Here is a 288,358-nt window from a genome sequence, read left to right as displayed (position 1 = left end):
TTCCTTTCCTGTCCATATACCTATTTCAATTTTACTTGAAATGACAATACCAAACCTGCCTCTACCATTTCTACTGGAAGCTCATTCCACACAGCTACCACTCTGAGTAAAGAAATTCCCCCTCATGTTACCCTTAAACTTTTGCCCCCCAAGTCTCAATTCACGTCCTCTTGTTTGAATCTCCCCTACTCAATGGAAAAAGCCAATCCACGTCAACTCTATCTATCCCTCTCAATTTTAAATACCTCTATCAAGTCCCCCCTCAACCTTCTACACTCCAAAGAATAAAGACCTAACTTGTTCAACCTTTCTCTGTAACTTAGGTGCTGAAACCCAGGTAACATTCTAGTAAATCTTCTCTGTACTCTCTCTATTTTGTTCACATCTTTCCTATAATTCAGTGACCAGAACTGTACACAATACTCCAAATTCAGCCTTACCAATGCCTTGTACAATTTTAACATTACATCCCAACTCCTTTACTCAATGCTCTGATTTATAAAGGCCAGCGTACCAAGAGCTTTCTTCACCACCCTATCCACATGAGATTCCACCTTCAGGGAACTATGCACCATTATTCCTAGATCACTCTGTTCTACTGCATTCTTCAATGCCCTACCATTTACCATGCATGTCCTACTTGGATTATTCCTACTAAAGTGTAGCACCTCACACTTATCAGCATTAAACTCCATCTGCCATCATTCAGCCCACTCTACTAACTGGCCTAAATCTCTCTGGAAGCTTTGAAAACCTACTTCATTATCCACAACTCCACCTATCTTAGTATCATCCGCATACTTACTAATCCAATTTACCACCCCATCATCCAGATCATTAATGTATATGACAAATAACTAGAACTCAATACAGATCCCTGAGCCACACCACTAGTCACTGGCCTCCAACCTGTCAAACAGTTATCCACCACTACTCTCTGGCATCTCCCATCCAGCCACTGTTGAATCCATTTTACTACTTCAATATTAATACCTGACAATTGAACCTTCCTAACTAACCTTCCGTGCGGAACCTTGTCAAAGGCCTTTCTGAAGTCCATATAGACACCATCCACTGCTTTACCCACTACATTGATTTCTTGAATCAATGTAAGCTGTCTGACGAGAGGGGGCAATACTGGACTTTGTGTTGGGTAATGAGCCTGGCCAGGTGATTGACTCGTGGACGAGTAGTTTAGCGAACAGTGATCAAAATTCAACTTTCAGGATAGTTTTAGACACAAAAGGTATGGTCCTCACAGGTGTGTGTTAAATTACAACGATATTTGGCAGGAACTATGGAGAGTTAATTAGGAACTTTTTCTGGCAAGTCCACGTCAGACATGTATATGAAGGGTGTTCAAGAATCAATTGCACAAAGTATAGGATAGGGACAGAAGATCAACCAAACTTGGATGTCCAGAGAGGTGATGAATTTAGTCAAGATGATAAAGGAATGTAAAGCTTTGGAAGTTGGGATCAAATGGAGCTTGTGAGAATTATAACAAAGCCAGAAAATAACTCAAGGAATTAAAGCCAGGAGGATTAAAGGTGAATCCCAAGGTGTGCATGTATATAAAAAAAAATAAAAGAGCAAGACAACTAGGGAGAGGGTAGGCCCACTTGAGGAAAAAAAAACAAACATTTGCTTGGAGGCAGGATTTTTACTTTAGTATTTATCAAGGAAAAGGACCTGAAGGGTCAGTGCATGAGGTCATGAGGCATTTAGAGGTTATGGAGGAGGAAGTGTTGGGTTTCCTAATGAATATTAAGTTGGATAAGTACACAGGGCCCAATGGAATTTAACCCAAGTTATTGAAGGAGGCAAGAGACAAGACTACTGGGGCCTTGACCAGTATCTCCATGTCCTCTCTAGGCAAAGGTGAGGTCCCAGAGGACTGGCGAGTGGCTAATGTACCTATTTTTAAGGGGAGCAGGAAACTATAGATAGTGAGCCTCATGCTATTGTAGGGGACTTGCTGGAGAAAGTTCAGGATAGGATACAATACATGAACCTTTGGTAACCCATGGCCTAATTAGAGAGAGCCACCATAGCTTTGTGTGGGGCATGTTGTGTTTTACCAGCCTGATTGTGTTTTTTGACAAGATAGCAAGGGAGATTGATGAAGGTAGAGTAGTGCATGTTGCCTACATGGATTTTACTAAGGCATTTGACAAAGTCCCTCATGGGAGGGTAATCCACAAGATTAAGATGCATGGGTCCACAGCAAAAACCAACTGTTTGGATTCAGAACTGGCTTTGCGCATAGAAGACATTAGTGGTCAAAGGGACTTGTGAGCTCAAGGTTGGTAATTAATGGTGTTCCGCAGGGACCTCTACTGTTTGTGATGTATATAAATGACCTGTATGAAAATATTGATAGGTGTGTTAACAAGTTTGTGGATGGTGTAGCATATACAGCATATTATAGATCAGTTGCAGATATGGGCAGAGAAATGGCAGATGGAGTTAAACTGGCAAGACCCTCGAGTATTGTTAAGCAGAGAGATCTTGTGGTCCAAGTTCATAACTCTTTGAAAGTAGCTGCACAGGTCGATAGGTTGGTTAAGGAGTCTAATGTAATGCTTGCTTTTATTAGTCAAGGCATTGAGTGCAAAAGGCTATGTTGCAACTTTATCATAGAGTTCTGGTTGCCCCACTATAGGAAGGATGTTGAGGCTTTAGAGAGGGTGCAGAAGGGGTTTACCAGAATGCTGCCATCATGAGTCTGGATAAACTTGGGGTGTTTCCTCTGGAGCAGCAGAAGCTGAGGGGTGATCAGATAGTTTACAAGATTGAGAAGCAGAGTGGAGAGTGCATCTGTTTACCAGGGTTGAAATGTTTAATACCAGAAGGGATGAATGGGGGCAGGGTGGGGGAGAGGGTAGGTTCAAGGGGAATGCGAGGGGTAATTTAATTAGACAAACTCAGTTGTGGATGGCTGGAATGTGCTGCCTAATATGGTGGTAGAGGCAAACACAGAGGCCTTAGAGACATTTAGATAGGCTGACAAATGAGGAAGATGGAGGGATAGGGATGTAGTGCAGGCAGGTGGGATTAGTTTTTGATCTACTTTTTCCACTGGTTCAACAATATTGTGGGCTGAGGGGCCTGTTCCCCTGCTGTTCTGTTCTAATGAACAAAGAACATGAATGAATCAAACTCTTGGGCTTCCAGCCAAGTACAGGCATTGATTATAATCAACATTGATGACAAACTACTCCATCTTCATTAGGAAAGATGGAGTTTGTCATCAAAATTTCAATTATAATCGATACCTGTACCTGCTGGAAGCCCAAGAAGAGTTTATTCATCATATATGCTGGGAAAGCACTAGATCCTTTTGAAAGAAAAAAAACTATTTGAGTACTCTGTAGATGGTGAAATTATGTGTGTTTTGGGATGAGTTATCTCCTCCAATTCAGGAGCCTGATGATGGGGGGGGGGGGGGGGGTCACAAATATTCCTGAACCTGGTGATGTGTTATGCCCTGAGGCCTCTGCACTCTCTTCCTGATGGGAACAGTGACAGAATCCCAGCAGGTCCCACTGCAGTCAAATAGGTGAACTGCTCTAGGAATTTCCTGGAGGCAAAGATGGAACTAAAAAAGCACTAGTAGCCATATGAAAATTAAAACTTTAATTGACATTGAATTCTCTGCTAATTCAGTCCATTAAAATTAAATAGATAAAAACATTTTCAAACAGCAGTCAGCTCAGAGAAAATTCTCCCCAGTTTATTATACTCACTGGACAGAGGTTGAGTGTCCTTTTAAAACAGCTCAGACCTGCTGTGTACTCTCAGATACTGGAAAGTCCCACAAGGTGACAAAACACTTACAAGCAAACTCAGATCAAGCCTGCACCCAAGCAATGGACATTCATAGTGGAGCAGTTCATTGCTAACAGGTCTAATGCCTCCTCTACCCTCCAGAGCAAGGCCCAAGAAGTGACTTGCTGCAGGTCACTTCTACAGGGTTAAGTAGCTCCATCTGCCCAATACTGTGCACCTTGACATAGCCACCTCTGGCAGATTAGAAACATTTCAGATTAGAAACAAGGATTTAAAAGCAACATTTACAGAGAAACAGTGTTGAATTTAAAAGAGTATCACTGCACAACAGCTGTGCATCTTGGCCAGACAGAAATGGCCATCAGTATCCACCACAGTTGAAGCTTATTGAGCGGCTGGTTCTGCACCCTACCATCCTTCGACTGTTCTCTGGGAGGACTGGCCTCTTCCCTGCATGCAGCGGTTTAACCTCAGACTGCAGAAAGCCCTGCGAGAGTCTTGCCTTCATCAATTCCCTAAATGCAGTAGGGGAGAAAAGCAGAACTAAGCCTGAGAAACAGGGCGAGGAAAACGCAGATCACCTTGTGTATTTGGTAAAAATACTGACGACATATAAATCCATTATGAGAGCAAGATATGTAGGAAGTCATTCCTGCCTGTGGCCATCAAACTTTACAACTCCTCCCTCAGAGAGTCAGACACCCTGAGCCAATAGTTTGGTCCTGGACTTATTTCCACTTGGCATGGTTAACTTATTATTTAATTTATGGTTTTATATTGCTATATTTCTACACTACTCTTGGTTGGTGCTGCTGTAATGAAATCCAATTTCCCTCGGGATCAATAAAGTATGTGTCTGTACAAAAACTTCTAAGGAATCACACCCAACCCTTCAAGTAGTCAGAAAAGTTGTGCAAGTTGTGTTCAGTTCTGGTCGACTCACAGGAAGCTTTAGAGGGTGCAGAGTAGATTTACCAGGATCAGAGAGCATGTCTTATGACGATAAGTTGAGTAAACTAGGGCTCATCTCCTTTGAGCAAAGAGAATGAGAGGTGACTTCATAGAGCTGTACAAGATAGAGACACAGATAGTGGATAGTCAGAGACTATCCCGGGGGAGATAATTTTAAGGTGATTGGAAGGCAGTACAGGAGATTATCAGAAGCAAGTTTTTTAAAAAAATAATGACAGAGTGGCCAGTTTGTGGAATACATTACTAGGGGTGGTGGTAGAAGCAGATACATCAGGGGTTCAACAGCTCTTGGAAAGGCACATGGATGATAGAAAAAAAAATGAACTATGTTGGGAGGGAAAAATTAAATTGAGTCAGCACAGCAGGCTGAAGGGCCTTAACTGCTATACTATTCGAGTTAAATTGTCCTTCAATCATACACAAGTACACCCAAATGAAACAGTGATCCTCCAGAGCCAAGGTGCAAAACTGTTGCACACAGCATTAACAGTATATCATACAAGATGCAGTAAAATAGTCATACAGAAATAAAGTACAAAACCCGAGACCTGTTGCAGCAGTCTACAATGTAGACTGCCTTCTGCTGAGTGAACACTGGGAGGCAACACTGACTCCAGCTATCTCAGACTTCTAGTGCAAGTGTTAGAATCAAGCTGGAGGACAAATCCAGGAAAGCATTTTCCAAACCTGACCAGAGACAAATCCCATTGTCCTTTTCCCCCCACAATCTATTAGGGTTAACTCTGCTTAACCCCAGATACAGCCTAACTGCTCCAGCTGCCCAAGCAGGTCAGAGTTCAACATTGGCAGTTCTAAAAAGCAGAGACTGACAAACATTGGAGCACTGTACACCAGTGCACTTCCTCTACAAGGTTCACTGCCCAAGAGTGGGTCAACCAACTGCAAGTGCAACTCAAGACCACAAGACAGGAGCAGAATTAGGCCATCTGGCCTACTGAGTCTGCTCTGCTATTCAATCACGGCTGATCTTTCTCCCTCCATATTCTCCTCAACCCCAGTTCCAGCCTTCTTCCCATAACCTTTGACACTGTCCAATCAAGAACCTATCATTCTCTGCCTTAAGTACACCCAATGACCTGGCCTCCACAGCTGCATATGGCAACAAATTCACCACCCTTTAGCTAAAGAATTTTTTTTATTCATTTTTTTTTAAATAAACACGTTTTGAAGGGGAATCTCCCCCCCCCCCCCAGGTGCCCTCATGTCCTAGACTCTCACACAATGGGAGAAACATCTTTTCCACATCTGTCTAGGCCTTTCAATATTTAATGAGATCCACCAAGTACAGACCCAGAACCATCAAATGTTCTTCATATGATAACCGTTTTATTCCTGGAATCATCCTTGTGAACCTCCTCTGGGCCCTCTCCAATGCCAGCACATCTCTTCCAAGAAGAGGGGCCTCATGACTGTTCACAAAACTCTTGAAGCCTCACCAGCTTCATATAAAGTCTCAGCATCACATCCTTGCTTTTGTATTCTATACCTCTTTAAATGTATGCTATTACATTTGCCTTCATCGGCTCAATCTGCAAGTTAAACTCCCAAGTCCCTTTGCATCTCAGATTTTTTGATTTTATCCCCCATTTAGAAATTAGTCTGCACATTTCTAAAGTGCATGACCATGTATGTTCCAATTTCCCTATTTTATTTGCCAATTTCTTGCCCATTCTCCTAGTCCAAGTCCTTCTGCATCCTACCTGCCCCTCCACCAATCTTAGTATCATCTGCAAACTTAGCAATACACTATTCCCAACATCACCAACCTTTATCATCGGCAGACTTTACTAACCCACCCCTGCACTTCCTCATCCAAGTCATTAAAAATGACAAAGAATATGGATCCCAGAACAGATCCCCTGTAGAACATCACTGGTCCCTGGCCTCCAGGTAGAATATTCTTCATTAACCACCATCCTGCCTTCTGTAGGCAAGCCAATGCTGAATCCACACAGCCAAGTTCCCTAGAGCCCATGCCTCTTGACTTTGACTGAGCCTACCATAGGGAACCCTGTCAAATGCCCATATATCCACATACACCACATCCACTGCTCCACCTGCAATGTGCTTTATCCTCAATTCAATCATGCTAGTGAAGCATGACCTGCCCCTCAAAGCCATGCTATCCCTAATTAAGACTATGCTTCTCCAAATACTAAATCTTGTCTAAGAATCTTCTCTAATAATGTGCCCACCATTGAGCTTTAACTCACTGGTCTACAATTCCCAGGATAATTTCACTCAATTTCTAGAACAATTACCATCCCCCAATCTTCTGGTACTACTGTGGCCAGAGAATGCAAAGGTAATCACAAAAAGGCACACTAATCCCATCCCCACTTGCCATTGCAACCTGGAATACAATGTCTGGCCCAAGAGACTTAACTATCCTAATGTTTTTCCCCAGAGTTCCAGCACATCCTCTTAATATTCACAGGTCCTTCCATACCACCCCACTTTACACCATCCTCACAAGCATCAAGGTACTTACTGCTAAATGAGGCAAAGTATTCATTAAGGACCCATTTCCTGTTCCCCAGGTGTTCTTTTCTAAAAATCAGATGGGCAACTTAGATGAGTTCAAGGAGAAAGAGGAAGGAGCATGTTATATGGTGAATGTTTATGTACAGCAGAAGCCTGATGGCCTGAATGGTATTGTGTTCAGAGATGCAAGAGGAGAGTCAATTCTAGACTTTCACCTACACTGACACTTGCTCATCTGAAGTTACTGAAACTTAAGTCCAATACCTCTCCAACATTGCTGTCCGGAAACGTTCCACATTGAGCTCTTTTCGGAGCTGTGAAGCCACCTTGCTGGAATTCCTCCGGAGAACAGGGTGCCGGGTGAGGGCAGCGGAAGAGGGTCGTTCCACGGGATCTGGGTTGATTAGTTGCTGCTTTGGGAAAGAACACTCATTAGGACACAGGTGGAAGGAGATTAATGTCCATACAGCTGTTGAAAGTTAAAACAATCTTAGATTAATAACTAAAATTGCAACTTTAATTTAGTGTACTGTCTTCTGTCCATCCGGTTACAGGTTGTAAACTCAGCCAGCTCCATCATGGGCACAAACCTCCCAAAGACTGCCTCTAGCAGGCAACATACAGTCAGCACTACAGCACAGAAACTGGCCCTTCAGCCCATGTAGTCCATGCCAAAATATTCTACCTAGTCCCACTGACATGCATTATAAACCTCCATACCACTGATCTACATTTCTCAAGTGTTGAAATCAAACCTGCATCCACCACTTCCACTGGCAACTTCACCAGTCTAAGTGAAGATCCCCTTAGATACATCCTTAATCCATCTCTTGATCTAGTCTCACCCACCCTCAGTGGAAAGGCCTACTCACATTTACCCCATCTAGGCTACTCAATTTTGTATACCTCTATTCCCTGGAGCAGAGGTTGAGGGGACATTTGATAGAGTCCTAATCTACTCAACCTTTCCCTACAATATCCATCCCAAGGACCCTCACGGTCAGGGGCATGCCCTTTTCTCATTACTACCAGAGGCATAGGAACCTAAAGATGCACTCAACATTTTAGGGAAAACTTTCCCTACATTATCAGATTTTTGATCTGTCCATGAACACACCCAACATTTCTAGTCAAAGAGACTAAACTAATATTTTGAGAACAAAGCCAATTGATAAGCCACAGACAGAAGGGAACACTCACTTCCCATTCTATTCACGGGTCTACACTAAATACACTCACCATTAAAATACCCACCTATATCTCAGTAACAAAACAGCCCCTTACAACCGTCCTCAGTTTCAGGGAAAAAGAACAATGTTAGGCAAATATTGGAATTTGTTTGAGGATACAAGGGTGGATAAAGGAAGACTGGTAGATGTGGTCTATTTAATTCCCATTCAAAGGGATGGCACATGGAAGGTTACTGTACAGGTGTATATAAGGCAAGTAATGTCAGCATGGTGGCCTAGACCAAAAAACTCGCTTATTTACAGATGTTATCTATAGGTGGCACAGTATAGGCCCTTCAGCCCACAACGTTGTGCTAACCTTTTAAACTACTCCATGATCAATCCAACCTTCCCCTCAAAGAGCCATTTAAAAAAAAATCCATGTGCCTCTAAGAGCCTATAATATCCCTTCTATATCTACCACAACCACTAACCTGGAAGTGCATTCCATGAACCTACCACTAAAGAAACTTGCCTGACATTCCTCCCACCACTATACTTCTCTTCAATCACCAAGACCATCTCCCCCCACCCCCAAAATATAGTAGTAGTAGGCCTCCGTTAGTCTCGATAGACCATGGATTTTTGCACCTTGGAAAGTTTCCAGGGTGCAAGCCTGGGCAAGGTTGTATGAAGACTGGCAGTTGCCTATGCTGCAAGTCTCCCCACTCCACAGCACTGATGTTGTCCAAGAGAAGGGCATTAGGACCCATACAGCTTGGCACTTGTGTCATCACAGAGCAATGTGTGGTTAAGTGTCTTGTCAAGGACACAGATGCAGCCTCAGCCAAGGCTAGAACTAGCGACCTTCAGATCACTAGACCAACGCCTTAACCACTTGACTACGTGCCAACACTCCCCAAAGTATAACAGTAAAGTTGCAGCTCAGCTAATCGCAGTCTACGAAACCTGATGAAACAGAGCATTGTATTTAAACTTGGTCATAGAGGCAGTTGTGTTAGCAAGTTGAGGACAAAACTGAAGATAGATGGTCAAGCTGTTAAATGCTATGCAAGGTGAGGAGACTCCAGCTCATCCACACTGGTAGATTTTGCTTCAATGAAACTATACATGTTGAGGGTTCTGGGCACCTCAGTGTTTGAAACAAAGTGCTATCATGCAGGTACAGCAAGTAATTTAGCAAATGAACACCATGGACAGTTAACCTTCTTGCTAAAGGTGGAAGTTTTGATGCCCAATTGCAGAGAAAGGTACACAAGGCTATACGAATGTGGAGACCGACTGGAAGGGTGATCACATACTCTGAAGACAAATAAAAATATTTGAACTACAGGAGTGAAAAGGTTTGAGGAGAGTAGAATGGTGGTGCCAACCACCACCCTATAGTGGGGAGAACACTGGGACAATGGGTAATGTTGGCACTGCAGCCCCATGGCCAGGCGGCGAAGAGTGGTGTGGCCACTTAACAGCACTACAATTTGTCATTCTGTGAGTGACTGTCATTCTCAGAAGCCTCCAACAGCAAGCAAGAAGTGGAAGGGGCAGAAGGCCATCTCACCCTCATGTAGCTGAAGTCTACATGGGATAAAAAGACATTCAAAACCAGGTAGAGAACAAATTATGCAAATAAAAAAGGGCCATGTCAGTGGGACCTCCGAGAGGACCACAAACTTATTTGGAGGCTTGTGTGCCTGAATAACCCAGAGCTATGGGTCAGGGCTTTATGCTTTGGCTCTTGGTAGGGTCGCCCATGCCAAATAGATCAAAGGGTAGAAGTCAGACCAAGATTAGTTCATCAGTCCTCCAGATTAAGAGGTTTTCGGCTTAAGGCCGAAAACCCTGACTGGCAAAACAAAATTGTTATGGAAACGGCAAGGAAGAATCTTTCTACATCTGAGTGTGACAGTATTCCCGAGACATGCATGACTGACAATAGTGAAAACTGGGCTACTGACAATGAAGGAAACTTGCAACACCAGAGGTGGAGGACCTTCATTGATGCCCTGAACACCAGAGGTGTAATAGGCAAACAAATGTAGGAAGGAAGGGTTAGATCTTGAAGTTAAAGGTCAGTACCACATTGTGCACTGAAGAGCTTGTACCATGCCACGTGTTTAAAACAGTTTCCTTCACTGTACAAGTGATGATTATAATAAACCTATTAAATATTAATCTATAAATGTTTGGGTAGCACTGCCAGTTTATATTCATTGCTCTCAGAGCCCCAGGCAATTAGAGAAAATTCACCCCTCCCTCCCTGAAACACGGAGGACAAGTTGCTTGCCGTGAGGAGGCCGAGAAACCCGTGCGAGAGCTGTTGAGGGATGGCAGGCAGGTTGCCCTCCCTGATGTTGTGCCAGGCCATGTCATTCCGAGGGAGCTCATCTGCTCCCGCTGCCAGGGCCATGGTCAGGCCCAGCGCAAAGATGTCAGCCTTGGGCAGGTTTGAATAGTCCTGAGGGGAGGGGGAAAAAGGAAAAAAAGACAACATCAATTAATCATGGTCCTGATAGCCATCACCTTGAAACATTTACCATGAGGTACATTTGTATTGCAGTATTTGAATGGAGAAGGTGTCAGCCAATTATGATTTGAGTGTGACCATCACCACCAGTACAAACAGCAGGGAACACTCCTTTCTCCTCAACTATCACCATGAGATCTTGTCATTGCTGATTGACTGGAGCTCTTCCCTCAACCACTATTTGTGCACAAGAACAGTCTGGCCAACACGAAACTGTTCTGAAATTTGAACAAGCAAATAGTATTCATATACAGATACTGATCAATTGGTACCTTTGTACATACAAGGAATTTGAACATGATCACACAATAATACCAATAGAATTTCCACATTAAAGAACAGCAATACTTGCTTTAATTCCAAACTAATCAAGTGTCACCCTAGAATCTAATTTGCATCTTTATCTTGTCTCTGTTTACCGGACTGCTCTGGCCATGCTGTACAAGGAGAAGCTATGCCCTTCAAAGTTCTCACTTGCCTAGGCTGACAGCACACCATCTAAACGATCCTTGCCTGGACATTGGCTTAACCTTTGCCTTGCTGCAACTTCTACAATCTCTCCTTGCTACAACTTCCACAATATATAACCATAACAGCACAGAAGCAGGCCATCTCGGCCCTTCTAGTCCATGCTGAACGCTTACTCTCACCTAGTCCCACCAACCTGCATTCAGCCCATAACCCTCCATTCCTTTCCTGTCCATATACCCTTCCAATTTTTTTTTAATAAATATAAAAAAAATGACAAAAATCAAACCTGCCTGAGTAAAGAAGTTCCCCCTCGTGTTACCCCTAAACTTTTGCCCCTAACTCTCAACTCAGGTCCTCTTGTTTGAATCTCCCCTACTCTCAATGGAAAAAGCCTATCCATGTCAACTCTATCTATCCCCCTCATAATTTTAAATACCTCTATCGTCCCCCCACAACCTTCTACGCTCCAAAGAATAAAGGCCTAACTTGATCAACCTTGTTAATCTCTCCCGATTAATCTTGAATGGACAATAGACAGTAGGTGCAGGAGTAGGCTAGTCGGCCTTTCTAGCCAGCATCACTGTTCACTATGATCATGGCTGATCATACACAATCAGTACCCTGTTCCTGCCCACTCCCCATATCCCTTGACCCCACTATCTATAAAAGCTCTATCTAACTCTCTTGAATGCAGCCAGAGACTTTGCTTCCACTGCCTTCTGGGGCAGAGCATTCCACATATCCACCACTCTGGGTGAAAAAGTTTTTCTGCATCTCTGTTCTAAATGGCCTACCCCTTATTCTTAAACTGTGGCCTCTAGTTCTGGACTCACCCATCAGCAGGAACATGCTTCCTGCCTCCAGCGTGTCCAATCCCTTAATAATCTGATATGTTTCAATCAGATCCCCTCTCATCCTTCTAAGTTCCAGTGTATACAAGCCCAGTCGCTCCAATCTTTCAACATAGATTGGAGAAGGCAGAGGGAAGGAGCTCTGTTCTACAGAGAAACATTACAATTCATTGCAGAGTCCAAACACGGACTGGGACAGCATCACAAGGCAGCAGGAACAAGGCTCTATTCTGTCAAAGGTTCTGAAACCAAGTATACCGTCTCTGAATACAAAAGTTAGGTATTTCATTTCATACAAGAGAATAAATTCAGTGATTACTGATGTTGCTATCATCCCAGCATAGAAGGGTGACTGCACAGGATAGGAAAAAGCTGCAGAGGGTTGCAAATTCAGCCAGTTCCATCATGGGCACAATCCTCCCCAGCATCAAGGACATGGATTTTGACAAAGATGCAACATCATTAAAACCTTCACACCTTGACACAGCCTCCTCATTACTATCCGAGGGGTACAGGAGCCTGAAGGTCCACATTTTAGGAACCGCTTCTTCCCCTCAGCCATCAGATTTCTGAACAGAATGAACACTACCTCACCACAACCAAATTCTTCCTGCCCATTAATCAGCTGGTGTTTAGGGCAACCAAGGTCCTCCATCTGTCTGCCCATAAAAACACAGATATAGGAGGACTCTGCATTGCTGTTTCTGTAACTAATTAAATTTATTATTTATTAAAAACCAGTCAGGGTTAGTAGCCCCAAAGCTGGCAGACCAGTGGACTAACATTTTTATATACAAAATATTTGGTGCTCTTGGCTTGTGCCTCAAGGGGGTGTATACACAGTACAAATTGAAATTTTTAAAAACCAGTTCAGGAAAGCAGCTTCCTGCCACTTCCCACTGACAACAAGAGCCATCCACATCCAACACATGAACAAGATCCGTTAACTTCAACAGGAACAAAAGACAAAAACAAGGTTATAAAAGAAAAAAAATTAGCCTCATGTCACATGTACATTAAAACAGTGAAATGTGTTCTTTTTGTTAATGACCACAGTTCAAGGATGTGCTGGAAGCAGCCCACAAGTGGCACCAGGCTTCCACAGCATGCCCATAACTTACTAACCCTTACCATGCATGTCTTTGGAGTGTGGGAGGAAATCCAGAGCACGGGGAGTAAACCCATGTGGTCATGGTGAGACTACTTACAGGCAGTGGCAGGAATAAAACCCAAAATGTTGCACTAACTGGTATGCAACCCCACTGTTCCATAATCATCAGTAGCACACTCACCTCTTGCAAAATTTCATTTGCCAAGAAGCGGCTGTCTCCTTCCTCGACTTGTGGATTAGAGATTGATGTTACATGGCCAAGGTCCCCTAAAAACAGCAAAGATTCACAGAACAAAGGACGAGAACTCCAGGTATTTATCTTCACAATGGGCATAGTCAGGTTGGAGCAGCACAGTATTTAGGATTCTGCATTGCTGATGGATAGGTGGAGATAAAGCACATGGTGGTGGGGGGTGGGGAGATGAGGTGGAGGAAAGAGAACAAGAAAGCACAATCCAATACAAAACTAGCTCAAAGATAGAGGGGCAGATAGTGAGGGAGCAGGGAGTCTGCACAAGTACCTAGATCAGGAGAATGGGCAGAGTAGCAGATATAGTATTGGGTCATGCTCATTGGTAGAAGGATTAAAGGTGTAAAATATTTCCCAATTCAGAAATCAGATGCAAAAGGACTCAGGAGTCCCTGTGCAGGATTCCCCAAAGGTTAATTTGTAGGTTGAGTTAACGCAATGTTAGCATTCATTTCAAGAGGGCTGATATTATAAAAGCAAGGGTGTAACACAAAGGTTTTATAAGCCATTAGCCAGGCTACACTTGAGTATTGAGAGTGGTTTTATGCCCCATTTCCAAGTATGAGGGGGTGCAGAAGAGGTTCAAAGGAATGATCCCAGGAATGAAAGGGTTAAGGGTTAATGTCCTAGGAGCATTTGATTGGTCTGGACCTATACTCCCTGGAGTTTACAAGAATAGGGGAAGGGGAGAAAGAGGGGAAGGAAATCTCATTGAATCCTGGTAGACATTGAAGGGCCTAAATAAAGTGGCTAATGACATTTTGTTACCTACAGTCTAGGACCAAAGGGCACAGCCTCAGAATAGAAAGACATCCATTTGGAACTGATGAAGAGTGGCAAATCTGTAGAATTAATTGCCACTGATAACTGATGAGGCCAGTCACTGGTATATTTAAAGAGGTGGAAATGTTCTTGATAGTAAGACTGGAGGTTATTGGGAGAAAGCAGAAGAATGTTGAGGGGACAATTAATTTGGCATAGTGGAATGGCAGAGTGGACTTGATGGCTTAATTACATAGAAATAGGAAATTCTGCTCACATCTTATGGTCTAGAAATTCAAAAAGCTCAGATTGGAGAAGCAACTTACCAAGTTTGTACAGTACATTGGTCACCAAACTCCCTTCCTCATCTGTGTCACTCTCTTCTTCCGTACCAGCGATCACTTCAGGTGTCACTCTTCGGCAAATAAAGATGTTGCCTAAATTTATGGCAGGAATAGGACATTACTGATTAGCCCTGATATAGGCTCTCAACAGCCTGGCTCGAATTGCAGTGATGTGAACCTTTCCCCCCACGGACAAAGTTGCCAGTTTGAAGGACCACACTAAAATGTCAAAGAAATTATCAGAATTACTCAGGTCAGGCAGCATCTCCGGAAAGGGAAGCAGCCAATGTTTCTGGTTGATAGCCTCCCTCAACTGAGAGGTCATTAACAGAAATAATAATCAGTCACGGGAGTGATCAGAGTCCGTCCCAGAGTGCAGAAACACCCGTCAGCCACCAAGTCCAACTCATTTCAGAATCTCGTTTCCTGTCTAATGGAAGTGTGTTGTTTTGTGACAGCAGTACTGACACACTCAAATAAATGTAGAGGAACATGGTTCCCAATGTGCATCTTCAAATGGTGGTGCCATCCACTATTAAAGGGCATCATCCAGGATATACCCTCTTCTCATTACTACCATCAGGGAGAAGGTACAGGAGCTTGAAGTTGTTTCACGAACCACTTTGTTCCCTCTACCTTCAGATTCCTGAACAGTCAAAGAACACTACCTCACTATTTTACTTTATTGTAACTTAAAGATTATCTTCCCATGTGCTGTCACCATAACATTTCATGGCATGAGTGGTATTCTCTGCCCAGGGAAGAGGTAGAAGCTACCCCATTAAAGCCAGATGTATTTTACATAGCAGGGAATCAAGGGGTATGGGGGAAAAAGGCAGGTGGGTGAATTTGGGCTCATAGCCAGATCAGACATGATATTGAATAGCAGAGCAGGCTCAACGGGCCAGATGGCCGACCCGTGTCTAGTTCGCCATGTTCGATTGTGGCCACTTGATTACTAGTCCAGTATCATTATGTCATCTTTTCTCACGGACTAAAGAGAACTGCATTAGAGTTACCATGAGGTTGGCACAACATTATGGTCCAAAAGGTCTGTAAAGGTCCATGTACTATTAGAAAATGGAGCACTATGTAGGAGGGAAGAGTTGAGACTGATGTTAGAGTAGGTTAAAAGGTCAGCAAAAGATCACAGGCTGAAGGGCCTGTATTGTTCCAACATCGTGTGAATGGATGTCAGGTAATCAAACATGGTACTCACTTGGCTTGACATCCATGTGAACCAGACTGGAGTTGTGAATGTACTTCAGCCCCATTGACACTTGCAATAGGATCTCCTTCAGCTCTCCCTCAGTCAGCAGTATCCCCTCCAGCAAGTTCCCCATCAGTGTGTCTGCCAGACTGCCCCCTGAAACCAAACAACATGTGAGTGCCGATTCGGAGTGGGAACAACCCTAACCCCCGAAAACAAACCACACCCGGTGTGATGCTTCAGCTCCGTCCCAGACATTTCATTCTTCCTGATGGACATGCCTCCATCAAGCAGCAACATCAGCCACAGGATAAAGTCCCCACAAGGAAGTAAACCTGTGGTACAACCTAATGTGCAAGTTTCAAGCAGGTCAGTGCCAAGTAGAGGGACAAACTAACCACACTGTCCCTTCTGATTAGAGCAGGGGTTCCCAACCCTTATGCCATGGACCATTAAGAAAGGGGTTTGTGGACCCCATGTTGGGAACCACTAGAATAAAGGACACCCCCCCCCCACCACCCAAACAAAGGTAGCACTGAAGTAGTGCCTAGTTTGCAGATATTACAGGAAAGTTGTCTGACAAATTGCAGTAAGTGTAAACACTTCAAAATCCACTCACTTATTTCCTAACCAATCACAAGGCAACGGAGATCCTGAAAAACGTGAAATATCAGAGTTCTGGGAAGTTTAAGGCACATCAGATCCACCATGATTCAGTCAGCCAGATTCAAACCTGGCTTGCCTAGAGAAGGTGAAGGTAGTGACGGATTGTTGGCGTGGGTAGTGTTCTGCAGGGATCAGTGTCTGACATACGTTTGGATGGAAATGTAGATGGTCTGATTAAGTCTGTAAATGACAAAATAAATACTGGCGGAGTTGTAGATGAGGGTGTCATGGGGACAGTGGGATATTGAACTGTTAGACATTTGGGCAGAGAAATAGCAGATTGAGTTTAATCCAGATTGTAGGTTTTGCACTTGGGGAGCGCAAATACAGAGAACGCGTACATGGCAGGACCTTTAGGGGCACTGATGTACAGAAAGGTCTCAGTGTGCTAGCTCACAGCTCCCTCAGTGACAATGCAAATGAACAGAGTGTTAAAGGCAGCATTTAATATGCTTCAGATACAAAATGCTGGAGGAGCTCAGCAAGCCAGGCAGCATCTGTGGAAGGAAACAGTCAATGTTTCAGGTTGAGACCCTTCACTTGGACCCAAAATATCAACTGCATATTCTCCTCAGATGCTGCCTGACTTGCCAGGTCCCGCCATGTATGCGTTCTCTGTATTTGCACTCCCCAAGTGCAACACCTACAATCTGGATTAAACTCAATCTGCTATTTCTCTGCCCAAATGTCTAACAGTTCAATATCCCACTGACTGCCTTCACTTGGACCCAAAATATCAACTGCATATTCTCCTCAGATGCTGCCTGACTTGCCGTTCCTTCAGCATTTTATATGTTGCTCAAGATTGCCAGCATCTTCAGAATCTCATATCTATGCTTACCTTCAGTCCGGGTGTTGAGTATAATGCAGGGAAATCATTCCAGCTACACTAAATTGTTTAGGCTGCCTTTGCAGTATGTGTGCAGTTCTGGCCACCCCTTTACAAGAAAGGGAGCCTTTGGAGATAATGCAGAAAAGGTTCACTACGATGTTGCCTGGATTAGGGAGTAGTAGGATCAAAAGGCTGGTCAAACTTGAGTTTCTTTCTCTGGAGTGTTGGTGTCTGAGGGGCAACCTGACAAGGGTATGTACAGATTGAGGCAGGTACATGGGATAGACATTCATCTTGCAGAGAGAGACTGTCAAATACTGGAGGTCATTACTCTAGGGAGAGAGAAAGTGTAGAGGAGACTTGGAGGCAATGCACACATACAGTTCTTGGAACATGCTACCAGGGAAGTGGTAGAAGCATAGAAATTAATATATTGGAGAATAGAACACCGCAGCACAGGTCCTTCAGCCCACGCTATTATGCCAAACATTTAACTGACTCTCAGATCAATCTAACTCTTCCCTCCCACACAGTCCTCCAGTTTTATATCATGCACGTGCTTATCTACAAATCTCTTAAATGCCTCTAAGGTATCTGCCTCTCCCCATCATACCTGGCAGAGAATTCCAGACACCCATCACAGAAAAAACCTCCAACATCCCACCTAAGCTTTCCTCCAATCTCCTTAAAATTATGCCCTTGGCATTAGCCGTTTCAGCCCTGGGGGGGAAAAAAATAATGTCTGGCTATCAACTTGATCTACATCTCTTATCTTGTATACTATCAAGTCACTTCTCATCCTCCTTCACTGCAAAGTGAAAGCCCTAGCTTTCTCAACCTATTTTCACAAGGCATGCTCTCTAATCCAGGCAGCAACCCCTCTGCACCCTTAACTGTGCTGTTATGTAGCCTGTTCATAATCCATAAGCTCCTGTTGCTCAGGCTCTGTTAGCGCTCCCGAGTCCAGTGTTACCTTGCTGACAGGCAGTCCTTACCGTTACAATACTCGTTCTGAATCAGCATGTGGTCGTCCTCCGCCCAGGCTGAATAGTAGCGCACCACATGGGGATGATGTCCTAGTACAGCATGTGCATACACCTCGCGGAGCGCAGACTGCCTGTGGAACGAACAGCCATGATAACGGATGGGGTTGGCTCAGTTCACCTGGAGTAAAGAGACTAGCAGCAACGGAGTGTGTTGCCACTCACACGGGTAATCAGCTTACTGCAGTGAAAAGTTACAGATGTACCCAGGACTCGAGTTACAGGGAACTGCTGGATAGGTTAGGCTTAGATCTCGAGCCCTGGAAGGCAAGGGATGATCTTATGGAAGGATAAGAATTTTGAGTATAGATAGGTGTAGGCTTGCAGGCTCCCCTCATCCCCCATGTAGGGTGAGCCTAGAACTATCAATCTGGTGAACCTTCTCATACAAGGAGTATAGAGAAGGTCCACCAGATTGATTCCTGGGATGGCAGGACTTTCATATGAAGAAAGACTGGATCAACTAGGCTTACACTCACTGGAATTTAGAAGATTGAGGGGGGATCTTATTGAAACGTATAAAATTCTAAAGGGATTGGACAGGATAAATGCAGGAAGATTATTTCCAATGTTGGGGAAGTCCAGAACGAGGGGTCACAGTTTAAGGATAAAGGGGAAGCCTTTTAGGACCGAGATGAAGAAAAACTTCACACAGAGAGTGGTGAATCTGTGGAATTCTCTGCCACAGGAAACAGTTGAGGCCCGTTCATTGGCTATATTTAAGAGGGAGTTAGATAATGGCCCTTGTGGCTAAAGGGATCAGGGGGTATGGAGAGAAAGCAGGTACAGGGTTCCGAGTTGGATGATCAGCCATGATCATACTGAATGGCGGTGCAGGCTCGAAGGGCCAAATGGCTTACTCCTGCACCCATTTTCTATGTTTCTACGTTTCTAACTACAGATCACAGGTTTAGGGTGAAAGGTGTATATTTAAGGGCACCTCAGAGGGATCTTCATCACTGAGAGGATGGTAAGAGTGTGGAATGAGTTGCCAGCACAAGTGCGGGTTCAATTAGATGGGACTAGCCGGATCAGGCCAGCATGGACTGGATGGGTCAAAGGGCCCATTTCTGGGCTGTAGTGCACAACTCCACAATGCCATCAGCACACAGCATGAGTGATAGAATGTGTTACATTAAGTGCTGGCTAGAGGGAAGACAGGTACCAAAATCAACACTAATAATCTTGTACTGATCAAGCTTGTGTATACACTCCTACAAAATCAAAGAACTGCTGATGCTATAGTCTGAAATAAACTGTTGGGAACACTCAGGTCAGGCAGCATCTGTGAAGAAAAAGTGACAGCTCAGCCCAGGATCTCTCAAAGAAAACTAGCTTTAGCTCTCCTCCTCCCCACCTTGACTACCACTAATGCACAAACTTGCTAGTGCTGAAAATCAAAGTAAATGTCACATTACCTTGAAACTCAATTTCTTGCAGGCATTTACAGGAAATTAAAACAGAATTTCTGAAACACTTCTTTAACCAAAGAGCAGTGAATCCATGGAATTCCCTGCCAGACGGCTGTGTAGAAAAGGTCATGGTATATTTAAGGCAGTTGAGATTTTTGATTAATCAGGGAGTCAGAAGGTTACAGGGGGAGGGCAGGAGAATTGGGTTGACAGGAATAATAGATCTGATAGAGGGATAATAGATAGTCTTGATGGGCTGAATGGCACAATTCTGCTTCTATATCCATGGTCAAATAGTTTGAGACACAGCATGGAATAGGCCCTTCAAGATGCATGACCCATTTAATCTTAGCCTAACCATGGGACTTCACAATGACCAATTAATGTACCAACCAATAGGTCTTTGGAATATGGAAGGAAACCCAAGTACCTGGAGGAAACCCACGTGGTAACAGAGAGAACAAACTCACATATTAGCAGGAATTGAACCCTGGTCACTGGTACTTTAAAGCACTGTGCTAACCACTACACTACGTACCATAAGCATACATAGACTAAACACATCTTTAACTTGGAATGGTTTTTCTCTTTCCAAAGTTGTCCAACTAGCATTATGTCTCAAGCACTACACTTAATTTTATTTCTCCAGTTATCCAAGTTAGTGATATTAACTACAGTTCAGCAGGTTTAGTATTCTGCACTATTACAAAGAACTAAACTGACAGAGCTTCCCAAGGTACATAGAATATAAAACATTGAACAGTACAAGCTCTTCAGCCACAATGTTGTGCCAACCTTTTAACTCACTCAAGATTCAACTATGGGCAAAAAGGTTTCTTATGTCCCCAGTGCATCTACCTCTACCACCATTCTTGGCAGCATTCCATGTCAAAATCCACTTGTGACATTCCTCCAATCACAAGACCATAAAATTATAGTAGAACTAAGCCATTCAGTCCAGAATCCATTCTGCCATTCAATAATCCCTCTATTATCCTTCTCAACCCATTCTCCTACCTTCTCCTCTTAATCTTTGATGCCCTTATCAATAACCCATCAACCTCCATTTTAAATATACCCAATGACTTGGCATCCAGTTATCTGGGGCAGTGAATTCCACAAATTCACCACCCCCTGGCTAAAGTAATTCCTCCCCAACTCTGTTCCAAGAGGAGATTTACCAGGATGCAGCCTGGATTGGAGGGCATATCTTATGAGAAGAGGTTGAACAAACTAGGACTTCTAGTTTGAGAAAGTGGTAATAAATTTGATAGAGAGGTATACAATGACAAAATGTGCTGCTCAAGTAGACTGCCAAACCCTTTCCCTAAGGAGGCAGTGGCCAATTCATGAGCATAATTTTAAGGAAATTGAAGCATGGGGGGGGGGGGGGAGGAGGGGAAGGAAGGAAAAGAAATAGTGTTTTTTTTTAAATTTGTTGGATGCATGGAACACGCTGCCACACTGGTGGCAGAGGCAAATTCATTAGGGATATTTAAGAAGCTCTTAGATATGAAGATGGTTGATACAAAAAGGAAGAGTTAATTTTAATTAAATAGGTTAAAAGGTTGACATATCACTGACTGAAAGGTCTGCACTCTGCTCTAGTGTTCTACAGAAACATCCGCTCCACCTCCACTATCTAGACTTTTCAATAGGTTTCAATGAGAACCCCCCCCCCCCCCAACCTGTAAAGTCCACAAGGCAGAGGGCCAATAAATACTTCTCATACATCAACCCTTTTGTTCCTGGGATAATTCTCAAATCTTCTCCCCCCCACCCCCACAATGCCAGCACACTTTAAAAAAAAATGGGGCCTAAAGAATCAGATCTCAAAGCCAATGACAGCTAACCATCATGATGCGGATGTGCGAGTACGTGCTGCTGTCAGTTCAGGCAACAACGACAACTGGCCTGGTTATTCATCATTTATGAGAGTTGACACTCACTCATCCACTGAGCCAGACAATGGTCTCTTCAGCCGTTTAATGGCATATAGGCAGCCATCTAGTCTCTTCACACATTTAAACACCGCCCCAAATTCTCCACTTCCAATCTTCTCCAACTCATAAAATTCTGTTGCGTAGCGGGAACCCATGTTCTCAAGGATGTTGAGCTTCTAAGGGGAGAAACACAAGGATTATCCCTGGAAAATAACTTCCAATTCCTCTTTGTAGCTACAGTGTAGGGAAAAAACAATTGCTTTTAGAGTTTAGCAAGGAATTGAGGATTATGAAAACAACAATGTTTAATTTAAAATGGTATGAATATCAGATCTTCAAATGTTAAAGTAGATTTGTTATATAGTATACAATCAGTGGCCACTTTATGTACATTGTGGCCACTGAATGCATGTTCTTGTTTTCCGCTGCCGAAACCATCTACTTCAAGGTTCAACATGTTGTGCATTCAGAGATGCTTTTTAGCACACTGTTAGAACCTGTGGTTATTTCAGTTACTGTTGCCTTCCTGTCAGCTTCAACCACTTTTGCCATCATCCTCTTTATTAAGAAGGTGTTTTCGCCCACAGAACAGCTCACAAGATATTTTGTTAATCGCACTATTCTCCATAAACTCTAGAAACTTGTGTGTGTGAAAATTCCAGGAGGTCAACAGTTTCTGAAATACTCGAATTCCATTTGGCACCAGCAATCATTGCACGGTCAAGGTCACGTAAGTCACATCTCTTTCCCTACTCTGATGTTCAATCTGAGCAACTGAACCTTTTGTCCATGTCTGCATGCTTTTAAAGACAGTTTCTGCCACAATTGGCTAATTGGATATTTGACACACACACAATGGTGGGGTGACATAGTCCACCATTTCTGGAATACTTTAAGTATTCCAGAAAAGCCCTAGAAAGTATTCGCAAACCCAGCTGATGTCCAAGTTTTGTTACTCACTTCACCTGGCATTCAGCATTAACACATCAGTCCTCAGTTCCTTTATCAGGTCGTGTTTCACAATATCCTTGCAGTATTCGGAACCATATATCTACCCATGCCTATTCCCAGAACGTGTTCCTTTAAAGAAGGCTCCTCCGATTGACAGTCCAGCAGAACAGACAATTGAAGGGCAACAACCAGGAATATGGAGAAATTGAATGTGTTTAGGGTCCAGGAAGGAAAAGAAACCCATTTAAAGCTTGTTACAATCTTAATACAAAAGCTACAACAATTAAAGGATAGCAGAAGAATACCTAAACATTGGCATAGTCATGATTATCAGGCAAAATTCAACTGGTTGTTTGCGATTCTGCTCAGTGTTGGACTGTATTGGAATAACATGTGAAGTTTGAATCAAATGATTTATGGTGGAGTGGCAAAACAAGTGTATAGCTAGGGTGCCTACAGCTTTGCTTTGCACTTACTGCATTTGCTAATGTGGAGCAGAGAGCAATTTTGCAAGTCTAGCAGGAGCAGAGGAGGTTGGGAATGGTGAGGGTAGAGCTCCGTGGGAGGGGTGTGGACAGGTGGCAGAGAAGGCAGGTGGTGACACCTCTAACCCCAACACACTGGACAAGATCATTTGATTCCAAGCAATTGGTTTATTGGTCATTACACAGAACATCTCTGGTGCTTCCTACTCCCTTCCCCCAACAATGGTTCCTTTCTCCCTGTCCCCAATAGAGTGATCAGATTCAGGTTGATCACCATGTCATGAAATTTGTTTTTTGCAGAATTGTGCAATATACAAAATTACTTCAATACTGTGCAAAAGTCTATATACAAGGTGCTATATATAGTATACTGTATGCACCCAAACTTTCACATAGTATATACATCCATCTGCATTTCCCTCAGTTACATGTTCGACAGATAGACCAATAGAACCTCAGTTTTAAACTGCAGTCAACTCCAAACCCAGTTGCCCAAGGTCCGATACATCAAATGACCCACTGCTTCAACCAATTTTGAGCTGGGACTTAACCAAAGCCTGCAATTGTTTAACTTGGGGATCTGCAGTTAGAAGTAAACTCAAAGATCAACCAAACAGAAACAGATGTACTCCGAGCCACAAACGCCAACGCACAACTGCAGCACAGCAGGTAGAGTTGCCACTAAACAGCACAGGCAAACCCCTGCCTCACTCCTGACCTCTGATGTAGTCTGTGTGGAGTGTGTCTGTTCCTCTAAGAGGAGTTTCTCCCCAGCTGCTTCCTCTTTCCAAGCTCATACTTAACTGAGTTGCAACTACTGTTGGTGGTGGCAGCTAGGGTATTTAGACCAGAACAGGTTAAAGTATATTTATCAAAGCACGTTTACAGTATACAACCCTAAGACATGTCCTCCTGCAGGCAGGCAAGGAACAAAGAAACATCATGGAACCCATTAAAAGAAACATCAAGCACCAATGTAGGGCAAAACAAGTTGCACAAGCAGCAAAAAGTGAGCAAATAGCACCAAGTCCCTGAAAACAGTCCAGGAGTGACAGCCACCCTGTCTGTTGAGTTTAACACTGTCAATGACTGCAGGCCTCAGCCACACAGCCAGCTCCATGCCAAAGCAACATGATCAAAGCATGCAAGTGGCAGAAAAGTTGTGACCAAAAACACATGGAACGTGAAGAGTCCACTAAAGGCAAGTCTGCAAAGCAAACTCAGTGAGGACACTGAACATTACACCAGTGAGGGGGGAGATATGTAAAACAGGGGAATGGTGCTGAAGACCTGCTGTCTTCAATTTTAATCTTAAACATTTTAATTGTCTAGTATTGGAGATTACCGTGAATTTGCATTCCACTGTTAGAAACTAATGGAGGTTGAAGGAGGAATCTGATAGGAGTAAAGTGGACAATGACAGAAAGGGAGGAGGGAAACCAGAGGGAGGTGATGGGCAGCTAAGACAAGGACTAAGAGGGGAGCCAGAATTGGGAATGGAGAAGGCGAACAAAATTAACAGAAGTTAGAGAAATCAATGTTTATGCCACTGGGTTAGAAACTGCCCAGACATAATGTATAGAATTGCTCCTTCCACCTGACAGCAGCCTCATCATGACAACAGAGCTATGGATGGACAAGTGGGACTGGGATATAGAATTAAAATGGGTGGCTACTCAGAAATCCCACTTGTTGTGGCAGACAAAGGCAAGGTACTCCCAATCTTTCAAGAGTTGAGTTTATGATATAGCAGCAATATCAAATCCAGCTGTAGAAAACTCCACTCTCAACTTAGCTGCATTCACAACCAAACAGAAAAGGAAACTACAGATACTAGAATCAAAAACTAAAGTTACAGAAGTCCCAGTCAGTCAAGCAGCTACTGGGAGGAGAAACCAATTCAACATTTCAGGTCAAAGACCCTTCCTGAGAACAGGGGGTGGGGGAAGTTAAGTTGACAAACCAGAACCTGGAGATGAAGGGATACATTAGACAAGAAATTGGTGAAGCAGTCTAGTGAAAAAGAGCGTGTACACAGACTGTAAATGAAACATTTTATAGAGAAATGGAGAAGTGTGAAAAATGGAAATGCAGAGACAGTAATTTACCCAAAGCTGGAGAATTCAATGTCCACTTTGGGTTGGAAAACCAGTTGTTCAGTTTATGTTAGGCCTTACTGAGATAAAGGAGGCTGCAGACAAAGGCCTGAATGGAGGTGGGAATCAAAAATTAAAGTGGTACGTACAAGACAAGGGTAACTCCTGCAGACACCATCTGTTCGACTGATTGTTCATCTAGTGGTTTCTATTTTGAGCAGGCATCAAAGCAGCAAAAGTACCTTCATAAACCAGAAAGGCACAATGAAAAGGATGATGGAATCAGATCTCAGCCAAGTAGACATGATACAAACTTGGGTCTGTTTTAGAACATGGCAATTGACCTCCTTGGGTAGTCAAACCTTGTTATAGGCCATCTCAGGCAGGTGTGGATTAATTCAATTCCAAGATACTCAATAGAAATTGCATGCAAAAACAACTGATTTACCCCTCCATATCTTGCCACCACTCTTTCCCCTACCTTTACCAGCTACTAGATACCAAGTCAATTGCAACAATCCCAGATGAACTGGTCTATTGTAGAGCAGACAGGCAGTCTAATGCAGCATTTGGCTCGACTCAGTGATCTAGTGTCCCAAGCTCGATCTTTCTCACCTCTGATGGCCACAAAAACTCTTCATTGTCTTCATCCATCATCTCAGCACGTTTCCTACCATGAAAAAGGTAGGAAAATTAGACATGTGCTAACTACATTAGGTGACAGAATTATATTTTCTGAAACTAAAGGGAAAAAAACAGATTGAGCAAGGAACCTGCTGTCTTCTCAGTCCAAAGGTGACCCGTCTCTAAAGAGCACACTGTGCCAATCCCTTCACTGCAACCGAGACACGAGGAGAGAGTGCCAGCAATACCCGGCTTTTAGGTGGAGTAGATGCGAGAATTTTAAACTAGAGTAGGGCCCAGTCTGCCATCAAGCCAAAGTGATACTAGCCCACAGGTGCATCAGAATGTTACTCCACTCTGCCCGTCTTCTATGCCTGATCGGATGACAAGTACAGCAGCTATGGGAGGTCAGAGACCATTCATCCCCAGAAACCTGTCCAACATCTACAAGGAACATGTCAAGAGAATGTATGCAGCTCCAACACCCAAACTTGACATCCAGGACAAAGCAGCCCATTGGTATTTTGGCCAACACCAAAAACATCCATTCCCTCCACCAGGAACACACTGGAGCTCCAGAGCCTACAAACAGAGTCCACAGCAGCTTTAGTCTCCTTGGTTCCAAAAGCAAATCTCAACTCATTCTCCTCTACCAAGAGGAGTGTCAGGCACATGGGTACACCACTGCTTATAGGTTGTCCAAGTTACACACCCTCCCGACTTGGAAGTACATCACCAGATCCAAACCTTGGAACTGCATCCACAATAGTACCTTTGCCAGAAAGACTAACAAAATTTGGGGCTTACCAGCACCCTGAAAGGCATGAAACAATGGTCTTGCTAGGAACACTCAGGTGCCTTCCCAAAATCTGATGTATCCAAGCCTTAAGAACAGCACAGTACAGGCCATATTGTGCCAACCTTTTAACCTACTCCAAGATTGATTTAACCATTCACTTCATCCATATGCCTACTCAAGGGTTTCCAAAACGTCCTTAATATATCTGCCTCTACCACCACCACTAGCAAGCTTTCCACACACCCACCAGTCACTAAAAACACTGACATCCTCCCTATATTTCTCTCCAATCACCTCAAAATTATGCCCATTGTATTAGCCATTTCTACTCTGGCTATCCACTCAACCCCTGCCCTTTATTGTCATATACACCTGTCAAGGCACCTCTCAACCTCCTTGGCTTGAGAGCGAGAGAGCACACACACACACAAAAAATATCTTCAAAGTACACCAAGCATTAACTCTCAGGGACATGGCACTTTTGAGAATTAAAATCAGGATCAAGATTTCAATTTTCACTAATCATAGTGCAATACTCATAAGGATGAGTAACAACTCATTTTTGGGTGAAGACAATCAAAGCTACAAGACTGAAGATTAGGTTGATCCAAAAATGAAAGAAATTTTGGACCAAACAGCATTTGTCTTAAGCTGCACCTAAGCTGGAGCCAAATCCAGAGGCATTAATCCCAGTTACAGCAGGAGGCCTCATTGTGCACATACAGACTATGTTATAGATTAGCTCCATCCCCATCTGACTGACCACGTCTTTCAGTGTTGTACTGAACGCTCAGTCTGCAGTTTGATTGTTCCGGATGTATGGCGGCAGGGGTGGGAGTGAATGAGGAGAGAGCAGCACCAGATTTTAAACAAGAAACAGAATCACTATTAGGTTATAAACACAAGAGACTGCAGATGCTGGAAATGTACACACAAAAGCACTGGAGGAACTCAGGTCAGGAAGCATCTATGGAGAGGCATAAGCTGTTGAAGTCTCAGTCTGATGCACTTTATTCCTTGTCACAGGTGCTGCAAGACCTACCAAACTTCCTCCAGCATTGTGAATGTTACCTCAACATTACTTTCACACCTTTGCTCTGCCTGTTGCCACAACCAGGATGTCCTAGTGGCCACTCATTTCAATTGAACTTCCCAATCCCATCCTGACATGACTGTCCATGGCCTCTACTGCCTTGAGGCCAAACTCAGGTTGGAAGAGCAGCACTTCATATCCAATCTGGGTAGCCTCCAACCTAATGGCATGAACATGGACTTCTGAATCATTCCATTGTGTTCCCACCCTTCCCCTTTTCCATTTCACATTCTGATTATCCTCCTACTTTCTTACTTCCCATCACTGTCCTGGTCCCCTCCTCCTCTTTTCCATGGTCCACTGTCCTCCATCAGATTCCTTCTTCAGCCCTTTATACTCTTCCACTCATCACCTCCTCCCACCCACCTTCCCCGCCCCATCTGGTTTCACTCATCATCTGCAAGCTTGTATGCTCCCTCCCCCAACCTCCTTATTCTAGCTCCTTTCTCTTCCTTCCCAGTCCTGATGAAGGGTCTTGGCCTTTAATGGCAATTGTTTATTCCCCTCCATGAATGCTGCCTGACCTGCTGAATTCCTCCAGAATTGTGTGTGTTGCAGTTGATTTATTCTAATTCCATCTCTGGAGATTTTTACCCATGTTTTCACAACTCACCATCAGCACCCAGCTACATTCAAATCTTATTCATTCTTCAATGCCATCACAACAGATCTGCACCATAACTCAAACCCCAATTCCCCTTACTAGCACATCTTCCATTTAAACAAGCTACCAATCACTGCCTTTTGCTGGAGTTTGTGACTACAATTAGAATGTAGAACATTACCGCATAATACACATCTTTTGCCCCCCCCCCCCAACACTGTGCCAGCATTGTAACCTACTTTGCGATGAATATAACCCTTCCCTCTCACATAGCCCTCCATTTTTCCATCATCCACAGGCTGATCTAGGAAAGTCTTAAATGTCCCCCATGTATCTACCTCTACTACTACCCGACAGCATGTTCCATGCACTCACCCCTAAAAAACCTACTTCTGACATCCCTCTGCACTTTTCTCCAAACACCTTAAAATTATGCCTCCTCATATTAGCCATTTCTGCCCCCCCCCCCCGGGGGGGGGGGGGGGAAGAGAAGGGAGTAGTGTACGGTTGTTCACTTGATCTATGCCCCTCCTCATCTTAGTCACTTATCAAGAGAGATCCCATCCTCCTCGACTCCTTGGAGAAAGGCTCTAGCTCACTTAATCTTTCCTCATAAAGACGGGCTCTTTAGTCCAGGCACATCTCTGTATGATGCAAGTAATTTCCAAATGTTCCTTGTCTGATACTCCAGATATTTCAGCCAAAATAAACTTAATCTTTCAAAATACAAAAACGTCAGGCAAGTGAACCTTCCAGGGAATGTAGAATTCTGGACCATCCCATGGATTCATTTTGCTACTTAACCTTGAGTCATAGTAAAAGTCTGCATTGCATCCCTAATACAGGAGTGTTACTTCCAAGATGTAGTGCTCAACATCCAAATTGAAAACTAATCAGGTCTTAGCAAAACTAAAAGTACACAAATTTGAAGAAACTACCAAGCAACGTACACAAAATGCTGAAGGAACACAGCAACTCAGAAGGCATCTATGAAGGGGAATAAACAGTCAGTATTTCAGTCCAAGACAGTTCATTAGGACTGGAAGAAGGGGGACAGATTCCAGCAACTGTAGAAGCTCCGCATTTGTGCTATTGATACAACCATTCAAGTTATTGGAGCAAATAGGCAAAGCAAGACGATAAAAAGCCACGAGATAAAAGGGCAGAAATTTAGGAAGAAGCCCCAGCCAAAAGAAAAGTGGAGCAAATCAGCTAAAAATAGGCCAGGAATGGAGGAGCACAGATCAGATATTGCCAAAGCAAGGAGCGAAATGTTTAAGGAGACTGAGGTAGTTCTTCGCTCAGAATGGTGAATGCAGATTTGATTTTAACATTAAGGGAAGTTTTGATAACTATGTAATAGAGGCATGGATGGCTATGGTCCAGGTTGATGAGATTAGGCAGAATAATAATGGCTGAAAGGCTCATTTCTGTGTGGTAGTTCTGTGACTACATGGACAGGAGAATTTTGCAGATTTTTCTCCACTTTGTCGTCCTACCAATATCTTGCAAGTCAATTTTAGATATGGTCATACTTCATAGAAACAGTTCCTACAGCTAACTTGCCCACATCAACCAAGGTGTTTATCTAAGCTAGTCTCATTTCCCTGCAAACTTTTTCTATTTATGTTTCTGTCCAAAAGCAATTTATATTATAATTGTATCCACTATGATAACTCCCCCCTGCCTACTACCCTCTTAAAAATGAGAGCCCCACAGGTCTCTTGAATCTTTCCCCTTCACATCTACATGCTCTAATTTTAGACTCCCTGACCCTGGAAAAACTGACCATCCAACTTATTCATGCCCCTCCTGATTTTGCACACCTCTAAGAAACACTCAAGTTCTTATGCTTCAAGGAAAAAGTGCTCCAGTCTATCTCATCTTTGTAACTGAAAGTCTGACCCTCATTCATCTCTTCTGCACCCTTCAACATTCTTCCTGAAGAGGGCTTAGACACTACTTGAGAACTCCTGTAACATCGACCATGCTCACTGCAGAGCATTTTAAAATCTGTCCAGAACAGACAGAAAATTAGTTTCAAAAATTATTCAAAAACATTAAAAAGTTATTACAAACACTTGTGTGGCTTCAGTTCTGCTTTAGGGTTTTACAGCATAGTTTCTGCCTCCATTTTTAGAAAGTCCAATATCCAGAACACTGCAATACAACCCATCCACTTCCACTGCAACATCCACAGCTCAACACCAACTCACGTGAAGACATTCCACACATAAAGGACAACATTTACTCATCCTTCCCATTTAGTTCATTAAAAGCCAGTGGAATAGCTCAGTCATTCTCGCTTTCCCCATTGGGCACAAGTTACAAAAGCACACACCAGCAGGCTCAAGAACAGCTTCTATCCCACTGTTATCCCACTTGGGATAACAGCTTCTATCCCACTGTTTTCAGACTCCTGAATAATAAGATGGACATTTACCCTCACAATCCAACTGATTAACAGCACTTTACTATTTAGCTGCATTTTCGTTGGACCTGTTGTACTCTACTTTGTTTGACCTCTATACACTGTAATAATTCTGATCTGTATGATCAGTGTGCAAGACAAGCTGTTCACTGAATCATGGTACAGCTTGCTTCAGAGAAAGGCACCAATTTTATGCAATGCCCTCTCACTACAGCACATTGATTTTTACCTGCCTCTTTCTTCAACTCTCTTCCGCCTCTTTCCTGTTCTCTCATTCTTCGTGCTGTGTGCAAGGCCCAGCTCGTGGTACAGGGTTGGCGTGAAGGGGTTCACATTCACTGTTGGAACCCAGTGGGGCTCAGAGCTGGCAGCAAAGCCCAAGGGTTGGCAAATCCGTGAGATAGGACCTTTATTGGCAGTTGAGATCTGCCCAGCTTTGGAAAACAGGCTCTGGAACAAAAAAAAAATCGTGACTATTAGATTCAAAGGAAGAACAATGAAAAGTCTCACCGAGAGACTTAAAATAAGATACCCAGGGTAATAGTTAATGTTATTTTAAATCATTCTGCAATTTAAACATTTCAAAGATGGAAGGTAGGAAAAAAGGCAGGACCAAAAACTATTTCTTCACAAGTAATGTGAAAGGAAAAGGTGCTCATGAAGCACTTCGATATCAAATTGCAAACAAGGTATTCCTGAGACAATGAACAAGACAGATAACAAGCAGACCTTTGGCATTACAAAGAGGTGAGCACAAAGAGCATAGTTAGCAAAAGTAGAGATCACAGATTAGGTAATGACGAATTCAGATCCAGGAACTAAGACACTAATGAGATGAAGGGAATGGCACTCTGATTTGCTTGGGGAGGGCAGAAGCTAGTTTAGACCACTACTGAAAGCCAACCTGTCATCTGTATCTGACATCAGGAGGCAGCAGACCTGGAAAAAGATATAATCATAGAGAAAGCTGCACAAAGTCAAAGCAAATTTATTAAATTACTTACTGTATACAGCTCTAAGATTCATTCTCAGCAGGCATTTCAGTAAAATAAATACAACAGAACATTAACACTATAAATATTGACAATCAATGTGCAAATTTAAAAAATGAGATACTAGTTGTAGAGTCCTTGAAAGCGAGCCAATAGATTGAGGAGTCAGTTGAGAGTTGTGGTGAATGAAGTTATCCAAGCTGGTTCAGGAGCCCTATTGTAGGGCAATGACATCTTGCACCTGCTGTGTAGGATCCAAAGCTTCTGCACATCCTACCTGATGGTGGTAGTGAGAGGAGAGCATGGCCTAGTTGGTGAGGGCCCTCGACAGATGCTGCTTTCTTGTGACAGCACACCTTGTAAATACACTCAATGTTGGGGAGCTCTTTGTGATAGCCCACACCTTATCCACCACTCTGTAGATTTATTTATCCTAGGCACAACATGGCGGGATCAGTGATGGAGTTAGATGGGGAATGAGCAAGGCACATGTGATCCCTGGGAGAGGGTTAAATACCATTTGATTGGGCAACAAGAGACCAGGAGATGCTTAAACTTATCCACTCCTTGATTAGAAATAGGCTGCTTGCATCATTCAACATAATTTATAAATCACCTATCTTTTAGGTTGGGCTTCCTGCTGGAAAAGAAGCTCTGTAGAGAGCAATACAAATGTTACAGTAGACTAACGATTGTATGTACATACTCACCGTCCCTCCACCACTGTTAAAATCCTGGACCACCCTCTATCAGCTTTGTGGGGGTGATCATACTAGAAGGGTGGCAGCAGTGAGAGAAGGCAGCTCAGCCCCATCTCCAAGACAACCACGGATAGACAATGAGATGCTGGCTCAGACCCAAAGACAACGTCCCTCAATGAACAAGCAGTTTCATTATTAACACTAGGCAAGCTGCTACCAGACAGAAAATCTTCAGTCTCCCTCCATAAGTGCTGTCTGAGCATTCCCAGCACAAGGGAGATGTACAAACGTAGAAACTTTAGAGAGATTGCAGAGATTTAACAGGATGCGGCCTGGATTAGAGAGGACAGTTTGAGCAAGCTAGGACTTTTCACTTCTGAAAGGAGGAAGACAAATGACTTGATAGAAGTGTACAATAGACAATAGGTGCAGAAGTAGACCATTCAGCCCCTCGAGTCTGCACCACCATTCTGAGATCATGGCTGATCATTCACTATCAATACCCAGTCCCTGGATTCCCCTATCCATCAGATATCTATCCAGCTCCTTCTTGAAAGCATCCAGAGAATTGGCCTCCACCGTCTTCTGAGGCAGTGCATTCCACACCTCCACAACTCTCTGGGAGAAGAAGCTCTTCCCCAACTCTGTTTTAAATAACTGACCTCTTATTCTCAATCCATGCCCTCTGGTACTGGACTCTCCCAACATCTGGAACATATTTCCTGCCTCAATCCTATCAAATCCTTTAATTATCTTAAACATTTCAATCAGATCCCCTCTCAATCTCCTCAATTCCAGCGTGTACAAGCCCAATCTCTCCAATCTCTCTGCGTAAGACAGCCCTGCCATCCCAGGAATCAACCTAGTGAATCTACGCTGCACTTCCTCAATTGCCAGAATGTCCTTCCTTAAACCTGGAGACCAAAACTGTACACAATATTCCAGGTGTGGTCTCACCAGGGCCCTGTACAAATGCAAAAGAACATCCTTGCTCTTGTATTCAATTCCCCTTGTAACAAAGGCCAACATTCCATTTGCCCTCTTCACTGCCTGTTGCACTTGCTCATTCACCTTCATTGACTGGTGAACTAGGACTCCTAGGTCTCTTTGCAGTTCTCCCTTACCTAACTCTACACCATTCAGACAATACTCTGCCCTCTTGTTCCTGCTTCCAAAGTGGTTAACTTCACATTTATTCACATTGAATGACATCTGCCAAGTATCTGCCCACTCACCCAGCCTATCCAAGTCTCCCTGTATTCTCCTAACGTCCTCTTCGCATGTCACACTGCCACCCAGTTTAGTATCGTCAGCAAACTTGCTGATATAGTTTTCAATGCCCTCATCTAAATCGTTGACATAAATCGTAAAGAGCTGTGGTCCCAATACTGAGCCCTGTGGTACCCCACTAGTCACCTCCAGCCAGTCCGAGAAACACCCATTCACTGCTACCTTTGCTTTCTATCTGCCAACCTGTTTTCTATCCATGTTGAAACCCTGCCCCCAATGCCATGAGCTCTGATTTTACTCACCAATCTCCTATGTGGCACCTTATCGAATGCCTTCTGAAAATCTAGGTACACAACATCTACTGGCTTACCCTCGTCTAACATCCTTGTTACACCCTCAAAAAACTCCAACAGATTAGTCAAGCATGATTTGCCCTTGGTAAATCCATGCTGGCTCGGCCTAATCCTATTTCTGCCATCAAGATGTGCCACTATTTCGTCCTTAATAATGGACTCAAGCATCTTCCCCACGACTGACGTTAGGCTAACAGGGCGATAGTTCTCCGTTTTCTCCTTCCCTCCCTTCTTGAAAAGTGGGACAACATTAGCCACTCTCCAATCTTCAGGAACTGATCCTGAATCTAAGGAACATTGGAAAATGATTACCAATGCATCCGCAATTTCCTGAGCCACCTCTTTTAGAACCCTCGGATGCAGACCATCTGGACCCGGGGATTTATTAGCCTTCAGTCCTACCAGTCTACTCATCACAGTTTCTTTCCTAATGTCAATCTGTCTCAATTCCTCTGATATCTTATGACCCTGGCCCATCCATACATCTGGGAGGTTGCTTGTGTCCTCCCTGGTGAAGACAGATCTAAAGTACGCATTAAAAGGTGACTAGAAAGGTGACAAGGTGACTAGAAGCGTGTCAAGTGAACAGCTAAAGAGTCCCAAAGGGGAGAAATGGCAGAAGGCAGAGTGGTAAGTAGATAGAACATGTCACCAGGGGTGATGGCAGAAGAAGGCATTTATGAAACCTTTAGGTACATGAATGATAGAAAAATTCAGGGTTATGTAGAAGCGAAGGGTTAGATCAATCTTAGAGTAGGTTTAAAGTTAGCACATCATGGGCTGAAGGGCCTGTAGTGTTCTAGAACTCCAAATCTGCTCACTTTTCAGGCTCAGATATTTCTGACTGACAAGGGTCTGTCTTTCTGCTTTATTAAAAAGGGCACCATACACAAGCAAAGACAGGAATCACTCTTGAAGAAAGAAACTTGGGAGTCATTACACTTTAGTTCAAGTGAACAACTTGAGTCAGAGTGGAGGAGTTTTTAAAATGAGGAACAGACCGGAGAAACAGCAGTTCATTTCAGCAACATGCTAGAAGAATTCAGGTCAGGCAGCATCTATGGAGGGAAGTGAACACTCCACATCTCACCCTGTTCCTCCAACATTTTGCTCCAGATTCCAGCATCTGCAGTTGCCAGTTTTCATTCACTTTAGTCCAGATTTACAACAGTAAATGATTTGGGGGGGGGGGGGGGGGAGAGAAGAAGAATTACCAGCCAGAAAGCACTAGCCACACCAGCAGGCTTAAGAACAGCTTCTATCCAACTGTTAACAGACTCTTGAATGATAAGATGGACACTTACCTCCACTTTACTATTTAGCTGCATTTTCTTTGGACCTGTTGTACTTTGTTCTACCTCCATATACTAATTTTGATCTGTATGAACAGTGTGCTGTTCACTGTATCATGGTACAACTCATTTCAAAGAAAGGCACAGATTATATACAATGCCCTCTCACTAAAGCACATTCAAGAAGGCAGAATCAATACCTAGGACCTCCACCATCCAGACCATACCATCTTCTCAACTACCATTCAGAAGGAGGTTCAAAAGCCTAAAGTCCGACACTGAAAGGTTCAGGAACAGACTTTTTCCTCCATAAGCATCATGTTCTTAAATCAATCTATACAACCTCAAATCTACCTTAGCAATGGAACACTATGGATCCCAAAATGTCACTACCATAGACTTGGATTGCATTTTTCTGTTCACAGTATGGAGTAATTGTGACAATAAGCCACTGGAGCAGCACTCAGCCCATCAAGTCTAGATCCTGGTGGATTTATTGTCCCTCTCAACCTTATTTTCCTGCCATCTCCCCATAATTAGAAAGGCTGCCAAAGATTAAGAAAGATAAACCTCTGCTTTAAATACACCCAAGGACTCAGCCTCCATGTCCATCTTTAGCAACGAATTCCACAATCACAAGCACAAACAAGAGAAAATCAGGTGCTGGAAATCAAGAAAGACACACAAAATGCTGGAGGAACTCAGCAGGCCAAGCGAAAGGTCTATGGTCGACGCTTCGGGCTGAGACCCTTCAACAGGGTCTTGTATGTTGCCACAATCACCAAGGTTCTGTTTGACGCCTGTGACATACCGTGCCTCCCTTCCACACCTGACAGTATGTACCTGACTTAACTCGCAAGTAGTTTCCAGAATGATGAAGCATTGGAAGGAGCAGGAATGGACAGATATTCCACCTACTTTGGGAGTGTAGGGAGTATCACAGAGTCGCAGTTTCCTCCAGTTCATGCAATGAACGGGTGACTCGGGACGCTCGCTTGTCGCGGCCAGACCGACCCCGGGGCTCCGCGGCGACCTCTTCCTCCCGGACGGGACAGCTAGCCGAGCGCAGACCGGGAAGCGGCTGAAGGGCGAGTCGCATTCCCCGCTGGGCGCCGGCGACGCGGCGTCTCTTGGTTGGACACGGAGGTTGTCGCAGAACTTGGCTCCGACCTCCTCTTCCTCATCGCTGGAGAACTGGAGCTTCTGGGCGATGGCACTGAGGGGCAGGCGGCTCATCTTAGGCACGGGGTGACCACTCGGCCGGAGGAAGGCTGGTTGCAAGCGGGCGACACCGACCCTTCCTGATATCCCTCAGCGGCACGCAAACCAAGCCGCTAGCCCTTGGCCTGATCCCTCCACTCACTCACTCTTGAGAGTTGGCCTCGCTGTCGCCAAATCACGCCTTTCTACCCAAGCCCTGATTGGGTCACGCCTGACAAAAGGTTGGGCCGTGCTGATTTTACCGCCTGTTCCTAGTTAAGTGCACGAGGGTAGGGTGAGGGGTAGAGTGGAGTCGTTGACGCACGAATATGTTTCGCCTCGAAGTACTGCGGGCATTAAAATCACCTGACCATTAGCCAACAAACTTACAGTCTTCTATTGTACAAAAAAACGCCCTTTCTTTGAAGTGTGAATATTATTTACCCCTCCTTGTGAAGCACCACTCGTAACTTCTCTTTCATCACTAGATGGATTTTTCTGCAGCTTTTAATCTCACTTTATTTTTGCCCTTTTTTAGTTTGTGCTTTACATCGTTTAGTTATTTGTTGAGACACAGCACAGAATAGGCCCATCCGGCCCTTGGACACACCCTGCCCAGCAACCCCCAATTTAATCCCAGCCTACTGCCTGGCTGGACCTCATACACCACTGGTCCTCACCCTCTCTGCAATTTGAAATTACCTTTGTTTGAGCTCACTCCCTCATTATACTCATCCCTCCACCCCATCAGTTCTGACAGACGATCTTGTGGCTTGAGACATTAAGTCCATTTCTCTTTCCAGATATATCCAACAATTTTGGTCTTTATTCATATTTTTCTCCCCACTTGGAGATCCTCAGTACATGATTTATTCCTGAATGAGACTCTTGTGCAAGCAAGTACCCCAAATGTGGGCTGAAGAACAGGCCAAATGCCATTCTCCTGAACCTGTGTGTAGGGTTAGTTCTCAAGGATGACCCTGAACTTTCATTTGCCTCTCACGTCAATTCCCCACCCTACTCCCACTGGCATCTTTGTACTGTTCCAACACACTCCAGCGTAAGATTAGGGAACTGCTCCTCACCTTCTGCCTAGGTAAGTGCTGCAACAGACTTGACTTTCTGGAAATTCAACAGTTATGGACAACCAGAACTGGCCAGTTCTGATAGAAGGTCATCAAACTCTAATGTTAGCTCTGTTTTTTCTCTCTCCACAGATGCTGCTTGACCTGAGTCTTTCCAGTATTCTATTTTATGTCAGACTTTCAGCATCTGCAGTGTTTTGTATTTCACAACCCTTTACTGAATTTTTTTAACCTTTCTATTTTCATCCATCTCCTCGGGATTACTTCACCTTTTCTCAACTCGCAACCCATTCACGTAATTGCAGACATCTTCTCCATCCTTTTGCCTTCTCTACAGCTTACAATATGTTCAATATCTAACGTCCCCTAGTTCTGATGAAAGGTCATTGACCTGAAACATTAACTATATTTCTGTCTCCACAGATGCTGCCTCACCTGCTGAGCATTTAGATCATTTTGTTTTATATGTGTTGGACCTTTGGAGCAGTGGTGATGACAACAGTTCAAATTGTTGCCCACCTCATCTGAATCACTCCTCCTCTTTTACTCTCAAAGGAAGGTTAGCTGAGCTGGTAAACAGCTTTTTTCTCTTTGGAGCTAAGAAGGATGCAAGGAGACCAGATAGAGGTATACTGCGGTCACTCGAGTTGTGTAGGATGTTCTCCTAAGGTGTTGTCGATTGGTGGGTCCCCATATGGCTGAAGAAGCCAGTCCTGGATCCAAAAAAGTACAACATAAATTTTATTATTGAGGTACATATATGTCACCATATACAATTCTGAGATTTATTTTTCTGTGGGCAGTCTCAGCAAATCTATAGAATAGCAACTATAACAGGATAACGAAAGATCACCCGGAGTGCAAAGACAACAAACTGCACAAATACATATAAAAATAAATAGCAAGAACATGAAATAACAAGATAAAGAGTCCTTAAAGTGAAATCTTTGATTGTGGTAATATCTCAATGGATGGGCAAGTGAGTGTAGTTCAATAGTTCCATTTAATATTAGAGAATGTATACAATATACAACCTGAAATTCTTGTTCTTCACAAATTATCCCCTTTTGTTCAAGAGCCTGATGGTTGTGGGCTATTAACTGTTCTTGAACCTGGTGGTGCAAGTCCTGAGGTTCTTGTACCTTCTACCTGATGGCAGCAGCGTGAAAAGAGCATGGCCTGGGTGGTAGGGATCTCTGATGATGGATGCTGTTTTCCTACGACAGTGTTTCATGTAGATGTGCTCAATGGTTGGCAGGTTTTACCCATGATGTACTAGGCCAAATCCACTACCTTTCGTAGAATTTTCCTTTCAAAGGCATTAGTGTTTATATACCAGGCTGTGATGCAGCCAGTCAATGCACTATCTACTAGACATCTACGGAAGTTTATCAAAGTTTTAGACATCATGCTGAATCTCCCCAGAGCCTTAAGGAATTAAAGATGCTGCCATGCTTTCTTTGAAATGAGTTCACTTACATGCTGGGTCCAGGCCAGATCTCCTGTAATAGTAACACCCAGGAATGCAAAATGGACATAGTATCAACCTTTGCTTTCAAATTATTTTGTGTATCATCGGTCTGGATGTAGGGTCATCTGCTCTTCCGGAGGTTGGCCATTTAGAAAAGCTCTGATTGATCTTTCCAAGGTCCAGCTGGACTCACATATTCCCCTAATGAATACCATGTGCCCCCTTCAGTCTGCACGGTTTACTGTGTTACCAAACCTTGTGACAACATTGGCTGGGCAGACGGCTCTGTGGATATTTTGCACCATGATCCACCCTGACTGAGCCACAAAAGCTCTTGGGCACTAGGCTTCCCACCACTGAGGACATCTTCAAAGGCAGTGCTTCAAAAAGGTGGCATCCATAATTAACATAGAAAACCTACAGCACAATACAGGCCCTTCAGCCCACAAAGCTGTGCCGAACATATCCTTACCTTAGAACTACTTTACCCATAGCCCTCTATTCTTCTAAGCTCCATGAAGCCATCCAGGAGTCTCTTAAAAGACCCTATCGTTTCCACCTCCACTGCTGCCGGCAGCCCATTCCACGCACTCACCATTCTCTGCGTAAAAAAAAACAACTTACCCCTGACATCTCCTCTGTACCTACTTCCAAGAACCTTAAAACTGTGCCCTCTCGTGCTAGCCATTTCAGCCCTGGCAAAAAGACTCTGATTATCTACACGATCAATGCCTTTCATTATCTTGTACACCTCCATCAGGTCACCTCTCATCCTCTGTTGCTCCAAGGAGAAAAGACCGAGTTCACTCAACCTATTCTCATTAGGTATGCTTCCCAATCCAGGCAACATCCTTGTAAATCTCCCCTGCACCCTTTCTATGGTTTCCATGTCCTTCCTGTAGTGAGGTGACCAGATCTGAGCACAGTACTCCAAGTGGGGTCTGACCAGGGTCCTATAAAGCTGCAATGTTACCTCTTAGCTCTTAAACTTAATCCCATGATTGATGAAGGCCAATGTATTAGATGCCTTCTTAACCACAGAGTCAACTTGCGCAGCAGCTTTGAGTGTCCTATGGATCTGGACCCCAAGATCCCTCTGATCCTCCACACTGTCAAGGGTCTTGCTATTAATACTAAATTCTGCCATCATATTTGACCTATCTCACACTTACCTGGGTTGAACTCCATCTTCCACTTCTTAGCCCAGTTTTGCATCCTATCAATGTCCCGCTGTAACCTCTGACAGCCCTCCACACGATCCACAACACCCCCAACCTTTGTGTCATCAGCAAATTTACTAACTCATCCCTCCACTTCCTCATCCAGGTCATTTATAAAAATCACAAAGAGTAAGGGTCCCAGAACAGATCCCTGAGGCACACCACTGGTCACCGACTTCCATGCAGAATATGACCCGACTACAACCACTCTTTACCTTCTGTGAGCAAGCCAGTTCTGGATCCACAAATCACTGTCCCTGTGGATCCCATGCCTCCTTACTTTCTCAGTAAGCCTTGCATGGAGTACCTCATCAAATGCCTTGCTGAAATCCATATACGTTAAATCCACTGCTCAACCTTCATCAATGTGTTTAATCAGATCCTCAAAAAATTCAGTCAGGCTCATAAGGCATGACCTGCCTTGACAAAGCCATGCTGACTATTCCTAATCATATTATGCCTCTCCAAATGTTCATAAATCCTGCCTCTCAAGATCTTCTCCATCAACTTACCAACCACTGAAGTAAGACACACTGGTCTATAATTTCCTGGGCTATCTCTACTCCCTTTCGTGAATAAGGGAACAACATCCACAACCCTCCAATCCTCCGGAATCTCTCCTGTCCCCATTGATGAAGCAAAGATTATCACCAGATGCTCAGCAATCTCCTCCCTCACTTCCCACAGGAGCCTAGGGTACATCCCGTCCAGTCCCGATGACTTATCCAATGTAATGCTTTCCAAAAGCTCCAGCACATCCCCTTCCTTAATATTTATATGCTCAAACTTATCAGTCCACTGCAAGTTACCCCTACAATTGCCAAGATCCTTTTCTGTAGTGAATACTGAAACAAAATATTCACCACCCAGGAAATGCCCTCCACTCATTACCACCATCCAAAAGGATGTACAGGAGCCTGAAGACTCACATTCAATGGTTAAGAAACAGCTTCTTCCTCTCTCCAATCAAATTTCTGAATAGATGGAGACCCATGAACACTACCTCACTTTTTTTTCTTGCTCACTTTTTCCACTACAGGCAACTCTATCGTCATTACATGACCACTGAGCATTTTCGTTTCCTGTTTCCCAGTCATCTCTGAGAGTAATAGAACACTACGGCACAGAAGCAGGACCCTTTGGTCATCCCAGTCCGTATCAACCTGTTTTTCTGCCTAGTCCCCTGGACCTGCACCCAGACCATAATCTCCAAACCTCTTCCAAATTTCTCTTCAGTGTCGCAATCAAGCTCACATCCACTGGCAGCTTGTTCCATACACTCACCACCCACAGGATGAAAGTGTTCCTACTCGAAATCCCTTTAAATAGTTCACCTTTCACCCTAAACTTATGACCTGCAGTTCTAATGTCACCTAACCTCAGGGGGAAATGCCTGTATACATTCATTCTGTCTATACCCCTCATAATTTTGTAAAGCTTTATAAAACCTATCCCCATTCTCCTGCATTCTGGGGAATAAATTCCTTATCTATTTAATGTCTCCCTATAACTCAAAGCCGGTTGGTACCTTTGCCCCAACTATGCCTCCAGCTCCAAGTGCCCTTCAAAAGAGCCGAAGAAATAGGAGTGGGGAGGCCACACTGCCCCTCAAACCTATCCTATCACTCAATATACAATTCTGTGCAAATGACTTAGTCTCCTATATACAGGACCCAAAGGGTCCTGCTTCTGCGCCGTAGTGCTCTAAGATATTTGCACAGTACTATAGTCATTTATGTATTGCTGTGTTTTGTTGCCGCAAAAAAAAAACAAATTTCATTTCCTATATGAGTGATAATAAACCTGGTTTTGATATGGGTGTATTGTGGACTGAGGGTGGGAAGGAAGCAGGGAAAGGGGAAGGAAGAGGGAAGGGAGCAGGAAGCACTAGACAGACATGATGTAATGATCAGTACCCCAACTGTTTGGAATCAAATGACTTTCCCTGGACTCTCAGGGCTGGGTGTGACTGTACCTGTGCCACCCACCCCCAATGGCACTCCTTCTCTGCCACCTGTCCCACACCCCTCTCACAGCACTCCACCCTCACCATTCCCAACAGCCTTTACTCCTGCCAGATTTACAAATTTGCTCTCTACTCCATCGGGATGCAGAGGAGTTTGCACAATAACTCCCAAATATTCGCTAGACACAGTAAAGATTTAAAAGTGAAACAGATTAAAGATGAAGACAGGGACACAGAAGTGAGTTGATGGACATTAAGGACAGAAGAGTATTTAAATATATTTTAATTATATGATACAGGGGAAGAAATGTAAAAATTTGAGAAATATTAATCGAGAGTAGTGATATTAGTTTTTCTTCTCTTATATATACTTTTTTCATGTTACGGGGGAGCTGGAGGAACTTCGGATTGATCACTATGGGATTCATGTGTGTAATCATGGCGTTTGCCATGACCCGCACAACGGAGGGGGGTAACGTTGTGTTTTTTCTCCTTCACACCATCAGCAGGGTTTTTTTTGTTTTTTTCCTTTATAATCTATTTTTCTTTTATCTTTCTTTCTTTGCCTGGATGATCAGAGGGGAGACACATTGCAACATGGAGAATTTTTAAATAATTCCCCAAGGTACTATGAGAGTTGAAATATTATGTATTATTATAGACTGGAGTAACCCCGTTAAAAATAATGACTAATTACCTGAATTTTTTAAGTTTTAATGTTACTGGGCTTAATGGACCAGTGAAAAGAAAAGGAATTTTAACATACATTAAGAAAATGAAAATAGATATACCTTTTATACAAGAAACACATTTAACAGAGATAGAACATCAGAAATTAAAGAGAGATTGGGTTGGAAGTGTTATAGCAGCTTCATTTAATTCAAAAGCGAGGGGAGTTACAATTTTGGTCAACAAAACTTTACCAATTAAAAGACAAAATGTAGTAATTGATTCTGCAGAAAGATATGTAATTATACATTGCCAAATCTTTTCAGAACTATGGACTCTTATGAATGTTTATGCACCAAATGAAAACGATATAAAATTTATAGAAGAAGCTTTTTTGAATTTGGCTGATGCACATGATAAAATATTAATAGGTGGAGACTTTAACTTTTGTCTAGACCCAGTTTTAGACAGGTCAACAAAGGTTGTTACAAATCCAAAAGTAGCAAAATTAACTCTATCATTGATGAAAGATTTAAATTTGATTGATATATGGAGAAGAATTAACCCAAGAGAAAAAGATTATTTGTTTTATTCAAATAGACATAAAACTTATTCAAGGATAGATTTTTTCTTACTATCAGCGAATATTCAAGACAGAGTGAAAAATATGGAATATAAAGCAAGAATATTGTCAGATCATTCCCCCTTGATAATGACAATGATAATGATGGATAAGGAGGAATCGATTTACAGATGGAGATTTAATTCAATATTATTAAAACACCAAGATTTTTGTGATTTTATGAAAAAACAGATTGTTTTTTTTAGATACAGCCCACAATGTTGTGACAACCTTTTAATCTGCTCTAAAGATCAATCTAACCCTTTCCTCTCACATAGGCCTCCATTTATCTACCATTCATTTGCCAATCGAAGTTTCTTAAATGCCCCTAATGTATCTGCCTCTATCACCAGTGTGTTTCATGTACTTACATCTTTGACATTATCCCCTGTACTTTTCTCCAGTCACCTTAAAATTATGCCCTCATGTATTAGCCATTTCTGACCTGGGAAAAAGGTGCTGGCTGTTCACTTCGATCGAGACATTTTTCATTCTCCTTAGCTCCAAAAGGAAAAATCTTAATTTACTCAGTCTTTCTTCATAAGACCTGCTCTCTAATCCAGGTAAATGATTATTGTTAATCTGCCCCAGGCTTCATCTCCTCTTCTCTGCCAGTTCCATACAGCCCTCGCTTTACTGATCTTTAAAAACCTTACATCTTCCTTTCAATATTTGCAATGATCCAGCCTCCACCACCCATCTGGGTTCCAGAGTTTCAACCCTGTAATTCCTACACACCTCAGTTTTAAATGTCAGCCCCCCAATTTTGTAGCTAGATCCCCTTGTTTGAGACTCTCCCACTAATGGAAGCATCTTTACACCTAACTTGCCCTGTCCCTCAGGATATCGTGTTCAAAATTCAAAGCAAATTTATTATTAAAGTTTGTATAAGTCACCCTGTAGTGCCTTGAGATTCATTTTCTTGTAGGCATTCACAGTAAAACAAAGAGACTTAATAGAATTAATGAAATACTACAAAGACTGACAAACAACCAATGTGCAAATAAGAAAATAAATAAATGAATAGTACTTCGAACATGCGTTCTAGAGTACTTGAAAGTGGGTCTGTAGAATCAGTTTAGCTTTAAGGTGAGTGTAGTAATCCACACCAGTTCAAGAGCCTGATGGTTGCAAGGGTAACAACGGAGTGATCACTCAAATCGAGTATAATGTTCTCCCTAGGGGTTATTCCCTTAATGGGGAGCTTTGTTTAACGGTGGGAGACTGATGCACAGGCAGACACTACATGGTCAATGACAGATTAGCCTCAGGGTCCAGTGGGTTGGAATGCAAACCTTCCGAGGACTCTTCACTGTCAACGTCTCCCACCAGCTCCACCACTGAGGTCTTGGCTGGATTGCGTTTTGTCTTGAACCTCCCCCTTGATCTTATTGCCATCGCTGATCCTACCAGGAGCTAACCTCCCGACTTCACTGTTGAAATCTCGGGAACTCACGAGTGTCTTCACCATGTCAACCCTGGGGGGGGGGGGGGGTTGTAGGGTAGTAACTGTAGTAACTGTTCATGAACCTGGAGGTCTCCTGTACCTCCTGATCAATGACAGCAGCGAGAAGAGAGCCTGGCCTGGATCTTCCGTGAGATTTCCCTCCCCCACACCTATCCTTGTAACTCCAAACAACAGACTGTACTGCACTGTGCAAGTGTCTTAGCCACAGCATATATAAAGATAGGGTGCCTACATCTTTCGCAAAATACTGTAGTAACTTCATGTATGCTGCTGCAAAAAAAAACAATTTCCTGACAAATGCAAGTGATGATAAACCTGATTCTGATATGGCTCTCTATTGTGGACTGAGAGTGGGAAGAGGGCAGGGAGAAGGGAATCATGGTTGGGAAAAGAGGAAGGAAGAGGGAAGGGAGCAGAAAGCACCAGAGGGACATACTGTAATGATCAATAAACCAATTGTTGTTTGAAATCAACTGACCTTGCCTGGTGTCTCAGGGCTGAGTGTGGCTGCAACCTCGTCACCTCCCGCCCCTGGCACTCCTTCTCTGCCATCTGTCCCACAACCCTCCCATGATGTTGCATCCTCACTGTTCCTTTGCTCTTGCAGGTACACAAACTCACTCTCTGCTCCTCTGTGCAAAAAGTCTTAGGCACCCCAGCTGTAAATATGTGCCTAAGACTTTTACACAGTACTGTATATCTAACTCATTAGCTGCTTGTGACAGGACAGCCATCTCAGGCCAGGAATGGACCTAATGAACCTCTTTGACTAACAAAAGTCAAAAATTCCTTTCCATTCATTTTCATTCTAAAAACAATGTACTAGATTTGTTAGGCACAATTTGCTCTTGTGGGTCCTATCTTTATGATAAATTTGTAGTTTAAACAACAGCTCTTTCACATGCATTGCAGAGATTCTGCAGTGTGTGTGATGGGAGTGTTGAGGGTAAAGGGGTCTGTACTGTATGTGATTTTTCATGGAGTGAACAAGTTGGATTCGTGACCACTGCTGGGGTGAGAGCTTCAATGAACCAACTTCAATCTTGTCCTCTGGTGCTGTCTTTGCAGAGTCTGCCTGTCCTCCATGACCTCTTGGCTTTTCACCAGGTGCTACAGTAGCCACTTGATCTCAGAATGTGGGAGCTGGTAGGTTTGTAGACCATGGTAGGATGTTCCAAGTCTGTAGAACCTGGGCATTGATATGAATGTGGGGGAGATGGCTGCTGTTTGACTCTGGAACAGTTTGACACTGTTCTCAGGCTTGAACTGCTTCAGATGGTCCAATGGCTATTGAGCATTGTCACCAGTAGTAGGCAGGGCTCGAATTCCAGTTCACTTTTCAGGTTTTGGTGAGACTCAACCTGTGTAATACCTTCCCCTGTCGCAGAGCACAGTGACGCACGCTGCTCAAATTCACCACCCTTCACTGAGTAAGTACGAGAGCAGGTGGCTTACAAACACATGGTCCTTTACAGTACTCAGTCAACCAATGACAGGAGAAAGTTCACAACAGGTCTTCCCGCTCTGGAAAAGTATTTTCTCTTGCAATACCGTTTGAGGCCAGCTGGTGTCACTTGGGAGCGTACTTTAAAAACCCATCATTACATCTGGCCGGCTATTAAAGGAAAAATCCTGAAATGCCAAATAAAGAATTGGAACTTAAAAGTTGGTATCTCTAGAGACGGAGATGCTAACTGGTGGGCAGAGCGGCACAGCTTTAGAACACAAGGGCGTCCCTTTATTCTAAGGGTGATGACTCTGGAATTCATTGCTACAGATGGATAAGTGCTGTATTTGTCCATGCAAAGTTGTAAATCTGGCGGGAGCAAAGGATGTTAGGAATGGTGAGGGTGGCAGACGGGTGCTAGGGGTGGGGTGTGGCATGGGTGCAGACACACCTAGTCCTGAGACTCCAGGCAAGATAATTTGATTCCAAACAATCGATTTATTGATCATTACTTTACTTCTCTCTGGTGCTTCCCTCCACACAGTTGCCTCTGACATGTCCAGATGAAGGGTCTTGGCCCAAAATGTCAACAGTTTATTCCCTTCCTTAGATGTTGCCTCTATACCTGAGGCTATGAAAATTCAGCACGTTCAAGGGGGTGATCAGTAGACTTTCTGATATTACGGGAGCGGGGCAGTGTCTAGGGAAGTGAAGTCACGGGGGTAAAATGTTAGTCATGGTGGTTCCTGATGGTCGACCCCTGACGGAGGATCAGAGGTGGAGAGGGTCAGTAAGTTTAAATTCCCGGGTGTCACCATCTCAGCGGACCTGGCTCGGACCCCCCATATAGATGTAATCGCGAAGAAAGCACGGCAGCACATCTGCTTCCTTGGGAGTCTGCGGAGCTTCGGCACGAGATCCCAAACCTTGGCAAATTTCTGCAGGTATGTGGTGGAAAGGCTGCCTTACGGCCTGGTAGGAGAACACCTCTGAGCGGAAAATCCTACAAAAGGAAGCCCAGTACATCATGGGTAAAACATTCCCCATCATTCAGCACATCTGCAAAGAACGCTGCCCCAGGGGCAGCAGCCATCATCAAGGACCTCCACATCCAGGCCATGCTCGCTTCTCGTTACCACCATCGGGCAAGAGGTACAGGAACCTTAGGTTCCGCATCGCCAGGCAGTTGCCTCAATTACCATCCACAAAATGGTGTGTACCTGGTGCGCGAACGGACCCGGTGTGGGGAGGCATCATACAAGCTGAGTGGGTGGGTGACCCTTGGTTCTGGTTTGCTGGCCGAGGAGTGTGAGGGCTCGAGTCCGGCCCCACCCAACCCCGCCCTAGGCGAGGACAGGCCCAGGGGGGCGGCGCCTTGAACAGAGTATCGGCTCGCCGGTGAGGGCGGAAACTGGTGGTGGGTGGATGTAGAATAGAACTGAACCAAGTAGAGCGCACAGAGGCGGCGGCTGCTGCTTGTTTTGGGCTGTGAGGCTAGTACGTCCTCAACTCTCTCCTCACCCCCTAGTGCAGACTCGGCCCGACCCGCGAAGTATGGATTTAAAGAGCGAACTACTCAAGTCCATCTGGTACGCCTTCACCGCCCTGGATCGGGAAAAGAGCGGCAAGGTCTCCAAGTCCCAGCTGAAGGTAAGCACCCTCCGGTACCAGGAGAAACTCACTGGCGAGTGCACCTCCCGCTTCCCCCAGAGATGTTTTGCCTTCTACTGGACTTTAAACGCCCCTCCCCAAGTGTAACTCGTTCCCCCGTGTACTAGCCCCACCAGCCCCACTCTTCTTGTGGGAGCTCCCTGCCTTCCACATCCGCCAGTCCTTGACCAACTGTTCCCGTGAGTTGGCGAGGAAGCGGGAATTTTGAGAAAGCCCTTCAAGTGTTTCCCACCGTGACGGAGCCCTGGGTGGGGTGTGCCTGATTTGGGAATCTGGTATCGGGTATATGCCTTCCAGACCCCAGTCCTGCACTGGGAGAGGGTTCGATCCCGACTGAACGTTGAATGTTTGTGGACCGCTCACTGTGTGGATTTCCTCCGGGTGCTCCAGTTTCCTCCCTTGTCAAAGATGAGGGAAGGGGGAGAAGGGTTGGGTTTGATAGGTGGATTCGACAATACCAATTGCCCCTAATGTAAAGATTAGTGGTTGATCTGGGAGCCATTGATGGGAATGTGGGGAGACTTGGAAAAAAAACTATTAATGTAAGATTCAGGAACATGGTTGCTGTGTTGAATATCTTGTTCCTCTAAGACTCTATAACACTGGTATAACCTCTGCAGCTTGTTTAGCTGTCTGCATTAGGTAGCCCATATCTCTGCTGTCTACAGGAGAATGGAGTGGTTACTGGGGCTGGACTTGAGGTCTCAGTTCTGGAACATTCTATTCCTCAGTTGCCCCAAAGGGTGCAGGGGTGCATTGAAAGTGGTGAATTTCGTCATCTGCCATCACTTAGAGGTACTCCCGAGCTTCTGAAAGTAACCAAAGTTTTCCAGGGTCTTGCCATGTTGTCGGACAGAGATGGTGTTGTGCAATGGAGGTAGACTGGTAGAGACTACTGTCTGCTAAAGTAGTGGATGGAGCCCAGTCCATCACAGGGAAATTTCCCCCCCCCCCCAATCCCCCAAATCAATGAGTACATTTACAAGAAGCGTGGCTGAAAGAAAGCAGCGTACGCCATCAAGTGCCCCTGCCATCCAGGCCAAGCTCTCTCCTTGCTACTACCCTTGGTCAGGAGGTTACACTTACTTTTGCTCCAGGAAGATCCCACGTCACTGGGTTCAGGAACAGTTATTGCCCTACAACCGTCAGGCTCCTGAACCTGCAGGGATAACTTCACTCACCTCAACACTGGACTTACTCCACGGCCTCTTGATTCACCTCCAAGAACTCGACAACTCAATATTATTTATTTACTACTTAAAAATTATTTGCACAGTTTGTCTTTTGCGCCTTGGTTGTTTGTCAGTCACTTATTTAGTTTTTCATAATTTCTATTGCATTTCTTTATTTTCCTGTAAATATCTGCAAAAATGAATCTCAGTCATATATTAAATTTAATTTGATTCTGTATTCTGAAGTAGCGCATAAGTCAGCCTTTCCTGTAAATAGCGAAGGACTCTGATGCTTAGAGGACACGTGGATTTCAGCAGTGTCCCATAATCCAATGACCCAAACTGGGTTTGGGGATTGGTGGAGGAGCAGCAATTTCCCCTTCATCTTGTGGACCAGTGGACACATTTCAAGCAGTGTTGCAGCGAGGATTTTGAGAAAGTGTCGAATCTAGTCTACGTTGGGATTGGGAGCGTGGCAGATCTCTAGTAGTCTGGATTGCATCTTGCACATTATTGTGTCAGCAGTTAATGAAAGCCATAAAACTGTAGATGCTCAACATCTGAAACAAAAAGAAATACCTGAAAAACCTTAGCAGGTCAGCATCTGGGGTAAGAAAACAGAATTAATGTATTTGTTGAAAGACCCTTTGTGAGAATTGTGAAGAAGAGGAAACAAGCTGGCTTTAAGTAGAGAGAGGGTGGGGAGGGGATCGATGAAGTACAGGGAATATCTCCGGTAGGGTAGACAAGGCTTCTGTATACTCACTCTGTCCAGGGGACGTGACATGAGAGCAGAGGTGTGGGAAATGATGCAGTGGTATCAAAGGCTCTACATTTGCTATGGTTAAAAGGAAACAAAGTATAATTATGAAATCATTAACCCGGGTTCAATTCCCACCATTTTCTGTAAGGACTTTGTATGTCAGCTCTGTCACTGTGTAGGTTTCCTCCCACATACCAGGCACACAGATGGGTTAGTAGGTTAATTGCTCACGTGGTGTAATTGGGCTGTGCCTGTGAATTGGGCCGGAAGAGCCTCTAATTGTGCTGTATCTCTATGTAAATAAAAGAAAAAAGGAAGACATATCAGCTACACACACAAAATACTGCAGGAGCTCAGCAGATGAGGCAACATCTAAGGAAGGGAATAAACTGTTGACATTTTGGGCCAAGACCTGGACATGTCAGAGGCAACTGTGTGGAAAAATGTAGAAAATATGAAAACTATATTTATGTGAAATTCTCTCACATTTTACAAAGACTACAGTTTATGTGAGTTTGAAAATGTTAGTGTTTGGCAGCTGTCTATATTTTTATTGGATTTGTTGAGAGGTGAAGAACATGTCCATTGTACCTCTGTTGGACAGGTATTACAGCTGAGCAAGTGGCTGGTTGAGGAAGTCTCTAGTGTTGAGTTTCTCTGTGGTTGGACAGCGTAGTATGTGACAGTGGAGAGTGATGGGTTGGCAAGTAAGCAGTTGATAAGTGGGGTTAATAAATGATTAAAGAGAAGGGAAGTATGCAGACTTAAACTTGGGGAGGTGAAGTACTTAGTTGCCAAAAGAGAGAGAGAAAATAAGGTGAAATGGGATGGAATAGTAGTGAGTTGGAGAGAGTTCAGAGTGAGGAGCTGCAGAGATATTTGGATGTGATGGGCTGGAGAGAGAAAGAATGAGTTTTCTTGGGGGGGAGAGTGAATGAGCTGGAGAGAGAAGAGAAAGTGAAGTATTAAGTTGGAGAAGGAGAGAACTTCCTCTTGCTCGCCAAGCCAACGTCCCAGTTGCTGTCTGAACTAATGGCGCACCTTCGTTTGTTTCCAGTGACTGGCATACTGATATTAATGATTTCATCTCTGGATATCAACATTCACAACGTAATGCAATTTAAACAATACGCCACTTTTTCTCACATCTCTCCGTTACATTGCCTCTGCCATGTATTTTCCCACTTGCTCCAATCTGTCTGAGTTGCCTTGAAGGTTTCTTGGCATACCCTTCACAATTCACTGTCCACAATCCACATTAGTTTTAGACCATAAAGAGGGCAGGAACGGGCCCTTCAGTCCATGATGTCCTAAACTAATTAATCTAATGAGACCTAATTGCTCCTGGCTGCACTTGCTCCACATTCCCTCCATTCTCTGCATAGCCTCTCTATTGTATCTGCCTACGCTTCCAGCCACCTACTACTCTCTGTTTTTTGTAATCCTGCTCCGCACATCATTTTGAGTGTTTTCCCTCGCATCTTAAATGCGTGCCTACTGGTGCGATAAATTTGGACCAGGTTGGGGGGGGTAGTGGTGGGAAAATGTGAACTGTTGACCTTTCACTATAAACCGCTATCAAGTCTCCCCTTAGCCTTTACCACTCCACCAAACACAGTCCTACCCATCTTTGTGACGCATGTCCTCTAATGCAAACGTCACCCTGGTAAACCTCTTTAGCACCATCTCCAAAGCCTCCACATCCTTGCCGAAACAGGGCAACCAGAATTGAATGCAAATCTCCAGGCGCGACCTAACCAGAATCTTACTAAGCTGCAATGTAGCTTCCTGACTGTTGAACTTAAAGCCTCGACTACTGAAGGCGAGCATGCCACTTGCCTTCTCTAACATTCTAGCATTTTCTTGTGGCCACTTTCAGGGAGCCTTGGATGTGGATCTCAAAGTCAGCAAACTTTCTGAAGTATTGTATTTTACTTCCTCATCTGAATCACTTATGCATACAAATAGGCCGAAAACCTGATCATTGTGATACCCCAGCAGTTACTGCTGCCACAGTAAGAAAAATCCCTTCTGTCAACCAGTTAATTACTCCAATATCATGTGCTCTAATTTACATAATAACATGGGGTTTATAAAATACTTGGTCAATTCTCAGCATACTAGAGTTCACGTTCATCAATTGTGCTAGTTACATCTTCAAAAAGGATTCCAGTGGTTGACTTAGTCTAATCCTGTTGATATTTTCAGAGTGTCCTGCTGTAGCAGTTTAGAGGAGCGTGGGCAGGAAAGGTCACAGTGTGGGAGTTAGCGGAGAATTGGATTGCTCTCCTGTTGTTCTCGTGCTGATTTCAGGGGCTGAATGTCAGGAGGAGAAGTTGGAAGTCTGTCGTTATGTTCCTTGCAAATTTATGCTCTCTGAAGGAATACCTTTGTCCACTGTTGGAATCACAGGTGGTCCTAATCCTTAGCTTTGCTGCTTTGGAGATCCCACAAAAGAACTGGTTCATCACAGTAGGGTTACTAATCAATATTTTTTCCAATGAGTAGTTCTGTATAAACTGCTGTAGCTCCCACATCCCAGACCCCCCCCCCGTTTCAGTTTTCACCTTTCCTATTCTCTCCACCGCTTCCCCCTGGGTGTTTTATTATCTTCCTTGGCAAACATCAGAAACTAGTTTGCATTTAGTAAACTAGTTGTACTTGCATCTTTTTGTTTTATGCCTAAGTCAATTCTACCTGCTTACTGCCCGCTTACTGTTTTCATACAGAAAACTGCTGTTACTTTTAACATCCATTATCATATCCACACATTCCCTGTTTTATTTCCCTTTTTCCTTCCTCTCTCTGCAAAACTTGGTTTTAACGAGGGTTATCACCTCAAAGCCAAAGTAAATTTATTTAACAAAGTACATGTACGTCACTATAAACTACCTTGAGCTTCATTTCATAAACACGAGATTCAGCAGATGCTGGAAACCCAAAGCAATACACGCAAAACATTGGAGGAACAGAGCAGGTCAGGCAGCATATATGGAAATCAATAAATGGTCGATGTTTCAAGCCAAGCTCCTCCTTCAGGACTGGGAAGGAAGGGGGAAGACGTCAGAATAAAAAGGTGGGTGGATGGGAATGGAGGACTAGCTATAAAGGGATAAGCAAGGCCAGGTGGTTGGGAAAGGTAAAGGGCTGGAGAAGAAGGAATCTGATGGGAGAGAAGAGTAGACCATAGGAGAAAGGGATGAAGGAGAGGCACTGGGGGAGGCGATTGGCAGATGAGGTTAAGAGGTCAGAGTGAGGAATTGAGGAAGGGGGAAGAGGAAAATTACCAGGAGAAACCAATGTTCATGCCATCATTTTGGAGACAACCTAGATGGAATAAAAGTTGCTGCAGCCTCCATCCTGAGAGTGGCATCGTTGTGGCAGAAAAGGAGTCCACAGACTAACATGTCACAACGGGAATGGTGATAGGAATTAAAATGGTTGGCCACTGGGAATTTTCTGATTCTGGCAAATAGAGCAGAGGCACTCGACAACCCAGTGTCCCAGTTTAGGTCAGGCCTCACCAGTGCAGAGGAGGCCACACAGGGAGCACCGATTACAATAGGCGTCCACAATGGATTCTCAGGGGAGGTGTTGCCTCATGTGGAAGGATTGTTTGGGGCCTTGAATGGAGGTAAGGTAACAATAGGTGACCCCAACAGATCTGACTGGGAATTTTCATGCAGGCGTTTACAGAAAAATAAAATAATGCAATAGTTTATGAAAAAATTATACATGAAGACTGGCAAACAATCAATGTACAAAAAAAAATCATGCAAATTATAAAAAATTACTGAGAGCATGAGTTATAGAGTTCTTGAAAGTGAGTCCATAGTTGGTAAAATCAGTTCAATGTTGGGGTGAGTGAGCTTGATGGTTGTAGGGTGATAACTGTTCCTGATCTTGGTGGTGTGGGACCTAAGGCTCCTGGATGTTTTCCCTGAGAAGAGAGCATGGTCTGGATGGTGCTTTCTTGTGGCAGCGCACCTTGTAAATATGCTCATTGATGGGGAAGATTTTATTTGTGATGGACTGGGTTGTATACACCACTTTTTGTAGGTTTCTCTCTTCCTGGTTGGTGATTCAATACCAGGCTGTGAGGCAATCAGTCAGGATATCCAGCAGAATGTCCATCTGAAGAAGTGTGTCAAACTTTTCGATGACAAACCTGGATGTCAAAGTTTTAGATGGTAAGGGGTGCCAGTAGGCAGTTTACGAGGGGGAGAGGGTGGGGGGGGGCAGGCAGAAAGCAGTATAGTGTGTGTTCTTGAGGTGGAGCAAAGGACAGGTGTAGAGGACAATAGTAATGATGGTGAGAGGGTTTGAGTGATGAGGTAGAGTGAGGAGCAAGAAGCTGGAGGTTGTGGGGACTAGTGGGAGAAAATGGAAGCAATGAAAGGGAATTCTGAGTAACAAGCGGGGCATAACATCCTATAAAATGGGTTTAAATGATGGTAGAGTGCAGGGTGTAGAATGTGTGGCTAAGGAAAGAAATGAACTGGAGGAAGCGGGGAATAATTATCAGGGAGGATAAGCTGGCAGTATTGGCAACAAATGGTTATTGTGATGGAGGAGTTATGTGGGGTGTGGCTGATGGAGCTGGAAGACTCCTGCCATCCAGGGAACCCTCTCTTCTCACTCCTGCCGTCAGGAAGGAGGTACCGGAGCTTTGGGTCCCACACCACCAGGTCAGGGACAGTTATTACCCTTCAACCATCAGACTCCTGAGGCACTTCACCTCAACATTGAACAGATTCCACAATCTATGGACTTGTATACAAGAACGCTTCAACTCGTGTTCTTAGTACGAACTAAATAAATTAAACAAGAGAAAGTCTGCAGATGCTCCGTCCTGCAGAGAAGGGTTTCAGCTGAAACATCGTCTGTAATTTTTTTCCATAGATGCTGCCTGGCATGCTGGGTTCCTCCAGCATTTTGTTTGAATTGAATTTACTTTATTACTTACATCCTTCTTGTACATGAGGAGTAAAACATCTTTTTGTTACATCTCTGTTTAAATGTACAATGTCCAATTTATAGTAATTTATAATTAATAGTACTAACAACAGGATTGTCAATATAACATAGAAATACGATTGTGTCAGCATGAGCAGTCTGATGGCCTGGTGGAAGAAGCCGTCCCGGAGCCTGTTGGCTTTTATGCTGCGGTACCGTTTTCCAGATGGTAGCAGCTAGAACAGTTTGTGGTTGGGGTGACTCGGGTCCCCAGTAATCCTTCGATCCTTTTTAACACACCTGTCTTTGTAAATGTCCTGAATATTGGGAAGTTTGCATCTACAGATGCGCTGGGCTGTCTGCATCACTCTTTGCAGAGTCCTGCGATTGAGAGAATTGCAGTTCCCATACCAGGCAGTGATGCAGCCAGTCAGGATGCTCTCAGTTGTGCCCCTGTAGAACGTTCTTAGGATTTGGGGACCCACACCAAACTTCTTCAGCCATCTGAGGTGAAAGAGCCATTGTTGTACTTTTTTTCACCACACAGCCGGTATGTACAGACCACGTGAGATCCTCGGTGATGTTTATGCCGAGGAATTTAAAGCTGTTCACCCTCTCATCCCCAGATCCATTGATGTCAATGGGAGTTCGCCTGTCTCCATTCCTCCTGTAGTCCACAAGCAGCTCCTTTGTTTTTGCAACTGAGGGAGAGGTTGTTTTCATGACACCACCATGTCAGGGTGATGGCTTCTTCTCTGTAGACTGCCTCATTATTATTTGAGATTAGGCCAATCAGTGTAGTGTTGTCAGCAAACTTAATTAGCAGATTGGAGCTGTTGGCAACACAGTCATGGATATAAAGAGAGTAAAGGAGGGAGCTTAGTACACATCCCTGAGGGGCACCAGTGTTGAGAGTAAGACAGGCAGAGGTGAGGGAGCCCACTCTTACCGCCTGCTGTAACTAAATAAATTTAACATTTATGTATGTGTGCATTTGCACAGCTTGTCTTCTTTTACATGTAGATTGATTGTCACTTTGTGTAGTTTTACATTGTTTTTATTGTATTTGTGCTCTCCTGTGAAAGAAAATGAATTTCAACTATGATAGTTATGATCTGTAAACACAGAAGTCACTTCCCCTGTCCTCACTACACATTTTTCTAGTCTAACACACCACTTTCAAAGTTCAAAGTAAAGTTATTATCAAAGTACATATATGCTGCTATATGCTACCCTGAGATTCATTGAGGAAGTGACTTCTGTGTTTACAGATCATAACTATCATAGTTATTATCCACAGTGACCATTGTGCATATTGTGAAGGAGTAAAGGTGTAGACAATTTTCTAAATGGGGCAAATCCAGAAATCAGAGGTACAAAGGAACTTGGGAGTCCTCATGCAGGCTAACATGCAGATTGAGTGGGTGGTAAGAAAGACAAATGCAATGTTAGCATTGATTTCAAGAGGACTAGAATATAAGAGCAAAGATATAATGCTGAGAATTTATAAGGCAATGGCTGTCTTGTGTCCCATACCTAAGAACGGGTGTGCTGGCATTGGAGAGGGTCTCGAGGTTCACAAGAATGATCCCAGGAATGAAAGGGTTAATGCATTAGCGGTATTTGATGGCTCTGGGTCTGTACTCACTGTAGTTTAGAAGAATAATGGGGAATCTCATTGAAACTTCAAGAATATCGAAAGACCTAGATAGAGTGGATGCAGAGATGTTTCCAATAGTGGGAGAGTCTAGGACCAGTGGGCACAGCCTGAGAATAGAAAGATGTCCCTTTGGAACAGAGATGAGGAGGAATTTCTTTAACCGTAGGGATTTGAATCTGTGGAATTCATTGCTGTAGATGACTGTGGAGGCCAAGTCGTATTTAAAACAGAGATTGACAGGTTCTTGATTAGTAAGGGCGTCAAAGGTTACAAAAAGGCAGGAGAAAGGTGTTGAGATGGATAATAAATCAGCTATGATTAAAACATGGAGAAGATCTGATGGGCTGAATGGCCTAATTCTGCTCCCTTGTCCTATCATCCTACAGCTTCAGGTGAATGCATTTACACCATCTCCACCCCCTCAGCCAGAGCCTAAGTGTGTGGTTGCCAGGGTAACTGACTGTGGGCTGACTGGGTGGAGTGATAAGTGTGAGAGTTGATTGACCGTGTTAAAGTTCTGTTGACTCTTGGGCTGTCTCCTGCAGGTACTGTCACACAACCTGTACACAGCGCTGAACATCCCACATGATCCCTTGGCTCTGGAAGACCACTTCCGTGATGACAACGATGGGCCTGTGTCCAGCCAAGGCTATATGCCTTACCTCAACAAGTACATCCTGGACAAGGTAAGTCTGGCTTTCAATTGGCCAATCGAGTCCATACTAACTAGTCAATTACACCAACATTCTCCCCGCATTCCCATCATGCCCCTCGTTTCACCACTCAACTGATGATAGCCAATCAATCTACCAACCTGCACGTGCTCAGAATGCGGGAGGAAATGACAGACACAGAAGTACAGATCCATAATAACTCTAAAGTGGCGTCACAAGTAGATAGGGTCGTAAAGTGAGCTTCTTGCACATTGGCCTTCATAAGTTTTGAGTACAGGAGTTGGAGTACAATGTTGAAGTTATGTAAGGTGTTGGTAAGACCAAATTTGGCGTATTGTATGCCACCCTGATCACCTACCTGCAGGAAACCTACCAATAAACTTGAAGAGTATAGAGCAAGTTTACAATGTTATTGCTGAGTTGTGAGGGCCTGAGTTTTAGGGAAAGGTTGAGTAGGCTCGGACTTTATTCTCTAGAGCATAGAAGATTGAGGGGAGATTAAATAGAGGAGTACAGAATCAAGAGGGGTGTAGATATGATAAATGCAAGCAAGCTTTTTCCACTGAGGTTGGATGAAGTTAGAGGTCATAGATTAACAGTGAAAGGTGAAATGTTTGAGGGGAACGTGATGGGGAACTTCTTCCCTCAGATGGTGTGTGGAACAAGCGGTGAATATGGGTTAAACTTTGGCAGTTAAGAGAAGTTTTGACAAGTACTTGGACGTGAGGGCTGTCGTCCAGGTGTGGGCAGATGTGACAAAGTAGAATAACAGTTCAGTGCCCAACAGATGGGCCAAAGGGCCTGTTTCTGTGTTATAGTGCTCTATGACTCAAATAAAGGAGGAGATTCATGCAGTGACGGGGAACTTGGGATCACTGGTAGCAATAATTTGCATTCAATATGGCTAAATTCCCTAAAACATCGCATTGATCTTGGAACAAAACTTGATACCAAGGCAGAGAAGGAGTTGCCAATGAATCTGTAGTGAAGTACAGCCTTGGGGAGTTTCCAGGGGGGACGCCAGAGTCTTGGAGACCTGGTTGCTCAAAGGTGAGTCCCAGTGATGGGGCAATGAACGTCAGGGTGGGTGTGAGCTCCACTTGAGGAGGGCCAATTTCTCAGCCATCCATAGTGCTGTTTACTAGCACAGAGATAAGTGGATTCACATTTATTCATAATATGTACATCAAAACATCCAGTGAAAGGTGTCATTTGCATTACTAACCAACACACCGGATGGTGTGCTGGGGGCAACCTGCAATTGTCACCATACATTCCAGTGCAAATATAGAATACCCAAACAACATCAACAGCCCAACAAACCCTGTTCCTTCCACCCACTCACACACATGCAGAGCCCTCTAATTCCCAAGACGGGGTATCTGTAGATTGCAGACTCCAGCAAACTCTGATTTGTACTCGGACACACAGACAATGGGGCTTTCACTACCTCAGCAGACATTCGCAGACAAAGTGCTCCGGCCAATGGTCCTGGATTTCCGGCCCTGTCTGAAACCTCTAACTCATCCATCTGTCCCCACAAACCCATGAAAAGCAATAACTCAACTAAGCTGTGACCTCAACAGAGGTGGCACCTTGAGGTGGAAGGAGTCTTCCCACCTGGTCCACAAGTACCGCTGCTATGTCGGTCTCTGAGGTTAATCTGGTGAGTTTTGCTCCAACTAGCCCCTCTTCCTTATGCACAGCCCAGTGAGGGTGCAGCGTGCCCTCATTCACACCCTTTTGACGAGCAAAAACTCGCTCAGTCCTGACACAATGACGTCAGCCCAGCAATGAGGAATTAGCTCACTGGCAGTGCAGTCTGTCGTAGGTGTTGATACTCCACACCAGAGATAGTGTTGGTGCTAGATCCACTCAGTTTAACCTCTAATTAGAGTCCATAGGGTCCATAGGGTTTTCATGGCAAGACACAGAAGTAGATTGCCAGGCCTTTCTTCCACACAGATACTGCTGCTGCCCCAGGTTAGGATCTTGCCAGTTTTGAACTCCGGACCATCTGCCTTGAAGTCCAGTGCTGATGCCACTACAACACCAGCTGGCCCCCGTGCATCTTAACCGCACTCTATTTATATGGGGTCATCCAGTAATGAGGGAGCTAAGTGTCCTAGTAAACTTGTTCATGGCAAAGGTAGCCCCTTCATTGGTCCTGGAAATGGGCAGCAGAGGTTTCCATCTGGACTGACTGCCTGGCGATGTCCCAGGGGTATATCTGTGCCCAGGTAACCATGGAGAGGGAACACAGTGTTCTCAGGTAGCAGGGTGGTGTTCTGTTACTGCTGGGCACCTTGACATAGATGGGAAATTTTAATTTAGTTTGTATTAGTAATTGTGCCAGACACAGTAATTGTCTCTTTGTTTGTTGTATTTTGTGTAAAGGTAGAGTGTTTGTGCAAAAGTCAGGCACCCTAGCTAAATATATGTGCCTAAGACTTCAGTACAGTGCTGCATTTTGATAAGTAAAAGAATCAGTACTGGCTCTGGAGCAGCGCAGTATTGCTCCACTTTCCTTCAGTAGGTATTTATCTTGTGTAGCAGATGGCCGGATCTATTGCCATTCCCTCGGTGATGTAAAATGCTTGCACCATCTAACTGCCTCCTTCTCCTACCAGGCACAGGATGGTAATTTTGTCAAGGAAACTTTCAATGAGCTCTGCTGGACGTTGACCGCCCGCAAGAACTACAGGCCCTCAAAGCCCCAGTGCCTGATCTCCGAGCGAGAGGCCTTCATGCTCTGGTGTCTTTTCAACTTCCTGTCTGAGAACAAGTATCCTCTGGTCATGGTGCAGGAGGAGGTGGGTCTACTGCACTCTGTTGTGATGAGTTCAGAGCTGGGACTGGGTGCAGACAGAGTGTTACTGTAAATTATTTTATGTTTTGTCGCCATGTGGCTAACCCTCTTTGGCCTAGGCAACTTACAACTACCAGTGACCAAGTTATGAGTGAATAATAGCTCACATTTAATCTCCCCAAATGTTTCATGGGCACTGGCTTCCCCACTCTCAAAGACATCTTCAAAGGTTAATTGTAAAATATTTGGTATCCATCATTAACGGCCCTCACTCTCTGGGCGTTGCCCTCTTCTCATTACTATCACCAGGGAGGAGGTACAGGAGCCCAAAGAGACGCCCTCAACATTTTAGGAACAACTACTTCGCCTCCACCATCACATTTATGAATGGACATTGAAACTAAAAACACTGCCTCACTCTTTTTTGAGCTACTTATTCTTATACACAGTTTTCAAAGTTAGAAGTAAACTTTATTATCGGAGTACATATATGTCCCACATACAACCCTGAGATCCTTTTTTCTGTAGGTATGCTCAGCTAATCTGTAGATTAGTAACTAAACAGGATCAATTAAAGATCAAATAGAGCATAGAGGACAACAAACTGTACAAATGCAAATATAAATAAATAGCAATAAATAACGAGAGAATGAAATAACAAGGTAGAGTCCTTAAAGTGAGTTCATTTGTGGGAGCACCTCAATAAGTGAGTGTAGCTATCCCCTTTTGTTCAAGAGCCTGTTGGTTAAAGGGTGGTAACTATTCTTGAACCTGGTGCTGTGAGTCCTGAGGCTCCTGTACCTTCTGCCTGATGGCAGCAGAGAGAAAAGTGCATGGCCTGGGTGATGATGAACTTTGGATGCTGCTTTTCTATGGCAACGTTTCATGTAAATGTGCTCTGTGGTTGGAAGGGTTTTTACCCGTGATGTACTGGGACAAATCCACTACCATTTGTAGGATTTTCTGTTCAAAGTCCTTGGTTCCCATACCAGGCCATAATGCAGCCAGCCAGCACACTCTCCACCACACATCTATAGAAGTTTGTCAAAGTGTTACTGTAATTTATAGTATTCTTTATGTACTGCAGTGTACTGCTGCTGCAAAATAGCACATTTCATGACATATGTCAGTGATAATAAATCTGATTATGAGAAGCGTGATCACAAACGTGAGGCTGATGCCAGAATTGGTCTGCCACTAGTTAATTCCATTCGGTGGTGGGGGGGGGGTTATATAAATAGATCTGATGATTATCTGCTGCCACGGTACATTCTGTTTTTAAGTCACAGAATAGCGAAATCTACTAGTGAACTTCCCCCTCCCACCTCATGATTTGTGGGCAGTGGTTAACCTCCTTCTTTGCAGTTTGACCCAAATTCTCATGTGTCTTGGCACAGAGCTAGATACTTGCCAAGCTCTAACTTCCTGCTGTGCCTCTTCAGAAGACAAGATGGCCTATAACAGTAACCCGCGGCGACATCGCCACTGTTGTCATCAGAAATTCTTGGTGCAGCTTTTTATTTGATTTTAGAACATGCCGTATCTGTTAATGTGAGACTGACTCATGAAGTCCTGATGAATGGTCCCAACCCGATAAGGTGACTGTTTATTCCCTCCATAGACGCTGCCTGACTTGCTGAGTTCCTCTCATATTTTGTGTGTGCTGCTTAAGGTTTCAAACACCTGCAGAATCTCTTGTGTTTAGAGTAAGCATACTGAGATATTGTATCTATTGGGAATCAATGGGAAGGGAATGTGTGCTGGGATTAGGTACATTGGGAGTACATGAGAAGGGGAGATCTTCCTCTATTCTTTTCCCTTACAATTTTATTATTTTTTTTTACCTTCTCATTCTCTTTTGCCTTTTGCACTCTTTTTCAAAGTTCAAAGTAACTTTATTATCAAAGTACATGCACGTCACCATATACAACCCTGAGGTTCATCTGTTTGCAGATACTTGGTATCTATAGATACAAACAAACTCAATAGAAGCAGTAAAAACTGCATACAACAAAGACAGGCAGACAACCAATGTGCAAAAGACAACAAATTGTGCAAATACAAAAATTAAAAAATAAATAAGCAATAAATATTGAAAATTTGAGTTGTAGAGTTGTTGAAAATGAGTCCATAGGTTGTAGAATCAGTGCTGGGCTAAGTGAAGTTATCTCCTCTGATTCAAGAGCTTGATGGTTGAGGGGTAAGAACTCCTCCTGAGATGGGTGATATGTAGCTGCTTCCTGATGGCAGCAGTGAGAAGAGAGCATGGCCTGGATGGGGGCGGAACGAGGGGGTCCTCGATGAAGAGAGCATGGCCTGGATGGTGGGGGGGACGAGGGGGTCCTCGATGAAGAGAGCATGGCCTGGATGGGGGGGGGGGATGAGGGGGTCCTCGATGAAGAGAGCATGGCCTGGATGGTGGGGGGGACGAGGGGGTCCTCGATGAAGAGAGCATGGCCTGGATGGTGGGGGGGACGAGGGGGTCCTCGATGAAGAGAGCATGGCCTGGATGGTGGGGGGGACGAGGGGGTCCTCGATGAAGAGAGCATGGCCTGGATGGGGGGGGGGACGAGGGGGTCCTCGATGAGGAGAGCATGGCCTGGATGATGGGGGGGGGGGAAGATGAGAGGGTCCTCGATGAAGAGAGCATGGCCTGGATGGGGGGGGACGAGGGGGTCCTCGATGAAGAGAGCATGGCCTGGATGGTGGTGGGGACGAGAGGGTCCTCGATGAAGAGAGCATGGCCTGGATGGTGGGGGGGACGAGGGGGTCCTCGATGAAGAGAGCATGGCCTGGATGGTGGGGGTGACGAGAGGGTCCTCGATGAAGAGAGCATGACCTGGATGGGGGGGGGGGGGGGAAATGAGGGGGTCCTCGATGAAGAGAGCATGGCCTGGATGGGGGGGGGGGAAACGAGGGGGTCCTCGATGAAGAGAGCATGGCCTGGATGGGGGGGAGACGAGGGGGTCCTCGATGAAGAGAGCATGGCCTGGATGGTGGGGGACAGGGGGTCCTTGATGAAGAGAGCATGGCCTGGATGGGGGGGACGGATGAGAGGGTCCTCGATGAAGAGAGCATGGCCTGGATGGTGGGGGGGACGAGAGAGTCCTCGAAGAGAGCATGGCCTGGATGATGGGGGGAACGAGGGGGTCCTCGATGAAGAGAGCATGGCCTGGATGGTGGGGGGACAGGGGGTCCTCGATGAAGAGAGCATGGCCTGGATGGTGGGGGACAGGGGGTCCTTGATGAAGAGAGCATGGCCTGGATGGGGGGGGGGGACGAGAGGGTCCTCGATGAAGAGAGCATGGCCTGGATGGGGGGGGGACAGGGGGTCCTCGATAAAGAGAGCATGGCCTGGATGGGGGGGATGAGGGGGTCCTCGATGAAGAGAGCATGGCCTGGATGGGGGGGGGACGAGGGGGTCCTCGATGAAGAGAGCATGGCCTGGATGGGGGGGGACGAGGGGGTCCTCGATGAAGAGAGCATGGCCTGGATGGGGGGGGACGAGGGAGTCCTCGATGAAGAGAGCACGGCCTGGATGGTGGGGGGGGAGCAGGGGTCCTCGATGAAGAGAGCACGGCCTGGATGGTGGGGGGGGACGAGGGGGTCCTCGATGAAGAGAGCATGGCCTGGATGGTGTGGGGGGGGGGGGGGGAGCAGGGGTGTCCTCGATGGTGGATGCTGCTTTCCTGCGGCAGTGCTCCTTGTAGGTGTGCTTGGTGGTGGGGAGGGCTTTACCTTTGATGGACTGGGCTGTATCCACTACTTTTTGCAGGGTTTTCTACTCCTGGGCATTGGTATTTTTATACCAGGCCATGATGCAACCAAGTCAGTATACTGCACATCCAGAGAAGTTGGTCAAAGTTTTAGATGATGTGCTGAATCTTCGCAAACTTCTAAGAAAGTAGAGGCGCTGCTGTGCCTTCATTGTACTGGCACTTACATGCTGGATTCAGGACAGATCCTTTGAAATTATAATGCTAAAGAATCCTCATAGCATCCTTCATTTCACTCCTTACTTGTTCTTTCTTCATCCATGGCCTTCCCGTTGTCAGCGACGACCCATTGAGCACGCTCTTGGTGTGAGGTGAGGAGTGAGTGTGGCCTCTGTTGCTGCACAGTCCCACAGCCTGTCGGTCAGAGAGTTTACAGTGAGTCAACAGTGGGCTCGTGATGCTTACGGAAGCTCGGCAAACAACAACAAAAGAGGGGATAAGGAAGGCATAAAACACTGCGTATGTTGCAATCTGCTGGAGGAACTCGGCAGTTCAGGCAGCATCCATGCAGGGAAATGGACAGTTGACGTTTCTGTTTATGATTGTTAGAGTCTTGTTCTCTTCTTCTACTTAGCTAGGTCTGTTTTCTTTCCATACCTTGGTCCATTTAGGTTGCGTACCTACTGAGGAAATTGTTCACGGCCATGGGTCAGGAGTGGCTTCACGAAGGGGAGCTGAGTGACCATTTTATGCAGAACCCCACCCTGGATGGAGCTGTGACTGTCTGGCAGTTCCTGGACCTGATAGAGTCAGGCAGGTTCACCAAACCAGCCAGCAAGGAGTCGCTGGCTCTGGGGATCCGGTCAGTTTACGAGGAGCTGGTGTTGGACGTGACACAGAAGGTCAGTTGTCATTTTAAAAACCTGCACTTTTATCGAGATGTACCTCAAGATCAGTTTTTTTTTTGCAAACATGTTCTAAGATCTTGAGGTTTCTGGACATGCCCTTGTGAGAATCACACAAGTGCTATGTTGACAAAGGCCGACATAATGGGATGGCCCGGTAGTGTAGTGGTTAGACTTCCTGCTTTACAATACCAGTCAGTGATCAATTATTAGGGTTCAATTCCTGTCACTGTCTGTAAAGAGTTAGTACATTCTCCCTGTGACTGCGTGGGTTTCCTCTCATATTCCAAAAATGTATGGTTAGGGTTAGTGAGTTGTGCACATGCTCTTTTGGCACCAGAAGTGTGGCAGCACTTGTGGGCTGCCCAGAACCATCCTTGCTGATTTGCATCAAATCAAATAATGTATTTGACCGCATGTGACAAATAATGCTAATCAGATTCTTAATTAGTTAAGGATGTTGAAGTTTACAGGGAGAAGAGAATGGGGGTTTAAGGGGGTAAAAAAAAATTACCCATGATTGAATGGTGGAGCAGACTCCAGGGACCAAATGGCTATGTTCCTATGTCTTATGCTCTTGTAGTCTTCATACAGGTAGTCCCCGAGTTACGAACGTCCGACTTACAGACAACTTGTACTTACGAACCAAGGAAAGAGAACGCCGTCCGCCATTTTAAATCAGAATGCGACGCTGTCTGCCATTTTAAGTCATTGCCATTGACACTGTGTTGGGTGTGTAACTTTGTATTTGGCTTAAATTTTTCTTAGCAAGATTCACTCTGACCCCCATTCCGGTCAGTTAATGGTGCAGTGAGATCAGCACCAGGCTTGAGAATGGGGTTTCCCGAGTTCAATCCAGTGACAGACTGCTCCCATGCTGGGTTGATGTCGATCCAGTGACTCCCATACCATCCATGCTGCGTTGATGTCGAGCTCGCAACTCGACCTCGTTTAAAAAAAAAACACTGCTGCCTCCAGTTTAAATTCCCACACGGAATGTTGTGGAGGATCAAATACCCAAACCCAGCACAGCCCCCACTTGTCCCATTTAACCTGTCACAGTGTGGTGGACTTACAGCCAGGGGAATTCGGTGCAGTGGTCCTTAGGACCCAGCAGACCTCGGGTGCTGGCAGAGGTCGGGACCCACTGCCTACTGTGTTTCTGTAGAGTTGATGGAAAGCGATCGTGATTGAAAATAAAGTGGAAATAATAAAACGTTTGGAAAGAGGTGAAACACCATCGGTCATTGGAAAAGCGTTAGGCTACAGTCAGTCAATGATCTGAACAATTTTAAAGGATAAAGTGAGAATAATGGAACATGTGAAAGGCCCTGCACTGATGAAAGCTACAATTATTACTAAGCAATGCGGTAGTTTAATTATTGGAATAGATACGTTTCTTAAGTGTTTTATATGCATAGAAAGGTAAAATACTGATGCACCATCAATAACTCTTGGAGACGGGAGGCGAACGATAGGCTTTTATTAGCAGCAAAACGGAGCACGGCATCTCGGAGACTGAGGGGGGAGCAGTGCTTCCAATCACCTTTATACAGGGGTCTGTGGGAGGAGCCACAGGAGCAGTCAGCAGAGGGGCGTGTCCAGACAGGTATACATAGTTTACCACAAATATATGCTATATACTAAGACAAACGTTTGACTAACTGACGCCAAATAATACCGGATGTAATTGTTCTGACTTGCGTACAAATCCAACTTAAAGGCAGACTCAGGAACGGAACTCGTTCGTAACCCAGGAACTGCCTGTATTTTATAATTTGGATCGTCTGAACCAAGATAAACCATCCCTATCTAGTAAAATGTCCATTACAATATTAATTACACCCCCCCACTCCCTCGTAAGATAGGAATGGGCCCAGTCTTGACCATGCCAAGCTCAATAAGCAGGAGAATGGGGTTGAGAGGGATAATAAATCAGTCATGATGCATTGGCAGAGAAGATTAGATGAGCTGAAAGGCCTACTTCTGCTCCTATGTCTTTTGGTATTGTGTTCCAACAACACGCACGCAAAATTCTGAAGGAACTCAGCAAGTCAGGCAGCATCTATGGATGATTATCTGTATGCATGTATGATATGAAGTCACAAAATGGACACCAACCCCCATCCAACCCAAGGCTTTAACAGTAAGCCTGTGGCGGGTGGAGGCCAAGGCTTCAGATCAATTGACTTACAAACAACAGCCAGATCCTTATGTCTCCTCTTGGATCTGTTCATTAAATTATTTAAAACTGTAAAAATAAAGCAGAGATTCCCAAACAGTGACACTTATGTTATTGGGCATCTCAAAAGGAATGAAGGGGAAGTTTCTTTTTGGATCAGACACTGTGGTCTCCCTTGCCGGTGCCTACCCAGTTTCTCATCTGTATTATGGCATTCCAGATACTCTGCTATATCTCTGTGTTCCTCTGTGATTGGCCCAGGAGTGGGAGCAGATCTTAAAAGTCAAAGGAAATTTATTATCACAGTATGTAGTATATATGTCTCCATATACTACCTTGAGATTCTTCTTGCAGGCAATTACAGGATGATAAATACAATAGAATCATTCATGAAGACTGATGATCAATGTGTAAAAGAAGGCAAATTGTGCAAATAATTAAAGAAAATTAATTAAATTATACCAAGACCATGAGTTGTAAGAGTTCTTCAAAGTGAATCCATGGGTTGTGGAATCAGTTCCGAGTCTGAGTGAGTGAAGCCTGATGGTTGAAGGGTGATAACTATTCTTGAACCTGGTGGTGTGGGTAAGGCTTGCATACCTCCTGCCCAATGGTAGTAGCAAGAAGAGAGCACGCCCTGGATGGTGGGGGTCCCTGATGATGAATGCTACTTTCTTGTGGCATGGTGCTCAGTGGTGGGGAGGGCTTTGCCTGTGACTGACTGGTTTATATCTGTCACTTCCTGTAGCCTTGTCTGTTCCTGGGTGATGGTATTTCCATACTAGCTGCGATGCAACCAGATAGGATCAACTCCACTGCACATCTATAGAAGAATTTCAGCGACTTCTCAGAAAGTAGAGGGCCTGTGTGCCGTCTTTGTGGTGACACTCGCGTGATCCTCTGATATGGTAACACAGAAGAATTTAAAGTTACTGATACTACAGAGACAATCCAGCAGTGCTCCCTCATTGTTGATTTACTCCAAGTCACTACGGATTTGGGAAAACCTCAAGTTTATGTTTTGTTCAAATTTATATAGAATTTTTGAGAAGTAATAACATAATTAGAATGATTTGTATACAGAAGACAGGAGTAGGGTCTTTGTTTTGGCAACAGGTGACATTACAAACTGCAGGATCTAAACGTATGGGGCACTGAGAATTCAAAAACCGTGTATGTTTACAACCTTTGTAACAAGAATGAAAACTTGGAGGGTAACGTGAGGAGGAATTTATCCTTAAATGAGTTCAGTGTCTGCAGAATTTGGAATTTACTGCATGGTGTTTGTCCATGTGTGTTGCTATTTACGGGGAATCACTGCATAGTCATGGTATCCATTGGGGTCTTCGTTGGCTTGTCAGCATTGATGGGTCTCAATGAGGTGGTACCTGTATTAAACAATGCTTACAGTTTATGATAGTTGATTAGGAACAGCTTAAATTAGTAGAAATTTAGTTTTTTTAATTTTAGGCATCTTTTTTTCAGAAGCAATCTGTTTGATAGAAGTCAGGGTCATGTGAGCCCAGGAACAAGATAAAGAGGGAATAGGTGTTATCAAATATGAACTTTAAATGAGATTGGCAAGAGATTGGATGACAGGGCTGTTCTCCGAATTTCAGGTTTTAGACATAGATGATGAAATTTAAAGATAGCTTTATGTCAACAATCAACGCAGTCGGAGGATGTGCTGGAGGCGGCTCAGAGGTGTCATCTCGTTTCTGACGTCAGTGTAGCATGCCCACAATATCTTTGGAATGTGAGAGGAAACCGGATGAGAGAGTGAGTGGGACCGATAGGAATATGCTGGGAGCTGACACAGACTCGATGGGCTGAATGGCCTTCAATGTGTATGAAAATAGAACATGAGAAAACAAACATGCTGACTTTGTCTAATCGTGTTTTGTCTACACACACACACACACACTCACACACATATTAGGGTCTTGGCTGGAAACATTATTCCTCTCCGCTGATGCTACCAGACCTGTTGAGTTCCTTCAGCATTTTGTCTGCATTTCTCTGGATTTACAACATCTGCAGAATCTCTTGTGTTTTTGTCTTTTTAAACTCCTTGTAACCAGACCTTAAGAATGAAGGCCAGTGTTTTGCTGACAGCAGATACCAGCCCCAAAAGATCCTCAGTTCGTTAGATAGTGGCGTTAGATTCAATCCCTTCCAACCTACTGGAACTAGTGCAGAATCCAGAGAGTTTGGAAGGTGGTCAGGAAATGTATTCAGTGTACATCTATAAGCTCCTCTGGGAGGGAAGCTTAGGATGGCGCCAGGAGGTCCAGGGAAACTCTGTTTTGGATTCCTTTAATTTCTTCATGAATTCTCCAATGAGAAAGAATTTCCTGGGTGCCAGTGCATCTTTGATTATCTTCCTTCCATTTTGTCAAATTCATTGTTACATTATCCTCTCAGAGGCCACTTTATTAGGTACCTTGTCCATCTCCAATATAAGTATCTAATCAGCCAATTACGTGGCAGTAACTCAATGCATAAAAGCATGCAGACATGGTCAAGCAGTTCAGTTGTTACTTAGACCAAACATCAGAATGGGGAAGAAATGTGATCGAAGTGACTTTGACCATGGAATGATTGTTGGCGCCAGGCAAGGAGTATCCCAGAAACTGCTGATTTCCTGTTTTTTTTCACAGACAAGAGTCTCTAGAGTTTATGGAGAATGGTGTGAGAAGCAAAAAAAAATAACATCCAGTGGGTGGCAGTTCGATAGAGGAAAACGCCTCGCTAATGAAGAGGTCTGAGGGGACTGACCAGACTGGTTCAAGCTGACAGGAAGGCGACAGTAACTCAACTGACCACATTTTGTAACAGTGGTGTGCAAAAGAGCATCTCTGAATAATGTTGAACCTTGAGGTAGATGGGCTACAGCAGCAGAAGACCACGAATATGCACTCTGTGGCCACTTTATTAGATAGAGTAGGTACTTAATAAAGTAGCCATTGAGTATATTTATTCAAAGCGCCAGCCATTTTGTTATTCCCCCGATGTAGTATCTCCCGTTATTGCCTCTAAATGCAACCGAGGTTTTATTTTTCACAAACCCAAGAGATTCTGCAGATGCTAGAAATCCAGAGGGACGTGCACAAAATGCAGGCCAGGCACCATCTATGGAGAGGAATAAGCAATCAATATTTCAGGCAGAGATCCTTCATCAGGACTGGAAAGGAAGGGCGAAGACATCAATTTTATTTTTGCTACACCCACCCCCAATTTTTCTCGTTGTAGAAGCTCTTATATTTTTATACTTGAACATTTACTCAAATGTGCTATGTTCTGCCATTATCAATGTTTTTGATCATTTTTTAGATGTTTCCTGTATCTCTACGAATCCTCCAGAATACAACTGTCACTGACCACATTACTGTATGTGCTGCTGTTAATAAATATTATCTCCAGCTAGTAATGTTACTCACTCTCAAGAATCTTGAATTGCTTCCTGAAACACCTCCCACTATTTTTTCTCTACTGGCAAATATTTTAACCGATTTCCTAATTTATATGAACCAATGTACTCTTTTAGCTTACTAACCTTTAGGATGTAGGTGTGAAAGCCAGTTAGCTTTTATTGCCCTTGAGAAGGTGCTGGTGAGTTGTCTTCTTGAGCACCTCCTGACCTCTGAAGGTGCTCCCACAGCACTCTTGGGTAGGGCATTCTGGAATCTAGTTCCAATGGCAATGAAAGCACAGGAATGTTTTTCAAGTCAAGATGGTGTGCAGCTATAAGGGAGGCAAGCGTTGGTGGTGTTCCCTCCCTGTTTGCTGCCTTTGGCCATCTTGGTAGGAGAGCAATCAGTTTGAGAGGGGCTGTCAAGGGTCTAGGTGAGTAACAGCAATGCAACACATGCGTACAAAATGCTGCAGGGACTCTGCAGGGTCAGGCAGCATCTGGGGAGAGGAATAAGCATTTGATGTTTTGGGCTGAGACCCTTCCTCAGGATTGGAAAGGAAGGTTCTTCCTTTCTGCAGTGTAACTGTCATGTGGTTTTGTGGATGGTTCACACGGTAGACACAGTGCTCTTGCTGGTAGGTGGGGAGAGGGGGAGGGTGCAATGCCAATCAAGCAGTCTACTTTGGCCAGGATGTGGTTGAGTTTTGTGAAGCTGTACCTGACCAGTGAAATAGAGAACATTCCTTTGTGCCCCTAGGTTATGGAAAGTCTCGCTGTGTGGTGGGTGAGTCAGTGACCGCATAATACTCGGCATCTGGCCCCCTCTTGCTCTTGGAGACGAGAAGACCTGCCGGTGCTGGAATCTAAAGCAGGTCAGGCAGCGTCAATGGAAGGAAACAGAGGAGTGACCTTTTGTGACAGGACTCTGCATTAAGACTGAAAGTTTCTATTTTCTATTTTGTTTTCTTTGTTGAAGAGATGTAGTTGTGGCTGAGCCAGCGTTTTCATTGCCTAGTCCTGGTTGCCCTTGAGAAGGTGGTGGTGAGCTGCCCTCTTGAACTGCTGTGGTACTTGAAGGGTAGCTAACCCCATTTGGCTGTTTGGGAGGGAATTCCAGGGTTTTGACCCAGCATTGGTGAAGAAACCTTGATTTATTTCCAATTCAGAATGGTAAGTGGCTTAGAGGACAACTTCCAGCGTTCCTGTGCTTTTCTGCCCTTGGCCTGTTAGCTGGTAGGTGATGGGTTTAAAAGGTGCAAGTTAACCAAGTTGAGAGGGAGGTTCACAGGTGGTAAGGGGAATTGAGGCTTGGGGTAGGAGAAGGGACAATGTGGCTGGTGGAGGGGATCACTTTGGATTTTGTGGAGGTGGTGAAGGATGATGTGTTGGATGCAGAGACAGCTGCGGCGAAAGAAGAGGAGAGATTTGTAGACTGTGGGAAAAATTGTTGAGGGTATTTCCTGCCAGGTAGTTCAGTGTTGGTGGATGGGAAATGTTTGAGTCTTTCTTCCAGAAAGAAATGGAGGCAGGCATCAAGACTTCCCTGATGAGGGATGGAGGTGGATAGAGACTGGACCTCATGAAGATGAGGTGGTGTCGAAATGGTGGAGGGCACAAGAAATGTCCCAGATATCGGTGGGAAAGGACTGGACAAGGAGAGGTATGAAGAGATACATTCAGTGGGGTAAAAGCAGACCACAACAAATGGCTTACTGAGCAGTCTTCTGCTGTTCCCCTCTCCTACCCCAAGTCCTCTCCTCCTCTCTCTTCTTCTCCATTATTCACCTTTGGAAGGTTAGCATGTTCAGATATGGCAGACTGGTTTATTATTGTCAGGTTTACTGAGGTTCAGTGAAAAAACTGATTTGTATGCCATCCATAGGGATAATTTCATCATATCAGTGGTTTGAGTTAGTTCAAGGGAAACACGATAATATAATGCAGAATAAGGTGTTTCAGCTTCAGGGAAAGTGCAGGCTCTTGAAGCAAAAGGGATAACTTGCCCCATCATTGAAATATTTCCATAGCCAATGGACTCACTTGCAAGGACTCTTCCTCTCATGTTCTTGCTATCTATTGCTTATTTATTTGTTATTATTTCTTTCATTTTGTGTTTGCACAGTTTGTTGTTTTCTATGCACTGGTTGAAGACCCAAGTCTTTCATTGATTCTGTTATGGTTATCATTATATAGATTCATTGAGAATGCCCACAAGAAAATGAATCTCAGGGTTGTTTATGGTAACATGTCTCTACTTTGATAATAAATTTACTTTGAACTTCGAATTTTAATGATTCTAGATTTGCAACTGAAAGTGGTAACTTTTAAAAGCTGCCACAAGTGTTGAGGAGAACTGGAATTGTTACTTTATTCAACCCCAGAGAAACCGGACTCAGCAGTAGGTATAGCATGGGATGGGAAGAAGTAAAGTGTTTGTGGTGCTACTTAAATTCAGATGATCACCAATGTACCTTTATTGTAATATTTAAATACACTTCTGGATCTTGGGAGAGGTCAGGAAACAAAGCAAGTTGCAAACAATCCCCAAAGTAATGAAAGTGATGAAATCTGATACAAGAAGATAAGCTTAATTTAGTCAGCTCAAAGCAGTTCTGAATCAAAGACGTCATGGGCAAAATGTTAGAGGAGCTCAACAGGTCGGGCAGCATCTATGAAAAAGAATAAACAGTTGACAGATCAGGTTGAGATCCTTCATCAGGACTGTAAAGGAAGGGGCAGAGTTCAGAATAATGTTCCAAAGGTGGGGAGCAGCCATTATTCCAGCTTCTGTCCCCTGCCTTTCCAGGGCTGATGAAGGGCCTTGGACAATGGGCTTGAAAGGCTGAAGAATGGGATAATAAATCAGCTAAGATGAAATAGCGGAACGGTCGATGGGCTGAATGGCCAAATTCTGCTCCTATATCTTATGGAAATATCGACTGTTTGTTCACCTCCATAGACACAGCTTGGCTTGCTGGATTCCATCAGCATTTTGTGAGTGTAGCTCAAGGAAACTGGTACTTTTTTACATTCGACATGGTCTTGCTCTAAAATTCAACCTTTTTGGACAAATTTAAGACTTTTACTGGAACAAATTACAGGAACACAATTTCCTCATAATCCAATATTATTTTTACTAGGTGATATTGAAGGGATAAAACCGAAACTCAAACTAAATAAGTATCAGAAAGAATTTATAAAAATTGCACTGGCAGTAGCCAAAAAAGCTATTGCAGTTACTTGGAAATCGGATTCACATTTAAGTATAGATTCTTGGAAGAAAGAAATCTATGGTTGTATTCCATTAGAAAAAATTACTTATAATTTAAGAGATAAATATGAAACATTTTTGAAAATTTGGAGCCCTTATTTACAAAAGATAGGATTAAATATATAGATGCTTTTAAGATGAAACAACTGGTTATTAGGGGAAAGAAATAAATATACATATTAAAATTATTACGAACTCCATGGAGCATGTGGAGATCTTCCAACCACCAGGCATTCTTTCTTTCTTTCTTTCTTTCTTTCTTTCTTTCTTTTTTTTCTAAGGGGCAGTTAGGGGGGAGGGGTTAAGGGGAGGGGGTATGGGTTATATACATTGTTTTTTTTCATACTTTGTAATCATTTAAAAATGCAATAAAAAATTATTTAAAAAAAAAAAAAAAAAAAAAAAAAGATTTCCAGCATCTGCAGTGTTTCTTGTTCTGAATCAAAGGCCATTCTTAAGTTTTTTACCGTTGACCTCTTTCCTTAACAACTATCAATCGGCTGGAGGAACTTAACGGGTCGAGTAGCATCTGGTGCTGGGATGAGAGGAATTTGTGTTGATCCTGAATCAGGACCACGTTGAGAACGCCTCCCCTGTCTCTCCTCTCCATAGATGCTGCTCAACCTGCTGAGTTCCTCCAAGCGGTTGAACGATGATCCAGGTTTCAGCATCTACTGTCTCTGTCTCCACTTTTTCCTTGTGTTCTGGATTGTAGCGGCTGAGTAAAATCACAAGGCTGAAGGAAGACCTTCCCTCCCCTGCTGGTTCTCACAAGCATCTCACCACAGCACTAGGTCTTTAAGGGCTAAGGGGAATCAGCAGAGTTCTCTGCTTGGAGGTGGGCATTTTTGAATGCTGCTGAATAAAATTCACGCACCGATGGTGTAGGAGGTCACGTACTCTGGTAAGAGGAATCAACAGGCAGATTATCTAAATGAAAATAAGCTACAAGTGTGTGAAGTAAAGCGGGAACTAGAAGTTCCTGTGCACGAATCACCGAATTTTAGCAGTCAGATGCAGCAAGTAGCTTTTTTTTCCATTGTCTAAATGACAAAGAGGTTGGAATTTAGAAATAGAGAAGTTTTGTTGCTATTGTACAGGGTGTTGGTGAAGCCACACCTGGGGATACTGTGATCAGTTCTGATCTTTTTATTTAAGAAAGCCTCTAGAATTGGATTTAGTTCAAAGGAGAGTCACAAGACTAATACACAGAGTGAGAGGTTTGTCCTGTCAAGAGATGCTGAGCATTTTGTGTATCTCACGTAGAAGAAGGCCATGAGACATAGAGCAGAATTAGGCCATTTGGCCCATCAAGTCTGCTCTGCCATTCCATCATGGCTGATCTATTGTCCCTCTCAACCCCCTTCTCCTGCCTTCTCCCTGTAAACTTGTGACACCATTACTAATCAAGAACCTATCCCACTCCACTTTAAATAAACCCAGTGACTTGGCCTCCACAGCCATCTGTAGCAATGAATTCCACAGAGTCACCTCCCTCAGGCTGAATAAGTTCCTCCTCATCTCTGTTCCAAAGGGATGTCCTTGTATACTATGGCTCCACGTCCATTCTATCTCAGCCTTTCAATATTCAATAGGCTTCATTGAGGTGTGATGAATGAGAGTAATTGCTGATGCACACACAGTCTTAAGGGGGGGCTTGATGGGGTAGATTTTGAGATGTTCTCATAAGTGAATGAGTCTTTAATGAGGGAATAGATTTGGTTATTTAAAATGGCGGGTGTGAACAAATTTCTTCTTTCCGAGGGCAGTGAGTCTCTGGAATTCTGTGCAAGCTGGGTCATCAGGTGAATGCTGATGTGATGGCAGATAAACATTTGAATGATTAGGGATTAATGTCTGTGGCACACAGGAGGATCTGAGTTCTGAGACAGATTAGCCGTAATTATATTGAGTAGTAATCATATTGATAGGCTTGAGGCACCGTGGCCTACCCCTCCCGTTTTCCAGTGTTTTACCATGAGAAGTGAATCCACTTGCATGATAACAGGATCAACACACTCAAAATGCTGGAGGAAGTCAGCGCACCAGGCAGCATCTATGGGGAATGTACAGTCGACATTTCAGGAATGTTTTGTGTGTTGCTCGGATTTCCAGCATCTGCAAATTTTCTCTTGTTTGTTGCTTGATAACAGGTAGTGGGGTCAAAACTACCTGACCCTTCCACCTTCATATCGTCCATGAACGTGACCTCAAAGCCATCCCTTCCATCATCCAGATCGTACGTTCTTGCTCTTGTAGAAGGCAGTCTCTGACTATTCTGCCTGCCTCCCTCCCTTCATAATTTTATAATGCTCTGTAAGGTCACCCCTCAGCCTCTTGCATTCCTAGGCGAATAAAGACAGGCTGTCCATTCTCTCCTTATAACCATGGATTTCAGAATTCATCCTGGTGAATCTCCACTGGCATCTCTGCATCAATTCTGTCACATAGCAATCCTATTTGAATTCCTGGGATCAGAATCCATGCAACAGTTTCCATCCCAACGATTGTGATCCAGGTTTAACCCGGACTTTGGGTGCTGTCTTTGTGGGGTTTGCACGTTCTCTCAGTGTTGATGTGGGTTCCACTTCTCTCCCACATACCTAAGCTGTGCTGGCAAGTCAATTGCCTGCTGTAAGTTGTGCCTTGATTTAGGCATCTAGACAACAAGTTAAAGGGGACGGCGGTGTGGACGGGTGCAAGAACTCGCATAAATAGGGTGCCGCAGTGGCGTCGCAGTTTGCCAACACTATTACAGTTTAGGGCAGCCATTCTGTGGGGCGTGTGTACGTTCTCCCCATGGAATGTGTTGGCTCTCTCCAGGTCCTCTGGTTCCTCCCACTGTTCGAAAGCATACTGAGTAGGGTAATTGATCACTGTAAATTGCTCCGTGATTAGCTTAGAGTTGATTGGGTTTGTCGGCAGTTGTTGCGGTGGTGTGCTTGAAAGACCTACCCTGCACTGTATCAATAAATTAGATTTTAAAAATTGCAGGGCATAGAGGAATGAAGAGGAGGAATTGGACCAATAGGAATAACCAACATTGATGCTAAGGACTGAGTGGCCTCCTCGCATGATATAATAAATAAAATGGAGGTTTAAGAGATGCCTGTGCCAATGTGATTGCCTTGTGAAGTTTTTGCCCTCCCCCACCCCCAATTGCTTGACCATCCTTTTTGATTTCTGTCGGCCTCTTTCTGCAGGGATACATGTGGAAAAAGGGGTATGTTCGGCGGAACTGGAATGAGCGCTGGTTTGTCCTGAAGGCATGCAACATCTTGTACTATGTCAACGAGGACCTCAAAGAGAAGAAGGGGGAAATTCATCTCGATAAAGACAGCACAGTTGAGGTGAAGTGCGTGGGTGAGGGTGTAAAGTGGGAGGAACAGTTTGTTTTTGTACCACACCACAGAAACGGTTCTAATGGGGACTGGGTCTGTCACTGTATAACACTGGGGAAACGGTTCTAATGGGGACTGGGTCTGTCACTGTATAACACTGGGGAAACGGTTCTAATGGGGACTGGGTCTGTCACTGTATAACACTGGGGAAACGGTTCTAATGGGGTCTGGGTCTGTCATTGTATAACACTGGGGAAACGGTTCTAATGGGGACTGGGTCTGTCACTGTATAACACTGGGGAAACGGTTTTAATGGGGTCTGGGTCTGTCATTGTATAACACTGGGGAAACGGTTCTAATGGGGTCTGGGTCTGTCACTGTATAACACTGGGGAAACGTTTCTAATGGGGACGGTCTATCACTGTATAACACTGGGGAAACGGTTCTAATGGGGACTGGGTCTGTCACTGTATAACACTGGGGAAACGTTTCTAATGGGGACGGTCTATCACTGTATAACACTGGGGAAACGGTTCTAATGGGGACTGGGTCTGTCACTGTATAACACTGGGGAAACGGTTCTAATGGGGACTGGGTCTGTCACTGTATAACACTGGGGAAACGGTTCTAATGGGGACTGGGTCTGTCACTGTATAACACTGGGGAAACGGTTCTAATGAGATCTGGGTCTGTCACTGTATAACACTGGGGAAACGGTTCTAATGGGGACTGGGTCTGTCACTGTATAACACTGGGGAAACGGTTCTAATGGGGACTGGGTCTGTCACTGTATAACACTGGGGAAACGGTTCTAATGAGATCTGGGTCTGTCACTGTATAACACTGGGGAAACGGTTCTAATGGGGTCTGGGTCTGTCACTGTATAACATTGGGGAAACGGTTCTAATGGGGTCTGGGTCTGTCACTGTATAACATTGGGGAAACGGTTCTAATGAGATCTGGGTCTGTCACTGTATAACACTGGGGAAACGGTTCTAATGGGGTCTGGGTCTGTCACTGTATAACACTGGGGAAACGGTTCTAATGGGGACTGGGTCTGTCACTGTATAACACTGGGGAAACGGTTCTAATGGGGACTGGGTCTGTCACTGTATAACACTGGGGAAACGGTTCTAATGGGGACTGGGTCTGTCATTGTATAACACTGGGGAAACGGTTCTAATGGGGACTGGGTCTGTCACTGTATAACACTGGGGAAACGGTTCTAATGAGATCTGGGTCTGTCACTGTATAACACTGGGGAAACGGTTCTAATGGGGTCTGAGTCTGTCACTGTATAACATTGGGGAAACGGTTCTAATGGGGTCTGGGTCTGTCACTGTATAACATTGGGGAAACGGTTCTAATGGGGACTGGGTCTGTCACTGTATAACACTGGGGAAACGGTTCTAATGGGGACTGGGTCTGTCACTGTATAACACTGGGGAAACGGTTCTAATGGGGACTGGGTCTGTCACTGTATAACACTGGGGAAACGGTTCTAATGGGGACTGGGTCTGTCACTGTATAACACTGGGGAAACGGTTCTAATGGGGTCTGGGTCTGTCATTGTATAACACTGGGGAAACGGTTCTAATGGGGACTGGGTCTGTCACTGTATAACACTGGGGAAACGGTTCTAATGGGGTCTGTGTCTGTCACTGTATAACACTGGGGAAACGGTTCTAATGGGGACTGGGTCTGTCACTGTATAACACTGGGGAAACGGTTCTAATGGGGACTGGGTCTGTCACTGTATAACACTGGGGAAACGGTTCTAATGGGGACTGGGTCTGTCACTGTATAACACTGGGGAAACGGTTCTAATGGGGACTGGGTCTGTCACTGTATAACACTGGGGAAACGGTTCTAATGGGGTCTGGGTCTGTCACTGTATAACACTGGGGAAACGGTTCTAATGGGGACTGGGTCTGTCACTGTATAACACTGGGGAAACGGTTCTAATGAGATCTGGGTCTGTCGCTGTATAACACTGGGGAAACGGTTCTAATAGGGACTGGGTCTGTCACTGTATAACACTGGGGAAACGGTTCTAATGAGATCTGGGTCTGTCGCTGTATAACACTGGGGAAACGGTTCTAATAGGGACTGGGTCTGTCACTGTATAACACTGGGGAAACGGTTCTAATGAGATCTGGGTCTGTCGCTGTATAACACTGGGGAAACGGTTCTAATGGGGTCTGGGTCTGTCATTGTATAACACTGGGGAAACGGTTCTAATGAGATCTGGGTCTGTCACTGTATAACACTGGGGAAACGGTTCTAATGGGGACTGGGTCTGTCACTGTATAACACTGGGGAAACGGTTCTAATGGGGACTGGGTCTGTCACTGTATAACACTGGGGAAACGGTTCTAATGGGGACTGGGTCTGTCACTGTATAACACTGGGGAAACGGTTCTAATGGGGACTGGGTCTGTCACTGTATAACACTGGGGAAACGGTTCTAATGGGGACTGGGTCTGTCACTGTATAACATTGGGGAAACGGTTCTAATGGGGTCTGGGTCTGTCACTGTATAACACTGGGGAAACGGTTCTAATGGGGTCTGGGTCTGTCACTGTATAACACTGGGGAAACAGTTCTAATGGGGTCTGGGTCTGTCACTGTATAACACTGGGGAAACGGTTCTAATGGGGTCTGGGTCTGTCACTGTATAACACTGGGGAAACGGTTCTAATGGGGTCTGGGTCTGTCACTGTATAACACTGGGGAAACGGTTCTAATGGGGACTGGGTCTGTCACTGTATAACACTGGGGAAACGGTTCTAATGGGGACTGGGTCTGTCACTGTATAACACTGGGGAAACGGTTCTAATGGGGACTGGGTCTGTCACTGTATAACACTGGGGAAACGGTTCTAATGGGGACTGGGTCTGTCACTGTATAACACTGGGGAAACGGTTCTAATGGGGTCTGGGTCTGTCACTGTATAACACTGGGGAAACGGTTCTAATGGGGACTGGGTCTGTCACTGTATAACACTGGGGAAACGGTTCTAATGGGGACTGGGTCTGTCACTGTATAACACTGGGGAAACGGTTCTCATGGGGTCTGGGTCTGTCACTGTATAACACTGGGGAAACGGTTCTAATGGGGTCTGGGTCTGTCACTGTATAACACTGGGGAAACGGTTCTAATGGGGTCTGGGTCTGTCATTGTATAACACTGGGGAAACGGTTCTAATGGGGACTGGGTCTGTCACTGTATAACACTGGGGAAACGGTTCTAATGGGGTCTGTGTCTGTCACTGTATAACACTGGGGAAACGGTTCTAATGGGGTCAGGATCTGTCACTGTATAACACTGGGGAAACGGTTCTAATGGGGACTGGGTCTGTCACTGTATAACACTGGGGAAACGGTTCTAATGGGGTCTGGGTCTGTCACTGTATAACACTGGGGAAACGGTTCTAATGGGGACTGGGTCTGTCACTGTATAACACTGGGGAAACGGTTCTAATGGGGTCTGGGTCTGTCATTGTATAACACTGGGGAAACGGTTCTAATGGGGACTGGGTCTGTCACTGTATAACACTGGGGAAACGGTTCTAATGGGGTCTGTGTCTGTCACTGTATAACACTGGGGAAACGGTTCTAATGGGGTCAGGATCTGTCACTGTATAACACTGGGGAAACGGTTCTAATGGGGACTGGGTCTGTCACTGTATAACACTGGGGAAACGGTTCTAATGGGGACTGGGGTCTGTCACTGTATAACACTGGGGAAACAGTTCTAATGGGGACTGGGTCTGTCACTGTATAACACTGGGGAAACGGTTCTAATGGGGTCTGGGTCTGTCATTGTATAACACTGGGGAAACGGTTCTAATGGGGACTGGGTCTGTCACTGTATAACACTGGGGAAACGGTCCTAATGGGGACTGGGTCTGTCACTGTATAACACTGGGGAAACGTTTCTAATGGGGTCTGGGTCTGTCACTCTATATACACTGGGGAAACGGTTCTAATGGGGTCTGGGTCTGTCACTGTATAACACTGGGGAAACGGTTCTAATGGGGTCTGGGTCTGTCACTGTATAACACTGGGGAAACGGTTCTAATGAGATCTGGGTCTGTCGCTGTATAACACTGGGGAAACGGTTCTAATGGGGTCTGGGTCTGTCATTGTATAACACTGGGGAAACGGTTCTAATGAGATCTGGGTCTGTCACTGTATAACACTGGGGAAACGGTTCTAATGGGGACTGGGTCTGTCACTGTATAACACTGGGGAAACGGTTCTAATGGGGACTGGGTCTGTCACTGTATAACACTGGGGGAACGGTTCTAATGGGGACTGGGTCTGTCACTGTATAACACTGGGGAAACGGTTCTAATGGGGACTGGGTCTGTCACTGTATAACACTGGGGAAACGGTTCTAATGGGGACTGGGTCTGTCACTGTATAACATTGGGGAAACGGTTCTAATGGGGTCTGGGTCTGTCACTGTATAACACTGGGGAAACGGTTCTAATGGGGTCTGGGTCTGTCACTGTATAACACTGGGGAAACAGTTCTAATGGGGTCTGGGTCTGTCACTGTATAACACTGGGGAAACGGTTCTAATGGGGTCTGGGTCTGTCACTGTATAACACTGGGGAAACGGTTCTAATGGGGTCTGGGTCTGTCACTGTATAACACTGGGGAAACGGTTCTAATGGGGACTGGGTCTGTCACTGTATAACACTGGGGAAACGGTTCTAATGGGGACTGGGTCTGTCACTGTATAACACTGGGGAAACGGTTCTAATGTGGACTGGGTCTGTCACTGTATAACACTGGGGAAACGGTTCTAATGGGGACTGGGTCTGTCACTGTATAACACTGGGGAAACGGTTCTAATGGGGTCTGGGTCTGTCACTGTATAACACTGGGGAAACGGTTCTAATGGGGACTGGGTCTGTCACTGTATAACACTGGGGAAACGGTTCTAATGGGGACTGGGTCTGTCACTGTATAACACTGGGGAAACGGTTCTAATGGGGTCTGGGTCTGTCACTGTATAACACTGGGGAAACGGTTCTAATGGGGACTGGGTCTGTCACTGTATAACACTGGGGAAACGGTTCTAATGGGGACTGGGTCTGTCACTGTATAACACTGGGGAAACGGTCCTAATGGGGACTGGGTCTGTCACTGTATAACACTGGGGAAACGGTTCTAATGGGGTCTGGGTCTGTCACTGTATAACACTGGGGAAACGGTTCTAATGGGGTCTGGGTCTGTCACTGTATAACACTGGGGAAACGGTTCTAATGGGGACTGGGTCTGTCACTGTATAACACTGGGGAAACGGTTCTAATGGGGACTGGGTCTGTCACTGTATAACACTGGGGAAACGGTTCTAATGGGGACTGGGTCTGTCACTGTATAACACTGGGGAAACGGTTCTAATGGGGACTGGGTCTGTCACTGTATAACACTGGGGAAACGGTTCTAATGGGGACTGGGTCTGTCACTGTATAACACTGGGGAAACGGTTCTAATGGGGTCTGGGTCTGTCACTGTATAACACTGGGGAAACGGTTCTAATGGGGTCTGGGTCTGTCACTGTATAACACTGGGGAAACGGTTCTAATGGGGACTGGGTCTGTCACTGTATAACACTGGGGAAACGGTCCTAATGGGGACTGGGTCTGTCACTGTATAACACTGGGGAAACGGTCCTAATGGGGACTGGGTCTGTCACTGTATAACACTGGGGAAACGGTTCTAATGGGGTCTGGGTCTGTCACTGTATAACACTGGGGAAACGGTTCTAATGGGGACTGGGTCTGTCACTGTATAACACTGGGGAAACGGTTCTAATGGGGTCTGGGTCTGTCACTGTATAACACTGGGGAAACGGTTCTAATGGGGACTGGGTCTGTCACTGCATAACACTGGGGAAACGGTTCTAATGGGGTCTGGGTCTGTCACTGTATAACACTGGGGAAACGGTTCTAATGGGGACTGGGTCTGTCACTGTATAACACTGGGGAAACGGTTCTAATGGGGTCTGGGTCTGTCATTGTATAACACTGGGGAAACGGTTCTAATGGGGACTGGGTCTGTCACTGTATAACACTGGGGAAACGGTTCTAATGGGGTCTGTGTCTGTCACTGTATAACACTGGGGAAACGGTTCTAATGGGGTCAGGATCTGTCACTGTATAACACTGGGGAAACGGTTCTAATGGGGACTGGGTCTGTCACTGTATAACACTGGGGAAACGGTTCTAATGGGGTCTGGGTCTGTCACTGTATAACACTGGGGAAACGGTTCTAATGGGGACTGGGTCTGTCACTGTATAACACTGGGGAAACGGTTCTAATGGGGTCTGGGTCTGTCATTGTATAACACTGGGGAAACGGTTCTAATGGGGACTGGGTCTGTCACTGTATAACACTGGGGAAACGGTTCTAATGGGGTCTGTGTCTGTCACTGTATAACACTGGGGAAACGGTTCTAATGGGGTCAGGATCTGTCACTGTATAACACTGGGGAAACGGTTCTAATGGGGACTGGGTCTGTCACTGTATAACACTGGGGAAACGGTTCTAATGGGGACTGGGGTCTGTCACTGTATAACACTGGGGAAACAGTTCTAATGGGGACTGGGTCTGTCACTGTATAACACTGGGGAAACGGTTCTAATGGGGTCTGGGTCTGTCATTGTATAACACTGGGGAAACGGTTCTAATGGGGACTGGGTCTGTCACTGTATAACACTGGGGAAACGGTCCTAATGGGGACTGGGTCTGTCACTGTATAACACTGGGGAAACGTTTCTAATGGGGTCTGGGTCTGTCACTCTATATACACTGGGGAAACGGTTCTAATGGGGTCTGGGTCTGTCACTGTATAACACTGGGGAAACGGTTCTAATGGGGTCTGGGTCTGTCACTGTATAACACTGGGGAAACGGTTCTAATGAGATCTGGGTCTGTCACTGTATAACACTGGGGAAACGGTTCTAATGGGGTCTGGGTCTGTCACTGTATAACACTGGGGAAACGGTTCTAATGGAGACTGGGTCTGTCACTGTATAACACTGGGGAAACGGTTCTAATGGGGTCAGGGTCTGTCATTGTATAACACTGGGGAAACGGTTTTAATGGGGTCAGGATCTGTCACTGTATAACACTGGGGAAACGGTTCTAATGGGGTCTGGGTCTGTCACTGTATAACACTGGGGAAACGGTTCTAATGGGGTCTGGGTCTGTCACTGTATAACACTGGGGAAACGGTTCTAATGGGGACTGGTTCTGTCACTGTATAACACTGGGGAAACGGTTCTAATGGGGACTGGGTCTGTCACTGTATAACACTGGGGAAACGGTTCTAATGGGGACTGGTTCTGTCACTGTATAACACTGGGGAAACGGTTCTAATGGGGTCTGGGTCTGTCATTGTATAACACTGTGGAAACGGTTCTAATGAGATCTGGGTCTGTCACTGTATAACACTGGGGAAACGGTTCTAATGGGGACTGGGTCTGTCACTGTATAACACTGGGGAAACGGTTCTAATGGGGACTGGTTCTGTCACTGTATAACACTGGGGAAACGGTTCTAATGGGGTCTGGGTCTGTCATTGTATAACACTGTGGAAACGGTTCTAATGAGATCTGGGTCTGTCACTGTATAACACTGGGGAAACGGTTCTAATGGGGTCTGGGTCTGTCACTGTATAACACTGGGGAAACGGTTCTAATGGGGTCTGGGTCTGTCACTGTATAACACTGGGGAAACGGTTCTAATGGAGACTGGGTCTGTCACTGTATAACACTGGGGAAACGGTTCTAATGGGGTCAGGGTCTGTCATTGTATAACACTGGGGAAACGGTTTTAATGGGGTCAGGATCTGTCATTGTATAACACTGGGGAAACGGTTCTAATGGGGTCAGGATCTGTCACTGTATAACACTGGGGAAACGGTTCTAATGGGGTCTGGGTCTGTCACTGTATAACATTGGGGAAACGGTTCTAATGGGGACTGGGTCTGTCACTGTATAACACTGGGGAAACGGTTCTAATGGGGACTGGGTCTGTCACTGTATAACACTGGGGAAACGGTTCTAATGGGGACTGGGTCTGTCACTGTATAACACTGGGGAAACGGTTCTAATGGGGTCTGGGTCTGTCACTGTATAACACTGGGGAAACGGTTCTAATGGGGTCTGGGTCTGTCACTGTATAACACTGGGGAAACGTTTCTAATGGGGACGGTCTATCACTGTATAACACTGGGGAAACGGTTCTAATGGGGACTGGGTCTGTCACTGTATAACACTGGGGAAACGGTTCTAATGGGGACTGGGTCTGTCACTGTATAACACTGGGGAAACGGTTCTAATAGGGACTGGGTCTGTCACTGTATAACACTGGGGAAACGGTTCTAATGGGGTCTGGGTCTGTCACTGTATAACACTGGGGAAACGGTTCTAATGGGGTCTGGGTCTGTCACTGTATAACACTGGGGAAACGGTTCTAATGGAGACTGGGTCTGTCACTGTATAACATTGGGGAAACGGTTCTAATGGGGACTGGGTCTGTCACTGTATAACACTGGGGAAACGGTTCTAATGGGGACTGGGTCTGTCACTGTATAACACTGGGGAAACGGTTCTAATGGGGACTGGGGTCTGTCACTGTATAACACTGGGGAAACGGTTCTAATGGGGACTGGGTCTGTCACTGTATAACACTGGGGAAACGATTCTAATGGGGACTGGGTCTGTCACTGTATAACACTGGGGAAACAGTTCTAATGGGGACTGGGTCTGTCACTGTATAACACTGGGGAAACGGTTCTAATGGGGACTGGGTCTGTCACTGTATAACACTGGGGAAACGGTTCTAATGGGGACTGGGTCTGTCACTGTATAACACTGGGGAAACGGTTCTAATGGGGACTGGGTCTGTCACTGTATATCACTGGGGAAACGGTTCTAATGGGGACTGGGTCTGTCACTGTATAACACTGGGGAAACGGTTTTAATGGGGACTGGGTCTGTCACTGTATAACACTGGGGAAACAGTTCTAATGGGGACTGGGTCTGTCACTGTATAACACTGGGGAAACGGTTCTAATGGGGTCTCGGTCTGTCATTGTATAACACTGGGGAAACGGTTCTAATGGGGACTGGGTCTGTCACTGTATAACACGGGAAACGGTTCTAATGGGGACTGGGTCTGTCACTGTATAACACTGGGGAAACGGTTCTAATGGGGTCTGGGTCTGTCATTGTATAACACTGGGGAAACGGTTCTAATGGGGACTGGGTCTGTCACTGTATAACACTGGGGAAACGGTTCTAATGGGGACTGGGTCTGTCACTGTATAACACTGGGGAAACGGTTCTAATGGGGTCTGGGTCTGTCACTGTATAACACTGGGGAAACGGTTCTAATGGGAACTGGGTCTGTCACTGTATAACACTGGGGAAACAGTTCTAATGGGGACTGGGTCTGTCACTGTATAACACTGGGGAAACGGTTCTAATGGGGTCTGGGTCTGTCACTGTATAACACTGGGGAAACGGTTCTAATGGGGACTGGTTCTGTCACTGTTTAACACTGGGGAAACGGTTCTAATGGGGACTGGTTCTGTCACTGTTTAACACTGGGGTGTAGTATTGACAGACACAGGCGTGTCAGTGTATAACACTAATGTACAGAACATAGTGGTACTAGCTGCCACTATACATCGCTGGGGTACAGTCCCAAGATACACAGATCAGTTTCGATATTACACGTGAGATATATTACTGCCGAGTATCTAAATCTATGTAACTGTAGAGTTTCATACTATAGTACAACTTGGAGTTGAGCCTTTTGGCTCAACTCATCTGTGCTAACTGAGCTATCTATCTATTTTAGTCCCATCTTCCTGCATTTGGCCCATATCTCTCTAAACCAGGGGTTCCAACTTGGGGCCCACAGACCCCTTGATTCATGCAATTAAACAAAAAAGATGGAACCTTTGCTCTAAACCTTCCCTATCCTTGGAACCATCCAAATATCTTTTCTCTGTTATAATTGTACCTACCTCTATGCCACCTTCTCTGGCAGCTGATTCCACCTTGTGTGAGGAAAAATCTGTCCCTTATAATCTTTCCCCTCTCAATTTGAGTCTCTATCCTCTAGTTTTAGAATCCCTCCCTTGGGATAGAGGCTGACTTTCTACCCTATCAATGTCCTTCATCACTCAGTAATCTTTCCTAAGGTCACTTCTCCATAGCTCGAAGGAAACATTCCCATCCTCTCTAACCACTTTATAATACAAGCCCTCCAGTCCAGACCACTTTCCTGTGAATCTTTCTACACCTCTCTGTCTTCACATCCTTCCAATTGTGTGTTGACCAGGATGCCATGTTGAATCGCTGTAATGTGACGTCCCGCCCACTCTGCTCAGTTCCTTCGAGTGGTGAAGAAAGCACTTGGTGTACTTGCATTCACTGGCTGTTTTCCTGTGTCACAAAGGGCATTATGGTAGTATAGTGGTTAGCACAACACTTTACAGTACCAGCGACCAAGATTCAATTCCAACTTCTGCCTGTAAGGAGTTTGTCTGTTCTCCCTGTGACCGCGTAGGTTTCCTCTGGGTGCTCTGGTTTCCTCCCATAGTCTAAAGACGTACCAGTTGGTAGATAGATTGATCATTTTAGATTGTCCCGTGATTAGGCTGGGGTTAAATTGGGGGATGCTGGGCAGTGAGGCCAGAAGGGCCTATTCCACATGTTGTGTCAATAAATAAATATAAATACAAGATTTCAGAGAGCTTAGTGCACACGACTGAGGTCTTGCTGTTCAGCAGCCTTCCCCAAGGCCCTGTCATTCACCGTGTATGGCCTGCCTGCCCTGATTCACATAGCACTTGACTGCATTAAATTGCATTTGCCATTCCCCTGCTCACTTACCTAGCTGTCCAGCGATAGCTTAACCTTCTCTGACCACATCCTCAATTCTGATGTAAAAATTTGCTGGTCCAGCCACCTTCAATTACTTCCAGATCACCAATATACATGGCAAGCAACAGTGGACACAACACACCACTGGCCACAGGCCTCCAACCTGAAAATAGACCCTCCACAGCCCAAATCCCCTCTACCAGGCCTCCTATCACCCAGTGTACTATCCAGCTTGCCACCTCAGCCCTGGGCACCATGTACTCTAACTTTCTGGGCCAGTCTACCACATGCTACCTTGTTAAAGTCCATGTCGACCAGGGGTTCCCAACCCTTTTTTTTAATGTCATGGACCTCCGCCATTAACCAAGGGGTTCATGGACCCCCTGTAGATGATCACCCTGCCCTCATCAATACTCTTGGTCACGTCCTCACAAAAACTCAGCCATTACACCAGGCTGTGGGACTGTGGAGCAGGTGGATGTCATACTGGGGTATATGACTGAAGGGATGGGTCACACTATCACACTGGGATACGTCGCCTGCACCAGCAAACACTTTTTAAGTTTGTGGCTTTGCAGGACAGGAGATGAGCAGAGGTGGGCCTCGAGGGTTGAAAAACCCCTTTCACAGTCTGTAGTCTGGATTTTTTGCGGACTTGGTGGTCAGATTTGTTAGGGGTACAGCAATGGTGGCAAACCGGGGAATGAACGGCCTATACCAACCAACGATCATGCCTGTTTTTCTCGTGTGTGATCTCGGACTGTTTTGTATGGCCTTTACCTTGTTGACTTGTGACCACACCTCCCCCTTACCGAGCTGGTAGCCTAGGTCACACGTCTGTTGCTTTGCCCAGCCACATTTTTGCAGGTCTAGAGTTAAGCCTGTCTCATGCATGTGTCTCCGGTCCTGGCACAGATGCTGGAGATGGTCGTTCCAGGTGTCGCTGTGGATGACCACGTCATCTATATAGACCGCACAGCAGCCTTCACTGCCCTGCAGCGTCTGGTCCATCAGTTGCTGAAATGTTGCAGCTGTTCCATACAACCCAAAAGGCATGACAGTGAGCTGGTACAGGCCGACTGGTCTTCTAAGTGCTGTGCACTCCCTGGGAACCTTCTTCATGTTCCTTCTCTTCAAGGGAATCTTGTCAGTATTGCTTGCAGAGATCTGATGTTGTAATGTGCCTGGCTCTTCCAATTCAATCCAACAAGTCACCAATATGAGATGCATGGAATGACCATCTCCAGCATCACTGAGCTTCCTGAAGTCCAGCCAGGTTCACAGGGAACTATCCTGCTTAGGAATGAGAACTATTGGGCTGCACCACTCACTTTTTAGAAGGTTCTGTTCCCCCCAGTTCTCTCATGCTTATAATCTGCCCCTTTTGTAGTTCTGAGTCTTTTGGGTACCTCATTTGGGTACTCTGACAGATTGGAGTGGGGTCTTTCAAATGGATGACATACTGTGATACCTGAAAATTTCCAGGCCTCTGCTGGAATAGGGCTGGATACTCCTAGAACACCCCTTGCAGCTCAACAATTTGACCTTCCTTCAGGTTGCTCCAAATTCAAGGGTGTCTGGTGTTGCCACATCTCCATGTTACATCCCACCTCTGATACACTGAGGTCCATTTTGTACCTTTAGCTCCCCCCCCCCCCAATCCCCATTCCCCTGTTGTTCATGGTATGTCCCTTCTGCACACTGCACATGTGCAGTTTATCACAAGTAATACCAGCCCAGAAACAGCGTCTCAGTTTTGCCAAGATGTACCTGGAGCCGCCAGACCACTAACAAACGAACAGCAAACAGACCAATGGAGAGCTTGATAAATAACAAATGCAAAACATATATGTGTTATAATGTAACTGTTATTCCCCGTTATGTGTTTGTGTGTGTGTGTTCCAAGGCTGTAAAATTATTGCAGTGCTGCCCAAGGCCAGTGCCAGAGCCCTATGTTCAAAGTAAATTTTATTATCAAAGTATGCACTGTATATGTCACCATATACAACCCTCAGGTTCACCTTCTGCAGGCATACTCGATAATTCTATAGAATGACAACCATAACAAAATCAATGAATTACTGCTCAACTAGGGCATTCAACCAGAGTGCAGAAGACAACAAACTTACAGAAAGAAGAAATAATAATAATAAAATAAGCAAGCAACAAATGTCGAGCACGTAAGGTGAAGAGTCGTTGAAAGTGAGTCAATTGGTTTGGGTATATTTCAATGATGGGGCAAGTGTAGCCATATGTTTGGTTCAAGAGCCTGTGATTGAGGAGTAGTAACTGTTCTTGAACCTGGTGGTGTGAGTCCTGAGGCTCCTGTACCTTCTCCCTGATAGCAGCAGCAGGAAGAAAGCATGTCCTGGGTGGTGGGGCTTGCCACTTTCCTCCAACCGTGTTTCTTGTAGATGTGCTCAGTGTTTGGGAGGGCTTTACCTGTGATTGACTGGGCCATATCCATTGCTTTTTGTGGGATTTTCCATTCAAGGGCTTTGATGTTTCAATACCAGGCTGTGGTGCAGGATGACTGGGCTACATCCCAAAAGCCTCCCTCTATGGTGAGCCGACTTCCGGCAAGAGAACTGATGGCAACCCGCAACTGTCCTACAACGACGTCTGCAAGCAGGACATTAAATTGAGTCCTGGGAAGAACTTGCAGCCAACCACCCCAGATGGAGAAGCACCCTAAAACAGCATCTTAAGTCAGGCGAGGGACAATTCATACGTGGCAGAAGACAAACAGGCTCATAGAAAAGAACAATGCAGCTCCACCAGAGCTGAGGTCACTTATCGATATGATCTTTGCAATAAAGACTGCCACTCTTGCCACAGACTGTGATGCACCAACAATGTAGACATCTAGGATGCAACCAGTGAAGGGCCACGATGCAAGCAGGCTTTTTCCATTGAGGTTAGATAAAACTAGAAACTAGAAGTCATAGGATAATAATGAAATCTTTAAGGGGAACTTGAGGGGGACCTTAGCATGACATGGTTAGCACAACGTTTTACAGTACAGGCAAGCTGGGTTCAATTCCCAGCAGTACCTGTAAGGAATTTGCACATTCTCCCCATACCACGTGGGTTTCCTCCAGGTGCTCTGGTTTCCTCCCACAATCCAAAGACCTACCGGCTGGTAGGTTAATTGGGCATTGTAAATATTCCAGTGATTAGGCTAGGATTAAAATTGGGGGATTGCCGCATAGCACAGCTTAGTGGGCCAGAAGGGCCTATTCCAAGCTGTATCTCAATAAAAAGATACTCTTTTTCACTCAAAGGGTGAATGAGAGTGTGGTACGAGCTGCCTGCAGAAATGGTAGATGTATGTTGATTGCAGCATTCAAGATGTTTAGATAAGTACATGGATGGAAAGCGGTATGGATGGCTATGGTCTAGGTGTGGAGCATTGGTACTAGTCAGAATAACAGCTGAGAAAAGACTAAATGGGCTGAAGGGCCTGTTTCTGTGCTTTAGTGTTCTGGCAGATAAGTGGGACTAATTCAGTTAGGCAGCTTGGTCATCATGAAAGGATTGGGTCCTTTTAAGGCTGTATAAATTGGTGACTCTATATAGTGGTCCAGAGGACCCGGTTGTCCTTGTGTTGACAGTGAGGTTCGTGAGGAGAATGACTCAAGAAGATCAGAATGTGTGGGGTGCTGATGAAATAATATAAGAAAAACATCTGATGTTATTCCATTAGCACCCCACTCATTCTGATCTTCTTGAGTGATTCTCCTCACAAACCTCACTGCCATCCAACTTTGTATAATATGGGCACACTTTATATATACACTTAGTCCCCTCATCCGAATCACAACCATTTCTGCTGCACTGTAAAAACTGATACAGAAGTTAGCAATTAAGAAGCACTCAAGTGCAAAAAAACAACCCATTTGTTCATACTCTCAGTTCAATCCAGTGCTTTGCTCCCAATCTAGTCTCCTCTCCTGTGTGGTTCGGCATCAGAGTACAGATGCACTACATCCACTGGTTTCTCCCCACCCCCCTTACCTGTGTAACCCCCTTGGTTGCCTCAGGCTCGCTCAGCTCATACTCGTCTAGGGGGAGCAGCCTTCGGCCCCGCCAAACTGGGTAATCAGCTGGTGTGGATGCTGTGTGATGTCCCCGTCTCGCCCAAAAACAGACGGTACACCATATGCGATTAAATGAGTACAATTTATAAAGGTTACCACAACTAAGTGATTAATAACGATACAGTATATATGAAGGAAAAAAATAAAGAAAAGGTGCCAAACTTATCAAAGTCCAAACCACTTCGTGCACAACCGTTGGAGCTCAATTACTGAAGTCTTCTGGCCACCATTCGATCCTCTCCGAACTCCTCGACTCGCAGCTTAGGACCATCCGAAGTGGTCAACTAAGCACATCTATCATCGTCTCCTCTCCTCGGAGTACCTCCTGGCCTCGGACCCCCGCTTGGGGTCCGTTCCTCGCCCAGTTTACAGCATCACATCCTCTCTCTCTCAACCCCTCGCGCTGATCTCTCCAAAATGCCCGCCAACAATAGCTTTCAGACTCAGAAGAAAGAACATTAATTCCAACTGATTAACAAAGGAATACAATTCTCATTATCAGTAAATTTTAACCCAAACAAGCTTCCAGCACTCTCTCGCAACAAAGAAGCATTCCTACTTTTAACAAAACAAAGAAGCCATTTTTGATTACATAGACAGTAACAAAGAGAAAAGAAGAAACCCCCTTTACTGGTTCCACCAGTTCCAGCTTCAGACTTGTCAAAAGTACTTTTGCTTCTGGAAATCCTTATTGACTTACCGCAGTTGTCTTATTGTTTTCAGTGTGCCCAGTAACTGCTTCCCTGGTAGATTTCCCTGTAGCTCATGTCAGGCCTGCAGTTTCCTGCTTTCATTTTGCTTTCATTTTCCTTTCCACCAGTTATGGGGATGGTCCTAGAATCTCCGGAATTTTGGAATATGCAGCCAGTATCCATCATCACCATCTTCTTCAAAACAAGTTGGTAAAGGCTATCAGGGAATTTATCAGTGGTTGTGTAGAGTTCACAGACTAGGGAATTGGAGTCTGCACCGATGACTGTGTTTGTTAGGAGAATGGCTTATTCTAGTCTGCACCAGTGTCTGTGTAGCATTGGGGGAATGGCTGATTGACATCTGTATCAGGGGCAGTGATCTGGATTTGATCTTGACTCCCAGTGCTGCCCATGTGCAGTTTGTGTTCTCCCTGTGATCAAGTGGGTCTCCCCGGGCTCTCCAGTTTCCTCCAGAATCCTAAAACAGGAGGATCAATAAATTACCCCTTGTGTAGGAAATTGAGGGCGTCAGGGTTTGGGAGGGATCAGGTGTCTGGTGGAGCTGTGTGAAGGACCGTAAGTTTCCAGGCTGCAGTGACACAAGGAGGAGAATTGGGAGTGCGGGACTTTATGTCAACTGTCTCCTTTTGGCCATCCCCACTAATACTGCTGATATCTTTAATTCCCTCATTTCTGATACTTTTCAGCACCTGCAGATCTACTGTCTCTGTGAAGAAAGACACAAGCTATCTTCTACTTCATCTCTGAGAAACTTGTATTTCCTTTTTACCCCATCTACAGAGGTTTTACAGTTTCTTTCATTTTCCTTGCTAGACTTTTCTCGTACCTTTTTTTAACCCTTTTCAATTTCTTTATTTTCCTGTGTCGAATTCCGAATCCTCCAACGCTGCTATTTTGACACTATTACTATTTTTTCCTCTAATCTAATGCTATCTTTAATATCTGTTGTTGAACACTGATTTTGTGTCCTTTAGGAGCTAGGTTACTTCAAAATGTTATATCCATTCTTAAAAACAGATGTTGTTCTTCTACCAGCCTTCCCTTTGAATGTAGTTTCCCAATTTACAATAACCTACACAGGCCTTGTACCTTATTCCAGAGTTTCTCAACTGGGCTTCCATGAGAGATTATGATTTAAAAAAAGTAAATATTGTTTTTTGGACTTCATGCAATGTGCTATGCTAGTGCTCACAGTGTTGGATAGTGACCAACAGCACCTTTTGCAATCTCACTTGAGGTCTCTCAGCCCAGAATGGATCATGTTTATTTGGTTGAGTCCATTCTCAGTTCTTGACGTGAGATAGGGGGAAACTGTTGATATTTGGTGAGCGCTGTGTTGCATGGAGAGGAGGAGGTAGGCTGACGAGGAGTGTGAAGTACATTTTCCGAGCATTGAATGGACTCATCCAACCTGGGCTGTGATGTCAGCCTCTCCCACCCGAATTATCTCCCCCAACTTCCCCTAACATGCTGCTGACTGATTTATGGGAACAAACTAAATCAGTGTAGGGAAATTATCATTCTAAAGAAGGAATTTTAGCTTTATTAAGCAAGGAGCAGTTCACTCCCGAATGTTTTAAAAATCTGTGTGAAAACCTGGACAAGGAGCACACCAATCTCCTGCTATACACAGAAATCCGGTGGCTTAGCTGAGGAGGAGTTCTCAACAGGGTGTCTGAGCTGAAAGGTGAATTGCAAGAGTACTTTGAAGAAAATAGGAGGCCAGATTTTGCTGAATGCTTTAAAGATGAAGAATAACTGCAGAAGTTAACCTACTCAGTAGACATTTTTCATCATATGAATTAGTTGAACAAGTTTTTGCAAGGCTCTGGAGAAAATGTTTTGATTTCAAGTGACAAGGTTCTTGGATTTAAAAGGAAATGGAATTTTCGGAAAATCCATGTTGCAAAAGGAAATCTTGAAATATTTCCACTGCTGCTTGGGCTCGAGAGTGAGGAGAGATATCAGAAAGACTCGAGTCTTATTGAAAACCACCTGGAAGAACTGCAGAACAAAACTGAACAGTATTTTCCCTCCCCTTCAACACAAATGTATGACTGGATGAGAGACCCTTTTTCTGAATCTTCTGCTCAGCCTGAGAACTTGACTTTGAGAGAAGAGGAAGGACTTTGTGAGCTGCCGTCTGATCTTGCACTCACGATGAGATTTACTGACCTGCCCCTGGACAAGTTCTGGATTTCTGTGAAAGAGGAGTATCCTGCCAATCGTAGGAAAGGAATGAATATTTTGCTGCAGTTTTCAACTTCTTACATATGTGAGCAAGCTTTTTCTTGTTTAACAAGCATTAAGATCAAGGATAGAAATTGCCTAATTTCAGTTGAAGGTAAAATCTGTACTTATCTCAAGTTCGACCCAAAATTGAATATTTGTTCAGAAAGAAACAAGCACCGGCTTCACATGCAAACACGAGGAAATCTGCAGATGTTGGAAATTCAAACAACACACACAAAAAGCTGGTGGAACAAAGCAGGCCAGTCAGCGTCTATAAGGAGAAGCACTGTCGACGTTTCAGGCCGAGACCTTTCGTCAGGACTAACCGAAAGGAAAGATACTAAAAGATTTGAAAGTAGTGGGGGGAGGGGGAAATGCGAAATGATGGGAGAAGACCAGAGGGGGTGGGATGAAGCTAAGAGCTGGAAAGGTGATTGGCGAAAGTGATACAGAGCTGGAGAAGGGAAAGGATCATGGGACAGGAGGCCTCAGGTGAAAGAAAGGGGGAGGGGGAGCACCAGAGGGAGATGGAGAATGATCAGAATGATGAACAGAGAGAGAGAAAAAAAACAAGCAACTAAATATGTCAGGGATGGGGTAAGAAGGGGAGGAGGGGCATTAACGGAAGTTAGAGAAGTCAGTGTTCATGCCATCAGGTTGGAGGCTACCCAGCTGGTATATAAGGTGATGTTCCTCCATTCTGAGTGTGGATAGAAGTTAGAGAAGCCAATGTTCGTGCCATCAGGTTGGAGGCTACACATACTAGGTATACATACATAGTAGTTTCACATACTAGGTCTATGTTTGAGCCTGACCATGTCACTTAGTAAGAAAATGTTTTTTCAGAGTCTTGTTAAAATTATGTCTTAGGCTATATTTTTATTCATATTGTTTGGCCTATGGTTTTTATTAGCTTTGTTAATTAACATTGCCAATAAATTTTCATGTTGTAAATGGCATTAATTAAATCAATTTACAACCTTTATTTAAATTATATCTACCAAGCCTACCTTTAGAAAAATTAAATCCCATTTTGGCTTAAGCCAGTTATTTAACAGAAATTATGTTTGCCTTATGAGTTTTTAAAATTTATGAAAGGGAATGAAGAATATTAATTTCAAGAAAGGCAAGCTAAGCTTAACTACCTGTTTATTTTTCAAGAAAGGTTGCTAAAATTTCATTCTCTACTCAAAACAGCATTGACAATAATTTTTAGATTATTATATCTACAACTTGCTTGCTGATCATGTTATGGTACCAGGAGCTGTAGATATTAATCTTACGCAGAGGTTCCCTGAGACCTGAAAATATTCAAGAGTTTCTCCAGGGCAAAAAGATTGAGAAAGGTTGCCTTGTGCACTCAGTGGCCACTATTAGGTACACCTGCTCGCTAATGCAAATATCTAATCAGCCTATCAGCAACTCGATGCATTTAAAGCATGCAGGCATGGTCAAGAGCTCAGTTGTTGTTCAGATCAAACATCAGAATAGAAAAAGAAATATGCTGTAAGTGACCTTGATTGTGGAATGGTTGGAGTAACTTGAGTATCTCAGAAACTGCTGATTCCACTCACTGGGTACAATAATGTGGACAAAGTTCTGTTAAACAGTACTATGGGTGGGACTGGTATTGTGTGGGCAGGGTTCACTGTGTTAATGCTAGGTACAGAACTGGTTGGTAGGAGGACTCATTGGGTCCCAATAATATGGGCAGAATTCTTTTACACTGGGTACAGTACTGGTGAGCAGGGATTCTCCCTGAATTACATTGGCTACAGAAATGGGTTGGGGTGGGGGGGGGAGATTTCACTCTATATACTAAGTACAACACTGGTGTAGATTTGCTATTGATTGTCACCAGGGTACAGATGGGTTGGTCTAGGTCTGTTCCCTCGGTTTTTCCCTGCGCTGAAACCAGTTCAGGCCCCTCTCTATCTCTCCTGTCCATTGTCCCTACTGCTGCATCCTCCTTCCTATCAGCTCTTGGTGCTCTCCTGTCCCCTGCTTTCCATCTCTTGTTGTCTGCTCCTCCCGTCTCCTTTCCCATCTCTCACCGTTCCCTGCCCTCTCCCAGCTCCCTTCCACTTGTCTGTTCTCGGTGGTCTCGTCCCCACCACCTGCTCTCTGCTCCCTCCTTGGCTCTGTATCTGCTGTGATGTACTCCTGAGTCATGCCCTTACTCTGCTTCTTCCTGGCCCCCAGGCGCTCATGGACAAGGACGGGAGACGGTGTGTATTCTGCATTAAGACGACCAATCGAACGTATGAGCTGAGTGCATCTGACACCAAGCGTCGTCAGGAGTGGATGGAGAGTAAGTGATGGGCCGCCTCCTGTCCCTGATGGACTTGGGCAACCTTCCAAAGAGCTGGGGGCAGGACTCGTTTATGCAATTTTCAGAAACTTCTAAAACGGATGTGGATGTTTGTTCCCCACTCCCCCTCAGTTTTCTCTCTCCTATTTACCCCTCCCTCACCCCAGCTTCAATCTCCCCCTCCCCATTTTCCCTCTTACACCCCCCCAGTTTTTCCTCCCCTTTTCCTTTTTCCCTGTCTTCCCTCTCCTCCATTCCCCCCCCCAGTAAATGATAATTCTGACATAAGTGTAAGTGCCCATCCCATTTATAAACCCAGAGGGCTTTTTCCTGAAGGTCTCTGCACCCCTCCATCTAGCCCTCCTCTATGGGGTCTCTTGAGGTGGGCTACTTAGACTCTACCCCCTCCTCACCTCAATTGCAGCCTGCAGTGGGAGCGACAGAGGTGGAAGGAGAGCTGTTATTTCTGACCAGGTGTTGTCTGAGTTTGTGTGTGTGTGTGTGTGTGTGTGTGTGTGTGTGTGTGTGTTGTGTTTATGTATGTATATATATATATATGGAAAACTAGATATAAATGCACGTAACTATCTGTGTGCAAGTGAACATGTGTGTGTGTATGCTGTAGGTATGAGTGAGCATGTGTGTGAATTTGTGCCCAAGGGTCAGGAGATGTTTCCACGAGTTGTTAAGGTTTTTACTCACACACAGGACGTTGCAAGGCCAGGTTTTATTGTCGTCCATAATTACCCCTTGAGAAGGCGGGTGAGCTGCCTTCTTGAACTGCTGCAGTCCTTCTGGTGAAGGTGCTGATGGGGTCTGGGGAAGTTCCAGGATTTAGGCCCAGTGGCAATGAAAGATTGACGTTTACAAGTCTGGAACGGCGTGCGGTTTGCAGGGAGCCTACGGCTGCTGGTGTTACTCTGCTGCTGCCCCGTCCCATCTGGGTGGAAGGAATCAGGGGCCTGGGAGGTGCCACGGGGGGAACTAGGGAAAGCTGAGGCTGCGTGTTGTACCGCATGCAAGGAACCCTCATGGAGTCTGCTTCCTCCAGAAACTCGTGGTCAGGGAAGGAGCTGCTCTCTGACCCGTCATTCAGGGTGCTGGACATTCCGAGTGGCAGTGGGAGAGGTTGGTTCCAGTTTCAAGATTCTTTAAAGGTTTCAAAGGTACACCTTTATTGGTGCTCATCGGGACATGAGTATAAAGGCAAATTAAATGATTGTTGCCCCAGATCCAATGCAGTATAAAAACACAAAAAAGCATAAAGAACACAATAAAAACAACAAAAACACAAAATATAAAAGCAATCCTATAAAACACCATGTAGAATTAACTGTTATATACATAGACTGACACTAGTGGTTGTGTATGTAGTGGCGGTGGGGGTGCTGTAATGGGTTAATGGAGGTGTTGATTAGCCTGGCAATTAGAAGTAACTGTTTTTCAGTCTAGTGGTCCTGGTATGGATGCTGTTGATTAGCCTGGCAATTAGAAGTAACTGTTTTTCAGTCTAGTGGTCCTGGTATGGATGCTGTGTAGCCTCATCCCTGGTGGGAGTGGGACAAACAGTCCATGAGCAGGGTGACTAGGACCCCTCATGACGTTGCTGGCCCTTTTCCAGCACCTGTCTGTATATATGGTCTTGATGGTGGGTAGGCTGGCACCTTTAATGTGTTGGACTGCCCATTGTAGAGCCCTTCTGTCTGATGGAGGGCGGTTTTCATACCACACAATGGTGCAGCATGTTATTATGCTCTCCACTGCACATCAGGGCAGATTTGATAAACGTATACAAAATTATAAGGGTAATAGATAGGCTAAATGCAAGCAGGCTTTTTCCACTGAGGTTGTGTGGGACTATAACTGGAGATCATGGGTTAAGGATGAAAGATGCCAGGTTTAAGGGGAACATGAGAACATAACAAACAGGAGCAGGAGTCGGCCATCTGACCCATCGAGCCTGCTCTGCCATTCAATAAGATCACGGCTGATTTGGCCATGGACTCGTCTCCACCCACCTGTCTTTTCCTCATAACCCTTAATTCCCCTACTATGCCAAAAAAAAAGTCATAAGGGGAAACTTCTTCATTTAGAGGGTTGTGAGAGTGTGGGATGAGCTGCCAGTGCAAGTGGTGCATGTGAGCTCGATTTCAATGTTTAAGAGAAGTTTGAATGGATGGTAAAGATGTGGAAGGCTGTGGTGCTGGTGCAGGTTGATGGGAGTTGGCGGTTTAAATGGTTTGGCATGGTCTAGATGGGCTGAAGGGCCTGTTTATGTGCTGTACTTTTCTATGACTCTATTTGTACAAAGTCGTGTGTATTGATGTGCACGGAACATCTCCCTTCAGCCTCCTCAGATAGTAGAGGCATTTTTGAGGTTCCTTGACTGTGGTGGGTTTGTTCTCTCTGCATAGGTATCACTACCGCCATTTCGCTTCAGACGGCCAACAAGCCTCCCTTGCACAAGGAGCAGCGGGAGCGGCGGCGGGAGCTAAGGCAGCAGGCGATTCAGAGGAGGAAGGAGGAGGAGGAGCAGCTGACCAAGCTGAAACAGGAGAGGGAGTGTCAGCTGAGGGAGCTGGAGAAGCTGAGGCAGGTCAGTGAGTTTCTCGGGTCTCCCTCAGAGCCGGTGGTCCTTATCCCTGTCCCCACGTACTGGTGGATCAGTCAGATCCTGAGGTAGAGAGGCGAGGGGGTACGTCAAACTGGAGAAAGCCAGGCGGGGTCTACAACAGTCCCTGTGAGCAGGAACCGGTGCACGGACACTCAGAGGCTCCCTGTCTCCCGCTTGTGACAGTGGGTTTGTTGCTGATGATATCCAGGGCTGTGAGCTGCAGATACCACACCATGTCTGGATGGTGCACACAAGAGATTCTGCTGCTGCTGGTAATGTTGAGTGATGTACACAAGATGCTGGAGGAACTCAGCAGGTCAGGCAGCATCCACGGAGGGAAATAAACTGTCAACGTTTTGGGCTGGGACCCTTCATCAGGACTCAGCCTGAAATGTCAACTGTTTCTTGGACTGTGTTTTTGGACCATGCATAGTCTTGTTGGATCTGGTGTTAGTGATCCAGATGTTCTTCAGAAGTTAAGAGTGAGGCATAAAACTTGGTGGTTATAGAGTTAAAGCTACAAAAAAAAAAGACGAAGAGGAAGTTGTAGTCGTCTTATTACTCAGACTTGAGCTAATGCACATTCCAATGATAAGATGGAACCTGCTTTGGAAAACTGAGAAGCTTCTAGGAAGCACCAGATCAGCTGTACTACAATTATTGCACAATTTAGTGAAAAATTACATGTATACCGGTGATTATATAAAAACTATAAGCAAGCATAGGGAAGTTACACTACAAGAGAAATAACAACTCCAAACCTTAATCCAACAATATTCAACCCAGCTGAGGAGTTTGGGTATGTGCATACATACCTGTGTGTTGCTGTGTATTTACTGACGTACAGCACAGAATAGGCCCTTCCAGCCCCTCGAGCCATGCCAGCCAGTAATCCCTTGATTTAATTCTAGTCTAATTGTGGGAAAATGTACAATGACCAATCAGCTGACCAACCGGTACATCTGTGAACTGTCAGAGGAAACCAGAGCACCCGGAGGAAACCCACTCAGTCACAGGGGGAACGTACAAACTCCTTACAGGCAGCGGCAGAAATTGAACCTGGGTTGCTGGTACTGTAAAGCATTGTGCTAACCACCACCCTACCACGCCGCCCTTTTGCTTACAGGCGTGGGTGCCTGTGTGTGCAGATGTGAGACCAAAAAAAAACCTAGATTTAAACCCATCCTCTTCTCCCATTCCCTGGCCTCTCACTTTTCCCCAATCTCCATCACCCCTGTAAGTGCCCCTTTCCACCTCTGTGCCAGCCTCATGGTGGCATGTCCCCAGACCATGCCTCATGCATCCATCCACCGCTTCACGGCGAGGCACCTGGAGTGGGTTTAATCCTATTGCCATGATTTTTGGGCCCACTGTCAGTCAAGTCGAGTATGTTGTCATGCACAAGTGCAGGTACAAAGAAACTCTTGCTGCAGCATCACAGACACATGGATTCAACAACACAAGAGCAGAAATTGCACAAGAAAATGAAGAGGGAAAAATGTACGCAAAGTAAGACATTAGTGCAACACGAAACACAGGTTTATGGCTGTGTGGGAGGTGGAATGTAGGGTTCCATTGCTGAGGTAGAGTTAGGATTGTGCAGGCCTGTTCAAGAATATACAGCATCCATCATCAGGCCATGCTCTCTTCTCACTGCTGTCATCAGGAAGAAAGTACAGGAGTCTCAGGACCCACATGTCAGTTTCAGGAACAGTTATTACCCTTCAACCATCAGGCTCTTGAACCAAAGCCAATAACTTCACTTGCTCCATCATTGAAATATTCCCACAACAAATGGACTCAGTTTTAAGGACTCTTCATCTAATGTTTTTGATAGTTATTGCTTATTTATTTATATTTATTATTTCTTTTTGTACTTGCACAGTTGTTGTTTTCTGCACTCTGGTTGAACACCCAAGTTGGGCAGTATTTCATTGATTCTGTTGTGATTATTATTCTATAGATTTATTGAGCAACTTTAAATTCCTCAGTGTTATCATTTCAGAGGGTCTGCCCTGGGCACAGTATGTAAGTGCAATTATGGAGAGAGCATGGCAGTGCCTCTACCTTCCTTAGAAGGTTGCAAAAATCCATCATGACATCTAAAACTTTGACAAACTTTCATAGATGTATATTGACTGGTTGCATCATAGCCTAGTATGGAAACACCAATTCTCTTGAATGGAAAATCTTGCAGAAAGTAGTGGATATAGCCCAGTCCATCACAGGTAAAGCTTCTCCCACCATTGAGCCCATCTATTTGGAGCACTGTTGCAGGAAAGCTACATCCATCATAAAGGATCCCCACTTCCCAGGCCGTGCTCTCTTCTCACTGGTGTCATTAAGAAGAAGGTACAGAAGCCTCAGGACCCACACTACCAGGTTCTGGAACAGTTATTACCCACAACTGTCAGACTCTTGAACCAGTGAGGATGACTTCAGTCACCCCCATCATTGAGCTGTTCCCACAACCTATGGACTCAATTTTCTTTTTTTTTAATTTCATGCTTGTTATTTATTGCTGTTTATTTACATCTGTATTTATACAGTTTGTTTACAGTTAACAGTTCCTGTTGTTTAGTTATTGTTCTATAGATTAACTAAGTATGCCCGCAGAAAAAGAATCTCAGAGTTGTATGTGGTGACATGTGTAGTGCCCATAAGAAGTATTCCTTCCCCTGCCTCCACCCCTGGAAGTTCTCACGTTTTACTGCTCCACAACACCAAATAACACTGGATCCAATTTGGCTGTTCCAATATAGTCAACAGAAAAATACTCCCATGCCAAAGCAAAAACAGATCTCCACAAAGCAATCCAAACTAATCACAAATACAAAACACAAAAATAGTTGATTGCATAATTACATACCTCCTTCAAGTCAGTCCTTAGTAGACACTTTTTAAAACTTGTTTTGGTAGATACCTTTAGCAGCATTTAAAGCCTTGAGTCTGTGTGGATAGGTCTCGATCATATGGACCCATTTTCAAGGATTCTTCATCTCATATTTTAGATATTTATTATTACTTTTTTTTTATTTGCACAGTTTGTTGTCTTTCGCATGCTAGTTGCATTTCCGTCTGTGGGTGCAGTCTTTCATTTATTCTATTGCATTTATTGGATTTACTGTGTTTGCCTGCAATAACATGCATCTCTGGGTTGTATATGGTGACGTAAATATACTTCAATACTAAATTTACTTTGAACTTTGAACCCGATAGTTGTTTTTTCTGAGCCTGGTTGGGTGGGCCTTCAGGTTTCTGTCCCCACTGCCCGATGGTGTCAGTGAGAGGAGTGTTGAACCTGGGTGGTATGGGTCTTTGAGGATAGATGCCATCTCCACTGGGCAGGATATGCTGTCGATGGTGGGGAGGGCTGTGCCTTTGATGCAGTGGGCTGTGTCCACTTACCTTCCTGTGCATTGGAATTGCTTCATCAGTCTGGATAGTTTCAACAGCAGGCATCCCACCCTGCAAAAACTCATTTCAGGGAGGTAGCACCGCCACCCCCCACCCCCACCCCCCGGGTCAGCCTCCAAGGGTGTATGTAATACTTTGTTTAGTGATTTTATCTAATCTATAAACCAAGTTGTGTATATGCAGAAACTGTGAAAGTAAAGTATGCACTTAATGTAATATTATCATGGAGTTTTTTTTTATTCTATTACAATTATAAGCAAGTCTACAGGGAGTTTGGCATCATCACTTAGGACATCAATACAGTAGCTCCTTAACAGCTAGCCAGCTAGTTTAAATAACGTTAGCTATGCTAATGAACAAATGACACCAGTTAAACACCTCAACATGTCTTTTACATTTTAACCCACCATGGGCAATAGAGAAGTCACTGTTGCAAACAGTGCAGCGAGCAACATTGTCATTATTTTTGAGGTCGGCTGTAAAGCCCGCCCACAGAGAAAACTGATAGGTCTACTTAGCACGAAGAGAGACCAATCAGGGTGCTCCCTCTTGCTCTCCCTCTCCCAAAAATCGATTTCCGGGATATTGTATATAATTTGCGGGCGTCAGGGAGACTCCCGTATATAGACTCCTGAAACTTCCCGGAGAGGTGGGACGTCTGCAACAGTGCATCTGTGGAAGTTTGTGTGAGTGTTTGGTGATGTTCCAAGTCTCTTTAAACTTGTAAAAAGTGGGCACTGGCACTCTCCCTTCAGTCCCCATCTTTCCACACTCTTGGCTGCTCCACATCCAAAACCCTTTCTCTTTGGTCTTCTAGGCCCAGGAGGAAGCACAGGCCATTTGGCGAAACAAGGAGTTCCAATGGATGGATCAACAGGAGGAGATGCAGCAGGTTATGCAGAAGCAGTTGCACCAGGCTCGGAAGGTAAGGACCACCAGAAGATCTAGGCCTGGCCTGCAAGCCCAGGACTGGCTTTGAGATTGAGCTGGGCCCAGACCTGGGTTGGGGGGTCAGAGACCAGGACTAGAGTTGGGCCCTGGGCTGCGGTCAAGCCTGGGACTTGCCCAATGAGGCCCAGAACAGGCCCTCGTGCACTCTCAGTACAGTGGCCACTGGAAAAAAGCTGTGCTGAAACAGCCCTCACTTGAGGTGTGTTTGCCATAGCTTGTCTACTAACAGTCTTACTGACTGGAGTACACTTGGCTTATGCTCTACCCGCCTTGGGAGTGTACTTATTGGAGGGCAGGAGAGTGAGATCTCTCAGGGTACAGTATCTGAATAGGCTTATTTTAATTGTCATATTCTGGGAATAAAAGGTTTAACAAATGTTAAACATCTGGGCCTGTAGTTGCTGGAGTTTTAAGAATGAAGGGGGGATCTCATTGAAACCAACCAAATATTAAAAGGCCCTGATGGAGAGGATGTTTCCAACAGTGGGAGAGTTTAGGACCAGAGGGCACAGACTCAGACTACAAGGACATCCCTTTAGAACAGAGATGAGAAGGAATTTCTTTACCCAGAGGGTGATGAACCTGTGGAATCCATTGCCATAGACTGCTGCGGAGGCCAAGCCACTGGGTATATTTAAAACGGAGATTGATGGGTTCTTGATTAGTAAGGGTTTCAGAGGTTATGGGGAGAAGGCAAGAGAATGGGATTGAGAGGGGTAATTAATCAGCCATGGTGGTGCAGATTCAGTGGGCTGAATGGCTTAATCCTGTCCCCACATTTTATGGCATTATTTGTCGTAAAATATGTTGCTTTGTGTCAGCAGTACAGCACAAGACATATATAAAAAAAAAATTACCTTAAGTCACAAAATAAAGGGTGCAAAAGATGAAAAGTGAGACACCAGAAATTTTGCGGGTGCTGGAAATATTGGGTGACACACAAATTGCTGGAGGAACTCAACACATCAGGCTGCATCTATGGATGGCAATGAACAGCTGATGTTTCAGACCAAGATTCTTCATCTGGACTAGGATGAATACTGAGGCCGTGTTCACGGGTTCATGGACTGTTCAGAAATCTGGTGGCAGAGGGGAAAGAAGCTGGGTCTCCAGGTTCCTGTACCTCCTCCCTCCCTGATGGTACTATTGAGAAGAGGGCTTGTCCCAGATGCGATGGATGCCACCTTCTTGAAGATACCCTCGATCTGCCTGTGATGGAGGTGGTTGCTCATCACCTTCATGACCTGCCCATCACCTCCCTCTGGTTCCCTCATACTTCCCTTTCTTTCATGGTCCACTGCCCTCTCCTATTAAATTCTTTCTTCCTTAACCCTTTACCCCCTCTGCCTATCCCTTCCCCCACCCACACACCTTCCCCCTCTCCTGGTTTCACCTGTCACCTGACAGCTTGTACTCCTCTCCCTCTACCACCTGCTTAAACTGGCTTCTTCTTTTCCAGTCCTAAAGAAGGGTATCAGCCCAAAATGTTGACCTTTTATTCCCCTCCACAGATGCTGAGTTCTTCCAGCATTTTGTTTATGTTGCTCAAGATATCCAGCTCTCATGTTGACTCTCTTTGCAGAATCTCTTGTTTCTCTAGGGAGGAGGTTATTAACTGTCCCCACACGTGGGTGGGTGAAGGTCATGCAATGCTAGGAGCACAGCATGGATGCAGGCCCTTTGGCCCACCCACTCCATGCTGGCTCCTCCCACATCAGGCCTTTGCTGAGGTGATCGGCCTATGCCCTCTTCTCCTTGCAGGACAATCTCTGCCTACAGTTGGAGATGGAGCAGAAGGAGCTGGAGGCGGGAATGCAGCGACGCCAGATTCAGGAGCTGGAGAGGATCCGGCAAGGGCTGGAGCAGGCGCTACAGGCTGAGATCCAGGCACGCAGTAGCGAGCATGCCGCACACTCAGTCCAGGCAAGGTACAGTGACGGGCTTTGGGGTACCACAATGAGCTGGGGAGGAGAGCACCCCCTCTTCAGATGAACCAGAGCAGGACACCCTGTCGTCTGATTGGCAGGACAATGTTACGTTAACCCGTTCCTCACCTGGGTCTCTGCCTCACCACGAGGCTGTGACAAAGCCAACGTGTTGGGAAGGCGTGTTTAAAACCTCTGCTCAGCTATGCTGCACTGCGCAACAACCCCTACCCCACCTGGCACGAGATTCCTGCCACGCCCATCTCAGCCGCCACCTGGCATAGCCTATGAGGCCTCTGCCAATGGCTCCCATGGCCTGGTTTCGATTCTGGGATCCTAGACGCTGTCTGCGTTGAGTTTGCATGTTCTTGTTTGTTCTCTGTGAATGAGCAGGTTTCCTTCTGAATGTTCCGTTTCCTCCTATTTCCCAAGGGCGCATGAGTCAGTGGTTAGTGGGCAATCAGGGAGAACATATTGGGATTAGCGAAATGGCTGGTGCCAACTCAGTGGGTTAAAGGACCTTTTGCCATGCCTAATGACCATGACAGTCACTTTCTCAGAGGGGGCAGTGCTGAGGGAAAGATTGTCCCAGCCAATAATTGATCTCAACTGCGACTTGAAAGCCAGTGATGTGGTTGTTTGCTGTTGGTAGACATTGACCCTATTGCCTGCAGGGTTCCTGTATCACTGTGCTCCTGGAGCACACAAAGCTTTCCTTGCCTCCTTCCTCTTCACACTTCCTTGTAACCTTGTAAAGCTACCCCACTTTCCACTGGTTCTGTGTCACAAAGCTCTCGGTTGACGTCCTCTTTCCCCACCATCCGCTCTTGTCCCCAGGCTTTTAGAGCAGGAAGAGGAGAAGCTGAGGGAGCTGATGAGGCTTAAGGAGGAGAAGACTCTGACCCGGCGGGAGCAGAAGCAGCAAATGGCTGATAGAACGCAGGCGCTGCAGCGGGCAGTGGCGGAGCTAAGAGAGAGCAGGCGGCATCACAAGGAGGATCTGGCAGTAAGTCAACTCCCATGACTTGTTCTCCACGACCCGCCTGTACCGCTCACAGAATTTTCACAGTTGTATTTCAGGGAACACGTGCCCCATACCTATGCAACATTTCATACAGAGAGGGTGGGTAAAGTCAGTGACGTTGTGTATTCGCAAGAAGGGACATCTGAGTCATCAGCAGGATCTAGATCAGATAGAAAGCTGGGCAAAGCATCGGCAGATGGAATTCCATCCCCACTGTAAGTGTGAGGTGATTGCTTTTGGGAAGTCGGGTAGAGGTAGGACTCCGAGAGTAAATGGTGAGCTACTAAGGAATGTTGATCAGAACCAGAATTAGGTCATGGAGCACTACAGCACAGTAACAGACCCTGCAGCCTATCCTGAACCTGCCAACCTGTTCTTCTGCCTAGACCCATCTATCCATACTATAGTCTTCCAAACCCGTCTCGTCCAAGCTTCTCTTAAATGTTGCAGTTGAACCCACATCCACCACCTCTCTGGCAGCTCATTCTCTACTCACACCACCCTCTGCGAGAAGAAATTCCCTTCAGGTTTCCCTTAAACATTCCACCTTTCACCCTAATTGGGTGGCAAGGTGGAGATAAGTCTTCCTCAAAGGAGGTGCAAGTCACTCCTTCTCACTGCACCTGTTACCCTTGGGCAAGGTTTAGCACCTGCTCAGCGCCCCCCCCCCCCCCCATGATCAGGGGCATGAGAAGCCATATGAGCAGCTGGTCCACGTCGCAAGTCCTGGTTCTGGGATCACAGACGCCAGACAGACAGTCTCTGATAATGGCTGGGGTCACCAGTCTTGTAAAGACACTGCGCAGAAGAAGGCAATGGCACACCACTTCTCTAGAAAAACTTGCCAAGAACAATCATGGTCATGACAAATGGAAGACCACGATCACCCTCGTCATACAACATGGCACGTATCGATGATGATTTCGCCCTAAACCAATGTCCTCTAGTTCTAGTCTCACACAACCTCAGGGGTAACGCTTGCATGTATTTACTTTATCTGTACCCTCGTAGTCTTGTATATCTCTACAAAAATCTCCTGTCATTCTCCAACGATCCAGGGAATAAAGTCCTAACCTATTCAACCTTCCACTACTAACTCAGGTCCTCAAGTTGTGAAATTCGGTGTTTCAGAATTAGAGTGATGAACAGAGGGGCCTAGTGCACAGTTCCCTGAAAAAGGCAACATGGATAGACAAGGTGATGAGGAAGGCTTGTGGCATGCTTTCCTTCAGAGGATATAGAATATAAAGGTTGCAGCTTCACAAACTGTACTGGATAGGCCACATTTGGAATATTGTGCTCAGTTCTGCTCACTATACTACAGGAAGGATGTGGTTGCACTAGGAAGAGTGTGGAGGAGATTCCCAGTGATGTTGCTGGGTTCATAGGACTTTGGTCATGGGGAGACTGAGTAGGCCGGGCTTGTTTTCCCTATAGCAGAGGAGGCTGAAGGGTGAGAAAGGGTAAAATATTATAAATAGGGTTGATAGTCAAAATATTTTCTTATTGTAGAGTTATCAAAAACAAGAGGGTATTGAAATGGGAGATAAATAGGGGATCTTAGATTAGTGCACAGAGGGTGGTTAACATCTGAAGTACATTGCCAGGGTCTGTCACAATGTTGAATTGATGTTTAGATAGACACATGAATAGGCAAGGCATAAGAAGATAACAGTGTTGTACAGGCAAATGGGATAAAATAGCTGGGCAAAAAGGGCCAGCATGGACTGAATGGCTTATTCCATGCTATAGGTCTCTAAGATTGTATAAAGGGGAACCATTAGATGTACTGTTTGGATTTCCAGAATACATTTGATAATGTGCCACAGGAAAAGGTTACTATGTATCAGTGCATGAGGTTGGTGATCATTGCATAGGGGATTAGCGGTCTAACAGGAAACAGGGAGGAGATAAATGGAATCATTAATTTGTAGCGCACCATAGAGATCAGTGCTGGGGCTGTAACTATATGCAATCTGTGTTAGTGAATTGGATGAAGGGATCAGGTTTGCTGATCATGCAGAAGATGTTTCAGTTAGGAAGTTATGAGGTGAAAACAAACACTTTTTAAAGGTAGAAGTAGGTTTAGCAAGTGGGCAAGAAGCTGGTGCATTTTGTGTGAAGGCGTGAGGGCCTCCAGAATGCGAGAGCATATTAGTATTAAAATGGGGACTGAGCATTCTCACGGCACAAAGGGTGAACTCTCTGAGCTCCATGATGTTCTGAGATCAGCCCCTGAACCCTTCAACTCAGCCACTCTAATTCTTTGTGATTCACCATTCTGTGAGATCAGTCTCTAGGGCTTGGCAGGACATTTAATCAGCGAGATGCTGTTTACACTGGCCAATGACAAGAATGTGTGATCGGGTTTACTACGAGCATAAGAGATGGTCTGGAAATTCATGGATGCTGTTGGATATTAACTTCCAGTGAACTTTAAGAGAATGTAGACAAATGTGTATTGAGAGAGTGAAGGGAAACTCTTTGTATAGGGACAGATTTCAGGGATAGACAGAAACGGGAGCTGGAAACTAAGTTCCATTTCGACACTCCTATCAAACACCTCCAGGTTGTGGTTACCAGTCTTTTTGCCTTTTCTCTGAGCTTGAAGGAGCATAGTGTGAATGGACACAGTTTTTTTTCCCCTCCAGCGAAAGGGAATCAAATGCTAGAGTGCACTGGTTTAAAGTGAGAGGTGAATGATTTAAAAAGGATGTGAGGGGCAATTCTTTTATGCAGAGGGTGATGAGTATATGGAATGAGCTGCCACAGAAAGTGGTTGAGGCAGGTACAACAGCAACATTTAAAAGACACTTAGACAGGTACAAATATAGGAAAGGTTTAGAAGGATATGGGCCAAACACAGGCAAATTGGACTGGCTTAAGATGGACTTCTTGACTGGCATGGATGAGTTATGCTGAAAGGCCAGTTTCTGTGGTGTATTATTCTAACTGAGCATAAAAAAGGATAAGTTCTAGGCACACTCTCTGCTAAATTTACTTTTTCCAAGCAGTGATCTACAAATTCCTGCTGGGCAGTGTAACATTTGATCGTTGCTGTTTTAAGACCTTGTGCCTTATTTTTTGTGACCAAATGCATTCGGCGTTGCTGCAATATTGTTTAGTGCAGAAAAGCTAAAGTCTGTCCGCTTCTGTGAAAAGTCACTAAGATTTGACCTCCTAATTGATAATACGCTCAAGATGCTGGAGGAACTCGGCAGGCCAGGCAGCATCGATGGAAAAGAGTAAAGTGTTAACGTTTCAGGCCAAGACCCTTATTGTCAGATGTACCAAGAGTTGGTGGAAAAGCTTTGTCTTGCTTGCCATCCATATAGATCATCCCATATACCAGTACATTGAGATAGTACAAAGGGAAAAGCAATAACAGAACACAAAATGTTATGTTACAGTTACTGAGAGAATGCCATCCAGGGAAACACTACAGTGCCAGGGCCATGCTGAGTAGATTGTAATGTCAGCAGTTCATCTTTATCATTCTAGTGGTCCATTCAATAGTCATAACAGTGTATGTAGAAGCTGCCTTTGAGTATTGTGGCACATGCTTTCAGGCTTTTATCTCATCTGCCTGATGGGAAAGGGGAGAAGGGAGAACATCTGGTGTGGGTGGAGGTCTTTGATTATGCTGGCTGCCTTACGGATGCAGCAAGAAGTGCATACAGAGTCTGTGGAGGAAAGACTGACCACAAATCCCTGCAGTTTCTGATACAAGATTCTGAAGCTGTTGGAACACATACAAAATGCTGGAGAACTCAGCAGGTCAGGCAGCATCTACAGAAGGGAATAAGCATTCCTAATGAAGGATCTCAACCCAAACCACCAGCTGTTTATTCACCTCTATTTCAGTGCATTAAGAATGCAGAATCAAAAGGGTAGCAAATACAGTACTCAAAGTGTTATATCTCAGTGCACGGAGTATAAGAAATAAGCTGGATGACCTTGTTGCACTTTTACAGATTGTCGGGTATGATGTGGCCATCACTGAATCGGGGCTGAAAGATGTTTGTAGTTGGGAGCTGAATGTCCAAGGTTACACATTGTATCGGAGAGATAGGAAGTAGGCAGAGGCTCTGCTAGTAAAAAATGGATTTTTAGAGAAGTTTGTCATTGAGCCTGCTAGGGGATCAACTAATCTGGATTGTGTGTTATGTAATGAACCAGACATGATTAGGGAATTTAAGGTAAAGGAACCCTTAGGAAGCAATGTGATTGAGTTCGACTTGAAATTTGATAGGGACAAAGTAAAGTCTGACAAGGCAGTATTTCAGTGAAGCAAAGGAAATTACAATGTATGAGAGAGGAGGTAGCCAAAGTAAATTGGAAGGAGAATAAGTTAGGGATGACAGCAGAGCAGCAAAGGCTTGAGTTTCTGAGAAAAAATGAGGAAAGTGCAGGATAGATGTATTCCAAAAACAAATACTCAAATGGTAAAATAGTACAACCATGGCTGACAAGGGAAGACAACGCTAATGTAAAAGCAAAAGAGAAGGCATACAACAAAGCAAAAATTAGCAACAAGATAGAGGATTGGGAAGCTTTTATAAAACTACAGAGAGCAAGTAAAAGAATCATTAGTTGGGAAAAGATGAAATATGAAAGCAAACTATATCAAGGTGGAAAGAAAAAAGCTTTTTCAAGTATATAAAAAGTAAAAGGGAAATGAGAGTGGATGTAGGACCACTGGAAAATGAGACCGGAGAAATAAAATAATGGGGAACAAGGAGATGGCAGATGAGCTAAATGGGTGTTTTGCATCTGTCTTCACTGTGGAAGACATTAGCAGTGTGCAGGAGTTGAAGGGTGTGAGGGAAGAGAAGTGAGTGCAGTTACTATTACAAGGGAGAAGGGGTTCAAAAAGCTGAAAGACCTAAAGGTGAATAAGTCACTTGGACTAGATGAACTGCACACTAGGGCTCTGGAAGAGGCAGCGGTAGAAGTTGCGGAGGCATTAGTAATGATCTTTCAAGAATCATTGGACTCCACTCTTTAAGCAAGGAGGGAGGCAGCAGAAAGGAAAACCTTGCCTGACAAACCTGTTGGAATTCTTTGAGGAGATTACAGGTAGGATAGATAAAGGGGATACAGTGCATCATGTAGTACATTGTCAAAAACCTTCTGAAAATCCAAAGTGCCAAACATGAGGCTGCCTACCAAGTTAAGAGCCCATGGTATTACAGGAAAGTTACTAGCATGGTCAGAGCATTGGCTGATGAGGCAGTGAGTGGGAATAAAAGAATCCTTTACTGGTTGGCTGTCAGTAACTACTGGTGCTCCGCAGGAGTCGGTGTTGGGACAGCTTTTTATGCTGTATATCAATGATTTAGATGATGGAATAGATGGCTTTGTTGCTGAGTTTGCTGGTGATATGAAGATTGGTGGAGGGGCAGGTAGTGTTGAGGAAACAGGAGGCTGCAGAAGGACTTGGACAGATTTGGAAAATGGGCAAGAAAGTGGCAAATGAAATACAAAGGTGGAAAATCCAAAAATCTGAGATGCAAAGGGACTTGGGGGTCCGTGTGTAGAACACCCTAAAGTTTAACTTGCAGGTTGAGTTGGTGGTAAGGAAGGCAAATGCAATGTTAGCATCCATTTCAAGAGGTTTAGAGTATAAGAGCTGGGATGCAATGCCTTAAAGGCACTGACGAAGCCTCATCTTGAGTATTGTGAACAGTTTTGGGCTCCTTATCTAAGAAAAAATGTGCTGGCGTTGGAGAGAGTTCAGAGGAGGTTCATAAGGATGATTCTGGGAATGAAGGGGTTATCATGAGGAATGTTTGATGGCTCTGGGCCTGTACTCACTGGAATTTAGAAGGATAAAGGGGATCTCATTGAAACCTTTCAAATGCTGAAAGCCTAGACAATGTAGATGTGAAAAGGTCATTTTGGTGTTGGGGGGGTGGGGGGTCTAGGACAAGAAGGGCACAGCCTTAGGATAGAGGGGCATCCATTTAAAACAGATGTGAAGAAATTTCTTAAGCCAGAGGATGGTGCATTTGTGGAATTTATAACCACAGACAGCTGTGGAGGCCAGGTCGTTGAGTGTGTGTAAGATGGAGATCAATAGGTTCTTGATCGGGCACAGAATCAAAGGTTACAGGGAGAAGGCTGGGGAGTGGGGCTGAGGAGGGGGAAATAAAGGATCAACCATGATTGAATGGCAGAGCAGACTCAATGAACCAAATGGCCTAATTTGGCTCCTATGTCTTGTGGTTAGTATAGATGCTGCCTGATCTGCAGAGTTCTTCCAGTATTTTGTGTTTGACGCTTTGCATATTGTTGTGGTTTCGGACAGAGCACGTGCCATGATGTATCTCTCCAGGTAGGATGCTGATACTGTAAGGTATGCTTCCAATTCATGTAGTACACTTGTGAATATAAATTGCTGAGCATTTTCCAGTACCTCAAAGAGAGAAACGTCAGCTAGCCAGAGGGTGAAGTGCTAGCACTGAGGGCAGCTCTCCAGCCAGAGCTCTATCTTGCCTACAGTGGCACCCTGGGGTGGTGGTGGTGGTGTGCACTGCTCCAGGTTGTGGCAGGGTACTGTGACCCTCCATGCTCTCCCACTGTGATGCTGGGCTGGTGTAGCTATGTTCAACTGGCCTTCCTCTCACCAGGCGGCAAAGACAAGGCGGAGGCAGGCGAGTCGTTGCGTCAAACAGTGGAACGTGCAGCTAAACCGACTGATGCAACCCATCGTCCCTGGAGGTAAGGGCTGGACTGGGCTGTGTTCTCAGAAAGGATGTGTGGAATGTGTGATGTTCCCTGGGGGAACGGAGCATGGGGCAGTGTTATGATTGGGACTGAGGACATTCCCCAAGGAATGGGGCAGTGCTGGGACTGGCACTGAGGATATTTCCTTGGGGAAGTGGGAGATTGGGGCTGACCACCACATTACATAGAACAGTACAGGCCCTTCGACTCACGAGGCTATGTCAACCTTTTAACTTGCTCCAAGATCAATCTCATCCATCCTTCATTGTCCTCCATCTTTCTTTTATTCATGTGTTTCCTGAAATTTTTCTAAAAGGTTCCTAATGTATTAGCCTCTAACACCACCCCGGCAGTGCATTCCATCTCAGCACTATCTCTGTGAACACCTAACTCTGACAACATCCCCCCCCCCCCCATACTTTCCTCCAATCACATTAAAATTATGACTTCTGATATAGACCAATTCCACCCTTGGGAAGAAGGTGCTGGCTCGATCTATGCACCTTACCATCTTGTCTACTTCACACCAGTCATCCTCCTTTGCTCCAAAGAGCAAAGTCCTAACTCGCTTACCCTGTTCTCTTAATTCATGCTCTCTAATCCAGGCAACGTCCTGGTAAATGTCCTCTGCACCCTCTCTAATATCTTTCCTACAATGAGGCAACCAGAACTGAAGAAGATACTCGTTATCTGGGGAGATTGGGAATGGAGCTGTGCTGAGATTGGGATTTGTAGGGGGGGTGCTTTGGCTGGTGTGTTTGGGTAAGAATATCAATGGTCCTCTGGGGTTTCTGAGCATAGCATAGCACAGCATGTGTCAGAAGGTGGGAGTTATTGGACCATTCCTAACCCCACACCATTGCCCATTGTTGCCCGAGATGCCTCCCAATGTTTAGCCACAAAGTCCACCTGAATTTTGAAACTCTACAGAGCTTAGTGTCAGCAATGCTTTTGTCTTGGGGGTTGGGAGGTTGCAGGTTCCCCTTTGTACACAGGTTCCCCTTTGTACACAGGTTGGGGGTAGGTTTTGGGTCAGGGGTTACAGTGACTGGAGGTCAGGGATGTGGAGGGGAAAATGAGGTTTCATTGGGAGAATGGAGTATTTGAGAGGTGGAGGTGGGAGTAGGGACCAGGAGCTGGAGTTGGTTTATGGGGTTTAGTTATGGGAGGTCAGGAGGTGGTTTGGGAGTAGAGACCAGGAGCTGGAGTTGGTTTATGGGGTTTAGTTAGGGGAGGTCAGGAGGTGGTTTGGGAGTGAGGATTAGGGGCTGGGGTTGGGGTGTGTGAAGCCAGTAGGTGGAGAGGGTGTGTCATTAGGATATGTAGGGTTTAGATGTGATTGAGGAGTTTGATGAAAAGGCCAGGTGTGAGGTTGGAGGGCTTGTTTGAGAAGTGGGAGTTGGGATAGATTTACATCTGACGATGGGGGAGGAATGATACAGAGAGTGGCCCCTCTCTGCTGACTCAATGTTGAATTTCCTGCTGCCATCATTGAGAATCACTCTGATCAGATTGTGGTTTCTGAAGACTGCGGTTGGTATAAATGAGCAATGTCTGTGGGCAGACTCAGTGGAAAAGAACTGTCATGGCTAGAACATAGAAAGTCATCCTATCTGGGACCTCACAGATAGGGGCTGTTCGTTCCTCCTCCTGGGCTGGGTTGGAACCGATCTTCATCGGACCCTAAAGTCCTGTACTGGATGAACAGTTTCTGCCGTGTTTTTTCTTTGTGTGTCATGGGCACCATTGAGGCATGTAAATCAGCAGGAGGTTTCCTAAGGTCTTTTTTTTTGTGGGTCAAGATGGTTTGGAGTATGGAGCACATTAACAAGGCGGACACATGCGGTACATGTGGTGTTTAGCTGGGTTGTGCCTGTCAGGCAGTGCATGTTTTTCCTTCATACCACCCACCTCCCCTCTCACTTGTTAGCCCTGCCATCTCAACAGGCCATCTGTTGCCAGGATTTGAAGACCTGATTTATGGGGAAAGGTTGAATAGGTTAGGACTTTATTCTCAGAAGTGCGGGAGATTGAGGGGAGATTGAATGGAGGAATACAAAATTATGAAGGGTACAAATGCAAACAGGCTTTTTCCACTGAGGCTGGGTGAGACTAGAACTGAAGTCATGGGTTAATAGTGAAGGGTGAAATATTGATGGGGACATTTTCACTTGGATGGTTAAAGCAAGGAATGATCTGCCAGCAAACGTGGTAGATGTGTGTTCAATCGCAAAATTTAAAATAAGTATATGGAAGGGAAGGGTGTAGAGGGCTATGGTCAATGTGTCTAGGCAGAAAAATGTTTGGCAAGGACTAGATGGGCCAAAGGGCTTGCTTCAGTACTTAGAGAGCTCTATGATTCTATATTCTTTGCCTCACTCCTTTGCTTCTTTGCTTCCCAAATCTCTCCCTCAAGTCTCTCTCCCTCCCTTTCCTCTCCTTGACCCACCCCATCCTCCCTGCCTCAGTTCCTGTATCCATTACTAGTCCTCATTTATATGCCACTTCATTTTCAACCACTCCTGTCCTTGTGTGGTCTTCACCTTTTCTGGTTCTGTAAACTTGCACACATTTCCACAATTCCCTAATCCAGGCATCTTAAAATTCCTGGTTTTCATTCTTCCAGTACTGAACTTGGGAAATCCATGTTCAAAGTACATTTGCTAACGAAGTATGTGTTGGGATTCTCCAAGCCTGCAGGTAGCCACGAGACAAAGAAACAGGACAGAACCCATTAGAATTACCCACGCAAAAGAAATATCAGACACACAACGTGCGATAAAAGAACAAATTATCCAAAGAAATAACACACAGAACACAAGTTGCGGAGTCCCCAAAAGTGAGTCTACAGCCAAAGGGTCTGGTCAGCGTTGCAACTAGTCCAGGAGCCAAGCGGCCACAGTCAGTTCAACGCTGCAAGCCACAGCTGCAGAATCTTTTCAACAATGAGGCGACTAAACCTCACAGAATACTGAACACTCTTCATGCCTCTCTCTATCTGCCACTATCCCCTTTGAGCGAATGGAGCTCGCCCCCTGTTCTGATAGCTGGTGTTACCACTCTGCTTTACGACAGAGTGCCGGTTACTGCTGTTCTGTAATCTTTGATCTTCATGTTGCAGCCACCCAGAATAAACAGAGGAGTGCTGTCCTGAGCCACAGAGGGGGTGGAGCCTTCCCATCCATTAATCTCAACAATAAGCAGCCCCAGCTGAAGGGAAAGACGCAAGATAAGCGCGACAGGCCCAAGGTCTCAACCCAGACCTCCGAGGAGATGTCAGAATCTGAATCTGACTCCGACGACTATGAAAACATGGAGGAGTATTTGAGGAATGTGTCGCTGACGGGATCGATGTCACCCTAGGAAAGCAGCAGTTAGTTGTCATGGCGGACTAGACGGGAGAGCACGAGAAGAGTGTTAGTGGTCCTGCGGAGGTTTCTCAATCCACACTGGGCACCGGTAATAGACTCTGCAGATCTCCCCAGTGCACTTGGGAATCTCCAATATCTGAACACACAGATATGGGAACTCCATTTGTTGAAGCCAAATGGAGAAGGAAAAGCAGAGCGAGGTCCATCAGCACAAATGGCACCACAATCTGTAGCCAATGATAAACCATTCCCAATCACAAATCTCTTCTGTGCCTTGTTTTTCTGTAAGCCACTGTTTTATTTGCAGTGACTGATGTGGAAAATAATGTCCTCAAAGTTGTTGTGCAGTCAGAATGATTTGTCTATGACAGAGTGACGATGTTGGAGACTCTTGTATCAGCTGGGAGAGGGGAAGGGAGATTCATTGATGAAAATATTCCTGAGATTGGAGGAAGGGGGGGGGGAGATCGATGGAGGAGGAGTTAATGGATAGAGTTGTCATAGAGACAGGGTAAGAAGTCTATGGATAAAACATTGCTTGGGAGTGGGCAGTAGAGAATTCCACATTTGAAGGTGTTGATCATGTACAGAAGTGAGAATAGGCCATCAGAACCCAGAGCCGGCCCCACCATTCATCATTCTGATCAACCGTGATGCCATTTCCTACATTATCCCCACATCTCTCCATTCCCCAGCCTTCTGGGAGAGTTCCAAACAATCACTACCCTAAGAATGAAGATATTTCTCCTTATCTCTGTCCTAAATGGCCGATCCCTGAGTCTGAAACTGTGCCCCGGGTCAAGGAATCCTGAGTCAGGGGACCACCCTCCCTTGAGCTAGTCTGAACAGATATCTGTGATATCACAGCCCAGCGATACTAAATGATCTGTTTACTCCCGCATTCTGCTTTCTGTCTGGTAACCAAATCTCAGTCTATTTCAATCTTTTTGCACCAATAAGGGTAACGCAGTTGGCATCTGACCTCTTGTGCAGGATCTTATCAAAAGACTCCTGGAAATCTGACCACCACACATTCACTGGTTCTCACTTGTCTGTTCCACCAGTTGCAAACTGAAAGAAGCTCAACACATCAGTTATTGACTCAGCTCAATCTTCTTACTCTTTCCAAGGTATTCCGAACATAAGAGCTTCTGCAGGTGCTTGAAAATCCAGAGGAACACATACACAAGGTCCTGGAGGTGTTGTCCAAGGTAGCCTGGTATTACATCCATCATATGAACTCCTGCAATTTCCCAACTACTGATGTTAGGCTCACAAAATTTCACTCTCCTTCCTTCCTGAAACAGTGGCATCACACTGGCTCCCTTCCAATCCACAGGAACAATAATGGAATCTGCAGAACCTTGGAAGATAACAACATGAGCATCCAGTATCTCCTTAAAAACTCTGAAATGTAGATAATCCAGTCTTTGGGATTTAGCAATTTTCATACTCACTAACTCTAGAACAGAGACGAGGAGAAATTTCTTTAACAGAGGGTGGTGCATCTGTGGAATTTATTGCTGCAGACAGCAGTGGATACCAAGCCATTTGGCATATTTAAAGTGGAGGTTGAAAGGCTCTTGATTAGTAAAGGTGTCAAAGGTCATGGAGCGAAGGCAGGACAATGGATTTGAGAGGGATAGTAAATCAGCCGTGATGGAATGGCGTTGTAGACTCAAGGTACCAAATGGCCTAATTCTCTTCCTATTGTCTTATGGTCTTAACTTATTTATTACTATTTTGAGAATTAGATATTGTCCTCAATAACATGTACTCTCTAGACCCTTGTGGTCCTCTGGTTTTATGCATCTTGAGCTGTGAAGACAGATAGCAGAGTATCTCTTTAATTCCTCTGCCATTTTCTCCTTGTGAATTCTGTCCATCCGTAAGGGACTTACATCGGTCCTTGTGTTTTCCTCATTCATGCCTGTACTTCCTACCTCTCACCAGTCCACACGTATATTCATCATAGCCTGGTCCTCCTCTGCTCAGTTCTAAAATGTGTCCTTTCCTCACACCTATGTAATTTCTGGCACTTTTATTGTTGTTTTGATCTAAATATCTTTTAATTTCTCTGGTCAGCCATGAATGAATCACAGAACATTGAACATTATAGCACAGTATGGTCCTTGGTCCCACAACATGGTGTCAGCCTTTTAACCTATTTCAAGATCGACCTAACCCTTTCCTCTCCATATGCCTCCATTTTCCTTTCACCCATCTAAAAGTCTCTCAAATGTCCCTAATGTATCTGCCTCTACCACCACCACTCTTTGTAAAAGTAAACCTACCTCTCACACTTTCCTCCAATCACCGTTAAATTATGATCCCCTTATATAACCCATTTCCACCCTGAGAAAGAGTTTCTAGCTGTTCCACTCGATCATTTTTCATTTTGAGTTTATGAGCCATGTAAGAGTTTTTTTAAATCTAGTGCACTGTTTTGTTTTTCATGCTAACCATTATCCACTGTTGTGACTTTAACTGTATTCTCCCAATGAACCTCAGCTGACTTTGTTAACCCCAGAATCTTCCCCGCATAGGTTTAAAACCCTAGTTTCACCTTGAAGGCGATGTACAGGCCACCCCTTCCTTGGGCAGTTACGGAATTCACAAATCAATGCTTGACATGCAGAATAAAATTCACTCCCATGTGAAGTTATAGAGGAAAGAAAAGTTAATAAATCCATTTATTATCCACTCAGATTGACATAGTACAGCTCAGTAAAGACCCTTCGGCCCACAATGTTATGATGACCTTTTAACCTACTTCAAGATCAATCTAACCCTTCTGTCCTTGTATAACCCTGTGTTATTTTTCATTCATGTGCTTCTCTAAGAGTCTGTTAAATATCCCTAATATAGCAACCTCCCACCACCATCCCTGACGCATTTATCACTGTAAAAATCCTTCCACTATACTCTCATCCAATCACCTTAAAAACATGGCCTCTGGTACTCGCCATTGCTACACTGGAATAAAGAGGCTGACTGTCCACTCCATCTGTGCCTACTTATCCTCCTTAACTCCAAAGAGAAAAACCCTTGCTTGCTCAAGCTTTCCTCACAAGAAAGGGGCACCGCAGTAGCACATTGGTTAGTGCCTTGCTCAACAGCTCAGGGCGTCAGTGTTCGGAGGTCGGTAAGGAGTTCTCCCCATGAACGTGTGGGTTTCAGTCAGATTTCTCTCCACATTCCACAGACATGCTAGTTAGCAAGTTAATTGGTCATTGTAAATTGTCCTATGATTAGGTTACTGTTAAATACTGCAGGTGGGTTGTTGAGCAGTGTGGCTGGAAAGGCCTGTTCCACATTGCACCTCTAAATAAACAACATCCAGGCAGCATTGTAGTAAATCTGCTCGGCACCTTCTCAAAAGCTTCCACGTCCTTCCTATAATGAATCAACCAGCACTGAACACATACCCCCATGTGGTCTACCCAGGGTTTTTTTTTAGAGCTGCACAGTTACCTCATGTCTTGGCGTTTTCCGTGACCCTACTTACCAGGGCTTTCTCACGTCCCCCTCTCCGAAGTCCATTCTTAAGCTCTGCCCTGGATACGTTGTAACTCTCAAGAGCCCTGTCTGATCTTTGCTTCCTAAACCTGAAGTATGCTTCCTTCTTCCTCTTGACTAAGTGTTTCACCTTTTTTGTTAGCCATGGTTCCTTCACCCAACCATCCTCACCCTGCCTCAATGGGACAAACCTATCCAGAAACCCGTGCAGGTGTTCCTGAAACAGCCTCCACATTTCTGTTGTTCATTTCCCTGAGTACAACTGTTCCCAATTACACTCCCAAGTTCTTTCCTAATAGGATCATTGTTTTTCCTGCCCCAATTAAATACTTTCCTCTTACTGTCTGTCCCTATCTTTACCACAACCCTATTTTCCAAATGTGCATCTTCAGAAATGTCAGCAGGCTCTTCATGGAGCGGGGGTGGGGGGGAACATGGCTTGGAGGGGTGGTGGTGGTGAAATTGGTGATTAGGTTCCTATGATAGCACTCCAAAGTTGGTCTCTCTGGAAACAGGAGTTTGAATGAGGAATCAAAATTCAAATAATTAAAACATCTGTATTTTTAAAGATGAGTCAACCATGTTCCTGAAGTGAAAATAACAATAATGGTGATAATGAAAGGACAAAATTGCCTTTAGAAGCACTTGGATCACCAAGGAAGATAATCTACACCTTTGTTATCTAACTATGTGGCCTGGCACCCGGCTCAATGAAACGCTGAGTTGGAATGGGGCAAGTAAGGTCACCCACACCTCCCGAATGATCGAATGGGGAAACTCGGCCAGCAGCTTTGGGGAGGGGGATTGATGGCTCATACAGGAGAGCTGAAGGAGGAGAGTTCCCTGAATTGTGCTTTCAGAGAGCGGGTGCAGGAGTCAGCAAGCAGAGAGCTGAAAAATATTGCTCTTCTTTTGCCTTATCAGTTTAATCTGACCTGTGGTTACTAAGAATAGAATCGAGCAATCTATTAGCTGGAGTTTATTTGCTTGTGTGCTGAGGCTCACCCTGTGAGACATGCTGATAACTGGTGTTTTAGAGTGGGTGAGTCACTCACGAGGTGCGGGAAATGCACCCAAGTGTTCACAGCACGGAGCAGACCCGTGAGGGTGCCGCGTTCTGTAGCAGGCTCTCTGGGGTCTTCCTGCTGCCACCTTTCTTGGTGCTGGCGCCTCCACCCACCCTGGATCTCACCGAGCAAGTGGCCCTGATGCCCCTGAGCACATTATAACTGGGATGGATGACTGGCGGGCACGTGAACCTCTCTCTGATGACGTAACCCAGTCTCGTGCTGGCCACCATTCCGTCTGCCATTGAATGGATCTTGGTAACCTCAGCATACACGTACTGCACTGCCAGCAGTGAGCCTGCAGAAGGCAAAGGGACATGATCAATGGGGTGCTGTACACCTCCACATTCACACTAAACCGAAACCTCAGAATCAGATTTATCATTACTGACATATGATATGAAGTTTGTTGTTTTGCAGCAGCGTACAACTCAAGGCATAAAATATATTATAAATTACAATAAGAAATGTACACTCACTTGGCCACTTTATTAGGTACACTTATACCCCTGCACATTAATGTAACTATCTAAACAGCTAATCAAAGCATAAAGACATGCAGACATTGTTAAGTGATTCAGTTCTTATTCAGACCAAGCATCAGAATGGGGAAAACTATGATCAATATGATTTTTGCTGTGAAATGATTGTTGGTGCCAGATGGGGTGGTTTGAGTATCTCAAAAACCACTGATCTCTTGAGATTTTCACACACAACTGTCTCTAGAGTTTACAGAGAATGGGGGATAAAAGAAAAACAAAAATTCTAGCGAGCTGCAGTTCTGCGGTGAAAGCGCCTTGTTCATGAGAGAGGTCAGAGGAGAATAGTCACACTGGTTCAAACTGACAGGAAGGAGACGGTAACTCAAATAACCACACATCACAGTGGTGTGCAGAAGCACATCCCCGCATGCACAACACATCGAACCTTGAAGTGGATGGGCTACAGGAGCTGAAGACAGCAAACATACACTCCACGCCCACTTTATAAGGTAAAGGGGATACCTAATAAAATGGCTACTTAGTGTACATTGTGAAATTTGTTGTTTTGCAGCAGCATACATAGAAAACCTAAAGCACAATACAGGCCCTTTGGCCCACAAATCTATGCTGAATATGTCTTTACCTTAGAACTAATTAGGGTTACCCGTAGCCCTTTTTTCTGGACTCCATGTAGCCATCCAGGAGTCTCTTAAAAGACCCTATTGTATCCACCTCCACCACCACCACCGGCAGCTCATTCCATGCACTCTCTGCGTTTTAAAAAAAAACGTACCCCTGACATCTCCTTTGTACCTATATCCAAGCACCTTAAAATTATGTCCTCTCATGCTAGCCATTTCAGCCCTGGGGGAAAAAGCCTCTGACTATCCACACGATCAATGCCTCTCATTATCTTGTACACCTCTATCAGGTCAGCTCTCATTCTCCATCGCTCCAACACCACAATATATTAAAAATACTAAATATTACAACATGAAAGATATATTAAAAATAATAAGTAGTGTAAAAATAGTGAGTTCATGGACCATTCAGAAATCTGATGGTGGAAGGACAAAACATTGAGTTTTCAGTCTCTTGTACTCTGGTAGTAATTAGTAGAGGGCATTTCCTGGGTGGTGGGGGTCCTTAATGGTGGATGCTGCCTTTTTTAAGTATCACCTTTTGAAGATGTCCCAGATGCAGGGGAGGCGAGTGCACATGAAGGAGCTGGCTGAGCTTCCAGCACTCTGCAGCTTTTTCTAACCCTCTATACCAGTTAAAATGCTCTCCAAGGTACAACTGTGGAAATTTGCTAGAATCTTTGGTGACATACCAAATCTCCTTAATTTCCCAATGAAGTGTAGCCAGTGGCATGCCTTCATGATTGCATTGATATGTTGGGCCTCTCATATTTATTTTCTGAGTGGTTAAAAAAGCTCAACTTTTTTTACTGATAAATTCCCAACCAAACAACTCTGACACAGATATCTGCCGTTTGAAGTATGTTGGTTAATGAGACAGGAACTGAACATAAACAGATTAACCAAATTGTTTTACGCACACGTACACGTGGAAAGGAAATTGGTTTCCCTTATACACAGGTGTCAGCTTCAGCTCAAGCGGCTAACTCTCTTCTCTCTGATCCCCAAGGGTACTTGATCCAACGCTACCCCAGGGACTTAGGAGTAATTGTGCAGGTTATGTCAGGGCCAATGGAAGTAACATTCTGGTCAGGTGGTATTACTAATGGTCATGGGTTCAATCACAGATCATGCCAGACTGGGAGAGGCAGAGCTGAGGAACAACAATACACCCACATACAGGGCAGGAATTGGAATTATCTTTATTATTGTTACATGTACTGGAATACAGCGAAAAGCTTCTCTTGCTTACTGTTCATGCAGATCAAACCATTACACCATACATTGAGATAGTACAAGGTAAAACAATAACAGAATGGATTCATCATTAAGGATGCTCACCATCCAAAACACACCCTCTTCTCATTACCATCACTACAGGAACCTGAAGACACACAACCAATATCTTAGGAACAGTTTCTTCCTCTCAGCCATCAGATTTTTGATTAGCCCATGAACATTACTTGACTACTTTTGTTACTTTTGTTCTCTTTTTGCACGTTTCTGCTGCTGTAAAAAAAAGTTTTTGACATACTGTAAATACATCAGTGATAATCTGATTGAGAGTAAAGAGTAACAGTGCTTATAGACAATAAGGTGCAAGATTATAATGAGGCAGATTATGAGGTCAAAAGTCTTGTCATATTAGAGAACCTTTCAATAAGACCATGACATAGGAGCAGAATTAGACCATTTTGCCCATCATGTCTGCTCCATCATTTCATCAAGGCTGACTTCTTATCCCTCTCAACCCCAATCTCCTGCATTCCCTCTGTTTTCCTTCATGCCTTGACCTATTAAGAACCTATCAACCTCTTTCTTAAATATACATACAGACTGGGCCTCCACAGCTGCCAGTGGCAAAAAATTCCATAGATTCACCACTCTCTGGCTAAAGAAATTCCTCCTCATCTCCATTGTAAAAGGACGCCCCTTTATTCTGAGGTTGTGTCCTCTGATCTTAGACTCTCCCACCATAAGAAACATCCTCTCCACTTTCCCTCTTTCAAGGTCTTTCACCATTTGATAGGTTTCAATAAGGTCACCTCTTATTCTTCTGAATTCTAGTGAATACAGGCCCAGAGTTATCAAACGCTCTTCATATGACAAGCCGTTCTAACCTTGAACCATTTTCGTGAACCTCCTTTGAACTCTCTCCAGTTTTAGCACATCCTTTCCAAGATAAGGGTCCCAAAACTGCTCACAATACTCCAAGTGAGGCCTCACCGGTGCTTCAACAGTTTTTCAACAGATGTCCTTGAGCATAATGGTGGGGTAGAAGATGAACTTCAGCCTGGTAGTAATTGCTTTGAGGCTTTTATATCTTCTGCCCAATGGAAGAAGGTAGAAGAGAGAATGTCAGGGCTGGGTGGGATGTTTGATGATGTTGGCTGCTTTACTAAGGCAGAAGGAAGTACAGAGAGGAAGCTGGTTCCCATGATGTACTGAGCTGTGTCCACAACAGTTGCAGTCACGGGCAGAGCAGTTGCCACACTAAGCAATTATGCATCCAGAAAGGATGCTTTCTATGGTGCAATGATAAGAATTGGTAAGGGTCAAGAGAGTCACGCCTTCTGAGAAGGTAGATGTGGGAGTGAACTTTTGTGGCTGTGGCATCTACATGGTCAGACCAGAACAGATTATTGGTGATGTTCACTCCTAGGAACTTGGAGCTCTCAACACCATTGACGTAAGCAGGAGCATGTGCACTGTCTCTCTTCCTGAAGTCAATAACCAGCTCTTTTGCTGACATTGACGGAAAGGTTGTTGTCATGACACCATGTCACTAAGCTCTTCACCTGCTTATGTACTCCAGCTCAACATTATTTGAGACGCGACCCACTACAGTGGTGTCATCTGTAAACGTGAATGGGGTTGGAACAGAATTCGGCCACTCAGTCTTGAGTGCGCAGGGAGTAGAATAGGGGACCAGGGATGCAACCTTGTGGAGCATCAGTGTTGAGAATAATCATAGCAGAGCTGTCACTGCCTTTCCTTACCAACTACGGCCTTTTGGTCAGAAAGACAAGGTTCCAATTGCAGAGATGTTGATTCCCAGGGTCTGGAGTTTGGTGACGTTAGCTTGGAATTGTAGTAATGAAGGCAGGGGTGTAGACAATAAACAATAGCTTAACAAAGGTGTCTTTCACATCCAGATTCTCCAGAGTGTAGGGGCAGGCAGATGACACCCTCTGTAGACCTGTTTTGGTGGTAGGTGAATTACAGTGGGTTGAGGTTGCCCAGGGGACAAGAGTTAATATGTGCCAAGACCAGCCTTGCAAAGCACTTCATGATAGTGGATGGCAGAACCATTGGGTGGCAGTCGTCAGGGCATGTTACGTTGCCTTTCTTAGGTACTGGGATAATGGTGGTCTTAAAGCTTGACAACTGATGGAGTGAGCCTCGATTGAAAGGAGACACAACAGACTGCAAATGCTAGAACTGGAGTAACAGATAATCTACAGGTTGAGCAGCATCTGTGAGGGAGAAGGGATTGCCAGAACTTTCAGTTAACAATTTCTGGTGCAGGCTTGTAATCTGAAATATCAATACTTTCCTCCCACCCGCCCCTACAGATACCGCTCGAATCGTTGAGCTTCTCCAGCAGATTGTTCTACAGAAAGGTCACCACTGAGAAAGTACAGCACTCTCAGAGGGGGAATATAGAGGAAGTGTACACGTCAGAGGGAATAGTGCTGAGTACATTGCATTGAGAGAGGCTGTGCTGAAGGCAGGCTTCGACATTTTGATGGTGGAGTTATCACATTATCACAGGACCAATACTGAGGAGTATTGCATTGTTAGAGGAGTTGTACTGAGGAAGTCCTGCATCACGGAAGAGCAGTACCCCTCAGAGAACCAGCTTGGAAACTAGCAGAGTATGGGGCGGCATGATAGTACAGTAGTTAGCACATCACCTTACAATGCCAGGATTACTGATCAGGGTTCAATTCCTGCAGCTGCCTGTAAGGAGTTTGTACTTTCTCCCCGTGACTGTGCGGGTTTCCTTCTGAGTTCTATGGTGTCCCCCCTATTTTAAAGACGTACAGGTTAGATCTATTGAGCTGGGGGCATGCTAAGTTGGTGCTGGGAGCATGGCAACACTTGCAGGCTGCCCCCAACACAGTCCTCGCTGACTTGATTTCAAAGTTCAAAGTAAATTTATTACCAAAGTACACATATTTCCACCCTCAGATTCACTTTCCTGTGGGCATACTCAATAAATCCATAATGGAATCAATGAAGGACTACACCAACCAGTGTACAAAAGACATCAAACTGCAAATACACAAAGGAAGAAATAATAATAAATAAATAAACAATAAATATCGAGAACATGAGATGAAGGGTCTTTGAAAGGTACTCCACAGTTATGGGAATATTTCAATAATGGAGCGAGTGAAGTTATCCTCACTGGTTGAAGTATCTGATGGTTGAGGGGTAAGAATTGTTCCTGAACCTGGTGGTGGTGTGAGTCCTAAGGCTCCTGGACCTTCTTCCATTGAAATGTGTCATTTGATGCAAATGACACATTTCACCTTTTTTTTGTGTGACGCATAAAGCTAATTTTTATCTTTATCTTTAGGAAGGGAGTACTATATTGATGGAATGGCAATTTAGAGGGAGTTATGACTTCATTGTTTAAGTGGCAATAAACAGGAAGGAGACACTGTTAGAGAAGGGTTAGTATTAAGGGTGTGTTGCCTTGTCAGAAGGGCAGTACTGAAGGAGTCAAGGATTTAAAGAACTCCATAAATAAAAACAAAGATATGCTGGAGATATCCAGGATATATAACAGTAGAGTGGAGCAGAGGGCCTTCCAACCCCCATATCATAGATGGTCAATGCACCTCTATTTCCTGCCTGTTCACGTGTTGGTCTAAAATGCTTCTGAAACATTGCTCTCATCTTTCACAAGAACCAGAATATTGTGAATAGCTTTTGTTTTGTGATCATTCCATTTATAAGTACATTGAGGTGGTAAAAAGGAAGACTAAATGACATGATAATTGATGGACTATGTTGTCCTGTTCTATGTTAAATGTAGAATACAGTGTGGCAGTTACATAGAAATTGCAGTGCAGGCAGACATTTGAAGTGTAAGGCCCACAATGAGAAGAAGGGAAAATCAAGAGTTCACCTCTTAGACTGTGTGCAAGGTCTGGTCAAGAGTTAATGGAGGAGCGGTTGTTTAGTTGATGGACTGGGCTGGTTTCACAACTCTCTGCAATTTCCTGTAACTCGGGCAGAGCAGTTGCCAAAACAAACCATAATGCATCAGGATAGGATGCTTTCCGTGGTCCATCTATAAAAATTAGTGATGTGACAAACTTTCTCAGCCTATTGAGGAAGTGGAGGTGCTGGAGTGATGATTTGACCATAGTGTCAATGTGGCTGGTGCAGAAGAAGTAGTAACATTCACACCAAGGAAGTTAATGATCTCAGCCAACTCCAATCTCTCAACCATCTCAACCAGATCACAAGTGTTTGTAATAGGGCAGAGATCGTGGGTTGCCAGATGTCGAAGCATAAGACAATAAGACATAGCAGCAGAATTCGGCTGCTCAGCCCATCACGTCTGTGCTGCCGTTCCATCACGGCTGCTGTATCATCCTTCTCAATTCCATTCTCCCACCTTCTTCCTGCCTTGAATAACCAAGAACCTATCAACTTCTGCTTTAAATATATTCAATGGTTTGGCCTCCACAGTTGTCTGTGGCAATAAATTCCACAGATCCACCACTGCCTGGCTAAGGAAATTCCTTCTAAATTGATATCCCTCTATTCTGTGGCTGTGCCTTTTGGTCCTAGACTCACCAACTGTAGGAAACATCCTCTCCACATCCACTCTTGCCCATCCTGTTAATCCGTCCAAATTCTTTTACAGACTCCCTGTTTCCTCAATGCTGCCTGCCCCTCCACCTATCTTTGTATCACCTGAAAACTTGATTACAAAGCTATCAATTCCATCTTCCAAATCATTGACGTATAACATAACAAGAAGTGGTCCCAATACCAGCCCCTGTGGAACACCACCAGTCACTCACAGCCAAGCAGAATTGGCTTCCTTTATTCAGATTCTTTGTCTCCTGCCAGTCAGCCAATCCTCCATCCATGATATCTTTCTGTAGCATCATGGGTTCTTTAACTTGTTAATCAGCCTCATGTGCGGCACTTTGTCAAAGCCCTTCTGAAAATCCAAGTAAACAACATCATCTGACTCTTCTTTGTCTGTCCTGGCTGTTACTTCCTCTAATAATTCCAACGGATTTGTCAGGCAAGAATTCCTCTTAAGGAAGCAATGCTGACTTTGGCCTACTTTATCATCCACCTCCATATACCCCAAAACTTCATCCTTAATAATCAACTCCAACAATTTCCCAACCACTGAAGTCAGACTAACTGGGCCATAATTTACTTTTTTCTACCTCCCTCCTTTCATAAAGAGTGCAGTGACATTTGCAATTTTCCAGTCCTCCAGAACCATTCCAGAATCTAGTGATTTTTGAAAGATCATTAATAATACCTTTATAATTTCTTCAGCCACCTTTTTCAGAGCCCAGGGGTGTGGTCCATCTGGTCCAGGTGACTTATCCACCTTAAGACCATTCAACTTCCCAAGCACCTTCTCCTTAGTAATAGCGATTACACTTACTTTTCTCAGACTTTTCTGCCCTCTGACACTCTTGACTTTCTGGCACAGTGCTAGTGTCTTTTATAGTGAAGACTGATATAAAACACTGATTAATTTGTCCACCACTTCTATTTTGTCCCTGTTACTACCTCTCCAGTGGCACCTGCCAATGGTGCAGTCTAAGAAAGGGTGATGAATCCTGGTCTGTTTTGAGACAGACCTGGTCTGTTTATGGGCGGCAAATAACAACTACTGCCAAGAAATAAATGCAGGATCTAGTTAGCAGGGCCTACAGGGTGAGATGCTGGTGGAGCAGGTGATGATTTGATGTTATGTGTACCTGTTAATTAAAGAGCAAACATCAAGTCCTTGACATTGACAAGAGGAACTAGAAAATAGACTTATGCCAAAATATTTACGTACTTAATGCTAATCCCAAATAAGGCCTTCCCATCTCCAAAAGCTGTGAAATTAATGAGATTGTATCAGTCTTAGGGAGAGGACACTTACAGACAGAGTGAGCACCAAAGGGAACACTTAAAGGCAGATTGAGACACCAAGAGGGACATTTACAGGCAGAATGTGCCACCAAAGAGTGACACCAGGTTTAATTATGCTCCAAGGACAACACTTCAATATTTGCAGCACTTGTGTAGTGTTAGTCATCCAGCTGTAGGAAGGTTGTCATGAAGCCACCCATTCACCCTCCCTTGTTCCTGGTCTCACCCGTCACCTGTCAGCCTGTACTTGTTCCCTTCCCTCCTCCTCCTTATCCTGGCTTCTTTCCCCTTCCTTTTCAATCCTGATGAAGGGACTCTGTCTGAAACAGCAACTGCTAATTCTTCTCCACAGATGCTGGCTGACCTGCTGTGTCTTCCATCATTGTGTGTGTGTGTTGCTCTGGATAGATTAGGGCTGTTTTCCTTGGAGGGTAGAAGGCTGAGGTACAACCCTATCATACCATGAGGGGCACAGTTAAAGTGAATGGCCACAGTCTTTTTTCCAAGGGTAGGAGAGTCTAAAATTGAAGGGCAAGAGTTGAAGGTGAAAGGAGAAATACTTAAGGAGTTCAGAGGGGCAGCTCTTTCACTCAGAGGGTGGCAAATACATGGGGCGAGCTATCAGAGGAAGTGATAGAGGTGGCTACTATTACAATGTTTAAAAAGCACCTGGACAGGTACGCAGACAAGAAAGGTGCAGAGGGATAGGGGGTAAATACAGGCAAATGGGTCTCAGGTAGGCAGAGTTGTCAGCATAGATAAGTTGGATTGAAGAGCCTGCATTATTGCTGTATGACTCTATGATAGATTACACAGCAACTGGAGTGGAACCTGTCACCACACAGTCATAGCTGTTGTTGAGGCTGGGGTAGGAGGAGTAAATGAGGGGTACAGATAGGGTGAATGCATACAGGCTCTTTCCCCTTAGGTTGGGAGGGTCTAGAACTAGAATGTCTAGTCTCACAAGTCTAAGGTGAAAGGTGAAATGAGAAGGAACTCCATCACTCAGACGGTGTTGTGAGTGTGGAATGAGCTGCCAGGCTTAACTGTAGTGTTTATGAAAAGTTTGGATTGGTTACACGGATGAGAGGGGTATGCAGGGATATTGTCCGGGTACCAGTAGATGGGACCAGGTGGAAAACCAGGATAACACAGATTAGATGGGCTGAAGGGTCTATTTCTGTATGGTAGTGCTCAAGGACGCTATGACAGGCTGCGGGGAAAGGCTCCAGAGGAAGTTCTGATGCATAGAATCACAGGCCTGGAAGGAAGTTGCCCATGCCTAGGGTAAGGGAAGGACCACCACAAGAAAAGTCAGTCAACTTGATGTTTGTCTCCCTGTTTAAATGGACACTTCACCAATGCTGGGAGATGGAACTGGGCAGTCATTGACAGGGTCTCCCTCAATAGCTCTTCCCAGTGGCAGAAGAGCTTCTCCCCAAATCACAGTGTGGATCACAAATATCCAGAGGCACAGTAGACATGGTCTTCACTACGTGACATCCCCAAGCAGGGAGCAGCACCAGCCACTGTAAATCACACTTCACTGAACGCACTGACTCCAGTCCATGAGTATAAAAGTGAAGAGCATAGACAAGGTGAATAATGGGATTAAGAAGAAAGAATCTGATAGGAGAGGAGAGTGGACCATGAGAAAAGGGATACCAGAGGGAGGTGATGGGCAGGTGAGGAGAAGGGCAGGTGTAGGAATGGAGCCAGAAAGGTGGATAAAAAAGAGAAGGGGGGGAGGAGACCTTGGTGACAATGATAAACCAATACCACAATCAAATGCTATCCCTTTCTCTCAATTCCTCCGCCTCCACCGCATCTGCTCTCAGGATGAGGCCTTTCATTCTAGGACAAAGGAGATGCCCTCCATCGTGTCTCCCGTATTTCACGCACCTCTGCCCTCACCCCATCCCCCCACCAGCCCACCAGGGATAGAGTCCCCCTGGTCCTCACCTATCACCCTACCAGCCTACAGATCCAACGTATAATCCTCCGTAACTTCCGCCACCTCCTACGGGATCCCACCACCAACCACATCTTCCCCTCCCCCCCCCCCCCCACTCTCGGCTTTCTGCAGGGGTCGCTCCCTATGTGACTCCCTTGTCCATTCATTCCCCCCCCATCCCTCCCCATGGACCTCCCTCCGGGCACTCATCCCTGCAAACGGAAGAAGTGCTACACCTGCCCCCACACTTCTTCCCTCACCACCATCCCAGGCCCCAGACAGTCCTTTCAGGTGAGGCACCACTTCACCTGCGAGTCAACTGGGGTGATATACTGTATCCAGTGATCCCGATGTGGCCATTTATACATTGGGGAGATCCACCGCAGACTGGGAGACTGTTTCCCCGAACACCGGCACTCAGTCCTCTAGCAGTGGCGGGATCTCCCTGTGGCCACACACTTCAATTCCACAGACCGCTCCCACTCCGATATGTCTGTCCATGGCCTCCTCTACCGTCAAGATGAGGCCACACGCAGGTCGATGGAGCAATACCTTATCTCCCGCCTAGGTAGCCTCCTACCTGCCGGCATGAACATTCAACTCACAGACCTCCGTTGATACCCCTGCCCCCCCCCACCCTTACCCCATCCCTATCTATAATTTTAGTCTGGTTCTCTTTCTCTCTCTTTTTCCCCCCTCTCTACAATCTCCCCCAGCCCTACCTTTCTTTCTCTTTTATTTTCCATATTCTCCACCTTCCCCCAGCCCATTTCCCTTCAGCCTATCACTTCCCAGCTCTCTACTTTATCCCTCCCCCCACTTCTTACCCCCCTCGATCATCCCATGTTACTTCACTCCTGATGAAGGGTTTCAACCTGAAACGTCGTCACTACCTCCTCCCATAGATGCTGTCTGGCCTGCTGAGTTCTGCCAGCATTTTGTGTTTTTACCACAATCAAAAAGACATTTGACTGAGTTCATGGATCAGAAAGACTTAGAGGGATATGGGTGAAACACAAACTTGGGACCAACTCAGATGGGCACCTTGGTCAGCATGGACTGACTGGGCTGAAGGGTCTGTTTCTGTGCTGTATTAAAGATGAAAGAGATCTTTAAAGATTAGCTGCACTTGTCACGTGGACATCAAAACACACAGTGAAATGTGACATTTGCGTCATCGTCTGCAACGTACTGAGGCAGCTGGCAAGTGTCACTGCGCTTCTGACGCCAACGTAGCATGCCCACAACTCACTCATCCTAACCCGTACATCTTTGGATTATGAGAGGAAACCAGAGCACCTGGAGGAAACTCACATGGTCACAGGGGGAACGTACAAACTCCTTACAAAATCGAACCCCAATCAGTTACCACTGGCACTGTAAAGCGATTGAGCTAACTGCTTCTCTACTTGGCACCCTATGGTTCTACAACAGGTGAAAGGGACTGTGGACATCCTCTTCAAATTCCCTGGCTGGAAAAATTCACCTCTACCCTCTGTCTGCCACAAGGGGGCATCCAAGTTGTGATTTTTAACCAGTCAGTCCACTTAAAGCATTACACACAAAATGCAGGACGTGCTAGGCAGTTTATATTTCAGGCCGAGACCGTTCTCCGGGACTGGAAAGGAAGCAGGCAGAAGCTAGATTGGTGTGTGTGTGTGTGTGTGGTGGTGGGGGGGGGGGGGTTGTTGGAAAGGAATACAAGCTGGCAGCTGAAACCAGATGAGGGGAGAAAGTAGGTGGGGTCTGGAGGGAGGATGAAGATAGGAGGTGATAGGTGAGAAAGGGGAAGAGCTGAAGATAGACTCTAATCAGAGGGGAGAGTGGACCATGGACAAAAGGGAAGGAGGAGGGGTACCTGAGGGAAATGATTGGCAAGTAAGGAAAAGAGGAGCAAGAGGGAGCCAGAATGGGGAATGGAATGAGGGAGGGAGGAGAATTACTGGGAACAAGAGAAATCAATGTTTATGCTGTCAAGTTGGAAACTACCTAAACTGAATATAAGGTGTTGCTTCTCCAAACTGAGTTTGGTCCCCTTTTGCCAGTAGAAGAGGCCATGGGCTGACAGGATGGAATGGGAATGGGGAATCAAGTTCAATCATGGACCCCTTTTGCGACAGGCAGAGGGAAGGTGCACAACAAAGTGGCAGAGGCAGCTCAGAGCAACCCAGTATCCATCAAAGCTATGCCTTACTCCAGGTAAGCCAGAAGCATTATCAACCCAAAATATTGAAATAAACAATGTCATTCTAACTATTGAAATTGTGTTGAGACACCTACTGTTACCTTTGATCTTAAGGGTATATAAATGTGAGTTTGGGAGGCTCTACATGACACTGTGAGAGTGGCTCCAGAAGAATTCCTGCTTGTCATGATAAGTAAAGACCTTTTTATCACCAGCTTCCAGTGACTTAGTTCAGTCACGACATTATGTCCCTGTACTCCAAGGTCTCTCTGTTCTACAACCCTCCCCAGGGCTCTACCATTCACTGCACTGCTTTAACTTTCCAAAATGTGTTTAGGCACCTATCTAATCCTGTTGTAACCTCAGGCAACCTTCTTCACTACACACTAAAACACCAGTTTTGGTGTCATCTACAGATTATCAATCATGCTGCCTATCTGTATGTTCTATTCAAAAATCATTGATATGTATGAAAAAAGTGGGGGACTGGGCTAATTAAGGCAATGGAATCTCATTTTTTAAGACTATTAAGGTACTCCTCACTGGTTCTGGGATGTCAATGGCTCTCATTGTGTTAGTGCTCAGCTGCCATTGTTGCAGAGTGCATTGATGTGAGGAGCCAGAGAAGAGTGTTTGACAGCTCTGGGTCCACACTTCAAATCAAATCAAGTTTAATTATCATTCAGACCATACATGGATACAGTTGAATAAGCCAGCATTCCTCTAGAGCCCAGGTACATAACATACATTCAAAATAGGGAGAGAAAAAAACACTCACACACATTGTTACGCAAGAAAACAGACTTACAGTCCAAGTTGCTGAGCGACATGCAAATTGATGGTAAAGCTCCTGGCAATCCAGCCTGTCCTTCTGCCGGTCAAAGACTGAAAAGCAGCACTGACAGGAGAGGCCAGCCCCCAACTCAGCACAGACTGCGCACTACACCGCCTCCAACATCGTCTCACCTGGGCTAAGCAGCAGACAAGCCCGTGGCTTGAGGCTTAGACCTCACTACAACCGAAGCCACACTGCTGCCTTGTTGCCTGACTTGCCACCAAATAAGGGAGACAGGCCAGTGGCATCTCATATTATCACTGTCCAACGGGGTTTTGTGGAAATGCAGTTTTCAACAACTAGGAGGTATTTCATCCAAAACAATCTTGCTAGAATTGAAAGATTCTAAGGGCCTCATTGAAAGATCTAAATAGAGTAGACATGGAGAGGATGTTTCCAATAGTTAGGAGAGTTTAGTAGCAGAGAAAACAGTCTCATAATAGAAATACATCTCTTTTAAGCAGAGATGTGGGGCTGGATTTTCCAGAATCAAAGAATATCAATTAAGATCCTTTTTATCTTATGTGGTTGACGGGGTTTGCAGGGACCCCTCCTCAATTTGGCTAGACATTGAAGCTTCACAAGCAAAATGCCCTCTTATTAATTTGCTTTTCCTCAATAAGATGAAACTAGTTAAGGAATATTGTCGCAATCCAATAACAATTAATACAGTCAGGGCTTGGAGGGCAGTGTGACAAGTTGAGGGTAACACAGCGAAAATATCACTCTTCATGCCAATAACCGGCAGTCCAGATTTTCAGCCTGGCGTAATGGATTCTGGATTTAAACTTTGGATTTCTAAGGGCATTTTCCATCTAGGAGATTTGTTTGATGAAGGAACGATAATGTCCCTTAGTCAAATAGTACAGAAATTTAACATACCCGACAAGGATCTTTTTCGTTTCTTTCAGATAAGAGATTATATACAGAAAAAAATACATTGTTAACGGATTTCTATAGTTCTGATGTAGAAAAGAGGGTGTTTTGTTCTAAGGGAGAAGTCTCCATTAGTACATTTTACAGCATCCTGAGGGAATGTTCTTGTGGAGAGGCTGAGAAGCTGGGAAGGATCTGAGAGTAGAAATTAAAGCTGAAACATGGGAAGACATCTGATAATGCAAAGAAGATTTCAGTTTGTAATAGAACTAAAGCATTGCAACTCAAAATTCTGCATAGAGTCCATCTGACTCCAGATCGCCTCTCGAAATTTGAGACGGGGGTTTCTCCAATGTGTTCTAAATGTAAAGTAAATACTGGAACTTTCACCCACTGTTTTTGAACTTGTCCTAAACTTCACTAAACTGGAGTGATATTTTGGGTGAAATGGAAAAGATTCTGAAGACGGAACTTGAACTGGACCCACTGTGTTTTCTCTTAGGCTTACCCAGCAGTTGTATTATTAACGCACATCAGAAAAAATACTTTTTAACATCCTGACTTTTTGTGCGATGAAGAACATTTTACTTTGTTGGATATCCAATAAGGCCCCTGGACTTTTTGGTTGGCGTAAATTAATCGTGGAATACATTCCTTTGGACTTCTTAACATGTATGGTACACTCAAAAACAAATAGTTTTCATAAAACATGGCAACCTTTTCTGCAGTATGTAGACGTAAACCTGTCTGCTATGCTAATAAGGGCTTTTGTGTAGGGTGTTGTGGTGATGTCTATATTTTGATGGAAGTGTTCTGATAGCTGATATCTGTGAGGGGAAGAAATGTAAATGTATCTGGAAATAAAAGTTTTGTTATGCTGAGCAAAAAAAAACTAAATTTAAAAAAAACAGAGATGTGGAGGAATTTCTTTAAACAAAGTTTGACGAATATTTGGAATTCATTGCCACAGGTAGCTTTGGAGGCCAAGTCATTGTCTACATTTAAAGCGGAGGTTGATAGATTCTTGATTAGTAAGATGTTGCCTCCATCTGTAGATAGGCTGGACTGGTGAACGTGTTCAAAGGTTCTGTGGAGAAGGCAGGAGAATTGGGTTGAATGGGAAAATAAATCAGCCAGGAATAAATGGCAGAGCAGGTTTGATAGGCCAAATTCTACTCCTATGTCTTATGGTTTCAACTAAGGTACGGTCCTTGTCCACCAGGATCCATTCCCCTCCCCTCTAAACCCGTCTACTGCTGGCTGCTGAAAATGTCCAACAGTCCAGCCTCTCTGCAGATGAAGGTACCATCTGTGCTTGTGGACACTCAGCTTTTACCAGCTAGGAGATAATTCAGCCTCAACAAGCTTCACACTGAGGGAGCAGAAATATTGCCAACTGTTGATAGTGTCTGTGTTCCACATGGTTGTTCTCAGTGAGGTCAATGGCTTCCTGTACTTGTAAGCAGACAGCATTGCTGACAAGTCCCCAAGCATAGGACATCACCTCTTCCTCGCTGAAAAATTCCAAGGGGACAAATTAGACCAGCACTGGCAGTGCCAGGTGGCCTTTCTGTGGCAGCAGCAAGGAGCAAATATTCACTCAGGGTGAGGGTCTTGCAATGATCCTCTGATATGGATATTAAGAGTCAATATTCCCTTGACCTTCAGGAGGAGACAGTCCAGGGTACACATCATGTCCAAAGGTTTCCTGAAGAATGTTGCAAACTTTAGCGATGAGCCTACAGGTACATTGTCCATTCCAGATCTCTGAGTAAGCTGTAGAGAGTAGACTCCACACTGCATGGGGACAGTGTTTTTGGGATAGTTACTTCGAAGGGATATATTCAGGAGACAATTACAGAGCCAGGAGATCAACCTAGTATTGTTCAACAACATTAATGACTTGTCGATGAAGGTGCCATAGATATTTATAACTGAATACCTTCAGATTGGGAGGGAGAAGTGATAGTTTCAAGACTAGAAGCTGAAGTGTAAATAAGGTCGGCTATAAGGGCATGAACTGAGAATCAGAATCAGGTTTAATATCACCAGCATATGTCACGAAATTTGTTAACTTTGAAGGCCGAGCTTAGCAGGGTTAATGGCGCCAAACGGCGACTCCTTTGCTTGCATCTTCGGAAACAGCTCTATTTCCATCTTTAATATTTCTAATGTTCCCTTTCAGGATTCTTTGGAAGACCCTGACCTGGAGTTACACGCTGACTATGGTCCTTTGCGGGAATGGGACCCGCTCTCAGGGTTTCATGGATGGCCGTTGTTCAGCGCGCCAAGGGCTCAGCCTAAGAGTTCCGCTCGCCTTCTCAGGACTGACTTTTCATGGCCGTGGAGACAAGGGGATCAGAGGTCGGTTTCCTAGCAGAAGACTGGTGTGTCGTGGAAGGTAGAAGATCTAAGGCTGTGTGCCCAGCAACCCAAGATCTTTGGGCACAGAGCTTGGAAAAAGTGACGCAATGGACTTTTATCATTGTAAACCTGCGAGCTGTTTATTATGTCTCCCCCCCCCCCTTGCTGTGAAATGGAGACTCCTCTTTCTCCCTTATTAGGGAGAGAGAGAGCCTGTGGTATGTCAAACACTGGGTGAATGCGTAGTCTCTGGAGCACAGCCAGTCTGTGTCTTTGCTGTTGCTTTTGCTCACGCTTGAGCGCTCGGTGGCGGGTGCCGATGCTGTTTCTTGCCAGTGGGGGGGAGGGGGGATCATTGCTTTCTGCCACTTACTCGTGGGAGGGGGCAGCTGCAGGGGGGGGGGGACTTTGGGGTTCTAACATTTAACTGTCATTCATTATTTGGGGGCATTCCTCTGTTTTCTGGATGGTTGCGAAGGAAAAGTATTTCATGATGTATAGTGTACACATTTCTCTGACATTAAATGTACCTTTGAAACCTTTGTACTTAGTGGTAGCAGTACAATGCAAAACATGACAATATAAAAGTAAATAAATCAATCAATTATATTAGCTATATATATGCATATTAAATCGTTAAATTAAAAATAGTGCAAAAACAAAAAACAACACTTAAAAAAATAATGAAGTATTGTTCATGGGTTCAATGTCCATTTAGGAATCGGATGGCAGAGGGGAAGAAGCTGTTCCTGACTCACTGAGTGTGTACCTTCAGGCTTCTGTACCTCCTATCTGATGGTAACAATGAGAACAGGGCATGTTGAGGGTGATGGGGGTTCTTAATAATGGACGCTGCCTTTCTGAGGCACCACTCCTTGAAGATGTTTTGGATACTATGGAGGCTAGTACCCATGATGGAACTTACTAATTTTACAACTTTTTGTAGCTTCTTTTGTTTATGTGCAGTAGCACCCCCCCGCCCCTCCCCTTCAAACCAGTCAATGATGCAGCCTGTGAGAAAGCTCTGTACATCTGTAGAAGTTTTCGAGTGTACAGGTGACAAATCAAATCTTCTCAAATTCCTAATGAAATATAGCCACTGTTTTGCCTTCTTTACGACTGATTGATAAGTTCAGGGTAGAAGGAGCCAACTTTAGGAAACCTAGCACATTTATTTTTCAACATAGTCCCTGCCTACATTTACACACTTAGTCCAGCAGTCGTGGAGCATACGGATCCCTTCTTTGTAGAAGTCGGCATCTTGGACCTCCAGAAGTGGTCCACAGCAGGGGTGATTGATAAGTTTGTGGCCTATGTAGAAGAAGATGAGTTACTAACTTCAAACTTTCTACGTAATCACTCAAAGAGTTGAACTGCATGTGCATGTAACGAGAGCTGTATAACTCTCCAGATCCAGAGGGTTGGTCAGAAGGTGCATGGGGTTAAATGTGTACAAGGTTTGGGTGATCTTGAGAAGGTCATCAAAATTCAGGGTGCAATTTGCCCGATGGAAGTTCAAGGAGCTGGGTTAGGTACAGTAGACAGTGTTTTAAGCAAAGAGAGGAGGAATGGGCTAAGAATTCTATACTTGAATGCGCGTAGTGTCAGAAATAAGACAGATGAGCTTGAAGCTCAGATGAAAATGGGGAACTACGATGTTGTTGGGATAACGGAGACATGGCTGCAAGGGGATCAGGCCTGGGAATTGAGTGTACCAGGGTATACGTGCTATCGTAGAGACAGAAATATGGGAAGAGGGGGTGGGGTGGCCCTGTTGGTGAGGAATGAGATTCAGTCCTTAGCAAGAGGTGACTTGGGAACAGGGGAAGTAGAGTCTGTGTGGATTGAGCTGAGGAACAGTAAGGGTAAAAAGACCCTAATGGGTGTTGTGTACAGGCCCCCAAACAGTAGCGTGGATATTGGGTACGTTGATTAGGGAGTTAACATTGGCATGTGCTAAAGGTAATGCAGTCGTTATGGGAGATTTCAACATGCAGGTGGACTGGGAGAATCAGGTAGGTGCTGGACCCCAGGATAGGGAGTTTGTGGAGTGTCTAAGGGATGTATTTTTGGAACAGCTTGTGCTTGAGCCAACCAGGAACGAGGCTATTTTGGACTTGGTGATGTGTAATGCACAGGAATTGATAAGTGATCTTGAAGTAAAGGAGCCATTAGGAAGTAGTGATCATAACATGATAAGTTTTTATCTACAATTTGAGAGGGGTAAGGGCAGATCAGAGGTGTCAGTGTTGCAATTAAATAAAGGAGACTACCGAGCCATGAGGGAAGAGCTGGCCAAAGTTAAATGGGCGGATGCCCTGGCAGGAAAGAGTGGATCAGCAGTGGCAGATATTCTTGGGCATAATACAAAAGATGCAAATGCAGTTCATTCCAATGAGAAGGAAGGATTCAAAGAGGGGGAAGGGGCCACAGTGGTTGACAAAGGAAGTCAGAGATTGTATAGCATTAAAGAAAAAGAAGTATGACAGGGCTAAGATGAGTGGGAATACAGATGAAAGTTTTAAGGAACAGCAGATCTTAACTAAAAAAGCAATACGGAGAGAAAAAATCAGGTATGAGCTCAGTCTAGCCAGGAATATAAAAGGGGATAGCAAAAGCTTTTTTAGCTATGTGAAGAGAAAGAAGATAGTTAAGAACAATGTTGGCCCCTTGAAGAATGAATTGGGAGAAATTGTTATGGGAAACAGGGAAATGGCAACAGAATTTAATGCATACTTTAGATCTGTCTTCACCAGGGAGGACACAAGCAATCTCCCAGATGTATGGATGGGCCAGGGTCATAAGATATCAGAGGAATTGAGACAGATTGACATTAGGAAAGAAACTGTGATGAGTAGACTGGTAGGACTGAAGGCTAATAAATCCCCGGGTCCAGATGGTCTGCATCCGAGGGTTCTAAAAGAGGTGGCTCAGGAAATTGCGGATGCATTGGTAATCATTTTCCAATGTTCCTTAGATTCAGGATCAGTTCCTGAAGATTGGAGAGTGGCTAATGTTGTCCCACTTTTCAAGAAGGGAGGGAAGGAGAAAACGGAGAACTATCGCCCTGTTAGCCTAACGTCAGTCGTGGGGAAGATGCTTGAGTCCATTATTAAGGATGAAATAGTGGCACATCTAGATGGCAGAAATAGGATTAGGCCGAGCCAGCATGGATTTACCAAGGGCAAATCATGCTTGACTAATCTGTTGTTTTTTGAGGGTGTAAAAAGGATGTTAGACGAGGGTAAGCCAGTAGATGTTGTGTACCTAGATTTTCAGAAGGCATTCGATAAGGAGATAGGAGATTGGTGAGTAAAATTAGAGCTCATGGCATTGGGGGCAGAGTTTCAACATGGATAGAAAACTGGTTGGCAGATAGAAAGCAAAGGGTAGCAGTGAATGGGTGTTTCTCAGACTGGCTGGAGGTGACTAGTGGGGTACCACAGGGCTCTGTATTGGGACCACAGCTCTTTACGATTTATGTCAATGATTTAGATGAGGGCATTGAAAACTATATCAGCAAGTTTGCTGACGATACTAAACTGGGTGGCAGTGTGACATGCGAAGAGGACGTTAGGAAAATACAGGGAGACTTGGATAGGCTGAGTGAGTGGGCAGATACTTGGCAGATGTCATTCAATGTGAATAAATGTGAAGTTATCCACTTTGGAAGCTGGAACAAGAGGGCAGAGTATTGTCTGAACGGTGTCGAGTTAGGTAAGGGAGAAATGCAAAGAGACCTAGGAGTCCTAGTTCACCAGTCAATGAAGGTGAATGAGCAAGTGCAACAGGCAGTGAAGAGGGCAAATGGAATGTTGGCCTTTGTTACAAGGGGAATTGAATACAAGAGCAAAGATGTTCTTTTGCATTTGTACAGGGCACTGGTGAGACCACACCTGGAATATTGTGTACAGTTTTGGTCTCCAGGTTTAAGGAAGGACATTCTGGCAATTGAGGAAGTGCAGCGTAGATTCACTAGGTTGATTCCTGGGATGGCAGGGCTGTCTTACGCAGAGAGATTGGAGAGATTGGGCTTGTACACGCTGGAATTGAGGAGATTGAGAGGGGATCTGATTGAAACGTTTAAGATAATTAAAGGATTTGATAGGATTGAGGCAGGAAATATGTTCCAGATGTTGGGAGAGTCCAGTACCAGAGGGCATGGATTGAGAATAAGAGGTCAGTTATTTAAAACAGAGCTGAGGAAGAGCTTCTTCTCCCAGAGAGTTGTGGAGGTGTGGAATGCACTGCCTCGGAAGACGGTGGAGGCCAATTCTCTGGATGCTTTCAAGAAGGAGCTGGATAGATTTCTGATGGATAGGGGAGTCAAGGGATATGGGGACAAGGCAGGGACTGGGTATTGATAGTGAATGATCAGCCATGATCTTAGAATGGCGGTGCAGACTCGAGGGGCCGAATGGTCTACTTCTGCACCTATTGTCTATTGTCTATAACTCATCTCCTTCAACCTTAGGCCAGGAACTTATCAATCAACCCTGCGGTCGACCACTCTGTGGAGGTTCAACATGCCAACTTCTACAAAGAAGGGATCCGTATGCTCCACGACTGCTGGAATAAGTGTGTAAATGTATGAGGGGACTCTCTTTACCTGTATATAGGCATCCATTAGTCTCAAGAGACCATGGATTTGCACCTTTGGAAAGTTTCCAGGGCACAGGCCTCTGCAGGGTTGTATGGGAGACCAGCAGTTGCCCAAGCTGCAAGTCTCCCCTCTCCATGCCACCAATGTTGTCCAAGGGAAGGGCAAGGGCCAATACAGCTTAGCACCGGAGTCATCGCAGAACAATATGTGGTTAAGTGCCTTGCTCAAGGACACAACACACTGCCTTAGCTGAGGCTCAAACTAGCGACCTTCAGATAACTAGACCAACGCCTTAATCACTTGGCCACGCACCATTACTATGTTGAAATATAAATGTGCTAGGTTTTCTAAAATTGACTCCTTCTACCTTAGGTCACGAACTTATCAATCACTCCTCATATAGCTGCATCAATATGTTGGGGCCAGGTCAGCTCAACATGGGCTATGATACGGGTTGGCAAATCAAGATGCAGCGGCAGGCAATGTCAGAATAGATATCCACCAACGGGGTGTCATAGTGATGTAGCGCTTAGCAATACACATTATAGTGCCAGTGATCAGGATTCAATTCCTGCCAATGTCTGTAAGGAGTTTGAACATCCTCACTAGGACTATGTGTGTTTCCCCAGGTGCCCTAGTTACCCTGTGCATTCCAGATGTGTATCGGTTAGGATTAGTGAGTTGTGGGCATGCTATGTTGGCGTCAGAAGCATAGTGACATTTGCAGGCTGTGTTGCAACACATCACTGGACTGTGTTGGTTGTTGACTAAGAGAACACATTTCACTGTATGTTTTGATGTACATGTCAGAAATCAAGCTAATCTTTAATCTTTCAAAGAGAAAGAAAAATTCAAGGGGAAGAGATACCCTCCATGCCAAGTCAAGGATGTGGAATTGTGGGAAACTTGTGCCTGACTAATTGGAACGACTTTCTTGGGGAGATCACAAAGGTTGATTGGGGAGGCATATCGAAGGTTGTCTATATTCCCGACAAGGTGCCTGACAAAATCTGAAGCAGTAGAATGATCAGTTAAGTATGATCCAAGGGAAAGTGGTGGGCTTGCTTCAAACCCTTCCCAGTGGCAGGAGCAGCTGGAGTTCCAATGACCGGGAGGTGTTGGTGGTTGGGATCAACCAGGGATCAGTACCGTTGCTAATCATTAGGGTGTGGTTCAGACTTAAATCAGGCCGCATCATTAGAAAGTTTGCAGAAGATATACTGTAAAAGTTATTCCTTTGGCTTTCTGTGCAGAGCAATTTTTCGGGAATACATCAAAAATCAGATATCAGGAAGAAAAGTGGCAAATGGAATTAAATCTGGAGAAGGGTGATGTAGAGCATGTGCAGAAGTAGTGGGGAAAGGTCCAGACAATGAAGAAAAGGAGACCTTTGAGTGCAGGTGCACAGAACCATTGGTGGTTCATTGAGTTCTAGTCAATGCATTACATCTTATGAAGGTAGGTTGAGCGATGCAGTGAGAAGTAGGTCCTTCATACCCTTCAAGTCACGCTGCCCCAGCAACCCCACAAACCCGATTCGCCCTAATCTAATCACGGGGCAACTTACAATGACCAATTAACCCACCTACCGGTATGTCTTGGCTCTGTAGGAACACCCAGTGAAAACCCACACATTCCACGGGGAGAACATACAGAACACATTCTCCCTTTGTACAGCAGGGGGCCAGAACCATTTGGCATGCTGAGACTAGATAAGGATGCAAACAAAGGGTGACACTTCTTATTGGTCAGTTACTTTACTAATTCTGAAATGTTATTAGATTTTTACATGAAGATTTATTGACTATTAACACCTGCATTATCATAGTGTGATTGTTGATTGATTAAGCAAATAAGGAATTTGAATATGCACAAGGTCAGTATCTGTATCCGCTAATCAATTTTTGTGTAAAAATGGCATTTCGGGCCAGACCAGTGTGGTGACAGGGGCAAGGCTGTTCTCCCTGTGTGTACAAGTAAATGAAGTGTGAATGTGGAATGACAAGTGTGTTTTCAGAATTCAATTAATCAGTGACATCTAACATTCATAAATATCATGAAACAAGCTACCAAGAGCTTTTAAGAGCACAAAGAAGAGCAATGGGGGTATGCCAGTCAGTGCCCTGAGCCTGCCCCACCATCCAATGATCCAAATTGTCATTATCTTCCTGTACCCCTGCCTCACATTTAATACATGTCTCTCTGTCACTGTTGTTAATATATTCAATGACAGCTCCACAGGCTCTGTGGGGTCAAGAATTTCAGAGGTTCTCAACCCTCTGAGAGAGGAAACTCCTCGTCAACTCCTCCGCAATCATCCAGACACTCTCCAGATACCTTCTCAAAATCCACCCTGTAAACACCCTCCATAGCTTGAGCAAAGCACACTAAATGCTGGAGGAACTCTGCAGGTCAGGCAGCATCTACGAAGGGAAATAAAGTGTCACTGTTTTGGGCTGAGACCATGATGAAGGACTCTGATTAAGGGTCTTAGCATGTAGTGTCAACAGTTTGTTTTCTTCTATGGATGCTACCTAAGCTGCTAAGTTCCTTCAGCATTTTGTGTGTGCTTTCAAACATCTGCAGAATCACTTGTGTCTATGATTTGACCCTCTGTAGTTTTACATGTTTCAGGAAGATTCTCTCTCATCTTTCATCCCAGCTCACATGTGAACCGCTTCCTCCCATGATTCAGCCCAATGAAGCCTCCTACAAATACACTCTTCCTTGCCTGTCAGTCTGGATACCAAAGCAAGTAGTGGGGTCACTGACCATTCTGAACATCCCAGACTTTGATGCTGCGATCCTGGGAGCCGGTATAGAGGTGGCGATCGTCCTGGGAGAACGCAGCACAGACTACGCCTTTGAAGAATGCGCCCTAATTGGGTAAGATGAGCAGAGAGTCAGTGTTAACACTCCCCGTGTAAATTGGTAATTGGAGCACTATTGTAACATGTACCAGGGCACAATAAAAAGCGTTCATCTGCATGCCATCCAGACAAGTTATTCCACATTAACACATACAGAATACAGGAGAAACTCAGCAGGTCAGGCAGCATCTATGGACAGGAATAAAGAATCGATGTTTCAGGCTGCACATTGAAACCAATCAACCTCAGATGGACAGCAGAATTGTGTAGCAGTTAGTGTAACACTTTACAGTGCCATGTCTCAGCATTCAATTCCCACTGTTGTCTGTAAGGAGTTTGCTTGTTCTCCCTGTGACCACCTGGGTTTCCTCCAGTTTCCTACCAGAATAAGAATTAGTGGGTTGTGGGCATGCTATGTTGGTGCTGGATATTTATGGGCTGCCCCATCAGGTTGTGATGGTCATTGATACAAACTTTGCATTTCACTGTATGTTTTGACATTTCAATACACATGTGACAAATAAAGCTAATCTTTGATCTCACTTTTTAAAAATAATCACTTTGCCCAGTCTGTGTTAACTGTTTAATCAGTCTATCCAGTTAAATCTGCTCTTTGAGTCATGGAGCTACACAACGTGGAAGGAGGGATTTCAGCCCAACTTGTCGACGCTGACCAACTTGCCCACCTGTTCGAGTCTCGCTTACCTGTGTTTGGCTGACAATTTTCTCAACAGTTTCTATCCAAATGCCTTTTATATGTTCTAATTGGATCCACCTCAACCAGTCCTCGAGAGCTTGTTCCACACACCCACCACCACCCCATTTGAAAATCTTGCCCTTAAAATCCTCCCCCTCACCCTAAACCTATGCCCTCTAGTTCTGGAGTTCCCTGCCCTGAAAAAAAGGCTGACATTTCTCCTTATCCGATCATTCTCACAATTTTAATAAAGCTTTATAAAGTCATCTCTGAAACTCTTTTGCTCTAGTGAAAAATGTCCCAGCCTCTCTTTATAACTTCCCTATCCCTCCAGCTCTGGTAACATCCTTGTCAATCTTATCTACAGCATCTCCAGCTTAATGGCATCTTTCCTAGAGCTGGTTGATGAAAATTACACACAAGAGTCTAACTCTGGTCTCAACAAGGACTTGTACAGTTGTAACATAATGTCTCAACTTGTGTAGTTACTGTGCTAACCTCTAAAGACAAGGGTGTCAAATGCTAACTTCACCATGCCGTTTGTACTTCTCACTTTGAGATAATTTTCCTTGTACAGTACTGTACAAATGTCTCAGGCACCTAGCTTTATATATGTGCCTAAGACTCTTGCACAGTATTATGTTCCTTGCTTGTGAGTTATTAAATTGTGACCTTTGCATCCAACTTTTGTGGAAGTGCCACACACATGTTGGTGATGCCATTGTGTGTGCAGGTTGAGAAAATGAGAGGGTAATCACGCCTGAGCTAATTGGCTGGGGTCAACAGAAAAATAGCGCAGGGACCTCAAAACTGACATAACCATACTTTTAAATATGCAATAGACAAGTATGTGCAAGACATGTTGGGTGGTACGTTTTGAAATGCTCACAAACTTGATGTGTACATCAGTATTTGGATAGTGAGCAGTTACAATAGCAACATTGCTTAGAAATAATGTTACTTTTCAATTGTCTTCTAAAAATATTAATATTTCTTCAATGGGTTTCTTAAATGTTTCATTTATTTCAATTTGTCTCTGTTATGCTTCCAATAATTATAAAGCAATGAAGAAACATAAATAAGAAACAAGACACATCATTTTCATTTTTAAAGGTCCATAATTATTGTCACTAATTCATTAATCAATGATTATCTCTGCTCAAAATTACCATGACATGAAGGAACGTTTTTTTAGAAGGTTGACACATGCTCTCAGAAAGGTCCGCCGCCCTGGAATTAGACAAGGAAGTGGAAGGTCCCATCTTTCTGATGAAGCATTACACTGCAGGCCCCTCTACTCTCTCAGATAGGTGTCAATGATTACAGGAAACTACACAAAGAGCCTCCAAAAAAATGGTGGATACAGCCCAGTTCATCACAGGCAAAGTCCTTCCTGCCACTAAGCACATCTAAAGCACTGCCACAAGGAAACACCATCAAACTTCAAGCACTCCCACCATCCAGGCCAAGCTCTCTTCACACTGCTTGTGAAGGAGGTACAGAACCCTTAGGTTCCCTCGCCATCAGATTCAGGAACAATTATTACCCTTCGGCCATCAAACTCCTCAAACAGCATGGATACCTTCACTCACTTCAACACTGAACTGATTCGACAACCTATGGACTCACTTTCAAGGACTCTACAACTCACGTTCTCAGTAATATTTATTTATTTGTTATTATTCTTATTATTTGTAGGATTTGCGCACTTTGCCTTCTTTTGCACATTGGTCGTTTGTCAATCTTCGTGTGTAATGATTCAAAGATTCTATTGTATTTCTTTGTTCTACTGTGAGTACCCACAAGAAACTGAATCTCGGGGTGGTGACATATACTTACTTCGATAATAATTTACTTTAAATTATGGAACAGCAACATTTCTTTGGGGTATAAATTTAATTAAAATTGAAAATTAAATTGCATTTTGTGGGACACAACGTGCAAGTAAGCTACCGCCTCTCCAGGATTACAGAAGCAACCATGCTTTCAAAATGCACTCCTCTGATTTCCCCAGCGAAGTTGCTCCAATGCCAAGCAATTTCATTCATTTCACTGTGAGGCTGAACTGAAACACACTGTCTAAGAGAATGAGCCAAGCGATTCAGTAGGAACTATAAAACGGGAACTGGGTAAGTATGGATAGGGCTAACTCTGGGAGGAAGTATGGACTAGGTAGAATGTACATGATGGGCTGAAAGGCTTCTATATTCTGTGGCTGGACTCAAGACTGCTGCTTCTCACCTTGTAGAACATCTCCAGCTCCCATCGCCCGGTAGACAGGTTCCACACTCTCTGGACGTGTCCCTGGCATCCGCTGAAGGCATACCATTCATTGTGACTGGTTTCTAGACAGGTAACTCTGCTGTCGTGAGGCTCCAGCGCCACCGGGGATGAGCTCTCAGCGCGGTAAAGGTGCAGCGTCCCTGTGTCCGTGCCCAGCAGCAGTCTGCAGTCTGAGAGGACGGCGACACTGGACGGGGTGGACCTGGGCGGGATAGTGACCGTGAAGAGGACCTGGCCCAGCACCGGGTCAGACTCTGCCACGCCCAGCGCATACACCAGCGCTGAGCTGCAGTCAGCCAGCGCCAGCCTCTCCTCGCGGCTGCTGAGGGCGAGGCACTGGATGGCACCATTGTGCCCAGGTGGGGTGTGGTACGCCGGCTCCTGCCGACCCCCGATGCAGAAGACCACCAACGAGCCCGACCTCAGTCCGCAGATCACCGATTCTCTCTGCTCGGCAACGACCAGGCAGCAGAGCTCAGAGTTGGCACTGAGGGTCCGAAGCTCCACACCTATGGTAAGAAGGCCCAGAATTAGTCACGGGTAACCGCACTGCTGGTTCCTCTGCCCTTTGCAGACACAGGAGCAGAATTGGGGCATTCATCCCCTCCACCATTCAATCATGGCTGATTTATTTTCCCTCTGAACCCCATTCTCCTGCCTTCTCTCCAAATGCTTCGATGCACCTACTAATCAAGAGCCTATCAATCTCCACTTTAAATGTACCCAGTGACCGGCTCCAGGCAGGAGGCCACACTGAGGGTTAACGCAGGCATCGGACAGACAAAAAAATCCCCGTTGCCGCCAGAAGGGAAATGGGAGCAACGCACTCAGTTGTGGGAGCTACGTTTCCGAGGGAGTGGCAGAAGGGTGGGAGGATGAGACCTGTTCAGGATTGGGAGACACCTTTGCAGATTGAACCCTGGGGTGAGTGTGTTTGTCGGCTGAGGAGAGACTAAATAGACTGAACCTGTTCTCCCTAGGTGTGAGATGAGTGCACTGAAACTGAAAACATCTTCGAGCTTGACCCAATAGGACAGAACTTGGCTACGAATCTAAGAACCGTGGGCGGTAGTTTCAAAATGATCATTCAACCATTCAGAAACAAAATGAGAAGAAATGGCTTCACCCAAGAAAGTCAATCTATTGATTCCTGTGCCCAAAAGACCATGGAGGCTCAATCAATGAATATAGACCATAGAGCATTACAGCACAGTAAATGTCCTTCAGCCCACAACGTTGTGTCGACCTTTTAAGCTACTCCAAGATCAATCTAACCCTTCCCTCCAACATAGCCCTCTATTTGTTTTTTATCCATGTGCCTATCTAACAGTGTCTTTAAATATCTCTAATGAAACTGCCTCTCTGTGGTTCTCTCTGTGAAACTGCCTCTCACCATTCTCTGTGTTAAAACAACTACGTCTGACATCACCCCTATTTTTTCTCCTTTCCTCTCAATTAGCCATTGCCACCTGGGGAAAAAAGTGGTTGCTGTCCACTGTATCTATTCCTCTTTTCATCTTATTAAGTCTCCTCTCGCCATATATTTAAGAAAAAGATCAACAGATTTTTGGATATTAAAGGAATTGAGGTGACAAGATGCACTGCAAGAAATTAACTCTGAGGTAAAAGATGAGCTCTAACCTTATTGAATGGCTTAGACAATACCTAATTAGAAACTTCACTGATTCACATCCATCTTGGGATGCAGAGAGGCCAATGTAAAGATAACACCTTTGTATTCAATCTTATCTATGTTTAATAATTTAGAGTCGGTCTACATTCACCTTCTTCAGAGTTCCAAATGACGACTTTCTTTGAGTCCCCCATTTCCGGAAAGCACACCAAGCTGCCATCTTGTGCCAAGCCAGTGATCGTACTGCGGTTATGGAACGGCGTAACTGTGGTGTGCCGTCGGTCATAGCTAAGGTTCCAGATTTTAAGGTAGTAGGCACTACGTGAGGCGGAAATCAAGGTGTTCCCAGAAAGCAACACCGAGGTGATGGGAACTCCCATTCCTTCAATCGAGTCCATCAGCTTGACATCGGCTGACAAGCTCCACACCTGAAAAAAAGGAATAATCAAGGATTCATTGTACTCTCTATAATCTGCCATTAATCTGCACAGATGAATAATCCAGAGATCTGAGTTTGTATCCTTTAATATGGAATAAGATCAATAATAGTGCCCATTAAACTGCAGTAGAGTTGTAAAAACCCATTTTATGTAGCAGTTTCCTTCAGGTCTAAAGTACATGTGACTCCAGTCCAATGGCAGAGTGGTTGGAGAGTCAGAAATTCCATCTGAACTGGCTAACAAACCAGTCAATTATTTTCAATCATTACACCTAGGCGTAGGAATGGAGCATTCTTAACTTCCACCATCCAAAGACAGGGAACGGGACCAAAAATCAGATGCCCAGGGACCAAACAAGCCTCCATCTGATCTGGGACCTAGTCTAGATATAGGTCCTTAAACAACTCTTGACCCATTGTCCATGCAACATGAATATTTCACTTGAAAAGGTACGTTACTAGTAGGAACAGGTGCCTTATGTGAGTGGCCTTTGGAAATGCTCTTGATTGTAGAATTGGTCCTTCTTGGTAGGAGGCTGTGTGCCTGGTTAAAGAAGGATACTCTAGCAGAAGCCTCTCTAATGAGGGAATATCACCAGGTACTTTTCCCGCCAAAGAACAGAAAGGTAACTTAAACCGTGGAATTTAGTTATTCACCATAGTTACATATGTTTGAGATTAAGAACAGCTCTGAGGGCCTAATAGAGTTTACCATTTTGTAATGTTAATTCATAGTATTGTAAGGTGAGAATTTATTTCTCATTCCATAGTCTTCTTTTTAGCAGGAAGAGATTACCTTTAGTGCTTGTGGTGGGTAGGAAGATACTGATGGCGATGTGTATACACGCAGTGGCCTCTCAGAGACCAACCAAATGTGCTTTTTTTCCTTTGTTAAACGTATTTTTATACATAGTTATTATTGACTCTAATAACTACCTGTACAGCAGGTCCACAGCATTAGTGAGCCGCTCATTGTTTGGAGAGCCAGCTGGCAGTTCAGAGAAGTTAAGTTGGCCCATTGGGCCAAGAGAGTCATGTCAGGTCGTCAGGCTAGGGAGGTCAAGTCAGGCCATCGGGCTTGGGGGTTTGAGTCCAACCATTAGGCCACTGAGCCTGGGGATCCGAGCTGGGCCTCGAGCCTGGGATTTGAGTAGTGCTGCCGTGCTGGGAGATTTGTGTCAGGCCATCAGGCCACAGGAGAAGACAGATTGGGCTCAGAAGAGCTGACCTGGATGCAGACCATGCCTCTGCATGCTACTTGGAGGCATTGGAGCTGGTGCCTTCGAGTTGGCATGAAGGCAGTGTGGAGTGAAACCATGAGTGACTGTCTTGTATGCATCTGCGATCGGAAGACTCTGTTGGACATTGATTGCTTCCCTTGTTTGGTGGTGAGAGACAGGCAATGAAGCAACAGAGAGGACTAGGCCTCAATCCTCAGGACTGCATTGTAGTATGGCATCTGGGCGCAGTCAGAGGTGGCCAGGCCGCTCCCTTTGGTGCTGCCCTCCAGTGTTGGATCAGTGGAATTACAAGCTGCACTGCCAGGAACCGTCAATTTGCAGAACTTATTGCGCAGGGTCTTTGGACTAAAAAAGTGTTTCCTTACATGACTGTTCCCTTTTTTTTTACTTTCTCATTATTTTGAATGCACATGTATGTTTTTGGCCCCAGAAGAACGCTGTCTCATTTCGTTGTATCCATGTATGGTTTGAATGAAAATCAGACTTGATTTGATTTGACTGAGGTAGAGCACCTCTGGGTTCAGAGGAAAGGTTGGGAAGGACAAAGGAAATTTATGCACTGAACCCAGAAAGTCTGGTGACAATTCCAAAGATGCTGGCTTACCCGTATAGTCTCGTCAGCAGACCCAGTGATCAGCGAGCTCTCATCCCTGCTGATTACAGCAGCGTGAACTTTGTCACCATGTTCCAAGTCCATCGGTGAGGCTTTCACAATCATGTCACTGTCTAGCTTAAACACCCGAGCATACTTTCCAAAGCCTGTAATTAAAATATAATCCAATTAGAATATTAAAGATGTATATTTTCTTTCCCTACATCTCCCTCGCTCCCCCCCCCCCCTTCCTCTTTCCTTGTAATAGTTTGGAATCTTCTATCTGGGACAATGTACCAGATGTCTCTTCTGTCTGCGCAGTCAAAAAAAAAAGGTGACACAATTATCTCACAAGAGGACTCATCTTCTCACAGAGGGTGGTGCAGTTGTGGAACTCGTCACCTCTGAGGCTGGGGAGACTCAATCATTGATTCAAAACAATAGATTAATGGAATCATGAACTCATGGAATATAAAAGCAAGGGTGTAATGCTGAGGCTTTATAAAGCATTGGCCAGACCATGTTTGGAGTATTGTGAGCAATTTTGAGTCCCTTGTCTAAGAAAGGGTGTGCTGGTGTTTGAAAGAGTCCAGAGCAAGTTCACAAAAATGATCCTGGGAATGAAAGGATTAACATATGAGGAGCATTTGTTGGCTCAGGGCCTGTACTCATCGGAGTTTAGAAGAATAAGGGGTATCTCACTGAAACCTGTTGTGTATTGGATAGAGGGAATGCTGAGAGGGTATTTCCTATAGCAGAGGAGTCAAGACCAGAGGGTACAGCCTCAAATACAACAACGTCCCTTTACAATAGAGATAAAGAGGAATTTATTTAGCTGGAGGGTGTTGAAACCGTGGATTTCATAGCCACAGATGGCAGTGTTAGCTAAGTCATTGGGTCCATTTAAAGCAGACGTTGATAAGTTCTTGATTAATAAGGGTGTCAGTGGTTAAAGGGAAAAGGCAGAAGAATAGTTGAGAGGGATAATAAATCAGCTATCATGGAATGATAGCAGACTCACTAAGCTGAATGGCCTCTGGTTGAGGAGAGGCTGCCACCTGTGCTAAGGTTGTATCTCAGCAGGCTTGAGGGTCAAATGCCATCCTTCTGAGCTTATTTCAGACAATTAACATTTCAGATCCACATTTCTTCAGAACTATCAACTTTCTTCTTTACCATTTATTTTTTATATTGTACCTGGGCAAAGCCCGTATGGCACTTAGAGGGTCTAACTACAATCACTTTCCTTCATGCCCAATAAACAATAATTCCCCCCCCCCATTTTTTGGTACCTCTTAGATGAATCCTGAAATATTCCAAAATGCCTGGAACTTTAGGCGATCTTGATCCTAGTTATTGTGAGATGATTTTTGCTGCTGACTGGGCCTTAGATACAATGGGGCACGTGGCATTGTTATTCATTAGAAAATGCAGGGATCACGGAGCACTGGGCTGAAGGAGGTTACAGTGATTCTGTGGTGAACTACATGTACCTGTCTGGACACGCCCCCTGCTGGCTGCTCCTGTGGCCCCTCCCACAGACCACGTTATAAAGGCAATTGAGGCCCGAGCCCGGCCCTCAGTCTCCAGGATGTAGTATGGTGGTCAACCACTGCTTGTTCCTTCTTCCAGTCAATAAAAGCCGATATCTCGCCTTCACATCTCAGAGAGTTATTGATGGTGCATCAGATACCGTGATGATTAGCCACAGAAACTTTAAATGGGAGGATGAGACTTAGGATTATTGTTGGCAGAATCTCAGATAGTGACGAGGAAGCATACAGGAATGATATAGATCAAGTTGTGGCAAAATGACAACCTCGCACTTAATGTCAGCAAGATCAAGGACTTGATTGTGAACTGGAAGGCAAATTATGGAGAAAACACACTGACTGTTAAGGAATTTTAGGAGCTTGAGGAAATCTGGTATGTCACAAAAGACTCCTCCAAATTTCTACAGATATACTCTACAATGGTGCCGCAGTGCATGCTGATGGACAATTGAACCCAGGTAGGGAGAAATGACGAACTCCAATGTAGAGAAAAAAAGCATGAGCTTATTCATTGAAACTCCAACTGACTTCAGTGGCTTGACCAAGCAACACTGCAAGACGACTCATTCTTGAAACACACACACACACCCGCCCCCCCCCCCCCCCCCGGATAAGTGCTAATTGACAGTCTGCTCTAAATAATCACAGTCAACCCCGTGCCAGTCAAAATAAACTTGACAAGATTAAACAGAAAGCACAAGGGCTTAATGTCTCTGGATAAGAAGATATTTAACAAATACAATGCAAAGTTGATAAGGGTCATGACATATGGATCCGATTTTGACTGGTTGCATCACTGTCTGCTATGAAGGTGTCAATGCACAGGATCGTGAGAAGCTTCAGAGGTTTATAGACTGAACTAGCTCCATCAACAACATAAACATCACCCATCAAGGGCATCTTCCAAAGGTGACATACATCATTAGGGACCCTCACCATCTGGGACACTTCTCATTACTACTATTAGGGAGAAGGTACAGGAGCCTGAACACCCATGCTCAATAATTTAGGAACAGCTTCTTGTCCTTTGTCACCAGGTTTCTGAATGGGTCCATAAAACTATGAGCAAGATCTCACCATTCCTCATCCGCATTATTATTTATTTATTTACTCGTATCGTAACTACTAAATCATAAATAGCATTTGTATTTGAACTGAATATTCTCCACCATCTCTTGGCATATCAAAGAATATATTCAAAACCAATCAGGCCAGATTTCCCGTTGAAGATAATTTTGTTTAGCTCATTCTGAAGCACATCAACATTAACAATGTCTAAATATTAGTTTAATTTATCAGTCTGAACAGTGACTCTCACTTTCTTTGTGAAAACAAACATCCTTGAATTGGAAGCCGTGCATTGCAACATTTCCAGAAGTAATTGGCCATGCCTTCAGGAGTAGGTGAAGGGCCTGAGATGAAGTGCTGTGAGAGCTTGGTCACGAAATTTCTGCCTGAAGAGAGACTTAGATCTGCTCCAATTTGCCTACCAGCACAATAGGTCAACAGCAGATGTCATTTCATTGGCTCTTCACCAAACCCTGGAACATGTGTACAGTGAAGATAATACATCATTTACTACAGCTTGGCATTCAATACCATTATCCCCTCAAAGCTAATCAATAAACTTCAAGACTTAGACCTCAATACCACTTTGCACAACAGGATCTTCAATTTCTTTACTTACAGACCCCTGTCAGTTCAGATTGGCAACAACATCTCCTCCACGATCTCCATCAGCACAGGTGCACCACAAAGCTGTGTGCTTAGCTCCCTGCTCTATTCACTTTATGCTTGTGATTGTGAGGGTAAGCACAGCTCCAATGCCATATTCAAGTTTTCTGATGACTTCACCGTTGTGGGCCGAATTAAAGGTTGTGATGGGTCAGCATATAGGAGGGAGATTGAGAATCTAGCTGAATGGTACCAAATCAACAACCTCCCACTCAACACCAACAAAACCAAAGAAATTAGTATTGACTACAGGTGGAGGAAACTGAAGGCCTATGAGAGAGTCTTCATCAGGATTTCAGAAGTGGAGAGTCAGCAACTTTAAATTCCTCGTCATTATCATTTAGACCATAAGACATAGGAGCAGAATTAGACCATTCAGCCCATTGAGTCTGCTCCACCATTCCATCATGGCTGATCCCAGATCCCATTCAACTCCATACACCTGTCCTCTCACCATATCCCTTGATGCCCTGACCAACCAGGAATTTCAGAGAATCCAGCACATAATTGCCATTACAAAAAAGACATGGACACACCTCTACTTTATTAGAAGTTTGCACAGATTTGGCCTGTCATCTAAAACTTTGACAGACTTCTATAGATGCATGGTGGAGAGAATACAGCCTGGTATAGTAACATCAATGCCCTCGAATGGAAAAAAACAACAACAAAAAATAGTGGAAGCAACCTAGCCCATCACAGGTAAAGCCCTCCCAACAGTTTTGCACACTTACAAGGAGCACTGTTGCAGAAAAACAGCATCAAGGACCCCTACCATCCAGGCCATGCTCCCTTCTCACTGCTGCCATCAAAAAGCAGGTACAGGAGCCTCAAGTCTAGCACTGCCAGGTTCAGGAATAGTTATTACCCCTCAACTATCAGAGCCAAAGGGGATAACTTCAATCACCCCAATACTGAACTGATTCCACACTACACTCACCATATTTTAAATCAATTTAAGATAGTACACAGGGCCCATATGTCCAAAGATAAATTGGCGCATATTTTTCCTAATATATGCCCTATTTCTGACAGATGTAACGCCGAAGTTGCTACTCTAACCCATATGTTTTGATCATGTGTAAGTTTAAATAGTTTTTGGAGGGATGTGTTCGGAATATTATCTATAGATATGGATGTTTAACCTAATCCACTTACAGCAATTTTTGGGATTTTTTCCAGAGGAAGCAAGCAAAGTGTCTGCTTCTGCCCAACATGTGATAGCTTTTTCAACTTTGCTGGCGAGGAGAGCTATTTTGTTACACTGGAAAGAATCTAACCCACCTACTGTTTTCTATTGGGTCTCCTCCATCATGTCATGTCGAAGCTTGGAGAAAATTAGAAGCCGGACATGTGACACATCCTTTGATTTTGAACAAGTCTGGCGACCCTTTATTCAATACTTTCACATGATTTAATTTACCTTTATTTATTTATTTTTCGGAGATGACTGGAATTTGTGTTTTTTCCTCTCTTTTTTTAAAGTTTATCCTCAATTGGACTGCCCAATCTTTCTTCTTTTTTTTTCTTTCTCTTTTTTTGTTTTAGTTTAGTTAGTGGGGTTTTTCTTTCTCTATCAATAAAATTTCCAATCTTTTTTTATGATTGCTATGAGGAGTTGTAGTTTCTTTTTGACCATTGTATATATAACAGCATAATATATTACCTATTTGATTTTGATATTATGTACTTTCTGTTTTTACTATTGCTGTTTATTTATTGCTGTCTTTTATATCATCTACTTGTTAAACTCCTCTTTTGATTTGTATATTTATTTGAAAATCAATAAAAAAGATTGAAAAATGAAATGAAATGAAAAATGAACTGATTCCACAACCTATGGATTCACTTTTAAGGACTCTACAATTCATATTCTCAATATTTATTTATTCTTGGTATTATTTTTTCTCTTTTTTTTTGTATTTGCAGTTTGTTTTTTGCATGTTGATTGTTTGTCCAAATCTGTGATATGCGGTTTTCATCGATTCTATTGTGTTTCTTTCTATTTTCTGTGGATGACCACAAGAAAGTGAATCGCAGGGTAGTGTATGGTGCCATATATGTACTTTGGTAATAAATTTGCTTTGTACTTTGAACACCCCTGCACCCAGATTAGTATCAACAGGAACTCATGGTGCCAGAATCAAAATCAGGTTTATTATCACTGATGTATGTCATGAAATGTATTGTTCTGAGACAGCAGTACAGTGCTATACAAGAAAACTATACATTACATTACAATATGAAATATATATATTAAAAATTAAAATATATAGTGGAAAAAGAGAGCAAAAGTAATGAGATAGTGTTCATAAGTTCATTGTCTATTTAGAAATCTTACGACAGTGTGGAAAAAGCTGTTCCTAAAATGTTGAGTGTGTGTTTTCAGGCTCCTGTACCTCTTCTCTGATGGTAGTAATAAGATGAGGGCTTGTCCTGGTTGTGGGTGTCCTTAGTGATGGATGCAATCATTTTGAAGCACTGCCTTTTGAAGGTGTCCTCAATGGTGGGATGGCTAGTGCACATGATGGGTCTGGCTGAATTTGCAACCTTCTGCAGCTCTCCCAGACCATGTACAGTGATTCCTTCATTCCAGACGGTGATGCAACCAGTCAGAATGCTCCGTACTGTACTGAGTCTTTGGAGACATACCAAATCTCCTCATATCCTTGTTGAGATATAGCCACTAGTGTGCTTTCTTTGTAATTGCATCCATATGCTTGGTCCAGGATGGATCTTCAGAGATGTTGATGCCCAGGAACTTGAAACTGCTCATCCTTTCCACTTCTGGTCCCTCAATGTGTGCTCCCCTAGACTTTCCCTTGAAGGAACGAACACACACACACACACACACACACACACACACACACACACACACACACACACACACACACACACACACTGTTACGAATGAGGAGCAACTCTGATGGGCAGAAGGGTACAGAATTGCCAATGCCCGCCCCCACTTTTTTTGAGAATCGCAAACTCGCTATTATTTCGGGTCTGATACCCAGGAAATGAGAGAGATACACAGCATGTCAGTAATGAGAGACAGACAATTCCAGGATACACAAAGGTGGAATGTCTCCTATTGACAAAGAGAGAGATTACTGCTATTGTCTCTTGAAGGAGGAATTGTGTATTGAGTACTGTACTATTCATTGAAACCCCACAGGGGGCAACCAGAGTGGTCTGGTTGAGGGATTGCATCATCCCAACCTGATTGACATCTGAGACCCTGTGAATGGGGACAAAAGTAGGGTCTGGGGAACACCCCTCAGATGCACCAGGAGAGACGTTACGGGACCGATGGGGGCTTGTGTGTGTGTCCACCCTTGCCTGGGTGACAAGTCCTCCACTGAACGGTCTAGCTAAAGGACGGAGATGAATCAAGATCGTAAAAGGAAAGTCGGCAAGATACTCTCTCTCTCTCTCTCTCTCTCTCTCTCCAACAATTGCAACACAGTGAACAACAACTACCGCAGCCTGTATGAACTGAACTGAACTTTATATTTCCATCGGACAATACATTATCCCCTAGACAACAATAGAGCTTATTTCTTATCGATTATTATTATACCCACACTTTTAGGTTTAGTATTGATGACGTATATTATCTGTATATTTGCATTGAAATTATTTTTGTGTATTTTTACTAATAAATACTGTTAAAAATAGTATCATCAGACTTCAACGGATACTCCTATCTTTGCTGGTAAGATACCCAGTTACGGGGTTCATGACAACTTGGGTCCTCGTCTCGAGATTTGATACCAAATTGGAGGGCCAGTGAATCAGGCTTAAGTCCAGACTTGGATCTGGTTGCGCGGGTAACCAGACGGGAAACCAGCAAAGATGGATGTAGATGAATTTACACAAAACCCGACTTTGAAGGCGCTAGAGGGGGCCTCAAAGACGGACTTGGTAAATATTGCGAAAGGACTAAATCTCGCAGGGGTGAGGTCGTCAATGAAAAAGTGGGAGATGCGGAGGGCCATAACTCAGTATTATATTGAGACGAATGTGTTTTCAGCTGAGGTATTAGACAATATCCCTAAAAAGGTACCAGCTATTGGGACGGCTCAGTTAGAGTTGGAAAAATTGAGGCTGGATGCAGAACAGAGGAAATGGGAGTATGAGCTCCAGCTAAAGGAGTTAGAGGTGAAAAGGGAGAAGGAAGCAGCTGAAAAGCAGAGGGAGCATGAAATTAGTTTAAAAGAGCTGGAAGCAGCTGAAAAGGAGAAAGAAAGAGCTGGAAAACAGAGGGAGTATGAGGAGAAGGAGAAACAGAGGCAGCATGAGCTGGACATGGAGAAGTTAAAGCAAGAGAGAAGGTTCCAAGAGGCAGACCGAGAGGAGAGGTTTAATGTTAGTAGGGAGTTTAGGTTAGTACCTCCATTCGAGGAGACAGATATTGATAGTTATTTCTTGCATTTTGAAAAGGTAGCAGTGAATCAGAAGTGGCCCAGAGATCAGTGGGTGGCATTGTTACAAAGTGTGTTAAAGGAGAAGGCACAACGAGCATATGCGGCGTTGTCTGTGGAGGAGGAGGAGTATGAGAATTATGGGGAAGTAAAACAGGCCATTCTTCAGGCCTATGAATTGGTACCTGAGGCCTATAGACAAAAGTTCAGAGATTTAAAGAAAGTGAGGAATCAGACGTATGCAGAGTTTGCCTATGAGAAGGGTGTGCTCTAGGATCGTTGGTGTGCAGCAGTAAGGGTGGAAGAGGATTTTCGGTGTTTCAGGGAGTTAATTCTGATTGAGGAATTTAAAAGTTGTGTCTCAGATGATATCCAGATGTATTTGAATGAGAAGCCAAATAAGTCCATCTCCGAATTTGCTAGGTTCACAGATGAATATGCCCTAACCCACAAGACAAAGTTTTCCTCGAATAAAAGTTACCAGAAAGACCGTGGGAATGGTAGAGAAAGCCCGCCGGCTGAGGCAGAAATTCAGCTGGGAGCTAGTGGTAAAAGTAAGGAGGAAGAAAGGCAAGATGGCGGGAGGGTTCCTGGCTTCACCTGTTTTAATTGTGGAAAGGTGGGTCTTATTGCATCTAAGTGCTTTGCTCCAAGGAAGGAGACAGGAAAAGGGAAAGCAGCAGTCCCTACAGGATGTATTGTGTCAATCAGCAAATTGAAGAGAAAGCCCCAGGTAGATAGAATACGAGCGGAGCGTGAGAAATTTATTTCAGAAGGGATCGTGTCTGTGAAAGAGGGAGAAACACCAGTTCCAGTGCGGATCTGGAGAGATACTGGAGCAGTCATTGATTCTCAGGAAGGTACTACATTTTGGTCCTGAGACTGGAGAGGCAGCTTTGAGAGGCATAGGAAAAGGGACAGAAGCTGTGCCTTTGCATAGGATCATTATAAATTGTGAGCTGGTATCTGGACCAGTTGAAATAGGGGTGCGATCAGAATTACCGAGAGAAGGCATAGACGTCCTTCTTGGTAACGATTTAGCTGGTGGTGACGTTTGGTCAGCAATGGAGCTGACGAGCCAGCCTGTAAGTGTTGAGGACCTGCCCCTAGATTCCAAGATCTATCCCGCATGCGTGATCACTCGCAGCATGTCGAGAAAGGCAGCTGAGAACGAGACCACTTTAAATCAGTCCAGTGTTGATTTGGCAGAGATGTTTTTACCGACCCTGTACCAAGAGGGGTTAGAGGGTGGTAAAACGGAGAATAGGGAGGTGAAAGAGAGTAAAGGAGAGGAGGTAGACCTACCCTTAGCCAGGAGGAAATTTATAGAGGCACGGAGTAAAGATGAGAAACAGATAAGGCTGTTAGAAGGTCCAGGGTTGGACATGAATGATCTGTCTGGCTTGACAGAACTATTTGAAGAAGTTGAAAAATTTAAATGTGTTCCCGATAATGAAATGAGGGCAGTCCAAGATTAAAAGGATGCCATTACCTTGATGGAGTCTGCTGGGTTAGCAGATGAGGTTGTTTCAGCCCGTGGGGTTGAGTTTACTCCAGAAGGGAGTTGCCCAGAGAGTAACTGGGAGGATCAGGGGAACTTAGAATTTGAAAAGGGGACGGGTGTTGAAAGCCTGGAAGAGGCAGATGTCCCGTTTGAGTGTGTTCAAGATGTGGATGCACGTGGTACTGAACTTAGTAATGAAACTCCGGAAAAGTCTGAGGTATCTGATTCAGTTAAAAAGGAATGCAGTCCTTGTGGGTCAGATGGACTTGGTTCAGTGAAGAAAGGGTTAACCTTGGTACTAGTGGGAAGTGAGAATTCCCAGTTGTTTGTGTTCAAAGGTGTGTTAAAAGTTAGTGAGGAGATAAAAGGTGGTGAGGTGAATATTATTATTGGAGAAGGGAAAAGTGTAGTTCCTAAATTGAATGAAGAAAATTTAAAGTATGGATTGGTGTCAGAAGCAGTAACCAGGCTGAAGGAACAATGGCTTGTTAACAAGGTGCCTGCGAATCAATTACAGTTTGATTTGGAATGTAAAGGTGCCCCACCCGCTAATGTTATTCAAGGGTGTACTGTGTAGAGGCAGAATTTGAAATGTTGTTTGGACAAAGAGGGACCACTTGCAGATGTTAACCTGAAAACTAATAGAATGAAGGGTCCTGAAGATAAAACTAACGACTTGCTTAAAAATAAAGAATTGTGTGGAAGTTCAGAAGATGGGCTAAGTTTGGAAAACATTGTTGATAAAATAACTCCTATGAAAGGAGCATGCAAAAGCCTATTCCACACTGGTGAGCAAGCTGACCATGTGAGAGTTAAATGGAAAAGGGGCAAAGGTTGAAAAAATGCCACTTTAAATAACAGAATCTGGTTTTAAGGGATTTCGACAAAGCATGTAAATAATAAAGATAACACCATGGAAGATTGACTGTTAAGTTTAAAAGTAAAATAAAGATTAGTATTTGCATAAACTTTTGTAATATACACTTTTGTAATATAAGCTAAGATCACAACTTTTTAGCTTTGTTTTTGCTGAGGAAAAGGAATAAAAAAAAAGTGGTTATTAAATTGGAGTCTGATGCTACAGGAATTTTATTGGGTACAAGATATTAAAATATTAAAGGAAGTGACAATGTAATCGCTAACTGTTTAGATGCTGAATTGAATGTATAACTGTATTACTCTGTAGTGAAAAAAAACTCTTTTGTATTGTGTTAGATTCTGAAATTCTGTAAGACTCTGTAGTAGTTAATTTTTCCCTGTGGTAAAAATCCTTAGAAGGATGGGGGTGTTATGAATGAGGAGCAACTCTGATGGGCAGAAGGGTACAGAATCACCAATGCCCGCCCCCACCTTTTTTGAGAATTGCAAACTCGCTATTATTTCGGGTCTGATACCCAGGAAATGAGAGAGATACACAGCATGTCAGTAATGAGAGAGAGACAACGCCGGGATACACAATGGTGGAATGTCTCCTATTGACAAAGAGAGAGATTACTGCTATTGTCTCTTGAAGGAGGAATTGTGTATTGAGTACTGTACTATTCATTGAAACCCCACAGGGGGCAACCAGGGTGGTCCGGTTGAGGAATTGCATCATCCCAACCTGATTGACATCTGAGACCCCGTGAGTGGAGATAAAAGTAGGGTCTGGGGAACACCCCTCAGACGCACCAGGAGAGACGCTACGAGACTGGTGGGGGCTTGTGTGTGTGTCCATCCTTGCCTGGGTGACGAGTCCTCCACTGAACGGTCTAGCTAAAGGACAGAGACAGATCAAGATCGTAAAAGGGAAGTTGGCAAGTTATTCTCTCTCTCTCTCTCTCTCTCTCTCTCTCCCCCCCCCCAACAATTGCAACACAGTGAACAACAACTACTGCAGCCTGTATGAACTGAACTGAACTTTATATTTCCATCGGACAATTCATTATCCCCTAGACAACAATAGAGCTTATTTCTTATCGATTATTATTATACCCACACTTTTAGGTTTAGTATTGATGATGTATATTATCTGTATATTTGCATTGATATTATTTTCGTGTATTTTTACTAATAAATACTGTTAAAAATAGTATCATCAGACTTCAACAGATACTCCTATCTTTGCTGGTAAGATACCCAGTTACGGGGTTCATAACACACACACACACACACACACACACACACACACACACACACACACACACACACACACACACACACACACTCACACTCACTCACTCCCTCAGTGGTTGACTGTGAGCGTACAATATGTGGAACTGACAGAAACAGAAACAAGAGAGGAAGGATTTGTGGAGCACGACAATAACATAAAGTACTGGAAACTTGTAATGGAGAATTTGCTATGAGCTCACAGTCCTGCACAGAGTGAAGATGAAAGAGAAAACCAAGGTTTGAAAGCTACGGTTGAATGTCCTTACCTGCTACCATCCACCTCTCACTTTCTGATGTAACCAGGAAGGTGACTGCTAAGCTGATTTTCTCTGTGACACAAGTCCCATCCAGAGACACCTGTTTAGGGAAAAAGAGAACTTCTCAGGATTGGAGCTGAGCCAGAGTGGATGGGCAAATTATTGAATCACAAACTGAACAGGATAAGGAAAGTCATTCTGCTCCTAACTCTCCCAGTCCCAGCAGCTGACAGGCTTTTCCCAGCTCAGTCCTCAACCTTTTCCAGGATCCCTCCAAGTGAGGGCATTTCCCAGGAGTCTAACAGAAGCAGAATGGCCAGGTAGTGCTGGCAGCAACTCGTCTCTCAGTTTGCTGAAAGTCTGGATCCTCTCAAGCTCCATGGACAGTTTAAAATGAGCCTGTATGTCCACCTTCCTCAGGCACCTGGCTTAGGAAGGGCCAATATTAAAATGGAGAAACTCCTCTTCCAACCTAACTATCAGGCCTTTGGCTGCAAGACTCAGTCTGGACTGTACTTAACAAGGTCAAAAACAGAAGAATGTGATAACTAGAAGCAAGAGTCAGGCATTTCATTCCACTTTCTTTAAGCCAGCATCCAATTAGATGATGGTTAATTGTTTTATTATCAGTTCTATTCTTCTGTACTTAACTCCAAATCATAAACACAAGAGATTCTGCAAATGCTGGAAATCTAGAGTAACACACACAAAATGTTGGAGAAACTCAGCAGGTCAAGCAGCATATATGGAGAGATATAAACAGTCAATGTTTCAGGCCTAGGCCCTTAACCAGAATTGGAAAACAAGGCAGCAGAGACCAGAATAAGTAAGTGGGGGCGGGGTGAGTACAAGCTGGCAGGGGAAAGACAAGACTAGGTGAGGGGGAAAGTAGGTAGGTGGAGTGAGTGGGCAAGAAGCTGGGAGGTGATATGTGGAAAAGGTAAAGGGCTGAAGAGAAATAATTTATTAGGAGAGGACAGTAGTGTCCTTCCAGCATTTGGGTGTGTTGTAGTAACTCCATATCCCCTGACTTATATCAAATCAAAAATCTATTGATTTCAGTACTGTGTTTAGTTTTGGTTGCCTCATTATAGGAGGGATGAAGAAACTTTAAAGAAAGTGCAGTGGAGATTTACAAGGATACTGTCTGGGTTAGAGAGAATATTTTATGAGGTTAGGTTGAATGAGCTAGAGCCTTTCAATATTTGAAAAAGGCATATAAAAAGGGTAATGCTAAGATACTCATTGGGGGTTGGATGGTTGGCACATGATAAAATAGGTCAAAGTCAACTTGGTATCCTTAAGGAGAATCCTTGCCTGACAAATCTGTTGGAATTCTTTGAGGGAAATACAAACAGGATAGACAAAGAAGAGTTGGTGGATATTGTTTAATTAAATGTTCAGAAGGCCTTTGACAAGGTGTCGCACATGAGGCTGCTAATCAAGATTAGGACCCATGGAATTACAGGCAAGATAGTACCATGGATAGAAGATTGGCTGACTGGCAGGAGGCAAAGAGTGGGAATAAAGCGGGGCTTTACTGGTAGGCTGCCATTGACTAGTGATGTTCTGTAGGAGTCCGCGTTGGGACCACTTCTTTTCATGCTATATACCAATGATTTGAATAATGAAATTGATGGCTTTGTGTCCAAGTTTGTGGATGATATAAAGATAAGTGGAGGAGCAGGCAGTGTTGAGGAAGCAGGGAGCAAAAGGACTTATACAGATGAGGAGAATTGGCAAAGTAGAAGATAGTGTAGAGAAGTATATGCATTCGGTAGAAGGACTGAAAGTGCAGACTATTTTCTAAATGGGGAGAAATTCAGAAATCAGGGAAGCAAAGGGAATTGGGGGCCCTTGTGCAGGACTCCCTGCAGGTAAGCTTGCAGGTTGAGTCAGAGATAAGGAAGGCAAATGCAATGTCAGCATTCATGTTGAGAGGACTAGAATATATGAGCAAAGATGTGATGCTGAGACATAATAAGGCATTGGTCAGACCACACGGAGCATTATGAGGATATTTTGGGCTCCTTAATTAAAAAAGGATGTTTGGGCATTGGAGAGAGTCCAGAGGAGCTTCACAGGACAGACCCCAGGAATGAAAGGATTAATGTATGAGGAGTGTTTGATGGCTTTGGGTCTGTACTTGCTGAAATTTAGAAGAATGAGGAGGGACCTCCTTGAAACCTATCAAATATTAAAAGCCCAGATAGAGTAGACATGGAGCAAATGTTTCCTATAGTGGGGTTGTCTAGGACCAAAGGGCATGACTTCAGAACAGAGAGATGTCCCTTTAGAACAGAGATGAGGAGGAACCTCTTTAGCCAGAGGGTGGTGAATCTGTGGAATTCATTGCCACAGACAGCTGTGGTGGCCAAGTCATTGGTTATATTTAAAGTGCAGGTTGATAAGTTCTTGATTACTAAGGGAGTCAAAGGTTATGGGAAGAGGCAGGAGAATAGGATTGAGAAGGATAATACATCAACCATGATTAATGGGCTAAATGTCATAATTCTGCTCCTATGTTGTATGGTCTTGGCTCTGGAGCGAAGAAGGACAAGATGATAAGAGGCATAGGTCAAGTGAACAGCCAGAGACTTTTTCTCAGGGCGGGAATGGCTAATACAAAAAGGCATAATTTTAAAGTGATTGGAGGAAAGCATAGGGGGGGATGTCAGAGGTAATTTTTTTTTTACCGAGAATAGTGGGTGCATGGAACAAGGGGCAAATACATTAGGGATATATAAGACTCTTAGATCAGCATATGGATGATAGAAAAATGGAGGGTTATATAGGACAGGAAGGTTGGATTAATCTTCGAGAAGGTTAAATTGCGGCACAACATCGGGGGCTGAAAGGCCTATACTATGTTATGGTGTTCTATGTTCATGTCAATTGCAGGAGATACTGAGGAGTTTGCCACAAATGGACTTTGCCTTGGGCACAAATCCATTGCTTTGTTCCATAATGCTGTGCCAACAATTTAAACTACTCTAATATCAATCTGCCGCTTCCCTCTATATTGCTCTCCACTTTTCTATTATCTATGTGCCTATCTAAGAGTCACTAATGTATCTGCCTGTACCACTACCCCTTACAGATTGTTCCATACACCCTCCACTCTCTGTAAAAAACTTACCTCTGACATAAACTTTCTGACTCGCGGTCTCAACTCCCCGTTCTGGTTAACTGGAACGTCCACCCCAGAACGGGTGGAATTAACTAAAGCTTGACCATGAACGGATAGCTTGCCTGCGCAGTAGCCTTGCCCTATTAGCAGAGCTTCTGCTGCCTGTCGCTCTATGCAGCACAATGCTCCTTAACATAAAGTGCGTTGCTGACTGATAGCTTTACCCTGGCATCTTTGGTTTGAATGAACACTGAAGATTTCTCTGAAGGGATAATATACAGAATAGAGTTTGTGCTTTGCTCGGTGCTGAGTGTAGATCGACAGGATATTTTCCAGATACTAAATTCCATACCATTGCAATGATTCCATCGCTGAATGCCACTGCTACTTTCGGCTGACTTTTCAATGGAAGGATGCACACTGGTGTTGAGGTACTTGGACCAGTGAGGTGGTGAGTGCTCTGTAAGATGCCCTTGACCCGATCCCACACACAGAGTGTGGCCCCAGTGGACATGGTCAGGAGAATGCTGTTGGAGCCCACCACTGCTGTGAGTGTTGTCTCGTCCAAGTTACCACCTGATAGTTGGAACAGAGGCTCTCCATTTTCCAGGCGCCAACCCTTAACCTGGAAACAATCAGCATTGTAAGAAAGTTAATGAATAGCATTCAAACTTGTAGAAGAGGACACCACCAGGGACAGATTTAACAATCTTTGGGCCTCTCCAGCAAGAACAGCCACTTGGAAAGCAGCTTCTAACAGAACACTTTACTAGATGAAATCTGAAAGTCATCACAAAAGAATCAGACATACCACCAAAACATCAGTTGAAATTGTGTTTTTTTCAGAGGAAAGATGAGCAGTCAGTGTGAGAATTCTTGCCCTGGCATTCTCCAAAGCACCAGCTTGGTACTGCTTCCTTATGGGCAGCTCAGCAAAAATGGGGCTAAGAGGGGTAATAAATCAGCAATGATGGAATGTTGGAGCAGACTGAATGGGCCAAATGACCTTACTACGCTCCTACGTCTTACGGTCTCACTATTGGCCCCTGATCTTACTTGTAAGAGCAGGGACTGATATTTGCTTTACACATCGATTAGATATACTAATTGAATATTGCCCCAGATGAAGAGGTAAGCCTTGGTTTCTCCTCTTCTGTAAATCGCCCTCATTCTTCACCCTTTGCTCCTATAATGAGTAGGGGCAAATGTCATTATGACAAAATTATCTCTTTTCTCTGCTGCTTCTCTCTCTTCTCTCTAATGTGTAGCGACATTTGTGGGCTGCCCAAACACATTCCTAGGTGTGTTGGTTGTTAATGAAAATAACACTTTTCACTGCATGTTTCCATGTACATGTGATAAATAAATCTGAACCTGAACCTCTTAATCAACCAGACCAAACTCCCTTTAATATTTCCTTTTGTTTGCCCTCAAACATCTATCCATTTTTCCAGCCTCAAGTTCATGTGTCCCACTGCTGTTGCCTTGTCCCCATTACTTAACCAATGACCATTCAACTACTATTCCTAGTCCCATGTTAATTGATGCTTCCTCCTTCCAACTTTAACTATCCAGCCCACTTCCCATTCTTGCAAACTGCTGCTCTCCTCCATCTCCCCATCCTCTTAAAATTCCACCAATGTACTAATGGCTCCAAAATCCATGTATATCTCCCAAGATTTTCCAGTTGAATATTTTTCAGTCTTTCCAACTTTCCAATCATTCAGATAACTGAAATAATGTTTCAGGCTACTGCACAGGATTGAAAGAAGCTACAAAAAGTTGTAAAATTAGTCCGCTCCACCTTGGGCACTAGCATCCATAGTATCCAAGACATCTTCAAGGAATAGTGTCTCCGAAAGGCGGCATCCATTACTAAGGACCCCCATCACCCAGGACATGCCCTCTTCTCATTGTTACCTTCAGGAAGGAGGTACAGAAGCCTGAAGTTACAGGCTTATTGATTCAGGAAAAGCTTCTCCCCCTCTGCCATCTGATTCCTAAATGGACATTGAACCCATTTTACCTCATTTTTTATTATTTCTGTTTTTGCACTATTTTAATTGAATATACATATATATAATTAGAGTAATTGATATATTTATTTTTGCCTACATTATCACGTATCGCATTGAACTGCTGCTGCTAAGTTAACAAATTTCACGACATATACCAGTGATCTTAAACCTGATTCTGATTGTGTTTCAGAATTGTGCGCATATGTCATGAAATTTGTGGTTATGCAGCATCAGTACAATACAAAAAAATCATTTTAAAACTGTAAATTACAGTAAGTATATGCATTTAAAAAGTTCAATTAATCAAGTAGTGCAAAACGAGAGAGAAAAAAAGTAGTGTTCATGGGTTCAATGTCCATTCAGAAATTTGATGGCAGTAGGGAAGAAGCTGTTCCTGAATCATTGAGACTGTGCCTTCAGACTTCTGTATCTCTTCCCTGTTGGTAGCAATGAGAAGAGGGCATGTCCTCGATGATGGAGGTCCTTAATGATGTTTGTCACAGGCATTACTGTAAGCAACCTCTCTTCACTGTCCTTGATCTTCCTCCAGCCTGTAAAACATCCAACCCCATACTTCTGTTCCAGCTCAGGGGTATCACAGTTGCCACTCCTATATGTCTCTAATGACAGAAGTAGGGAATAACAAGCAAAGTCTTTTCCTCTTGATTCTGAACTACTATCTGATGTTTTCCCCCAGGATCAATCCTCAGGCATGTCTCCTCAACTGTGTCTTGCAAAAAAAAAACACTGCCTCAATGTACACAAGGCTAGTCTCCCTGTTATCTTCCTGGCACATCTGTTTAGTCTGTCCAGCTCTTTATTCAGCATCTGGGGGTGGAATCTCCTCCAACCGGATATTGGGATGACAGAAGTCTATACCCTTTGGTCCCAGCCCACAGGATTCATTCTGCAGCCAGCAATTTTATTCCTTGCACTGAAAGTGAACCAGACCATTTGAACACTACATCCACACCAGCACAAAATCAGCTCAGTTCCATCCAGGAACAGGCGGTACCTCAAGAAGGAGGCACCCATCCTGAAGGACCCTCACTACTTAGGACCTGCCCTCTTCCCAATACTACCCTCAGAGAGGAGGTACAAGAGCCTGAAAGGCCACACACACTCTCTTCCATCAGATCTCCGAACACATGAACACCAGCATGGAATTCCTCTTTCGCACTATTTATTTATTTAATTTCTTATTGTAATTTTTTATATCATAGTCTGTACAGCTGCCACAAAAACAACAAATTTCTGATCCCTGTAACATCAGCTACAGCTCTGCTCATCCACTGCTGAAACCCTCACTCGGGTCTTTTTTGATTCTTAACATACATAATACATGAACAGAACAAGTAGGAGCAGAAGGAGGCCATTCAGCCCCTTAAGTCTACCCTACATTCATGGCTGATCCTTTACCCTAATCTTACTTTCCCGCTCACTGCACATACTCCTGACTTCTTTCACATCTAGAAATCTATGATTTTTTTATTAATGGAATCGATGAATGAGCCTCCAGGGCCTACAGGGAAAATAAATCAGAGTGTTCACCTTCCTCTGAGTGAAGAAATTTCTCTTTGTTTCAGTCTTTACTGGCTAGCCGTTACAGTACTTTGAAACCAGCTCTTAGTTCCAGAGCCCAGCTGGGGGAGACATCCTTCCCACTTCCATCCCATTAAGCCCATAAAGAAGATCACTCCTCATTCCTTTAAACTCTGGAGAAAATAGGTCTAGCCTTTTTCAACATCTGTTCATGTGACAGACCTGGAAAGCAGCCTAGTGAATCTTTTCTGCAGTCCCTCAACAGGGAGCCTATCTCTTTTCAGGTTAAGAGACCAAAATTATAAACAAATCTCTGGGTGTGATCTCATCAGGTTTTATAAAATTGTAATAGACAACTTTACTCTTGCACTCAAACCCAGTACTAACATAACATTCACCTTCCTAACCATTTTCTGTCCCTCTAGCCTGCTTTACCGTTCAGTAAGAACATAACTAATCCAATCTTGGCCTTGTTATGAATGTGCCACAACTCTGAGGGGCTGAAGGGTACAAAGTCGCTCCCTCCTTGTTGAGAATCGCAAGATCGCTGTTAATTCAGGTCTGGGACCCAGGAAATGAGAGAGAATCCCCAAGGTTTGGAATGTGTCCTGGCCTCAGCAAAACAAAGCCACGGATAACGGCCATTGTCTCTTGGAGACAGAATTGTGTATTGAGTACTGTATTATTCATTGACGCCCTCAGGGGACGACCAGAGTGGGCTGGTTGAAGGATTGCATCATCCCAACCTGATTGACATCTGAGACCCCGTGAGTAAGGATAAAAGAGGGTCTGGGGAACAACCCCTTTAGATGCACCAGGAGAAACACTGGAAATCCATTGACAGCGTTCGATAGCCAAAGCCGGTGGGGCCCGTGTGCATCCTCCCTTGCCAGGATAGTGGGCTTACCACGGAAGAACGGCTTTAGCTAAAGGAGAGGCCACAAGTGACCGGCCACACCAACGGAACTCTCAAAGGATCGAAATCATAAAAAGGAAAAGATGGCAAGTTTCTAAGAATCTCTCTCTTGACTCCAACCAAAGGCTGCAGCCTGAATGAACTGAGTGACTTTTATATTTTCATCGGACAATACATTATCCCCCAGACAACGATAGAGCTTATTTCTTATTGATTATTATTATACCCACACTTTTAGATTTAGTATTGACGACGTATATTATCTGTATGTTTGCATTGATATTATTTTTGTGTATTTTTACTAATAAATACTGTTAAAAATAGTACCATCAGACTTCAACAGACCTCTCTATCTTTGCTGGTAAGTGACCCAGTTATGGGGTTCATAACAGCCTCAACACCATTTTCCCAAATTTCCCCAAAATTCTTCAGAGATTACATTGTGGGGGCTTCATCCAATATCTTCATGTCTGGTCTAGCTACAGAAGAGGTCCCAGAGGACTGGAGAGTCATTAATATTGTTCCATTATGTAAGAAGGCAAATAGGGATAATCCTAAAAACTATAGACTGGTGAGTCTCATGCCAGTAGTAAGGAAGTTACTGGAGGGGGTTCTTAGGGATAGGATTTATGAGTGATTGGAAAACCATGAGCTAATTAGAAAGAGCCAGCATGGCTTTGTGTGGAGCAGTTGTGCCTTATTAACCTGAGTTTTTCTAGGAGCTTAAGCGATGAAGGTAGAGCTGTAGAAGTTGTCTAGATGGATTTTAGAAAGGCGTTTGACAAGGTTCCTCTAGGAGGCTTATCCAAAAGATTAAGATGCATGGGACCCACAGTGAGTTGTCAGTTTGGATTCAGAATTGGCTCACCCATAGAAGACAGACAGTGGTGATCAGTGGGATTTAATCTGGCTGGAGGTCTGTGAGCAGTGATCTATACAGCGACCTCTGCTGGTGGTGTTGTGGATAGAGAAGAAGACTGCCAAAAGATGCAGTTGGATATAGATAAATTGCAGATATGGCAGATGGAGTTTAACCTGGCCTTTTTCATTTTGGGAGATTAAATGTGAAGAAATAGTTAATGGCAAGGCCCTTAACAGTGTTGATGTACAGAGGGACTTTGAAGTCTAAGATAAATGCTCCCTCAAAGTGGCTGCATGGATTGATGTGGCACTTAAGGATGGATATGACAAGATTGCCTTTTTTAGTTGAGGAATCAAACTCAAGAGTCATGAAGTTATTTGGTAGCTTTATAAAACTCTGGTTAGGCTGTACCTGGAGTACTGCATTCTGCTTTGGTTGTTCCATTATGCGTAGAGTCTTTGGAGAAGATACAAAAGAGGTTTACCAGGATGTTGCCCAGATTTGAGGGCATGCCCTATAAGGAGAGGTTGAACAAATTTGAATTGTTTTCTCTGGAACTGCAGATGCTGAAGGAGACCTGATAGAGGTTTATAAGATTATAAAATGCATAGATAAAGTAGGCAAACAGCTTTTACCCTAGGATTGAAATGTTTAATACCAGAAGGTATACATTTAAGGTGAGGGGGCAAGTTCAACTGAGATGTGTGAGGCAAATTTACTTTGCACAGAGAATGGTAGGTGCCTGGAATGCACTGCCTGGGGAGTGGTGGAGGCAAACAAGATCAGGGTGTTCAAGAGGCTCTGAGATAGGCACATGAATATGCAGGAAATAGAAGGAAGTGGACATTGCGTAGACAGAAGGAATTAGTTCAGTGAGCATTTGATTACTAATTTGATTAGTTTGGCACAGCACTGTGGGCTGAAGGGTCTGTTCCTGTGAAACTATGTTCAAATATCTGTCACTTTCTACTTTGAATATGAAAATCAACTCCCCTCCATTGCTCCATGGGGTAGAGAATTCCAAAGAGTCACAATCCTTTGAATGACGGAAGATTTTATTGAAATCTATTGAATATTGAAAGGGCTAGATAGAGTGGACATGGAGAGGATGTTTCCAATAGTGGAGGAATCTAGGACCATTCTCTTTGTGATGCAGCGTTTTAGTAACTTATTTACAGGATGCTGCAGGGTATTTGAATGGGCTGCTCTTGGAATTTTGTGTGCAGTTCTGGTTGCTCCATTATAAGAAGGATATGGAGGCCTTGGAGAGGGAGCAGATGTCATCTGCCTTGATAAAGAGAAATAACCACAAGGAGAGATTAGACAAGCTTGAATTGTTTTTTCTGGAGTGTCAGAGGCTGAGAAGAGAATTGATAGAAATTATAAAATCAGGAGTGTCATAGGTAGAGTCTTTTATTCCACAGGATGTAAACATCAAATACTATGCCGTAGCTTTAAGGTGATGGGAGGCGGTGAAGTATAAAGGAATTTAAGTATTAGGTAGGGTGGTTCATCAGAAACTATTTCCCAGGGCAGAAATATCAAATAGTGGGCATAAGAGGAGAAAGTTTAAGAAGATTTATGGGGCAAGATTGTTTTTTCCCAGAGAGTAATAGGTGCTTGAAACGTGCTGCAAGGGATGGTGGTGGAAGCAGATTCAACAGAGGGCATTTGGACTGGCACAATAACATGCAGGCAATGAAGTGACAGAAGAGATTAATTGAATCTGGCACAGACACTGAGGGACAAACAGCATATTCCAGTGTTGTCAATTTGAACACTGATGTTTCTAACTTCAACTTTCTTTTTGTTCTTTTCTCTAACAAACTGAATAAACTGGCATTTTTCCCCACTGTGATCTATCTGCCATGCTGTTGCTCCTCAGCCTATCTATATCCTCTTGAAGTCATCCAAAATTCTGGACTCACTCTTACGCCCCCCCCCCCCACCCCACTATACTCAGCGACCTACTAGCCTCTAGTTCTTAGGTACACAGCGGTTGTTTTAAAAGAATCATTCTTGTCTTCCATTCCCTCTCTGACTCTGTCCTTTTCTCTGATGTGTCCTCCAGCCCTTGACCTTTTCAAGGTACCTGTGTTCCTCCAACACTGTCCTCCAGAACATCTTAGATTTTAGTGTTGCGCCTTTGGCGTCCTTGCTTTTTGTTGGAATGAGGGAATCGCTCTCTAACCACTCCACATCTCTGACGAACTGGGTGATTACAAAGCAACGTATGGCAATCTTGTTTGTAGAAACCATTCCGAGGAGTCTTTTACCTGGCAGCCCGAGACTGAGTAGATCACACTGGTTGCTTCATCCACCTGGAGCAGTGCAAAGTGTTCATAGCCTGAGTGGTCTTCTGGGATCGAGTAGATCTCTTTTCCAGTCACTAGGTTCCACAGACGTAGTGTGTGGTCAAATGAACCTGACACAGCTTGGGCCTTGTTATGAATCACTTTGATGCACCGTACCTCAGCTATCAGAGATAACAGATCACATGATCAGTGAGAAGACGGAAATGGGGAGAGAGATGGACCATACACAAATGGGATTAGTGTAGATAGGCATTGTTTCACCTGGGCAAGGTGAGCTGAAGGTGTCATACTGAGTTCCCAGAGGCTATATTTCAATATATTACTATATTCAGCCTTTGAATACAGGCTTCATCATAAACCTTTCTGTTTTTTATTGCTCTGACCCCCATAAGCCAACCAACAGTTGTGATACATTTAAACCTAAACTCTGTGCTCTGCCTAACTCTGTTAAATAGCCTTTTGTTTTTATCTCCTCTATTCAAATTTTAGAGATACAGCATGATAACAGGCCATTCTGGTCCAACAAGTCTGCGCTGCCCAGCTACTTTAACCGAATTCCAAGTACACCTTTCAAGAAGGCAGCTCGTCACCACCTTCTCAAGGGCAACTAGGGATGGGCAATAAATGCTGGCTTAGCTGGCAAAGGCCACAACTCATAAATGAATAAATTCAAAAAAATGTGTGACCAATTCATCTACTAGCCTGTATAACTTTGGAAGGTGGGAGGGAACCAAGAGCAGAGGGATCATGGAAGAAAGGGAGTGAGGAGGGGTATCAGAGGGAGGAAGTAAGCAGGTGAGGAGAAGAGAAGGAGAGAAGCGGGAACCTGATTGGTCCACTGCCCTCTACTATCAAGCTCCTTCTTCTTCTTCAGCCCTTCCACCTATCCCCTCCTAGCTTCTTGCTTCAAACCCCTCCCCCACCAGCTTGTCCTCCTTCTCCTTCCCCCACCTTCTCATTCTGTTACTGTAATATTCAATCAGGTTTCCAGGTCGGCCAGGTGAGACAGGAAATACACCGACCAAATAGGCATATTAATAATTTATTTACAAACAGTAAAAATTTGACCCAAGCATTCATGTTCCCCAAGTTACAAAGCTGAATATATATATTCAATAAGTATACTTACTTAAAAGTGTGCACAGAGCAAACCTCCCAGATGGTCTTGCTTTACACAAAGAAAGAAGAGAGCAAGTCCCTTCTGAGTGTATTTTATATACTTAGGATATTTGAAACTGGACACCAGACAGTTATCCAATGGGAAAAGCAACTGCAGCATCTAAACTAACCAATCACAATGGAAGTGACTTTCACCAATCAGAATAAGACATCCCCCCACAGGAACAGGCATCTTCCCAAAGTCCTTTCCAGTCCTAATGAAGGGTCTCACTTTGAAGTGCCGACTGTTTATTTCCCTCCACTGCTGCTGCCTGACCTGCTGAGTTCCTCCAGCACTTGGTGTGTGCTGCTCAATTTTGTGAACTGGCAGTACTAACCAGTATAAATTACTAATTCTTCAATAATTTAAGGTCACAATAAGAGCATTATAGAGAGCTTTGTCTCACCAGAATGACCCGTCATGGTGTGGATTACTTCAATATCCTGCAGATACCATACGATCATCAGTCCATCCAGTGAGCCTGCCATCAACACTGTGAGATCAGTACTTAGCTCCATCACACTGATACCTGTAGAACACAAGGGAGTTAATACCACACAGGGACTAGTGGCAATAGAAGGGTTCTTCGGTGACTGGTGGTATTCCACAGAGGGTGGTGTTGGGTTTGTTTATTTTGACATATATTAATGATCTGGATGATGGAATTGATGGCTTTGTGACCAAGTTCACTGATGACTCAAATGATAGGTGGAGGTGCAGATAGTGTTGAAAAGGATGGGAGTCTGTAGAAGGACTTCAAAGTTCAAAGTTGAAAATAAACTTATTATCAGAGTACATATATGTCATCATATACAACCCTGAGATTCATTTTCTTGCAGATATTCATAGAAAATACAAGAAGCACCATTGACAGACCACATCCACCAGGACAGACAAGCAACCAATGTGTAAAAGACAATGAATTGTCCAAATACAAAAAGAAAGAAAGAATAATAATAAATAAATAAACAATAAATATTGAGAACATGAGATAAAGAGTCCTATCAACCTCTGCTTTAAATATACCCAATGACTTGGCTTCCACAGCCAACTGTGGCAATGGATTCCACAGATTCACCACTCTGACTAAAGAAATTTCTCCTCATCTCTGTTCTGAATGGTCATCCTTGTACTCTGAGGCAGTGCCCTCTTGATCCTAGACTCTCCCACTATAGGAAACATCTCTCCAAATGCACTCTATCGTGGCTTTTCAATATTTGATAGGTTTCAGTGAGATTCCTCCCTCATTCTTCTAAACTCCAGTGTTTCTGATACATCAACCCTTTCATTCCCAGGCTTAATCCCATGAATCTCCTCTGGACCCTTTTTAATGTCAGCACATCATTTCTTAAAGAATGGGCCCAAAGCTGCTCACAAAAGTGCGATCTGACCAATGCCATATATAACCTCAGCATTACATCCTTGCTCTTATACCCTCGTCCTCTTGAAATGAACGCTAACATTGCATTTGCCTTCCTTACCACCGACTCAACCTGCAGTTAACCTTTTGGGATCCTGGATGAGGACTCCCAAGTTCCTTTGCACCTCGAATTTCTGAATTTGCTCTCTGTTTAGAAAATAATCTACACCTTTACTCCTTCTGACAAAGTGCATGACAATACATTTTCATACATCATATTCTAACCACCATTTCTTTGCCCATTCTCCTAATCCCTCAAAGTTGTTCTGCAACCTCCCTGCTTCAGCAACACAACCTGTCCCTCCCAATTCTAGGACCTACCCAACACTAGAGGCAGTTTTCGTATCGTCTGCCAACTTGGCCACAAAGCCATTAGTTGCATCATTCAAATCCAAATAGAAAAGAATAGGGTTGTGAAACTTGTTGTTCTGTGGAAGCAGTACAGTGCAAGATCTAAAACAATTGCTATAAATTACAATATAAAAAAGTACAAAACAGGAGTAGTAAAGTCAACACGTACAAACAAGCTGGATGAACTCAGCAGGTCAGGCAGCATCCGTTGAAATGAGCAGTCAACGGATGCTGCCCGACCTGCAGAGTTCATCCAGCTTGTTTGTACGTCTTGATTTGACCACAGCATCTGCAGTGCACTTTGTGTTTACGAGTAGCAAAGTGGTGCTCATGGGTTTGTGGATCATTAGAAAACTGATGGCAGACAGGAAGTAGCTGTTGGGGGAAGGGAGGGGACAGAGAAGGGATTGAAAAGGAAAATTATGGGTTGGGGAGAGTGAAAAGGGAAAAAGTTGGAAGATGCTGAGTAGGAGGATGGGAGGACATTTGGGAGGGGATAAAGAGGGAGAGAGGAGTGGGAAGAGGTAGAGGTTGAAAATGGGGAGGGAAAGAGGTTGAGGAAGAGAGTGGGAGGAAGTGAGGGGGCATTGAGGAGGGAGAGGGAAAGGGTTTGAGGGGGTTGAGTCAGGGCTAGGAGAGGGTTGGAGTTGCAGATCACTCAGACCATTTCACTTCCATTTGCAGAAGGGAGTCGCGGTTCTGTGGGCACAGTGACAAATCCTGATCGTGCCCCCCCACCCCACACTTACTAGCAGAAAGTGTTGCTACCTTTTCTGAAGCCAGTAAGTGTTGTCCGGAGTGGCCCACCAGGAGGCTGGAAGAAGCCACACAGTGGAGTAAAGACTGGGTTTGGGCACGAGGCGCACCATCTCCTACACTGCTGGCACAGCTCATCAACCATTGGGTACGAGCTCCTGAAGAAGTCAAGACGAGCCAAGACCTCCATGTACAGAACACGCTCATCTGCAGAATAAATACAAAACAGCAGGCTTGGCTCAAGTTAACTGAGGCAATTTCAGACTTCCAGTCTGCATATGTACCGTATTTACAGGATAACATGTGCCGATGATGCCTTCAGGCATCACCTTATCACAGTTTGGTTTCTGGTTCAGCAGGTCACAGTAATTAATATCAAGTCACATCATTCCCAACCAATTCTATTTGCCTTCAGAATCATTGTGTCTTCCATTCGCTATAGTAGAGTGGTTCATCCACTCCACCCCTAATGAGAGCAGTAATCCATTCCATTTCTATGGCACTCTAAATCTACTAAGCCCCTAAGGAATGGAAAGCATTCTCCAATCTCAAAAGAACACTTGCTTTCTCAATGGCTGTGATTATCCAGTGTATCTGCAAATCTTCTCACCTATGTCATTCTCCATGAAGTTTATCGTAGGCCAGATGAGTAACAGTGCATCCTGAACGAGCTGCACGTCAGGACAACCAACTTGACGGGTGCAAGCGTAGAAATCTTCCAGCACACACTTCATTCCCATGGCTTGCATTTTGCAAACTATCCATTCCATATTCCCTGAGAAATCAAAATAACCAATGACGTGAGTAAAGTGCTGAAGTTGGGTAGCACTACTGGACCTTGGCGCAGCCTTTAGAGGAGTGAGTGGGGTAGATAAATAGTGGATGGGGAGAGTATCACCGGTGGAGAGAGGAGTTCTGGAGAAACTTGGCATGGTAGTGTAGCGATTAGTGTAACACTTTATAGCATCAGCACTCGCGTTTGAGGTTCGATTCCCATGTTTGTCTCTAAGGAGTTTATATGTTCTCCCTGTAATAACGTGGATTTTCTTCAGTTTCCTTTAAGACATATGGGTTAGGGTAAGTAAATTATGGGCATGCTATGTTGGCACCAGAAACATAACAACGATTGTGGGTTGCCCACAGCACACCCTCGAGCTGTGTTGGCCATTGTTGTATTTCACTGCATGATTCAATGTTTTGATGTATATGTGACAATTAAAGTTGGATATTGGTACTGGGAGCTGTGATTTGGGAAATTTAGTGCACAATGATGTGGCAACGACAGATCAAAGAAAGAAACATAAGGCTTACTGATGTTACAGGCACTCTAAAGCAGGAAAATAAAGGTGAGGGGCACAAGTGGACAAGGCGAGGCACAGTAGGTGACACAGGGCACAGCTAGTCAAGCTGCTGCCTTCTAGTACAATCCTGGCCTCGGATGGTATGTTGTGGAGTTTGCATGCTCTGCCTGTGATTGTGTGTGTTTGGTCCAGGATTTCCAGTTTCCAGCCACATCTCAAGGATGTAAGGTGTTGTCCAGTGCTAGAATCAGGAGGGAAATAAATGGCAGTCTGAGGAGAACAAAATTTAGTTGGTTTGGAATGATGTTTAATGGTTGATCGATTGTCCAGGTGCAGGTCTGAGCTCTAGTGCTCTATGACTGGTTGAGCTAAAGGAGGATAGTTGGACTCCAAAGATTTTGTACATTATGTCTATTGAGTTGCTACTTCAATGAAACTGTATCCAATCCCAATCCCAAATTTGCCATCCTTTCTTAATCCGTGTGCCTGTCTGAGATGTTTTTATATTTATCTCTCTAGGTTCATCTTTACATGTAAATATTTTATAATCTCCTATATACATAGATACTAAATATAGATCTCTATGAGGCCCAATGAAGAACTTTTGAAGATGTGTCTCTGATGTGATGCATGAAACTTGGTGATAACTCTGCTCAAAGCCATTCAGGTATACTGCAGGCACTTCACTTTGAGTTTTGTAACAGTCAACACTGTGATTCTGCAAGGCAATGAGAACCACAGTCTTTTCACATATTCCCCGTGTATACCCATCCTTACCCAGAATCTCCTGTTTCAGCTCATCAATTCGACCAGCATTAACCAAATGGTTCGGCAGTTCACTCAGTTTTCGTAAGTTCACAACAGCATCCCCAAATATCAGAGGCTGTGCGGAGACCTAGGAAACAAGCATAACCAATTCATTCCTTTATACCATCCTACAAGTGATGTCCATTCCGGCTGTCATTCCCGACCAGTTTTGGATGACTGCTTCTGTAAAGAGAAGACTGCTTCTTTGAAATGCAGCAACAAATTGTAGTTCAATCATAATCCTATGTTTTATGGTCTTATGGTCCTCCGCCATCTGATTTCTAAATGGACATTGAAATGAACACGACCTCACTACATTTCTATTTCTGTTTTTTGCATTACTTATTTTTAACCTAACTATTTAATATATATACACATAATGTAATTCCGTTTTTGGTTATCTATATTTATTTATTGAGTATTTCATTGTACTGCTGCCATAACGTTAACACATTTCATAACATATGCTGGTGATATTAAATCTGGTTCTGGTTCTGATTTTGATCAAATCTGATGCTCCATGCCTGTGATGCTGCCGCAGCTAAGCTTTTCACTGTACCTGTGTACAGATGTACGTGCCCATGGCAATAATCTCGACTTTAAGCCGTCACTCTTAACTCATGCAGACAACTCTGCCCTTTGGCCCATGCCTGGACCGAGTCTGTGACGAGCTCTGGAGAAGAGTACTATTAGCTGAGCCCAAAATGTGTGTTGGTGAGCAGGTTATTGGTAAGTACCATAACGACACTTCCATCACATTGCGCTCAAATCAGAGTGGTCCGATATTAGTCAGATTGGATTCCTACTGCTTTTTTTTGTGTAGGGCATATTGGGGCAAATTTCCACATTGTGAAGGAGATGCCAGTGTTGTAACTGTATGGGACCGGCTTAGCTGGAGGTGCAACTCGTTCAGGAGCGCAAGTGTTCGGTACCACTGCTGGGACAGAGCGACTGAGCGCTGGGAGATTCCAGCATCTACAGTCGCTTTCGTTCTCACGCCGCAGCTGAGACATTGCACGGCCGTGTGCTCTCGGCTGTTTCCTGATGCAAGGAATTAAACTGGCAGGAGACCGGCTTCGGTGCTGGAATGAAGCCGAATAGTCTGCGATGAACGGTAAGGGTGGTAAGTAAACGGGCAGTGGCGAGTGCGCATGCGGCCGAATGGCGCGGGCCCTGTTCGTCCCTCCCTCCCTAAATTGTCCGTCCAGCGTGTACCGTAACCTTAGGATCGATAAGAGTATTTAATTATACTTCCCCGTTGTCGTTCTTGCGTTTTATGTACCTTTCTGTCTGCATGCAATGTCTCATTCAGCTGTGGGAGTGTGATGGTCTTTCTTTTCCCCTGGCTCCACGTCCCGTTGAAGAAATCTGCCAGCACGGAGTGGCGTTTGATTTTCTCCTCTGTCGGGAGGTACATCTCGTGTACCACCTCTATGAATTGCCTGAAGGAAGTAGAAGAATCATTATAGTGAGGCAAAGCCACGACATGTCAGAAATCTGAACTGGAAACACACCACGGGTCAGGCAGCAGCTGAAGAGAGAAGCGAGTTTCAGATCAATGACAGAGAGAGAAAAGAGATTAGGAACAAGCTTTGTTCCCAATGCTGAGGATCGAATCAAAAGTTCAGAAGGTGCAGTTTGTTGGTCCAGCCCCGGATCTGCTCTGCTGCGAATCCACTGGAGTATGGTAGTTGAAGGCCCAGTGCTTGCGTGTCCAAGGCCAAATTGGAGTCTGCTGGAGGCCAAAGAACGTGGCCTGTCTTGTGGTGAGAAGAAAGTGTCTGTGGGTGGGTGGGTGGGAGGAAGGAAGGAACAAGGCTTGTTTTGCTGTTGTCGTTTTGTTGCTTGTTGTGCTCTGTGTTCTCTTGACCATTGCGGACATAGGCTGTGTTGTCACCAGAATGTGTGACCTTACGCTGACTGCTATGATACCATGCTTCCCTTAGAAAGGCTGAGCGAATGCTTAAAAAAAACTACAAATTTACTGTCAAGACCTCGGACTGGCCTCTGTTCAAGTGTGGGACAGCTGGGGAATGGGACTAAGAAGTGGCCGCAAGCCAAGGTTTATGTTCGCTGACTGAATGGAGCTGCCCTGCAAGGCAGCCACCCAGACTGTTTGCCCTCCACACTATCAGCGATGCTGGTCAATCCCTGTAAGTGGAGCCATTCTGTTTCTTTGCAAGGTCGGTGGCTGATGTGTAACTACAAATGTGCATCAAGGACAAATTCAGTTTGGAGTGGAGGTAGTGTCCCCTCCTGTGGCCACAGACACATGCTGAAACATTAACACCTCTGTAATCTTTGCACTTCTTCCAGTTGGTTGCCCTGGGCTGCTCCACCCTTCAGCCCTTTTGCCCAGAAGAGCTACACATGGATGATGGGGGAGTGCTAGGACTCCACCCCTTCCAGCCACTGCTGGTGGCATGACTCCAATTGGAGTTCTAATGACCCAGCAGGTCAGGTGGCATATGTGGGGAGAGAAAAAAGGTTAATATGTTGAGCTGATGACCTTCTATCAAATGCTGTCTGATGTGCATGTCTTATGAGAAAAGGCTGAGTATGCTAGGGCTTCTTTTCTTTGGAGTGAAGGAGGATAAGAGCTGATTTGCTAGAGGTATTCACAGTGATAACAGGAATAAATTGAGTGCACACCAAGAGACTTTTCCCAAGGCAGAAACAGCTAATACGAGAAGGGATAATTTTAAGGTGTTTGGAGGAAAATAGAGGGGAGGATGTCAGAGGTAAGATTTTTACACAGAGAGTGGTGAGTTTATGGAATGCCCTGTCAGCGATAGTTTTAGAGGTAGATACATTAGGGACATTTAAGATAAGAAAATGGATGATGGAAAAGTGAAAAGCTATCTTGGAGGGAGGGGTTAGATTGAACTCAGAGTAGGTTTAAAGGCCAGCACAACATCGTAGGCTGAAGGGCCTGTACTGTGCTTCAGTGGTCAATGTTCTCTTTGGATACTCAGATAGATACATTGATGATTGTAAAGTGGAAGGCTATGTAGGAGGGAAGAATTAAATTGGTCTTGGTGTAGGTTAAAGGGTCGGCACAACACCTTGGGCTGAAGAGCATGTACTGTGCTGTAGTATTCTATGTTCTATGTTGAGTATGTTCAGCATTTTCTGTTGTTCCCTTCATCTGGAGTGGCTTAGTGAGGGACAATAGGGTTTCTCTGTCACCAGCTCTCAGATCAATCCCACCCTGGATACCTCAGGCTGCCAAAAGATTTTTGGTTGTGAAGACAGAAGAAGGTAAATCAAGTGCATTCATGGGGTTCTGTTTCGTTCACCTTTCTAACCAACTGGGTGATGGAATTGCCATCAAATTGGTGTCTAGTCTGGTGAGAGTTGGGTTTGTGCAAAAGTGTCCACACTTTTTTCCTCTTGACAGTGACATGGGTATGGAAGTATGGGAAGATAATGGAGATCTCTCACCACTGACCTGGAGTTCATTTCACCATAGCAACGTGTCCACATGAGGGTTTTCAGATGAAAAGCAGGAATGCCTTCAGCGCACAGGTTATAAAGCATTGCCCACATAATCACCAGCCTGGAAGTGGTTGACATTCTCTGAGGCTGGGTCTCAGGAAGCTGCCCATTACCTGTTCCCACAGATCTTTGTGATACGGGGGAGGCAATGGCGCTGGATGGTCAGGTTGGAGAAAGGACCTGCAGGACTTGAAGAGGGAGTCTTAAGGGAAGATGCAGTGCTGGCCAAGAGGTACTCCATAAATTTAGTATGTTGTCTGGTTGAGTTTCAGAATAAGGAAACTCATTTTTTAGATAGAGCTGAGAAATCCTGGCCTAATGTGGGCAAATAGGATTAGCATGGGTAGACATGGATAGTTGGGCTGAAGGGCCTGTTTCTGTGCTGCATAACTCACTTTTTCAGATGATCTAAGAAAGATAACACATTGTCAGGAAGGCCACATGCATTCAGCAGGCTCATGGTTCACAAACACCAAGGGCCTGTGAATGGTTCTTATAGAGTGCAAGTTTTGAAGAAAATCGCTGACTTGAAATTTGAACACTCTTTTTCTCTCTCCACTGTATATTTACAGGGTCTTGTGTTTTTATTTCACATTTCTAGCACTTGCAGTTATTTGTTTCGTTGCTTGCTTTTGACATGGAATGGCTGTGCGCCCACTGCCTGTTCGGTGTAAAATGGACACTATCACTAAGAAAGCACAGCAACACCCCTATCTCCTCAGGAGGCTAAAGAAATTTCTCATGTCTCTTTGATCTTCACCTATTCTTATTGATGCACCATAGAAAGCATCATATCCAAATGCATCATGGTTTGGGTTGCCAAATGCTATGTCCTAGACCATGAGAAACTGCAGAGAGATGTAGACATAGCATAGATCATGAAATGATCTGTATAGATAGCATGCCATACAGTTTTTCACTGTCCCTCAGTACAAGACAATAATAATAAATCAATTTACCAATAGCTGTATTAGGATCAATAACTGTATAAAACTGGACCGTTCTGAGCTGTAACTTCAGAACAATTCAGTACAGAATAGGCAAGGACAAGCCAATAATTTTGCAGAAGGTAGGATTGTAGGAGGGAATCCAAGCTACTGTGTGCTGGGAAATCAGGCGATGCATGGAACGTAGAACAATTCAGCACAGGAACAGACCCTTCAACCCATGATATCTGTGCGAACATCAAGTTAAATTAAACAAATCCCTTCTGCCAACATATGCATATACCTATATTTCCTGCAATATTCATGTGCCATAAACACCACAATGTATCTGCTTCCACCACTTCTCCAACAGCAACCTTACGGAAACTGACTGGTGCCAGGAACAACTCTCTTTGACTCGAGTCTGCAGTTTTGACTGTGTGGGTGTGGATGGGAAGTAGGAGGGCTCGTTTTATTTTGCTGTAGTTCTTTTGTCGCTTGTTGTGTTCTGCGTTGTTCTGCCAAGCATTATGGGCACATGCTATTTGGTGTCAGAATGTGTGGCAACACTTGCGGCTCCCCCCCCCCCCCCACGTTATGTTGGGTGTTAATGCAGACAACGCATTACATGTGATAAATAAACTTGCATCTTGCACAGGGCCCTGTAAACCTAACATTTCCAGCAGCCCTATGTTGGACTCTGAGTCTGCCAATTGCTGAGCCCAGATATTTTCATGTCTTAGAATTGGAAGAACCTTTCATGATTCTTGTGCTTTATTGAAATCTGTATCCAGAAGCACTCAGAATCATTGCTGCAGTCTGCCTGTTTCACCTATGTATGAAAGCAAGGTCATCGCCTCTGCAGTCACCATTCTGTGTGCAGCTGAGGGAAGTCTTTGTCTGATGGATTTGCTCTCCTCCACCTCTTGAATACAGATACCTTAAAGGGTTCACTTCAGTACTGGAAGTCGTGCTGAAGGCTGGAACCTGGGTCTGTGAGTCTGTTGGAAAAGCAGGGAGCCTAGAGTCTGCGAATTCATGAGTCCATTGGAGGCCAGAGTTCTAATAAGACAGCTTGTCCTAGGGTTAGAGGACTGTGCATTTGCCTGGGTGGATGGGTGAGGAGGAGAGGGAATGAGAAATAAGACTTGTTTCATTACTGATGCTTGGTATGTTCTGTTTTGTTGTGTTTTGTGTTCTGCTGAGCATTGTAGGCATGCTGTGTTGACACCAGAATAGATGACTGCACTTGTGGGCTATGGCCAGCGCATACTTGGGTGTGTTGGCTGTGGACACAAATGACACACTTCATTGTACGCTTCAATATAAATGTGATGAATAAACCTGAACCTAAATCTGATGTCTCCAGCACATGATGCAGATGCATCTGACTGAGCTCCTCAGTCAAAGTCAAAACCATGGGTATGAGGATGGACTATTATTGGCTCAGATGGTGGAGGTAACAAGCTAGAAGCTAACAAGGTGAACCAATGACAGTGTATGGGAATATCTGGGTAGGTTTAGGGGTCTTCTCTCTTCAATACTATCTGTTGACACAATCCTCTCTGGACTTCTACACCGTTTCTTTCTCTGGCAGTTGGAAGCCTTCAGATAACAGTTGGAGTACTATTATGTCCAGTCTAGGGAGCAGGCAGCAGGTGATGACAAGGTGTTCAGAGTACTTCAGGGCATCCTGAGAGTTCCACAACACCCAGCTGAAGACACTGCTATGTCTCCTGCTCTAGCATTTCAATGGATCATGGTGGAATGGACAGAGACCTTGGTTATCCCTCAGCAGCCTTCCCCCTGTGCACTGCGGCAGTTTGAATGTGCACTGTTTGAATGTAGGACGAAACTACATTTTCCGTACAGATAGTGGCAGGAATTCAACCCTGAATTCAACTCTGTAAAGTGTTGTGCTAGCTGGAACTCCTTACAGACAGCAGTGAGAATTGAACCCTGGCCATACAGCTGGCTCTGTAAAGTGGGGTGCTAACCGTAATCGTAAGATATTAAGAGGAATAGATAGTGGACAGCCAGCGCCTCTTCCCCAAGGCACCACTGCTCAATACAAGAGGACATGGCTTTAAGGTAGGGGGAGGGAGGTTCAAGGGGGATATTAGAGGAAGCTTTTTTACTCAGAGAGTGGTTGGTGCATGGAATGCACTGCCTGAGTCAGTGGTGGAGGCAGATACACTAGTGAAATTTAAGAGACTACTAGACAGGTATATGGAGGAATTTAAGGTGGGGGTTTATACAGGAGGCAGGGTTTAAGGATCGGCACAACTTCGTGGTCCGAATGGCCTGTACTGTGCTGTATTGTTCTATGTTCTATGTAACACTACCGTGTCCATTTGCCAGCATTTGGCTCAAATCCCTCTAAACCTTTTCCTTCCAGGTACCTGTCCAAATATGACTTTTAAATGCAGTAATTGTAATCACTTCTACCATTTTATCTGGTAGCTCAATCCTTATCCCTCTGAGTAAAATAAACCTTGCCTCACCAAACCCCTTTAAATATTTTCCCTCTCATGTTAAACCTGTGCCTTCTAGTTTTAGACTCTCCAAACCTGGGAAAAAGACAGTTGTGGAAGTTGCAGCACAGAAAGGGGTAAGATAATGTCCAGGGGCAAGAAAGCTCTTTAAAGAAGAGTTTCTTCAGAAAGTTCTTTAAAGAGCAAGTTTCCCTTTGCACAGCAGAGGTCTGGAGCCATTTGTCATACAGGGACAAGATAAGAATGTAACAGAAGGATTCAAGGACCACATATCAACTAAGGGCCAATTAATTTACAAACTTCAAGGTATCATCAGCTGTTTGACTGAAGTTTCTATTGACTTTTAACACCTGTATTGTGAATGATGATTGATTTAGCAAGTAAGGAATTTGAACATACAGTACTGTGCAAAAGTCTTAGGCACATATATAGCAAAAGTGCCTGAGACTTTTGCACAGAAATGTAGTAATTTTGCATATTGTACTGTATTTGTCAATGTGGAGTGGGGAGTGAATTTGTAAATCTGAAGGGAACAAAAGATATTGGGAATGGTGAGGTGGAGTGCCGCAGAGGTAGTGTGAACAGGTAGCAGAGGAGTGCCAGAAGTGGGGTGTGGTGTGGGTGCAGGCACACTCATCCCTGAGACACCAGACAAGGTCATTTGATTCCAAACAATTGGTTTATTGATCATTACAGAATGTCTCTCTAGTGTTTCCTGCTACCTCCCCTCCCTGCCCCTTTCCAACTCTCAGTCCACAATAGAAACCCATATCAGAATCAGGTTTATCATCACTCACATATGTCATGAAATTTGTGCTTTTTGTAGCAGTACAATCTTGAGTTTTCAGAGTCTGGTTAATTGGTGATGACACAGTAACCTTTCAACTTATCTGTGTCCATCATGATCCTATAAACCCCTGTAAACTCACCCCTCAGCCTTCACTGCTTCAAGAGAAACCGATTAGCCTCTCCAGCCTCTCCTTACAACTCAAGCTCTCCAGTCTAAGTACTATGCTCTCTGCGCACACAACTTTGTTGACTCACCTGGTGTAATGGTGAGCTGCCGACAGGAAAGGAAATGGCACGGAGCTGTTTCTCTCATGTGGAGTATTGTGAAGTTCATGGCTGACAGAGTCCTGTACCTGTCCAGCCAGAACAAGAGTTTGTGGATGGAGATCTCAGAGTCAGAATCGCTGACATACAGTATGTCATGAAATTTGTTGTTTTGTGGGAGCAATATAGTGCATGGTATAATAAATTATAAACACGAGAAATTCTGCGGCTGCGGGAAATCCAAAGCAATGCACACAAAATGCTGGAGACACACAGCAGATCAGGCAGCACCCATGGAAATGAACAAACAGTCGATGTTTTGGGCTCTGAAGCAGGGTCTCAGCCCAAAACTTTGTTCATTTCCATGAATGCTGCCTGACCTGCTGTGTACCTCCAACACCGTAAATTAACATGAGATAGTGGGCAGCACAGTAGCATAGCAGTTAGTATAACACTTTACAGTACCAGTGACATGGATTCAATTCCTATCACTGTCTGTAGGGAGTTGGTACATAAGTTCTCCCCATGACCACCTGGGTTTCTTCTGGGTACTCTGACTTCCTCTCACAGTATATGGGTTAGTAGGGGTTAATAAGTTGTGGGCATGCTATGTGGATACCAACGACTCTTGTGGGCTGCCCCAGCACATCCTCGGACTGTGCTGGTAATTATGCAGTATAGGAGTTGTACTTTTCCCAGTGGCTGCATAGCAAAGATCTAACAGCCCAAGTGATAATTCTGTAGCCCAATTAAAGTCTCCAGCAACTTGGATTTAGCCTCTAGAGCCCTGGGTCTCTACACCCCTAGCTGGCACATTGTATGTTTAAACTAACCAGGCAGCCCTTTCAGCAACAGTTGCTGGAACAACTGTTGGTTTTCAGTCAGAGTTCCAAATGAACAAGAATATACAGTGTACATGGAGTTAAACAGGATGGAAAACAGGCCCTCGTAGCTCCTGCAGCCTGGATTCAATCCTAACCCTTAGGTACTGTCTCTGCGGAGTTTGTACCTACTTCCTGGGACTGTATGCTACTTCTCTAGATGCTCCAGTTCCCCCCCCCCTTGTCTCATAGACGTACAAGCTGGTTGTTGATTGACCACTATAAATTGGCCCTCATGTAGGAGGATGGCAAATGAATGGGTATGTGAGAGAGACAGTAGGCTACAGGGAAATGAGTGAGGTAGGTAGGATTAATAGGAGTGTGTATAGACCAGGCATTGTCTTGATGGGCCTTTTTTGTTGTAAGGATACTCGAGATATGAGAAACATGACCCAGATTCAGTGGGGACCTCTCTGGACAAGATTCACACAAGGATAGTGCCCCCCAAATCTGTTTGGTAGGCCAGATATCTTGTGTACTAGCATGGACGTACTGAGTGCACAGGTTGGCAACTCTGCCATCTCCATGTGACTTGTACATGAAGTATCTGAAACATCCCTACTCTCCTCCAATATCCATTGGGATCATTCCCTGCAGATATCCCTCCAGGCACTTCCAGCAAGCTGTCTCTTCACTTCCTTCCTCACCACCATACAGGCTGAAAATTGGTGAGATAAAACTTTACCTGTGTGTCTGTCAGGGCCATTTATTGTAAACAAGAGAAAATCTGCAGATGCTGGAAATCCAAGCAATCCACATAGAGGAACTCAGCAGGCCAGGTGGCATTTGTGGAAAAAAATGTACAGTTGACATTTTGGGCCAAGACCCTTTGGCAGGATCATTTATTGTATTGCTTGCATCTTCATCCACATCATTCAGACCCAATACAGATGTACCTTGCTTTACGAATGTTCGCTTTACGCCACTTCGCTTTTACAAAATACCTACATTAGTAACCTGTTTTGGGATTACAAAGAGGATTTTCACTTTTACGAAAATGTTTCCCATGTAAATTAATGGTTCTTCGCTTTATGCCATTTTGGCTTAGAAAAGGTTTCATAGGAACGCTGTACCTTTGTAAAAAGTAGGGGGCACCTGTATAGATTGGGGGACCGCTTTGTCAAGCACCTTCACTCTGTCTGTGGCAAAGGCAGGATCTCCTGGTGGCTATTCATTTCAATTTGACTTCCCTTTCCTGTTCTGATATGTCTGTCCATAGCCTTCTCTATTGCCACAATGAGGCTAAACGCAGTTTAGATGGCCAGCACCTCATATTCTTTCTAGGTAGCCTCCAATCTAATGGCATGAACATTGATTTCTCTAAATTCAAGTAATTTAAATTCAAGTCTGTTTTTTTCATTCCCCATTCAGATTCCATTCTCATCCCTTCTCTTTTCCTCATCTCCCTCTGGTACACCTCCTCCTCTCATTTCTTCTGTGGTCCACTATCCTCTCCTATCAGATTTCATTTTCTTCAGTCCTTTACTGCTTCCACCTATCATCTCCCAGCTTCTTACTTCACCTCCTCTGCCCTACCCACCTCACATGGTCTCACCATCTGCCAGTTTGTACTCTGTCCCCTCCCCTCATCTTCTTATTCTACCCCCTTCCTTTCCAGTCCTGATGAAGGGTCTTGTCCTGAACTGTTTATTCTCCTAATTTGATGAGTTCCTCCAGTGTGTGTATGTGTTGCTCCTGATTTCCAGAATTTACAGAAGCTCTTGTGTTTAGTTTACAGCAAACTGGTTTCAAGAGCAAGAACTCCAAAGGTGGGAAGTTTAAGAGCAGGAGCTACGGGAATGAGAGTCAAAGATTTACCTATGATAAAAGTGAAGAACTGGGAACCCATCAGCTTGTCTCTCCACCAGGTATTCCCCAATGTCATATCGAAGACGTGTCCACAGCAAAGGAGGGAGGCAGATGATATCTTTGTTTGGAGGTGACCAGTATTGATAGATGTCGCCAAGAACCTCATCGTCCAGTGAAAGGATCTCCTTCAGTTCAGCCTCAGAGAGCCCACTCCTGCAATATTACCACACAGCACTGTAACACACCTTTCTGTAGAAAACACACAAGACCGGAAATAAAGCATACTCCACTGTACAAGATTGAAAAATAATGGGTGTCACGGTAACTTAGTGGTTATTGCATCGCTCTACTGTGATCTGTTCCTGCCAATTCCTGCCACTGCCTGTAATGGGTTTGTACTTTTACCCCATGACCATGTGGGTTTCCTCCAGCTACTTCTCACATTCCAGAGATGCGTTAGGATTAGTGAATTGTGGGCATGCTACATTGGGGTCAGATGTGTGCCAACACTTGCGGGCTGACCAGTATAATCCTCACTAATATTTACAATAAACAACATATTTCGCTATGTTCTGATGTGCATGTGACAGAAAGGCTAACCTTTATAAAAATAATAATGTGCTGTAATGCTGAATCGAAAATGAATGAAGATCACATGCTTTCACTGAAGCTATGTGCTTTGTTAATTTAGTGGATGTGGGCATTGCTGGCCAGGATTGGTAATAGCCCTTGCAAAAGTAGTAAGTTGACCCTGTGAAGCCCAGGAATCTTTCTGTGAGAATACCCCTGTCCCATGTCTCAGTAATGTTGCATTAGGAGTTCAGGATTTAGTAAAATGAAACATGGAATGCTGTTGATGGTATGTTTCTTGGAGAGAAACCAGGAGCTGGCAGTGCTCCAATTCACCTTCTCAAAGGAAGAGGTCATGGGTCAGGGAGCTGCTACTGGAATCGCTTAGGAAGTAACTGCAGAGTAACTTATAGGTGACCCTGAAGTCACTGCTGCTGTGGGAATGAGTGATCAGGGTGGTGGATAAGTCACAAAGGAAGTGGTGATTTAAACGTTGATGGAGCTGCATCCAGGAAGTGATGAATATAGCAGCTTTCTGAACTTTGACATGCAGAGGGTGGTAAGGCTTTGGGAAAATGAGAGGGTGAGGGAAACAGAGATAGATAGAGATTCAGACAGAGATAGAGGGAGACAGAGAGATACAGGCAGATAAAGTGAGAAAGATATATATAGAAAGAGAGTGGGGGCAGGGGAGATACTGACAGAGACAGAGATAGATAGAAATGGGGAGAAAGAGAGATGAAAATGAGAGATGAGAGTGGCTCAAAAATGGACCCACAGAAGATACTGGAAGTTTTGGTATGGGAAAGGGAGCCAGTGATTTTTTTGGGTGTTATGACTGGATTAAATAGAATGGAATCTGGTTAGAGTGATCTCATCCAGTGGGATGATGGTGGAGAACATGATGGAAGGTTTGTTGAGTTAAGGATTGCAGAGAAATTAGAGAGGATGACAAAGAAGAGATAACTACAGTCAGTCAGAACATTATCAATGACATTTGTGCAAATTGTTTTGGTACTGGGACAGAGATGAGATCCTGATTGGAAGAATTGAAACTGAGAATTAACGGAAAGTTCTGCATGGATTTTGAAGGCAATTACCCAGTCAATAACCAAGAAGAGGGAAAAGTGTGCAGCTGGCAGGAAAAAAGGGCCTTTCTTTGAGGAAAATGGTGCTGTGAGTAGTTTAGAGAGGGAGTTTATATTTGTGGGCAGGCCGCCCATATTGTTGTTAACAAGACGGGGGTAGCCAGGTGGTCACTAAGAATAGGAGTGAGGAGACAAGGCAGCAGTGTGAGAAAGATAAAGGAGAAATATGACTTGTGTGGGGGAACCCCAAAAGGATGTGGCTTTGACGGGCTGAGGAAACAGCATAAACGTTCAACTTTGGTCTCTTATCTGCTTCTCTTGTCAGATCTGAAGGTGCGGGAGGTAGAATCAGGTTTAAGAAGGGAGCATGCAGAAGAGCTGCTGAGGGCTACCCTCGTACTGCGGGCTAACTCTGGAACAGTGAGCAGTATTAGTCTATTGGGGCTTCAGAGTCCAGAAATACCTGGTAGTGAAATGTAGCAATATCATACTGGTCTGGCACCTTGGACTTATGGAAGCAAGGTTGGCAGCTGTAAAGGGGGACAGGTTAGAGTGAGAGACCATAATAGTTTTCATTTGAATGAAGCAATGGTTGATTGAATGTGCAAAATTATAATGAAATGATATGTTAATGAAGCCGTAAATGCTCTTTCCTAAAACATTAGCTTAATTTGAAACACAAAGTGAAATGCATCATATGTGTCAAATCAAATCAACCAGTATTGACTAGGTAGACTACAAGTGTCACCACTCTTTAGGCACCAAAGTAAATGTATTATCAAAATACATACATGTCACCATATACTACCTTGAGATTCATTCTTTTGCCTACACTCACAGTAAAATAAAGAAATACTATAGAATCAATGAAAAACTTCACACACTGACAAACAACCCATGTGCAAAAGACAAATTGTGCAAATAAAAAATAATAAATAAATAAATAATACTGAGGACATGAGTTGTGGAGTCCTTGAAAGTGAATCCATAGATGTAGAAACAGTTCACTGTTGAGATGAGTAAAGTTATCCACACAGGTTCAGGAGACTGATGGCTGAAGGGTAATAACTGTTCCTGAACCTTATGGTGATGTCCTGGGTAGGTCTGTAGTCTAGTGTAGTTTTTTTTCTCTCTGTGTTGTTTTTTTACGTAGATCAGTCTAGTTTTTGTACTGTGTCATGTAACACCATGGTCCCAAAAAACGTTGTCTCATTTTTACTATGTACTGTACTAGGGACTTAAGGCTACTATATGTATCTCCTTCCCGATGGCAAAAGCAAGAAGAGAGCACGGCTTGGCCTTCTAACTCTAACTGTTCATCTTTGGAATGTTGGGGGAAAGAAACAGAGCATCCGGAGGAAATCCATGCATTCACAAGGGAGAATGTACAAACTCCTCACAGACAGCGGTGGGAATTAAACCTCAATCTTACAGCTGGCTCAGTAGTAGCTGTTACATTAGTCACTACATTTCTGTGCTGCCCATTGTATGATGAAACTATCATTGGTAGTTAAATAACTATTGTATTGCAACAGTGTAACTAGATTGCCCATCCTGAGTGATGTTGTTGAGAAAATAAACTTTGGATAGAAGTACCAGCTGTTCTGATGCACTTGTGGAGTCTTTTATTGCAATGTAATGCTCTAATCTAAAGACAACATCTCCCAAAGCTCAGCACTGCCTCACTATTTGTGATAACTGAAATCAGGTCTCTGGGCTGGAGCTCAAATTCTAATCTGTCTTGGAGGTGACAGCATTACCAAGGGCAGACCATGTGGAGTTTTAGGGACCACTCTGAACCTCCTGTTAGTTATGGTGGGAGAATGTTGTGGGATTACTTAACCGTCATCACACACTCAAAGAGGGAACAATTCTGTGCTGGCAGAGGAATACCTGAAGGATGTAGTGCTGAGGGATCTGGGAATACAGAATGATAATTCTTTGAAAGTGGGAATACAGATAGATAGCTTTGTGAAAAGAGCTTTTGGCACATTGGCCAAAAAGTGGGGCACAGGAGTTGCAATGTTGTATAAGACATTGAAGTTGTATAAGACATTGGTGAGGTTAAATTCAGAGTATTATGTGCAGGTCACCTAACTACAGGTAAGATATCAATAAGACTGAAGGAGAACAGTAAAAATTTACAAGGATGTTGCTGGGGTTGAGAATTTGAGTTATAGGGAAATGTTGAATAGGTTTGGACTACATTTCCTAGAATATAGTTGGAGAATGGGGGGGTGGATATTTGATAGAAGTATACAAAATTATGAGGGGTATAGATATGATTAATACAAGCTGGCTTTCACTGAGGTTGGGTGTGACTAGAACTAGAGGTCATAGGTTAAGGGTGAAAGTTTAAAAAAAAATTTAAGGGGTACCTGACAGGGAACTACTTCACTCAGAGAGTGATGCATCTGCAGAGTGAACTGCCAGAAGAAGTGGTGGATGCAGATTCAAATTCAAGTTTGGATAAGTTTGAGAATGGAAGGGACTACGGTCTTGGTACAGATCGATGGAACTAGGCAGAATAACATTTTGCACAGCCGAGATGGGCCAAAGAGCCTGTTTTTATGCTGTAGTACTCAATAACTCTATGTCTGACTGAAAGTGGGCACTAATGTCAAGGTGAGTCAGTGCATTTACATGAATAAAGTTATTCCAATCAGTGCACTCATACCAGATACAATGTGGGCCACACACAGAGAATGGTTGCCTGCTGTAGAAGTATCCTGGTTTATTGTACCAGTGTGACTAGCTGGAACTTCCTCAAGGATTCTCCACTCTTTTGTCCCTTCTGTCGACAGAGTCTGAGGGGAGATCTAGTACATTTATCGAATTGTGACAAGTAGAGAGTGACAATCTTTCTCCCAGGGTAGAATAGTCAAGTGATAGAGGACAGGCAGTTAAGGTGAGGGGGAAAAGTTGAAAGCAGATGTTCAGAGCAAGTATATTTTTAGTGGAAGGTGATACAGCAGTTATGTTTAAGAGGCCTTTAGATAGGTACATGATGAAGCAGAGAATAGAGTGATATGAATTATGTACAGACAGAAGGGACTTATTTAAATTGGCATCATGCGCAGCATAGATACTGTGGGCTGAAGGGCCTGTTCCTATCCTGTACTGTCCTGTGTTCTATGGTTGGGAGCTGTCATTTAACAGTAGCTCTAACTTCTTAGTATCAGAGTTATCCAGCAGGGGAAACGTTCTTTGACCCACTATGTCCATACTAAGATTTTTGCCCATTTACACTAATCCTGTACCAGGCATGTATTCTTCTATGCATTGTGTATATTTAGGTGTTTCTAAATTCCACCATCTCCTCTGGCAACATGTTTCAAATAAAAAAAAATTCCCTGTGCAAAGAAACAAATTCCTCACACCCTCTTTAAAAACTCCTTCCTTTTGTTTTAAGCTTGTTTTCATTATCCCTTTCATGGGAAAAAGATTTCTACATCATCTATGCCTCTAATAACTTTACATACAGTACTGTGCAAATGTCTTAGGCATTCAATTTTTTTTTTAATTGGTTTCAGATGGTATGACCTCTACAGAGCCCTGATTTCAATATTACTAAGGCTGTCTAGGATTACCCGGAGATTCACAAGCAAGTGAGACAGCCAAAGTCTGCAGCAAAACTGTGGCAACTTCCTCAAGATGTTTGGAACAACCTACCTGCCGATTTTCTCATAAAACTGCAACAGTGTACAGAATTGATGCAGTTTTAAAGGCAAAAGGTGATCACACCAAATATTGATTTCATTTAGTTTTTTTTTTACTTTTTACTGCTCTTTACAGTAGATGTTTTGATATCTAGAAACTTTATATTTCATTATGTTTGAAAGCATCTTCACTTACAGAATTTTTTTACATGTGCCTTAGAATTTTGCACATACTGTAACTCTATCAGAGACCCTTGTCCTGAAAAGGGGTGAAGTCAGACCAACCTGGAGCAGGCGATGTACCCCAGAGCATGTGACACGAAGGTCCGGCCATGCTTCTTTTCCAGCCGTGCATACAGGAAACGCACGGCCTCCCTGGTGCCTTTGGCCACACACAGCTCGGATTCCAGGACACAGGAGCTCCATCGCTTGGCTTCATCAAAGCACAGCTTGAGCATGAGAGGCTGCCCACAATGCATGAAGCTGTTGAGAATCAGCTCCTGCTGATGTTTGGTGAGCTTCCTCCTCACCGTTGACATCAGCATGGCAATTGCTTGCTGTCCGTGTTCATGGGACAGCGGCTCCACCTGAAAATAACACTCCTGGCTTGGTATGGCTCCTTGTAGAACATTTAAGATATTGTATTCCTCAGGTAAGGTAGAGACGATAAGGTGGACCTTTGGTGGACATTCTTTTGGCAGCCAGTGTAGCCTATGTGCACCATCATTGGGAGATAATTGGTCCAGAGAATCAAGGATGAGGACCAAGGGTGCCTTGTTCTTCTTGGACACTATGTTCAGAAGTCTGTGAAAGAATTGGACCAGCTCATTGTAAGAATTAACAATGTGCATCAAAGGAGGTTTTAGCCCAAAGGCAAGGCACACTTGGAAACAGACACTTTTCAGCACAGTATGAATTTCAGAGCTTAGTGGTGACGTGCCCAGAAGTCTAGTAACTACCACCGTCCCACTGCTGAGACATTTCCCAACATCCTCGGCAAGTTTAGACATGACGGCTGTCTTCCCAGTCCCTGAAGGGCCATAGATAATCAGCGGCGTATGGGTGCAGTTGTTCTTCAGTTCGATACTTTGACAAATGTTGGTGATGAGCTCGACACGGCCACAGAAGATGCTGCGTTTCTTGTGACAAAGGGACATGTGGTGACACAGCTCATCAAACAGCCAACCCATCTCATCCTGAGCTTTTTGCCGATCAGCAATCCTCCTGACAATCTGCTGTTTCATGTCCTCAACAAATGTCTGACACAGATTCTGGAGGTAAGCAGCATGGTCTTGGCTCCATACGTCCAGCACTCCACTTGGCCACTTCACTTGGTGCACACGGAGAGTCTTTGAATGCTTGCTAACAATCTCGGTCTTTAGACTGGTGAGAAGTTCCTGAGCCTCTCTGTCGATGCTCCCATTGCTGGTGACATCAACAAATTTGTGCACTTGCTGCCTGTCACATTGATCCAGCATGTTGGGGATGTTTCGGATGAAGACCGAGGAGCACACATCTCCTTGTTTTGTTTCCCGGAGGCCATAGTCAATCTCCCATTCGGTGACTGCAACACAGAGGACAACTTGACTATTACAAGTGTAGCCACAATTTGGTTCGGTCAACCCAGGGCATAGTGTACAGGGCACATTCACCAAAGGGTTCATCAAGTCCAAACAAGAAACATATAAATTAGCGAAAAAAAGCGGCACACCTGAGGACTGGGAGAAATTCAGAGACCAGCAGAGGAGGACAAAGGGCTTAATTAGGAAAGGGAAAAAAGATTATGAGAGAAAGCTGGCAGGGAACATAAAAACTGACTGTAAAAGCTTTTATAGATACATGAAAAGAAAAAGATTGGTCAAGACAAATGTAGGTCCTTTACAGTCAGAAACAGGTGAATTGATCATAGGGAACAAAGACAAGGCAGACCAATTGAATAACTACTTTGGTTCTGTCTTCACTAAGGAGGACATAAATAATGTTCCGGAAATAGTATGTGACCGAGGGTCTAGTGAGATGGAGGAACTGAGGGAAATACATGTTAGTAGGGAAGTGGTGTTAGGTAAATTGAAGGGATTAAAGGCAGATAAATCCCCAGGGCCAGATGGTCTGCATCCCAGAGTGCTTAAGGAAGTAGCCCAAGAAATAGTGGATGCATTAGTGATAATTTTTCAAAACTCCTCAGATTCTGGATTAGTTCTTGAGGATTGGAGGGTGGCTAATGTAACCCCACTTTTTAAAAAAGGGAGAGAGAAACCAGGGAATTATAGACCGGTTAGTCTGACATCGGTGGTGGAGAAAATGCTAGAGTCGGTTATCAAAGATGTGATAACAGCACATTTGGAAAGAGGTGAAATCATCGGACAAAGTCAGCATGGATTCGTGAAAGGAAAATCATGTCTGACGAATCTTATAGAATTTTTTGAAGATGTAACTAGAAGAGTGGATAGGGGAGAGCCAGTTGATGTGGTATATTTAGATTTTCAAAAAGTTTTTGACAAGGTCCCACACAGGAGATTAGTGTGCAAACTTCAAGCACATGGTATTGGGGGCATAGCATTGATGTGGATAGAGAATTGGTTGACAGACAGGAAGCAAAGAGTGGGAATAAACAGGACCTTTTCAGAATGGCAGGCAGTGACTAGTGGGGTACCGCATGACATGAAGCTGGGCGGCGGAGTTAGCTGTGAAGAGGATGCAGGGTGACTTGAATAGGTTAGGTGAGTGGGCAAATTCATGGCAGATGCAATTTAATGTGGATAAATGTGAGGTTATCCACTTTGGTTGCAAGAACAGGAAGGAAAACAGATTATTATCTGAATGGTGGCCGATTAGGAAAAGGGGAGGTGCAACGAGACCTGGGTGTCATTGTACACCAGTCATTGAAGGTGGGCATGCAGGTACAGCAGGCGGTGAAAAAGGCAAATGGTATGTTGGCATTCATAGCAAAAGGATTTGAGTACAGGAGCAGGGAGGTTCTACTGCAGTTGTACAAGGCCTTGGTGAGATCGCACCTAGAATATTTTGTGCAGTTTTGGTCCCCTAATCTGAGGAAAGACTTTCTTGCTATAGAGGGAGTACAGAGAAGGTTCACCAGATTGATCCCTGGGATGGCAGGACTTTCAAATGAAGAAAGACTGGATCGACTAGGCTTATACTCATTGGAATTTTGAAGATTGAGGGGGGATCTTATTGAAACATATAAAATTCTAAAGGGATTGGACAGGCTAGATGCAGGAAGATTGCTTCCAATGTTGGGGAAGTCCAGAATGAGGGGTCACAGTTTAAGGATAAAGGGGAAGCCTTTTAGGACCGAGATGAAGAAAAACTTCTTCACACAGAGAGTGGTGAATCTGTGGAATTCTCTGCCACAGGAAACAGTTAAGGTCGGTTCATTGGCTATATTTAAGAGGAAGTTAGATATGGCCGTTGTGGCTAAAGACATCAGAGGATATGGAGAGAAAGCAGGTACATGGTTCTGAGTTGGATGATGAGCCATGATCATACTGAATGGCGGTGCAGGCTCGAAGGGCTGAATGGCCTACTCCTGCACCTATTTTCTATGTTTCTATGTTTGTGTTATATTTGTAGATCTACAGACACCTGACATTTTCCCACCAGATGTCCATTGTACTGGCCAATAAGTGCATTCAAGTGGTTGTAAAATTTCCTAGAATGGAAATGCCAATGCCCAGAAATGGAAAAGGCCACAGTAAGTGGTGGAAACAACACAGTCCATCACATGCAGAGCCCCCCCCCCCCCCACCCTTGAGTATTTTTACAAGGAGAACTGCCACTAGAAAGCAGCGTCCACTATTAAAGACTTCCACCATCCAGACTATACTCTCTTCTTGCTACCTCCATCAGGCAGGAGGTACAGCACTCCACCAGGCTCAGGAAGAGTTATTACCCTACAGCCATCAGACTCCTGGACCACTGTGGATAACTTCACTCCCCACTCCTCTGAAATGATTCTGTGATCTACAGACTCACTTTCAAGGACAACTCATGTTCTCAGTATTAGTTTTATTTGCACAGTTAGTCTTCTTTTGTGCATTAATTGTTTGTCAGTCTTTGTATCTGTAAAGTTTGTAAATCCTATTGCATTCTTTTTTCCTGTAAGTGCCTGTAAGATAATGAATCTCAGAGTAGTATATGGTAACATATACATATGTTGGTATAAGTTTACTTTGTACTTCTGAATTGTAAACAGTTGTCCATCCAAGGGAGACAGGCATCACATAGGGTGCTAATATCATGACCCCCATGAAATCATGGCTTGATCTTCTCATGGTTTGCAAACTCACTATCATAGGAACGGCAGCCAGAGAAAGGTATCATCCATTTATCAGGGATTCCCAACCTTTTTTATGCAATGGAGCCTTACCATTAACTAAGTGTTCTGTGGACCTGGGTTGGGACCCCTTGAGTTACATGAAGATTCTAATTTTCCTTTAATGGGCTGCACTTTAAATTCATTAATTCTGTGAACTGTGTGTCTGCATCTATTAAGTTAAGGTGTCATGTAGTGCAGAAACAGGCCCTTTGGCCCACTGAGTCCATGCTGACCATCTACCACTTATACTAAACCCACACCAATCTCATTTTATCCTCCCTGCATTCCAAACAATCCTCCAACTCCATCCCCTCACTGACACACTAGGGGCCAATTAACCACACATTTTGCACATTTTTGGGATATGGGAGGAGAGCAGAGCACCAGAGTAAACATACGTCATCACAGGGAGTATGTGCAAACTCCACACAGACAGCACCCGAAGTCAGGATCGAACTTGGGTCAATGAAGCTACGGGGCACGCTGATACTGAAGAACAACATTATTAAAGATGATAGGATGGTGCAGCTAAAAGAATTGCTGCCTCACGGTACCCAGGACTTGAGTCCGTCCTGATCTTGGACCATATCTGTGTGGAGCTTGCACATTTTCTGCTTTCCGCTTTCCTCCCACATCCCAAAGGCCTGCTGGTTGGTAGTTTAACCAGCCACTGTAAATTGCCCCTGTGTGGAGGGTAGAATCTGGGGGCACTTGATAAGAATGTGGAGAGAATAAAGTGTGATAATCTGTAGGATTTGTGTAAAAAGGGGTAGTAGATGATCAGCACTGCTTTGATGAACTGAAGGGCTTGTTTTTGTGCAACCTCCCCTCCCTCTTCCCGTATCCCCCTGTCTCTCCCCCCCCCCACCCCCCTCACCTGCTCCACTGCTCTCCCCACCCTCCCCCTCTCCTCTCCCCTTCCTCTTTTAACTGTGAATCAACCCAGCAATCAGGAGCTGGAACCCAGACCAGCATTGCAGAACAAGGGTGACGAAGCAGGCCTCTCAGTGGCTATACTTCATTAGGGGTTTGAAGAGATTTGTTATGCCACCAAAAACACTGGCAAGTTGCAATGGATGTCAGGACTGGCTGCATCACCAGCTGGTATGGAGGCAGCAAATCACAGGATTGAAAGCAAATGCAGGTCTGGTGCTCCCGGGGCAGCATCCTCTACATTGGTGAGGCCCGCTGTAAACTGGAGGTAAGCTTAGTCAAGCACCTCTGCTCTATCTGCCAAAAGGAGGCCTTCCCAGTGATCAAACATTTTAATCCCTATTCCCATTCCTGTGATATGTCAGTCCATGGCCTACTCTTGCACCACAGTGTGGGCACCGTCCATGCAGGGGAGCAACACCTTATATTCTGTCTGGGTAGCCTCCAACCCAATGGCATGAATATTGATTTCTCCAGGTAAAACAAATTTTCCATTCCCCACTCTTCTTCCTCTTGTTCTACTCCCCACTCTGGCCTCTTACCTCTGCTCACTTCCCCTGGGTCCCCTATTCCATCCCTTTCTCCTATGGTTCACCCTGCTCTCCTATCGGATTCCTCCTCTCCGGCCCCTTACTTTTCCTACCCATTTGGCTTCATCTATCACCTTCTAGTTATGCTCTTTCCCCTCCTCCCACCTGTTTACTCCCCTTCCTTTCCAGTCCTGAAGAAGGATCTTGGCCTGAAACATTCACTGTTTATTAATTTCCATAGATGCTGTCTGACTTGCTAAGTTCCTCCAATATTTTGTGTGTGTTACAATGGGTTGTAGACTCAGCCAGATCCATCATGGGCACAAGCCTTCCCACCATCAAGAACATCTTCAAAAGATGGTGCCATTGTCAACCTAAAGGGAACTATTGCTGTCCAGAGTTAGTGAGCTCAGCGCAATCTGACCTTGTGCCTGTTTGGGGGCAGATGGAACCAAGGTGAGGGGGGAGACAGAGGGGCTGGGGGTGGAGCAGCTCACCTGACTTGAAGTACTTGTGCTTCGCCTCCTTCTTGATGAGGCCCTCCTCTGCTGCCTGGGAGGCTGCTGTCCGAAGGAGAGCTGTGATTTGTTCCTCCACCTTGGACCAGGCGAGCACCTCCTTCTCATGTTGCTCCCGGTTGGCTGGGCTTGTATCACTGTAGTATGGTAGGTGTGTGGTGATTGGCTGAAGGATGTAAATGGGAGGGATGGCATTCTCATCTTTCCAGAACCAATCCTGAAGGAGCTTGCAGGAACTGGAATCTGAAGAGTGCTTCATCAGTAGCACCTCAAATTCCTTTTCTTCTATAACACGAGGGATGGGCCGGTAACCATAGCGACTGCCAACAAGAGCCTACCAGTTCCAGATAAGAGAGTAATTATTCCAGTAGTATCCACGATGGATGTCCTCATAAAAACACCAGTGGCATTGTCAAGAAGCAGGAAGGAAAATAATGGGAAATTTTTTAAAACTTACGATAAATGTGGGTCCCACTGATACTTTCTGGCAGGATTCAATCTCTCTCAGGCACATCTCTGTGCTCATGTGGTCAGCTGTCAGTGTATCTGGGACTCCCCAGCGCATGTCAACTACCTGGGAAAGTTAGATGGACAAACAGGTTACGGTGTTTATCCAGTGCCTTGGGGTGAGGGTGGTGGATGAGCGATGGAATTGTAATCCTCTTCCCGAGGAACAGGCGTTTGTGTCAAATAATTAAATCTTGAATTGTGACAGTAACCCAACTCTAATGCACACCATTCTTGGTTGAACCAAGGCGCATTGGGGTCCTGTTATGGAACCTCGCATTGGCTGAGTTCAGGCTTTAATTAGTGCCACCAGGCAGAATATTAAAATCCTTAGAGGAATTAAAGAGGTCATCCTGGAATTTGCTGACCCCCACCACCTTTAAAGGAAATTTCCTGGGATTCAAGTAAAGCAGCAGTAGAAGGCTGCCCTCCTTCCTAAGATGCCTTGCCAAGAAGTTGCATGGTAGTGTGACACTTTACAACACTGGCTGTAAAATTGGGGGTTTGATTCCTGCTGCTGTCTGTAAAGGGACTTTATGTTCTTGCCATGTCTGCGTGGGTTTCCTCTGAGTGCTCCAATTTCCTCTACATTCCAAAGATGCATGGTTAGGCTTGGTGAGTTGTAGACATGATATGTTGGCACTGGAAGCTTGTGGACTGCTCCATACAATCCTTGCTGATTTGATTTGACACAAACAGACATTTCATTGTGTGTTTCAATGTAAGTGTGACAAATAAAGATAATCTTTATTTGTATTTTTAAGCTGTCAAGTGAGCCATATTGGACTTCCTACCCCACCAATGTTTGACCTCCTATCTTCATCTCCCAGTTTTGACACCCAATGCCCCCAGCTTTCACTTGTCCCTTCCTGCCACTTAGCTACTCATTACAACCGGCACCCTGTCCTACTTTATCACACTCTTCCCCCCCCCCACCCCATGTCACATGCCCTTCCTGGTCACACTTGTACACCGCCACACATTTCCTGTCAGGCTTATGCCATCCCATGTTCCCCAGGTCTTGTTATACATCCTCCCTTTGATTTGTCCCCTCACACTTACCATTCCTCCCTCAGATCACTCCTTCCCAAGGAGATTACCCTTTTCCATGGGAACAGAGCTGCCCTCAATCCCTTGTCCCTGAGCTCACCTCAAAAATCAGTCCCAGTTTCTGGCAGAAAGCCTGAACCTCTGGATAGGCTTTATCGAGGAGAGCGTCGCGTTCCATGCACATATCTGGAAAACATGGGAGTACCTGATCACACTGGGAATTCCCATCGGGGTTAGCAGAGCAGGAAAGAAAAGGGTTCCTCTGCAGTACGTAAACTGAACTTCAGCTTACAACCTATCATGTTTACCACCTTGCAGTTTCTGGGCCTGACCCAGTCTTTGGTTGGGAAAAGTCCAACCAAACATAAGAAATAGGAGCAGGAGTAGGTCATCTGGGTCATTGAGCCTGATTCAATAAGCTCATGGCTACTCTGGCCATGGACTCATCTTCACCTGCTTGCCTTTTCCCCATAACCCTTAATTCCCCTACTGTGCAAAAATCTATCCAACCTTGTCTTAAATATATTTACTGAGGTAGCCTCCACTGCTTCATTGGGCAGAGAATTCCACAGATTGGGAAAATCTTCCCACTCCTTGGGAAAAGCAGTTCCTCCTCATCTCACAGACCTGTAGCCAGCAAGGGCCCCGGGTGAGATGGGAGAGAAAGGTAGGGCACAAGGTAGATTAGAGGTGGGGAAAAGATGGGAGGAAGGAGTAGTGGAAGGAGGAAGAGGGGAATGAGAGAAAGGAAGGTGAGACAAGGAAGATGGAAAGGAGGGAAAGGGAAGATGGAAAAGGAAAAGATTGAGAGGGAATGGGGAGATGTAACCTGATCAAGAAGAATGTATCTGAAGATTAAGGGGATGAAAAGAGAGGGAAGGGCTGAAGGAGGGGAAGACAACGGGAGGAGAAAGAAGGCAGGAATGGGATAGGGAAAAGGCATAAAGGAAGGGTTGGGGAGAGGGGGTAAGTGTGTTGGTATAGGTTACAAGAATGAGGGGTAACTGTAAGAAATCAAGATTTTTAGCAGGCTGGACAGATAAATGCTGAGGGCCCAAGAACTGAGGGCATAGGAGGGAAAGGGAGGAAGAAGGAAGGCTGAAATGGAGGGAGGAGATTGGGAAATAGGATGGATGAAGAGGCATTGAAGGGGGTCAAGAATAAGTTCACAAGAATTATCCCAGGAATGAAAGGGTTAACATTTAAGGAGCTTTTTAATAGCTCTGGGCCTATATTCACCGGAGTTTAGAAAAATGGGGAGTGATCTCATTGAAACCTATCGAATATTGAAAGGCATAGAGAGGATGTGGAGAGGATGGTTCCTATATAGGAGGAGTTGAAGGCCAGAGAGCACAACTCTGGAATAAAAGGACATTCCTTTAGAACAGAGATGAGGAGGAATTTCCTTAGCCAGAGGATGGTGAATCTGGAATTATTGCCACAGATGGTTGCTGAGGCCAAATGATTGGGATATTTAAAGTGGAGTTGATAGGTTCTTGATTAGTAAGGGCGTCAAAGATTATGGGGAGAAGTCAGGAGAATGAGGTTGAGAGGGATTATAAATCATCCATAATTGAATGGTGGAGCAGACTTGATGGGCTGAATGGCTTAATTCTGCTTCTATGTCTTATGGTCTCATGAAAGAGGAGGTGGAAGTAGGGAAAGGTAGAAAAGAAAAATGGAATGGGGGGAGGGAGAAAGATTGAAGGAATGCAGGCCTTCCTAATTGGCCAGGTTAGAGGGAGGTAGAAGTGGAGAGAGTGGAAGATTGCCCCCACAATGGCTCAACAGATGATGGTCCTGGTTAGCTTCAGCCACCAAGAACGGGAGGTGCGAGCGGTGCAAAATACCTGACCTGTGAAAGTGGAGCTGATGAACACCCGGACCACATTGGACTTGTCCACTGGAAGGCTGACACTCTTCCCCCGGAGCAGAGCCTGTCGATGATTGGCACTCAACATCCCAACAGGAGGGTGCCACCCAGACTGCACGTGTCAGCCTCTCCTTAAACCACATTCAACTCCTGGTTCCAGCGACAATTATGACTGTGACTTTAAAGACACCCTTTGCAGAAGGTCCGGGACAGGAGAACCTCAGGCCTCGTCTCTGGCCTCTCCAACACTGCCTCTCCCTCCACCACCCTTTCCACTTCTCCCTCACTCTCGTTCAACTACACCCTGTTACTTTACTGGCTGAGCAATTTGTGTACAATGTCAAACAGGAAGTTATTGCCTTGACAACCAATGCTCATTCAAGTTTGAGAAAGTCTTGGGTGACACTCGGGAATCTGGCCTGAACAACGGGCAGTATTCTTCCTGTTCCTGGGGAGTGCTGTAATCCCTTGTTTAATTACAGGGTGAGAGCCTCCAATATTGACATGCAGATTCCCATTGTTACGCCATTAACCATACTGAGTGTTTCATGCACAACAGATACCTGTGTCCACACCAAAAGCTCTCAAACACTGCCCTTCCCTTAGCTTAAACATGAAATTCTGCAGACACTGGAAGTTCAGAGCAATAAACATAAAATGCTGGAGGAACTCAACAGGTCAGACAGCAACTGTGGAGAGAGAAGCAGTTAGCATTTCAGGTCAGGGACCCCTCCCTGATGCCCAGTGTGTTCCAACCTAGCAATCCTGTTAGATTCGATTACCACCAATCACACCAAACAGGCTCAGGAACCACCTCTACACTGATGTTAAAGATTCCTGACAGTCCCCTTGTACAATAAGAATGGACTCCTTCCCTCACAGTCTGCCTCATCATGCAAATTGTCTGTCTGCCCTGCACTTTCTCTACAATTATAACATTATATTCTACAGTCTGTTGGTGCCTTTCCCTTGTTTTACCTCAATGTATTGATTAATGAAGTGATCTGTATGAAAAGGCATACACAGATTTTGCAATGTTATGTTTCCATTATTTAAACTCTTACTTGCGAGTTTAATCTGCTATAATTATAGTCCTTTTCCTCCAAAGGCCTCCTGTAAAATATTGTTGCTGTGTTTTCCTTCTACAAAGCCAGGCAATCTCCTTTCCACACCACAATTGTTCTAACAGGGGGAGGATCCCACTCCTTGCTGGAGACATTTCGTAACACCCACAGTGTGTGCCTGAAAATACAACGGAGCAAAGATAGGGGGTGAGAAATTGAATAGTGTGGCATTGCATTCTTCAGTGCTTTGTGACTGAACTCTGTTGTAGACCATAAATGATGCTACCCACCCATGACCTGCTTTTATCTGACTGGTTCACTTAAGTTCCTGCTCAGTGTTGGCTGCTGCACTGTTAGTGGTGGGAACTTGGTAATGAAAGTGAAGATTCAACTTTCTCTTCTTGAAGGTAGTCATCTCCCAGTATTTTTGTAGGACAAACATGACTCGTCTACGTATCAGGCTGTGCTTCATGTTGTCTAGGTCCTGTTCGCGATGTTAAGACGTAGTCCAAGATAACGTAGAGCTACAACCTTTTGCCTTCTCTGTTCGTTGACATAAAATATGATGTTGCAGATTTATTTGCTAAACATTGTCTAGTCATTAGACAAAAGGAGGGCTGTCCTCCCCAAATCTTCTATTCACATGTAAATTCTGTATTTACTCAGGATTGGCCCCCGCGTGGCTGTTGCATTTGAACATGCTGCCATCTTACCAGATTCATTTTCCAAGCCTAACTAGCTTAGACCACAGCTCTAAATGGAGAATTAGGTGATGGGTCTGTGCCCATGGGGAGGTGGGATTGCTCAGTAACCCTGTAAAGGCTGAGGCACAGGAGGGAAGGCTCAACCATATTCCTTCCTTCCTCCCAATGACTGTGGTAATGGTGCCCGTCACTAACGAGGCTTGGTATTTTATTGCATGCAACCTTATTCTCCAGTCTGACTTACAGCAGAACTTTTAAGACATTTCGCAATCATTCTTTATGAATTCAGTGCTGTCAGTGTGAAACCATATTTTGCTACAACCTTCATTGAGTTGCAGCTCAGATTTAATTGCTTTTTAGTTTAGTGGAAGAGGAGTATCCCCCTCCCCACCCAAGTTTGTGAGTTGTTGGCAGGTTCCACAGTTGGATTTCGGTCCAGTCAAGTGGAATGAGTTCCAATAACCCCCTAGGTTTGCAAATCAGTGAGACTGGAGTTTGGGGCCTACTGTTCAGGATCCTGTCTTCGGCGTGTCTGATGTTCAGGGCCTAGTGTACGATGATTGGTGCGACCTGGGATCAATGCCAAGGATCAGGATCTGAAAGTCAAATTGTAAGTCCAGAGGTGGAGGCCTGTTGGCCAGACCTGAGTCTGCTGAGGAAGACCCGATGGGAAACCCACTGTCTGCAAGCTTGAACCAGCTGGAGGCTGGAGACCTGTTCTGGGGTTAAAGGACCGTGTGTGCATGGGTGGACAGGAGGAACAGGGTTTGCTTTGCTTTTGTTGTTAGTTGTGTTCTGTGTTGTTCTGCCAAGCATTGTGGACATGCTGTGTTGGCACCAGAATGTGTAGTGACACTTGTGGTCTACCCCCAGCACATCTCTGGTGTGTATTGGTGGTTAACATAAATGATGCATTTCACTGTATGTTTCAATGTACACATGACAAATAAACTTGGATCTTGCTCCATAGAGATAAGGACTGGTAGGTTTACTGGGGAGCTGTGATTGGAATTAAACATTGGGCAATCACCTGTGAATGTCCTCACTTCTGACCTTATGATGGACTCAGAATACTGACCTGAGGAATACCTGAGGTGATATTCAGGAGCTGGGGTGATTGACTCCACCAGCCTCTATATCCCTTCCTTTATGCAAAGTACGATTCTAGCAAGAGGAGTGTTTTCCCCTTGGTGATCACTGGTGTGATGCCATAGTCAGGCATCCATCACTTCAGTGTCAAGGGGTAGTCACTGTCACTTCATCTTTGGAATTCAGTACCTTAACATATGTGATTAAGTTTAGGGCTGAGTGGTCTTGACAACCCCAAACTGAGTATTGCTGAGCAGGTTACTGGTGAGCAAGTGTTACTTGATAATACAGTTGACTACATATTGTTGATGCTTAAGAATAGGTTGGGCAGTAATTAGCAAACTTGAGGAAATCTGCAGATGCTGGAAATTCAAACAACACACACAAAATGCTGGTGGAACACAGCAGGTCAGGCAGCATCTATAAGGAGAAGCACTGTCGACGTTTTGGGCCCGAGACCCTTTGTCAGGACTAACCCTTCATTAGTCCTGACGAAGGGTCTCGGCCCGAAACGTCGATAGTGCTTCTCCCTATAGATGCTGCCTGGCCTGCTGTGTTCCACCAGCATTTTGTGTGTGTTGTTGGCAGTAATTAGTTGGATTGGAGTTATTCTAATTTTTTTTTGTGAACAGGACAGAGTTTTGGAATTATCCACATTAGGTAGATCCCAGTGTTGTATCTGGACTGGAGCAGCTTGGCTAGATACGCAGCGAGTTGTGGAGAACAGAACCTCAGTACTACAACTGAGAAAATGCTTGGTCCCAAAACCCTTCCTGCAGCCAGTGTTCTCAGCTGTTTCTTGATATCAAGTGAAGTGATATCTAGATATAAAAGCAAGGATGTAATGCTGGGGCTTTATAAGATATAGGTCAGGTCACTGTGAGTACTTTATCTAAGAAAGGATCTGCTGGCATTGGAGGTTCATGAAAATCATTCCAGGAACGAAAGGGTTAACATATGAGGAGCATTTGATGTCACCTGGCTTGTTTTCCCCCTCCCTTCCCTCTCCCCTCTTTCACTTCCTTCCCATTCCCTTTTCTCTCCCTCACTTCATTTTCCTTCCTCTCATCCCCCCTTCCTCCTCCTGCTACCCCATCCCCTTTCATTTTCCTGTCTGTTTTCCCTTTCCTCCACCTGTGCCCTGCCTTTCTCTCCTGTATCACCAGGGGCTCTGGCTGGTTACAGGACTGTGAGAGTTAGTGATGGGCACCATTACCACAGTCATTGGGAGGAAGGAAGGAATATGGTTGAGCCTTCCCTCCTGTGCCTCAGCCTTTACAGGGTTACTGAGCAATCCCACCTCCCCATGAGCACAGACCCATCACCAAATTCTCCATTTAGAGCTGTGGTCTAAGCTAGTTAGGCTTGGAAAATGAATCTGGTAAGATGGCACAATGTTCAAATGCAACAGCCATGCGGGGGCCAATCAAAGGTTTTTTTTTTCTTTTCTTAAATGTCTTTTACAATCCCAATACAACGCTGGACTCCAAGAACTATGTGTACTCACTATCTTGAATATGCTGTGTACGTTTTGCACCTTGAATCCAAAAGAACTCTGTTTCATTTAGCTGTATTCATATATGGTTGAATGATAATTAAACTTGAATTTGATTTGATTTGATCAACTTGAGGCTTCACATATGGGTGGGTGGAAAGGCTCCCTCATCTCTGAGTAATTCAGGCTAGGGATAAATAGACAGGGCCCCTCCTCTCTGTGTATATGCAAGCTTGGGAATGGGTGGGGAGGCTCCCTCCTGGCTGGAGATGGGCGATAGCACAAAGACGAGAAAATCTGCGGATGCTGGAAGTCCAAGTAACACACAAAATGCTGAAGGAACTCAGCAGGCCAGGGAGCATCTATGAAAAAGAGTAAACAGTCGACATTTCGGACTGAGACCTTTCATCAGCACTGGGAAAAAGGATGAGAAGTTAGAGCAAGATGATGCGGGGAGGAGAGGAAGAAGGAAAAAGTGGTAGGTGATAGATGAAACCAGGAGAGGGTTGAAATGGGTGGCCATCTGGAGATCCTTCTTTTTTTGGCGGATGGAGTGTAGGTGCTCAGTGAAGGTGAGGACAAAAGGATCCCTATGCTAGATGAAGACAAGAGGAACCCTTTCTAGAGTTTAACTTGTCCTTTGATTCCTCCTCCCCCCCCGCCACCAGCCTCCGCATCCAGCACATAATTCTCCGTAACTTTCGCCATTTCCAACAGGATCCCACCATCAAGCACATCTTTCCCTCCTCCCACTGTCCGCTTTCCACAAGGACCACTCCATACACAACTCACTGTCCATTCATCCCTCCCCTCCAATCTCCCAACTGGTATTTATCCTTGCAAGTGGAAAAAGTGCCACACCTAGCCCCACACCTCCTCCCTCACTACCATGCAGGGCTCCAAACAGTCCTTCCAGATGAAGCAGCATTTCATCTGTGAGTCTCTGGGGTCATCTTTTGTATCTGGTACCCCTGGTGTGGCCTTCTGTATATCAGTGAGACCTGACATAGACTGCTTCGCTGAGCACCTTCACTACATCTGCCAGAAAAAGCGGGATCTCCTGGTGACCACCCATTTTATTTCTACTTACCATTCCAATTCCGCCATATCAATATATGTCCTCGTCTACTGCCATGATGAGGCCATACTCAGGTTGCAGGAACAACACCTTATATTCCGTATGGGTAGCCTCCAACCTAAAGGCATAAACATCGATCTCACAAGCATCCAGTAATTGTTCCCCCCACCTATCACATACCACCTTGGACTTCTTCCCCTCCCTCCAGCTTCTTGTTCGAACTTCTTAGCTTTTTTCCCGGTCCGGATGAAGGGTCTCGGCCTGAAACTGATGCACCATCAATAACTCTCCCTGAGACGTAAAGGCGAGATATCGGCTGGAAGAAGGAACAAGCAGTGGTTGACCACCATACTACATCCTGGAGACAGAGGCCGGGCTCAGGCCTCAATCGCCTTTATACAGGGGTCTGTGGGAGGAGCCACAGGAGCAGTCAGCAGGGGGGCATGTCCAGACAGGTATATGTAGTTCACCACATTCACCACCCCCCCCCCCCTTTGTTTTAAAAGAGAGTCCCCATGTGGCGAAGTTTCTTACAAGTATATTTACAGGTTAAGTCTATCAGGTGGTCGAATCTGTCGCTGCGATCTACGTAGCAACAGCTGTGATTGCACAGGTGCCGGTGGTGATTGCACCGGAGACAGAGGTTGTGCTTGTTCCGGCCTAACTAGAGGTGTCAGCCCACTAGGCGTCAGTGATCCCTCACGCGTGTGCGAGGTGCCTGGTATATATGCGTACAAGATGCCCGGTATAGGAGCGTCATGAGGAGTCTGTGTAGGGCCTGGTGTGCGCGGTGTCACCTCGGGTACAGGGTTCATAGTTACCGTGGAGTGTTCAGGGTAGTGGTCTGCTGCTCCTGCGGGTGCCAGGACGCGGACGGAGACCGTGTCCTCGCGCCCATCAGGTAAGACCACGTAAGCATACTGGGGGTTCGCATGTAGAAGGTGAACCCTCTCGACCAGCGGGGAGTATTTATTTCTCCTCACATGTTTCCGGAGCAGCACTGGCCCTGGGGACGTCAGCCAAACCGGTAGGGTGGTCCCAGTGGCAGACTTCCTGGGAAAAGAGAATAGGCGCTCGTGAGGGGTGGCATTAGTGGATGTACATAACAGGGAGCGGATGGAGTGGAGTGCCTCGGAGGACCTCCTGCCATTGAGGGACCGGCAACCCTTTCGACTTAAGGGCTAAAAGTGTGGCCTTCCACACTGTGGCATTCTCCCTCTCCACCTGTCCATTTCCCCAGGGATTATAACTCGTGGGCCGACTAGTAGCAATGCCCCTAGCTAGCAGGTACCGGTGCAGCTCGTCACTCATAAAGGAGGACCCTCTATCACTGTGGATATAGCAGGGATATCCAAACAGAGTGAAGAGCTGGAGCAGGGCATTTATGACGGAAGTGGTAGTGGTGTCGGGGCAGGGGATGGCAAAGGGGAACTGTGAGTACTTGTCGATAATATTGAGAAAGTAGACATTGTGGTCGGTGGAGGGAAGGGGGCCCTTAAAGTCAACACTCAGTCACTCAAAGGGGCGGGTGGCCTTGATAAGTTGCGCCATTTCAGGACGGTAGAAGTGCAGTTTGCACTCAGCGCAGACTTGGCAGTCCCTGGTCAACATCCTGATGTCCTCCAGGGAGTACGGCAGGTTCCGGGCTTTCACGAAATGGTAAAATCGGGTGACCCCTGGATGGCAAAGATGTGCATGGTGGGCATATAGCTGGTCGAGCTGTGCGCTGGCACACGCTCCCCGGGATAGGGCATCAGGGGCTCATTGAGCCTTCCAGGCCGGTACAGGATATCAGAGTTGTAGGTGGAGAGTTCTATTCTCCACCGCAAAATTTTATCATTTTTGATTTTGCCCTGCTGTTGGTTGCTGAACATGAACACAACTGAGCGCTGGTTGGTCAGCAAGGTGAACCTTTTGCCGGCGAGATAGTGCCTCCAGTGCCTAATAGCTTCCACTATGGCCTGGGCTTCTTTCTCCATCACGGAGTGCCAAATTTCAGAGCCTTGAAGGGTACGAGAAAAGAATGCTACTGGCCTGCCTGCCTGATTGAGGGTAGCAGCAAGCGCGAAATCGGAGGCGTCACTCTCTACTTGGAAGGGAATGGTCTCGTCCACCGCATGCATCGTTGCTTTGGCAATGTCCCCTTTAATGCAGCTGAAGGCCACGCGGGCCTCAGCAGAGAGGGGAAATGTGGTGGACTTGACCAGGGGGCGGACCTTGTCTGCGTAATGGGGGACCCATTGGGCGTAATAGGAAAAGAAGCCCAGGCACCGTCTGAGGGCTTTGAGAGTGGTGGGAAGAGGGAGTTCTAACAGGGGGCGCATACGGTCGGGATCAGGGCCAGTGACCCCGTTTTCCACGACATACCCAAGGATAGCGAGTCGGGTGGTTCCGAACACACACTTGTCCCTATTATAAGTAAGGTTCAGGGCTTCGGCCACTTGGAAAAATTGTTAGAGGTTGGCATTGTGATCCAGCCAGTCGTGACCACAGATAGTGATGTTATCCAGATAGGGAAATGTGGCCTTCAGTTGGCACTGGTCCACCATCCGGTCCATTTCCCTCTGGAAGACCGAGACACCATTTGTGACACCAAATGGGACGCGCAGGAAGTGATAGAGCCTGCCGCCCGCCTCGAAGGCTGTGTAGGGGCGGTCCTCTGGGTGGATGGAGAGCTGGTGATAAGCGGATTTCAGATCTATTGTTGAGTACACCTTGTACTGAGCTATCTGGTTGACCATATCCATGATGCGGGGTAGGGGGTACACGTCAAGCTGCGTGAACCTATTGATGGTTTGACTATAGTCCACGACCATCCTATTTTTCTGCCCGGTCCGAACAACAACCACCTGGGCCCTCCAAGGACTTGTGCTTGGCTCAAAGATTCCCTCCCTGAGCAGCTGCTGCACCTCTGACTGAATGAAGCCCTGTCCCCCACGCTGTACTTCCTGCTTTTAGTTGCCACAGGTTTACAGTCGGGGGTCAGGTTGGCGAACAGCGGTGGGGGAGGGATCTTGAGGGTGGAGAGGCTGCAAGTGGTGTCAGTAGCGCAGCTGTCGGCATGGTGCTGGGTGGGACATGTGGTTCGGTGTGTGTGTGTGGTCAGTAGCGGGGTATATGGCGAAGTCCCACCAAACTGAGGATTCCTGACAGTGAGTGGTGGGAGGGGCCCGTCATACGCCATAGTCACACTTTCGAGATGGCTCTGGAAGTCCAGCCCCAATAGCACAGGTGCGCACAGTTGAGGCATGACCAGTAGCGCAAAGTTCCGATATTCTGTGCCCTGCACCACCAGTGTCGCTACACAACACCCCCCGGATGTCTGTGGAATGCGACCCAGAAGCCAAGGTGACCCTCTGACTTACCGGCCGTGTCACGAGTCCACAGCGTTGCACTGTGTCCGGGTCAATAAAACTCTCAGTGCTGCCTGTGTCAAACAGGCAGCTAGTCCTGTGCCCCTCCACCAGGATGTCCATCATTGACCTTGCAAGCTGGTGTGGGGCGCTTTGGTCGAGGGTTACGTTGGCCAGAGTTGAACCGCCGTCTTGGTGCCCAGTAAGCACTGGTGGGTCGGGGGTGGGGCATGTTGACGCCGACAAAGATGGCCGCCCACATCCGGGCATGCAAGATGGCGGCCCCCATGCCTCACATGCAGCACTGCCCGACCCCGCTCGTGGTTCAGACTTACAGACCTTGGCGAAATCTCCCTTCTTCCCGCAGCTGGAGCAGGTCGCTTCTTGGGCCGGGCAGCATTTTCGGGGGTGCTTTTTGAGTCCACAGAAGTAACACTGCGCGGGCTTTTGACTGGCCGCAGCTGTGGTCAGGTTCGGGAAGTTCATGGAATCGTGACTGGCAGCGGCGTTGGCGAATTCGCTTGCGGGAACCGGCGGCGGTGGGGTCTGAGGCATCCACGGGACTGGCGGGGGATCGCGCGGCTGGACAGCATTAGCGTTGTGCAGCACAGTCTCCAGCGTGTCGGCCATCTCGATCGCTGAGCGTAAGGTAAGATCGGCATTTTCCAGCAGCCGCTGACGCACATACACTGACCTGATTCCTGTAACAAAGGCGTCTCGTACCAAGAGTTCCGCATGCTGTTCCGCCGTGAGAGTTTTGCAGTCACAAGTCCTGACGAGTGTCTGTAGGGCTCAGAGAAACTCGGTGCTTGATTCTCCAGGCCGCTGTCGTCACGTAGCTAAGTGATGTCTTGCATAGACGGTGTTCACCGGCCGCAGGTACTGTCTTTTGAGGGAGTCCAGTGCCCCTTCGTAGGTCGACAGGCCTCTGATAAGTGAGTAAACTTTCGAGGTGACCCTCGAGAGGAGAATTCTGTGCATAACAGCGGGTTCAGTTGCACGAACCTCCTCCAAGTACGATTGGAAGCAAGCAAGCCAGAGTTCAAAGGCAAGAGCTGCTTCAGGGTCTTGGGGGTCCAAATCCAATCTTTCCGGATGTAAAACGCTTTCCATGTTTTAAAACTTCCAGTCAATAAAATTGATGCACCATCAATAACTCTCTGAGACGTAAAGGCGAGATATCGGCTTTTATTGACTGGAAGAAGGAACAAGCAGTGGTTGACCACCATACTACATCCTGGAGACTGAGGGCCGGGCTCAGGCCTCAATCGCCTTTATACCGGGGTCTGTGGGAGGAGCCACAGGAGCAGTCAGCAGGGGGCGTGTCCAGACAGGTATATGTAGTTCACCACAGAAATGTTGACTGTACTCTTTTTCATAGATGCTGCCTGGCCTGCTAAGTTCCTCCAGCATTTTGTGGTGTTGCTGTGGGTGGGTGGACATGCTTTCTCCTCTCCATGTGATCCAGGCTAGGGATGGGTGGACAGGCTCCCTGCTGTCTGTGAGATCCAGGCTGGGAGATGAATGAGCATGCTCCCTCCTCTCCGTGGGGATGGGTGGGGAGGCTCCCTTCTCTCCACATGAACTCGGCTGGGTATGGGTGGGTAGGCTCCCTCCTCTCCATGTGAATCCAGCTGGGGATGTGTGGAGAGGCTCCCTCCTCTCCGTGGGGATGGGTGGGGAGGCTCCCTTCTCTCCACATGAACTCGGCTGGGTATGTGTGGAGAGGCTCCCTCCTCTCCGTGGGTATGTGTGGAGAGGCTCCCTCCTCTCCATGTGAATCCAGCTGGGGATGTGTGGAGAGGCTCCCTCCTCTCCGTGTGAATCCAGCTGGGGATGAGTGGAGAGGCCCCCTCCTCTCCGTGTGAATCCAGCTGGGGATGTGTGGAGAGGCTCCCTCCTCTCCGTGTGAATCCAGCTGGGGATGTGTGGAGAGGCTCCCTCCTCTCCGTGTGAATCCAGCTGGGGATGAGTGGAGAGGCTCCCTCCTCTCCGTATGAATCCAGCTGGGGATGTGGAGAGGCTCCCTCCTCTCCGTATGAATCCAGCTGGGGATGTGGAGAGGCTCCTCTCCGTGTGAATCCAGCTGGGGATGTGGAGAGGCTCCCTCCTCCGTGTGAATCCAGCTGGGGATGAGTGGAGAGGCTCCCTCCTCTCCGTATGAATCCAGCTGGGGATGAGTGGAGAGGCTCCCTCCTCTCCGTGTGAATCCAGCTGGGGATGAGTGGAGAGGCTCCCTCCTCTCCGTGTGAATCCAGCTGGGGATGTGGAGAGGCTCCCTCCTCTCCGTGTGAATCCAGCTGGGGATGTGGAGAGGCTCCCTCCTCTCCGTGTGAATCCAGCTGGGGATGAGTGGAGAGGCTCCCTCCTCTCCGTGTGAATCCAGCTGGGGATGAGTGGAAAGGCTCCCTTCTCTCCATGTGAACTCGGCTGTGGATGGGTGGGGAGTCTCCCCCTTCTCCATGTTAACTAGGGTGGGGAGGCTCCCTCCTCTCCACGTGAACCAGAGTGGGGAGGCTCCCCCTTCTCCGTGTTAACCAGGCTGGGGATGAGTGGGGAGATTCCCTCTTCTTCATATGAATCCAGGCTGTGGCTGGATTCCCTCTTCTTCATATGAATCCGGGCTGTGGCTGGCTTCTGCTGGCTAAGCTGTTATGCACACACTGTTACCTATGTTATGGGACCCACAGGTCAGATGGGGACAAGGTTGGGGCTGAATTACATTTCTGGTACAAAGTTCAAAGTAAAATTCATTATCAGAGTACATACATGTCATCACATAAAAGCCTGAGATTCTTTTTCCTGTGGGCATACTTTACAAATCTATAGAACAGTAACTGTAAACAGGATCAATGAACAACAAACTATGCATATGCCACTGTAAATAAATAGCAATAAATAACGAGTATGAAATAACAAGATAACGAGTCCTTAAAATGAAACCATCTGTTGTGGAAACACCAGAAATAGAATGAGTGTAGTTATCCTCTTCTGTTCAAGAGCCTGATGGTTGTGGGCTATTAACTGTCCTTGAACCTGGTGGTGCAAGTCCTGAGGCACCTGTACCTTCTACCTGATGGCAGCAGCAAGAAAAGAGCATGGCCCGGGTGGTGAGGATCTCTGATGATGGATGATATTTTTCTAAGGCAATGTTTCATGTACAATGATATCAGTGGTTGTGAGGGCTTTACCTGTGATGTACTGGGCTGAATCCACTATCTTTTGTAGGATTTTCTGCTCAAAGGCATTGGTGGTATTGAAATATATAACAAACAAGATTGTTTTTACCATTTATTGATAGTATTTAGAACAATATTTAAAGTCAATGGACAGTGACTTGAAACAAGAGACAAGTGTAATACTGTGAATGAAAGGGTTAACATATGAGGAGCATTTGATCGCTCTGGTCTACTCACTGGTATCTATAAGAACGAAGGGGGATCTCATTAAAACATATTGAATGTTTAAAGGCCTGGATAGAGCAGATGTGAAGAGGATGTTTCCTATTGTGGGGGAGTCTAGGACCAAATAGCACAGTCTCAGAATAAAAAGACACCCCTTTAGAACAGAGATGAGGAGGAATTTCTTTAGCCAGAGGATGGTGAAACTGTAGAAGTCATTGTCATAGATATGCAGGCCAAGTCACTGGGTATATTTAAAACTGAGTTTGATAAGTTCTTGATTATTCAGGGTGCCAAAGGTTGTAGGGTGAAGGTAGGAGAATGGGGTTGAGAGGGAAGATAAATTAACCATGATTTATAGATGATCTATCTTATTTTGTGGAGCAAACTTTATGGACCAAATGGCCTAATAATGCTTATTATGTCTTATGGTCTTACGAAGTGCACCGAGGTAGCTGGAGATCAGTTTCTGTAATAGTGGGGGTCTCAGGATGAAGCCGAGATGGTTCTTGCACTCGGTTCTGCTGACTGAATATGATTGCAAAGGTGGTGACAAATCAGCATATAGGAGGAAGATTGAAACTCTGGCTGAAGGCTGCCACAATGTCAACAAGACCAAGAGCTGATAATGACTACTGGAGGAGGAAACTAGGTCCATAGGCCAGTCCTCATCAGGGGATCGAAGATGGAGAGGGTCAGCAGCTTTAGATTCCTCAGTCTTACCATTTCAGAGCGTATCTCCTGGGTCCACCATGTAAGTGCAATTACAAAGAAAGCATGGCAGTGCCTCTGCTTCCTTAGAAGTTTGTGAAGATTCAGCATGATATCTAAAACTTTTGCAAACTTCTATAGATGTTTGGTGGTGTGTTTATTGACTGGTTGTATCACAGCCTGGTATGGAAACACCAATGCCCTTGAACAGAAAATCCGGACTCCGCCTTCCGCTTACAGACATGTAAGAGATAGTTTCTTTCTGTCTGCCTTTAATCTATCCCTTTTCTGACTTAAACTTTGAAATTTCAACTTCATTCAGTCGGATCTGTAGAGCAACAGTTATAATTACGTCTACCCTAAGAAGCACCAGAAGGAAGCCTAAAAAAGCTGACGAGTTCTTGGAGGAACCCCCTTGGGTAAAGAGATTAGAGTCTCAAATCAGCTGCATCGGCACTGAAATAACTCAACTAAAAGGTAAGTTTCTCCCTTTTGAGGAAAAAAATGACTCTCTGAGCCTCAATCTTAAAGAAGTTAGTCGAAATGCGGCTGACCTTGCTTCTCATTTGGAAAAGGCTGAACAACGAATCGTTGATCTGGAAGCTCAGTTGTGTTGGAATAATATCCAAATTGTTGGATTAAAAGAGCAATCAGAACCTGCTGACGCACTGGATTATTTTGCTAAAATGTTTCAGTCTTTATTTCAGGAGGCTTGCTCACAAACGCCGGAGATTGAAATAGCTCACAAATTCGGTGCTTTACAACTTTTGAACCAAGGTAAAAACAGGCATATTGTTGTGCGTTTTCTTCATTGTAGAGACAAAGACCACATTATTAAGCTTGCAAGAAAACAAAGGTTGTTTCAATTTCAAAGTTCTGAGATTCGCTTTTTTGAAGATTTTCCACGTGAAATTGTTAAAAAGCATGCTGGATTTGCTCCGGTCATGTGTTCAGCTTATCAAAAAAAGCTCTATCCATTGCTCCAATACCCAGCTAAATTAAGGCTTTTTGTCAAAAATTCTGGGGTTCATATTTTTGATGACCCAGCCAAAGCATTGCGTTTTATTAACTCTCTGCCTGACGAGTCTGAAGCCTGAAGTTTGAATGATTTACAACTGTTTGATTGTCTTGCGACATAAGGAGTGATGAAATTAGAAGATTTGATGGTTATAGAAAATCTTTACCTTAAAATGTATTTTTATCTCTGAAAAAGACTGGTTTGGATGGTTTTAACCTCAGAAGACATAGCAGGAGAACTGTTGAAAGACTGTAGATAATTTTGAACCATCTAGAATTTTTTTGCTGTTTGTAGAATTTAAATGAACTAATTGTTTTTTGTTCCGTATGCTTTTGTAAGGACCTTTTTAGTAATTATGTGGATTTCCTTATGTTTTAAAAGATAGATTAGATAATTTAAAGATGGCGATTGTTTTTGTTTTGTGCAAATATTTCAAGAATTGTTTTGGATGTGTTTTTCTTCCCTTATCTAATATTATGAAGGTTACTCTCAAAATTGAAGGTAGTTTTTTTTTTAACAAAAATCTACCAAAAAATTTTTGACATTTTTAACAAAAAAAAACACTGTTCCTTCCAACTTAGTTATATTGAGTTATATGTCAACTGTAACAAGTTTTATGTCTGGTAGAGGGAGACAGAGATTATTTTTTTCATTTTTACTTATTATTTAGGTAGGTGGAGTTTATATTCACTTTTTATGCTTCCTTTGGGGCTTGTGTCGATTGATATCGACTTATTTCCAGGCTTTGTAGTTTGGGTGGGTTTTTTCTTTTTTCTTTTCCTAATTTTTATCCCCATTATGGAATTCCAGAGTGTACGCAAATTATTATTATTGTTGTTTATCTCCGCCATTTTTGACTACCTTTTCCTGACATGCGTCTAATTATTCTTTTTAGATACAAAGTCTCATGATGATATCTAAACAGTTAAATATTTTAAGTTGGAATGTCCGTGGTTGGAACCATCCTATTAAGCACAAGAAAACATTTAAAACTATTAACCAATTCCAGCCTGATTTGCACAAGAGACACATATCAGGTTATGTGATAAAAATCAATTTTTTAAATTTTGGAAGGATCCTCAGTTTCATGCAAATTCTCAAAGTAAAATTAGAGGTGTATCTATTTTTATTGATTCCAATATTCCTTTTAATCAGGAGGATATTATAGCCAATATTAATGGTAGATTTTTGATTGTTAAAGGAATCAGTTATAATAGGAAAACGTTAGTATTTATGGACCAAATGTTGATGATCCCTCATTTTTAAAGCTGTCTTTGCTCTATTACCTGATTTAAATGAATAAACGTTATTAATGGGTGATGATTTTAATACCTGTTTAAATCCTTTAATGGATCATCATCCAAACATCAACTCCCTAATCATTCTGCATCACTTATTAATTCCTTTTTCATTGATTATGACTTAATTGAAGTTTGGAGGCATATGCATCCTGCTGACAGAGAATACTCTTTTTTTTCACCTGTTCATAATAAATATTCGAGAATCAACTATTTTATAGTCGACCCTCGACTCCTATTTAATGTTCAGAAATGTGAATATGATGCAATTGTTATTTCTGATCATGCTTCTTTAAACATAATATTTGAACTGAACGATGTTGCTTCTACCAGACCACTTTGGCGTTTTCCAGAACATTTGGTACAAAGTTCAGAATTTGTTGAGTTTATTGAAACTCAGATAAAATAGTTTTTTCTCTTTAAAAATACAGGAAATGTCTCAAAGTTAGTAATCTGGGATACATTAAAAGCCTATTTACGTGGTCAGATTATTTTGTATATAGCTAAACTGAAGAAACAGACAAAAATGGAATTAGATAAAATCTCTAAACAAATTAAAGAATTAGATAACATCAATGCAACCTCTCCAAATGTTGTTTTGTTTAAAAGAAGAGTGGAATTACAATCACAATATAATTTATTATTAACTTATCCTATTGAAGGATATTTGCTTAAATTGAAAAGTAAGTTTTATATTTTTGGGGATAAAAGTAATAAGCTCTTAGCCTCCCAATTAAGGGCAGCTAGAGATAAGACAAATTTTAAAGATTTGTAAAAACAATGGAGATATAGTAAGTAATTATGAGGATATTAATAATACTTTTCAAGATTTTTATTCTGATCTTTATAGAACTCAATTTCCTGCAAATTCCTCCAAAATAAAGGCTTTTTTACATAAGATTAAATTTCCTCTAATTTCTGTTGAAGATCAACTCCCTAATTGATGCTCCAATTACTGAGCATGAAATTCAGAAAGCTGTGTTACTAATACAATCAGGTAAAGCTCCTGGACTTGATGGTTATTCAGTAGGATTTTACAGAAAATTTGAAAAATTACTTTCTCCATACCTTTTGGAAATATTTCATGAATCCTTTGAGATGGGTAGTTTACCTTCTTCTTTTTATGAAGCTTCTATTTCCTTAATCCTTAAGAAAGATAAAGATCCTCCTGAATGTTCATCATACAGACCTATTTCGTTATTAAATGTGGATGCAAAAATTCTCTCTAAGATAATGGCTAACCGCTTGGAAAATATTTTAACTAAAATCATCTCTATAGATCAAACGGGCTTTATGAAAGGCCGTTACTCTTTCTCCAATGTTTGGAAATTGATGAACATTATATATTCATCACTATCTAAGGAACCCCAATGTGTTATTTCTCTTGACGCAGAAAAGGCATTTGATAGAGTTGAGTGGTCATATTTGCTTAAAGTATTAGAAAAATTTGGTTTTGGTAATAATTTCAATAGGTGGATTCAAATGATTTATAAGAATCCTATTGCCATGGTTATCACTAAAAATTTCAGGTCCTCTTTTTATTCACTTTCATGTGGTACTAGACAGGGATGTCCATTAAGCCCTTTATTATTTAATCATGTACTGAAGCCTTTGGCCATAACGCTCCATGAAGCTAAAAATATTCATGGTATTTCTATGAATGGAACCATACATAAGATTTCTCTTTACACAGATGATCTTTTGGTTTTTATTTCGAAGCCTGAGGAATCAATTCCTAATCTTTTGGAAACACTAAAAGATTTTGGTATATTTTCAGGATATAAACTTAACTTGACTAAAAGTGAATTGTTTTCATTAAATGCCCCTGTTTTTATATATAATGATATTCCATTTAGAATTGTTAATTCCTTTAAATATTTAGGTATAATAATTACTAAGAAGTATAAAGATCTCTATAAAGCTATTGTAGTTCCTTTAATGGACTCCATGAAAAAACTATTTTCTAGATGGAATCCATTTACTCTTTCTTTAATAGGTCGTATTCATGCAGTGAAAATGATGATTTTTACCTAGATTTTTTTAACTAAAAAAAATTTTGATCAAATTGACACTCTTATTTTGTCCTTTATTTGGAACAATAGGAGACCAAGAATTAATAAGTATCATTTACAAAAATCTAAAAAGGATGGTGGACTTGCACTTCCTAATTTAAGACTGTATTGTTGGGAAGTTAATATCCGACAATTATGTTTTTGACTATATTGGCTTGACAAGAGCCAAAAACTAGTTTGGGTTGACTTGGAATTAAAAGCTGTCAAACAATTTCATTTAACAGTATTAGGAGCTCCATTACCTTTACAGCTCTCTAAAATTTCAAATTTAAATCTTTGTCCTGTTATTAAACGGACCTTATGGATTTGGTTTCAGTTTCGCAATTTTTAAAATTTTAAACAACTTAAATTGTCTAATTCTCTATATCGAAATTTTTTATTTAAATCTTCAATAACCGATCCCATTTTTCTCCTATGGAGAAATAAAGGGATCTGTTCTTTTACAGATTTATTTTGTGGTAGTAAGATAGTGCAGATCAACACATGGCTGAAGACATGGTGCAGGAGAGAGGGTTTCAGATTTATAGATAATTGGGCAGTTTTCCAGGGAAGGTGGGACCTGTTCTTGCGGGACGGGTTACATCTGAACTGGAGGGGGACAAATATTCTTGCAGGTAGGTTTGCTAGAGAGGCTCCAGTGGATTTAAACTAGATACGAGGAGGGAGGGGAACCAGACTGCAGGAACAGATGTATGGGAGAAGGAAGAAAAAGAAGACAGTAAAGTTATTTGTACTGTTAGAGATAAACAGAGAAGAAGAGGTGGAGAATTTCTTAAATGCATTTATTTTAATGCTAGGAGCATTGTAAGAAAGGTGGATGAGCTTAGAGCATGGATTGATACCTGGAAATATGATGTTGTAGCTATTAGTGAAACATAGTTGCAGGCAGGGTGTGATTGGCAACTAAATATTCCTGGATTTCGTTGTTTCAGGTGTGATAGAATCAGAGGGACAAGAGGGGGAGGTGTTGCGTTGCTTGTCAGAGAAAATATTACAGCGGTGCTCTGGCAGGATAGATTAGGGGGCTCGTCTAGGGAGACTACTTGGGTGGTATTGAGGAATGGGAAAGATGTAGTATCACATATAGGGGTATGTTATAGGGAGCGGGAATTGGAGGAGCAAATTTGCAAGGAGATAGCAGATATTTGTAGTAAGCACAGGGTTGTGATTGTGGGAGATTTTAATTTTCCACACATAGACTGGGAATCCCATACTGTAAAAGGGATGGATGGTTTGGAGTTGTAAAATGTGTGCAGGATAGTTTTTTGCAGCAATACATAGAGGTACCAACTAGAGAAGGGGCAGTGTTGGATCTTCTGTTAGGGAATGAAATAGGTCAGGTGACGGAGGTATGTGTTGGAGAGCACCTCGGGTCCAGTGATCACAATGCCATTAGTTTCAATATAATTATGGAGAAGGATAGGACTGGACCCAGGGTTGAGATTTTTGATTGGACAAAGGCTAGCTTTGAGGAGATGCAAAAGGATTTAGAAGGAGTGGATTGGGACAATTGGTTTTATGGGAAGGATGTAATAGAGAAATGGAGGTCATTTAAAAGTGAAATTTTGAGGGTACAGAATCTTCATGTTCCTGTTAGGTTGAAAGGAAAGGTTAAAAGTTTGAGAGAGCCATGGTTTTCAAGGGATATTGGAAACTTGGTTAGGAAAAAGAGAGAGATCTATAATAAATATAGGCAGCATGGAGTAAGTGAGGTGCTCAAGGAATATAAAGAATGTAAGAAGAATCTTAAGAAAGAAATTAGAAAAGCTAAAAGAAGATACAAGGTTGCTTTGGCATGTAAGGTGAAAATAAATCCAAAGGGTTTCTACAGTTATATTAATAGCAAAAGGATAGTGAGGGATAAAATTGGTCCCTTAGAGAATCAGAGTGGACAGCTATATGTGGAGGCAAAACAGATGGGGGAGATTTTGAACAATTTCTTTTCTTTGGTATTCACTAAGGAGAAGGATATTGAATTGTGTAAGGTAAGGGAAACAATTAGGGAAGTTATGGAAACTACGATGATTAAAGAGGAGGAAGTACTGGTGCTTTTAAGGAATATAAAAGTGGATAAATCTCTGGGTCCTGACAGGATATTCCCTAGGATCTTGAGGGAAGTTAGTGTAGAAATAGCAGGGGCTCTGACAGAAATATTCCAAATGTTATTAGAAACGGGGATGGTGCCGGAGGATTGGTGTATTGTTCATGTGGTTCCATTGTTTAAAAAGGGTTCTAAGAGTAAACCTAGCAATTATAGGCCTGTCAGTTTGACATCAGTGGTGGGTAAATTAATGGAAAGTATTCTTAGAGATGGTATATATAATTATCTGGATAAATAGGGTCTGATTAGGAACAGTCAGCATGGATTTGTGTGTGGAAGGTGATGTATGACAAATCTTATTGAATTTTTTGAAGAGGTTACGAGGAAAGTTGACGAGGGTAAAGCAGTGGATGTTGTCTATATGGACTTCAGTAAGGCCTTTGACAAGGTTCTGCACGGAAGGTTAGTTAGGAAGGTTCAATCGTTAGGTATTAATATTGAAGTAGTAAAATGGATTCAACAGTGGCTGGATGGGAGATGCCAGAGAGTAGTGGTGGATAACTGTTTGTCAGGTTGGAGGCCGGTGACTAGTGGTGTGCCTCAGGAATCTGTACTGGGTCCAATGTTGTTTGTCATATACATTAATGATCTGGATGATGGGGTGGTAAATTGGATTAATAAGTATGCAGATGATACTAAGGTAGGTGGCGTTATGGATAATGAAGTAGGTTTTCAAAGTTTGCAGAGAGATTTAGGCCAGTTAGAAGAGTGGGGATGAACGATGGCAGATGGAGTTTAATGCTGATAAGTGTGAGGTGCTACATTTTGGTAGGAATAATCCAAATAGGACATACATGGTAAATGGTAGGGCATTGAAGAATGCAGTAGAACAGAGTGATCTAGGAATAATGATGCATAGTTCCCTGAAAGTGGAATTTCATGTGGATAGGGTGGTGAAGAAAGCTTTTGGTATGCTGGCCTTTATAAATCAGAGTATTGAGTATAGGAGTTGGGATGTAATGTTAAAATTGTACAAGGCATTGGTAAGGCCGAATTTGGAGCATTGTGTACAGTTGTGGTCACTGAATTATAGGAAAGATGTCAACAAAATAGAGACAGAGAAGATTTACTAGAATGTTACCTGGGTTTCAGCACCTAAGTTACAGGGAAAGGTTGAACAAGTTAGGCCTTTATTCTTTGAAGTGTAGAAGGTTGAGGGGGGACTTGATAGAGGTATTTCAAATTATGAGGGGGATAGGTAGAGTTGACGTGGATAGTTTTTTCCATTGAGAGTAGAGGAGATTCAAACAAGAGGACATGAGTTGAGAGTTAGGGGACAAAAGTTTAGGCGTAACACGAGGGGGAATTTCTTTACTCAGAGTGGTAGCTGTGTGGAACGAGCTTCTAGTAGAAGTGGTAGAGGCAGGTTTGGTATTGGCATTTCAAGTAAAATTGAATAGGTATATGGACAGGAAAGGAATGAAGGGTTATGGGCTGAGTGTGGGTCAGTGGGACGAGGTGAGAGTAAGCGTTCGGCACGGACTAGAAGGGCTGAGATGGCCTGTTTCCGTGCTGTAATTGTAATATGGTTATCTTCGGATACAGCTCTACTTCCATCTTTAATATCTTTATTTTTCCCTTTCAGGGTTCTTTTGAAGACCCTGACCTGGATTTATATGCAGACTTCGGTTCTTTGCAGGAATGGGACCCGTTCTCTAGGTTTCAGGACTGACCATTGTTCAGCACACCAACGGTTTGGTCTGAGAGTCAGCCTCATGTTTGGAAGCCTAAGATCTCAGGGCTCTGGAGACGGGCGGATTGAGGGTCTGTGTCACGGCAGGAAACTCGTGCGTCATCAGGGAGGCCAGAAAAGCTTTGGCTATGGATCTGAAGACCCGAGATCTTTGCGAACTTCGGGCACAGAGATCGTAAAAAGCGACGAAATGGACTTTGTAACATGGTAAACCAGTGGATTGTTGTTACATCTCCCGCTCTCTGTGAAAATGGGGGAACCTCCCTCTCCCTTATTAGGGAAAGAGAAAACCTGTGGTTTGTTGAATGCTGGTTGAAATGCGATAGTCTTTGGGGTAACTGCAAGGTCTGTGTCTTTGCTATCACCTAGCTCATGCTTGTGCGGGTGCGCTTTTTATTTGCTGGGTGGGGAGGTGGTGGTGTTACCTTGCTGCCACTTACGCACAGGAGGTGGAGTTAGGGGGACTTTGGGGTTCGCACATTTAATTGTCATTCATTTTTTGGGGCACTTCCCTGTTTTTGCGAAGAAAAAGCATTTCAGGACCCCCTGGCTGGGTCGCCCGGGTGAGAGTGTCTGATGATTAAGGACCTTAAGCATCCTATGACCCCGGGTTCATCACTGAAGACGTGTCCAAGTAGCACAAGAAGGTGTATTCTACAACTATACATTTCTCTGACATTAAATTGGACCTTTGAACCTTTGAAGAATGATTCTGGGAATAAAAAGCTTATCATATGAAGAGTGATTGATGGACCTGGGCCTTTATTCACTGGAATTTTAGAAGGATGAGGGGGGATCTCATTGAAACCTGTTGAATATTGAAAGACCTCGATAGAGTAGATGTGGAGAAGATTTTTCCTATGGTGGGGAAGATGAGGAGGAATTTCTTTAGCCAGAGGATAGTGAATCTGTGGAATTCATTGCCACAAGTGGCTGTGGAGGCCAAGTCACTAGGTACACTTAGAGTGGAGCTTGATAGGCTCTTGATTAATCAAGGCGTGAAAGGTTATAGAGAGAAGGCAGAAGAATGGGGATGAGAGGGAAACGGATCTGCCATGATGAAATAGTATGCAGATTTGATAGGCCAAATGGCCTAATTCTGCCATTATGTCTTCTGGTCTTATGGTCTAAAAGCATCAAGATCCAGCAAAGGAGAATGTGAAAACTTCATGTAGACAGCATCCAACGTCAAGATTGAACCCAGGTCATTGGAGCTGTGAGACAGCAATACTACAATTAGTGTCTCTGGGTCACCATTAGTGTGTGACAAAGAAGTTCCAGTGTGACTGAGTGTGTCATGGTGTGGTGTATCAAGGTCTAGGTATGGCAAAGGTTTAATCTTGAAACTTTAAGACCATAAGATGTAGGAGCAGAAAGAATGAAAGACAGGAATGGCATGCTATAAACTGTATTGAGGTGCTATCGACATCGAAAAATGAGTTGAGATAGTCTCTAATCACTAGGCCCAGGAAACTAGAAAGGACCGCACTGTGCAGATAAGTAGTTCCAGGTTTAATAGCACACACAAAATGGTGGAGGTACTCAGCAAGTCAAGAAGATTGCTGGAAGGAATAAACCGTTGACATTTTGGGCCAAGATTCTTCAAGAGGACTGAAGGTAGAAGATGGTTGTGGGAGGGAAAGGGAAGGGGTATAAGCTGGCAGATGACAGGTGAGATCAGGTGAGTAGGAAGGTAAGGTAGGGGGTTGATGTGAGAAGCTGGGAGGTGATATTCACTCAGTTTGTATATGGCCCAAGTGCGGAGTGAGAGACAATGAAGCAGGTCGCTAGTTCACAAACTTTAATGTGAGCAGTGTTAAAGAAGAAAGAAAACAATAAACATAAGGCCAAACAGTGCTGCTAACTAAAACTCTCAAATGGAAAAATGAAGGCTACACTGCGGCTAAAAAGAACAACTAAAATATAAAATGAATACCACGAGTCTTCAGAGTCAGTTGACAGTCCAATTTCTCAGGCAAGACCGAATGCAAACTGGCAGCAAAGCATTGCTGTGCTGTGTCCAAGTCTTGACAAGCACTATGCCGACAAGTAAGGAGTTAAATACTATCACATGAAATAATAGCTGACATGTGCATTTTCACAAGTGCAATTGCCGTATCTACTGCGCTGCTGAATCCATGGATGTGACAGGGATAGGTGGAAGAGGTAAGGGACTGAAGGAAAAGGAATCTAATAGGAGAGGACAGCAAACCGTGGAAGAAGGGAAAGGAGGAAGGGAACCAGAGGGAGTTGATAGGCAGATAGGAAGAAGTGAGGGGAGACACTAACCAAAATGGGGAATAATGAAAGAGAGAAGGGAGGGAGCTTAGTAATTTCCAGGAGTGTAGAGAATGTTGATGGCATCAGGTTAGATGCAACCCAGACAGAAAATGAAGTATTGCCTCACCTGGAAGGATTGATTAGGGCCCTGAATGCTGATGAAGGAGGAGCTGTAGGGACAGGTGTGGCACATGTCACACTTGTAGGTGTAGGTGCCAGGTGGAAGTTCACTGGGGAGGGATGAGTGGACAAGGGAAAGGAGACACATAGAGAGCGATACAAAAAGTGGGTGTGGGGGGAGGAGGGAAAGATATGCCTGGCCAGGAAGATAGGTGATACAGGTGGCTATGGTACTTAGGGAAATACAACTTAGCACCTTATTCATAGTCTCTCTCCCAGGTAATCGTGGGTGGGTGTGAGACTCTGATATCCCATCCACATGGTCAGACCTTTCAGAGCAATCCATCCAGAGATGGCTATCTGAAGAGGCAATTGAAGACCATTCCTAGAATGATATGCCAACAATACTCAAAAGCTGATGGTTATTAATTAATAAACAAAAAATATCTCCTTGGTAAATCAAACTCAATAAGAAAAAGCCACGGTACTGGTGACACACAAGTGATCCCTTGCAGTCCAGTTGGGTTATCTCCAGCATTGAAGCCTGTATTTATAAGGTGCGTCAATGCAAAAGGAGGAAATGTGCTGCTTTCCACTCAGAGGTGGTCACAAAATGAGGCTGAATGTTTTTCTTGAGAGTGGGACCTAGTGCATGGTGCTCCTTTGATTGATTTTCTTCTTGATGAAGTGGATTTGTTGGAGCAAAACGGCCGTCAATGAGATCACCAAAATCTGGAAATGAGGAACAGTCAAAGTGTAAATCATTGTTCCCTGCTTCTAGTTTCTTCTGATGAAGCTCAGTGTTACAGGGGCAAGGGTCCAAGGGAATCGACTAACTTGACCTGGTAGACTGCGCTTTTAACCACAAGTTAACAAGCTCAGTCTTCACACATACATATGGGTCTTGATTAGGAGAGATCAATCCAGCTAATTTCCACACCTGCCATGTCTTCTGTATGATAATAAGAGCACACTCTCCCTCACTGTGTCATGTGAAAGCCAAACATAAAATCTATTTCTATCTCCACAGGTGCTGCCTGACCTGCTGAGTGTTTCCATTATTTTACGCCTTTGTAAAATCTGAACCAATCCTTGTTCCCCCCTCCCCCTACCCCCATTCAGCATCAGAACCATAAGGACCAATCTCCAAACCCATTGGCTGAGATCCAATCCACTAATTCACCAGGCCATGAGATCAATGTCCTCAGATCTTTTACACAGATGATTGAACTCAAAGCTGAGTTTGCTGAGGACAGGAAGATAGGAGGCATTGTAAGCAGTGTAATTAGCAGCATTCAAACAAGTACATATTAGTTGCTCAAGTTAATGGGTGAATGAATTACACTACAGGCTAACATGAATCATTCATTTGGGACTTAGCAGTGATAGATAGATAAGAATGGAAAAATAAAAGCAGTTAAGGTTCTAGTTTGATTTGAGGGCACATGTATCATTCGTGTAATGGCAGCATGGAATATAATAAAAATAGTTTAATATATTTTATTTCAATAAGACTGAGGTATAAGGGGTGGACGTTATACTGGTTATATCCCCTGAGCAGTGGGAGAAAGCCCATGAGATTCACCCCAATCCACAAAGCTGAAAGGAAAAATTCTACCAGAGAATTCGGAGCTGATTTAGCAGAATGATACCTGACCCTCTCACTTATATTAGCAGAGATTACACAAACGAAGATTATATCCCCATAAAATTTAGAATATGATACTTTCAAAATATTAAAGAGAATATTAGAGGTATTTAGAGAGAAAAATAATTCTGCAGTTGAAAAACTAACAGACTGTAGATGCTGGAAATTTGAAATAGAAAACAGTAAATGTTGGAAACACTCAACAGACAGCAATGATCTTTCAAGTCAAAAGCCCTTCTTCAACCATGAAAATATCCCTTTCCCTTTCCATGGATACTCTCTGATCTGCTGATTGTTTACAGAGTTTTCTGTCTTTTTACTAAATATCTTCAGCTGATGGGGAACTTATGGTATTGTGCAAGCTTTACAGTAGTGGATTTGTACACCCAAAGAATACTAGAAATGTGAAAGTCTTCTTCAATGATGCATGATCAGTGGTCAGAATACACTCAGTGGCCACTTTATTACGTACACCTGTACACCTACTTGTTAATACAAATATCTAACAGCTAATCATATGGCAGCAACTCAATGCATAAAAGCAAGCAAACAATGTCAAGAGACTCAGTTGTTCAGTCTGAGCATCAGAAAGGGGAAGAAATGTGATCTAAGTGACATTGATGGTGGCATGATTGTTGGCATCAGACAAGTGGTTTGAGTATCTCAGAAACTGCTGATATATTGAAATTTTCATGCACAACAGTCTCTAGAATTTACAGAGAATGGTACAAAGAACATCCAGTGAGCAGCAGTTCTATGTGTGAAAATGCATTGTTAATGAGAGGTCAGAGGTGAATGGCCATACTGGTTCAAGCTGACAGGAAAGTCACAGTGACTCAAATAACCACACGTTACAACAGTGGTGTGCAGAAGAGCATCTCTGAATGCACAACACATTGAATCTTGAAATGGATGCACTGCAGCAGCAGAAGGCCACAAACATACACCCAGTGACCACTTTGTTAGGTACAGGAGGTACCACATAAAGTGGCCATTGGGTGTAAACCCAGCAAAGGGTAGCTGGTTATTAATCAATGGGATTAAAGAATAGGACACTTGAGTGTATGGAATAAAACAAAAAATACATCAGGTTAGACCACATCTGTGGGTAGAGAAACAGAGTCAACATTTCAGTTGGGAGACCCTTCACCTGAACTGTAAAGGAGACTGGAGAACATTACATAAAGTCAGGTATGCAATCAGCCATATTGGGAATATTAGGTGAGGTTAAATATTTACTCCTGTTTTCACTCCTCTGCAATGAAGTCAGGTTTTTGGCTAGATCGAGAAATTGGCCTAAGGAGATTCACCCTATGACTTGAGTCTTGACCTTACGACTTCAGTAGACTTGAAATTTACCTTGCTAGCTGTGCAATGAGTTAATGACCCATTTTGAGGAAGCCTCAGGTCACACAGCTCTTTAGTGCCACCAAGCTGAAGCTTTCAGATTCAGTCTGGTGATTTTTTTAAAATTAGGAAACAAAAGCTGTTTCAGTGCAGGTAATAATAGGATTAGCACACAGTGCCTCAGTGATGTCAGAGTTATGCTGCATACAGAAGGTCAGAAGATGTAAGAGTAAGGGAAGATGAAATGTGGGGATTTACTCTGCACTGAGGGTGAGTAAAAGATGCACTGCATCAGGGACTGAAATGAGAAATGATTTCAACAACGATGACATGCATATTCCTCATTCTCCTTGCACAGGAAAACATCCCAAGCTCTCCACAACAGTGTTTTAATAAATTAATCCCAAGACACATTGGAAGATAATCATGCAAATAGCTGCAAGTCTGGTCAAAGGCTTAAGTTTAACCATAACCCTTAGAGGAGAATAGAGAGAGAGAGATGTGAAGAGGCCTATGAGGGGATTCTGTCTCAGTGCCTTCATAGCCGATAGTGGAGAAAAGATTTTGGGACCAATTTGGAGAGAAGCAAGCATTCCAAAGTTGTAAGAAGAGGTATTAAAAACAGGAAGGCAGAGGTTTCTGTGTTGTACAACTGTTTGACTCTCTGAGGTTGGCACGAGGATAAGGTGAGGGAATCCATGGAGTGATTTGAAAATGGATGGAAAGTTTTAAACTGACCTGCTTGACTGCTGGTTGGACAACAGGCCGAGGACGGTACTGTTGGATGACCTGACACAGGTTGAGTTAGCCCATGGGAAGCAGAGTTTTAAAAGTCTGGAGAGTAGCATTGAGGGTTTGGGGGGTTGGGGAAGCAGCCAAGGCTCTACAGGACTGGCCAAGTTTAGGAACAGCAACAATGCAGATGAGAGCTTCTGCTAAGATGATTCTCGTTTCAAGTGAAACATTTGAAAAAAAAGTAGAGATGGCCATGGTCTAATTAATTTTGAAGGTGAGGTGATAGCATTACAACATAAGAAACCCTATCAATGTGTTCAGGTCCTTGACAGGAGCTTCTGTCTGCTCGTTCAAGTAAGGACTATTTGATGTCTGTAAATATACATTTGTTCTTCCAATGACTGTATGGGAGTGGGTACTCCTAGTAGCCCACACTGTTTCCTGAAGTTGCTAGTGAGCCATCAGTCTCCCAGTGGCTCAGGCTGCAGGAATTGTCAACATCACCTACACTGTGACTACTTCATGATCAGAGCAGCCTGGGCATTCTCTCTGAGGGCAGTGAGTTTAGGTTGAGGTTGGTGGATGATGGTAGTAGTCACCTTTAGTCACCTTTCTCACTGACACCTCCCTCATCTTTGGCTCCAGCACCATCAACCCCTCCCCTCAATGAAACATTGTTCTACAGTTACTCAGTACAAGGCCCAAAATGGATCTTTGCGGTTTGGAAGGACCTGAATCAAACAAGGGGTGAGCAATCCTCTCCGAGATTTTCACATAATACTTCCCTAATAAGGGTAGATAATGGGTATGCCCCCTGAACCTAGACTACTCCCTCTGCATCATGTTGATTCTTCATTTCCTTCAGACTCCACAGCTTCCTGTTCTCTGTATGATATGAGAGAGCATCCCCACATCAGCAATTACTGTCTGGTTTGGTGAAGCATCCTCTCACAATATATGAAAGCTGTCAGAGCAGGAAAAAAGGCGATTGGCTGTATAGTCTACCATCACTACAGGGTTTGTATGCATCCAGGACAAGAAGCGGGCAGGTAAAAACATTGTGGGCACTACCCACCCTGCAAACTGCCTTTTCCAAAGCAGCTTCTGTCTAATAAGTGCTATAAGGCTATTAAACAAAAACTTCACACCATCTTAAAAGGTTCATCTCCCAAGCAGTTAATCCGATCAACCATTCTAGTTAGCCCCCTCCCTCCACCTCCTCTCTATTACCTCAGTCCCTGCAGTGCTCTGTAAACACTTTAAACCATGTTCTATCATGTTGTTTACATTGCAAATGCATGCTGGTATTTATGTATTTATGCACATTTTATTCCCTATATGAACTTCAACCTTTAACCTTTAGTTTATATAATTCTTTATTCTTTATAATTATTGAATATTGTTTTATCTTGTTCGTATGTCGTGCGCTGACAAACACACCAGAGGGAATTCCTAATGCATGTAGATATATGCCAGATGACATTGGTTCTTGATCCTTGATGATATCCTACCCAGTTAAATCCAGTCTCCCCCTCCTCTCTGTGTTCTGTACATCTCCCCTTTCCCTCCAATATTCAACTTGTTTTAATCCCACTCTAATTCTCTCCTCATACTGTGTAATGTCCATCTCCATCTTATTTTCTCCGGAATAATGTTACAGAACCAAATGTCCTTAAGATCACTGATTCTGTGTCAAGCACCTATTTACATTAATCCTATTTTATTTCCCCCAGACTCCCATTCATTCCTGCCTGTTTCAACCACTTAACCACACAATTAATCCATCACTTCTCATGTCAGCAGGATGAGAGAGGAAGCCAGAGCACAGGAGGGAAACTCATAAAGGCACAGGGAGAATATGCAAACTCCACAAAAAGAGCACATGCAAATTCCACACAACCCCAGGGCTGCAGAAAAGGAGGAAGTCATGGAAGGATTGTCCACTGAGTCAGTGTGGATGGAAGTCAGAAACAGGATGAGGGCAATAATTCTACTGGGTGTTTTTATAGACCTCTCCCCCCATAGTAACAAGATATTGAGGAGCAGACAGGGAGGCAGATTCTAATAATAATAGGATTGTCGTGATGGGTGATTTTAACTTTCCTAGTACTGACTGGCATCTCTTTAGAGCAAGGGGCTTAGATGTGGTGGAGTTTGTTAGGTGTGTTCAGAAAGGTTTCTTGGCACAATATGTAGATAAGTCAACTAGAGGAGAATCTGTGCTTGATCTGTTATTGGGAAATGAACTGGTCAGGTGTCAGATCTCTCAGTGGGAGAGCATTTTAGAGCTAGTGATCACAACTCTGTCTCTTTTACCATAGCACTGGAGAGGAATAGGAGCAGACAATTTGGGGAAACATTTAATTGGGCTAGGGAGAAATATGATGCTATTAGACAGGAACTTGGAAGCAGATGTTCTCAGGGAAATACACAGCAGAAATGTGGCAAATGTTCAGGGAACATTTACATTGTATTCTGCATAGTTATGTTCCATTGAGGTAAGGAAAGGATGATAGGGTAAAAGAACCATGGTGTACAAAGGATGTAGAAGCTCTAGTTAAGAAGAAAAGAAAAGGTTCAAGAAACTAGGTACTGATAAAGCTCTAGAAAGTTACAAGGTTGCCAGGAAGGAGCTTAAGAATGAAATTAGGAGAGCCAGAAGGAGCCATGAGAAGGCCTTGGCAAGCAGGATGAAGGAAAACCCCAAGGCATTCTACAAGTATGTGAAATGCAGAGGATGACACGCGTGAGAATAGGACAAATCATCAGTGAAAGTGGAAATGTGCATGGAGTCAGAGGAGGTAGTAGAGATACTAAATGAATACATTGCTTCAGTATTCACTAGTGAAAAGGACCTTGGCAATTGTGGGGATGATTTACAGTGGACTGAAATGCTTGAGTGTATTGACATTAAGAAAGAGGATGTGCTGGAGCTTTTGAAAGGTATTAAGATAGATCAATCGCCGGGACCAGATAAGGTGTACCCCAGGCTACTGTGGAAAGCAAGGGAGCAGATTGCTGAGCATCTGGCAATGATCTTTGCATCATCAATAGGGATACAAGAAATACCAGAGGATTGGAAGGTTGCAAATGTTGTTCCCTTATTCAAGAAAGGGAGTAGAGATAATCCAGGCAATTATAGACCAGTGAGTCTGACTTCAATGGTGGGCAAGTTATTGGAGGAGATCCTGAGAGGCAGGATTTATGAGCATTTGGAGAGACATAATCTGATTATGGATAGTCAGTGTGGCTTTGTCAAGGGCAGATCATGCCTTACAAACCTGATCGAATTCATTGAGGATGTAACAAAACACATTGATGAAGGTAGAGCATTGGAGGTAGTGTATATGGATTTCAGTAAGGCATTTGATGAGGTTCCCCATGCAAGGCTTATTCAGAAAGTAAGGAGGCATAGAATCCAGGGAGACCTTGCCTTGTGAATCCAGAACTGGCTTGCCCACAGAAGGCAAAGGGTGGTTGTAGATGGTTTGTATTTTGCATGGAGGATGGTGACCAGTGGTATTCTGCAGGGATCTGTTCTGGGACCCATCCTCCTTGTGATTTTTATAAATGCCCTGGATGAGGAAGTAGAAGGGTGGGTTAGTAAGTTGCTGATTACACAAAGGTTGGGGGTGTTGTGGAAAGTCTTTGGGGTTGTCAGAGGTTACAGCGGGACATCAATAGGATGCAGAACTAGGCTGAGAAGTGGCAAATGGAGTTCAACCCAGATAAGTGTGAAGTGGTTAATTTCGGTAGGTCAAATTTGAGGACAGAATATAATACTATTGTAAGACTCTTGGCAGTGTGGAGGATCAGCGAGATCTTATGGTCCACATCCATAGGACACTCAAAGCTACTGCGCAGGTTGACAGTGTTGTTAAGAAGGTGTATGGTGTGTTGGCTTTCATCAACCATGGGATTGTGTTCAAGAGCCATGAGGTAATGTTACAGCTCTATAAGACCTTAGTTAGATCCCATTTGGAGTACCATGTTCAGTTCTTGTCACCTCACTACAGGATGGATGTGGATACCATAGAGAGTGCAGAGGAGGTATACCAGGATGTTGGCTGGATTGGAGAGCATGGCTTATGAGAATAGGTTGAGTGAACTTAGCCTTTTCTCCTTGGAGCGATGGAAGATGAGAGGTGACCTGATAGAAGCATATAAAATGAGGAGAGGAATTGATCATGTGGATAGCTGGAGGGTTTGTTTTCCCCAGGGCTAAACTGGCTAACATGAGGGGGCCTAATTTTAAGGTGCTTGGAAGTAGGTACAAGGGGGATGTCAGAATTAAGTTTTTCACACAGAGAGTGGTGGATGTGTGGAATTCACTGCCAGCTAAGGTGGTAGAGGCAGATACAATAGGGATTTTTAAGAGACTCTAAGATAGGTACATGGGGCTTAGAAAAATATAGGGCTACACGGTAGAGAAATTCTAAGTCGTTTCTACAGTAGGCTACATGGTTGGCACAACATTGTGGGCTGAAGGGCCTGTAATGTGCCATAGATTTCTATGTTTCTATGTTTGTTTTCCTGCTGCTACCATCTCTGGGTTCCCTAGCCTGCTATTTTTGGCTTCAGGGCCTCTCTCTGACAATTCCTGCCAATGGATTTACACTCGATCACTGCCAACACCTCTTCTGAAGGAGTGGGTGTGGAGCAGTAAGCAGGAACAGGTGTCTGTAAAGTTACTGGGACTAAGATCAGTGATATTGCAGAAACAAGTATACAAAGCACATCTTTCAAAGATACAGGCAGTGTGGTTCTGATGTAGACAGGTGCCAGCTGAATGAAGCTGGTGTGTGGTGAACAGAACCTGCAATGGGGGAAGGATTTGATCGAAAATCTGCAGATGCTGGAAGTCTGAGCAACACACATGAAATGCTGGAGGAGCTCAACAGGACAGGCAGCATCTATGGAAAAGAGTACAGTCGTCAATTCAGACAGAAACCTTTCGGCAGGATTCATTTGATCGTATTGGCAAACAGCTGGAGGAAGGTTTGCACAATCCAGACTGGATGCAGGATACCATCAAACAAACTGCAGATGCTGAGATTTAAAATAAAAAAGAAAATGATGGAAATACTCAACAGGTTGGGCCGCATCTGTGGGAAGAGAAACATTTCAGGTTCGAGACACTGTGTCAGGGAGACACTAGAAACTCATTAAACTGTGAGCATGGTTGGAGAGGGTGAATGTCTCTGATGGGCTAACACCAGGGTGACCACAGGATAAGTTGTAGACAAGGTTATCTGCTCGGCGAGTGAATGGGAACAGTTTGACAGTGACAGAAGAATGTAGGAGTCACAAAATTCATCCCCAGCAGGCCAGGCTAGGCATGTCCTCAACTACCAGAGGGGAGAAGAAAAGAATGAAAAAAATTGGGTTAATATTACAGGTGGAAGACTGATACAGCAGTAATCAAGTTAGCTGAAGTTTCAGAATTCAATATTGAGTCCAAAAGTTTGCAATGTGACCAGACACGTTTGTGTTTGGATTCTTTTCTGTGCTCTCCCTGTCAAACTGCTCCCATTCAGTCACTGACCAGTGTTATGGACTCGTGACACATGACAGTGGTACCCTTGTCACGTGACTGGGGTTGAAGCTATACTGGACTTGAGGTAATGGTCTTGTGATGGTGGAGTGACGTTATTTTCCCGCCAGTAGAGATCATGTGACAGGTTTTTTTTACAGGTTATAAAAGGAAGACCCCACCCTGTGAGGAGGGGCAGTTCGTGGCTGGATTTGCCATGTTGACTTCATGCCACTGTGTGATTTAATGTGATGACGCAGTTTAGTTGAAAGATGAAGTTTTATCTAATGCCTAAAGTTTAAAAGGTCATTGCCAGCAGTTTCTTTACAATACTGCTAGTTGAGAATCAGTGGAGAGTGAAGATCAGAGTTCGGGAGTTAAAGATCGATGAGAATCCATTTTCGACGGTGAAACGGGTTCGACCTTGTTTAATCCTTATTCGGAAGGAATTCGTTGACTGTTCTCGTGTTAATCTCTGCGGGATAGCAGAAGATTGAGGACAGTGTGATAAAGGAAAGGTCAGTGCCTTTAAGCCGTTTCGTTCCGTTTCGTAAATTCTTCGTGGGAAAAGTTCGACGTCGGGGATCGAAGCAAAACGACGTGAAAGAGAATTTAAATCGTCTTATAAAGTCTCTCCTTTTAAATGGACCATGAGCATTTTTAACTTGTGGCAATCCTACTTAAAAGAACTGTTTTTGCAACATCGCTTTAAGAACTGTTTGAGCTGCATCGCTTTAAGAACTGTTTAAGCTGCCGCATAGCAGCTGATTTCCCGTTATGTTAGTGTTTGTTTACTTTTGGGGGGTTTGTTTTCAGTGTTTAATAAACATGTTATTTGTTAAATAAACCCTTGCCTAACTCATATATTTATTGTTGCCTGAATACGTAACACCAGATAACATTTTTATAGCTTATCCCTATGGTAACAGCCGGTTTTATCAGAGACAACATCCTACCCCACTCTTCCTACATCTTTACAAGCTTCATTTGCCGTCCTTTCAGTTCTGGTGAAAGGTCTCTACCTGAATCATTGACTCTGTTTCTCTTCCCTCAGATGCCGCCTGATCTCAAGCTCAGTGTTTCTGGCATCTTCTGTGGGCGTAGGCTTGGCTGTATGAGGATGTAAGGAGGGTCATGAAGGTGACAGAAACTAGGGCTGAGTTTCATCAATGCACATTTGGAACCTACACTATATCCTTGGAGGATGTTGCTGAGGGACAGATGTGAAATAAAGAAAATGAGGAAGCATCCTTGGGAACAGCAGAAGTGATAGTAGGAAAGGCAGCGATGCAAGGGAGAGAGAGTGGGATTGGAATTGGGATACAAAAGCAAGGCCCAGTTCAAGGGCAGAGCTGGAGCCTGGAAGGAAGCCCACAAGTGCAGCGTTGATGAAGTAAGAGAGATACAGACCTCGAGGAGAAGCAGGCCAAGAGCAATGCCACCAATCAGAAGCAGGTTTTTATGTCCCCAATGGACAATAGTGTTCAAACATCCATCAGTGTAGATCTTTTTCCGAGCCATCCAAAACTTGAGCTGCTGAGTCTCGTACCCACACATTGTGTTCAGCACCTATGGAGAAGAAAGCACAACTGACCGACATTTGTTAAAGAACTATCAAAGACTTTAAAAATCATTCAGTCCATAAAAGGGTCGGGGGTTGCCTATGCAAACGTAATCTGTGTCCAGTGGCCCATGGCTACTGGGGGCTCCTGCTTAATATTTATCTGTAAAATGGGGCACCACAGTAGTGTGGTGGTTAGCATAATGCTATTATAGCACTAGCAACCTGGTTCAATTCCCGTCACTGTCTGTAAGAAGTTTATTTGCTCTCCCTGTGACCATGTGAGTTTCCTCTGCATGCTCTGGTTTCCTCCCAACATCCAAAGATGTACAGGTTAGTAGGTTAGTTGGTCACATGGGTGTATTTGGGTGGCTTGGGCAAGCTGGGCCAGAAGGGCCTGTTACCATCCTGCAACTCTAAATAAGAAATAAATAAATAAATATCACTACATTGGTGTTCATTAGTTGTGTGATGCTACAATCTCTACTTACATCAATGACTCCACTTCCAAAACAAGGGCTGGTTACACATGCTTAGAGCAATCTGAGATTGTTATTTTATCAAAGTAAACTTTATTCATAATAAAATATTATTAACAAGAATCATACAAGACCTTTCATTCTTACATTCATCATCAGTGTGTTACACAGATATTCCTTAAAACCAATAGCACCGTTTCTCCCTCCCTCTCTCCCTCTCAGCTGGATCTATGAATGGTTTGAATGATATTTAAACTTGATTTGATTTGATATACTGTAACACATCCTTATTGAATGCCATGAAACCCACTTCAAGCTTCAATGTGTTGTGCATTCAGAAATGGTTTTCTGCATACCACTGTCAATACACATGACTATTTGAGATTCTGTCGCCTTCCTGTCAGCTTGAACCAGTCTGGCCATTCTCCTCTGACCTCTCTCATTAACAAAGTGTTTTCACCTGCAGAACTGCCACTCACTGGATGTATTTTGTTTTTCACACCATTCTCTGTAAACTCGAGATTGTTGTGCATGAAGATTCTATGAGATCAGCAGTTTCTGAGATACTCAAACCACCCTGTCTGGCACCAACAATCACTCAATGGTCAAAGTCACTTAGGTCACATTTCTTCCCCATTCTGATATTTGGCCTGAACAATAACGGAACCTCTTTATCATGTTTTTATGCATTGAGTTGCTGCCACATGATTGGATGATTGGATATTTGCATTAGTGAGCAGGTGTGTAGGTGTACCTCATAAAGTGGCCACCAAGTGTATGGGCAAATATGTGACAAGCCACATTTCTGTAAACCAGGTCACCTAAAACCCAGGGAGCCCCTGTACAAGGTAAGTTGCCCTCACCTCTTTAGCAGTCATGATGCAGCAGGAATATGGCACACCACACTGTTCAAGGCTGGGGTTGGTTTCCACACAGCTGAAGTACATATTTTGCGACCAGTCTTTGTAACTCGATGCTCCGCAACATTTGAACTGAAGGAAAAGAAAAATGGGGACACTTATAATTGTTCAGCGGACAACTTGTTAATTTATTGCTTTGATAAGCATGTTAATAATCAAAATTGCTTCTATTTCCAGTACACGCTATGTCTTAATGGTCTTATTACAGCTCAGTGATACACATTCATTTCTGCTGGTCTGTCAGAAGTTTGCATGTTCTCCCCGTGACCATGTGGTCAGGGGCTCTGGTTTCCTCCCACCTTCCAAAGAGTAGGTTAATTGACCGAAGTGAGGCTTTTTGGACTGTCAGGCAGGGCATGCAGTAAACTCAAAGGATCAGGTTATTTCTTTAGTTTTGTGCTTTGACTTTATTGAAAATAACTGAGAGGGGAAAACCAGAAAATGGTTAGCAGCAAAGATGAAACCATCGTAATGTTAGTGGAAGCAGTGAATTGTTACTCCTTCAGTTCATTGAGTTGTAGAGTTATATAGCACAGATATCAGCTCTTTGGCCCAATTCATCCAACCTGACCAAATAACACATCTAAACTTGTCCTATTTCCATCTATTTGGCCCATATCTCTCTAAACCTTTCTTATCCATGTCCAGTACCTCACATAAATTGCTGGTGGAAATCAAGTCAGGCAGCATCTATGGAAATGAATAAACAGCCAACATTTCAGGCCTAGACCCTTTCTTTAGGACTGAGGAAGAAAGTGGAAGATGTCACAGAAAGGTGGATAGCTAGAAAGTGATAGGTGAAGCCAGGTGGGTGGGAAAGGTAAGGGGTGGGAGAGGAGTGGAGAGTGCACCATAAAAGAAAGAGAAGGAGCAAAGGACCCAGGGAGAAGTGATAGGCAGGTGAGAAGAGTTAAGGGGCCAGACTGGGGAATAGAGGAAGAAGGGAGGGGGAGCAATTTTTTTTACTCAGGAGGAGAAATCAATATTTATGCCATCAGGTCAGAGGTTACCCAGATGGAATCCATATATCTGCCTAAATGTCATTTGCATGTTTTAAATGCAGCTTCCTGTGGCAGTTTGTTCTATATGAATGAAAAACCTACCCCCTCAGATCTCCTTTAAATCTTTTCCCTATCTCTTAAAACAATGTTCTTTCATTAGAAGCATAGAAACATAGAAAACCCACAGCACAATACAGACCCTTCTGCCCACACAGCTGTGCCAAACATGTACTTACTTTAGAAATTGCCTAGGTTTACCCATAGCCCTCTATTTTTCTAAGCTCCATGTACCTATCCAGGAGTCTCTTAAAAGATTCTATCTGTCCGTCTCCACCACAGTCGCTGGTAGCCATTCCACACACTCATCACTCTCTGCATAAAAAATTTAACCAGACATTTCCTCTGTACCTACTCCCCAGCACCTTAAACCTGTGTCCTCTTGTGGCAACCATTTCAGCCCTGGGAAAAAGTCTCTGACTATCCACACGATCAATGCCTCTCATCATCTTGTACACCCCTATCAGGTCACCTCTCATCCTCCTTCGCTCCAAGGAGAAAAGGCCGAGCTCACTCAACGTATTCTCATAAGGCATGCTCCCCAATCCAGGCAACATCCTTGTAAATCTCCTCTGGACCCTTTTTATGGCTTCCACATCCTTCCTGTAGTGAGGCGACCACAACTGAGCACAGTTCTCCAAGTGGTCTCCAATAGGACCAGGGTCCTATTTGGCTACAACATTACCTCTCGGCTCCTAAATTCAATTCCACGATTGATGAAGGCCAATACACCATATGCCCTCTTAATGACAGAGTCAACCTGCGCAGCTGCTTTAAGTGTCCTATGGACTCGGACGCTAAGATCCCTCTGATCCTCCACACTGCCAAAGTCTTACCATTAATACTATATTCTGCCATCATATTTGACCTCCCAAAATGAACCACTCGCACTTATTTGGGTTGAACTCCACCTGCCGCTTCTCAGCCCAGTTTTACATCCTATCGATGTCCTGCTGTAAACTCTGACAACCCTCCAAACTATCCACAACACCCCATCATTTCTGCCATCAGCAAATTTACTAACCCTTCCCTGCACTTCCTCATCCAGGTCATTTATAAACATCACAAAGAGTAAGGGTCCCAGAACAGATCCCTGAGGTCCTCCACTGGTGACCGACCTCCACGCAGAATATGACCCGTCTACAACCACTCTTTGCCTTCTGTGGGCAAGCCAGTTCTGGATCCAAATAGCAATGTCCCCTTGGATCCTATGCCTCCTTACTTTCTCAATAAGCCTTGCATGGGGTACTTTGTGAAATGCCTTGCTGAAAACTATATGCACTACATCTACTGCTCTTCCTTCATCGATGTGCCTTATGAGCCGGACTGAATTTTTTGAGGATGTGACTAAACCATTGAGGCCATGTCCTCTTGCTTCTACCATCAGCCTTAGGTCCCATAGCCAACAGGCTCCTGAACAGGCATGGAAAACATCATTCACCACTACTCTAAACTAATTCTATGACCTACAGACTCACTTCCAAGGACTCTTTATAATCATATTCTCAGTATTATTTTTATTTGCAGTTTGTCTTTGTGCATTGGTTTTTTGCCAGCCTTTGTTTTTGTGTAGTTTTTCATAAAATTCCATTGTATTTCAAAATGAATCTCAAAATAGTATATGGTAATATGAATGTGTGGCGACCCATTTCCTGGCACATCCGAACCGGCTCACAATTAGCCAGCTTTCCGGCTAAGGGAGATAGCCTACAGGAGTTTGCGAGCACAGAGCTTTGGAGCCTCTGCGCCACAGGGGGGCAGGTTGAGGGAGGCTTAAAAGTGAGGCTGAGGATTTCGAATAAAGTTTTTCTTCGACTGCGGTTACCGACTCCGTGTCGTAATTTTAGCGCTGCGTGTAGCACACCGCTACAATTGGTGACCCCGACGGTCCAAACGATTTTTGGACCAGAAATGACCGACGCCGCCTCTGTTCATGCGGTTTCGTTGAAACTGCCGGGTTTCTGGACACAGCGACCGAACCTATGGTTCTAGCAAGCCGAAGCCCAATTCCACATTCGCCAGATCACCTCAGAAGACACCCACTACTACTACGTGGTGAGCTCCCTCGACCAGGACACAGCAGCCCAGGTCACGGAGTTCATACAGTCGCCCCCGGCAGACGGCAAGTACACGGAATTCAAAGCCCTGCTCCTCAGGACTTTCGGACTCTCACGGCGCGAGCGGGCTGCCCGTTTACTGCACCTGGATGGCTTGGGCGACAGACCTCCATCGGCTTTAATGAATGAGATGTTGTCTTTGGCCGACGGACACACACCCTGCCTCATGTTTGAGCAGGCATTCCTGGAGCAGCTGCCCGAGGACGTACACCTGCTGCTGTCCGACGCGGATTTCCTCGACCCCCGGAAGGTGGCAGCCTGGGCGGACTTGCTGTGGAACGCCAGAAAGGTGAGCGGGGCGTCCATCGCACAGATCTCCCAGCCACGCTCCCAGCAGCAAACCAGTCCAGGCCCAGCCGCAGAGCCTGCCAACCCCCGGCCCAATGAACACTGGTGCTTCTACCACCAGCGGTGGGGCGCAGAAGCCCGCCGTTGCCGCCCGCCCTGCAAGTTCCCGGGAAACGCCAGGGCCAGCCGCCGCTGATGGCTATGGCGGCTGGCCATCGGGATAGCCTCCTGTATGTGTGGGATAGAAGGTCGGGACGCCGGTTTTTGGTCGACACCGGTGCCGAGATCAGCGTTTTACTTCCGACGAGTTACGACACCCGCAGCAGGGCACCGGGTCCCCCCCTGAGTGCCGTGAACAGCAGCACAGTAAGGACCTATGGCACCCGTCAGGTGCAGCTACAGTTCGGCTCCAGCCAGTTCACGTGGGACTTCACACTGGCCGCCGTAGCCCAACCGCTTCTGGGTGCGGATTTTTTGCGGGCTCACAGCCTACTGGTCGACCTGCCCAGGAAGAGACTAGTACACGCCGAGACCTTTCAGACGTTCTCCCTGGGTACAGCCCAGTTGCCAGCCCCACACCTAGACTCCATTACGCTGTCCGACAACGACTTCACCAGGGTCCTGGCGGATTTCCCATCGGTTCTGGCACTGCAGTTCATGGCAGCCATGCTCTGACATGGCGTACAGCACCACATCCCGACCCAGGGACCACCCCTCCATGCCCGTGCTCGGCGGCTTCCCCCGGACAAGCTCCGACTGGCGAAGGAGGAGTTCAAGAGGATGGAGGAATTGAGGATCATCCGGCGGTCCGACAGCCCATGGGCCTCCCCCCTGCACATGGTGCCCAAAGCAACGGGAGGCTGGAGACCGTGCGGCGACTACCACAGGCTGAACGACACCGGCCCGCTACCCTGTGCCACACATTCAGGACTTTGCAGCAAACCTGCACGGCGCACGGATCTTCTCCAAGGTGGACCTCGTCCAAGGGTACCATCAAATCCCACTGCATCTTGACAACGTCCCCAAAACGGCTCTCATCACCCCGTTTGGCCTGTTCGAGTTCCTCCGTATGCCGTTCGGCCTGAAGAATGCCGCACAGACATTCCAGCGGTTAATGGACGTGGTGGGACGGGACCTGGACTTCGCGTTCATCTATTTGGACGACATCCTCATAGCCAGCAGCAGTCGTCAGGAGCATCTGTCCCACCTCCGTCAACTCTGCACCCGACTGAGTGAGTACGGTCTTACAATCAACCCCGCCAAATGCCAGTTCGGACTCAATACCATTGACTTCCTGGGCCACAGGATTACTAAAGACGGGGCAACCCCTCTGCCCGCTAAGGTAGATGCGGTCCGCCACTTCCCCCGACCCACCACGATCAAAGGCCTTCAGGAATTCGTAGGTATGGTCAATTTCTACCAACATTTCCTCCCTTCAGCTGCCCGGATCATGCGCCCCCTGTTCGCCCTGATGTCGGGTCCGGGCAAGGACATTACCTGGGACGAGGAGTCCGCCGCCGCTTTCCTTCAAACGAAGGAAGCTTTGGCGAATGCCGTGATGCTAGTACATCCCAGAATGGACGCCCCTACCGCCCTCACAGTGGACGCATCTAACAGGGCAATCGGTGGGGTGCTGGAGCAACTCATCGCAGGTCACTGGCAACCCCTGGCGTTTTTCAGCAAACACCTGCGGCCACCCGAGCTCAAGTACAGTGCTTTCGACTGGGAACTGTTGGCGCTCTACCTGGCAATCCGGCATTTCAGGTACTTCCTAGGTACTTCCTTTGTGGTTCACGGACCACAAACCGCTTACCTTTGCGTTTACGAAAGCGTCCGACACCTGGTCGTCCCGCCAGCAATGCCACCTGTCCTACAACGGTGCAGACTCGAGGGGCCGAATGGTCTACTTCTGCACCTATTGTCTATTATCTCTGAATACACGACGGATGTCCGGCACGTCTCGCATAAGGACAATGTCGTGGCGGATGCGCTCTCTCGCCCTACCGTTCATGCCCTTTCCCAAGGGGTAGACTTTGAGGCACTGGCAGAGGCACAGCAGGCAGATGAGGAGATTCCGAGTTACAGAACCGCAGTCTCCGGTTTGCAGCTCCAGGACCTCCCCATAGGCCCAGGTGAGAGGACCCTACTCTGTGATGTTGCCACCGGCCAGCCCCGTCCCGTCGTCCCGACAGCCTGGCGGCGCCGTGTTTTCGACTCCATAACTTGGCGCATCCCTCCATCCGGACAACTGTCCGGATGGTTTCCAGCAGGTTCGTTTGGCACGGACTCCGCAAGCAGGTCAGTGAATGGGCCAAAACGTGCATGCACTGCCAGACGGCCAAGGTGCAGCGGCACACCAAAGCCCCACCGCAGCAGTTCCATCCCGCCCACCGGCGTTTCGACCACATTCATGTGGATATCGTGGGCCCCTTGCCAGTGTCGCGCGGAGCGCAGCACCGCCTGACTATCGTGGACCGGTTCACAAGATAGCCAGAGGCGGTCCCGCTCACCGATACCACCTCCGAATCTTGCGCCCGAGCCCTGATCACCACCTGGATATCTCGCTTCAGTGTACCGGCCCACATTACCTCCAACAGAGGCGCCCAGTTCACCTCCAGCCTGTGGTCAGCTATGGCCAGACTTTTGTGGACTCAGCTGCACCACACAACTGCCTACCACCCACAGTCGAATGGGCTAGTGGAGCGTTTCCACCGTCACCTGAAGTCGGCCCTCATGGCCCACCTGTGAGGAGCCAACTGGGCAGACGAGCTTCCCTGGGTCCTACTCGGCATCCGCACAGCACCCAAAGACGACCTGCACGCCTCGTCGGCCGAGTTGGTATACGGCGCGCCCCTGGACGTCCCCGGGGAGTTCCTACCAGCCCCACGGGGGCAAGAGGAAGATCCCGCAGCAGTTCTGGGCAGACTACGCGAGAAGCTCGGTAACCTGGCTCCCATACCCACTTCACAGCACGGGCGGCACCCGACCTGCGTACCCAAAGACCTACAGAACTGTAAGTTTGTGTTTGTACGAAGGGGCGGGCATCGGCCACTGCTGCAGCGGCCCTACGAGGGGCCGTTTATGGTGCTCTGGAACAACGGGTCCACGTTCGTGCTGGACGTTGGGGGGAAAGAGGAGGTTTTCAAGGTGGACCGACTCAAACCGGCCCATGTGGACCTGGCGCAAGCGGTCGAGTTTCCAGCACCTCGGCGCAGAGGCCGACCTCCCAAGCAGGTTCCGGCCCAGACTGTGGACATTGCGGGGTGTATCGCCAGTTCTGGGGGGGGGGGGGGGGGTTATGTGGCGACCCATTTCTTGGCACATCCGAACCGGCTCACAATTAGCCAGCTTTCCGGCTAAGGGAGATAGCCTACTGGGGTTTGCGAGCACAGAGCTTTGGAGCCTCTGCGCCATGGGGGCAGGTTGAGGGAGGCTTAAAAGTGAGGCTGAGGATTTCGAATAAAGTTTTTCTTCGACTGCGGTTACCGACTCCATGTCGTAATTTTGGCGCTGCATGTAGCACACCGCTACAAATGTACTTTGCTAATGAACTCACTTTGAACACGAGCTCTACCACATCCTTGGTCAGCTCATTCTAAATACTCACCATCCCCTATGTGAAAAACCCCCTTTAATCCCTTTTAGAAGTTTTCCCTTAGAGCAGTCCAATGTTTCCATAGGGACATGAGGGCAGAACTTGGAGTGTGACCTGAAGACCATAAGACCATGAGATATAGAAGCAGAAATAGGTCATTTGCCCATAGAGTCTGCTCTGCCATTTCATTACGGCTGATCCAATTATCCTCTCAGCCCAATCTCTTGCCCTTTCCCCTTATCCCTTCATGCCCTGACCAATCAATCTCTGCCTTAAATATACATAAAGACTTGTCCTCACAGCTGCCTGTGGCAAATAACTCCAAAGATCCACCACTCTTTGGCTAAAGAAATTCCTCCTCATTTCCATTCTGAGAGAACGCACCCTTTATTCTGAAGTTGTCTTAGACTTTCCAACCATAGGAAACATCCTCTCCACATCCATTCTATCAAGGCCTTTCAGCATCAATAGATTTCAATGAGGTCTCTTATTCTTCTGTATTCTAGTGAATACAACTCCAGAGCCATCAAACGCTCTTCATAAGACAAGCCATTCAATCCTGGAATCATTTTTGTGAACCTCCTTTGAAACATCTCCAGTTTCAGCACATCCTTTCAAAGATAAGGGGCCCAAAACTGCTTACGATACCTCAAGTGAGGCTTCACAGTGCCTTATAAAGTCTCAACATTACATCCTTGCTTGTATATTCTAGTCCTCTGGAAATGAATGTTAACATTGCATTTGCCTTCTTCACCACCAACTCAACCTGCAAATTAACCTTTAGGGAATCCTGCACAAGGACCCCAAGTCCCCTTGTGCCTCAGTTTTTTTGTATTTTCTCTCTGTTTAGAGAATAGTCAACCATTTCATTTCTTCTATCAAAGTGCATGACCATATACTTCCTGACACTGTATTCCATCTGCCATTTCTTTGCGCATTCTCCTAACCTGTCTAAGTCCTTCTGAAGCACTGAAGCCTTGCCTCTTTTTGTGGGGAGGCCTCCAGTGTCTTCCTTCTGGAGCTCTCGAACTATTGGTGAGGTTTAGTCAAAAGTACCACATCAAACTCTGTAGAGCTAGCTTATTTTTGAACCAGATATTGAATTAATATTTCTCCAATGATAAGAAGTTTGTTTTCTACAAGCAGGAATCAAGAACAGTCTTCTCAAGGCTCCTTAAGAAACATGGGGCTATTCAGTCCATTGGCTCAGTGCCAGCTCCCTGCAAGACCATCCCACCAATCCTATTCACCCTTGCCTCATTTCCCTACAGTCTCACAGCCTATCCTCTCCCACGTGCCCATCAACTCCCCTTTGGTTAATTTCCACTCAGCTAATTTGCAGTAGCCAATTATTCAACCACCCACAAATACTTGCTACCTGGGAGGAATCTTAGAACATCCAAACTGCATAAGTACCCGAGGTTAAGAAACAAGTACAATAAATCCTAAAAGATGCTTCATTTGTTTGTTACATGCCATGTGGTATGATGTGGGCAATTATGATCTTTCCATGATTGTTCTGGACAAACTTTCTACAGAAGTGGTTTGCCATTGCCTTCTTTTTGGCAGTGTCTTTACAAGACAGGTGATCCCAGCCATTATCAATACTCTTCAGAGTTTGTCTGTCTGGCATCAGCTGTCACCCAACAAGGACTTGTGATACGGACCAGCTGCTCGTATGACCATCTACCATCCGCTCCCAATGCTTACGTGACCCTGATCGGGGGGCTAAGGAGGTGCTAAACCTTGCCCAGGGGTGACCTACAGGCTAGCAGAGGGAAGGAGCGCCTTACACCTCCTTTGGTAGAGTCACATCTCCACTCTGCAACCCAAAAGATGCTTAAATACTCTATTGTATTGCAATGCTGTCACATTTAAATTATTCCACTGAAACTCAAAGGCCATAATTGAATCTATGGTCACCAAGATGGAAGAACCAATACCTTTTTCTGGATATAATCAATGAGATTCTGCAGATCCAGATCATCCCTGTATCTGATAATTCCTTTCTCCAGTAATGCTACTGCTTTCTTTTCCACCTGAAGCAAATGAAATAAAATTTAGAAACAGTTTAATCTTTGTGGAATTATTGGAAAACAAAACATTGCAGATGCAGGAAATTGGAAAAAAAAGATAGAAAATTCTGGAGATACTCAGCAGGTCAAGCAGCATCTGTGGAGAGAGATATGTTTCAGGTAGATGATCTTTCAAGAGAACATGTGTACTTCCTATATGTTCTGGTTGGATCCTCAACACTGCTGTTGGTTAAGTCCCTGAGAGTAAACAGACAGGAAGACCAAATGGTTTCATTCTCATGGAAAAATAGACCGAATGAGGCAAACAAAATCCTTATGCCTGTTTGTTTATTTATCTGTGAATGAGTAATACTGCACGTCTTGTGATTGCATTTCTTCAGAAACCTGGGCAGAACATTTCCACTTTCTGTCTGAGGTTCTCTGTACTCCTTTTACATGGATTGACAGGAGTGTGCATAGAGGACTCAGGGTGGTCTCCATGCCTCTGATTTACACTGGTGCACACTCCATTTGTGAATGGCACAGCCACTCAGGCAGAATCAGGTTCTCCACAAGAGAGGCTGGGTCTACTTCTTCATAATTCCATCCGCAGCTCTGCATTCTGGCATAGAAACTGTATGAGATATCACAAAGCCCTTCACAACCGCAGCAAGACTTGCTCACTCTTTAGTATTCCACTCTTCTTCCAATAAAGGCCAAATGATCATTTGAGTATCTTCTGTACCTTAAGTTTACTTTCTGATTCTCATGAACCAGGTACCAAGGTCCCTCAACACACCAGCATTTGTTTGCTCATCCCATATAAAAAATACATTTTGTCTTCTTTCTTCCCATAATTGTGCCCAATCTCTCTTTTCCTCACATTGTACTCTATCTGCCATCTTTTTGATTGGGAGCTTAACAGGTCCAAACCTCTTTGAAAACTTTTTATGCTCTCCTGGAAACTAGCAGCAAATCTAGAAGAACCAGCATGGCTAGCCATGGGCAATACATGTAGTGTGAAACCCTCTCTCTACAGCCCTCATCCTATAACCATGGGATGGATAGTTTGTTCTCTTTGTACCAGCTAAATAATGCAAAAGCACAAAAAAAGACAAAAATAGTTGAATATTCAATTTACCTTTTCAGAGAATATGAAGCCAAGTATAGCAACTGTTACTTGAAGTAGCAGAATGATCAGGAGAGTCCACAGGAACTGCCAATACAAATTCAAGGTTCCGTTTATACAGTGTGGGGTGCCATGGAGAGAAAGAATATCAACTTAATGTTAAACCTGGGAAAAAATATCATACAACACAGAACAGAGCAAGAGTCAGACCCTTTAGCTCACAATGTTCTGCCCCTTTTAAGATCAATCCAAATCATCCTTCCTACATCATCATCCATCTATCATCCATGCGCTTAAATGTTCCAAATATATCTTGCCTCTACCAGCACCCCTGGCAGGGCGTACTGCACACCCACCAGGTTTCAGCCAACATCTTGAATGAACAGTCTATGTTTTGGGCTGAGACCTTTCATCCGGACTGGAGAGGAAGGGGGAAGAAGCTGGAATAAGAAGGTGGAAGAGGAGGGAAGAGAGTACAAGCTGGCAGGTGTTAGCTGAAGCCAGGTGAAGGGGTGTGGGTGGGAGAGGAGGGAATGAGGTAAGAAGATGGTAGGTGATAGGTAGAAAAGTTAAAGGGCTGAAGAAGAAGGAATCCAATAGGAGAGGAGAGTGGATCATGGAATAAAGGGGAGGAGGGTGCACCAGAGAGGGGTGATGGGCACGTGAAGAGAAGAGAAAAGGAGAGAGGGTAGCCAGAGTGAGGAATGGAAAAAACAGGAAGGGGGGTGGAATCACTGAAAGTTAGAGAAACTAATGTTCATGCCAACGGATTGGAGGCTAACCAGACAGAATATGAGGTGTTCCTGCAACCTGAGAGCGGAGTCACTATGGCAGGAGAGGAGGTCGTGGACTGACATGTCGGAATGGGATTGGGGAGGAGAATTTTGAAACTCTCTTCCACAAATGGCAATTGATGGTGTGGATGTTATTACTTCTACATGAAACAAATAAAGGTTTTTATTAACCACTATGGTGCAAAAGCCAGTTAATAAAATTATAACACAGATCAACCAAGATTTCAATGAATCATGGAATAAGCTTAATAGGTTATTTGACATTCTCCTGTTCCTAGGTCTCTATCTGGTAATTTACTCATTGCTTTCTATGAATGCCTTCTATTGGATATCGTGCTTCCTGACTCCAGTAATTACACCTTGGGATGTTTAAGCTCATGAAGTTCTTTGCTTGTACTTCTGCTGTTATTTTTGCATCACTGTTAGATTTGTTCCTTCATTAGATTACCTTAGATATAATTAAAATGAAGAGGAGCTTGAAACAGATTCTATAACTTGGCAAATACACCTTAAGTTAAATAAGCGGAAACAAAGCAATTCAAACTTCAAAATTAGGCCTTTCAGCCCATCAAGTCTTCACCATTCCATCATGGCTGATTTATTATGCCTCCCAACACCATTCTCCTGCCTTCTCCCCAGAACCTTTGACACCCTTACCAACTAAGAACCTGTCAATCTCTGCTTTACATATACCCAATAACTTGATTTTCATTTATTTTGTAGCTACATAGTAAATGTTTATGCCTTGCACTGTAATGCTGCTGGAAAACAGCAAATTTCATAACACATACATTAGACCATAAGACATAGGAACAAAATTAATCTGTTCAGCCCATTGAAACTGCACCTCTATTCTATCATGGCAGATTTATTTTCCCTCTCAACCCCATTCTCCTGCCTTCTCTTCATAACCTCTAACACCCTTACTAATTAAGAAATTATCAACCTCCTTTTTAAATATACAATGATTGGCCTCCACAACCGTCTATAGCAATAAATTCCACAGATTCACCACCCTCTGGCTAAAGAAACCTCTGCTCATCTCTGTTTTAAATGGACTTCCCTCTATCCTGAGGCAGTGTCCTTTGGTTCTAGACTTAGCCATGATAGGAAACATTCTGTCCACATTCACTCTATCTAGGCCTGTCAATATTCAATGGGCTTCAAATAGATCCCACACATTCTTCCAAACTCCAGTGAGTACAGGCCCAGAACTATCAAATATTCCTCATACATTAAACAGTTATTCCTGGGATCATTCTTGTAAACCTTCACTGGACCCTCTCCAATGCTCAAAGCACTGTCTGACCAATGCCTTATACGTCCTTGGTTTTGCTATTCCAGTCCTCTTGAAATGAATGCTAACATTGCATTTGCCTTCCTCACCACTTAACCGACAATTTAATCTTTACAAGAACTCCCAGGTCCCTTTGCAGCTTACTGAAGTTGCTCCCTGTTTAGAAAATAGTCTATGCCTTTATTCCTTCCACCAAAAGGCATAACCATACATTGCTGGGTACTCACTATTTTCAGCAGAATCTGAATATCGCGCAGAGCTCCAAAACAGCCCAGGAAAGTGATACAGAATATTAAGCATCCCACAATGATCAGTATTAGTGCAGGGTCTGCTATCAGCGAATCCACGGCACCTGAAAGAAAAGTGCAAGGTTTGAACACGATGCTGGGATCTGAAATATTAACCAACCCTTTGCCTCTACAGGTAACCTGCTCAACCTGCTGAGTTCCTCAGCTTGTTCTTACTCCAGATTCCAACATCCGCAGTCTCCTGCATCGGAAAGATTTAAGGTAGGCTGCAGCAAAAGAACATCAAAGGCAACTATAATACAAACAGGGTGTGAGACAGTATGGCACAACACTTACTAAAATAGTAATTTAAATCTGCACCTTCAAACTTAAATCAATCACCTTCACTACATCTGCAACAAGTGGAATTTCCTGGTGGCCAGCCATTTCAATTCCAATCCCCATTCTCATTCTGACATGTCTGTCCATTGCCTCCTCTATGGTCATGATGAGGCCACTCTCAGGTTGGAGAAGTTAACTTTGAACACCTCTTAGTCCATCTGAGTAGTTTCCAACCTGACGGCATGAACATTGATTTCAATAACTCCCATTAATTTCTCTCTCCTCCCCCTTCTCTCTTTTCTCATTCCCCATTCTGGCTCCCCTCTTACCCATTCTCTTCTCTTCACCTGCCCATCACCTCTCCCTGGTGCCCCTCCTCCTTCCCTTTCTCCCATGATCTACCTCCTTCCTATCAGATTCTTTTTTCTTCAACCCTTTACATCTTCCACCTATCACCTTCCAACTTCTCACCCCATCCCTGCTCCTGCATAAACTTGGCTTCACCTTTTAGCTTACACTCCTTCCCTTCTTATTCTGGCTTTTTCCCTCTTCCATTCCGGACTTGATGAAGTGTCTCACCCCAAAACATTGACTCTTTATTACTTTCCTTAGATGCTGTTTGACCTGGTGAGTTCCTCTAATATTTTGTTTGCATAACTTCAATCATTGATATACCTTGAGCAAAGAGCAGTGTATAAAGGCTCTCATGGTTGAGCACTGAAAACTCAGAGCAAGGCTTGAGAGCTCACCTAGGGGAAGGCTCTTGAGAAGTTTATTTTATGAATGATCAAGAAACAAATATCTATCTGAGATCTTCAAGAGCAAGGTAACCCATGTTTCTGTCTTTGAGAGTGGATTGAAGAAGATGAAGGAGATGAAGTGAAGATGAAGTGGCAGTGTATGAGGGAGCAGTTGTACTGGAGTTGCAACTAATAGTAGAAATAGTGTTGCAGGAGTTAAAAGCATGGAGGAATTACAAACTCTTGATTGGCAGAAGGTATGCCTTGCACATCCAAGCCAAAGCAACACTTCATTCCTATCCAGCATTCACCATTCACTCCCTCTGCTACTGCCACACAGGAATGCAAGTATCTCCATCTGCAACAGCACTCCCAGGCTGGTCTGCCAGTACCTCCCAAACCAGCATCCTCTACAGGACAACACACACAAAATGCTGGAGGAACTCAGCAGGTTAGGCAGCATCTGTGGAAATTAATAAACAGTCAACATTTCAGACTGATTTCCTTCAGCCTGAAACTGTTTATCAATTTCCTTGGATGCTGCCTGGCTTGCTGAGTTCTTCCAGCATTTTGTGCAAGTTGCCTTGGATTCCTGGCATCTGCAGATCTTCGCCGGCTTGTGCCCCCTACAGGACAGCTTTGAACTGCAAGCTCCACTTCGGGTCCCAAGCCACCTGACTTGGAAATACAGCACCAATCTTACACTATCACTGACACACAAGATTCTACAGATGTTGGAAATCCAGGAGGACAAATGTAAAATCCTGGAGGAACTCAGCATGTCATGCAGTATTTATGGAGAGGAATAAGCAGTCCAGATTTTGGGCTGAGAACCTTTATCAGATTGGAATCCTGGACCTTACCTTGTAGTCATGTAGAAATACACTCAGTGGCCATTTTATTAGATACACCTGTACACCTGCTCCTTAATGCAAATATCTAATCAACAAATCACGTGGCAACAATTAAGTGTTATTAATGTGTTATGGAGGCATGGTCAAGAAGTTCAGTTATGATTTTTGGCTTTAGAAGAAAGATTCCTGATTGTGAATTGTGTCTATATGGTTCTCCATTAGGAAGAGTCAAGGTATTCAAGTTTTTAGGTGTCTGATTTGATGAGACTCACTTGGAGGGTTCATATAGATAAAACAATAGGAAAGTGTGAGAAAGTTTTAATTGTCATAAGTATTGCTGGATGTGACTGGGGAGCGGGGCGGGAAACTATGTACTTAATATATCTAGCTATGATTAGATCAGTAATTTGTTGTATTGCTTATGGTTCCGATGCTATGGCAGTGCTTGGAGAATTAGACACTGTGGTCCAAAGCACTTAGACTCTGTTGTGGAGCTTTCAGAACAACATCAGTCCCTGCATTATGCGTGGAGATGGGAGAAGCACCTCTACATTTAAGACAACTTAAGTTGGACCTGCAGTATTGGGCAAAACTAAATGGCTTCAATCACAGCTGTCCATCAAAATGTCTTTTGCAGGAGACATCAGAGCACCAAAGTAAAATTAAAGATATTCATTTTTAGATTTGGTTAATAGCTGGGCTGTGAAATTGAAACTGATTGAGGAAGACACAGCTGACAAAATTTGCTTGCCACCTGTTCCTTTTTGGCTTTTGCCAGAACCAAGTGTAGACCTATTCCTCCTTTTTCAGCTTCAAGGAAGCAGAGCACTTTCAACAGCGATCGTAAATGAGTATTTAAATAATAAATGGGGATCTTATCTGAAGATTTTTACCGATGGCTCAGTGGACCCAGAGAGCAGTAATGCAGGATTTGGGACGTACGTGTCTCAACTTGGAGTTGAGGTTGGTCACTGGGTTTCAGACGGTGTTTCTGTCTTTGCAACAGAATTATTAGCAAACCTCTGGGCCTTATGGTGGATAGAAGACTCTCGACCATGCAGGGTTGTCATCTGTTCCGATTCTGCTGCTGCCTTAGAGGCTATAAAAGGGAATAAATCAAAAGCTTGTCCTGACATAGTTATTGAGATTCCCTTAGTTTTGTTTAGAGTAGGGAAGATGGGTTGTGAAGTCAGATTTACATGGATACCTGGGCATGCTGGGGTGGAAGGAAATGAAATTGTGGATGGCATTGCAAAGTCTTCCTTACAGAGTGGGCAAGTAGGAATTAGAATACCCTTAGGCAGAGCAGAATTGAGAAGTAAGATTAAAAAAAGGTATAGAGAAGCAATGGGAGGAGGATTGGAAAAAATAAATTAAAGGGAAGGCCTTTCTTTTCTAGTCACCCACTAGTTGAAAAGGTCTCAGACTGTTACCCTTTAAATCAGAGATGATAATGTGAAATTAACAAACTTAGGTTGGGGCATTGTGGGCTAAACTATTACTTAAAGATAATAGGAAAACATCCAACTGGATTATGTGACTGGTAGTCCAGAGACAGTTCAGCATGTTTTGCTGAGTTGTAATCAATATAAAATTGAAAGAAGCATATTGTTCAAGAGGCTGTCTGACTTAAATGTATTTTGTTTTTCTATTAAATCTTTGTTTGACCACCAAGAGAACCACCATCTGATTGAAAAGTTTATTATTCTGTTTCTACGTATACTCGAGAATTTGAATTTCTTGAAACTCTGTAACTAATTATACATCCTGCCAGGGCAGTAATATGCCTAAATGCATCTAAACTGCCAGAAATGGAGGAGGAAGAAGAAGAGGTTCAGTTGCTATTCAGACCAAGCATCAGAATGGAGAAGAAATGCTATCTAAGTGACTTTGACCCTTGGAATGGTTGTTGGCACCATGTAAGTGATATGAGTATTGCAGAAACTGCTGATCTCCTGGGATTTTCATGCACAGCAGTCTCTAGAGTTTGCAGAGAATGATCTTACAGTTCTGTGGGTGAAAATACCTTGTTAACTACAGAGGTCAGAGGAGAATGGCAAGACTAGTGCAAGCTGACAGGAAGGCAAAAGTAACTCACATTACAACAGTGATGTGCAGAAAAGCATCTCTGAACACACAGTATGTCGAACCTTGATGTGGATGAGCTACATCGTTAAGAGCACCAAATTTCTTGGTGTTCACCTGGCGGAGAATCTCACCTGGTCCCTCAACACCAGCTCCATAGCAAAGAAAGCCCAGCAGCGTCTCTACTTTCTGCGAAGGCTGAGGAAAGTCCATCTCCAACCCCCCCCCCCCCCCCCCCCCATCCTCACCACATCCTACAGGGGTTATATTACGAGCATGCTCAGCAGATGCATCACTGCCTGATTCTGAAATTGCACCATCTTGGATCGCAAGACCTTGCAGTGGATAGTGAGTTCAGCTGAGAAGATCATCGGGGTCTCTCTTCCCGCCATTACGGACATTTACACTACACGCTGCATCTGCAAAGCAAACAGCATTATGAAGGACCCCTCATACAAATTCTTCTCCCTCCTGCATCTGGGAAAAGGCACCAAAGCATTCGGGCTGTCACGACTAAACTATGTAACAATTTCTTCCCCCAAGCTATCAGACTCCTCAATACCCAGAGTTGACACCAACTTACTGCCCTATGGTCTTGTTTATTATTTATTGTAATGCCTGCACTGTTTTGTGCCCTTTATGCAGTCCTGGGTAGGTCTGTAGTCTAGTGTAGTTTTTTTCTGTGTTGTGTTTTACATAATTCAGTCTGATTTTTGTACTGTTTCATGTAACATCATGGTCCTGAAAAACAGTGTCATGTTTTTACTGTGTATTATACCAGCAATTATAGTTGAAATGACAATAAAAAGTGACTTGACTTGACTACGACAGCAGAAGACTGCACCGGGTTCTCTCCTGTAACTAATAAGGTGGCTGCTGAGTGTACCTTTACAACAAAGAAAGCTGCAGTCCAGTCATTAACTTTTCCAAGTCCTCTTCTTAGGGGCATTTAGGGAAAGCTAATATTGCCCAAATGTATTAAAATGGAGAGTGGGGCAAGTGTAGGAGTACTTTGGCCACACATTTTAAATGGAATACACTCAATCAGGCATGCAATAACAGTGACAAGTGGGAAGTTTTGGATTGGCCCATTGATATGAGGATTCCTGAGGAGAGTCTCTGTTGCTGGAATCCCAAGGCAATAATTGCAAGAGAATGCAACTTCTCTCTGCAATCCCTTGAACTATGGATGATGGAGGATGTAGTTTAAAGTGAACTGAAGGGAGAATTTCTTAAGGGAATGAAGAAATCAGAGAGAAGGTTGGTTTTGCTTTATTATCGTTTCATGAACCAAGATGTGGTGAATAGTGTGTCCTACAAGCTGTCTATAAAGGTTAAATCATTACACTGTGCACTGAGGTAGAGCAAGCTGAGACAACAACAATGCAGGATGAAGTGTAACAGCTGCAGGGAAACAAAGTGCTGGATGATAATGGGATAGATGATGAGGTCAAGCATCCATGTTAACATAAAAGAGGCCCATTCAAGAGTCTGAAGTGGTGGATGAGAGTGGTCACACAGATAAGGGTGGGGTAATTGTGTGGCTGATTTGGAGGTTTAGGGCAGATGATTGTGATGGGTTGTTGATTAAGAGGATGGGGTGCTAAAGATAATGGAAATGCAAATGAGGAAGTTGTTGGAAGCGATCTGTTAATGGTGTTTCATTCGAACTTGGAACACCAAGTATTGTTAAAGTTAAAACAGGTTTTAAGGTTCACTACATCTTAAAACCTGCTTCTTTTTCTACCTCCTTTCTCAGTTTCTTCTTTCTCCACGGAAAGACAAACATTAATTCTCATCCTCTCCTAGTAATGCTACCTGACCTGCTATGTATTCCAACACTTCCTGTTTAGGTGTGTTGTAGGGGAAAGACTAGTGAGGGCTACTAAAAGAATTTGTTTTATTCAGTGTAGCACTGAAGGGCACCTCGTAAGTGCCTGCAGTCCTATTGTCTTTAGAGAATGTAACGGATCAGTGCTGAAAGTATTATCGATAAAATTCAGAAACTAAAGGCATTGCATGGTTTATTTTTGTAATATTTTTATTATAAATTAAGTTTATTTTGATATAAAAAGCCGAGTAAATAGGGATGTGAATTGTGCTAATGCGGTAACAGGGAACTGGAGACAAAGCATGAAAGTAGAGGCATGGAATGCAGCAACAAAGACACCCAAGTTTCAGGAACTTCACTAGTTATTACTTTTTGTAATAGTAGATTGGATTTACTGTTAGACCTGCAGATAATCATTTTATTCTGTAATCAGACCCTAGTCTGATGCTTAATTAAGTCTTCTGTTGCCACCATTTTATTATCAAAATGGAGCTTTACTGGTAATCTCTTCAACTGAGAATGTAAAAGCTGTGCCAAATTCACAGTCAGTTAGATCAGCTTTGACTGGTCTCCTGGTGAGCATCAGCTTTTTAATAAATTGCCTGTTATTTCAAACACCAGCTTAGTATAATCTTTCAGTTTGCTTTTAAGGGGAGGTGGTGTGGAGAGGGGAACCACAAAACAGCACAGAATACCAAAGGACGTAGTAACCCTGACAATGCACTAAATCTGAGATCCTTATCTGAGGCTTTATCACTGCATGCACTTTCCCCCATCCCCTATATTTTTTAATAAAAATAGAAAATGTTGGAAATATACAGCTGGTCAGGCCGCATCTGAGATTTATCAATTTCCTGGGATACTGCCTGACTTGCTGAGTTCTTCTAGCATTTTGTGTGTGTTGTCTTGGATTTTCAGCATTTGCAGATCTTCTCCTGTTTGTGCTTTTGAACTGTTTGTCAGGACCAAACTTGAAGCAGTTCTCCTCTCTAACCTTGATGAGCTTCTAACCTCTTTCCAGCATCTGCAGATTAATTTTATGTTCTCTGCACGTGTTATTAATTTATGGAATGGGGACACAGTGTTTATTGGACACATGCTATCAGAGTTAAATAGCAGTAGATTGTTTATTACATCAGCAATTTGTATCATTAATGAATTACCTTCCGTAACAAACCTGTGCGCTCCAGCTTTACTGTGTTCATTGCACAGTAGAGCACAATTAATTAGACATACTCAGAACTTTGGTAGTGTCAGACTAGTAGATTTTCTGGCCAATTCGATGCTATTCCTACTAACACTTACAATTCACATTTTTTGAAGAGGGTACACAGTAAGGTACACTTTCCAGTGAAACCAGCAAGTTCCAAAGGGGTACAGAAAACAGAACCAGGTGAGTTTCAGAAGAGCATGGGAACTGATGCCCCAGTGTGACATAATGTGCAGGGACGAGGACTCAAGCACATTAAGGGAACAAACAAACTGGGCCCAATGCATTGAAGGGAGCACAGGAAACAGGACTGCTGTGGGGGAGAGGGAACACAGGAACTGGGACCCCGGTACATTAAAGGGAACAAACTGGGTGTGGTGAACTATGTGCCTGTCGGGACACGCCCCTGCTGACTGCTCCTGTGGCTCCTCCCACAGGCCCCTGTATAAAGGAGACCTGCGGCCTGACGCTCGGCCTCAGTCTCCAGGACCTTGTATGATAGACACTCACTCCTGGTTCCTTCTTCCAGTCAATAAAAGCCGATATCTCGCCTACGTCTCAGTGTGAGTTATTGATGGTGCATCACTGGGGCCTTGTACATTGAAGGGAAAACAGGAACTATGGCCCCAGTGTATCAAAGGGAACATAGGAACTTGGGCCCAGTACATTAAAGGGAACACAGGAAACAGGGCCCGGTACATCAAAGGGAACACAGGAAACAGGCCCCAGTACATCAAAGGGAACACAGGAAAGAGGGCCCTATTATGTTAAAGGGAAACAGGAACTGGGGCCCGATGTGGGGAATATAGCAACAGGGGCCCTGGTACATTAAAGCAAGCACAGGAACTGGAGCCCTAGAACATCAAAAGGAAGCAGGAATTAAGGTCCTGATAAGGGAAACAGGAACTGGGGCCCTGGTACATTGAAGTGAACACAAGAACTGGACCGCAGGTACATCAGAGGGAACACTGTAACTTGGGCCTTATTACATTAGAGGGAATACAGTAACAGGGACACAGTACATTAAAATGAAAACAGGAACTGGGGACCCAATACATTCAATGGAAAACAGGAATCAGCACTTTGTGGGTGAGGTTCTGAACCACTGGGATTTCTGAAAAGTCTGACAGCAGGTTATTGGCATTTTACTGTGAGATTTAAGATTTACCTCCTTCCACCGCTGTTTTTGAATAGATCCCCACAGCTATCATCAGCCCACTTGCTACCTGTCAAGACCAGAGAAACAAGAGTAATTCCTAAAAGCTCTTCAAATCCAATTCAATAATCAATACCTTCATCACTCTCTTCTTGAAACATTACATACTTTAGAATCACTCATACTTTTCACTTTATTTATTGAGAGTGTCAAGTACCAGCCATCACCTCCAATCTGAAAACATAATGCTAGCTTTAGCAGCATAGAGAGACATTAGGAGTGGTCGATGATGTTGAGATCGAAGTAGGTGGTCATTGATGGAGAAGAAATAGGAGCTCATATCAAGACTATTTTTTTTCTTTATTACATCTGTCAAAAGGTCTTGAGTACAGAATCTAGCCTGTGCAGTATTGTGGGAGTCAGAGATGCTACCTTTCTGATGTGATCTTAAGCAAAGGCCCCAACTTGGGTAGATCCTATGTCCATAAGATGATAAGACAATAAAACACAGAAACAGAATTAGTTCAGTTGGCCCAGTGAGTCTGCTCCACCATTCCATCATGGTTGATTTATTATCCCATTCAACCCTTTTATCATGCTTTTCCCCGTAACCTTTAGTGACCTTACTAATCAAGAACCTATCAACCTCCATTTTAAATACACCCAATTACTTTGTCTCCATAGCTGTCTGTGGAAATCAGTTCCACAGATTCACTTTTATAGTCTCTACATGGTTTCAGATCATACAGTCTAACATGTGTCTAAGGAGTTGCTGCAGGAGGGAGGGCTTCAGACTATTGGATCACAGGCAAGTTGGGACCTGTACAGAAGGGACAGTCTGCACCTGAACTGCAGGGGGACTAATATCCTAATAGTTTGCTAGTACAGCACAGGAGGGGTGGGTACTTAAACTGGAGTTACAGGGGTATGGGAACCAGAGCACCAGAAAAGAAAGTGGAGAGTTTATGGAGAAAGATGTTGTTAAGCCTATACACAAGGTCAGGGATCAAGAGATTGAGCATGGTGAGCTGCACATATTTCAATGCAGGGTGTATTGTAGGAAAGGCAGATGAGCTTAGGGCAAGGAATCATGATACTGTAGCCATTAGTGAGACTTAGATGTAGGAGGGGCAGGACTGGCAGCTCAGTGTTCTGGGGTTCCATTGTTTTAACCATGTAAGTGTGGGATGGATTAAAGGGGGAAGGATGGCATTACTGGTCAGGGAAAATGTCACGGTAGTGCTCAGTCAGGACAGACCAGAGAGCTCATCTAGTGAGGCTTTATGGGTAGAACTAAGAAATGTATGACTACATTAATGGGATATTTTAGACCACCCAATGGTCCGAGGGATTTAGAGGAACAAGTTTGTAGAGAGATCTCAGACTGTTGCAAGAAACCTAAGGTTGTGATGGTAGATGATTTTAGCTTTCTACATATTGACTGGGACTCACATACTGCAAAAGGACTAGATGGGATGGATGTTGTCAAATGCATTCAGGAAAGTTTCCTTAATCAGTATATAGAAGTCCCAACTAGAGAGAGAGTGATACTAGATCCCCGATTAGGGTATGAGACGGGGCAGGTGGCAGAAGCTTGTTTTAGGAGAACACTTTGCATCTAGTGATGGTAATGCCATAGGTTTCCAAATAATTATGAAGAAGGATAGTTCTGATCTTTAGGTTGGGATTCTATATTGGAGAATATTTTTTGGTATCAGTAAGGATCTGGCAAGTGTGGATTGGGAAGGCTGTTTTCTGTCAAAGGTGTACTTGGTAAGTGGAAGGCCTTCAAAAGTGAAATTTTGAGAGTACAGAGTTTGCATGCTTCTGTCAGAGTAAAAAGCAAGAATACAGGTGTATGGAATCTTGGTTTTGAGAGATATTAAGGCCCTGGTTAAGAAAATAAAAGGTGTAGAGCAGTAAATGCAGACAGGAACAAATGAGGTACTTGAGGAATATAAGAAATGCAAGAGAACACTTAAGAAGGAAATTAAGAGGGCTAAAAGAAGAGATGAGGTTGTTCTAGCAAACAAGATAAAGGAGAATCTTCAGGGATCCTACAGCTATATTAAGAGAAAAAGAATAGCAAGGGCCAAAATTGGACTTCTGGAAAATCAGAATAATAATCTAAGCGTGGGACTGAAAGAGATGGGGTAGTATTAAATTAATTTTTTTTGTATCTGCATTTACTCAGGAGATGGATACAGAATCTATAGATGTGAGACAATGTAGTAGCAAGGTCATTATACTGATTACAGAGGAGGAGGTGTTTGCTGTCTTGAGGCAAATTAGGGTGGATAAATCCCCAAGGCCTGACATAGTGATCCCTCAGATCCTGTGGGAGGCTTGTAGGGGCTCTAGTAGAGATATTTAAAATATCTTTAGCCACATATATAAGTCATGTCTAACCGATCTTATTCAATTTTTCAAGGAAATTACCAGGAAAGCTGAGGAAGTGGATGCTGTCTCAATGGAGTTAAGCAAGGCCTTTGACAAGGTCCCACATGGGAGGCTGGTCAAGAAGGTTCAGTCATTTAGCATTGAAGATGAGATAGTAAATTGGATTGCACATTGGCTTCACTGAAGAAGCCTGAAAGTGGTTGTAGATGGTTGCCTCTCTGTCTGGAGGCCTGTGACTTCTGGAGTACCACAGGGGAAGTGTTGGGTCTATTGTTGTTGTATTGAATTGAATTGACTTTATTACTTACATCCTTCACATACATAAGAAGTAAAAATCTTTAGGTTACGTCTCTGTCTAAATGTGTAATGTGCAATTTTTAGTAATTTGTAATAAATAGTATTACAACAGGACAGTCAATATAGCATAGAAATACAATTGTATCAGTGTGAATTAATCAGTCTGATATCCTGGTGGAAGAAGCTGTCCCGGAGCCTGTTGGTCCTGGCTTTTATGCTGCAGTACTGTTTCCCAGATGGTAGCAGCTGGAACAGTTTGGGGTTGGAGTGACTTAGGTCCCCAATGATCCCTCAGGCCCTTTATACACACCTGTCTTTGTAAATATCCTGAATGGTGGGGAGTTCACATCTGCAGATGTGCTGGGCTGTCCGCACCACTCTCTGCAGAGTGCTACGGTTGAGGGAGGTACAGTTCCCATACCAGGCAGTGATGCAGCCAGTCAGGATGCTCTCAATTGTGCCCCTGTAGAAAGTTCTTGGGATTTGGGGGCCCATACCAAACTTCTTCAACCATCTGAGGTGAAAGAGGTGCTGTTGTGCCTTTTTCACCACACAGCTGGTGTGTACAGACCACGTGAGATCCTCAGTGATGTGGATGCCAAGGAACTTAAAGCTGTTCACCCTCTCAACCCCAGATCCATTGATGTCTATAGGGGTTAGCCTGTCTCCATTCCTCCTGTAATTCACAACCAGCTCCTTTGTTTTTGTGACGTTGATGGAGAGGTTGTTTTCTTGACACCACTGTGTCAGGGTGATGATTTCTTCTCTGTAGACTGCCTCATTATTATTTGAGATTAGGTCAATCAGTGTAGTGTCGTCAACAAATTTAATTAACTGATTGGAGCTGTTGATGACAACACAGTCATGGATATATAGGGAGTAAAGGAGGGGGCTTAGTACGCAGCCCTGAGGGTCTCCTGTGTTGAAGGTCAGAGGGGAGGGAGCCCACTCTTACCACCTGCCAGTGATCTGATAGGAAGTCCAGGATCCAGCTGCACAAGGCAGGGTCAAGGCCGAGCCTCTGAGCTTCCTGTCGAGCCTGGATGGATCGATGGTGTTGAATGCTGAATTGTAGTCCAAGAACAGCATTCTCACATAAGCATCCCTCTTCTCCAGATACGTAAGGATGGTGTGTATTGCTGTGGCTATTGCGTCATTATCAATCGGTTGTATTGGTAGACGAATTGTAGGGGTCCAGTGTGGGTGGTAGCATGCTGCAGATGTAATCCCTGACCAACCTCTCAAAACAGTTGCTGTCATCTATATCAACGATTTGGATGATAATGTGGTAAAATGGATCAGCAAATTTGTGGATGACATCTAGATTAGGGGTGTAGTGGACAGTGAGGAAGACTATCCAAGTTTACAGCCGGATCCAGACCAACTGAAGAATGGACCGAAAAATGGCAGATGGAATTTAATAGACAGAAGTGTGAGGTATTGTACAAACCAGGATAGGCCTTATATGTGAGCACTAGTGCACTGTGGAGTGTGATAGGGCAGAGGGAAAGGTTCAATAGGTTTGGACCTTATTCCCTAGAACATAGAAGATTGAGGGAGATTTGATAGGTGGATAAAAAATTATAAGGGGTATAGATGGGTAATGCAAGCAGTCTTTTTCCACTGAAATTGTGTGAGACTAGACTACAGATCATGGGTTAAGGATGAAAGGTGAAAAGTTTAAGGGGAACATGACGGGTGATAAGAGTGTAGAATAAAATGCCAGTACAAGTGATGTATGCAGGGTCAATTTCAACATTTAAGAGAAATTCGGATGAGGGGGGTATGGAGGGCTATGGTCCAGGTTGATAGGACTAGACAGATTAATGGTTCAGCAAAGACTAAATGGGTGAAGGGCCTGTTTCTGTGCTGTAGTGTTCCATGACTCTATGATTTCATAAGTGGAGGCAATGCAGAAATCCCCAACTTCTGCACACCTACTAGCATCCTAAAGGAGTCCTGTGGTGGATCACAAATGACCATATCCTCCAATTGGTTATGCTGTCTCATCAATTCTGACTGGACACAACCTGGCACGGGTTAAGTGATGCTCATCATTTGAAGTTCAAATATTTTGTAACTCTAAAACAAAACTAATTGAAAGGAAACACGGAGCTGGGAATGCATGCCTTAGTTTTTTTTTCACTTTTTAGCAAGACAAACACTTATGACGTGATGACGCTTGCCATTCACATACTTTTACGTATAACCTGTACTGAATTATTGAATCAAACAAAGAGCGCTTAATCAAATAATATATTTATAATATTACTCAAATATTACTGAAATATTAAATACACAATGGAAGTGTTTTAAACAATTCATACATTTTAAAGGCTAAGGTGTTTTTTAAATGTTTAATTATTTAAATTTTCAGAGCTCCCTCATATTTTCTGTGGGACTTACAATTAGCAAAGGACTGCATTACAACGAGACTCATTAATCAAGTCCTTGGGAAAGTTTGCACTGAGAGGCATGCTCTAATTAAACACAGGCATCTGGTGAGTACAAGCAACTTCACAGAAATTGTAGTCCATTGTATCCACTTAAATAGAGTCAAATTTGGCAAAAAACCACATGGTTAGGAAAGCTAACTAAATAGACATTAGTTTCATTGGTAGGGCAGTTCTTTCCATTGTATCTTGGTGCATGTAACAATAATAAACCAACATCAATCAGCTTCAATAAAACGTTATTGGGCCATTTTCAGTGCACTATAAATGTAAGTCTTTATTTCAGACACTTGTGTGAAGCCTTAATTTGCTGATAGCCCAGTCTCATTTGTTTAGCCTCAGTTGGCTGTCTGGCAATTGGGGGTCACTGCAGTGAGAAAAGCTTTATGAAATCAGCTCTCTCAAGTGAGTATTTTTACATCCAATTTAGCCTCCTTTTCTAATTACTGCTCCATGACGAGGTCTTTTACTCTGTCCCATCTCTTTTTGGCAAACTTACTGCAGTTCTTTGAGGATGTAATGAGTGCAGTGGATAGAGGGGAACAGATGGATTTTATATACTTGGATTTCTAGGAGGTGTTCGATAAAGTGCCTGCATAAAAGACTTACCCGTAAGAATGCATAGTGTTGGTGGTAATGTATTAGTATGGATAGGGGAGTGGTTAACTAATAGATGACGGGGGGTTGGAATTAATGGGTGCTTCTTTGGTCAGTAGATAGTTGTGATTGGAGTGCCATAAGGGTCGGTGCTAGGTCTGCAACTGTTCACGAAGTATAACAATGATTTAGAAGAGGGGGCCAAGGATTACATATCTAAGTTTGCTGATGACACCAAATTGAATGGAAAAGCAATTCTTTTTCTCGCCAACAGTCCAAAATCATACTGGTTAGTAGGTTAATTGGTCATTGTAAATTGTCCTGTGATTAGGCTTGGGTTAAACAGATAGGTTGCTGGGCAATGCAGCTTATTGGGCTCTTATAAATAAAAAGTAAATTAATTTTTTAATTGTGCAGAGGATACAGAGAGATATAGATAGGTTAAGTGAGGGAGCAAGGGTCTGGCAGATGGAGTACAGCATTGCTAAATAGAAAGTCATCCACTTTGGAAGGAAAAGTTGGAAGATCAGATTATTATTTAAACAGTGAGAGATAGCAACATGCTGTTGTACAGAGGACTTGGGAGTGGCTTGTGCATGAATTGCAAAAGGTTAGTTTGCAGTTGCAACAGGATATTAAGAAAGCAAATGAAATATTAGTTTTCATTGCAAGGACTGAATTAAGAACAGGGAGGTTATGCTGCAACTGTACAAAGTACAAGTAAGACTGCACCAGGCACACTGTGTAAAGATCTGGTTGCCTTGAGGAAAGATATATTCGTTTTGGAGAAGGTGCTGAGGAGATTCAGTAGCTTAATTATGAAGGTGAGGCAGTTAGCCTATGAGGAGAGATTGAGTTGTTGGAATTCAGAAGAACGAGTGGGGATTTTATCAAAACATAAAATTATGAAAGAGGTAGAAAAGATAGAGGCAGGAATATTGTTTCCACTGGTAAGTGAGTTTAGAACTAGGGGACATAGCATCAAGATTCAGGGAATAGATTGTTGAAGGGCCTTTGTTGGAGTGGACAGTATTAGAGTAATTATTTGAGGCTTCAGTGAGGAGAAGCTTGATTGAGGGAAGGCGAAAAAGCAATAGGTAGATTTTCTTTCTCTCCCCGCACCCCTCAGTTTAATTATTGTTTCCTTCTTTATTTTTGCACAATTAGAACAGTGGGGATGCCAAGCAGGATAGTTGAATGCTCCTGTTGTGGGACGTGGGAAGGCAGAGGGACCTCCAGTGTCTCTGACAGCTTCATCTGCAAGAAGTACATCCAGCTGCCGCTTCTAACAATCCACGTTAAGGAGTTGGAGCTGGAACTGGTTGAACCCCAGATCATTTAGGAGGCTGAGGGGATGATAGATAGGACATAAAGAGAGGTAGTTACACCCAAGGAACAAGATCAAAGAGACTGGATGACAGTCAGGAAGGGGAAAGGGGTTAAATAGCCAGTGCAGCGTACCCCTGTGACCATCCCCCTCAACAACAGGTATATCACTTTGGACACTGTTGTTGGGGGGGTGGTGGAGGGATTTACTACAAGTAGTCTCTGGCACTGAGTCTGGCTCTGTGACTCAGAAGGGAAGGGGGAGAAGGGTGATAGGGGGTTCATTAGTTAGTGGAACAGAAAGGAGGTTCCGTGGATTAGTATGAGATCCCCAGATGGTATGTTGCCAGGTTCTGGGACATTGCCGATCGAGCTCTCAACATTCTTAGGTGGAAGGGTGAGAAGCCAGAGGTCATGGTCCAGGTAGGTACCAATGACATAGGTAGGTCGAGGGACAGGGTTCTGCAAAGTGAGTTCAGAGAGTTAGGTGCTACATTAAAGGAAAAGACCCCATGATTCTGATCTCAGGATTGCTACCTGTGCTACACGCTAGTGAGACCAGAAATAGGAAGATCATACAATTTAACATGCAGCTAGGGAATAAGTGGGAGAGCATCAGATTTTTGGATCATTGGACTGTCTTCCAAGGAAGTTGAGACCTGTATAGAAGAGATGGTTTGTACCTGATCTAGAGGGGGGCTATTATCCTAGCAGAAAAGTTTGTGGGGGGTTGTAAACTAGAGTTGTAAAGGGATGGGAACCAGACTGCCAGAACAGATTGTGGAGAGGTTGTGGAGACAAGCAAAGTCAGGAATCAAAAGATTGAGCATGGTGCAACTAGTGTTCTGAGCTGTATATATTTCAATGCCAGAAGTATGAAAGGCAGATGAGCTCAGGTCATGGATCAACATATTGAATTATGATATTGCAGCCATTAGTAAGACTTAATTGCTGGAGGGTCAGGACTAGCAGCTCAATATTCCGGGATTCCATTGTTTTTAGACACGACAGAGCAGGAAGGATTAAAGGGGGAGGGAAAATGTTACTAGTCAGGGAAAATGTCACGGCAGTGCTCAGTCAGGATAGGTTGAAGAACTCTCCTGGTGAGGCTCTATGGGTGGAAATGAAGAATAAGAAAGGTATGACCATGTTACTGGGGCTAAATTATAGACCACCCAACAGTCTGCAGGATTGAGGAACAGATTGTTGAGAGATCACAGACTGTTATAGTAGGAGAGTTTAACATTTCCACATACTGATTGGATTCCAATAGTGTAAAAGGGCTAGGTGGGATAGAGTTTGTCATATGTATTCAGGAAAGTTTCTTTAATCGGTATGTAGAAGTCCCAACAAGAGAATATGCAATACTTGATCTCCTGATAGGGAATGAGACAGGGCAGGTGACAGAAGTTTGTGTGGGGGAACACTTTACATCTAATTTGCATAATGCCATTAGTTTCAAAGTTAATGTAGAAAAATACAGATCTAGTCCACAAGTTGAGATTCTAGATTGGAGAAATATGAATTTTGATGGTATCAGAAAGGACCTGACATGTGTGGATTGGGACAGGCTGTTTACTGGCAAAGGTGTACTTAGTAAGTGGGAGGCCCTCAAAAGTGGAACTTTGAGAGTACAAATCTTGTATGTGCCTATCAGGATAGAAGGTAAAGATAATAGGATTCGGGAAGCTTGGTTTTCAAGAGACATTGAGGTCCTGGTTAAGATAAAAAAGAGGTGCATGGCAGGTAAAGGCAGGTAGGAACAAATTAGGTATTTATAGAGTACAAGAAATGCAAGAGAACACTTAAGAAAGAAATCATGATGGCTAAGAGAAGGCATGAGGTTGCCCTAGCAGACAGGAAGAAAGAGAATCCTAAGGGATTTGACAGCTAGGTTAAAAGCAAAAGAGTTGCAAGGGACAAAATAGGTCCTCAGGGAGATCAGAATGGTAATCCATGTGTGAAGCCAAAAGCGATAGGGGAAATCTTAAATGGATTTTTTGCATCTGTATTTACTCGGGAGATGGACACAGAGTCTATAGAAGTGAGGCAAAGCTGCAGCAAGGTCATGGACCCTATACAGATCACAGAGGAGGGAATGTTTGCTGTCTTGAGGCAAATTAGAGTGGATAAATCTCCAGGTCCTGACAGGGTGTTTCGTCAAAACTTGTGGTAAGTAAGTACAGAATTTGCAGGGGTCCTAGCAGAGATACTTAAATTATCCTTAGTGACAGAGGAGGTGACGGAGGACTGGAGGATTGCCAATGTTGTTCTGCTATTTAAGAAAGGCCCTAAAAAGAATCCAGGAAATTATAGGCCAGTGAGCCTGACATCAGTAATGGGGAAGTTAATGGAAGGTATTCTAAGGGACTGGATATAAGAGTATTTGGATGGACATGGATTGATTAGGGATAGTCAGCATGGCTTCATGTGTGTTAAGTCATGTCTAACCAATTTTTTAGGGTTTTTTGTGAAAGTTACCAGGAAGGTTTATGAAAGCAAGGCAGTGGATGTTTTCTACATGGACCTTAGTAAGGCATTTAACAAGGAGTTGGTTAAGGAGGTTCAGTCGCTTGGCATTCAAGACGAGGCAGTAAATTGGATTAGACATTGGCTTTGTGCAAGAAGCCAGAGAGTGGTAGTAGATGGGTGACTGTCTGGCTAGAGGTCTGTAACTAGTGGAGTACTGCAGGGATCAGAGCTGGGACAATTGTTGTTTCTCATCTATATCAACAATCTGGATGATAATGTGGTTAACTGGATCAGCAAATTGACAGATTGGGTGTGTAGTGGACAGTGAGGAGGAGACAATCAGAGCTTGCAGCAGGATCTGGACCAGCTAGAGAAATGACAGGTGGAATTTAATGCAGATAAGTCAGGGGTGTTGCACTTTGGTAGGACAATTGTGAGTGTTAGGTCACTAAGGAGTGCGGTGGAACAAAGGGGACTGGGAATACAGGTCCATAATTCATTGAAAGTGATGTCATAAAGAAAGCTTCTGGCACATTGGCCACCATAAATCAAAGTACTGACTATGGGGGATGGGATGTTATGTTGATGTTGTATAAGAAGTTAGTGACGCCTAATTTGGAGTATTATGTGTAGGTTTGGTCACCTACCTACAGGAAAGATATAAACCAAAGCTGAAAGAGTCAGAGAAAATTTACAAGGATCTTATCTTGGCTGGAAGGCTTGAGACAATAGACAATAGACAATAGGTGCAGAAGTAGACCATTCGGCCCTTCGAGCCTGCACCGCCATTTTGAGATCATGGTTGATCATCTACTATCAATACCCGGTTCCTGCCTTGTCCCCATATCCCTTGATTCCCCTATCCATAAGATACCTATCTAGCTCCTTCTTGAAAGCATCCAGAGAATTGGCCTCAACTGCCTTCCGAGGCAGTGCATTCCAGACCCCCACAACTCTCTGGGAGAAGGAGTTTTTCCTTAACACTGTCCTAAATGACCTACCCCTTATTCTCAAACCATGCCCTCTGGTACTGGACTCTCCCAGCATCTGGAACATATTTCCTGCCTCTATTTTGTCCAATCCCTTAATAATCTTATACGTTTCAATCAGATCCCCTCTCAATCTCCTTAATTCCAGCGTCTACAAACCCAGTCTCTCTAACCTGTCTGCGTAAGACAGTCCTGACATCCCAGGAATTAACCTTGTGAATCTACACTGCACTTCCTCTACAGCCAGGATGTCCTTCCTTAACCCTGGAGACCAAAACTGTACACAGTACTCCAGGTGTGGTCTCACCAGGGCTCTGTACAAATGCAAGAGGATTTCCTTGCTCTTGTACTCAATTCTCTTTGTAATAAAGGCCAACATTCCATTAGCCTTCTTCTCTGCCTGCTGCACTTGCTCATTCACCTTCAGTGACTGATGAACAAGGACTCCTAGATCTCTTTGTATTTCTCCCTTACCTAACTTTACACCATTCAGATAATAATCTGCCTTCCTGTTCTTACTCCCAAAGTGGATAACCTCACACTTAGTCACATTAAACGTCATCTGCCAAGTATCTGCCCACTCACCCAGCCTATCCAAGTCACCCTGAATTCTCCTAACGTCCTCATCGCATGTCACACTGCCACCCAGCTTAGTATCATCAGCAAACTTGCTGATGTTATTCTCAATGCCTTCATCTAAATCGTTGATGTAAATCGTAAACAGCTGTGGTCCCAATACCGAGCCCTGTGGCACCCCACTAGTCACCACCTGCCATTCCGAGAAACACCCATTCACCGCTACCCTTTGCTTTCTATCTGCCAACCAGTTTTCTATCCATGTCAATGGCTTCCCCCCAATGCCCTGAGCTTTGATTTTACCCACCAATCTCCTATGTGGGATCTTATCAAATGCCTTCTGAAAATAATAAGAGTAATAAGAAAAGACTGAATAGCTTTGGACTTTATTCCTTGGAACATAAAAGATTAATGGGAAATTTGATAGAGGCATACAAAATCATGAGGGTATATATAAGGTAAATGCAAGCAGGCTTTTCCCACTGTGGCTGGGTGGAAAAACAACTAGAGGTCATAGGTTAAGAGTGAAAGGTGAAAAATTTAAGGGAACATGAGGGGAACTTCTTCACTCAAAAGGCACAGGAGAGTTTGGAACAAGCTGGCAGCACAAGTGGAGCATGTGAGCTCAATTTCAATGTTTAAGAGATGTTTGGATAAGTACATGGATGGCAGGGGTATGGAAGGCTACGGTCCCAGTGCAGCTCGATGGGACTAGGCAGATTAAATGGTTCAGCACGGGCAAGATGGGCAGGAGGGCCTATTTCTATGCTGTACTTTTCTATGATTCAGTGTCTCTATGAAGCAACACACACAAAATGCTGGTGGAATGCAGCAGGCCAGGCAGCATCTATAGGAAGAAGCACTGTTGACGTTTTGGGCCAAGACATTGACAGTGCTTCCTGGCCTGGCCATAGATACTGCCTGGCCTGCTGTGTTCCACCAGCATTTTGTGAGTGTTGCTTGAATTTCCAGCATTTGCAGATTTCCTCACGTTTGCTTCTCTATGAAGAAACTGTTTTTCCCAGAGTGTGGTGAAACTGTGGAATTCTCAGCCCAGGGAAGCAGTAGAAGCTACCTCATTAAATATATTTAAGACCCAGTTAGATTTTTGCACAGCTGGGGAGTTAAGGGTTATGGGGAAAAGGCAGGTAGAAGAAGCTTAGTCCATGGACAGGTCAACCATGATCTTATGGAATGGCGGATGAGTCTCGACAGGCCAGATGCTTCTAGTTCCTGTTTTCTTCCTGATGCAATCTGCTTGATTTTACATAAATCAGCACTAAACCCTGCTGCTTCTACTTCCCACTCACAAATCCTCCTCCCCATCTCTAAAACTTTATCTGACCTTACTATTCCAAAACAGTAGTTCCAAGGACCCATGTTGAATGTTGACCTTGAGCAGTCTTGGTGCTGAGCTTGACTGCACTTTTGCCCCATTTTCTTGTCAAGCTAGAGCTTGTCTCTTTGGATCAAAGGAGGATGAGAGATGATTTGATAGAGGTGTACAAGATGATAAGAGACATAGATAGAACAGACAGCCAGAGACTTTTTCCCAGGGTGGTAACAGCTAACACAAGGACATTATTTTAAGGTGATTGAAGAAAAGTATAGGAGGGGAAGTCAGAAGTCACTCTCTTTTTACCCAGAGAGTGGTGAGTGCATGGAATGCACTGCCAGAGGTGGTGGAAGAGGCAGATACATTAGGGGCATTTAAGAGACTCTTAGAAAGGCACATAGATGAAAGAAAAATGGAGGGATATGTAGGAAAGAAGTGTTTCATTAATTGTAGAGTAGGTTAAAAGGTTTGCTCAAAATCATGGGCCAAAGGGTGTGTAGTTTGTCGTACAGTTTTACATTCTATGAAATAGTCTTCTCTGTAATAACAATGCCATATCCTCACCCTTTCACTTACTTCTTTCTCAATTCCTCCTCACTGGAATCCTCTACCCTTCCTCCCAAGCCTCTATATGCCTTAAAACATCTTTAACCTTACTAAGAAGTACCTGCAATTGCTCTGACTATTGCCAAAGTCCCCACGTTTTCATAGTCTTGCTCTAGGCTCAAAATTAAGTATGACCGTTTGAATTTGGTTTCCTCTGTAAATGGGGTCAGCCCTTCAATATGGAGTGGACCCTTCCCTCAGAAGGATAATTGGTAGTGGTACTGACAGAAGTAGAGTTATGTTAACTGACTCACCCAGAAGATGTAGCAGAATGCGAACAGAGTGTATTTAATTGCCCTGCTTGTCCTCATCTTCTTGAGTCTGACAGCCAGTAATTGCAGGATGGTTAGTGCTAGTCCATGGCGGGAGGAAGCTCAGAGAGATCCTCCAAGTAGCCTGAAGACATGACCAAGAAGTTGCAGAACATCAGCGATCGATCAGCTCACTCAGGTTACACCACGCACCAACTGCTCTTACACCATCTGCACAACATGCTGCACTCTAAAGCTGACTGTGGTTAGGTTAAACAAAGCATTCGTTTTTTCACTCACCTCTTCCGGCCTGATAGTTGCTGAATGGAATTGAGGAGTGTCACGGGCATGCCTCGGTATCTGTCAGTGCTTGCATTCATTCCTGCCTTACAAATCAACAACTCTGGGTTTGCTCAGCTGTATTAGAAGACTCCCACACAAAGCTCATACCTCTAGGAGACAACAAAGTGACTTCAAACTTCAAATTTTTTTAAACTTGCTTTAAATAACATGAGTTTCAAATGGATCAACACTGGCTGAAGCTGAATCAGAGGGCTGTCACAAATGAGCAGGTCTGGTGCTGACTGGACTTCAGTTATTGCAGGGAGACTACATGCCAATCTTCAGTGAGTGGCTGAGCGTTGCTGGATGTCCAGGATCAACCTCCTTTACAGCAATGAAACACCAAAGTAAGAAAGCCTATTATGGCTGTGGGATTTAATGACTTGCAGGAACATATAAACTTGGGCATATGAGACCTTTCTCTGCCAGGAGGCTAATTAAGGAAAAGTAGTAGAAGGCTGGGGACTACAAAACCTTCATGAAATTTTGGACAAGGGGGGTCTGCCTCACCAATAAGCTGCACAGGGTACAAGACAGTGGGAATGGAAACTGTGATCAATATTGTCTATCATTGATCCCTACAGGTCAGTCAATAGCAAACGACTGACCACTACCTAATATAGCCGCTGTGTATAAAGAATTTAGTGTTCCTACATTTTTTTCTTCTCAGGCAGTTCCTTAGGATTGTTTTCATTCCACTTCTGTGGGTAAAAGATCAAGCTGCCACAGAAATCTGGTGGGTCAGGCAGAATCTATTGAGGAAAATGTTTGGGTTGAGAACCGTTATCTGGAACCTGGTTCAGGAACTACAGTCTAGTGTCTCCAGTTCTCTGGGTTCCAAGGTTTCTGACAAAGTTATTGTAGGAATCCATGACTTTTCCACAGGCAGGGGCTGATGGGGTAGCTTGGCAGGTAGTTCGCGAGCTGGTACCTTTCTTCTGCTACCTTTGCAGGTCTTGTATGTAATGTTGCATGGACTCAAGATTATCAATACCATCCTGAATGTTCCTTCTTCTCTTTGAGTGACTGTGAGCAAAGGATTCCCAGGAGTCATTGTGAACTCTGAGTTTTATCAAGGAGGCCTGGAGCATACTCTTGAATCATTTCCTCCCTTCGCTTGATAATCTCTTCCCATTGCAGAATTCGGGAAAAGGGTACCTGTTTTGGAAATCACATCTCAGGCGAACTATCAAACAAAGCCAATTGATTCTTAATGCTGGGGATGTTGCTCCCAGCAACATTCTTCCAGTGAATTTGGAGGGTTTTGCCGAGACAGCATTTTCCAACATCTTGGCTGTATGTAATCCAGATTTCAGAAGCATGTCAATGAGCAGAGACCACCGCCGCCCAATAGCCAAAGAGCTTTGTAACTGGTCAGAGGTCCTGATCTGCAAACATCCTTTTCACAACTGACCAAAGGCTGTGTTGGCACATTAGATACAGTGGTCGATGGCTCCTCTCAGCAAAGGCAAGTGTTGAGATACACAGGCCTTCCATGTTTTCTGGAGTCTTGCCATCAATCCATATCATCAAAGGCAGGGATGCAGGGTGGGGAACGAATGGGAGGGAACTTTTGTCTAGCGGCTGATCCTTCACAATTATTTGCAATGGGCAATTACCATAGCAATGCTGGTTTGAAGTTTACACATTCCCCCTGTGATGGGTGCTCCAGTTTCCTTCCACATCCCAAACACCTGTTAGGCTGTAGGTTAATCAGTTACTATAAGTTATTCCCAGTGTGTATTAAGTGGGAGAATTTGAGGGATGTTAGAATATGGGGATAATAAATATTGCACGTGAGTGTATCATTAATATAAATGGTCATTGATAGCTAGCATAGACTCAGTGGGCTGAAGAGCGTGTTTCCTGCTGTATTGATCATAGAGAAAGATAACAGGCAAGGTAATTTTACTGATAAAGATTCTGTGCTGAACTTCTTAGAAGTTAGAGTAAGATTACCCGAAATTTTTCGAGCTTGGCTCACATCCTTTGAAGGACCTGTTACACAATCAACCCCCTGTCCAACCTCAGTGATGCCTGTACATGTTAGAGAGCCTCGGGGGGATGCGTGCTGGCATACGTATATCACTCAACATCACCATGACAACAGGACCTTCTCACTGGTGGGGATGACTACAGAAACTCCGGGAGCCCAATTTATATGGTTAGGGAGATGGGAGCAGTAACATCCTGGAAGGAATTGTTTGCTTTGCTGATGGCCATTAAGATGTTACTGTGGTCCCACTAAAATGTCTAAATTACAGAATGATGTGCCATCAGAATGTGCTATAGACTACAGGCTCAGCCCAGGCCCCAATATTAACTACAGAGGAGTTTTGCTATAAGTTGCAAATTCACCCAATCCAGCCAGGAACAAATCCGGGAACATTAATACTGGACTCATCACAATCGCATTCAGTCAAATAACATTTGGCAAGATGCCTCATTGGGGGCTGGTGTAGAATGATCCAGTGTAAGCATCCCAACTGGATAAAAGTTGCCTTGGTGGGTGGAAGTGGAGCATCGCTGTCTGAGTGGCAGGGTCTGTTGCAAAGGTTGATTCTATAAGCAATCTCAGCTCTGCTGGAGATGTAGTGTTCCTTTTCATAGGTCTGTTTGTTTTCTCCACTTTCAGGAGTTTTTTATTGTGTGACTTAAGGTGTTGTTTCAGGGTGCTTCTCCATCTGGTGCAGTCGGCCGCAAGTTCTTCCCAGGATTCAGTTTGATGTCCAGTGCCTTCATGTGCCTACAAGTACTGAATCCCATGACATACAGTAACAGGCCCATCCCCACCAGTACTGTACCCCAATGTTATACAATAACAGACTTGTCCATGACAGTACAGTACCTCAGTGTCATACAGTGACAGTCTGTCCCCACAAGCACTACAGCAGTGTTACACAGTGACAGACCTGTACCCACCTGTACTGTACCCCAATGTTATACAATGACAGACCCGCCCCCACCAGTACGGTACCCCAATGATATACAATGACAGACTTGTCCATGACAGTACAGTACCTCAGTGTCATACAGTGACAGACCCGTCCCACTGGTACTATACCCTGGTGTTATACAGTGACAGACCCATCCTCACCAGTACTGTACCCCAGTGTTATACAATGACAGACCCATCCCCACCAGTACTGAACCCCGGTGTTATACAATGACAGACCCATCCCCACCAGTACTGTACCCCGGTGTTATACAGTGACAGACCCATCCTCACCGGTACTGTACCCCAGTGTTATACAGTGACAGACCCATCCCCACCAGTACTGAACCCCGGTGTTATACAATGACAGACCCATCCCCACCAGTACTGTACCCCGGTGTTATACAGTGACAGACCCATCCTCACCGGTACTGTACCCCAGTGTTATACAATGACAGACCCATCCCCACCAGTACTGAACCCCGGTGTTATACAGTGACAGACCCGTCCCCACCAGGGCTGTATATTTAAGAATTATTCTGGGTTAGGATTCTGGCCCAGAAACTCAGACTCAGGCAATATGGTCTCTGAGTATTTGGCTCCAAGTTCAAGACACAATTTGGACCCTGGGTCCAGACCCAGAGTGATTTCCAGTTCTTTACCCATTCTGATAGTCTGGACTCTGGTCCCAAAACCTGGCAGCAGATGGGCTCCAGTGACCTGCGAAGACAGAGGATGTAGGGTTGAGGTAAGAGTTGAATTTCACCTCTGTTTCTGTCACTGAGAGCACAGGCTGCTCCTTTTAAAAAAAGCAGGGGCTGTCTGGGATTCCCAGGACCTGGCAGCTAGTGTGGCAAGGGGTCGGACAGTGCAGGAGGGAAACTTGGAAGTGTGCTGGGATAGCAATTACTGCAGACCACTCAGTGCTATCCTGCAGCCCTGGACTGTGGCTGGTACTGAGAAACTGGGAGCCATGCATCAGGAGCACACAGCAGCCCTATGCCTTCTCAATGCCCACCCACTCCATCAGCACCTCCTGCAGAAGTACTCACAGTTTCTACAGTAACCTCATCAGCCACCTTAAAACCCCCAGAAATGGAGCAAAAGCATCCCCTGTCCCAAGCAACTGCCTTGGAAGATTCTTCAAATAATGAAAATAATTTAATATAATCCCACAACATTTTATATCAATTGAGTCGGCTTTCAACTGCAGTCACCATAGCAATGTAGGTAAATGTAATGTGTGTGCTGGTGTGTGATTTAGTGGTGTTGATTCAAAGAGGAATGTTGGACTAGATACAGTATTGCAAGTAATCAGCTTCAGCTATGCAGTTCAACATGCCCAGACATGGGAAGTCTTCTTGCAATGGGGAAAGATGCCCTATTCTATTACAGAGATATCTAATATAAATAAGTTTAATTCCACTCTTAGATATGCTAGTCCAGTTTTAATTTAAAGTGAGAAGCACATTAACAGAATTAAGAGAAGGCCATTCCAGAATCTAGTGATTCTTGAAAGGTCACTATTGATGCCTTCACAATCTCTTTAGCTGCTTCTTTCAACTTCCAGTCCAGGTCCAGCTTCCCACACATCTTCTCCTTAGTAATAGCAACTACATTCACTTCTGTCCCCTGACACCCTCAAATTTTTGGCACTCTGCTAGTGTCTTCCACAATGAAGACTGATGCAAAATACTTATTAAGTTCATACACCATTTATTTGTCCCCTATTTCTACATTTCTAGTGTCATTTCCAGCACTCAAATAGCCACTCTCGCCTCTCTTTTACTCTTAATATATCTGAAAAAAATTTATTGTATCTTCTTTTATATTATTGGCTAGCTTACCTTCATATTTCATCTTTTCTCTCCTCATGCTTCTTAAGTTGCATTCTGTCGGTTTTTAAAAGCTTCCCAATTCTCTAACTTCCCACTAGTTTTTGTTATATTAAATGTCCCCTCTTTTGCATGTATGCTGTCTTTGACCTCCCTTGTCAGTCATGATGCATCATCCTCCCTTTAGAATACTACTTCTTCTTTAGGATGTATCTATTCTGTGCCTTCTGAATTGCTCCCAAAAATTCCAGCTATTGTTCTTCTGCTGTCATCCCCAATAGTACTCCCTTTCAATCAATTTTAGCCAGCTCTTCTCACATGCCTCTGTAATCCCCCTCACCCCACTGATGCATCTCACTTTAGTTTCTTACACTCAAACTCTCTCCCAGGGTAAATTCTATCATATCATGATCGCTGTCTCCCAAGGGTTCCTTTCGCTTAAGCTGCCTAATCAGATCTGGTTCATTACGCAACACCTAATCCAGAAATGCTTTTTCCCAAGTGGTCTTTAACCACAAGCTGCTTTAAGGTGATTGTGTAACAGGTCCTTCAAAGGATATGAGTCAAGGTTGAAAATTTTTAGGTAATCTTACTCTAACTTCTAAGAAGTTCTGCACAGAATCTGTATCAGTAAAATTACCTTGTCCGTTATCTTTCTCTATGATCAATACAGCAGGAAACACGCTGTTCAGCCCACTGAGTCTGTGCTAGCTATCAAGGACCATTTATATTAATGATACACTAATATACAATATAAATTCCCTCTTTTGGGACCCAGCATCAACCTGATTTTCCCAATCTACTGCTTATTGAAATCCCCCATGACTATCATAACATTGCCCTTTTAACATGCCTTTTCTATTTCCCATTGTAATTTGTACCCCACGTCCTCATTATTGTTCAGAGGCATGTATATAATTTCCATTAGAGTCTTTTAACCCTTGTAGTTTCCTAACTCTACCTATGCTTCTACATCATGTGATCCAATGTCATCTTTATGTCCTATCTAGTAAAGGTAAGCTAAGTGCTAAATATGGTTAAATCTATTTTAAACAGCCATAGATTAATTAAAATCATGATCATTAAAACAAAATTACAGATGCTGGAAAACTGTTTATATCTTCTACTTCAATAGGAGAGATGAGAAAAAAGAATGTCGATGGAGTCTTATTCTGCTGGTTACTTTACTGAGGCAGTGGGAATTGTAGATAGAGTCCATAGATGGGAGGTTGGTTTCCGTGATGTGCTGAGCTGAGTCCACATCTGTGAAGTTTCTTGCAATCATGTCTAGGCCATGCCAGGCTGCTATGCTTGCAGAACTTTCTATGATACATCATTAAAACTTGATAAGGATTGATCAGGAAATGCCGAATTTCTTCATCCTCCTGTCTACATCAGTAATGTTGAGGTTGAGAAGGTTGAGAACTTCAAGTCCCTAGGAATGAACATCACTGGTAGCCTGTCTTGCTCTAACCACATTAATATCATAACCAGAAAAGCCAAAATCAGGAAATGCTGAATTTCTTCAGCCTCCTGAGGGAGCTTTTCTGGTTGTGATATTAATGTACACATGCACACAATGTACATGTGATAAATAAATCTGAATCTGCAAAGTGCTTAACTCGGGTTGGAGGAGCACCACCTCATATTTGGTCTGCGTATCCTTCAACCTGAGAGCATGAACATCAGTTTCTCTAACCTTTGGTCATTTTCCCACCTCTCTCTTTCTGCATTCCCCAATCTGTTTCCCCTCTCACCCCTTCTCACCTGCCCATCACCTCCTTCTGCATCCCTTCCTCCTTCCCTTTCTTCCATGGTCCATTGTGTCATATTAGATTCCTTTTTCTTTAGCCCTTTACTTTGGCAACTATCACCTCCCAGCTTCTTACTTCACTCTCATCCCCATAAGACCATAAGATATAGGAGTACGATTAGGACATTCAGTCCATTGAATCTGCTCCATCATCCCATCATGGCTGATTTCTTATCCCTCTTCAACCCATTCTCCTACCTTGTCACTGTAAACATTGGCACCCTTACTAATCAAAAACCTACCAATCTCTTCTTTAAATATACCCAATGACTTGACTTCCACAGCCATATGTGGCAGTGAATTCCACAGATTAACCATCCTCTGGCTAAAGTAATTCCTCAACTCTGTTCTAAATAGACATCCCTCATTCCAAGGCTGTCCAAGACTCACCATTATAGGAACCATCCTGTGTATTTTACTCTACCTTGGTCCTTCAATATTAGATTGTTTTCAATGAAATCCACCTTCATTCTTCTGAACTCCAGCAACTACAGACCCAGAGTCATCAAACACTCATCATATATTAACCCTTTCATTCCCATGATCATTTCTGAGACCCTTCTCTGGACCCTCTCCAATGGCAGCACATCCTTTAGAAACATAGAAATCTACAGCACAATGTTGTGCCAACCATGTAACCACCTCTTAGATAAGGGGCCCAGGAATGATCACAGTACTCCGTGAGGCCTCACCTGGGCCTTATGAAGCCTCAGTATCACATCCTTGCTTTTTATATTCTAGTCCTCTCGAAATGAATGCTAACATTGCGCCTGCATCTACCTTCCGTCCCCTGCAACAGGTCTCATCTATCATCTGCCAGCTTGCACTCCTCACCCCCCCCCCTTCCTTTCCAGTCCTGATTCAGGGTCTATACCCAAAATGTCATCTGTTTACTTCTCTCTATAGATGTTGTGTTCCTCCAGCATTTTAAGGGTGTTGCTCAAGATTTCCAGCATCTGCAGAATTTCTTGTTTTTTTCTTGTGCCAGTCCCACACACTTCTCACCTCCTCATCAACCATTCCCAACTCCATTTCCATCCCCCCTCCCACCCCTCACATCCAGAGCCACCAGTCTTCTAGAAATACAAGTAACGGCAAAGGAGGAGCCTACAATGACCAGCAACTTACTGAGTTGTTTTATTATTGTCACATGACTGTCCCGAGGGAATGTTACATACCCCGTGGGTATCTTGTGCCTGTCACATGACCATGATGTAATTGAGTCTCTGCTGAGCATGATGTAATGGTCTTGTGATAGTGGAGTGATGTAATTTTCCCACCAGTGAGAGGTCTTGTGATGGCCTGTTTCAACAAGTATAAAAGGGGAAACCCCTGTGGTGATGCAGGTCAGTTCGTGGTTTAATTCCTCAGTGACTCCGTTATGCTGTGTATTCGTCTCATGACACAGTTTTGTTTTAAAGTGGTGTTTTACTTTCTGTCTTAAATTTCAAAGGTTGTTGCCGGCAGTCACACACAACACTGCCAGTTTAGTCCAGTCGGAGAGTGAAGATTTATGGAAGTACGGAGACCTGAAGGACCGAGTAAAGTTGGTGTCATCATTGGTAATACAGGATCGACCTTATTGAATCCTCATTCAGAAGAGATACTAACTAGCATCTGAGATAGTCCCTGCTATAAGAGCAGAAAGGGCTGGAGCAGGGTTATTCACAAAGGAAAGGTCAGTGCCTTTAAGTTGTTTTATTTCCTTCGTCGTAAATCCTTCGGGTAAGGCATATTTCCTCTAGGATCAGCAGTAACATCACATTGTCAAGGAATTTGTTACTTCAGGAAAGTCTCTCCTAATTGACTGTGTAACTCATTTGGAATTTTGCATTTACTACTTTTAAGAACTGTGTTTGCATTTAATACTTTAAGAACTGTTCGAGTTACCATATAGCTGTTAACTTCCGGTTAAGTTAGTCGTTTGTTTATTTTTCATTTTTTTTATTGAGCAGTTTTTAATAAATGTTTTATTAGTTTATTAAAAAAAACCTGTCTCAATTCTATATTCATTGTTGCCGTATCGTAACAACAGGGACAACCTTCCATTTTAGGTGCCATCCAGAAAGAACATTCCAGTGGGGAGCTTGATAATTTGGAGCAAGAGCCATTTGGGAATGCCCCGAATGTCCAGGGATATCTCACTCCAGGGGAGATCTCGTCATCTGGGATGCTGGAGAGACCTCACCTGGGGAGCCACTCTCTACATTGATCCCCTGATATAAGAGGGACACTGGAGACAGAATGCACAATCTAGGATGTCCCATTCCAACTGGACAGGACACTGGCGGCCAAAGTCGAGTTTATTCTCTACGCCAGGTACGTGTATGCGCAGGTACAACGAAAACCTTACTTGCAGCAGCGACACAGGCTCATAGCATAAGATAAGCAGCATTCCCATCTAAAACAGAAAAATGACAAATTATAGAACATAGAAGAGTACAGTACAGAAACAGGCTCATAGCACTATGTTTGATTACCTCACTAAACTAGTTCCTTCTGCCTGCACAGTCTCCATAATGAAATGGTTAATTGTTGTTCTATGCTCCGAAGCCCAGTGAAACTCATTGCTTTTCATGCCATCCATACAGATCAGAGCTTTGAGGTAGTAGAATAACAAGACACAGAAGATAGACCTAACCTCACAATCGATCTCATTGTTGCCCTTGCACCTTCATGCCTGTCTGCACTGCACCTTCTCTGTAACTGTAACCCAGAATAAAGGGTTACAGTTACAGAGAAAGTGCAGTGCAGACAGGCACAAAGGTGCACGGGCAACAATGAGATCGATTGTGAGGTTAGGTTCCATCTTATCGTTCTGGGGTCCATTCAATAGTCTTGGAACAGCAGGGTAGAAGCTGTCTTTGAGCCTGGTAGTGCATGTTTTCAGAAGTTTGCATCTTCTTCCCAATGGGAGGGGGGAGAAGAGAGAATGATGTGCCTCGTCTCCTACTGTGTAGATTGAACAAATGGGGAGGGGGTGAGGGAAGAGGTCGGGCAGCAAAGGTCATGTTCAGACAATGTTTTAAGAGGAGGGGAAGAAGTATTGGGACCCCCTTCCTCAATCCTCACCTTCCACTTCACAAACAGCACCCCCCCCCCCCATCTCTCTGTGATATCTACCTCTCTATGACATCACATAGCTGTGCTGCCCTGGCAACAGGCAGGGACGTGAAGTTCGGACATACATTTCTGGGGTGAGCCCAGAGAGTGAGGAGCATTTCGGAGCCTCTCTGCAACCAGCACACTGCCAATGTTCAGTTTAGAAACCTTTGCTTTCTATGGCAAACAAACGTCTGCAATTAGACCAAAGTTGCCTTCCAGACAACAAAGGTAAGGTGAGGATGGGAGGGGAATTATTGGCAAGGGTTGAGGGGGGTGGTGTCAGAGAGCTAGGAGGATGAGGCTTAGTGATGGGGCGAGGGAGCACACAGTGACTTCCTCTTGGAGGAGGCTGAAATTGTGCTGTAGTGGACAAGCACGCGTTGGGAGTCGCAGAGTCCTGCAGTGAGGGACAAAGGATCAGAGGTAAATGGTCAATGACAGCAATGCCAGTGTGTCCTCCCCCTGCTGGGACTGGGCATCAGACACACCATTATTGCCCCTTCCGGGAGCAGGCACCAAACATACCGCCATCTCCCCCTCTGGGAACAGTAGCCAAGGACTCCATCCTCTCTCCCATCTTTGGGAACAATCACAAGGCATGCTGTCCACTCTCCCATTTCTAGGGCATATAGTCCTCTCCCATACGATTGGGGTGTTTTGTGTGTGCAGAGGGTCAATGTGATCGAAACCGACATACACACTCCCTGGGTCCAGCTTCCTCTACACCATCCCATCACACCCTCCCAGGAGCAGACACAGAGTGAAGCTCCCTCTACAATGTCCCACACGCATTCCCAAAGTCTGTTCCTGTCTCAGAGTACGTGCCACCCTGTTAATCAAATCAGTCTAGAAGACAATGGATCGCTTTCATTGTTCTTTGACTCACTGAGAAAACTTGTTACTGTTTGTGTTGTTTGTCATGAGTACTCTGCCAAGACAACATGGGGAGCGGGTGAGGGAAGAGATCATATTCAGACAATGTTTTAAGGGGAGGGATGTTTTAAGTATTGGGACCCCTTCCTCAATCCTCTCCCTCCCCCTCACCAGCATACCCCTCACACCCCGAGATCACAAAGGGGCATTTACCTCTCTGTGACATCACACAGCTGCGCTGCCCTGGCAACAGGCAGTGTGGTGAAGTGGGAAATAAAATCAGGAGGAAGGACTTCATCCCCCAGATCGTGCCCATTCCCTTTGCTGCACTTTCTACAATTCTGATCATCCACACCCCCTCCTACTATAATCACCACCCACCTAGAAAATTAACTCCACCCCACATAAGAACTGGCAACACATATAGACCTATATGCACCCAATTAAAACAAGTCTGCCTTTACTACAGGTTTGCCTGAGTGCTGCTCTCATAGGGAACAAAAACGATCTTGGGGACTAAGTGCATTTCACCCTGAAGCTGGGTGCACAGGTTATGGTGGTAAAGAAAATGCACAGCATGCTTGCATTTAATAGTTGTGTCTTTGAGTTCAAGAGTCAAGAAGGTATAGTGCAGTTATATACAATTCTGCTTTGGGTGCACCTGGAGCACTGCATTCAGTTCTGGTCGCCTCATTGTAGGAAGGATGTGGAGGCTTTGAAGAGGGCACAGAAGAGGTTCTCCAGGATGCTGTCTGGACAGGAGGGTAGTATCCATAAAGAGAAGTTGGACAACTTGGGTTCGTTTTCTCTGGAGTGATGAAGGCTGAGGGGAGACCTAATAGGAAATGACAAG

The 288,358-nt window shown here is 44.3% G+C and overlaps 4 protein-coding genes across 4 annotated transcripts; 1 reads left to right on the top strand and 3 right to left on the bottom strand.

Moving 5' to 3' along the window:
* Positions 1 to 3,733: 3,733 nt before the first annotated feature.
* LOC132397667 (wee1-like protein kinase 2-A) lies at positions 3,734 to 36,765 on the bottom strand. Its single transcript, XM_059976435.1, has 11 exons — positions 36,448 to 36,765; positions 31,191 to 31,411; positions 26,026 to 26,080; positions 21,885 to 22,054; positions 18,476 to 18,597; positions 15,992 to 16,138; positions 14,755 to 14,865; positions 13,598 to 13,683; positions 10,744 to 10,914; positions 7,534 to 7,679; positions 3,734 to 4,307 (listed from the first exon to the last, which is right to left on the bottom strand). Exons 1-11 carry the CDS (start codon positions 36,763 to 36,765, stop codon positions 4,154 to 4,156), a joined length of 1,701 nt encoding a protein of 566 aa, XP_059832418.1. The 3' UTR covers positions 3,734 to 4,153.
* Positions 36,766 to 47,772: 11,007 nt separating this feature from the next.
* Positions 47,773 to 117,754, top strand: LOC132397799 (differentially expressed in FDCP 6 homolog). The gene is made up of 13 exons (XM_059976553.1): positions 47,773 to 47,829; positions 48,206 to 48,327; positions 57,445 to 57,585; positions 60,204 to 60,386; positions 64,770 to 65,000; positions 77,075 to 77,221; positions 97,378 to 97,486; positions 99,901 to 100,082; positions 104,335 to 104,442; positions 106,230 to 106,396; positions 107,231 to 107,399; positions 114,050 to 114,140; positions 117,268 to 117,754. Exons 1-13 carry the CDS (start codon positions 47,796 to 47,798, stop codon positions 117,507 to 117,509), a joined length of 1,926 nt encoding a protein of 641 aa, XP_059832536.1. The 5' UTR covers positions 47,773 to 47,795; the 3' UTR covers positions 117,510 to 117,754.
* A 3,897-nt stretch (positions 117,755 to 121,651) lies between these two features.
* nwd1 (NACHT and WD repeat domain containing 1) lies at positions 121,652 to 206,949 on the bottom strand. Its single transcript, XM_059977735.1, has 19 exons — positions 206,844 to 206,949; positions 205,089 to 205,174; positions 203,889 to 204,005; positions 203,411 to 203,765; positions 197,400 to 198,678; positions 191,807 to 192,010; positions 182,418 to 182,577; positions 181,106 to 181,223; positions 179,638 to 179,802; positions 179,040 to 179,234; positions 176,907 to 177,029; positions 175,303 to 175,502; positions 168,041 to 168,313; positions 164,568 to 164,658; positions 152,945 to 153,099; positions 150,812 to 151,088; positions 148,986 to 149,536; positions 145,950 to 146,055; positions 121,652 to 122,401 (listed from the first exon to the last, which is right to left on the bottom strand). Exons 1-19 carry the CDS (start codon positions 206,947 to 206,949, stop codon positions 122,118 to 122,120), a joined length of 4,845 nt encoding a protein of 1,614 aa, XP_059833718.1. The 3' UTR covers positions 121,652 to 122,117.
* A 24,034-nt stretch (positions 206,950 to 230,983) lies between these two features.
* On the bottom strand, positions 230,984 to 287,163 carry zgc:113223 (uncharacterized protein LOC541424 homolog). Its single transcript, XM_059976434.1, has 9 exons — positions 287,158 to 287,163; positions 285,881 to 285,928; positions 263,312 to 263,369; positions 255,082 to 255,206; positions 252,776 to 252,850; positions 251,563 to 251,658; positions 242,505 to 242,633; positions 241,012 to 241,170; positions 230,984 to 231,070 (listed from the first exon to the last, which is right to left on the bottom strand). The coding sequence occupies exons 1-9, from the start codon at positions 287,161 to 287,163 to the stop codon at positions 230,984 to 230,986; spliced, it is 783 nt and encodes a 260-aa protein (XP_059832417.1).
* Between the last annotated feature and the right edge of the window lie 1,195 nt (positions 287,164 to 288,358).

The sequence above is a fragment of the Hypanus sabinus genome, chromosome 8 (genome assembly GCF_030144855.1).
Source record: "Hypanus sabinus isolate sHypSab1 chromosome 8, sHypSab1.hap1, whole genome shotgun sequence".
NCBI lineage: Eukaryota > Metazoa > Chordata > Chondrichthyes > Myliobatiformes > Dasyatidae > Hypanus > Hypanus sabinus.
This window is presented reverse-complemented; position numbering and strand designations above follow the sequence as displayed.

Bases quoted from the DNA above. Each gene is read 5' to 3' on its own strand.
- nwd1 (XM_059977735.1), bottom strand. From the start codon at position 206,949: ATGTTGAGTGCCAATCATCGACAGGCTCTGCTCCGGGGGAAGAGTGTC. The intron at 205,175-206,843 runs GTCAGGTATTTT...CATGTTTTCCAG, and splicing joins CATCAGCTCCACTTTCACAG to ATATGTGCATGGAACGCGAC. The intron at 153,100-164,567 runs GTAAGGACATTC...TTTTAATTACAG, and splicing joins TGAGAGGTGGATGGTAGCAG to GCTTTGGAAAGTATGCTCGG.
- LOC132397799 (XM_059976553.1), top strand. From the start codon at position 47,796: ATGCTCGCTTCTCGTTACCACCATCGGGCAAGAG. The intron at 47,830-48,205 runs GTACAGGAACCT...CTCACCCCCTAG, and splicing joins TTACCACCATCGGGCAAGAG to TGCAGACTCGGCCCGACCCG. The intron at 48,328-57,444 runs GTAAGCACCCTC...TGTCTCCTGCAG, and splicing joins TCTCCAAGTCCCAGCTGAAG to GTACTGTCACACAACCTGTA.
- zgc:113223 (XM_059976434.1), bottom strand. The intron at 251,659-252,775 runs GTAAATTGAATA...CATTTGCTTCAG, and splicing joins GCTTCATATTCTCTGAAAAG to GTGGAAAAGAAAGCAGTAGC. The intron at 241,171-242,504 runs GTGAGGGCAACT...TCTTCTCCATAG, and splicing joins GCATCATGACTGCTAAAGAG to GTGCTGAACACAATGTGTGG.
- LOC132397667 (XM_059976435.1), bottom strand. From the start codon at position 36,765: ATGAGCCGCCTGCCCCTCAGTGCCATCGCCCAGAAGCTCCAGTTCTCC. The intron at 31,412-36,447 runs GTAGGTGGAATA...TTTTTGTTCCAG, and splicing joins ATACTCCCTACACTCCCAAA to AGCCTGTTTTCCAAAGCTGG. The intron at 10,915-13,597 runs GTGAGTGTGCTA...CCCTCCCCTCAG, and splicing joins CAAATGAAATTTTGCAAGAG to GACTATTCAAACCTGCCCAA.